Consider the following 227,066-nt stretch of genomic DNA (forward strand, 5'->3'; position numbering starts at 1 on the left):
TCTCCAACAGATGCAACTCAATGACTTTGTCAGGTTTTGTCCCTTCAAAAAGCTATTTCGGCATGCTGTGGGAGTGCTTCAGGAAGGAAAGTAATGAAGCTATTGTAAATATATATGCCTAAATGTGAATATGAATTAAGGTGTGATTGAATAAGTTGTTTTTTCTAAATCAATAATGTGCAAACATGCTTACTTATTGGCCACTTTCAGTTTGCCCTCTACACAGGAAAACAAAAACCAACAGCCCAAAACCAAACAAAAAAGCAAACAGAAAGCTGTCCGTGTTCAGTGTTGAAACATAAGTTGCACATGTTAAAAAAATAAATAATGAAGGTTTCCACAGCAACCTAAGTTCTGTAGTGCAAATTGATGACTTTCGTTCTGTTTTATTATATAATGACAGAACAGATATTCTATAAAAAGTGTTGGGTACATCTGAAGCTATATTATTCAAAAGTTTAGTGTAATCCTAAAACTTCACATCAAGCAATTTATTTACAAAGGTTTCTGAAAATGCTGTATAAAAAGTGTTGTTTTCTGCCTTGAGCTTTGGGAACGCTCTGACTGGAGAAATGTTGCTAGTCTGGCAGAATATTTGCAGTGATCAAAATTTCAGTTACAGGACAAGTTTTGAATTACATGTTTCAGCTTTTAATTTGCTGTGAGGAGTTCAAATTTAGGTTTTATGGAAAGGGTAGAAATGAAAGATGAACTCAAAGATGAAATCTAAAAGCGATTTCAAATTTTGGATAACTGTTCGTTTTGCAACCTGTACAAATTTTGCCAGCTCCTTAGAAGCTTTGGAAAATAATAATTAAAAAAAAAAAAAAATCACAGTATTAGACAAATTTTGATCTAGGGGCTGGTGGTGTCACCAGTTAGAGTGCTGACAGCATTTCCTGATTCTCTTTCTACTCAAATGCCAACCTTAAACGCTGCCACTGTACACTTAGTAAAATATGTTATTTCTCCAATTTTTTTAAAAAGCTAATAACTCATTAAACAGTTTAAGTATGCTTACTTTAATTTCCACTGTTTGGAATAATTTGAAAAGGTTTCCATAAAAGCAGTAGGTGAGCTACAAATCTTAATGTCCTGTTCAGACAACAGGGTTCAAAGTAGGAGTATCATCTCCGTGTGCAGCAGCAGGTATGTACAGAAGGATATCCACCGGTGAGGTTTATAACGAGGGAACAAATAACAGGATTTTTTCCCTTCACCTGGACTGAATTTGGATTTTTCTAGTTTTTAAAACATGCTCCTGTCCCAGTCCTATGTTCTGGTGGTTTCCACGTGTGCAGTACGAAGCAGCCGGTGTCCTCTGCTGCAGGCTGGTATTCCTGGGCTGTGTGTCCCCCGCTACTCATCTCCCACCCGCCCTCCTCGGTACAGACTCACTTGCTCTGTTTTCTTAGAAGAATTTTAGCTTTCTTTTTTTTAAAAAAGACGTCTGAGCGACGGGAGGATAAAGTTGGAGTGTATGCTCCGAGGGGACTTCAGAGGCTGAGGAATCACATGAAAACGCCCAGCGCTGATTTTATCAGCAACTGGTGGGGGGGTTCAGGCTTACCGCGGTGTTTACAAACACCGCCGGCTTTCCCTGGCAGAGCCGCTCCGTGCTGCACTGCGCTGCGGGGCTGTGGCTGCAGGGCCGACCTCCTCGGAGCCGCACCGACCCGCTAACAGCCTGCGGCTTTGCCCCGCCGGGCTGGCGGCGGCGGGGACGGGGGGGGGGGGGCACCGCTGCCGCTGAGCGCTGCGGGACCGGGCCCCGGCTCCGGCCGCGCCCCCCACCCTGGGCCACGCGCCGCCGCCCCCGCGCCTCGCGCCCGCGCGCGCCTCGTGCGGGGCGGGGGGGAGGCGGTGCGAGCCGCGCATGCGCGCCGGGCTCCACCGGGAGCGGGGCGGGGGGGGGGGGGGCGCGGCAGCCGGAGTCCTTCGGCGGTGGCGGCGACGACGACAGGAGCGGTGGCGGCGGCGAGGAGGAGGAGGCTGGGGGCCGCCGAGCTCCGCGGGGCCGCCGCGTCGGCAGGGCGGGAGCCCGCTGGGGCGGCGGGGCCGCGCTAGGAGAGCCGCTGGGCCGGCGGCGAGCGCCCGCCGGGCGCTGAGGGGAGCGGCGGCTGTTGCTGCCCGGGCGGGCGGGGGGCGACCTCCCCCCGCCCTCCCGGCAGCGGCGAAAGGACCCTCAGCGCAGCCCCGGCCGGAGCGTGAGGCGGGGGCTGCCGGCGCGGCGGCCGCGGAGCAGCGCCCCCGCTGAGGGGGGGGGAGGAGGAGAAGAAGCCGCCCCCGCTCCATGAGCGGCGCTCACCCGCCTCGCTCTGCCCAGAGGATCCGCGGCCGTGGCCGGCTGCCACCGCAGCAGCATGTGGAGTCCGACCGAGGAGGAGAAATACGGCGTGGGTAGGTGCTGTCACATCCCCTCCCCCTCCCCACCGCCCCCCCCCCCCCCACCCGCCACTCTCCGCAGCGGCCGGGGGCTGGGGGGGGGGGCGGCTGCTTCCCCCCCCGCCCTCCCCGCCGCCGCTGCCTCTCCGCGGGGGCGGCGATGGTCGCCTCCGCGGGCTCCCGGCGGCGCTGCCCCTCCCGCTGCCCGGCAGGTAGAGAGCGGGGGGGATGGCGAGGAGGGCAGGCGCCGTTCCCCCCCCCTCCCCCCCGTGGGGCTGTGGGAGGCTGCTCGCGAGGGAGCGCGGGCATCGGCTGTGCCGCTGCGTGCCTGCTGCCTTCCCCTGCCCGCGCCGGCCGCTGCTGCCCGCATAGCCCGGCATCCAGTGAATGTGCCTGCGTGTGTTTTGGTTTGGGTTATTGCCGTGAGTTTTTCCGCGGCGAAGCAACTGGGCGGCAAGAAAAAAGTAGACTTTCGGGGCCCGCGCTCAGGTCCTGATGGCACAAATAATCAGAAAACGAGTCGCTTAGCCCTTAATCTACTTAAGCGTGCGATTCCTTTTTCTCTCCGTTTTAATCTGTGGTTTGCGGTGATCTTGTTTATATGGAGTTTGGGGAAAGGGAATGGTTACGGTGCGATGTCATTAGGGGGCGTCGGTGATGCACCTGTTCCGAGCGATGGGGACCCTCCAGGAACGGGCATCGAGATGGGAAGGAGAGAAAGCATAAAACCTGGCGTTGGACTGGGCCGTGCCTACCAGGTTGAAAATGGACGGCTTTCTGGACTACAGGGGCTTTGACTGTTAATAATCTAGGGCTACAGTGTTCGTGGGGCATTGTGTTTATTAAAAACAACTCGTGTGTTTCTGTAAAGGCATAGTATTGTTATTTTTCGTTGTTTATGGTAAATTAGATTTTACTGTCATCTTGAATCGTGTTTGCTCTCGTTTGAGAGATCATCATTAGTGGCTTTGTGGTTTTTTATTTTAGTGTACAGTAATTTCTGATAAGAGCAGAAATGTTATGCCTAATGAAATGGAAGAAAGACACAGACTTTCTTTAACTTCACTTTTGCTTATTTTATTTAATTTTTTTTAAACTGTTGACTTGTATAATAATAAAATAGGTAGTGTCTGCCCTGATCAGTTACCTAAATGCGTCATTAAATTTATAGTTATCAATTATTCATATTGATTTTTAAGTTCCGCCACGTGTAGTGATGATCAATTTCTGCAAATATTTAAAAAATATAAACAAACTTGCTAGAAAGATCTGTTAACCTGTACTGTTAAAGTGGGATTTTGACAGTTGACTTGTGAGCAATTAAAAGCCTTAACGCTGCTAATATTTGCAACGCATTTTGAGCATGTAGTCAACAAACAACAAAATGTATCAGTACTTTTTGTTAATTTTTCATTGTGTGCAACGAATATTTTGCTTAGTACATTCCACATATCTTCATAATGAATAGAAGTAAGGAATTTACTTTTGTTTAAAAAAAAACCAAAACAAACCAGTGCATTGGATGAGAACCTATAAGTGTAGGGCAATATACACAAGTGGCATAAAATAACACAAGAAAGTTGTTACTTACAATACTGTTGCTATGTTTGTCAGTCACTGGGAGGATATAAAGTTAACAAGCTTTATTACATCTCAGCTGGATGTTCAGAGAATAGGAAGTATCCAGACTTGCTCCTACCTTAACTGTTGCTGAAAGACCACCTCTGTTGTGCTAGTACTGAACTTGCTGGTGTAATTGTAATAGATGCTTCAGAAAAAAATTATTCATTTTTCAAGTCTTGTTGGTTTTCCGGTGTTCCATTTACGTAGTCATTTTTCTTTGCTGTGTTGCAGCGTTTGATATTCAGAGTTTTGTTTGTTTGTGTTTGGTCCATGTTCTCAAATAAGAAAATACGTATGCTACCTTAATCGAAAAGTAGGTGAACTAATTTTTTTTACGCAGACGTATGGGGGGAAAAGATAGGAAATCTCCATTCATGTAGTAAACAAGTCGAGAAGAGGCATCCGGAAGAGAGAGTAGTGAATGAAAACAAGTGTTATTTCAATGAATATTCTGTAGTTTTAAGAATATTCCTGTGATGTTGATTTTTCTTTTTTGGACAATGCACGTGTGGTAGGTCTGAGATAACGGCTAAGTCTTAAGAATTTTGGTGATCTCTAGGCAAATTTTCTTTATTCTTGGGTAGCTTTAATTACTTTTCCTGTAATTGAAATTGGTTGATAATCCTCCAGAGAGGGAGAACAGGTGAAAAATGCTGCTTATGTCTGGAGTTTAGTTACTATAAGTGGGGAGAGGAATACTAGTTTTTCAAAAGTAGATCTGTGATTGCTTGGTGGAGTGGTCATTTTTGTGCATTTTGGAGAAACTAGGCTATAGAAGGTATAGACCTAAGGTTTTACTGTTAGGAGGTGCACTAGCGGGGAAAAAAAAAGATTTTTTTTTTTTTTTCTGATGTAAGTTATCCTGATTTCACAAATAAAATAATATGTGCAAAAATAACTTTCTTGCCATGAATTGCTGGTATGAGGTTATGCCTTGGGCTTTAGTAGTTTGTTTTTATTTTGACCACTGTCTATCCAAAAAAACCCTGTGTGTGTTCTCCGTGCTCTTGTTAAACCATGAAAAGTTTTTGATCTGCCTTTGGATTAAGGCAATCGACTTTATGTCCCTGTTGATGTAAGTTGGGTGGGAAAAAATTCAGTTATTTCTGCAACTGGAATACCACAAAGAGCTTTCTGGTGAAATAGAAAGGTACGCCTGGGCATCCAGGCCCTGTACATACCTGTTCATGTGTATCAAGGAAAGTGAAAGTATCATATAAAGTAGTTAATTCTGATGCTGTTCTTTTTGTTGAAAGTAAATTGTGATCTGTGTCATCGTCTTATCTAGGTAGTTGGCTCAGAGATGATAATTTATAGAAACTGTTCCTTCAGAAAGACACCACGTTCCCTCTCTCAACTTGTGGGTATAGAAGGGCTTTGTATTCTGCATTGGCTTTCAAAGAGTTTAAGACAAAGACATTTCTTATGTGCTTGCTGAAGCCCCTTTACAGCTACACAGATTCTTGACTGCAAGAGAACATGTTAAATGTACTGATGTGAACGTCAGTGGCTTTTTGGCAGTGCTGAAGTTCTTTTTGCCTGTCTAGCTGCAATTAAAAGAAGTTTTCAATGCTTACAGTTGTAGAATGCTATTGTATTGCCTGATTCTCATACAAGCCATTGTATACTTCTGCAACAAAGGATCTGTGAATTTCACAATTAAAAGATTGCTCAGGATAATTCTAAATAAATAATTAAATTAAACACTCCCCTAACAACACTGAAGTTCTTCCTTGATGGTATTTATCAGCTACTATAGCAAGTACCTGGTAGCTGTTGTGAATAATTCCCTTCTGTTCTATTTAGAAATACTTAAGTTCAGTACCGTTACTCCTAACTACACTTTTAAAACTTTAGACTCGCAGTTGAAAGGCAAACAGTTCTTCCACAGATGCTTACGATGACCAGTTATGAGAGCAATTAGTGAGATTTCTAAACTGATTATCGAAGATAACTGGCTCTCTGGCCCTCTAGTGTTTTAATATTTTTAAAGCAGTCTCTATCTCTAAGAAAATATTTATTAAAGTGATCTGATTAGTTACATTAGTCTTCTAAAGCAAGTATTGAATAATAATGAAATAAAAGAAAAAGCTAAGCTGAGAGGACTCTTTAGTAAATAACTGTTAATTAAAATTTGGCAAATGTGTGAGAGCTGATTATGTATTTCATTAGGCTGTCAGTTTCTACTGCTTTATTTTTGTGCAAGGAGCACGTTTAGGTGGTTCTCAAGAAAGTTTCTTTTTTTTTTTTTAATGTCGTTAATCCTGTACTTCGTGTGGCTGACCATATCAAATATATACGTATTAAATCATGAAGAAGGAAGACCTGCCTGCATAAACAGCACCTGTTCTTAGTTTATTCAAAGAATTAGTGTTAAAATCTGTTGTTTCATTTAAAATGAATTTTTATCTTTATTTTCACCACTTAATTGGTAACAACAAAAAATAAATCCATAAGCACAAATACATATAACTAATATTTCCCTTGCTCCTACTAAGAAAGGATGGAACATTGTAATGTCCTAGTTACAGTTCTTTACCGCAGCTTCTGCTTTTTGATCAGTATCTTGATTTTTGATTCCCCCCCCCCCCCGCCCCCCCGTCACTAAACGTTGGCTTGCACATTTCCTGATTCATATTTGTGTTTGGAAAAACAGGACTGCAAAACTTACAAAAAGTCTGCCTTCCGTCACCGAGTCTCTTGGCATACTACTCTGTTCTTACCTGTTTACATGGAAGGCAGCTGCTAAACGAAGGAGTGCTTTGAGTTGATTGATATTGCGGTTTCTCTGTACCACTGAAGCAGTTTGTTACAGGTTTAAAATGAAAAGTTTCAGAGGGATAGAAAAATGTCCCTCCCCCAAATTAGGAAAAAGTCCATCTTCGGTAATCTGGGAAGCAATATCAATCATTGCAACTGGGTTCTGTATTACGGGACGTATATTATATTTCATCTTCTCTTTCTTACCTTATTGCCAGAAGCTGTAATTGTCTGGCAGCAGGAGGGAGGTGACTAAGGATATTCTTCAGTCATCTGTCTTGGAACCAAAGCTATATGGAGGGATATACTTCTAAACCTTCTGTGCAACACCGTTTTGGGAGGTGGTGGTAATACATGGGGACTTGCTCGTTAGCCAGGAAAACTAGATGATCTGTGGATTGGAGTAACTTGTAGTTCCGTTCAATATTTTGCCCCTAAGGGCCTTTTTGTACCTTTAGGACTTAAGAATGAACAAAGGAATTTGTCAGTCAGGGGTCATAAAGGAAATGTATATGTGTTATTTGACTGAGTGAGAAATGAATCACACCTTGAAATGTCTCTGGAAAAGAGCAACTCCCAAGATGCACCCGATTGGAGACTTTCAGTATAGATAGGAAAGTTTGGTGAGGTGTCGTTTAACGTAGTGGGCAATTTTAGTTTCAGTCTAGTGTAAATCTGTATTTCTGCTGTTGCTGAGATAACTTGGAGATTAAATATACAGTTTTGTGGGAAGAGATGAATATATTTTGGCTCATTTATCCTAGAAAAGACTAGCCAAAAGACATTGTGGTTACTCTCGTGAATACCTGGTCTGCAGAGCTGGATGAGAATTAATCTATAAGAAGTTACTAGTTCGAGATCATCTAAATACCAGTTGTCCACAAATACATTTACAGTAGAAATTAGCCAAAACTTTCTAAATGCAGGAGGAATGAAGTTAAAACAGTTTTTCAAATTGCTTGCAAAGGCAAGGAATCAGATGTGTATGTTTAGCAGTTTATCGCATGGTTTGTATGGGTATGTAGGCGTGATCTTAGAGTAACAAGTGATAGTATTGCAATATGGGTTTTAACTTTTGATGCTTTGATGGGTTTGAGAGAATTTTCTCCATTTATTCGTAGTTATGCCATATTATATATTCATTTAAGACCTTCAGGACTTCAGATGCTTGCCAATAGGGTGGGGGCAAAAGTGGTTCCTCTCTGACCTTATCCACAGTGTAGAATGGATTTTATTTTTAGACTGATTTCCTAAGGGTGGAAATCTTTAAGTGTTCAGACTTTCTGTTCTCACCTAGCAATACCTCTCATCCACTAATAAGTAACGTTTTATGGTGAGAGTTGGCAGTCTCAGGTATACATTTCCTACAGATTTCATGAAAATTGGTGGCTACTAGAGTTCCTGTGGATAGTAGTGCGGATAAGCAGCTACTGACTTGCTGAAAAGAATGGTTAATAAGGTTCTATCAGGACTCTTCCTGATACAACTTTTTTGTTTGCTTCCTGGCGAGCATGAAGGGGATAGCTGTTAATGCGAGCATGGGAGTGAACTTGAGGGTGTATTGTAGACAGGAGTGCTCAGGAACAGGACTGGGGATAGCGAAAGATTAAAAGTCCGATGATACTGCGTTTGGTTTATCATGGGACTGTTGGCGAAACGGAGGGAATGTGAATATCCATTGGTTGGAAACTAGGCTTTTCATGTTTATTCAAGGAACAAGTTTTTCTGCTTTCTTTTTTAATGCAGCAAGTATTAATTACAATTAAAAACAGGGTATATGACAACATGCCTTGAATGCTCCTTGTTCTTGGAAAATTTAGTTGATTCTTTGGTGTTTCTTATTTGTATGCTTTGGGTTTGAATTCATTGTCAAGCCTATAGGACAGTAAGGGAGATTCTTCAGAGTGAAATTTGTGAGGAAAAGTTAAAGTGGTTTCTCTTTTGAACAATTTAAGGCATAGGAAGTTGGTGTGTGAGTATGGGGTGACGGTGTGGGTGGTGATTTGCAGCTGTATGTAGGAGGAAGAGAGGAAAGTTGATATTTTTATTAATCCTTCTGAAGGTAGCTTTCTTAGTTTACAGTCAATGGCATAGCTCAGCTGGACTTGAGTTTCACTATCTTGCAAAGCCTTTCTTTTCAGCAATTCTGTACTTAAAAAGTCAGACTGCAATATAAACATCAGGGAAACATGTAAGAACTGTTACCAGAACTTGTGATCTAGAAAATTCTCTGCCACATGTTTGGTGGCATTTAAAAGCCCACAAAAAGGGGATAATGGGGAATGAGGAAGATTTCTTTGTCTTCATATGCACAACAACATGTAGACACACAAGCTTTTCTGATTAATATGCTAAACAATTATTTGGAATGTAGTTCTTACATGGAAGAACTGTGAATGCTTGATGACCTCTAACAACTGGTGTTAACAGTGGCTATACACATTTCATAGATCTGTTCCTTTGAGAAATGGGAGCTCTTTTCAGATGTGGATATGAAAACACTGACCAAAGAATGGAAAGTCTTTGGAAGATTATTCAGCTGTTAAAGAGCCTGATGCAACTCTTTCTCCTGCTTCAGAGAAATTTTTGTTAATTTGAATTAAGTTTATTATGTTCTTTTCTCAGCTGTGATATTCACTGAGGAAGAGGCTAAAGGAAGCGTACAGTAGGATCTTGGTTCAAAACCAGTTGCAATTAACAGCAGTCTTTCTACTGATTGTTTTTAAGTTACAAATCAGTCTTAATATCACTACATTTTACTCTTTATTCTGTTTCAAAATCTGTATGCTCACTGAAGCTCAAGGCAAAGAGATGAAATATCTCACTCAAGTGACTGATTTTAAAGTCAAACCTCCATTCAGGTTTTTGCATGTCAAAATGAACTTTATGATCTCTGAGATCCTGAAAGCATCTCTTAAGGTTTTTTTAGCTGTAATTCCTTCCTCTTAGACATATTTTAGTGTTTGTTTAAACAATGAGTCTTTAGTCAAAACTTACTGGAGGTATTAGGAAGACTGGTAACTGTGGGTTTGAGCAGACTAAGTGGTTTATGGTTGTGAGGTGATTACTTATTACAAGGATAAGACTTCCCTCTTGTCCCACTTCAGCATTTGATTACATTTTCTTTTCTCGAGTCTTTCTGGATATTAAGCCTTAAGAAAAGCTTATGACAAGTGATGCCAGCTAACTCTTGGTGATTAAAAGCAGGTCATTCTGCTTTCAGAGGTAAGCTGATACCAGTTACTCTCTGAAACAAAAATAAAGGTTTGTGTAGATGTTACAATGTAAGGAAGCTTATGCACTAAACACTTTTAGTGTTGGCAGTAGGTAGTTGATGGAGTGGTGAATGATTTTATTTTATTTTGAATATAAGTCTGTGAGCTACCCAGCATGCTCGAGTGTAGTTCAGTGTGCTTTGGCAGGTGGCTTACTCTTCTAGAAGTCTCTTGTTTCTGTGTGTTTGAACAGCAGGGGCCTCGCTCTTCCCTCTAAATGTGTTTAAGAATGAGATGTTTATGCCAACTGTTAATTTAGTATACCTGCCCTTTCAATCTTCTGATCTTGATAAATGAAGCCTTGCATACATGTCAGAGAAACCCAGAAGAACTGTTAAACAGAAGCCAGTTGAAAGCAAAATATAACTTTTTACAGGTGTGTTTGGGTGTTGGGTTGCATACAGTCCATTGTCTTGCTGGGATGTGTGGTCTACCCAAACAAGTTGTAAAGGTAGCAGAAAACCTTTCATAGGAGAATATCATAGATGGTGTTAAATAGTCCCTGTAGGGAGCAATATGCATGTTTCCAGCAACTGGGTCTGGATCTGGGAGGATAGGAGGAGATGTTTCTATTTCACTCATCTCTTCCTTTGTAGAGAAAAATGCCTACGGAAATGTCTGCATAAAGTTGCCCACTTCACCTAGGCACATGTTCTCATTTACGTAAGTTTATGTATATATGGCTATATTATATACATGTGCAGAGAGTGTAGGCACAAGTGAGAAAGGGTCAGCCAGTGCGGGATAAATAATCCAAAAATATATTAATTATTGTAAAAGAGGGTCACTGAAAACTGTGGTTTGAACTTTGATGTGTCTTTGTGTTTTTTCTCTCTAAATGCTCATGAGCCGAATGATTGGCAACTCAATTTTTGATAAACCAAAGAGACAACAGTGTAGTTCCACTGCATTTAGTGAAGCAGGATCAACATTTTTCTGAGATAATTTTGCCCTGACATCTGCTATTACATACTGTACAAAATGGAGCTGCATGCTACCTGTGCACCTGGCCTTGTGTGAAGAGAGTGACTAGGTGAATCATCTACGTGTCTGTGTTTCTGTTTAAAAGTTATATTGACTGGCTGTTCCTCTGGCGATGACTTGTTAGTATGGGAAGAGCTGGCCTGAGGCACAGAAAGACCAGCTCTGTGAGCTGATGTGCTTGGGCCTGCTGTCTGCTGACCACGCAGCTAAGCATCCGCTTGGAACAGCTTGTGCTGCTGCTGTCAGTAGTACTCCCTCATTGCTCTATCACGCGTAATTTGCAGCTATCCATTCTGCCCGCTTGCTGTTCTGTTTCAGCCTTTCTGAGTGCATTGATCTGATCGGAATTATGAACAAAGTTGCTCTTCTGTGTTGGGTTTTTGTTGTTTTTTTTCTGATAAGTTGTCGGTTATCTCTGTGGTCCAAGGGTTTTATCCCAAAGAAGATTGCTTTTGAAGCATTGGTCTTGCAGAAACAGCTTCTCTTTTGTCTCTGGGGAAGTGGAGGTAGAAAATAGGCTTCTCTCTCTAACTTTCTTCATCACAGCAAGGCCCTAAACTGCAACTTCTGATCTTGTTGTTTTTTTCAATTCTGGAGTGACTACATTTCAGGTTGCTGGCACAAGACAGTATTCTTTTAATAATAATAAAAAAAAATTTAATTATTTCAACCTGGGTGGAGGATGCAATAAGATAAAAAGAGGATTTTCCCAATGTTTCGGATGATGTTGATAGCATTAAATAATGTATGTTTGCTTAAGTCAAGATTAGAAGAGGTAAAAATTCTTTAGGTCTCATGGAAAAAAAAGCGCCTTCAATTATGTCAGGCAAATATTTCATTTTTTGGTATTTTAGTAGCAAATCGTTTACCAAAATGGTCAAAGTTCTTGTGTGTGGGTTGAAAGGTTTCTTAGCAATCTTGTAAGCTGTCTTCAGATGTCCACAAAAAGTTCTTGTGTGGCAGACAATGTAGGCTAAAATACAGAGTTTTCAACTAAGATGCAGGAGCTGGTATACTGATAAATACACTTTCATAAATCTGCCCTATTCTTCCCTTCCTCTTCCTCATAGGAAATGTGCAAACTGACCATAAATGCTAACGTGACTTTAGCGTGTTATGAACTTACTTAGCAGTCAGATGGGAGGACTAAAAGTCTTATGATGTAGTCACTGTAAAATGGGATAGGATGTAAAATGCTGTGGGATGATACCTATGTTTTTGCATGTGTGAACGTGACTCAGTGGTGCTCTCTTGTAGCTAGCCACATACCAGGCTGCGTTCCTGTGTAACCAGGATGTTGATGGAAGTGATCGTTTCCTCCTTTGGGGAATCACTTTTGGGGCTGCATCTAGAGCACTGTATCTCACAGTATGAGGGGTGAGATTAGGAGATGGTTAGGAGACTGGAGCACACAATGAAAGAGGAGGGTCTGCGAGATCTAGGGTGGTACAACCTGTAGAAGAGGAGGATAAGGAGGGGTCTAGTTTGTGGTTAGCAACTTTTTAGGGGGTTATGGAGAAGACAGAGACAGACATTTCTCAGAATTGCACAGTGAAAGGAGGAGCAGTGGTGGCAAATTACAGTAAGGGACATTGGTTTCCACAGTGCATACGGTAAAGCACTGGAGCAGGTTGCCTGGAGAGGTGGTGCAATCTCCATCCTCCAGGGTATTCAAAACTTGACTGGTTTCTTATTTCGTTTCCTAGTGTTCAACAGTAAAGCGTAGCCATTTCTGGCTCACGCTTGCAGTCTGTGGAACACAGCAGTGCAGAACGGCTCCACGCTCCTCTGTGCAGAGTGTGGTACGGTCAGTGTTTTTCTCCTCTTTGCAAGTAAGGTATTGGAGAGAGGGAAAAGGGTTTCAGAAACTGAAACAGCCTTCATCCCTGCTTAAAAGGGAGAAAAAGAGACTGCTGCATTTACTTCCCGCATAGAGGGAGTGATGTATGGGTGAGGGACTTCTGTACTGCCAGAGTGGAAGTTGAATGAACTGATAGCTGAGGGAATGGATTTACAGGAAGGGGATGAGTAACTAGGATAGATGACTGCAAAGCTAGGAGCTCAAAATCGGTTTCTTAATATAGCTAAGTTAGTGGACAACACTGTGGGCTTTTGGTCTGGTTCTTCAATTCTACCTCGTGCCACCAGGATGTGCAAAACTATTTTAAATAGCTCATGATTTTTGAGCCTAATCTCTATTTTTATCTTGGAGGGTAGGGGAAGGATGCTAGCAATAATTCACTTCGCTAGTGAATGATCACCTTTCTTCTCAGGCCATCTGTTTCTTTTTTTACATGAATATTTTCATAGTGATGGTATGACTCAGTAGAAAGAGGCGGTGTTGCTAGGCAGCAGTTTGAGCACTTTGCAGATGCCATGTGATGGCAGTAAGCTGCCTTGTAATAATCCATTGGTGGCAGTATTCCTGGCTGAGGTTCTGTATTGCACAAAGAAAGAAGCATCTCTGACAGGAGCAGATGCTGCCTAGCAACTGCCACTGCTCCCCGACCAGCCTGAAATACCTTCACTTAATTGTAGTGTAATTTTGGCAATATACAAAACCTTAAGTGTAACAGATTGCTTTCAGTTCTGAAGTATATTTTTCTTCCTCAAGGTTTTGCATAAAAGTTCATAAAGACCATTAATAAGGTCAAAAAATTCTTTAGCCTCCGTCTAAACCATGTCTTTTGTTTAATCCCTACTCTTCGATTGTAATGTTTGGATGGCTTTTAATCAGCTTTTGATAATCTTTTTTTGTGTGTGTGTGTGTATTACATTAGTGCCTGGCAATTCCAATCGGATTAGAGCCCTGTTCTGTGTCATGTGTACCAGTATACTCTGCAAGAAATGCCCCTTGCTGTGAAAACCTTGTGGTTTATTTGGGTAGTTGTGGGTTGGTTTTTGTTTTTTTTTTTTTTTTTTAGGGTGTAATTGGATATGTCCTCTCCTTCATACCTAAATTCTTCATATTGTCCATCTTGCTTAAACAGCAGAATGTTTTGGAAGTACTAGATTTGGGTTTTGTTCCCTGTTTTCTTTGTAAACATACTTGCTGAATAGGGCCTGAACTTGCAAATAAATTTGTATGTCTCAAATTCATTTCTGGCAAATAATTGAAACCCTCACCCACAATTAATCATTTAAATACTTGGAAGGTATACTGTGAAGGTGAAAGCATTCTTCTAGGTATTTGTATAATAAAATGAAAATGTTTTCGTTTTAATTTCCTTGTGGTTCTTCTCTCTTGTCAAATATCATCAGAGTCTAACTGTGCAATCTGTGAAGCTGCCAGTTTTAATCAAGCAGTTCCACAAAAATTTAATCATATTGGCCTCTTAATTTTGTCATAAAAATGTGAAGGTTTTTTTCCCTCATAAGCTATTTTTTTGGTGTTTTAAATTACTAAGTCCACAATTTTCTGTTTGCAAGAACTACTCCTTTTTGCTGGAAAAAGGTTTGTAGTTCTGAGAGAGGCTCAGACTGGAAGGTAAGTGGGAGCTTGGAAAGTATTAATTCTTTGCTGCCTGTAGGCGTGATTGTGCAACACAGTTGCCTCACAAAAAGGTAAAGTTAAATCTTGGCTCTTAGCTGTCTTTTCCTCTGTGTGGTAACTTGTATCAGTGTTGGGTTTTTTTTCTTCTGCAGTCATATTGCTGTGGCTTGGAGACTTTTCCCTGTCTGCCACGTGTAAATACAAAGAATTAACATCTATTGGCCTCCTTGGAAAATAAATTATTAAGAAAAGGTAGTTTGTGAGATTCTAAAACCATAAATACTGTGCAGTGGAAGAATAGAAATTGATTGTTCACTCTTCTTATTTTAATACCATTCCCAGAGGGCATTGGTGATGCGGGATCTGAACTACTGAAAAACACTTTCTATATGATGTGTAAGTGAAGCATGGAGTTCTGGGGTGATGTGGATGTTAAAAGCTGATGTGGTTCAAAAACATTTGGGTGGCTCTGTGGAAGAAAAAGTATAGAAAGTGCTATTAAATACATATATAAAGTTAATACTAATAAAAACTTCTACTTTAGGAAGTCCAAATCCACAGATGGCTCAAGTTGGGGAAAGCTACATCCTTGCCTTGTTCTAATACCGTTCCTTGACCTCCTTGTTTTAGCCCCTGTTAGGGAAAAGGTATTGGATTTGGAGCCATGTTTGGTCTCACCTACTACAGTGACTCTTAAGTTATGCCTTTGTTATCATCTGAGTATTACAGGGAAGAAAATAAAGTTCATCTTATTCAGCTGTTAAAACTAGCTTATGCTGTTTGATACTAGATGCTTTTAATAGATGGATTAATATGAAAAAGCATTTTAAGGAAAGATACATCCTCGTCATAACACTAATTTATCAGTCTGAAGTAATTACATTATTTTCTTAAAGATTAGTCCATATCAATCAATCTTAGGCTCAGGGATTGACTTATATTCCATGTTAACTAGTAATAGTGATAACTAGTATAGTTGAATACGAAATTCTTTATAAGGACTGTGAAATTTCAGAGTTCGTTATATGTGTTTACCCAAAGTAAGCATGAACACCAAATTCTTAGCAGGTGTGAGTTTAAAATATGGTTATGTGTTATAAAGCATAAATTACACCATCAGAAAACTTCGGAACTTTGACATTTGTAGCACAGAACACAATTCAGCATCTGCTCAGTGTGATTAAAAATTGGTAGGGTATGGAGCTAAGTAATTTGAGTATAGAGCGACACAACTGCAGCTATGCTTCTACTATGCATTATCCTTGCCATTCCTTCTGAAATTAGTTTGGTTGAAGACATACTTAGGGCATGATCAATGCTTAACCCGAATAACTGCAAGTTGGGTGTAGTACGAAGGATTTATAAGAATTAAATGGTGTACTTCAACCTGAAACACTTGTTCTGCTGGTGTCATCTAAAAATATTGCAAGTTACCAGAATTTTAGTAAGACAGATAATAACAATAATGAGTTGAGAACTGGAAAAAACTGTCATAAAGGCCGAGAAGATTTGTCTTTTGAAGCCATGAGTAAATGGAGATACGTTGAAAGTTCACAAAGCTATGATTGTTACAGTGGAAGGAGTTTAAGAACTTTTTGTTTCTTTTGTCATATTATGCAACTAAACAAGACCCGGTGAAACTAAAAAAAAAAAAGGCGGGGGGGGAAGCATGTTCACAGCTGATTATATGAAATGTGGGGTTTTTCCCCAAAGTTAACCCATAGAGTTTATTAAATCTTGGCCTCACAAACATCTTGGGATAAAGAAAAACAAATATGTGTTTTAGCATATTGGATCTGTTCTAGCAGCAGTGATTTCTATTGTGGAAGAGAAACCATGAGAAATAAATAGTAATTTTAAAAAGCCCAACTTTATAATTAGAGCAACATGATTTAGATTTGGAGAAGGAAAAGGGGACAATGTAAACATGGAAACCTCTTGAATTGATTTTGTTTCTCAGCCCTCATTTAAATAAATACTTCCAATTTTCATTGGTACATCTTGGAAGGTGGGGAGGGAAAGGGCAGGAAAAGGGCTCTATTCCTTTATGAAAATAAACAAATTACTTTTAAAATACCAGTTCAGCCCATCATATTGTAAATAGAACATTATGCAATGTCAAAATATTTTTGTAGGCTTTACTACAATATGTAGAAATAGGTTGAAAAAATTAGAAAGTATACAAGAAGGCATATACCTGTGCCACTTCGTTGTGCTGCAAAGTGTTTTTTTGTATGTGCTAAGAAAAAATGATGTTTCAGGGGAATTAGCAGCTAGATGCTGCATGATCTTTATGTGGATGTATTGTGCTGGACAGTACTCTGGCATCTTCCTGTTCTTGGTTTGGGTTTTTGCACTGTTCATGTAAAAAATGTGACACATTTCTATTACTATGTTTATCATGTAATTGACATAATCCATTTGAGAAGAAAAATGATCTGTCGAAGCATTGTGACCCAGGTGAGATGGGTGGGGAAGCTGGGACATAGGACATTGAATTAGAAGGAATTACAAAAGGAAGATATATTTTAAATTATACCACAGCAAAAATGAAAACAGCTCTGTTATTTAGGTGGGCAGCAGAAAGTAATAATGACGCACATGAAATCTAATTTAGCATTTCTCTAACTGTGAATTGTATTCTCTCTTTTTGCCATAATAGTGTTCAGATGAGGTCACAAATCAATAGATAGCAAGGGACAACAGAAGCTCAGGCTGTGGTTCCATAACAACAGTGTGAGAGAGATCATAACAGTCCAGCCCAGCCACTTATGCATCTCATTCAGTGTCCTGCCCTCGACAGTGACCAATAGCGGGTTTTACAGTGTAGTAGCACAGCAAGATAAGCATATGTGATGCTTTCCCAAGACTTAAGTGCTTTCTGGGTCAGGGACTTGCTGAGCCAGAGGTGGTATCCGTTAATTTGCCCTATTTGCTTTTGAGCTTGAGTGATTTATTTATTTATTTAATCACCCACAGCATCTCGTGAGGAGTTTCACAGTTTTCTCTGTGTGGAAAAGTACTTTATTAATAAAGTACTGAACTCTTCTCTGCTCTTTCATTTGACACTGCTCAGCTTTTTGAACTGGAAGGGATGATTAGCAATTGTTCCCTGTTCACCTTCTCCATGCAACTTAGCAATTATACTCTCTCCATCCCTTTCAGCTGTCAGTCTTACTGGTAGAAGAGTCCTATCTTGCTTCATAATTAATCATATAAAAGCCCTTATGCAGTCCTTGGTGTGTCTTGTCTCACTTCTTTCTACCTTTCCTTATGCTGTTCTGTCCTTTTTGACAAAGGATACATTTTTGACAAAGGGGAAAACTGGCACATGGGGGTTCGTTGTGAATTTTAGACAGTGCTGCAGGTAATGGTGTCTTCCCTTTTTTCCCAAAGACAATATTCTGCTGTGATGTGGTGGTGGTGAGGGGGGAGTGGTGCTTGACAGTGGCTGAGCATTGAGCTTATGACAAAAACTCTGAATAACATTCCAGGGTTTCACTCAGTGTGGTAATAGAAAGGGAAGAGATGATCGTTTTGTATGTGAGATAAGGGTTGTTCATCCCTCATGAAACACCATGTAGATGAACTAAATGGTGTACATCTGCCAGTTCTGCTTGTGGTACTTAGGTCCATCTGCAACTGTTTATTACGCTGAATAGCTTGAGTGGCTTCACAAACTTTGTCACTTTCTAAATGATCAGCTTTTCTGGATCATTTAGAAATACTTTAAACAGAAAAGGCTCCAACAGAGATCCCTTTAGAGCTTGCTGGTCAATCTGTCTTCACTAAGAAAACTGACTACTACTTCTATTTCATATCTCTTTGCTAGTTATTTGTCTGTGCAAATGCCTTCCCACTTTCACAGCCAAGCTCAGTTTCTGCAAGAGCTTTTGACAGGGGCTGTTTCAGAATAGATTTTGTAAAACCTACTGGATTGGATCAACTGGATCTTCGTTGTCCATATAGCAAGCAGCTCCTTTAGATGTCTAACACACGAGGAATCAGTAAGCTATGCAAACATGCATTGACCCTGTCTTAAGATGTCATGTTTACCTGTGTACCCTTATTCTTTTGAAGCTGTTTCTCTTACTGCTGGTGACTTACAATGCAGCTGCCTATACTGTGTCAGGGCATGTCCATAGGCAAGGAGAACACTTCTGAATCTGTCCTCTCCTGGATCTTTGGCTTTCCAAACTGCTGTTCCAATGCCATCTGTTCTTATATGTTATACCCCCCAATTCCTTCATACTGTTTGCTACAGCTTGAGAGTAACTGCCTATGTGAACTAATTTGTGCCTTTCTCATTAAGAAATTACAGAGGTGCAGAGGGAAGGGTTTCTTTTGCTGTGGCCCACTTTGATACAGTTCAAGTACCACAGTTAAGGAACCTCTGACTTGGAGATAATTCCTGAAAGTGCCGCATGGTGCTTTTTCAAAGCATTCCTCTTTGGCAGAATGTTGGATTTAACTGCTGGCTGAAATTATGTTTTGTGAGGGGGAACTATGACCTCCTTATAAACCTGAATGATGGCAAGGGGGTTTAATATTTGAAAAAAGATGTTAAATATTTCAGCAGTCTGTCCTGGAATCCAAGAGGGATCGTTCAGATCTGTTAACTGGTGGGTAAAAGACTTGCTGTACGCCTATTTCGATGATGCGTTACTTCTGTATTCTGGTGACCGAGGGGATGACTCTTGTAAGAAATGATGGAGAGTTGTTGATTGACAGACAGTTTGTAGTTGATCATATGCTATACAGAATTTGTCTGTGGGAAGGTCAGAAGTCAGTTACTGGAGTCCTCTATGTAAATTATTTTCTCCAGAATGGTTAAATTATTCCATACTTCCCATATACATTTGTGTTCGTATTTTTCAAATAATACTGTTAAGAAGAATTGTGTACCTAAAAGTGACTTCATAGATAAAATTGTGTTGCATAATGCATTTTTAGCTTAGCAAATGAGTAACATCCATAACTTTGGAAGTAACGTTTGGAATCATACATCAGATTATAAAACAGCCTCAAATTTCTGGGATTCTGTCATAATCAGTAGCTATTTTTACCATTATTTTTTATTTCAGAGATGTTAAATTGTGTTCTTGTTAAACAGTTTTAACAAGATATGGTTTGGTGTATTGGGTTCTTTAATTTTTCCTGACGTTCATTTAGTGCGGTTGGAAAGTCAACTACTCTTCAGATTTGGCTTCTGTTATTTTTAAAATATCCATATTGCTGTTCACATACCCTATTGATTATTAAAATTGTCAAACAGAAGAGACATAACTTATAACTAGAAATTTATCGATGAAGGAATTAGATTTCATACTGCTGTATTAAGAATGAGGAACATGAGGTGGATGTTATTTTTGTATGAGAACTTACTTTCTAATTGAGAATGATCATCCAGATTGTATCTACAGCTGATGGGATCAGTTCATTTCTGTTCTGTGATTTTTGTTTATTCTTTTTTGACTGAAGTAGACCTAAGAAAAGAGCTTTGGCTATCTTATTAATAGAGTACTCTGAATTCTAAAGATCTGATTACATATTGATGCAGTAGAGTCCTTGTATCAGATTTTCTTTGTGTGACCAGTAGAATCCTTTTATAAACGGACAGTTTGCATCTATAAACTAACAGATCTATTAGAATTACTTCTTATAAGCCTAAATATATTGAAGTCATTATTCTTGGCCATATTTTTAAAATTTTTTATATCAGCAGTTGAAAAAGCAGTACTCTCTTTTCCTGGTACCTTTCCTTTAGCTTTCATTCCAAGCTCACTTTTTATTGTTACATAATAGGCAAGTATCTGATGACCAAATAACTAGTAGTTGCATCAAATCCAGTTTCTTTCCTGGTTGCATCCTTTATTCAGTAGTTTTCATGTAGTAAATAATTGTCATAGGAAGCCAGCTGTTGTTTGCTGATTCAAAACTTCTAACGCAGTGTTAACATGCAGTAATGTTTTTCAGACTAACTATTACTTGTTGGACTCAGCTGAGTAAGACCAGTCGGTCGTTAATCTCTCAACAATTCAAACTACTCTTTTGTCTACAACCACTAATACTCATGTGTCCCATGACTGGTGTCTCTGTGTCATGATAATCTTGGCACATTCAGAGAAGTTGAAAATGGCCTGGAAATTGCATTTAATATTATCATGTATATATTAAATTTTTTTAATAATCGTGTATCTAGAATTACTCTGATAAATGAATATATCTTGTCACTGTATTAACATTTCTCCATTTTTCTGGTGTTTTCAGTAGTATCTTTTCACCCAGGATTTTTAAAATCCTGTGGTTTTGAGACATACTTGAATTTTTTAGTATTTTTGTTGATCTGAATGGAAAAGTCATGTTATTTTAATATAGGACTGTATTTTGCAGAACAACTTAGAAATAAAATATGTTTGTACCTTCTTGTTCTGGTAAAATTGCCTATTAGAAAAAAAACCAAAACATTTTCTCTATTTAAAGGCTACTGCTATCTAAAATACTGGAGGAGCAAGGAGAAGCCACTAGAGGTTTTATTGTGGCCTGCCAGTTAAGCGTTTGGCAATTGCCGGTGTTCCTGCACTTTGGGAGAAGCATTAAGTAGTTTTTCTTTGGTTGAAATCCATATTTATGATTTCTTCATGGGTGAAGAATGAATCCAGAATGCTGACAAGCTTAGTGTTTTTCTTGGATTATATTGTATGTGCTACTCCAGTCTGGAGCCAATTGTTATGTTTCTCCTGTCTCTGATGTAAACAAGAATTTAAAACCTCATTTAACCAGCAGTGACTTCTGCTGGGCCGTACGAGCTGAGAGAAGAGTTTAGGTTTGTTGATGGAATCCCTAGTTTTTTCCTCTTTAACTAAACACTGCATTGAATCTCACTGTGGAAGAGCAAACATTTGATGCTGTTTGGTTCTCTTCAGATTTTGATTCAAATTCTTTCTCATATTGGTCTCATCTGTGTGTGTGTTTGCCTGGTGTATGGAGTTTGTTCTTTCTTGCCCTTTCCCTTTATGAAATCTGTACGGTTGAAACCGTGTTTTATTTTGGTGGAAGTTTTTCCTATGCTTTCTCATTAGTTCTTGGAAATTCAAGGTTCAGGAGGATGGTGCAGATGATAGTCTTAGTCTCCATGGTGTTCTTCCCCTGGACTTCAGACTTTCTGGTTAACTGCTTTAAGTTCTGCAGAGAGAGTCTTTAGTCATAAGGGATTTGGTGGCTTTGACATAAAAAAGATATTCAGGGAGGAGACGAAATGCAGCTCCATCACATGGGAACATCTCAACCATAGCATGAGTGCTTGCATTTAAAGAGGAGTGTTCTCTTAAATTGGAAAAAAGGACGATGCCCACTGGAGGTCACTATTTCAACTCATGGAATTCCACTGGTAGTGCTCCAGTGTGTGTGTAGGTGACATACAGGGCGTACTCTGTGGCTGAGCCTGTATTTACTTAGAACAAGGTACTTGAATGATTAAATTAAATCTGTGCCTGAGTGAGTTTTTAAATGCAGATGAACAGGCATTACGGGACTGGGGGGGAGGCGGACCTTATTTGCAATTCATCCTTTGTTTTGACAAGTCATGTTTCAGGTAACTACTCATGTCCATGTCCCTATTGTATTTTGATAAGTATGGTTAAAGAATATATCATTATACACTATGATAATTTTTAAAAATTTATTTTTAAAATTGATGTTTATTTAGTAGTTTTTTGATTGTATTCATACTTTCTGAAACATTAAGATGGGTTCTTATTTTCCCTGGTTAATGAAAACTAAAGATACCTAGAAAAATATTTAAGATATATGTCATGTTAGTGCTTATGAAAAGTACAGATTCTTATATATTCTTTTATATGTCTACTTAAATATAATAACGTATGGAAATATAGGATTTTTGCAGTGTATTAGTTGCACAGTTGGTACTTGAAATAGTTTCAACTTGGAGGAAAGTAATTCTTGTAGTTGACTTCCTATTATAATCTTTGCAGTTAGGACTGCCAGTTCCATTGATGAATTGTGTAGTAGAGTAAGAATTGTGAGACAAGGAAATCTTCATATGCAATATGAATCAGGGGTTGGTGATTAAAGTGATTACAAGCCTTGCTTAATTTAAAAATCTCTTAAAAAGCACAGCTTTTATGTTACTGCTGAGCTAAATTTCTGATAAGGGCCGAAATAAAGATATCTGATGAGGAAAAGTTGGCTGACAGGTTTTCTGGGCAGCTATGTAATAGCTATTTTTATGTAAGGAGTGAGCTAAAGTGCTATGCTTAGAAGAAAAATTCACACAAAGATTCAACCCTCATATGTCTCTCTCTCTCTCTCTCTCTGTTTTTCCCCACCCTCTAGTGATATGCAGCTTCCGAGGAGCTGTACCACAAGGCTTGGTCCTGGAACTAGGTGAAACTGTCCAGATCCTAGAGAAATGTGAAGGTAAGTGTCATGTCCAAGAAGGAATTCCATTTTCTATATAAGAATATACAAATATCTTAATCTAGCAGATTGTAATAAGTTGTTTGGAAATCATGATGCATCAAATCAAAGCACTTAAATAAAACCTAATCTGACCCACTTTCCGTAGGAAAGGCTGAGTGCTGTTGGCACTAATCCAGTCTGATAGGGGGTCAGTGTGTTTTAAGTTAACCATCTGTCCAGAAAATCTTGAACCCTGACCTGATTGTTGTATTGTATTTGGGTCTTACAGTGAATTTTCATCATGTAAAGTATATAATCAGTATCTTTTTTTAACTGTATTTTCTCAGTGTTACTGTTATGCATGTCAATTAAGTGTATCAGTGTTTATTATTTAGCAACATCTGAACACATGAAAAATATTAGTTATGAAATAGATTAGCAAATCATTTGGGAGCAATACTGGAAAAAATGTAAAGAATTTGGGTTTAGGGGGGATTGCTTTGCATTTATCTTCATGTGGTTTTTTTGTACCTAAAGGAAAATGCCATTGTAAATGTTATAACTATAGTTTTTTCTTATGTGGCTGGAGATGTCTGTGTGTGAATAAATTGAATGTCCTAATCCTCTGCTTTATTCACATGGATAGTGTGATTGAAGTTGTTGTATTTAAAAGGGGAATGATTTTTATCCTAATGTTCGGAGTAAGCAAGTGGTGTAAAACATGTCTATTGAGAAGCAGGTTGACAAGATACAGTATGAGAACATGTTTCCCTGTAGTCTGAGGTGGAATAATGTAACCTTAATCCTGAAGTGTTAAAACGAATTCAAAACCAGATCCACAAATTTGAATTCCAAATTAACATTCCACAAAGTTGTAGGTTTGTTCTTGTGTTTGTTCAGTTTACAGTCATTTTTCATCTCCAATGTTAACGTTGCTACACAAATCTTCCACCTGCTTGTCAGAAGACTGCTTTTCTTCTCTCGTGCCTAGAACTATCTTTTGCTCTTGATGCTTTTTCTTGTACTCAGGTGTTTTGTTTGTTCACCTACTGACTTAACTCTTCATGAAAAAGTGACCTCTTACATGCTAATGTTTCTAGGAAAGTGTTAGCTTCTTCACCTACACTTGTAAAAATCTTCTGCTGAATGAGAGTTTTGCAGTGCAATAGTGACGTTTAATCCATGAAGACGCACGCTGTAAACAATACTTGTAGTATTATACTTGCAAATGATAACGTTTTTTAAAAAAAACACATGCAGTGTAATGGGCTAAGCTTTACTTGAGCACTGAGTGTTGACTGTAGTCATTCTACCAGGTCTTGTGAATTAGTATATGGTGCAAGCTCAGGAAAAATTTGTTACTTTGCATAGGATAGTATAACTCTAAGGTAAAACAATGTATATTGCTGAAAGCAGTCATCGTATTTTCAAACCATTTCTGGTAATCAAGGAAGCTTTCAAAACTCTGGGAAATAAAAGCACAATCTCAAAGGAGCAGGTTGCTTACAGAAAAGCAAAAGGATAATCCAGTGTCTCTTTACAGTGTTATAATAATTAGGCTCTGTATATTTCCTTTGCCAGTAGTTTTGAGGATGATTCCTCAAAGGCAATTCATGCCAGTCTTCAAATTGCTGAGAAAGGAGGCCCTCAGACAAAGTGTTTTCCTGGGTGGAAGGAAGTGTTTGTACAGAGTTTTTTCAGTTTTGTTTTTTAAGCCCTCTATCCTGTCATTTTGGTTGAGGTGCCTTTACCATGGACTTTACATATATAAAAAGATATATTAATTTTGATAATAACATCTGGAACTCCACAATATGAAACTTATCTGAATATTCAAATGGTCTGTGCTGCAGCTTTTGCATGTGTGAATGATGCAAAAAAGCACACTAAATGTGCAAAGTAGGTTCTTAAAGAAAAAAAGTAGTCCTTGTTTAAGCATTCTTGTCTAAGTGGTTGTTTAACATGGTCCTTGGTTTGCCTTGCAAATTTAGAATGAAACATACCTCATCTTCTACTTCTGCATTATTTGCTGGGGATTCTTTTGTCCAGACAAACTGGATAAATTAGTGTTAATCCATGCAAATAAGGGTCACTACTGTGGGAGTAGACAGAAGATCCATTGCTGCTTCAGCTTCACTACTTAGAATAGTTCGTGCATAATTCTCTACAGCAGGGACTTTGCTGTCTGGGTTAAAAGGATTCACATATGTGCAAACCTTCTAGTGACATGAAGAATGATTTCGGAGACTCGCTGAAGAATTCAAGGCTGACAAAGATTCAAATACTAGCTATACTTCTGAATGTGCTTATTTTTAATCATAATGACTTATTGAATAACTGTATTATTACTGCAAAAGAGCAAGTGCTCTTTTGTAGTGACTAGTGTAAAAAGCAGTCACTGCATTTGGAGCAACTGAATGGAAGAGTAGGGAATTTCCTATACCAAGTTCTCAGGTACCTCTGCAGCTAAGTTTTATATGTTTTTGCAGAGTAAAGAAACATATGCGTGTACACACACACACACACGTACATGTATTTGTCTCTTTAAGGCTAATAAATATGAATACCAATTGATAACACATTAAAAAAAAATCTTTTTTTTGTGATTGTCTATGCATATTTTAAATAATGCAATGAAATACAGTTGTCTTTGTTACTATGGATCTTGTTCATGTGCTTGAAATTGGAACTTCTGAATTTCCATCAATTTGTGTGCCTGCCACTCTGTGTGCTTTCATACCAGACCACAAATGTGTAAATTGCTGTTTTCTAACCCTAAATCTGACAAACGCCTCCCACTGCTTCCTCCCCAGTAATTCAATATAACAGGGTTCAAACCCATGGACTTAATGTCTGCCTTTCCTCTGAAGCTACAAGAAGCTCCATCCATGTTTCATCAAATGTTATGCTATCGCTAAAGCATGTGACATTACTAGGGTGGTTTTATGGTTACTGTTTGCACAAAGGACTCTGAGGTCCTCCAGTGGTCTCACTCAAAGGTAACAAATATTCTTCAAGATATCAGTTGTACATACGATCTTGCCACTGAGAGAGAATTGAAACAGTAAATGTTGTTCTCTGCTTTACATGCCATGCATTGAGGAGGTGAAAGGGTCTGGCAATAGTATGCCACCTATAAATGCTGAAAGACAGAGTTTTCTTTTGTCAAGTGACAAAGCATGAGCAATACTTATTGTTTGAAATACACGTGGACAGCACGTTCTAAAGAACACCCTATTTTTCAAGTCATACAACTATTGCCCTGCCACTGGCATTCAGAGTAAATTTAAAATGTCTGTTTTATCCATTTATTTTTATTGCTAGGGAGCAGTTTTCTTTAGATTAAAAATGCTACAACTTCAGTGACTTTAATTATTACCTTGAGACTCTTATATATTCACTGAAGAAAAGAAACACTAGCTGATGCCTGAAGCGCCAGTTAAAAGAATATTGTCTTACCCATGCAAATTCTGGTATCCACACAGTATTTACATGGTTTTAATTTGTGTGTATGTTAATAATAGTTTTCTTAAGCCATGGATGTAATATATTTAAACTTTCCCTCTGTTATTCCAGCAGTGACAGTATGGTTGCATGAAGGCTTTCCAGTATTTGGGACACTTAAGCAGCAGATATAGCTTGCAATTAGCGTTTTTTCTTAAATTCTTGAAGAATTCAATGTGCTTGAGAAGTGATATCTTTGCCATGCTTCCAAGTTGTACCATACGGATGAGTGAGGAATCACGCTTCAGACTGTCATTGCTGTGGGAGCAATGCAGGTTTCCTTCCACCTGGAGTTGGGAGCTGTCCTGTGGCTGGCTGGGCCAAATTGACTCACTCCCAGTAATTTGGGTTTACCCTGAGAAAGATGTCTCCAGTGAGATATCCCTTTTCCTCTTTGCCTTTTTCCCCTTTTCATCCCTTTTCCTCTTTGCCTTTTGTGGAGTGTGCCAGTGGAACTGAAGTCTCTTGGACCCACACAGCTGCTGCGGAAGATCTTGCCTGGCTATTCAAACTAGTCTTTTGGAGCACAGGAATGGCTTCTTCATGGCCCTCTGTTTGGCTAACACCAAGATAAAACACATTCTATCTCTTCTGCTTTTGTTGTAGCATCTCTGACTGCATTATTAGCATATTCCTGTGGTTCTGCTGGCATGAGGCTGCTCCCTGACATGGTGTTGGCAGGCTCGGTTGGGTATTCATCTGCTGCTCGTCCTGTCCTGGCACTGCTCAGAGCATCAAGCTCAGGACAGAGTGGTCTTGGCATTGAGTGGTTTCGGCATCAAGAAGCTTTTGCTAAGCACTGTTACCATCCGTCTTCTGGGTCACTTTGAGTACCTTTAGCTCTGCACAGCAGCTTATATGCAGATTAAAAGGTAAAAGCAATTGTTTGTTGGCTAGTATATGCAAAAGATAGCTTTCCTCCAGATTTGAGGGTTACTCGCATTACTGCAAAGTATACTTATTTTTGTAGGACAAAGAAGGTTTGAGTTCTTGTAGCAGATTCTACTAGTAGTGCTTTCTTTAAGAACCAAGTTTAGCTTTAGGACTTACCATAAATACTTATGTAATTTATTTTCAGAATTCTGTTTGTCAAGAAATTATATGTGGAATTTGTGTTTTTTCCTACAGTCTGCAGCTGATGCTACTTTATTTAACCCAGATATTTGAGCTTTATTTTTCTGAAAAATAGATCAATGCCTTTCAATTAGGACCCTTTTGTTTTTCTGCTAATGAGTGCTCAAAAAGGACGAGCTTTTTCCATGTGACAGACCTCTTGTTGATGAAGTGGAAATCTGAAAAGGGTTATGAGGTGGCTTTTAGAAAGAATATCCTGTTTTGTTCAAGGCACTTTCAAGTAAAGATCAAAAAACATTGGTAGCTCTTCTAATCACTCAGATTAAGAGGTTGAGATGTGCAGGCCTGCCCCAGAGCTCCTTTTGCAGTTTAACTAGGATTGCACTATTGCTGAGACTTCTGACTGTGATACATCTTTGGAAAGACTGTTTTTCAGTCTTTATCTTAGAGTATGCAGGTTTCTGTAATATGGCTTCAAGTTTCCCACGCTGTGAATTTCCATATGTACAGGTAGTTGTAGGTGAATTTACCTAAGCATTTTTTTTATATGTGATGTTGGTATATACATTCACACTCCACTCTTCTGTCCTGCCTCTTCAGAGGCCTTGTTGAATTCTAGGGTTCAGAGGAGCTAAGCAGGAAGCCTAGTACTACTTCTTATAGCTGAAAAAGCTCTAGAAACAAAGGGAAGGACAGGGACGCATTCTTGCATATACTGCTAAGTAATTTAGCTTTTATTACTGGCCTGCAAGTAACCTGCAGTATGAATATATGTATAGACAATGCATTTTGAAGAAGTAGTTATGAGCAGGTGCTGGTCTTAATGTGCAGGGGGAACAGGCGTAATGGAGTACTTTTCCTTTTGTTTTTCTCAAGTTTTATTACCATGGAAGTAATTCTTCTTGCAGCCCTTTGAGGGATTATTTGCTGTGTAGGGTATGTAGAGGGCAGAGCTGTCAAATCAGCCTACTCTTCGCTTTTCTTAGCTTGTATCAAATATCATTAGATGGTATTGAAAAAAATTGCAGCTGTGAAGGATTGTGTTTTTTCCTGGGTTCTATGTTTCACCTTAGAAACGCAATGTTTAGGCTTTATGGTAGGTTTAGCTGGAATGGATCACTGTGCAGCGTGGCTGTATTGCTTCAGGTAGTCTGCTTGGTTTATCTACTGCCCCGTGCAGTAGAGTCCATGTAAAAGCAAGGTTGGAATAGGGCTTTAAGATACAGTGACTTGTCCAGAACGCAGTGGAATGGATATGATTCATTCAATTTTCTTCTACAGTATTTGGATTAAACCTTTGTCTTGAGCATACTGAGAATATAAAGCATGAGATGTTTGAAATCAGTTAGATTAGGAAAGTGTATGTAATTCCTGCACTGACAGTTTCTGTTTTACTGAGGCATTAAGTCTATTATACTATCAGTTTCTTTAAAAAAAATAAAAAGCTTTGCACCTCCATTCATCAAAATTTATCAAGTACGTGGCTTTGTCATGACACTTACCCAGAAATACACATCAACACAACATCAAGATGCAGTCCAAATGGCTGCATTCATCCCCAGCTTCTCACAAATGTTCAGACATAGCAGTGCTTTCTTCAGTTGTTATTGTACTATGGTGTAAGCAGTAGGCTCATCCTATGCCTACCTTCCTGTGTGATCAAAGAAAAGGAAAAAAAAAAAGTTTGCTTGCAGTGTCATCTGTATCATTGAAGGTATTTTTGCCCATTCTAGGATGTCTTTGTCATTTTATCTACTTTATTTTGACTATGATATAATACTTGAAATTCATCAGACTTGTTTGGGATATATTTAGTGTTCTCCTTCTTATCCTGAATAGGACATTGCTTAGAATGATGCTTCTAATAGACTAATTTTTGGTGTTCTTATAGTAAATGATGTTATATGGTATGGAATATTCGTTTGGCTGATTCAGGTCAGCTGTCGCAGCTATGGCCCCTCCCAACTTCTTGTCTACCCCTACCATGGGGCTGGCACATTGGGAAAAAGAAAAAGCCTTGATGTTGTGCAAGCACTGTTCAGCAATAGCCAAAATGTTGGTCTTTTATCAGCAGTGTTTTAGCCACAAATCCAAAACACAGCACCAGACAGGCTGCTGTGGAGAAAGTTGACTCCATCCCAGCCAGACCCAGTATGGTGATTCATTTTTTGAAAAACAGTTGAATTATCTGTCTTCCTTTCCCTCGGTCATCCACTAGGTCAAGCAGTTTGAGAATATTCTTAGCTGTCAGAAAAGGAAATGGGGGGAGGCATTGTGTGCATGAAGCACAGTCTTTCTCTGTAGAGATTTGTAGGTGTTCCAGCTCTGGTCTTATGCCTTAACTTCATCTGTCCTCAAATTCTTATTAGTTACTGATAATTACCAGACAGTTAATCTGTTCAAATTATGGATATTTAGGATTGTTGTTTCACATTAACTTATTCACAAAATTCTTGTCACTTCGTAGCCATGTTTTTCTGCTTAGTTTTAAATCCCATCTTTTTCACCGTTTCCTTGAAGTCAGTACCCTTTAAAGGCCATGTATCACTAGAAAATGAATGCCATAATTCTAAAGTATTAACAATTAATTATTTGTAGTACAGTAACATCTAAAAATGTCAGTCAATATTGAAGTCAAACCATGTAGCGCACGTTGTGATCACAATTAGCTGAAGCACCTGCCTGGATTTGATGACTATCGTGATTAAATCCTCCAAAATAAATGTTCTTTGAAATATATGATTAGATCAATATTAATCTGTTTAAGACTAATTCCAGAATGAAGGTTTAATTCATTTTAGTGAATAATGTAATGCAGATTCAATTTTCTAAGTGTGTTTTTAAAAAAAGCATTGTACCTTTTCTCATAGCTTTTACTTTGAGATACAGAATGAGTTTTTGGTGGTGTTCATTGTAAGCAAATAAGGAATTACATTTTACAATTTAGTGCTTTCAGGTTCTGGTGAGCTCTTCTTTCTGCTGTATCTTGCTTGCATGCAGTTGGAGGAAACTTAAAACAGAGAAGGGTGATTCTAAAAATATTATACCACACTGAAAAAGAAAAAAGAAAGGAAAACTAAGATCTAGAGAGCACAATCTACAAGATTAAAGGCACTTTAATCTTTTCTAATTTATAAAAGTACCTACAAAAGGGAAGTCAACAAAATGTTTTCCATATTCTCCAAAAGAAACGATCCTGAATTCAAATAGCAGCAAAGTAAGTTCAGGTTATAAAGTGCATGTATGTTGTCTGAGCCACTGAAATATGTTGTCCAGAGAGGATTTGCCATCTCCACTTGACATAAATATTCTAGATTTTCAAGTACTATACCAAAATGTTACTGTTACATGCAGTTTTCTTGGCTGATGTTGATCTGTGGAAGAAATTTCTAAAAAGATGCCTGTGCAACACCACCACTTTCAAGCTGGTCTATGTGGAGTAGCAGAAATATACTCTGTTTCCTTGGAATACTGTGCAGAAATACCTTGGAGTTTAGGTTTTGCGGAAGTTGTATGGATCATTTGCCACAGGCAAGGAGGGCTGTGTTATTCAGTCCTGATAATAAATTATTGGACACTGTTAAAAACAGGCTAAACATCTGCAAGGAGAGGTTTAGAGACATCGCTTGGATGAGCTAGGTGATTTCTCAGGGGTCCTTCCATTCCTGTTGTTTACAACTCTGTAAACACATACCTTTTAAGCTTTGAAGATTTGTTTTGGGATTAAGAACAGGAAACTCAGAAATAAGGTAGTTTTTTTTGAAATCTGTTTCATCCCCTACCCTGCACATCTAAATCATTAATAGACACCTACTTTATCGGGTTTTATTCTAACTTTTACAGTTCTGTTCACAAACTTAGATAAAACCACTTTTTTCCATATTTACTGAGAGTTTTGCCATTCTGTTTGTCTTAAAGCTTAAAATGTATGTTTATTTCTAAGGTACAGAGTCTATGAATATAACAGTTAGCAGCATGCTCTATTTAATATTGGTAACAATGAATCACAGGATAAATGCATTTTTTTTTTTCTGTGACCTTAAAAATATGTAGCATCTGCTACTCAAAAGCAGGTGTTGCAGGCACAGTTGTGTGGAGTTTTAGAAATTACTCATTTTAAGGATCTGTATGTGTTGTTTGTGCATATGTTTATATTGATATGATTGCCATGAAGTTTGAGCAACTAAGAAATAAATTGAAAACAAATTTTTATTTTTTTAATATAAGCAATAATTTCATGGGAAAATAAATCTTTGTGTTATGTCCTATCTTCATGAGAAATTTGTGTAATAAAGAAGATGGATTTTAATTTTTTCCATACTAAGATTTGCAAATGTCTTGAAGTCATCAATTATTTTCTTTTATATTGACCCAAATTTCCTTAAAAAAAAAAAAATAAAATCAAGACTAGCAGGCTGTCTTTAAAACAAAATCAAGGCCCTCTTCCCCACTTCTGAGCCTCTAAATGAGACTTATGTCATAATTCAGCCAAATATGAAGTCCTTTTTCTGAGAGAAAATACACAGTTACTTTGTTCTGTTCTTCTCTATTCTCCATAGCAAATTACTGACAAGTTTTCCTAGTGCTCTTTTAAATGCTTCAGATACTAAATTATATATGTCCTCTGTAGGAAAAAAAAAATATTAAAAGTAGGAAGTTGCTGGAAAAATTAGAGGAATTTTTATGGAAAGTGGATTTAGATTATGTGAAATTGTTGGGTTTTGGCAAGTTTGGGTTGTTGCCTGTCTGAATAGTGGGCTGCAGTAGATAGTGACATGCAGGCAGTTGAACTTGCTGCTTGTGTAGTAGCTGGGCCTGGCTGACTTTGCCCACAAATTTCTGATGGCCAGGCCTCCTCCACAGAACTCGCACCCTGGCACTCTGCATTGCCCGTGCTCCTATGGCGTGTTCCAGGCTCAGGTCTTAATGGTTAGCTTTATGTTCTGGGGCTGAAGCATTACACCCAGATACGAAGAGAGCAGCATATTTTTAACAAGAGTTCAAGGTAGTTTTGTGTGTCTCATGGAGTGGAAGAGCAGCTCATCTACCATGATGACTGAACTGTGCTCCTTTTCCATTGTTAAACTGGATGGTGTCTTCAGCACTTTTTTCCTGATGGATCTTGTATGGTGTGACATTACTCTCACATGTGTAAAACAGGAGTAATTGGGTTCTTCTGTTTAACTTGTAGCTTTTGCAGCTTTGCCTTCTACTCGTGATTTATTGTCCTGTCTGGGGCTGTTAACTTATGGGGGATACAAGAATAATAATTGGGTTTGTGAAATTAGATCCTAAAGTCTGTTCTCTAGTCTCACAGACATACATAAGACCAGACACGTGCAAAGGATTTATATTTGTTTAAACAATATTAGATATGTATGATAATGGCTTTTCCTGTCTTTAAAAGGACAGGTTTTTGAAGTCTGGAGATTTTGTTAAGATAAACACTACGAAGAGACTCATGTACCAGCATGTAAGAAAAGTGTTCTGTACAGAGTCTTGCATGAGCGCTGAATGCATCTTTGCCACAGTGGCTAATGATTGTGAGTACAGTGACTAAGTACACTAAGCTGCTTTTATTCCTGGTGGGAATAAACAGGAGGATTCCAGGTTCTTAATTGCTTGTCGTCACTGCAGAGCAAAAGAATAATAATAAAAAAAACCCACATTAAAAAATTTGACCTATGTGAGGCACAGCTGGCTTTTGAGATGATCTCAGTAACTGCATAGCTTTCAGTCAGTTTGCTTCTGTGTAAAGTAAGCAATGCCACAAATTAATATAGTGTGTTTTATCTGGTTTTAGGCTGGTACAGAGGTGTTTCCATTAAGAAGCCCAATGTAAAGGTAAGAGCGAATACATTTTTTAATCTAGTGGGAGATTATATCTATTTTGCTGTTGCAACCCAGTAAACTTCTCATTTTCCTTACCCTTAGGATTTTACTTCTCTAACTTTTTTCCTGTGGGAGGATTGGATTTATTTTCTAAATTGAGAGAACAATACTGATTAGTCACCCAAAGGATCAGAAACCTTCCTGATATGTAACGTGTAATCTTTCCAACATTTATAACTCTCATCCAGTTTGATCCTCTCTACCCTGCTCCCCTAAGAAAAATACAGATGGGTGATCTTGCACTGCTTAATTCAGGATTTTTAAAGAACACATTTAATAATTTGCATTATTAATCTAAGACAACTTTGAAAAAAAAAAAGTTTGATGAAAAAAGATATTCTAAGTTTGTTCTTTTTTCAGACTTTTTTCAGTTTAACCACTGCATTTGGTTATTTTCCAGTCATACCCCTGTTTTGCTCTTGGAGAACTTTTTTAACTGTTCTGATATGAATTTTTTGCGAGTGCATGTATATTTTTGTAAATGTAGGTATCCAAACATGTAAATAGTTGCTTCTGTGTAAGCATCACTTCATTGTCTTTTGGTTTAAATATAGCTTGTATTTAAAAAGACTACCAGATTCCTCATGTTTACCTGTATTATGGAATATAATATTACCTGTATTATGTTTTCATGACTATAATACTCTTTTAATGGAAAAGCCTACATTCAGTGTGTGTGTGTGTGTGTTGGTACATCTTCTGCTTGCGTGTATGTTCAGTTTTGATAGGAGAGCCCTTCAAACCTTCCTTGGTTTCTTAGGTAACCAGCACAGGATCACAGAAATAAACAGCATTAACTGGAAGTGAACCAAACAAGAAACTGAAGTAGCATTTCTTCCTTTTCCAGATTTTCGTGTGGCTGAAAGAATGCACATTTACTTTTTTTTCCTGATGAAGCCGTTCCTGTTAGATTCATCTTTTTTCCTTCTGCAATTTCGGTCTTGCCTATGAAAAAGGAATTTTTCTTAGCATTTTGAATCATCTTTACTTAGTATTCCTTTCAACCTCCCCATGAAAATTTTTCTTCCTAAATTGTACTGTTTTAAAGCTCTAGAAATTTAAAGGCCACACTTGATTACTGACATTTTTGTCAGAGGCTGTCAGCTGGTTTTTAACCTGAAGATTACCAATGCCGATGCTGTATTCCTCACTGAAGTGCAAGCTTACCGTTCTTACATACTGAGTTTGCCCTGAGTATTCAGGGCCGTGTGTTTTACAGAGATAAAGGAACACTATGAAAAGTTTGGTTTAAATTACCTCTTTTCCCCATGTCTCATCACACAAGAACACAATGGCACAGGCAAGGTTAGAATCCAACCGTCATGGGAACAGCAAAAGGCAAATAACCGAAGCTGTCCCAAGTGAGTTTCAACAGCTTTTTGTTGGAAAGAGGGAGGAAAAAGGATAGCTCCAGGGTATGCAAGTAATACAATACTTCTTTCCTTAATGAAAGGCTGGTATGAGGGCTAGACACAAATTTGATGGTGGGCTTTTTGGTTTGGTTTTTTTAAACCTATGTCCTTGTCATGTAATGTAATGTAGCATACTGACACAGAGGCCTGGTCTGGAAGCATACTGATGCTATGCTGCAAACAGCACGATAGCCACTTTTCTGGCTGTCCCGGCTAGCTTACATCTCTCCAATAAATGTTCCTGGTAGTTACATCTGTTACTCATTCCTTTCTGCTAACTGCAAGCTGTTCTCTGAACTCTTACTACTTGTCACACCTTTTTCCAGCTTGCTTATCACCTGTTAGTGGATTATTGGGCTCACACAGTCTTTGCAGTAGGAAGACAATTGGCTAAACTTAAATGTTTTCTTTTTAAATCAATCTTGTCCCTTCCAAGGCAGCTCTGTAGGATTAGAGTGACACCTTTTCATTTGGTCCTAGTTGACTTACCCATGATTTTTATACCAGAGCATATTTCCCATACAACAGCGTTTCTGAACACTTCAGGAGCTTTTGGGAATGAAAAGTACTTGGCTTGAATCTTTGTATGATATTTTTATTGAACAGACTTGCAAAACTTCCTTAATAAGAAGTTCATCTTTCAACATGGAGGTTTGATTCAGTGTGCTGTCCTGTTCTAAGATGGATTAAAATGATCAGTTGTGACTAATGTGAATGTTGACTTTTGACTGTGGCAGCTTCTTTGACACAGTGTTAGGGTTTTTTTTAATAGGTATATTGGCAATTATTTATTGTGGCTTAGGATATAAATGCTAAAAACTGCAAATGTATCTTTCTAACTTATGGACTTTTTTCTCTTGCAGGGGATTTTTCCTGCAAACTATATTCACTTGAAAAAGGCAATCGTCAGTAACAGAGGGTGAGTATTCTTCCTTCTTTCTAAGAAGCTGTGGTGCTTCTCACCTAGAAAGGAATCTACGAAATAGTTATTAAAATGTATAGAGTGGTTTTAGTTCGTTGTATCTTTTGTTGCGTATTAGGGTTTGAAAATTAAATGTAATTCTGCAGAGCTTTGGGGCTTTTTTGTTTTTTAATATAGCAAGAATCAATTCTGTTGTTTACTCCTGTTCACTTTTGCTCATAAAATTGTAACTTCAGAGGTATAATCTGAAACACACGCATTTTAAAGAACTCTATGCGTATTTTTCATTTGTGCTTGTTTCCTCACTGGCAAAATTCTATATGTTCCTGTTTGTTACGGAGGCACTGGCATGTAGACAGCCCATCTCATTTATGAACTGATTTTCACTGAGACATAGCTGACAAGGTAGCTATGTTACTTTGAAACTTTTCAAAAGGATCCAACCCTCCACACCTCAAGGCAAAGAATGACTGAAGTACACTCTGCTGAAAATATTTTACCTTCACTGTCTTTATATGTAGCCCATATGTTGCTAGAGGTAGGTTTAATTTAGTTAATGTGAATAGCGATACTGATGGCAACATAATGTCAGAGATTTTGCTGTGTCTAGGCTCTATAACCTGCAAAGTTCCCTGTGAGATTGACTGAGACTCCTGAAATCAATATCTTGTGTCTTCACTGCTGCTCTTACCTGCATATTCTAGATTAAGGCCGCCGTGGGGAGTTTTATAAGTGCAGCATTTCAGACAGTGACCCAAGGCAACAAATTAAATGTGGAAGATAAAAATGTATTAAATGGCATTTAGTGAAGTACCTGTAGAAAAATATGTGACTTCTGATAGTCTTGAATTGTATGTTTATCCTCAGAGGGAGTGAGTAAAGATTGTAAGGGCAACTGTAATACTGATGCTTCATAACTTTGGAGTGTAATAAAATTATATATATTGCATAGAATGAGTACTCCTAACATGTACTCTCCTTAGGGGGAAGACCAGTTTCCTGGAATTTGTAGTTAATTAGTACTTGATGTTAGTTCAGAATTTGTAAAGGGCAACCTGTTCAGGATATTTAGATACTTACTAGGAAAGCTGATGTACTTCTTAAAAATAAGTATCAAAGACTGGTATACCAATTGATACAACAGAACGTAATACAATTCTGAACCAGAGATCATGGTTATTTCATGTTTTGGTAAAAGAAATTCTACTCCTGTATTTAAGAATATATTCAAAATGCCAGTATAAACACTTGTGAAATAATAGAGCGTGGTATATAATGTTCTTATATTTGAGTCATGGACCCAAAGTAATGTCATTAATATGTGGATATAATGGAGGAAGTCCAGGGTTATAGGAATGCAAAGCATCAAATTTACATGGTTAAATGTAGTCCTGATGTGCATTCTCTTTAAATCCAGTCATACTATTCAAGGCTGATCTTCCAAAATGTTTTATTTTTCACTGATGCCACAAGTTTGTAAATCCATTTCTAAAAATAATCTTTAGAAGAACATCTTCATTTGGTTTTGATTCCTGCCCCCCGCCCCCACCCCGTACTAGCTAAAGTATATTGTGTGATTCCTTTCATCCTTTAGTTTTCTGTGGTTTCTTAAAGGGATGTTGAACTATTTTGAATTCCTTCCCCGTAATGGCATTTTACAGAGATCTGAAAATAACTGAATTTTCAGCTAGAAGTGGTTGTGGCATCATTTTTAATGTTGTTACTGTCAAGAAAACTTTTGATGATATATACTAAATGCAGAATTTTTGTTTAACCATTGAAATGATCTTTGAATATGAGCTAAAGAATAGGTGTTGGGATTTTCATTATATTCTTAGTGTCGTACTTTAGATCACAAGCATACTCTGTGGAGATTTGTTAAAGCATGAATTGAGATTTCCTAGTCTTACTGTGGCCAAATTTGGGGGGGGGGGGGAACAAACCAACAAAAAACCCCAACCAAAACCAAAAAACAACCAAACCAAAATGAAACAAAAACATTGCAGGAGTAGAATAAAGCACAATCTCAGATGCCACGTGTCTGTCAGTGTTTCAGTTTCTCACAACAAAATGTTGGAATGATAAGGTCATTGGCATAATAATAGAAAAAAATTGTGATCTGTCTTAGTCTCCTGGTATGTATGTATATGAATCAGTGCTTTCCAGTCCCAGCTTTAGTGGATTGAATGCATACCTAATGTGACTATGCCAGGTTTTTAAGATAGTGATGTTTCTAATATATGTATATTTTGGATCTTAATATAAGATTTACTTACGTCATTGATGTGAATATGAGGTTTTGGTAGCTTGGAAATGAAGAATTGAAGCTTTTGTTTGATAAGTTTTCTGCTCCAAGAATACACAGAGACATAAAGTGACTTAACTTCATCATCCTCTCCCCCGTCGCTTGTTGCTTTTGGCTTCAGCTAATGTGGCACAATTATTTCTAGTAAGAATTTTCAAAAGGAAAATATTGCCATGAAAGTGTGTGGCTTTTTTTAATGATTAACTGTGTTCACTTTTAAAAAAACAAAACAAAAACCCAACGCCTTTCAGGATTAATTACATCTCATTGTTCACGTATTTACTTGTTAGCACTCATTTAACTCTGCACAAAGGACAGAAGAAATAGCCTAAACTGGTTATGGAATGGGGATTTTGTAGCTTCACTTCAGGAGAATTTCAAAATAGCTGTATGCACAGTTGCACTGCTGAAGAGGAAGGGTTCACTGTCCTTCATGGTTGTTGGATGTGCTGCAGAAGCTGTCTCTCACTTGACACTACTTGTCCCAAACCACCTTTTGAGCCAGTGTTTTTCAGTACCGCTACTTTAGGACCTATGGAAAATTGTTCCAACATGGTATGTTTCAGAAACGTGTTGGTTTTTGTTTTTTTTTAATTGTCCCTCTTTTTAAAAATGCTGAAAGAGCAGAAGCTTGAAATGGATCTTATTTTTACAGTGTCTGATACTTGTTTCAGTAATAGCATTCAACATAAAGGGCAAGTCAAGGCACTAATGGCTCAGATCCTATAATGATATTACAATACATACATTAGTTATCACATTCTTGCATTTCAGTGTGATGAAAGAGCGAGCTATGCTTGGCTGACATGGACCTGTTGGAGAGGGTCCAGAGGAAGGCCACAAAAATAATCAGAGGGATGGAACACCTCTCCTGTGAGGAAAGCCTGAGAGAGTTGGGGTTGTTCAGCCTGGAAAAGAGAAGGCTTGGGGAGACCTTATTGCAGCCTTTCAATACCTAAAGGGGGCTTATAAGAAAGATGGGGACAGACTTTTTAGCAGGGCCTGTTGCAAGAGGACAAGGGGTAATGGTTTTAAACTAAAAGAGGGTAGATTCAGACTAGATATAGGAACAAATTCTTCATGATGAGGGTGGTGAAACACTGGCACAGGTTGCCCTGAGAGGTGGTAGGTACCCCATCCCTGGAAACATTCAAGGTCAGGTTGGACAGGGCTCTGAGCAACGTGATCTAGTTGAAGATGTCCCTGCTCATTGCAGGGGAGTTGGACTAGATAACCTTTAAAGGTCGCTTCCAACCCAAACTATTCTATGATTCTCCTTTAATGGGTACGTAGGATCTCGACCACAAAGGGACAAGTCCTATTCTTTTGATTAGAGGACAGCTCACTCAGGTGTCACATGCAACATTGAAAAAGTCTTCTGGATAGGAAAGGTTAATAGATAGTAGATCTTTTGGGTAGTTAATGATATTGGCTAACATATTCGTTGGAGGGAAAAAAGGGTTGGACTGGCTTAGAGAGACGGGGGACAAACTGTGAAGAATCCCACTTTATAGGCAAATTAATTTAACATGCCATAATAATGAAAAGTGTTTTCATTGACCTTGCTTAGAACGAAATTACATATTTTGAACAGGTAACTAGGAAATGTTTCACGTAAGCTGATTCTTGTGGAATGTAATGGAGGAACAGTTGATATGACTGGAGTTGCTTCAGTGTTACAACAGACAAAAAGTTCCTCTTAAGATATTTTCCTTTATGTTGAACAAATTCAAACAAATTCAAGTTCTAGCATGTTACAAATTACTGTGCTGACATCCCCCCCCCCCCCCCCCCCCCCCCCTTTCCCAGGGTACCTTTCCTAATTTTTTCTCCTCTTCTTGTATAGGCAATATGAAACAGTTGTTCCACTTGAAGATTCTGTTGTGACTGAAGTCACAGCAACACTGCAGGAATGGGCTGTGCTCTGGAAACAGCTGTATGTGGTAAGAACAGTACTCTTCTCATTGTACTTTACTTCTTAAATATCTTGAGAGATATGTTGCCTGCATTTCAATCTGTTAGGAAAAAATCATAATCAATATAAGAATTGTTAGATTCATTTTATCTAGTGAGGGGTTTGCTAACTGCAGAATCACTGATCATGTGAGTTTCACATGGGCTACATTGGAAATTTCAGCAGTTTTGAAATTCTGCCTTCAGACTGAAAGCTTCATTGTTTAAAAAACTCCAATTTTAAAGTGTTCTTAAATATGTAAGAAGTAATATATGTGTTTAATAAGACAAAACGGAAGACTTCTGTAAGTCACATCAAAGACTTAAAAAAATTATTCAGCACAATCTGTGAGTATTTGTTTTAGCATCTAGAGTTTGAAAGAAGAACGCAAACAGAGGTCTTTTTGTACAATTGTTCCTTCATCTATTAAAAATAAACACTCAAGTGTATTGAGTTTTATACTCATCTATTTTATATAATTTTCAGTTGCTGCTACATGATGTCACCTACTTCTGCTTTCATCTTTCTTCTCTTACTTTTCTAATGTCCAAATCCCATGGAACAGTAAATAAAACACTTGCACATTTGAAAGTATTTTTTTCCTGGGTTGTATTTTCTCCTTTTAGCTTTTTACCTTAGTAATTACAAGGCATAACTGTAGGATTAGGATCAAGAACTGTAGGTGGTAGAAACATGAATTTCCTTTTTTTCCTTACTTTAGAGAAATACCTCTACATAAAGCTGCCGCAGCTTTGTTTCCTGGTTTAAATATAAACCTGAAGTTACAGTAGTTAGATATCTAGGAAATAAAACCAGAAAAGATCCAATTGAATGAGTCTAGTGTATCTCTAGCATAACCAGCCATGTTCCGTACTCCCTTCAAAAAGCAATCAAGCCTATTATGAAATTAGTTTTACTTTTCTTGCTCCCACTTCTTTGGGGATCATATGGCTCTGAAGAAATTTTCTTGGAAAGTAGCATCTGATCTAATTGGGGGTGGGGGAGGCGTGGTACATGGTATATACACTTTTTTAATGCCACTTTTACACCTAGTACTCCTTCTTTTCCCATTTCAAATACTTACCTCTCTGGTGTATGTGAATAAAGTGATCTTTTCTGTTTTCTTCCTGTAAGATTTTTCTCTTTTCCCCAGTGTCAGATGAAGAAGACAACAGTAATACTGACAATGGTATTGAATTGGAGAAAGGGGAATCATTTTACCTAAAAATGAGTTATACTTCCTTTCTACTAATCTATTTCTTTTTTATTGTTAAAACTAGTTCCTTGAGGGGAGGGAGAGAGAAAGCTCTAGCTATAAACTTTCACTTAGTGATTTTCTTTCTGGGACTGCTTTCTACTCTAGCTCATTATACTTACTATAACATTGAACACAACATTATTGTATTCTTAAATAACAGGGGAAAGAATTTACTGTTTCCATAGAACTTTGGAAGGAGGCATCTGTTCCATGACAAGAAGAAATTGGCAGAGCTTCAGAGTAGAAAATAAATTGCTTCATGGTGGGTTTTTTCCAGAAATTAGGAAAAAAAAAATTTCTAATATAGAAATAGTCACAGAGTTGTTTAGGTTGGAAGGGACCCCTTGAGATCATCGAGTTCAACTGCCTTCTCAAGTAGGGTCAGCTAGACCAGGTTGTCCAGGACTGCATCCAGTCAGGTTTTGAGTTTCTTGTGAATGGAGACTCCGCAACTTCCCTGGGCAAAGCTGTCAGTGTTTGACCACCTTCAGTGGTGTCTTTGTGTTCAAGACTACTGATGTAGGACCATAGCCTTTCTGACGTGAAAGAACAATCTACACCGTTGTTCAGTGGGTAACAGAAATTTGTCCCATTTACAAACTGTAAATTTGAAGCCTAAGTGTACATAGGTACACAAATAGATGTGGCAGAGCTGGAGTTAGGATTTTATAATTGGTGTTCAGGCTAGAAGCTATGCTGTAAGGTCGTATCTTAAAATATATTAAGAGACTAAATGGAAATACTTGCTTGTTGTTGGATCAGCACCAGCAGAAATTTTTATTATTCCCAAACTGTAATAAGAATCATCTAAGAAATCTAATTAATGTTATTTATCATGCCACTGTGCCCAGTCAGCTTTGTAGAAAAGTTTCTTACTGTAGTGAAAGTTCAAATGCTAGTTGTTACTGCAGATGCTTTCAGTAGGTCAGTACCTATAAATAGTAACAGTAGGCACTTCATTATTTAGTAGTATTGCACTGTAAGACAACTGCCAAGCAAAATGTACAGCATCTCTTAATATCTCTGAATAGGCTGAAATGTTAATCTCGTACTTTTTGGCAAACTTCTTACTTGGATTATGGTTTGAAAGACCAAGTTTGTTTCAATTAAAAATTCCAAGAAATTGCTTTAGTAATATTGTTGAGATACATTGTAAGGTTTGTATTTGCCTTTCACTTAAACAATAGGAATTGGAATGTAATACCCAGGAAGCCTGGAGCGATTAAAACACTGCCTGAAGAGGGATGCTATGTTGTTCCAAGATAAAATAGCTCAGCTGAAAAAAAATTGGAGGGAGGGGAACAGTAAGAAATAGAAGGGCAAAGTGAAGCACAACTTTGAGAGAGACAGTTGTAGAAAATTAGTTCGTGTAAAAATTGGCAATCTTCCTCGGTTCCTTCTGATCACAGAGTCCATGCTATTACTAGGAAGAAACTGTGCATGGGGAAGCTTGAATAAGTTTCAGTTATGAGAGTTGTGCAGTAATTTTAGTCTGTATGTCTGTGAAATAAATATTGGAAAGATTAGCCTGAGTTCACTATAGTACACGGGGCTGTGATATTCTTGTAATTTTTGCTATCACGGTGAAAGCAAAGTGATACTTAGTAGAACTAGAAGCTGAGACTGCGGAGAAGGCATTTGTGTGGAATGAGTTCATAAAGGAAGGGCTGCGCCTAAAATGAATTTGAAATAGAAAGAAGTATGGTGTGTTCTTTGCTGTACTGTAATATCATGTTATGCTCTGAGTAGTTGGATTCTGATATTATAACCCTTTTAAATGCTAACAAAACAATAAAATTTTTGAAAATGCAGGAGATTTCTCTCAAATTAGAAAGGGATACAAATAATACTGGTATGGAAGCTATCAGAATTTGTAATTTATATTGGGTGTTTTTTGTAGCAGTAATGACAAACTAGTTAAAAGTTCTATGCCTGCCTAAAAATCACCTTTTTTGTTACTGAGTAATCAGTAATAGAACTTAAATAAGGAGTAAAGATGATATGACTTTTACGGTTCTGGGGACAGACTTTTTAGCAGGGCCTGTTGCAAGAGGACAAGGGGTAATGGTTTTAAACTAAAAGAGGGTAGATTCAGACTAGATATAGGAACAAATTCTTCATGATGAGGGTGGTGAAACACTGGCACAGGTTGCCCTGAGAGGTGGTAGGTACCCCATCCCTGGAAACATTCAAGGTCAGGTTGGACAGGGCTCTGAGCAACCTGATCTAGTTGAAGATGTCCCTGCTCATTGCAGGGGAGTTGGACTAGATAACCTTTAAAGGTCCCTTCCAACCCGAACCATTCTATGATTCTATGAAAAGAGCACATTTTTTCCCCTATTTGAATATGTAGTCTGTGTGCAGATAGATACAGTGTCATGACACTGGAAAATAAAGAAGCAGTTCTTTGCTTTCTGATCTGCCTGTATCCAGGCTTCTGAGATGAGCACAGGAACAGTAAGATTTAGTAACTACTTTCTGTCAAAAAAGGTCGCTGTTCTATTTAACCTACTTGGTTTGGATTTTCCTACTTTCACTGTCATTGTACAAAATCTTTGGGAGGGAGTTCACAGGAACTGTTTAAAATCTGTACTATGTAAACGCTGTATACTGAGTTGCTCATAAAGTGGGTAGAATTTCTGATAACCACAGCTGTGACCAGATGTGTGTGTATATGTATGTGTGAGTGTATGTATACACATACACGCACATATGTACATATATTGTCACTAAGGGTATGAACCCTGTATCTTGTGTTATTGTTTTGCCTGGCTGAAATACTCTGTATTGTTCTTTAGATTAATTTGGACAAGATACCTATTTCATTTTGTGGGAAGCCTAAGAAATTTAAAAGAAGGTTCTACTTATCCTTTCTCAGTATTACAAAGGCGTATAAACAAAAGATGCCAGTGATTCCCTTCCCCAATACCGTACTTAATACGGAGTGGAAGAGGAAAGAAAAGTAAGACTATTATTGGTACCACTATGGGAAGCTGAGCTTGTTCTTATGACTACTCCAAAGGGACAAGGAAGAGAGAGCAGAAAAGCAAGAACAAACCTTGGGAGACTTCTGTAGGCACAGAGGTGGATAAAGATGCAAAATTGCATTTGTTAAAGTGAAATGTATGTGTGTGGCTCTCATGTAGTTGCCCAGACTAGTGTATGACTTCCATTGAGACAGCAAAATAATACCAGTAAGGTAGATAACTTTCTCTCTTACCCTGTATGTGTTGATAAGATTTGTTATTTTTATACTACTTCTAAATCAAGGATCTGCAAGTTCTCTGTGAGCTTTCGTTAATTAGGTCAAACAAGACTCCTGTGAGTTGTTAAGTCAGCTAAAGAGATCACTGAAACTCACAGTTGGAGCATAGTAGCTATTTTAACAGTAAAAAAAATTCCTCAGAGTTTAAGATGTGATGTGAGGACTATTTCTGTTGAAATAGCAGATGACTGTAGAGAGACCAAACATAATTGCCCAATTTAGAATTTGGTCAGATCAATAAAGGTAATTTGCTACTTTTATGCAGAAGGGGAGCGGGGGAAAAGTGTGGAGTGACTTCTCGTTTAGTTTTAGGAGTAAGACCTAATGGCATTGGGAATAGATGGAATTTTTGCCGGCTGAGTCTGAAACAAATTTCCTATTGGCTCCTTTTAAATTTCCTGAGGATCTTGTCAAGGAGAAGAGAGTGGGTAAAAGGCCTTGGTGCAATTGAAGCTGTCTGATTTAGGTGTTTTAGGGTGGCCCTAAAATTGAAGCATTAGTTCAAAACTCATCTTAAAAAGAAAAAATGCCATTCACTGAATCACTACTGTAGTTTACTCTTGTAGTGGAGTACTTTATGAGACTTTTTTATATAGTGAGGTGCCTTTTGCTTCATATCTGATAAAATATGGAACTGCTGATGCATTTTCCAAAATATGTAGACAGAAAAAAGTGTGGTATGATCTAAAACAGACATGCTGTATCTGAGGTATACTTCAGAAGGTCTCCCTTGAAGGAACAGAATTCCTTCAAGTCAAGGCTGAGCATATTTCATACACACTTACAGTTCTGTGCAAGCAAACTCCTGGAAAGATGAGGTATTTGTACCGAGACATGTACAGAAATGGTATTGCACATATATGTGGTCCTCTTTGCTTTTTCTAAGTCATTTTCAAGGTTGCCTGCAAATGGGAAGTTCCTGTAGGGTGATTGTTCAGGCATTGTGAAAGAGACATCTAAAAAGAATCTTAAGAGCTTGTCTGGCCCCAGTTGACACTAACAGAGAGACTCAAAGTTATCACTTTATTATCCATAGTCCTATGTTCTAATGTTTGGCAGTATTATGGATATTTTTATATCTTTCTATGTTTGGAGTGAAGGATGGATCTTCATGGAGTGGCCAGGAACTCAGGTAAGAGTTTGAGGCAGCTGATAGTCTTGTTAAGCACTGCACAGAGTATAAGGGAAACTAAGAGTAAATATTTCCACTTTCAGTAGCACCTAGTTCTTCGGTTTCTCAAAGGGAACAGTGTACTGGGAAAACATCTGATTGCTTAGCAACCTAATCAGAGGCTTTTAGCAGATTTGTCATTTGATTACTAGAAAATACTTGAACTTTTTTCTTGATTGGGTTGTAAAGGGTATGTGCAGAATGATTTGTAGAATACAGAATGATGAACCCTTCAGTGTTTTATGCGTAAGGTGGATATTTTTATAATTTTGTATGTTCAGTCATGGAAGGGGAAGCTGGAGGTAAATCATAGAATCACAGAATAGCCCAGGTTAGAAGGGACCTCGAAAGATCATCTGGTCCAATCTTTTGTGGGAAAGGGAGCCTAGATGAAATTATCTGGCACCCTGTCCAATTGCATCTTGAAAACATCCAGCGATGGGGACTCTACCACGTCCCTGGGGAGGTTGTTCCAGTGAATGATTGTTCTTACTGTAAAAAATTTCTTTCTTATGTTGAGACGAAGCCTCTCCCGATGAAACTTATACCCATTGCCCCTGGTCTTCTCCGCGTGGCTCCTTGTGAAGAGACGGCCTCCATCCTCTTTATAGCCACCCTTTAAGTACTAGAATACTGTGATGAGGTCCCCCTGAGCCTTCTTCTCCAGGGAGAAAAGGCCGAGCTCCTTTTGTCTTTCCTCATAGGGCAGGTTCTCCAGCCTTTTGATCATCTTCATGGCCCTCCTTTGGACCTGCTGCAGTCCGTCTGCATCTTTCTTGAATTGCGGGGACCAGAATAAAGACCACAGTATAGAAGTGTCACAGTGTGATTTATGTCTACTCGTTACCTTAGGCAGTTAGAAGGTTTTGTACCTAAAATTGTAGGCTTTTACGCTGCTTAGATATGTTGGCTTTGGAAAGTTGAGTAAAAGTCCTTCTCATGCTTTGTTAAATTGCGACTTGCATTTACATAAATTTATTAGCTATGGTTTCTTGGAGGTCTTTAGTGGATGTCATGACCTCTACATTTCTTCTTTGGTGGAACAGTCCTCATGTAGAGTCTGCACTTAATATTTATTAGGTCACTGCCATAAAATGCAGTCCATTTCAGTACATCTCCCCATTAGCACTAACTTGCTGAAGTTCAGTTTAAGTGCTTCATATTTTAAGGTTATAAAGGATTCCCATAATTATTATTTTTCCCTTCCCTATTTTTAAGAGATTTAATGCAGTCGGTCTCTCATAGTGATTTGTGGAAGTCTGTGAGCCTTAAGGAACTGGAAGTAGGCATAACTTTTTAGGAGAGTAAAATAAGATTAGTTTGTAAGCAAGTCTTACATCATTAAAGTATGAAAAATTACGATAATTGGTTTGAAAGTTACTTTCCTTTGAAGACCACAGAACTTATGGCTAGTTTATTGGATTTAAAGAACAGTATAACGAGGAGCAATATATGCAGTACATTTCACCTTTCATTTACTTCCACATATAGATTTATTACATCATTTAAGATTATTAGAATCAACTAGACAGTTCTTATGTATTTTCAAACAAACAAAGGTTGACTATAAAACAAAAACTACAAAGTATTAATCAGACTGTATGGGAGGAATATATGTTTTGAGTTACCATGGAGATGGATAGATTTTAATAGATTTTAAAAATAAAGACAGAATTAAATGTAAGTCACCTTCTGGTGTCCTTGGCAAGTCCTACTGTGACAAACTATGCGCGGGGTGTTTTTATAATTTCTTCCTTTGTAGGAGAATGTTATTTAGTCATTGATATGGGAGGTCATAATATGCTCTTTTATTTTGGTAAATAGAAGAGAATAGCTGCCTTCCCGATACTGAAATCCATAGCAAATTGTGGGGGGATTTGAAGATTTGGGTTTGGTTTTTTTTAGATTAATTTTAAATTTTTGAAGTATTAGCTAGTTTGTAGTTAACAGAGAGCTCTTTCCTTTTAGAACAATATCCAGTCTACCGCATGCTGAAAACAGTGTTACAGTGTACATGTAAAGTACATGTGCAACATTAAAACGTGAATTTGATTTCATTGAATGCTGGTTTAAGACTAGCTGTGAACAGACAACCAGCAAGGAAGCAGAAGAGAATTTACTCAGGGGAAAACAGTGGCTGACCTGCAGTTGCTTTCAAACTGTTTCTTTTGTACTGTAAACATACTGAACACTTAATTACATTAGACCAGGAAAAGAAGGTTTGCATCCAAAAATCCAAACAGGAATTTGAGAGTTTCTTCATCTGTAACTGGAGAGACTCACCTGGGTTGTTCCAAATATGATGTTATGACAGGATTGCATTTGAAATAGAGGCAAATGGTAGCGTGGTTTGATTTTAGTCTTCCAAAGATGTGTTTTGAGGAAACATGGCAGTTTGTTTTGGTTTTGTTTTGTTTTTAAAGAACAGAAATTTAGAGAAGAGGGAAAAAAAGGGGTAGGGGAAACTGGCAATCTGGCTTTTTGGATAGAGTGAGCAAGCTTGTGTGCATGTATAGAGCTTAGAAGGAAAAAGACTGATCATCCCTGGTGGGTATTTATTGGAACTAAAAAGACAGTTTGTTGGATTTCATTTTATAGAAGACAGATATTTTTTTTAATAGAAAAGCAAAGAACATCTGTCCTTTTGGCAGCCTGTATGGCACTGTTGTCCATGTGGTATCAAGAAGTGTCCTTCAGTCTTATCCTGATTTATGTTACCTTCTGTTGTTTCTATCCTTAAGACATAGAGGAAAAGGTAACTAACATATAATTATTAATAATTATTGTAACTTTAATATCTATCTATCTAACACAATTATATATGTTTTCTAAGGGGAGTGGGTAACAGAAAGTTTCACGGGTGGGAGGGTAGAAAATCAGGGTTATTAGAATCAGTGTCTGCACAAGCGTACTAAAAACCTTGTGGCTGGAGTGACAGAGAACACTAGCTGCAGCAGTGGCCTGCCAAATTTGATTACTCTCTGCATTGTTGCATTTGGCTGGAGAGGAGGTGATGGTTGATTATTGTGTCCTTCTAAACAAACAGGAATAAAAATGCATCTTAATTTAAAAACTCAGTGGTAAGTCTGGCAAATGGATAGTTGCTTCATTTTACATAAGGTATTAAGGTGAAATTAAAACATTTAACAAGATTATTAAAGACCTGTTTCTTCTTTCTTATTTCAACTTCCAGCCACGTGATTGTGGATATACTGTAGAGATAACTGGTAAATAAAAACTGTGCTAAAAGTATAAGTAGGGTTGCAAAGGCAAGCATTCAAGAACCAGGGAAGTGGCGGTGTTCTCAGTTTAGCCTACTTTTTCTGTAAGAGTATGATAAGACCTTTAATTTTGTGGTCACTTACCATATGGTATATGGTAATGAGGCTGTAAACCCCCTTCCTTCCTCATATGTTTCAACTATTCTGCAATGAATAGTGAGTGTGACTTCCAGAAAGAGGGAGAGCCACTCTTAAAAGGAAGAAAATGCAATGCTCCCTCAGAGAGGGTTGTGACCTTTCATCTTCCATGTCAATATTATAGGAGATATTACAAGCTAGTCATACAAAATTAGTGGATACTTTTATACTTAACTCCCTCTGTAAAACCAAGATAATATTATCTCTAGTCTTGCGTGTATTTTCACAAAAATGTTGTAGGTTTGAAGCACTTGGATGCTGAATGTTATGTAGAAATCATTAGGAATGGGGAATATCTGCCTTCATGGTAAGGTTTGAATAATTTTTAGTAAACTAAGCCCTAAGAACCATACGTTGAGCCACAAATGATAATGAAAATCAGAATGGCTGATTGGTCAAATCAGAATTAATTGGTCAAAATAAAGAGAGGTTCTGCATATGGTCATGCAATTAAAAACTATTGTAAAGCATATGTACAGGAGCCAGGGCTAATTTCGGTTATTGTTTATCCTCATTTTCTTGAGTGCTTGAGTTTCTCTTGGAGTAATTTTCTCATAACATGTTTTTTGTGAATGTTGGAATGAAAAAAGGGGAAATAAATATAAATGTTATCTTTGGGAATCACTCACATAATTCTTTAAATTGGTTACATCTTAGTTTTGAGCTAATAATGATTCATGGCCTTTGGAGAAATGTGTTCTCCTTTCAGAAATTCTTCTGTCTGTTACCTAAAGTTTTATTGTTTAATAGAAGTTATCATACTATGTTTTACACATAAAGATTGCTTAAAATAGAAAGAATACAAAGAAACAAAAATGAAGAAATTGGGAGAGGTTTCTGCGAGAGAACTGTAACTTAGCTTCTCACATTTTTTGTGTTCATCTTCCTGTAAATTTCATGGTGGTTTTGTTTTTGTTTCATTTTTAATTTAGAAGCAGAGCCTTGTGCTAGCTGATTGTTCATAGATACAGCTTTGGTTTTGTCATAAATGTTGATTAAATATAAAAAAAATAGATTGCCAAGTTTGATTTCAAAGTCTTTAGCTGCTATCGCTGCTGTCACTGTACTGTATAGTAAGAGCTTCTTCAGATAGTGAAGATACTTTATGATTGTACATTTACCCCTAAAAATGACATACTGCCTTTGAGGAAAAAATAAATAAATCTATCAGATGATGTGAAAAGTTAACTCCAAAAGATAAATGAATTTAGGGCACCCTGATGGCTTATAAAACAAACACCCATTTTTTTTTTTTAGTGCCAATAACTTGCTGCCACTAATAGCTCAAGATCCAATGTGTTTCGATGAGATCCAATAGATATTACAGAAAAAACTGCTGCTGAAATAATGGATAATATAAATCATGTGTAGGATTATATTATTTTCTGATAATAGCCACTGATACATGTATACCTTTTTGTATCGGTGGCCTCCTGTTGATGTGGTCTCTAGTGTTTTCCTTCAACACGAATGTGTGCTGCTGCTGCTAATAGTTCCGAAGGGCACAGCAAATGCTAAAGGTACACGAACACTGCTCAGCCAAATACTGCATCTCACCTGCATGTGGCCGAGAGTGGCATCTGTGGCTGTTGCACAAGCAAGTGCAGAGATGCAGGAAATTTAGGAACCCCTGTTCTAGGGATGAAGGGGGAAGTAATAGCTTTGGGTCCAAAGAAATTTAATTGCTTTTTAAAAATGGTATTTAAAGTCCACTCTTTTGCTCAAAGTCTTATCCTCAACAGTTAAGATTGCATGCACATGTGACTTGTCACAAGGCTTTCTAGGGCTAATATAACGATATTAATTCTTTCTTTTCATTGTGTTTTGCTGAGCTGCATGTGAATTTTGGAATGTCTCTGAGCTGAAAGGACTTTTCATAAATTTGGAAGATCCTGTGTGCCAAGTTCTTTATCTGAAGTTGGGTGTGTTTTGGTTGGTTGTTTTTTTGGGTTTGGTTTTTTCTTTCCAGTAAAATGGCAGTAGTCTGACTTCAAAGACCTTTACATAGCAGGGGAAATAGTGGTATCTTTTATGTTCTTTGCCATTCGAGCATTAGCTGTTTGATCTAAATTAAATTGCAGTTGATGGAGCAGCTTTCAGTTTATTCTTTCAGATATGTCCTTAGAGGTGATGGGGAATTTGTGAATGCTTGCTCTGTAGCCTATGCAAGAGCAGGCATTCAGAAATGAAGCTGAGATTGCATCCTTTCAGAAGGAAAGGGAGACTGTTATTTAATACCTCTCTGGACTTTTCACGCTGATGTAAGCTGGCATTGCTGCTGAAAGAGGCAGTTTGTCTCCTTCCTGTCCCCTCCTGCCCTGTGACCCGTTCCCACCCTGTCCTTTCTGGCAGCAGGCAGTTGTGTAGGCAGCGAGTGAGTGGACTGAGGAGCTGTGTGTTCCTGTCCTGTCACTCGGCAGCTGATTAGGGGGAGTTTGAGCTTCTCTTGTGTTTGATCCAGTAGTTAATACCTTTTGATAGAACTGTTACATTGATGTTTATCAAAGATGCAGGTTTCTAGTTACTATATTATGTAAGTCTTTCTTTGATTTAAGAATAATACTTACAAGTTTCTTTTATGAATTAGCATTAGCTCAGTTTATTGTGTACAGATGCATATATTGTCAGTGTTTTCTAATACAACACTTAAAGTACTAGTAGTGATCCTAGTGCTATTACTTTTCCACATCTTCTATTACTGATAGCATTTAATATTTTCTTTTGACTCAGGGTAGGCCAGTAAAGGGTTGAAGGCAGTAATTTTATTTTGGGAATCCAGCTGTATCTTCCTCCGTCATTTTTCCTAATAGCCTCAGAACTTGAGGTAATAGTTAATAAAGTCTTTTTGTTCTATATATGAGCTGGCATTCTTAGCCATCTTGCAGAGCGCATACTGAACAAGCACTGAGTTACCGTTTTTAAGGAGTGAGGTAGTTACACTTTTGGTCTCAGAATTTTTGTTTTGACCTGAATAGCTCAAGTTTAATTTGAAGTGCATGGGGCCAGTTACCTTCCACAGTGAGATAAACTTCTGCAGTTTCTCTGCAGGTGAGATTCCTGCCTAGTGAGTATCTAGTGATTTTAAGTGGTTTTACTGATACTATCAAATGGACTTGTTATTTTCTTATTAGAGGGACATGCTTGGAAACCTGCTCAGATAGGATTTAATGAATTTCTAAAATGTAGCATAGAATAGTGGCTCATAATACTAAAAGAAAGCTAACTTATTTTCTGGGAAAACTGGGAAAGAACAGCGGCAGAGGTTTCTTTTTAACCTTTCTTTCTGTGTGCTTACTAATGAAAAGGAAGCTGTGAAGAAACAGGTATATGGCAGGTTTTAATGAATGTGATGACAGAGTTAATGGATTTAATGAAATTACTGTAAATAAAAACATTAATTATGGAATATTTGGTAGAATGGAAGAGAGGGAAGAAGAAAATAAGATCTTAACCACTGTGGTTTTTTTGTAACAACCAAATAACTTTAAGGGTATTGTATATAGCTATTACTAGTATCTTCATTTCATTTAAATGTATGTGGTAGCAGAAACTTTGGATCTTGGAAGTTATTGGTCCATGTGCTGGATCCTTAGATAGATATGGTATATTTTTAATATTTCAAAAACATAATTTGAAAAAAAAGAAACTATACTGTCACTTTGAATCGGGAGGTGCATATTACTTCAACATTGTGTACTTTTTTAGAAGGCATCAAACCCTGTCATCTTTCTCCTGCTCAGTGAAAAAGACCTGTACAATGTTGCAGATCAGTTCTGAATTGGCAGAGCACTGTGCTCTGAAGACCAGCCCTAAGCTTCTCGGAACTCATGTCAATTATTCAATGGACCTCAGATGTTAAAACAAACAAAACCCCCCACCCTAAACATTGCGAAATTTTGATTTGTACTTCTGTACAGGGAGCTCAGCTACCCCATTTCTTCTATCTAACTCTTCTCCCATCATTTGTCCTCTTTTGTCTCATTCTTTTTCAGGATTCCACTCTGAGCTTCGCGTTAAATCTCCATCTCCCTTTCCCGATTCCTTGTCAGTTACTTCCCAGTCAGTCCCAGTGATGCATGTACTAGTCTTTATTTTGGTGAAACCTTAGTATGTTTTCTTCTATTTCCTGAATTTTATCGGGTACTTCTTGCTTTTCTAAATTAGTTTTTGTTTGTTTGTTTAATTCTTACTCTAACTGTTATGAAAGGAACAAGTAGAATAAGTGTTGACTTCATTTTTTCCTACAATTAAAAAATTCTCTGGACAATTCATTTAGCTGACAAGAAGTGATATACAGAGATGTTTTAGTTATTACTTGAAGAGGCACTAAAGATAGTGAAATGGGGATATCCAGTTGCCTTTCAAAAGAGGAAAATGTTGCAACCAATCAAGTGCTAAGAAGATACAAACCAAAGACAAGTTTTCTGTCAATTTTTGTCTGGCCCTTGTGTCATAGAATGTAAACAGAATGGCAGTTTGTTTTAGGGGAACTAACAGCATCACTGACAAGTTTAGAATTGGGAGGATGATTTTAATGAGCCAGTTAGGCTTGTTGTTGGATTTTGGTGTCATACTCTGAAGTAGCTGCTGAGTCTTGCTGTCTCAGATCTGACAATAATTGCAGACATGTCAGCTCTCACTGTAATACTGTTGGCTGTCATCATGTAAATCTACATTAGAAACACATCTAACGCAAGTATTCTATTTAACAGTTATTCCGTTACCAGCATAGTATTCTAGAAATAACATAACTGTGATTTGATATTTCTGTTAAAACCAATGCCATTGCTGTGTTAGATAAATCACAGAATGGTAGTATTAAAATAGTTGCAGAAAGAGGAAAGATAGACGTTAAGCACATTTCCTTATTTAAAAAAAAATTCTCCTGTGTGAAACAATCTAAAATAAATCTTTTCTAGTTGTCAGTTTTATTTATCCTAGAAAAGCCATATCCTGTTTTAAGATATAATTTTTTAAAACCTTAGTTCTTCATTCCACTACCATCTTTCAGGCTTTTTTTGTAGGTAGATCTGGGAAATACATAACTAGGTAGCTCACAAGCATCGCCAAAAAAAGCCAGAATTTTCTTACACATGGACAATAAGCTGAAGCATTTATACATTGTGTGGCTTTCTGATGCAAGTAGTGCTACTCAGTTGCCCTTTCTTTTTTTTTTTTTTTTTGAGAACATTATTGTGCAGTGAAAAACACTGTATTTCTGATGGAGTTCTCCCATTTTATTAGAGGAAATCAGAAAGCTATACCTTATGGTATAGCTATACCTAGCTATACCTGTCTTTCATTAGAGGTCCTCAAGTTGGCCTGGCCAGGGCCTTCTGATGGGTGTCACTTTGAATACTCTAGAGGATCCCATTTCCTTTCCTTCTTTCTTCTACCCCTCTGCCCTATTAGGTTGAATCTCTTTACCAGTTCTAACTCAATCCAACCAAAAAATTAATTTTCTTGGGAATAAGTGGCTGTGTAGAGGGAAGAAATGTAATTTTATCGCTCCTGCCATAGGAGGGACTGCAGTGCAATTTCATCCGTATTGTGAAGCAGAAGGTAATTCAGACAGGAATGAGCTTTGAGAAGCCAGGCTTCATAATGTACGCTGCTTATTGCACTTATGCATACGCTAGTGTCTGTGTGGCTGTGTAGTGGGAATTAGGGAATTATCTGGCTGAATGCTAACCATCTTTAATTCTGTTGCTGTTTTTCTGGCAGATTAGATTCTTGACGGGGCTTACTGTACAAGTGCCAGTCACGGTGCGTGGAAAGGAGACAATAGGCTCAGACAATGAAGGGTTTTGAGACTACTTGCTTTTTTTTTTTTTTTTTAGCAACATGTATTTCTGGTGGATTAAACTGGCTGTGCTGCCACAGTGTTACACTTTAATGTAATAAATGAGTGGTTACCAATAAAAGGAGTTGTTATACTATTGGTATAATAGTATATGTTGGTATATGTTGTATAATAGTATAATGGTTGGTGCCATAAAATGGCAGGTGTTATTATATTGGTTATCGCAAACTCTTCTGTTGTGGAACTTGATTATTGCTGTGCTTTTTATCTCCCATCATAGAGTTTTGGCTTAAAAATCAGACAGAACCAGGCAAAGAATATTCTCATGGCTTGCAGGGAGTTTTACTGCTGTGACTTAAGTTTTACAAGCACAGAATCATAGAATCCGGTAGATTGGAAGGAACTTCTGGGGGTCTCCTGTACAACCTCCTCCTCAAAGCAGAACCTATTAGAGCAGGTTGTTGAGGATCTTGTCCAGTTGAGTTTTGAATATTTGTGAAGATCCCACAACCTCTCTGGGCAAAAATCTGTTCTAAATTTTGACCACCCACAAGGGAAAAATGTTTTCCTTTCATCTAGTTGGAATTTCCAGTGTCTGTTGCCTTTATTCCTATTCTGGTGCACCTCTGAGAAGAATCTGGATCCATCTTTTCTAAATATTCCCATCTGGCAGTTGTACACGGTAAATAAGTACTCCAGATGTCTCATGACTACTGAATAGAGGGGAAGAATTGCCTCCCCTGACCTGCAGGCTACCCTCTTGCTAATACAGCCTAGTATATGGCTGGTCTTTGCTGCAAGGACAGCATTGCTGGCTCGTGTTCAGCTTCTTCACCAGGATCACCAGGTTGTCTTCCGTAAAGCTGCTACCTGCCCTTGTTGCATAAGGTTATTCTATCCCAAATGAGGAGGACTTTGTATTTGCTTTGGAAGAACTTTGTGAGGTTCTTGTTGGTTCCTAAACCAACAGTTTAGGAAACTGCTCTGAATAGCAGCCTCCAGTGTGGTGACTGCTCCCCCAAGCTTGGTATCATCTGCAAAGTGGCTGAGACTGCTCACTATTCCAGTATCCAGATTGTTAATAAAGATGTTGGTACACTGAGGGATGCCACTAGGAACCAGCCACAAGTTGGTCTACGTACTGTTGATGACCACCTTTTGAGCCTGGCAGTCCAGCCAACTTTCCACCCAACTTAAAATCCATTTGTCCAGTTCATATCTCAACAACATGGCTTATAGCACGTGTTCTCCAGGAGATGTGCCCTGGCTGTCCCAGGCCAAGTATCTTTTCTGACATCAAATCTTAAAACTTCATAGTTGAGTTTCCCTGTCTTGTAGTGCTACCCTTCTCTTCAGAAATTGTCAGCCATGGCAGAGATAGAAACCATGCACACCCTTAAATCTGATTACAAGTTGCATTGATAAAGTTAACAATAAATGTAGGACTTCTGCAGGCATTAACTAACCCTCCCTCGACACTATGATTAACGAAATTAACAGTGCAGAATTAAATATAGCATTTACTAAATGGTTTAAAAACAGACAAATTGGTAACAAAGCAGTTGAAAATGGAGAATAGTTATTCAGTGCTGCTGCTTGTAATAGAACCTGCAGGGATCTGTTCTTGTCTCTTTGTTATTCACTATTCTCATAATAGGAATCAGAAAAAATTGGTGCAGTCTCATAAAATTTGCTGATGATGCAGAAGTAGAAAGTTAAATAATGATTAGTTCAGAAATTGTACGATTTCTGTCAGATACTTGGCTCATTTAAACAGTATCTATTCTAATACATCCAAATATAGAAAGGACCTACAGATGGTATTTGTGTCCTGAGGTGCAATGACACTCAACATGATGAAACATTATTATGGCTAACCAATTGCACATCAGCCTCTTTCTTGATTTTGATAGCTAAGAGGATAAGAAGTCTTGCCTTTATAGGCAGGGGGGCATCTTGGGGGCAGGGGAGGAGAGTAATTGAAAATTTCTCTGTATAGACTAAATGAGGTGATTGTTGGGCAATTGCTACTGATTCTGCAGTGTCCTCTTCAGAATAGATGTGGAAAAGCTAGAAAGATTCAGAGATGATCTGCAATACTTGATTCTTGCAAGGTGCAAGGAGTGATAGGAGAGGGAACCTAGAATGGGAGGGGGGACATAGAATGGATCTTCAGGTTACCTAGTCCATCTAACTCCTTTAAGGCAAGCTGATTTCTAACTATGGCATTTTCAACATGAGCTTGTCTTGTCTGTTTTAAAAAAAAAATGTCTACTACAATGGATATTTTGCAGCCTCTCAAAGTTCAGTACTTCTTGGCCCATGCTGTTAAAGACTTTTTTTCTGAAGCCTATGCTGAATCTTCCTTATTGCTTGTTATTTCTTGTTCTACTTGCCATGGACAAGGAGAAGAGATTGTTCCATTCCTCTTTCCTGCAAGTTTTTGATTTAAATTTTTTTCCTAATTCTTGTCATTTCTAGACTGAGCCAAACAGTCAAACCTAATCTTTAGAATATATCATGTCTTCTGGGTAGTCTCATTATTGCTTTAAAGAATTACCTGTTTATCCATACCTTCTCAATGTATAATAGATAAAAATGTATATCTAGAAAAGTAAATATATAAAAGTGAGAATAACATTCCAGCAGAAGCCTGACGAATACAGAGTAGGGTGAAGAAATTACTTTGTACACTTATTCAGACAAACTGCAGAAGTTCAGTGAGGAGTCAGCGTATTTATGTATGACTTACAAGTGGGTACATGGAGGAAGGTTTCAGGTAGATAATTGCTAATTGAGGTAATCTGTCAAAAGTCTGTCTCAATCTGTCAGTTTTGTCAAAAAAGATACAACAAAGTCCAGTATTTATAAACTGAAGCCATGCAAATTCAGAATAGAAATGAAGCCACTTTTTAATAATTAGGGTAATTAACAATAAATCACAGAAAGCAGTTGCTTCTTTATTACCGATATCTTTAAAACAACACTGGATTGTATTTTAAATGATCTGTTGCCACATTATCTTAGAGGAAGTATGTTGCAGCAATCTGTGAGCGAGTTTCTATGGCATGTGCCCTGCAGGAAGTCAGACTAGATAATCACAATAATCCTTTATAGTCTTGGAATTGATGAATCTTTAAATCTGCTTAGTCAGGACCAGCTGTGTTGAAAAACAGCGTTACTAAAATACAAAAAAAATGCTAAGGAGAAGTGGATATACTGCACTGATGTGTTTTATATCCTTTCAGGCAAGACAATTGTATGCAAAAGTCTAATAGTTTTTTTTAGGAGTCTTTCCCTAGTGATGTCTTTTGGAGATGATATGCTAATTCTTGTACCCCTTTAAACATATTTTTTGTGGTTTTTTATGACTTATCTACTTGACAAGGACACGCTTTTCAGCTATTTATATATAAACTGTGGAAAAGATTGACATTCGATACTTTTTTTGGCTTACTTATGTTTCAAACACTGTAGAGAACAGCAGATATTTTAGATATCTTTGAGTGGGAGATCACTAGAAATGGTTCAGATGCTGTGTAAAGGTGTAAGGGTGAGTCAATAGCTAGTTCTTTTGCTTTTGAGACTGTACTGATTCGGCAGTGGAGAATCAGTAGTGTACTTGAGGGTACTGCATTGCCAGATGCGCTGTGTTTCAGTCAAGAAATAATGCTGACATAATGCTTCACTTATAATGGTTAAAAACTCCAGTTAATAAATAACTAAGCTGAGTGTTAGCCTGTGTAATGATATTTGTCTTCCTTTCCTTTTGGCTTTTGTCTATGGAGCATGCTATTACATTTTAAGCAGTAGTGAAAACACCTAACTTCTGTCTCAGAAGGTGACCCTATTTAAAATAGATGGGAAAAAAAATCTCAATATTCCACACTAACATGAATACTTTGATATTTGTTTTTTATAATAATGAGATGCCCTAAGTGGAAAAACATGTTTTTGTTCTGATGTTATTGGGATCTTTGTTTAAAATCTGCAGTTTTAACAGCTGCCAGCCACAGGTCCATTACAAATATTTGCAGTGTTATTGTCACATACATGGAACAAACATTTTTAAATTGAAGAGGTTTGAATTAATTCTCTATCCTGGGAGTTGTACCTGTTTTCTCTTAGCTTTTTATTTGCAGCTCTGCCTCTCATCTTTTAACTGTTTTAATTTTTTTGTTTACCAAAAACTTGAATATTTTACAGAACAAGTAAAAACAGGTATTTGAAAACAAGCTTTATTTATAATTTACATCCTACTTGCTGCATTCTACTTTTTTTTTGTGCTTTTTGTTTAACTACTAAATTGTAATTTATGTTTTCAGTCCTGCTGTATTATGAGGTGGCTATCAGCTCAGTGCCAGAGTTTACAGCTAGTCTGCTTCACACATTCTTTCGTAGGGTGAAGGAGCTTATCTTTAGCTTGCATTTGAATCAGTTATTATTTTACCACTCTTCTTCCTGAGGCCATATGTGGTGCTGCATTTACTGTCAAGGCAGAAGAAATTACTTGTTTATACAAGTCTTACTTTGATGGATCAAACTCTTCTTAACAACATTTCTGGCTGTTCTGAAACCCAAACCATCTTGTCACAGAGTATCTGAGTTGATCATACAGTGCATTTCCGTTTGCTATTAGCTGTCTGGAAGCACCTTCCCTAAAACATAGAGATACTCTGCACCTCAGCACAGCCAACACCGCCTGCATGGTTCAGAGATGTCGGTATCAGCAGGGTGGCCCAATAAAACAACTTCTGCTTTTACTAGCTTTGTGTCCTTGACCTGGCAGCCGAGCCAGAGGCTCCGGTCAAATGGTACTAGTCATTGACACAACTGATATTCTTTGGATCTTTCTCTTTAGGAAAGATTTTGTTCTTCATGTATACACATTAAAATCTGAACTTGAATACATAAGAAAGGACAGTTATTTAGTCAGTAGTAACAGTTGTTAAGTGTGTGGATCCCATGACCTGCCCTTTATTTCTCCTTCTGTCATGCTCCAAAGTAGGAGTATCATAGAGGGTTTGCATAAATAGGAGCTGGGGCTCCTCCATTCATTTTCCTTTTTCGTAATAGTAGAGGGAGGCATATAATATGTCTGAGACACAAATGAGCATTACTGTTAAAAATGTTGATACATCAATATGAGTTTGCATAGATTGAAATAGCTCCAAGAACCATAAAGAATCATTACTCCCAGTAAGGAGAAAATACTCATGTATAAAGGAATTCTGATTTTCATTTTCTCACAATTTTATATTTCATATCTGATGTTTGAATAAAAATAATTGCATTATAATGCAGAACAGAAACAGAAAATTTGAAAATCTGGAGATTTTTAAGTTAGAAGATCAATTTGGGTGATCGGCTTACCTTCCAAAAAAATCCTGAACTTAAAAGTAAAATGTACATAATTTCACTTCATCTTGGTCTTCATTTTAGGAAAAAAGTTGTGTTATTTTCTGAACTATGCCAAGTAATTATTTTATATAGACAAAATTAAGACTTCCAGGATGGATTAGATTGTGCTAAACATCTGTGTGAAGTAGTAGAAACGGATAGATTCTCTATTTAAATTGCTAGGTAAATGGGCTATAATTTTCTCCCATAAAGTATTTTCCTCTGCTGGACAGTGGTCTCTGCTTTTGGAAGCTTCTTCAGTTAAGGTTCAGCATTAGAACTTTCTAATAATTCAGGGAGATATTCTGGTTTTTCATCTTGTTCTTTTTCACCCTCTTAAAAAAAGGATTAAGATTAATGTTTCTAATGTGTGTAAAGCAGTTGTGATTTCATCAGTAGCATTGGTTCAGTTGTCCTCCCCTGACAGAAACGTAAATCTTATAAATCTTAGCTCATCTTGATTTTCAGTGCATCAGGTAAATCTGATGGATTCAGTCCATCCAGCCTATAAAAAGATACGTTGTACTGCCTACACTGCCTTTAACTGCACAAGAATAAATGCTACAGGTAAAATGTGAATGTAAACTTTTACTTCCTATTAATCTCTATCTAAACAGCACGATACTTCTAATCTAAAGTCAAGATTTTAAGAACAACAAGTGGGATTTTGGAATTACAGTTATGTAATTTTTCATTTCTTACTGTAATTCAAGGAAGGTATGCTGAATACTGTGGGAATTACAGTAAATGTTGTTAATGATATTACTAAGTAGTTGTTTGCAGAATAAATATTATACAATAAAAACAGATTTTTCATGTTGTTTGCTGACTCTGAAACAGATTTTTGTGACCAAAATCATAAACAAAATGACAGATGCTATCACAGGTTAAGGCATAAGAAACCAATATGCTTTTTTACTTGGAACTGTTCCTCTGAAGTTGAAATTGTCTCTTTTGGAGGAATGAAATTTACTGGAACCTGTCTATTGGAAGCATAGCTGAAACGTTTTTGCAGTTGAACAATATTGAAATGTCTTTACTTGTGTTAATTTACATGAGAAGTACGTAGTTGGAAAACTGTTGGAATACATTCAGCCATTTTCTTTAGGGATTCACAGAAATGTTGCAGGACAAATGGTGGCATCATGCCCAGGATCATTAATTACAAAGTGCACTAATCAAACTGGTCTGCAAATAATGGTCTATGTTCTATATTTTACTGGAATAAAAGTGTGTGTTTTGCTTGTGGTTTTTTTTCTTAACATTTTGGGTGCCCCTAATACAGCTTTGAAACCTGGCTTTTGGCAAAAACTTCTCTAACATAATGAACTTGTATTGCATGACCTGCATGAACATCCTAACAGAGACAAAGAATTGTTAGAGACATTTAAGATTACATATATTGACCCAGTTCTACAGACCCTGTGACTTTTTGAAATTTTTTCTCTTACTGCTGTGTTTGTCAGGTCCAAAGTAGTAGGACTACTTCTAGACCACTCCACATGTGTGAATGAGAATATTAATTTTGTGTGCTACGTGACGCAGTTTGAGAGAAGCTGGAAAAAGGATGAAAGTATCAGGTTATACAGTGAACTCCACTGGATGTGAAGTTTCCTGTTAAGTATGTAAATAGCATTGAAAGAGCAGATGTTTAACTTAAATGCAATGGAAATGCTTTGGGGAGAAAGTATTTTTTCAACTTTAGAATTTGGCACACCAGTGTAAGGCACTGCTGAGGGGAAAATATTTATCTGACAGCACTTGTTATATACTGTAATCAGTTTGAATTTCTTGCTAGATATTTATCATGTAAGTTGTAATTTAGACAGCTTGACTATTATTAGTTGGTGTGAATGTTAATTATTTATTAGTATACCTTCTAATAAAGATATCATCGTGTTTATTCAAAGTGGAAGCAAAAGCATTTAACTCTACTTTAAAACTGATGTGAAAGGTAATATAATTTCTCTGTCAAGCAGAAAATGACCTTAAAATACTGATGGGGGGGAGGGGATTTATTGTATTTGCAAAAGAATATAGGCATTTAGTCACGGGTAGGAAGCTTTCTTCTCAATGTTATAAGTTCTTTTGCATGTAAATAATGGTAAAAAGCCTACTAAAAGTATGAAATGCAGAGGCTTCCACACTTACTCAATATTGCTTCAGTTTCTTTCAGAGCAAAATGTTTTCATTTATTACCTCTCTGACAGGTAAATACTGCCAGTTAGTATTGAATGCAGTATCATCCTCAAATCCTCCAGATTTATATCTTTTTCAGATGGAGGCTGTACCGCTTCCCCTTTTCTGATACTTCAGAGGATAAGTGGCTTCTGCTGGCACTCAAAGACAGTGGTTCCAGCAGGAGGCATTTTGAATGACTGTAACAGAGATGGCAGCAGGAGGTTGAAAGTCCTCCTCTTTCAGCCAGATTTACCGATATTCCAAGCTTTGCAGGACCAGAACTTCTGGGGGAAAAAGAAATACACCTGCTGTGGATCAAGATAATCAATTCTCCCTTTGGAAGACCACATAATTCAGCAAATATATTTTGGGATGTAAAGTACCATTATGACTGTGATTTTTATGTAAATAGGGGACACAAGTCTACAAGGAAAATGGAAGGTGATGATGTGAGCAGGGAACATTTGATACCAATTTTAGTTCTGCTTATTAAAGCTCGCTCACTGCTGGGACCTCATATTTACAAGCAAGGAAGGGCAGGTTGGGGATGTGAAGGTCAAAGGCATCCTTAGTTGCAGTCACCTTGAGATGGTAGAGCTCAGGATCTGGAGAGGAGGGAGCAGGGCAAAAAGCAGGATCACAACCCTGGACTTCAAGAGAGCAGACTGACCTCTTCAGAGGTCTGCTTGAAATAGTCCCACGGAACAAGGCCCTGGCAGGAAGAAGGATCCAAGAAACTTGGCTGTTTCAAGAATCACCTCGTCCAAGCTCAAACAAGGATAGTCCATCCCAGAGAGCAGGAAGTCAAGCAAAGGTGCCAGGAGGCTTGCATGGATGAACAAGGAACTCAAACATAAAAAGGAAGTATACAGAAGGTGGAAGCAGGGACAAGGAGTCTGGGAGGAATATAGAGATACTGTCCAAGCGTGCAGGACCAGGGTTAGGAGAGCCAAAAACTCACCTGGAGCTACATCTGGCAAGGGATGTCAAAGGCAACAAGAGGGGCTTCTATAAGTACGTAAACAGTAAAAGAAAAACCAGGGAAAATGTAGGGCAGCTGCTGAGTGAGGCAGGGGCCCTGGAGACACAGGATAGGGAAAGGGTAAGGTGCTGAATGCCTTCTTCACCTCAGTCTTCACCAGCCTTCAGAAATCCCAGGTCCCAGAGGCCAGAGGAAAGTCTCAAGCAAGGAGGACTTACCCTTGGTGGAAGAGGATCGTGCTTGGGAATACTTAAGCAAACTAGACATATCTAAGTCCATGGGCCCTGATGGGATATACGCGCAAGTGCTGCGGGAGCTGGCAAATGTCATTGTGAGGCCACTGTCAATCATCTTTGAAAGATCATGGCAATTGGGACAGGTGCCAGAGGACGGGAGGAAAGCAAATATCGCTCCTGTCTTCACAAAGGGCAAGGAGAACCCAGCAAACTACGTGCTGGTCAGCCTCACCTCAGTCCCTGGGAAGGTATTGGAATAACTAATCCTGGAAAACATTTCCAGGCACGTGAAGGACAAGAAGATGATTGAGAGTACTCAGCATGGATTCACAAAGGGGAAGTTTCCTCATAACCTTCTATGAGGAAATGGCTGGCTTGGTAGATGAGGAGGAGCAGTGGATATTGTCTGCCTTGACTTCAGGAAGGCTTTTCAACACTATCTCCCATGAGATCCTCATAGAGAAGCTGATGAAATTGGGACTAGAGGAGTGGACAGTGAGATAGATTGAAAACTGGCTGGACAGCCAGGCACAGAGCGTGGTAATCAGTAGAACAAAGTCTAGTTGGAGGCCAGTAACTAGTGGAGCACCCCAAGGGCCAGTACTGGGTCCAATCCTGTTCAACATCTTCATTAAGGATACAGGTGATTGGACAGACTGTTCCCTCAGCAGGTTCACTGATGATACAAAACTGTGAGTGGTGGCTCATACATCAAAGGGTTGTTCCTCCATTTAGAGGGACCTGGACAAGCTGGAGAAATGGGCTAATAGGAACCTCATGAAGTTCAACAAAGGAAAGTGCAAAGTCCTGCCCCTGGGGAGGAATACCCCCAGGCAGCAGAATATGCTGGGAGCCAACCCGCTAGAAGGCAGCTTTGCAGAAAAGGTCCTGGGAGTCCTGGGGGACACCAAGTTGACCATGAGGCAGCAATGCATCCTTGCAGCAAAGAAGGCTAACTGTGCCCTGGGCTGCATTAGGAAGAATGCCAGCAGGTTGAGCTAGGTGATCCTTCCCTTTCATTCAGCACTGGTAAGGCCACACCTGGAGTACTGTGTCCAGTTCTGGGATCTCCAGTACAAGAGAAAGATGGAACTACTGGATAGAGTCCAGAAAAGGGTCACGAAGATGACTGAGGGACTGAAGCATCTCATATACAAGGAAAGGCTGAGAGAGTTGTGACTGCTCAGCCTAGAGAAGAGAGGGCTCAGGGAGGGTATCAGCAAAGTGTATACGTACCTGAAGGGAGGGTATAAAGAAGACAGAGCCAGGCTCTTATTAGTGGTGCCCAGTGACAAGGCAAGAGGCAATGGGCACAAACTGAAATACAAAAGGCTCTGTCTGACCATAAGGAAGCACTTTTACTGTGAGGGTGAGCAAGTACTGGAACAGCTTGCCCAGAGAGGTCATGGAGTCTCCATTTTTGGAGATATTCAAAAGCCATCTGGACACGGTCCTGAGCAGCCGGCTCTGGGTGACCCTGCTTGAGCAGAAGGGTTGGACCAGATGACCTCCTGAGGTCTCTGCCAGCATCAGTCATTCTGTGATGGTTCCTACTGGCTACAGAATAACCAAAGGTCCATGTAGATGGTGCAGTGAGAGGGTAATGGTCTTTGTCAAAAGCAGCACTTCATCACTTATGATGGTTCTGTCTTTTATGGAGGGAATGGTGTTGGACATGACTAGCAACATGCTTGAACAGGTATTTTCAGTGTTGTCCAATTTGGAGATCTTATCACAAGTCTTGTGCTATTTCTAGTTGTTCTCAATGCCCCAAACTCTACAATCTTGCGATCAGGATAGTTTATTCTTCACATAAAAAAGGAACAGGAAAATTATGCTTTTCAAGCTCAGAGACGGTCTTGAAAATGTAACCTGTGAATACTTGACACAGAAGGTCTTTATACATCTCCCGGAGGCATAACAGAATTACCAGCTGCAAAAGTCAGCTATATGCATGTCAGAGATTAATTTTTTCCCCTTTAGTTGGTTTACAGACCTTTCTCCTTCACTCATATTTCTGTTTTAGTTGTGCTGATCTTATTCAGAGAGATATTTGGGGCCACATGCTGGGAAAAAGGAAGCCTCTTTCATGTTCTTGGGCTCTTTCCTTACTGTATTATCTTTCAGAAGGTTGACTTACATTTATCTAGTTTAGTTAGTAATACTTCTGAAGAAATATGATAAACCAAAATGTATTGTCTTCTTGTTGTGTCCTTTTAACAGTTATATGACATGATGAAGCCATTCAAAAGTGGGAGGAGACACCAGGAAACTAAAAACCAAGAAATCATCCTTGATTAAATAGCAAAAACCTTGCATGCATATTTTTTTCCTCAGAAGGGAAAATAAACTTATCTTAAATTGTATATTCTTACATTTCAAAATGAAAACAAATTATGTGCATTTTATATACAAAGGATTTGGAACTGGCTTCAATAAATGTAATACGGATTGAAAAGGGGTGGGAGCGTTAATGTCACTTGTTTTACAGTATTAGAAATGAAGAATGAAGAATTAAGCTTCTAAGTTTATCAGAATAGTTATCCCCTTCAATTCCATTTCCTTAAGTTTTGTTAACAGTTTATTATGATGTTATGAAATGAGGTTAATGTTGCTGTTACTCCTAAAGAGTTAGGAACTTCAGCTGAATTTCAACAAAATAATGGTAAGCTGCAGTCTCTTCCACAATCTCATTATGTGGTTTTTCCAGCCCTCAGCTACCGTCAGTGGCAGCCAGGATAGGGCTGGACTGGAGACAGAGGGTCACTTTAGGGTATTTCTTCAACCAAATTTTTCCTCTTCTCAAGGTAATTATCCCACAAAGCCCCTCCTTATTTTTCCTGGAGAAGACCAATCTCCCTTCTTTGCGCTGTATTTTTCTGTTAACCAAAAAAGCTAAACAACACTAATTTACACCCGGAATACCTGTCTTGTTCTGGCCAAGTTGCTTTTCTTGATGATGATGATATAGAGCCTAAAAGTAACAAAAGCATATGAATGCTAATAGCATGAAGTCAGACACCAAAGCCATGTCAGATTTGTTTAAAATTGTTTCCGTAACTGTTAAATGTTGTCATCTGTTACTTGTCCCAAGTTGTTGTATTAGATAACTCGAGTATCTGAAGTTGTAAATAAGGAAAAGATATGAGTCAAGGTGCACGTCTTGACTGCTAGTGAGTGTAATAACTTGTACTTGGAGTTACTTACATATATGGTATAACTGATTTTTAAAGTGGAAAAGTTGTTTATAAAGGAAATTGAAAAATATAATTTTCTTTGTACCATACTGCATTACTATCAATAAAAAATAGGTTCTGAATTGCATCTTTAAGTCAGACATTTAAGGTCTGTGAGGTGATACGAACAAATAGGAAAAAGCTTCTCTTCTTGAAGAAGGGCAGTAGCGTGGTACTAACCCTTCATAAATACATTTTTCTTCATAATGTTCTATGGAGAGCTCTGAACTTGAGAGGGGTTGATTTGTTAAATACAGAGCATTGTGATAACTGGTTTAAATATTACCCACTGTCCTTCATAGACAGTAAGGGAGATCTTAGGAAAGAAAACAGCCCTTTTCAAGAGCAAATAGCTTTGATAACATTATGAGGACTTGTCCTGCGTGTTATTACCTTGCTATTGCTGTAATGTTGCCTGGGTTCCTCTCGGCATGAAGTTTATAGCTATGAAAAGCTGTAGGATACTCATTTGGTTTCAACAGATACAATGTATCGCCAGGTTTTTGGACTTGTTCGTAGATAGCTTTGATTTAAATACACCGTTTTGGAGCAGATCAAATAATTGTTGTTTTCTATTTATCATAAAAGATTTTAGTGTAATTGCATTTAAAAAATATATTTTGTAGAAATGTGCAATCCAAGGAAGTTCTGAAATTATTTTGGAGGCAATGCAATTCTTGCTCCGCTGTACAGAGTTTCTGTTAAAGCACATTAAAGCTCTTAAGCAGAGGAGGAGGTTAGCACAAGTTCTGCACGAATTAAATTTCTAGCACATTTTAGAGAAATAGTGGGAATAACGAGGGGTGAAAAGAGTTTGCATATATACTGCTAGTATGAGGATGCCCATATAAAATCGGCCTCTGTATAATTTAAGACTTCATATCACGGGTTTCATTCTTTTGAGAATTCCCCCCCCCCCCCCCAACTCAGGAAAACCCAGAATTCTTGTAGTTTCTACTTGGATTGTTGCCAAGAGTGCAAGGGACCTTTTCATGAAGTTACTGATGTAAATTCAACATATCTTTTAGCTCTTAGCTCAAGGATTTCACTATTTGGAAGAAGCATATGGACACAGTATATCCAGAAAAAAGTTACTGTACTACTTAAGTCATTTAATCTAATATAAAGGAAAAGCTTGTAGCAACACCTCTGCTTATCTTGTAAAGGCTTTATTTTGTTGTTTTGCTCTGCTTTTGCTTTTTCTAATTGATATTCCATCATTCTTTTTACCGCTTAAGTTTTCCCTTTGTCAGGTGTCAGTATTTTAAGCTATTTTACACGTTTTCATTGGCAAAAGAGCCTGAAGAATTTGTTTTTCTGTCACTCCAATTTACTCTGCTTTAATACACACTGTAAATTGAAATGCCCTCTGTGAATACAGTAGTGAATCAATTTAAAACAGATTTATATTAGAGTAAATAATTTCTGTTTGAAGCTAAAAGCTATGAATATTCATAGGAGAGAATAAATACTATTCAAGTTAATGCATCCTTACTAATAAATGGAGAACTTCAGGATAGAAGAATGGAAATAAACCAAAACTGAGGTGCCCTCCTTTCTCAGTCTGTTACTTGTTTGAAAGACTAATGTTGTTCGTTGACTGTTCAATGATGTGCTGTCAAAGAAGTGTGAGCTCAACCCCAGACTCTTGTGAAAATTCCACAACCTTTTGTAAATGTACTTTGTAGTTTTAACTGGGAGAAGTTGTAATTTACTTAACTTTATTCTTGCTTGAAGTTACTTTTCCCATTTGTCTCCTGTATTTTTTAACTGTTATTAAAGTCCATTTTAGTTCTATAATAAAACAGGACTAGATGTCTAGGCATACATGTAGGATAGAAGAATATGTGCAAGTATTAATTGTGTTCTCAAATTGCTTTGCTTTTCTGTGGGTGCCAGTCTTGATACCTGCATACTGTCCACATCTCCCACACAGATTTTGCTTCAATTCCTTTCCCTGTTCCTGGGACATCCTTGTATTGACCTGTAAAGTCTGACCTTTATTCATCAACAGGCACTTGATGAATACTATCTAATTTGATAGGTAGTGTTTAAGGTTTGCATGGTAATAATATTAGAGATTTTGGGTAAGATTAAACTATAAATATTGCACAAATCTATACATTCCAACAGAGCTTTACTATAATTTGCTTAATTAAAAAGTCCAGACAAAACTGAAAAGAAAGGCATGAGTTTTGTGTTGTTTCCAGCTTTACTACTTCCTTTCATGTGCTGATGATGCTTGCAGGCTTTCATATCTAATTTAGATACCGAAATCCATAACAAGGAACCTGGGAAAAGCTACTCACTTGCTTTTATAAGGAAAATATTTTTGTGCCCCTCTCCCCCATTATAGCCTAAGGCAATTCTGTAGGAAATGTCTTAAGGGACTGCTCTTGAAAGAGGCAAAATCCTGACTTCTTTACAGTAGTGTTAAATGGTAACATGGTAGCAAAATGACTATAAATAGGTCACCTTCCATAATATACCAGTCTTTTATCTATTTTCATATTAAGTGGTATTTATTTAGAGAAGAATGACAAAGGCAGCCGTAGTATTTTCAGAGCCACCATAGGTGTGAAACGGGGAGTTTGTGTTATGGCACTGAAACACGAAACAGCTTTGCGCTCATGTGGGTGCAGGTTTCTTTCCTGAGATAGCTGTTTCAAGCCCCCGAACCCCTGGGTCGGGTGCTGTGCCCAGGTGTCGGCAGCGGGGCTGTCTCTGTGGGAAGAGGCCAGTTCCGGCTGGTTCCGCAGGAGACCCGCTACAGGGCGCAGCTGAGCCCGTTAGCGAAGCTGGTGATGCCTCTGGGAGACCATGTTTAAGAAACGGCGAACGGCCACGCAGGCAGTGATGACGAGGAAAAAAAGAGCGCGAAACAGCCCCGTGAACAGCCAGGCCAGAGCAGGAGGGGGGAGGAGGTGAACGGGCGGCGGAGCAGGTATCCACACTGCAGCCTGTGGGGAGGAGCGCACAAGAGCAGATTTGTCCTGAAGGACTGCAGCCCGTGGGCAGGACCCACGCTGGAGCAGGGGAGAAGAGTGAGGAGAAGGAGCAGCAGAGAGGAGCTGCTATGGACGGACTGTGTGCCCCCCTTCCCCCCCGCCCCCATTCCCCTGCTTGGAGGGGAGGAAGGGTGGAGGAGTTGGGAATGAAGGAGTGAAGTTGGGCCCGGGAAGAGGGTGGGTGGGGACAAGGGGTTTTAGGGTTTTTGTCTTTGTTTCTCACCACCCAACTCTATTTTAATTGGCAATTAATTAAATTAATTTCCCCCAAGTGAAGTGTGTTTTGCTGGGATGGTAATTGGTAAGTAATCTCCCTGTCTTTATCACAACCCACAAATATTTGCATTCTATCCTCCCCCCCCCCCCGCCCCGACCTGACCTATTGAAGAGGGGGAGTGAGAGCGCTGCTGGGTGCGGGTCTGGCAGCTAGTAAAGGTCAACTCACCACAACAACAAAACCATCTTTTGACTTTTGATCTCTATAGAGTTTATATGAAGCCATTAAAAGCAAAAAAAAATTATTGCCAGAATTCCATTTTTTGATGTGTAGCTGTACATATGAAGATTATCCAAGCATTGATAAGCATGACTTGTTAGTAGTAACAGATCAAAGAAGTACAGCAAATGTTTTTGTATCTGGGGATAGTAAAATAAGGCAACAAGATGTGCTAGAGGACAGACTTGTGCTGCTTGTAAGAAGAGTCCTCAATTCATTAAGGCTATCCAGATTCTTTGTGCCTGACACACCTTAATTATTACCATTAAAACTTTTGCATAAATACTTACTTTTATATTCTGGATGGAAAGTATTTGCCAAACGGGTTCATAAATGGGCACAGCAGACTGTTCTGGATGGGCTGATAAACTGCTCGTTGCTTGGTAGCTTGTGACAAAGCTAGATGAAAAATGAGAGGTTATAGATTGTATGAAAGTTTAGTGTAAAACAGAACACTTACATATCAGATTGACCTGCATATTTTATTTATTTACTAACAAGATGATAAAGTTTCAGGTTTGTTTATGGTGCTACTCTGACTAAAATTGCTTGAATGGCTCTAATGCTTAAAATCAGTTTTTCTGGAAATGTGGTGTCCAGGATAATCTATTTCACTTTAAGCAGTTTTCTTCAGGGGTAAGGTTTAGGGGAAAGCACTTTTCTTTATGGGGGTAGGAATCCTGATCAGCTTAGCTTAGTGTTGAATTTTGAAGGTCTTTTTTTCTTGGAAGAGAGAAGGCAGAGGAAAGTCATTAAAATATGTGTATCTCCCTTTCTCCCTGCCTCCCTTCCTCTATCCCAAATGGAGCTTATTAGTCACTAGACTCTTGTAGTGCGAGGAGAGAGGCATTATAAACTGTTTTTTGACTGCTTCAAATGCTTTACTGCCTGCAAGTTTGGAATTAAGCTACCTTCAACTCTATTCTAGCTCTCCTTTCTCTCTCACAAGTATTTTCCTTCACTTTCATGGGTCTTGCATCTAGGGTTCACTTCATAACTGTTTGTCTGAGATCACAGCTACAGCTCCTCTAGCTTTCCACTTTCTGATACCTCTTCTTCCTTCCTCATAGGGGACCTTGTATTTTCTGAAAAGGACACCGTATGTTTAGCTCTCTGTCTATCAATACTTGCTTATTCTGTTTAAAGCAGATGAAATATTTTTTGAAGAATAAGTCTGAGAGCTAAAGCTGAAAAGGGCATATTGTCATGATCATGGAACGCAAGAGAGAGGTTTGAGTTTGAGGGTTTTTCTTTTTTTTGGTTCATTGTGTAGGACCTAATGTGACTAGCTTTTACAAAATTGTATTCTACAATCTCATTTATTTGTATTTAAAGTAAGTACTTCTGATACTTACGTAAAAAATAACTGTGTAAAAATAACTCCAGAACATATAGTAATTTAACCAGCGTAATGTTCTGGACTTGAATGCATTGATAGCCTTGAACCGTAATTACAAGAGTGAGGGAGTGGCTCTTTCAGCAGGTTTATCTGGGAAGTCTCAATATGATGATTTTGGAGCTGATTCTCATGATCATTTCACTGACAACTGTTTTATTGATAGGTATGCCTAATTTGCTTATTTGATAGTCCCAAACTCCATTGTTTTCATCTTGTGTTAGAAGGAGTTACAGCCTTTTCTTGTTCACATAAATAGCATATGAAAATGGATATTTCCTATACCTGCTGCCATCTTCAGCTTATATAGGACTTACTTTGGATCACATTTAGTGAAAAAACCTAAACACAAATCTAGTCATTTTATACTTATCAGCTATGCATGATTATCTTCCTAGAATAAGTATTTTCAGCCCTGGAAATATATGTCTTTCTGTTGGATCTGGTGTCTGTATTTAATTTTTTCAGGTGGGACCAGAACCAATGTTGATGCATAGCTGAAAGATGGTGCATCTTTTCTTCTCAAAATTGGTTGATAAGAACAGCAGGTGATTCCATCTGTGCTTAACCTGCTTCAGTAAAACAGATGTGTAATCAGGTTCAGAGAAATTAACAAATTGCTGATCAAAATGGAGTGCATTGAAATCTGTTTTCTTAAGTCATGCAAATCTAGTGGCCTTGTAGGAAAACAAACTCAAGTAGATGGAAATTCTTTTTTCATCTCATCTTACCTATTTTTGGTAAAACAAGTGAAAAACATTTTTTCTGATAGTATGTTACAATAGAAAGCACTTATGTTTTTCTTTGTGGATGTTCCTCTATCAGATCTAGTCTTGATAAATGCAGATATCTTTATTTAGAGAGCTTTCATAAAACACTTATTTACAAGCAGAAATGTGATCAAGACAATGCTAGCTTGCAAAGCCTCAGTTTCAGTCCATCTAGTCAGTGTTTTCCCCAAGTGAGATTCAAACATTTCAAGTTTTGCATACAGGTAGGAATGGAGCTTAGCTGTTTAAAAAAACCAGCGTTCAACTGCAACAGGAGATTTTTTTTTCTTCTTGGGATCTTCATTCATTGCACATTGGCCATTTTATGCAGTATGAGACATGGCTGTGTAGACCAGAGCCGCCTTGACACACAATTCTCATCTAGCAGATATTGGAGTAGTTTTGACACATTTATATAGATTTACCTGGGTAAATTTTAGTAATTGGAATATCAAAAATATTAAAAGTGGTTTTCTGTTGTGGTGAATCATTATTGCTAAGTCTTTAGAATGATTATGTTAGCTGCTGACAGAAAACTAACTTTTTCACCTCTCCGCTACTTTAAATCTAAAACTTTGAATTTATTATATGATTGGAATAAGTGATCCCTGCTGCACATAGTGAATCCTCTTATCTATAGCATTAGCTTCCATCAGAAAATGGACCCCGTAGCAGATTGAGCCTAAACTTTAAAAATAAAAAGTTATTCAATTTAAATAGCATCAGTTAACACTACTTCTTGATATAAATATTTTAAAGCTTGTACAAACTGGATTAATGTTCCTCTAGGTAATTAAATGAAAATTTGGTAACTTATTAATCTTTCTTTCTTTCTCTTTCTTCTTTCTCATATTCTCTTTCCAAACCTATTAATCTCTCTCCCCCTCCTTCTCCCCCCCCCCTTCTTTCTCTCTCACTTTCTTCCCTTCTCCTCCCAAAAATATGCCTTTACAGAAACATAAGGTAGATCTTTTCTACAAACTGCGGCATGTGATGAATGAACTCATTGACCTCCGCAGACAGCTGCTGTCAGGTCACTTGACACAGGATCAGGTGCGAGAGGTCAAGAGACACCTCACAGTGAGGCTGGACTGGGGCAATGAGTAAGTACAGGTACCAGCTGGGTACTGTTTGTTCTAATTATTTTTAAATAGCTTTTATTTAAAAAAAAAAAACAACAAAACAAACAACAACTTTTTCCTTCCAATAGCATTTGTACACAGATAGAACATTTGATTATTTGGAAATCAAATATAACTTTTTACAGTGGGTTTATTGCATAGTTCTTCTACTATTACTATAAAATGAGCTGTCTGCTTATTAGTAGGTCTTTTCTAAGGCTATCTGCACTTTTAAAAGGATTAGGTTACTTTACTTACTTTGTATCAATCTAGTGAATATCAGGCCTGGAAGGATGTGTTCATAGATACTAAACCCACATTTTTTCAATTGAAGTATTTTAACGGTTGGTGCAATAAGTAGAGAATCTCACTGTCAACAGTGACATTGGAGCTGAGGCTGTTATATTTAGACTTTTTATATAATGACATTTCTCAGAGGTTTAGACTCTCCTCGGTCAGTTCCACAGTGAATTTGTGGAGAGGGTTTTTTTTAGAGCCAAAGAAGACTGCAATTCAGATAGAAGCTGAAATGGTAATAAATTGCCACTAGACAAAAACTAGGCCTTCACCAGAATTGGTTTTGTTCTGAGATATAGTGTATCAGACAGGTAAGTTTTGCATGACATGCATATGACCTTTTCAAAGGAAATATCACACTCCTCAGGCATATAATGACTGCTTTTCTACTAGGGCTAGGATTAGTGCTAATTAACACGTGGGGGGCAGGGAGGAATTCTGTAAGTTGACAACTAAGGAAGAAAGTAAAATGTTTTTCACTAACATATCTTTGTTATGACTCTGTTCCTTAGTCACCTAGTTCAGGATTCCCTCTGAGACATACTTGAATACATTCATAAAGATTTAGCTAGCCCCCACGCTACATTTCATTTCTCTCTTGTTGAAAAAAAGCTCTGAAGGACATAGACTAATAGATTGCATCAAGTCATTGGTCTGCAGTGTGGAGTTACAGACATTTTCCATTATCATTCCCAGTAGAGTAAATGGGAATCAAGAGACCCTTTTTGAACATTATGCCTAGATGTTTTTGCTCAAAGAATGTATGGATGAAATTAGCAACAGGAAGCTGCAAAAATGTAAGAAAAAAAGATGAGGAGAGTAGACAGCAATGCAGCAATGAAGAGAATAGGTTGCTCAATGAGGTGGCTATAGACATCTTTTGGTTTTTTAAATGTAAAGTCATTAAATATGAAGTACATTAAAACTATAAAAGTAAATCTAATATATGACAATTATGGAGAAGCATCAGTGAAATCAGTAAATATAAATATGTTCATGATTAAATTAATCTGCTCAGGATGTTTGTTTAGGAAAAAAGATTTTCTGTGTTTCTTACTACATAAGAACAGGTACTGAACTCCCTAGAGAAAAAGGTGCATGATATCAGAGATAGATGCTTAAACAGAAGAGGGTATCAATAAAGGAACTGCATAAAAAAGCATATGATTGAAAAGGTATTTAATTAAATCTGTACGCTATGCAGTATTTAAATATAAATGTCTGGGAGTTTGGAAGGTCTTTCTGTAACATCACTCTTTTCCAAGGAATTTCTGGGAGAGTTCTGTCACTTTCTTGCATCTCCCCTCTCTGAGTTTTATCATGAAACTCATAACCACCTGTCTTAATCTGTTAAAAAAACGAATGATTTTCATATACATATTCACATAGTACTGCCCTTTCTCAAATAATGTAATAATGTTCATTGCTTATTCTGTCATGCTTGAGATTTGCAAATGAAATAAATGAAAAATGTTGTTATTAACGTTCATTAATGTTAACTGAGAAGCTTAAATACATGCTGTTTGAGCAGGTCTGTAATTATTCAAGATAGTACAATCTAATAGACATGCCATGACCAAGTAGCTTTCAGGGAACAGGTAATCTTACACACCTAATATGTAGCATGTATGCTCATTTAGTGTAAAGCTACTTTTATCCTGACCTTGATCATTAATGCATTGTATTATTTGGGAAGGAGTGGTGCAAACATGAAATTCACACTTCCTGTCACCACCAGTTAGGTTTTTTTCAGTTTGTTGAACTGGTATCATTTTCCCTTAAATACACTGGCAGTGGTTCTGGTAGTCATCCCTTGTGTTCTTGTTAGGAGCTGGTGGAAATCAAGGGACAGATACACTCCTTGGATTAGTAGTTACAGATTTTTTCGTGAAGGAAGTCATTTAGACTGTTTTCAGAACTACTACATTGAACTTTTTTTGCTTATTTTTGTACGCTTAGTCTAAATGTTAAGAAGTTTTGCTCTGTAGTTTGGTCTATTAAAAATGTAGGAATATAATTTATTTTACAGTTATTGCTGCTAACCTTTTGTATTGTTGCTAGTCATCCTTATAATGGAATACAGATTTCCACTTATTGTAGCAATTTAGTTTTCTATTGCTTATACATTCTTTCTCCCCAATACAAAAATATGATCCTGGATGCATCCTTTTTATGATGCTTTGTTACTTCTTCCAGTTACCCACAGTTAGCTTGTTTTTGCATGCATACAGTGACTGATATTGCTGTTACATAGGTTTTTGTGTTTCCCAATTGCTCAAAAGAGCAGAATTTACTACCTTCAGATAAGGATCTTGGTGGTTTTAGACTTTCAGTTTTAAGCATTCTTCTGTGTATTTTTGCACAGCTGAAATCTCATGTACTGTCTTTTGTCCTGCATATCTTGCTAGGTTTTATACAGAATATTACAAATACCTATGTTTTTTGAAAATGTTTCACTGTGATACAATTTATTAGAATATTGATATTGAAGTCTGAAATGCTATTGGAAGTGTCCAATGGTCTGTAAATAACAAGGAAAAAGTTGTAGAGAAGGAAAGAAATATTATAAAGCTGAAGTCTGCAATTCATCATCTTACTTTACATCATGTTATAAAGTGAAATCTGCAGTTCTTCATCTCATTTTAAATCACGTTGCAAGTAAAATAGAAAGTGATTTTGAAATATATGTTTAGATTTTTTTTAAATGAATGGGTAAGTTTTTTCAACTTTTACTAGTGCTTAGAATGGGAAACCAGAATTGAACTCTTTTACTAACAGAAAACAGTTTCATTCTACAGTCTTTTGCATCAAAAACAGATGAAGGAATCTGCCTTACAGAGCTTCTATTTGAAATGTGAATCCTCTGCTTCTGCTCCAGAGCAAAAAATTAATTGCAGCAGTATGTGCATACTTTATTTACCAAAAAGGCAGATGAAGATTTCTTCAAAGTAACTTAACTTAAAAATTAGAGGTCATCTTAAATGATCTTCAGGATTGATTCGTTCAGATTAATATAATACCTGTCAGGAGATTAACAGAAAGCATCCAAGTTTCTGAACACGATCACTTTCCCTTTTATACTGAGGGAAGACGCTTCCTTCCCTATAAATGTGGGATAGATACTCTATGTTTAGGCTCAGAAACAGAGTAGGGGAGGGGGAGCCACCAATACTTCGAGGTTTTGGACAGATAAAAGCCATAAACAAGATGAGTTTGTAGGCTTATGTTACTTTTTAGTCAAAGTTTATTCTTTTTCACATAAATGTTATTAAAATGATTGCATTAAAAGAAAACTTCCAAATAGTTGCCTTAAATTCTGCACAGAAAGATCCACAGATAGCCAAAAGTTACAAATGAATGTTTAAAAAGAAAAACAGGGGAAAAATGTTAGAAATAAATCTTTCACACTGTCATACAAATAAAATGAAACACAGTTTTAAAGTCATGGTCTTTCTCGTACCTCAAAATTGCAGTCAGAAAGCCAGTGGCAGTTGCAATGTTAGTACCTACTAATTACTAACATGCATAACACTGTACAGGGAATAGTGTGATCCAATGAAGTAAGCATAGTTTTAAAACTCAAAGTCCTAAATTTCAGTGCTCACATACTTAGAAGACTATTTTTGGACTTTGAGTGACTTACCCTCTTGCCATATTTTTCTTGACATAAAAGGAATAATAATTACTTCCTGGTAGTGTTACAAAAATTAGCTTGAAGTTTGTAAAATGCATTTGGAGATATGTATTAAATGTACATATGAGGTCGTAATATCACTTTGAGAATTAAAGAAATTCTTATTACAGTAGTTCTCATTGTTGCATCAAAGGTGATCAAAATAGGAGCAAACAATTTAAACAACCATAATGAAATGCCTTTAAGAAGGTTGCAGAAAGAATAGTTGCTACTTCTGTCTAAATATATTGTATTTTTTCCCCTTTCCTGAATAGACTTGTAGTAATGATTGAATAGGGATTGAAACTGTAAGGAACTCTTGGATGTCAGTCTTTGAGGAAAACCTTAATAACCTCTCTCTGTAGTCTGATACTTCCATGCTCAGAAGTATTTGCTGCCATTCCCTTTAATCAATTCCTTACTAAGATTACTTACCTTCATCTCATCATCTTCATTTTAAGAAATAATTTCCTGTGTAGCATTACATCAGTGCTTTACTAATTTCTTTATAGATTATAGCCCCTGCAGTTTCTTTGTATAGAAAATAACTTAATTCTGTCAAAGAAAAGTATCAAGTTGTATTAGCACAGTCTAATTTTCACAAACGTGTTTTTCATATATTTCATTTTCCATGGATTTCTGTATTGTATTTCCTCCAAAGTCTTTTTTTAAAGTCTGCACATAGTTTATGTGAATCACTGTCAGGATCACTTCCTTTCCGTTCACCACCTTTATAAATGTATTTGTGTAAGAGAAATATGAATGATATTAAATGAGGCTTTGATATAGTGAGAGAAGGAATACAAGGAAAATCGGTGGCTGCAAAATTAAAGCTGAAAAGAGTCAAGGTAAAGTGCATGTTTTTGGAGCAAAGAGGATGAGATCTTGCACACTCTAGAGATGTGATGAGTTCTCCCAATCTGTTCTTCAAGATTGGATGTGCATCTTAAAGACGTTTTTGTAGTCAAATGACATATTTCTGCAAGGTTCTTCTAGGAAGAGCTGTTATGACTTGTGGTTTTATGAATTCTAAATGGTGTGGCATTTGTATTATAAATAAATGAAAATATTAGAAATTAGGATCATTCTTTGAAATGACTGTTAAAACCAAGTTGGTTTTCTCTAGAAGCCCAGTTAACTTGAAGTAGAGTTGCATGTTCATCCCTTTCAGTATTAAAAATGCTAGTATTTTTGTCTATCGGCTTGTCTTCATATTACTTTAGAGAAAAATATCTAGAGATTGAGTGGTGGATATTTTTTTAATTTTTTTTTATCCCAAAGAAAGGAAAATTCTAAAGACTTCTGTGTAGAAGAGGAGGAATATGTAAATGTCAGCTGGAGTTATCCCAGGCATGTGCTATCAAGAGGTAATTGATAGGCTTGGGGATATTTTGTAGGTATACTTGGGAAATATTTTTGAAAGGCAGTTCAGTGTTAAGGCAGAATAAAAAAACACATGAATTTGCTTGTAAAAGAAAGTATTGTGGAGGGAGGAACTGTCAAATAAACAAAACAGCACATTATCTCCGAAACATAGCATGTATAAAAATTAGAAATACTGCTTGGCAGCTGGTGCTCTTATATTCTCACATTATTTGGTAATAGAAAGTGAAAGTGGGCCACTGACTGTCATTGCCATTTCAAGCATTATGTTGTCAGTCCTTCGCAGACAAAAAATAATTGATACAAATTAAATGCATAAACCCGAACTTCCACCTGCACAATAAATGACAGCATGTTAGTACTAAAGCAAAAGACACCTATATTTGCTGGGAGCAAGTATTGTGCAGGATTAACATAGTATTAGAGAATGAGAATCTTCTGGGCTGGAAATCCATGGTATTAAGGGATTTAACTAAAAATAGGATATCAGATAAGTTTCACAGGGATGCTACTGCAGTTGTGTTGAACATTATTAAGTAGAAGATAATACCTTTGTCATGTATTGAGTAATGAGTCCAACCACTGTTTGACCTCAGTTCTATAGAGAGTTGAAATTATGAGAATAGAACAATATCAGGCTATGATTAGCTTTGGCAGTTTTTTCTGTAAAACTTTAATAGTGCTTTGTAACTGCATTGGAACCGTAATGCACTTACAAGTGGTTTTGGTAATGTTATTAGGAAATCATTTGTTAATATCTGTATGTTGAGGAGAAATTCCTTTATGAATTTACTTCGGGGGTGGGTGTGTGTACGCATGTGAATGACAGGGTATTTTGGAGGTGGTTCAGGTATTCAGATTCAGGAAAACTTCTGTGAATTAATATGATAAGTATTAACTTTTTTTACAAAACTTTGAAGTGGACTCTTTGCATATTACTATTTTTACCTGTTACCATTTTTTTTTCTATTATATTTTTGGACTTTCTATTATAAGTAGGCTCAAATGGCAGCTGCAGGTAAGGATTACCTAGTGCATTCTTATTTTAATCTTTTTCAATTGGTAAATAGGTACAGTAATTTTCATCTTCGCAGCTGCAGTTTTCAGATACCTGTCTTGGGCCACAGATAACTTGTGTTTGATAGGTTTAGTCAAAACAAAGTGTGCGAAAGGTGTATAACCATCACTTTCACAATTTAGCCTTAGAGTTTAGAAACTGGTGTTTGGCAAAGAACTAAGAATGCAGAAATTCCAGTTCGTCAGTACAATATTTCAGTGGCAATTATAGTACTGCCTAACAGTTGTTTGCCAGCAAGTGGACCAGGGCTGAGCTATATTTTTGAGATGTGATGGTTTAGGGATATAATTAAAGAAGGAAAACCTGATTAAGCAAAGTTTCAAAAAGAATTATGGAGTTGGGAAGCTTATGGGAAATGATTAAAAGTACAGTGGTCAGCAGAGGTAACTGGGCTTCATACAAACCACTGGTTCTTCCTTGCTGTTGTTTTAACTTAATTGCTCAGAAAGAGGCACTGTTGCCAGGAGGCTTCTGTTTATTGCACCATACACTTATTCTGTGGCACCTGAGAGGTTTTTTCAAATAAAATTTTTCATTTGCCATCAGGAACAAGTCTGTGCAGAATGTTTCCCTCTCTGATTACAAAACTAAATTGACTTTTGCTTTTCTTTTATAGTTAGTGACAGAAAGAGTGCAAAGGTAGTCCACTTCTGAATTTTTTTTCTTTAAGACTATTAAGAATTTCAATATAAAATATCTGTAAATGAAATATGAAAGTTATATAAGATAAAAGCAGGAAAATGGTTCATTCATGTGTTTCTTTAATTTTACTCCTAATGTGTGTGTTTAGAATAGCTTTTTATTCTAATCCTCAGAACCTGAAAATCTACAGAGCAAAAGTTGGTTTTTGACACCTTTTCGGTTGTCTTGTTCTGCAGTCTACAATTATTAATTGTTAATAGTTGTTCATTTGTTTGTTTGGATGCGAAATACCTTATTCTGTCTGCTACTGACATGCAGCTGTGACCTGACCTGCCTTCTTTACTACAGAATTTCTTATCTAGTCATCCTCTTTGCACTGGTATACTTTTTTTTTAAAAATAGTGTATATATTTGATTTGAGCCAAAATATTATTTCAGTTCAGAGTAATTAAAAATTTTTTTTGTACGTGTGTTACAAATACAGATTAAAATTCTTGTTGATATTGCAGTTATTGTTTATTATAAAAAAAATACTATGTTTATACAGTGATAAAGTTGGGGATTTAGTTGTATGAACACCAGGAATTTCAAAGCAGCTTCCCAAGGCACAGTATCTATTTGCACATTTGAACAGGGTTACTAATGAAACGTTTTCATTATTTAGTGAAGGAACCTACTCAAATACTGCAGCAGAAACCAGAGTACTAACTTTATTTGCTTACTACATTTCCGTGTATGAAACTAACTTGTTCGGGATACTGCACCAACATATTGGCCAAAAGCTTCGACTAGCATTAATTGCTATAGCTCCACTGAAGTCAGTGAACAAAAAGTAACAAGTTTATAGTGTTTTTTTGTTTAATATTTGCATTTAATTTTATTTAGAAGGATTATCTGTTTAATGATTAACAATTGCAAAAAGAGTTAAATGGTTTAGTATTTCTTGTGTCCTTGCCCTTGAGTAAGCATATATAGTAGATAATAGTGAACACTCTGATGTATTATACTTACCGTTGTTCCTTCCTTCTCTTTTGCAGACATTTGGGCCTAGATTTAGTTCCTCGGAAGGACTTTGAGGTTGTGGATTCAGATCAGATCAGTGTTTCAGATCTTTATAAAATGGTAAGAACTCTGTGGGAGATTCCTTTGAGTTTTCACTTTGGGAAGGAAAGAAGGAAAAAAGTTTTTATTCTTTACTCTTACATATTTTCTTGATTAGAATAGTGTCGTAAGCTGAATGTCTTTTTCATTTGCTCCCTAACCACCGGAATAGTCAGTGTCTCTAGTACCCTGAGTTTAGTAAGAATGAACCAACTTATGACATGCTTATATACATTTTATTTTCAATTTACAAAGTAACATGGTATGAAAACTGGAGAAGGTAACTTTGAATGTTGTTTCTTCCTACAATTTTCTTGTTTTTAAAAATCCATTGTTTCAGAAGCAGCAAAAGAAGTTATAAAAAAACAGCTCCATCATATACAGCTAATGGGAATCCTTTTAAACTTTGATCTTTGTTGCTAAAAATCAGTATACTAGCATGAAATGAAGTAGCAATAATCTTTTTTCATTTATTTGTAGAATCAAAGAAAAATAGGGCTGGAAAATCTTAAGAGGTCATCCAGTCCATTCTCCTGCTTAATGTCAGGATCAACTGTCTCTGTCATTTATGACAAAAAATCTCCAGTGGTTAAGATGCCACAGCCTACCCAGGCAATCTTTTTGCTCAGTTCACTGTTCTTACGGTTTGGAAGTTTTATTAATGAGGGTCTTACACATATAGATTTCTTGCTGCAGGTTAAGCTTCACATCTTCCTGATGTCGTGTCCACGGAGAAACAGATTACTCCTGCCTGTTTGCACCACCCTTTATGTACTTGAAGGCTTGTTAAGTCCCATTCAGTCTTCTCTTCCTTAGGCTAAAGAACCCCATTTCTTTCAGTTTTTCTTTATAGGTCAGGTTTTCTAGACCTCTGATTCTTGCGTGTATTCTGCAGACGTTATATTACGTAATCTGCAGTGTGCCGCTGCCTTTTGCAAGTATATTGTTGAATTCTGTCAGATGGGAAATAATACAAAATCTTGGAAGCTCCAGAGATTAACTGTGGTGATATCTTGCAGAGGTCTATTCATGTGAAAGCACCAGGAGCCAGGCAGATGTCCTGGCAAATTTTCTTGATGTATAATGAAGGTGGCAAACAGATTGACGTGCTTTTGGGTTACTTGATCGTTACTTCGAACAGCGATTATTAACTTGCTGGGAGAAATAGAACTGCTTCCTGTTGTAGGAACTATTGTTGATCAGCCTATTTCTTCCATTAATTAAAGCTTCTCAAGCCTGGAGTCCATCAACAGTTTGTGGAGTCCACAAAACAAAGTCCGTGAGAGCCACTATCTGATTCTTTCAAGAGAGTCTGCAGATGCAGATGAAGAATACTTAAGTGAAAAGTGTGCTTCTAGGAGTTGCATAGATAATAAACATCTTTGCCCTGTTTCAAAGATTTTTGAGCTCACAGAAAAGGGGAGGAAGGGGGGAGACCAGTGAATAAGTTCACTTAAGCAAAACTAATCCTTGAACATTAAGGCCATCTCTGTTGTGTGGCAGCGTCACTTAGAAAACATGTGTGGTGCATTTGAATAAGAATGTTAGGATTTTCAGGAAAAGTAGTACAATTCCTTCATTGTGGTGAGTTCCAAATTCTGTCATTATTAGTCACTAGTACAGTCATATTAGTACACAACAAAGTTAAAAGTTGTTCTAGAAATGTGAATTGTGCCATTAATGGACTGTAAAGCCACTAATGCATTTCACAATTTAACTGCTTTTGGATTCTTCTTTGTTAGTAGGACTACGTAATACAGTTAACCTCGTTTTGGATCATGATGTAACTGTAAAGGGAGAAACAGCATGTAATGTTCAGTGGAAAGTGAATGAAGACCTTTCCTGAGATGCTACTTTATTTAAAAAAAAAAACAACAACCACACTAAAATAAAAAAAAAAACAGCAATTACTTTAATACAACTTCTTAGCTTAGTATCTTCCAAAGAAAATAGTGTTTTTTCTACATAAATATTGTTACAGTGTCACTCACTTCTAGTAAACTTTTAATTTCCTATTTTAAAATGTTTTTGGCTTTCAGCTATCTAAGATTAGGGAGTGGTAGGTCTGTGTCTAGGTGGGGTTTTTTGGTATGCAAGATGTACTTCTCCCTAAAACAAAGGCGTGTTTTGTAAACAGGCTATATGCTGTTGCTGTTTTGGATTATTTGCATCATATAACAGTGGATTTCATGGAAAGAAATAAAAATTGTTACATAAGAAATATTGAAGTACATCACTCTATAGTACTAATTTTTACTGTTTGTTCCTGATTTGCCATAGTCAGAGGAGAGTTTGGTGCTATTACAGCAGAGTTTTCCTTCAATTACAGTATAGAAATAACTCAGTACAAAAGTAAATCAGTAATGACTCGGAGAATACAAGATAAGTTGCTAACAGGATTGCTTTATTACTCTGTGTTTCATTCTGCAGGGTTTTTCACTCTGAATACTTGTAGTACAGCAAATAGCTAATATTTAATTGTCAGAGTAGTCTGATTATGTCACCCATCTTAGTCCTGAAGAAAATGTCCACAGCACAGTTTGCTGCTCAGATCTGTGCTGGTATCAGGACATGACCATTAGTCAGTTCACACTTCACTGTTGTTTTAGTTTGTAGATTCAGGAAGACAGTGCTGTCTAATCACATCTAGTTCATAGTCGGAAGGCAATTTCAGGAACCAAAACAGCTGAAAACCTGGGGTTTTTTAACTTAAATTTGGCAGAAATTGAAGGAGGGGGCTATTGGTGGGGTTTTTTGTTGTTTTAGGGTTTTTTTAATGTGGTTTGGGGTTTCTTTTTATTATTTAACAAAAACCCAGGGAGACAATCCTCCTTACTCTTGGCAAAATACTTCATGGGCTCTCAAATGAGCAATGAGGTTTTACGTTGTAAAATAATCTTGTGGGAATAGTTGTGACAGCCCAATGACTTTCTTGTATTTGCAGGATTGTAGAATGTTAAATGTAACATAGAAAACAGTCTCGTATTAGCAGAACAATGGATGAGGTAACAAATGAGACTTTCCTATCTGTGACAACAAATTCAAGCATTTTATACAAAGTCATTAGACTTAGCATTACTTTTCTTGGTAAATTTTAAAATTTGAGCATCTTTTTTAGCTCTCATTTTTCATTGCTAAGTATATTGTGACTACTGTATGACTACTGTATTCATCTCTTTGTCAGAACTGTTGTGCTTTGAGGCCTTGTACATCCTGTTTCTCCAGGTTACTCATTATGAAGCTAAATACTAGTGGCTTCAGGATGCGCAGCATTTGTCAGAAATTGTTGCTTTACTCCTGAAGGAAACCAAATTGCCCTTTCCTTATGACAGTGTTTGTGATTTTAACTAATATGACGAAACAGGTTTTTTAAAATTTACATTACTTTTGAAATTGTGGGAAAATATGTTGTCAGAATTGTGCCACAGAGCTCCGTGCTGGAGTTGCCACTAGATTGAAGCTGTCATTTAGCAACACAAGTCCAGCAGAATGTCAGAAACACTGGGATAGCACTTTTTAGTGAAAGGGGTTACAAGACACAAATGCTTGGAGGCATTTGCAAAAATCAGAAATGTTCAAACCTGATGATTAAATATGTTTAGCTTTTCTATAAATTTATTGATTTGTGTATGTGTCTTCAGGATGAATTTAAGAGGTGCATGAAAGGTACAACTATTGGCTATGTTAATGCTAGATCTTAGCCATTTCTTTCAACTATCTGAAAAAAATACTACGAGTTTACCAGAGTTCATTGCCTTCAGTCACTAGAGTGAAATAAAGGGAAATTAAGATTACCAACAGCAAGTATAGAAGAACAGAAGTATAGAAAAGTATAATAAAATAGCACAAATGGGTAAATAGAAAAATTAGAAAGGCAATGCACAAATTGAGATATAACAAGCAAATATTGCAATTGTATCAAGAAACAGTTTTATATAAATAAACTGGTAGTAATTGGGAAACTAAAGAAGTTTTTATACTAGGGGGAAACCAATTGGCACACGATGCAAGAAAATAACATGGCATTTAAAGTCCTTTTCGCGTCCCTCAAGCTCTGGTAAGGTGGTAAACTGTGTCAAATTGCTAACAATACCTGTGGAAAAGTGAAAGGAGTCACACCTGAACAGGGGGGAAAGTTTATAAAGTAGTTATCAATTCCAGGGGATTTAGAACTATATACATTTCATTTGGGATGTCTAGAGAAGCCGTATCAGACATGTTAGTGATAATCATTGTAAAGATAGGTAAGGTTCCAGAACACCAGTAAAGGGCAAGCATATTTTACACCTTTAAAAAAGGTCATGGCGGAGGAGGAGATACTTATCATTCTCTCCCTGCAAAAAATGCTGGAACAGAAAAAAAAAAATCAATTATTTGCAACAAGGAGGTGAGTAATAGTGACTGTGAACTTGTTCAGAATAATCAATTTTTAAAAGTTCCAATTTACTTCCAGAACACAAATGAGTCTAGTGGGTAGACGAAAAGCAGCTGCTGCCATGTTTAGATTTTCTTAAAGATTTTAAATGTTTTTTTAATTGAAATTCTCCTAAGGTCATTAGTTCTAGATGAAATTACTGTAAAGTAAACACAAAGCTAATTAGAAGACCCATACTAAAAAAAAAAAATGGTGAAGAATGGTTGTCAATAATTTGATTAAATAGGAGGAGGGATGAATCAGCTTCATTTCTTGTGGTCATCCACCATTTTGTAGTGCTTCATGTTTCATTAATGACTGGATGATGAAATAGGGAGTGTGCTTACTACATATGCAAATACCACAAAGTTGGAAGTGGTAGTACATGGGAGGAAAGGGTCAGAATTCCAAATAATGTAGAGAAATTGAAGAAATTATCTCAAAAGTGTAGGATACAATTGAGAATCATAAATGCAAGGTTTTAACTTCTGCAGGCAATTGTTGCTTCTGAAGTACAGGTTGGGACGCTGCAAGCTTAGGTGATTTTGTAGGAGAAGATTTGAGTATTATAATGGAACCAAAAGCTGAATTAATTCATCTTTTCATGCTAATGATGGATAAGACAAGAATCAGTGGGCCTAGATTACAATGACAAGGATTCAGTTTAAGCATCAGAAAGCACTTTGATGAAGAAAGATATACTGAAGTGGATCCATCTTATCTGTTAAAGTTTGCACAACTTGAACAGGCAACTGTCTTTTGGGAAAAATAAAGATAAAACTGATTCTTTTTTTTAGAAGGAAGATGGATAATTTCTTAACAGTCCTATTTTTACATCACCTTGCAAGGCTTTTCAGGTTGGAAGGGGCCTCAGGGGAGATGTAGTCAAACTTCCTGCACAATGCAAGGTCAATACTGAATTCAGACCAGGCTGCTCAGAGCTTTGTCCAGCTGGATCTTGAAATTCTTCAAGGAAAAAGATTGGGTCCCGGCTCTAATGCTTGACTGCCTTGATGGGGTTATTTTTTTACTCGTCAGAAAGTTGGGATATCCCACGTTGTAGTTTATGACCACAGTATTTTGTCCTGCTGTGCAGCTCTGTAAAGAGCCTGGCTCTGTCATCTTGATGATAACTTCATAGTTATTGGAAGGCTGCCATCAGGTCACCTCCAAACCTTCTCTTCTCCAAACTAAAAAGGCTGCATTCCCTCCGTCTCTTCTCAAACAGCATGTGCTCCAGCGCCCAGCTGCGTTGGTGGTCCTTTGCTGAATGGGGTGCAGTATTTCAGATGTAGTTTACTGAATGCTGAGGAAAAAGGAATAAATGTTATTCTCAATCTACTGGCTACGTTCCTGTTAATAGAAACAGTAAATTGTTAAACGTCCTTGCTGCCAGAGTGCTCTCCTGACTTATGTTTGGCTTGCTGTTTAGCAGGACCCTGCCAGTCAATTTCCAGCCGATACCATGGAAGGATTAGCCTGTCCCAGGTGCAGGACTTGTTGTATTTGTCCTTGCTGTATTTCATAAGGTTCCTTTTAACCAATTCCTCTGGATTGCCTAGATCTAGATCCCTCTGAATGGAGGCCTCCTCCTTGAATACAATGACTGCTGCCCCCAATTTAAGATCATGTGCAAATTTATTAGACGGCATAGGTCTCAGGATAGACCTCTGAAGAATACATGCCATCAGCCACTACCTTTTGAGCCTGACAATCCAACTGTTTGTTGGGGTTTTTTTACCAGTATAGTTAGTCTGCCCATCCAGGTGTAACTTCACAGCTTGGGTACAAGGATGCTGTGGAAGACTCTGGTGAAGGCCTTGCTGAACTCAAGATAGACAACAGCCACTAGTCTCCCCTCATCTACAGATCTGGTCATTTTACCCTAGAGGGCGAGCTTCATCAAGCATGATTTACCCTTGGTAAATCCATGTTGGCTATTTTCAGTCACCCTCTTGTTCGTGTACCCAAAAATGGCTTCCAAGAGAGCACGTACACTTTGGGCACTTTGCCTAGCCAGAGGCAAGAGTACGTAAAATTAACTCGGTCAGTGGTTGTCTGTATTCTAATAGCGTGATCCTGAAGCATAAAAGCAGAGAGTTAGTGAAATCTAGTCTTTGGATTGTGAAAAATTTAAAACCTGATTTTTGGCCACTTATTCTTACAGGTTTACCTAAATGTGCACTCTGTAAGCAGCTGTGTTTGCTGAGGAAACTGTAGCTCTTCGGACCACCTCTCGCATTTCTGTTGCTTGAGTTTATCTCCCACTTTCTTACTTGGATTTAGGGATGAATTTTAGTCAAAAGAAGCCAGGATACCTTGAGCAGCTTAAATAACTGGTCTTTTCTATGCCAGCTGATTCTGAGTGGTTGCAGGTGACAAAAAGATTAAATAGGCAACTCAGCCACCTAAACTTAGAGGGTTTTAATATTCAGAAGGCAGTGCAGTAGTTAGACAAACAATGGAGCTGGAGATGATTATTTCTTCTGCTGACAGTGTGAAAGAGGACGTTTTTATAACTGTGAATGTAAGCAGATGTCAAAATATGCCATTTAACTTAATATCTTCTTGATTTAGTCTCATTATGAAGATTATCTCTTTTTGTGGTAAAAAGTCTTATTTTTGTTCAGTGTGAAAGACAGTGGCATAGTTTGGAAAAAGTATTGCCAAATACATTTTGTGGACTGTCTTTTACTTTCACCTCTTTTGAAGCTACAAGGTTATCAACAGATAGTGCTGGTCCTGCTACAGAGTGTATATGTTTGGTCAGAATAAGATGTTGGGTATGTAATAGAAGGATAGAGATGGAGGCAAGTGAAGAGAATATTTATTAACATGTGGTAGTGTTAATGTTAATATTTCAGTTTAAAGTGCTAATGTTAAGATGAATGTGTGTGGAACAGGCATGGCAGAATCATTAATGATATGGTTTTTAAAGCTCTCTGAAACCTTTTTAATTTAGATTAGTATTTAAATCTCCCTTTGGAGATTAAATGGGTTCAGTGAGTCTTGCAGTCCATTTTCTGATTATAACATCTCCTTCTAGCATAAAAGGCTTTAAATACAGGATCGTCCTCTGAGTTCCGTTTCGGAGATGTAGCTCTTTATACTGATGCTTCTTTACAGGTGTTGGCCAGCTGAAATTGTAGAATAGTCTTTAACCATTTATCAGGATTTCATTTTCTGATCAGAGCAGAAAGTTTAAACAAAGTCTAAAATCCATCCTTCTTTCTAGATGTCTGTGTTTTTTAACAAATGCACCTTTTCATAGACAATATACTGGTAGATGAGGATTAGTGGTGAGGTATCTCCCCATTTAGCAAGAGAACACATAGATTATACAGTATAGGGTGATGGACTTTTCAAAAAGAAATCCTATTACAGTGTTGGAAATTCTGTCTAGCTTGTGACAGCCATTTACTTTAAAAGCTAAGGTAAATACCACCTGTAAATTCAAGTAGTTAGGCTAAGAAATGGCTTCACTGAGAAAAGCCTTTATGAAAGCTAGTGGTCTTGTGAGTGATGATATACTGTGAAAAAAGGCCGTGAGAAGTTGGTAACAATCTTGAACAGTCATATTTTAAAATTACTGTTCTAATGCTACACAGATATAACGTAAATATTTCTTACTTTCAAAAAGGTTTAAATTTTACTATTTGGTATCTCCACAGCATTTGTCAAGTAGACACAGTGTCCAGCAGAGCACATCACAGGTAAACATCGTCTACATATGAATTTTTGTTGTCGTTAAGTGTTTGGTAATGTATGTGAAGGTATGATGGAGGTTATTGGGTAAGTTCCTACCCATAGAACACTTCCTCAGAAGATCCCCAAGTAATTAACTGACTAAGGTCCTTCTTCAACTTCCATTTAGGTCTCTCTTCCTTAGCTCTAACTGTTGTTCTTAAAAGATGAAATTCTGTAGCGATATCAAAAGCCTCACTCTGCCCATGTGAGTCTTCTTTCCACCTGCTAACACATGGCTTAGTAGGCTTTTGTTTCACATATCCTCTCTGTAGTAATGTAATCCATTCCTGGTCATGGAATCTGGGTCTAATCTTTCCAGGAGAACTGTGCTTCCACAGGTACCTGTCTTTAAAGGATGAGGATTTACTTGGATTTAATTTAAAATCCAGAACAAAATTCATTCTAAGCTCTATTTTTTAAGCTAGTACAAATCTGGGTTGGAAGTCTGAAAGTTTTAAGATTTTCTTTGTTAGTATGTACCTGTCTACGCATTCAGAGGAGACTAGCCTAGTGAGCGTAGGATATTCATGCGACCCGTTTATTAAGATCAGCATACAAAGGATATAAAGGGCTATAACAATTAAAGAATAAATTTATTTCTTATTATACTCCTTTTTTTCCCCACCCCAATTTTCACTGTTGTAAATAGGTCTTGATATAGTGTCAAAATGTAAACCTTTCTACTATTTGACTTTATTGGTTGCTCATGTTATCAACTGTTGTTAAGATTTCTTTTTGTTATACTTGCAGGGCATATTAGCCTGTAAAGCCTCGTTCTAAATGACCTCCATAAATGAATTGCAGCTGCTGAAAAGAAATAACGTAACAGATGTTATTCTTAGAAATGCTTTGAAGTCCGTCTGCTTTAAAGGGAAATCATCAAGAACCACCCTAGCACCATCTTATTATAGTTCATTTTCAGTACCAGAGTCAAGCCAATATTTGAGAAATAGGATTGACTTGGTTTTCTTGATAAAAGTAGATTTCAAATGCATAAACCATTTATTCATATTTACTTGGTTATTGTGGTTTCTCAAACTATTCAAATTAAAAGTGGAAAAAACAGAGGAAGAAAACTTAATCTAGCATGTATCTCTAAGGTAGAATATATTTGAGATTAAGCTTTTACTTGATGGAGAAAGGAGAGCAGAATCTCAGTTAAAATTATCAAGTTGGTCATGTGTCTTTTATTTGTGAAGAACTAAAAATCATTTTCATTATTTTTAATCAGGTGGATACAATTCGTCAGCGTCATGGGGAAGCTTGTCGTATGCCAGTGCCTCATCACTTCTTCCTCAGTCTAAAGAGCTTCACCTACAACACGATTGGAGAAGACACAGATGTGTTTTTTTCTTTGTACGATGTTCGAGAAGGCAAGCAGATCAGGTAGGACTGTATGAAATAACTAAAAAGCTTCCTAGGAAAAAAATTATGAACAAAGCAAATACATTGGAGAAAAACATGTGAGCTATTCTTGTGATGCACCTGAAAGGACAAAGCAGATAAAGCATAAGTTGACAGCCCTGCAATGCATACATGAGAACATCAGTGATACTAATCATGGCATATGAAATTTAGTGCTTACATATAAGCAAAGCATTAAAGGCACAGAACAGTTGAATTTTGTTTAGGTTTCTGACTTTGCCTCCACACATTACTGAAGGTCTTAGTGTTTAGTATCTGCCTTCTTAGGGCTGTTCTTTAAGAAGTACTAATAATAGCAGGGCCACACTGTAAGACTGTTTTGAAAAGAGGACTGCTGTGTGTTTGGGTGCTGAATTGAGGCTCTTTAACTCATCCACTCTTGCTTTACAGGCATGTTGCAGTATAGCTTGTTTTCATTACTCTGTTGCTATCGATATAAACTAAAGTATTCATATTCATCCCTATGTCTAGGCTGGACAACTGTGCTGCTCAGTACATTGAGGTAATTGGTACTAATGCTAGCAAATATGAAATGTGCTGTATTTTTCCTTTACAAGCATGTGTCTTGAAAACATCAGAATATGTAGAGGAGTATTGCAGCGTATGTGTTGTGTCTCAGAAATGAAGTAAGTGTAGCTTGGTCTGATCTGAAGTACAGCATGTTTGTGGGGTTTTCTTGAGTTTTGATTAAGGCATGTCCTGACAGTTGGCACAGACCACGTTTGCTACTGTGGTCAAAACTGTCCTAGTTTTCAGCAAATTAGATTTAGGTTTGTTCCAAACTGAGGAAAGAGCCCCAAAATGTTTTTTCCTCTCTTTGGAAGAATATTATTATGTGAATAAGGTTCATTCAAGAAAGTTCAGAGTAGAGTGATAACAGTTTTGTAGCTCTTCAGAATACATCCCACTAAAAAAGCGGTCTATATTAGAAAGCTCTAATGACTTGATTGCGTCTAAATACGTATGCGTATAAATACGTCTGCCACTGTTTAGTTAGGCAACTTAAAGATCATTTTGCAGAATGTGGCAAGAATGCCTAATCTGATACTACATCATGTTTATTTCACCCCCACTAAGCGAGAAACGCTTGTTTTGATGTAGTTAGGAGGACGTGCCTATAATTCCTCTATTGAGAGAATTAACAGAAAATAGCTGTTAAGAGGGAAAGGTGAAAATGGCAAAACAAAACAAAAAAATATGCACAATTAATTAGTTCATACCACAAAGCAGTAAAATATCAAATTATTTAGATGAGGAAAGCTGCAGGGAAGAGGAAGGGACGAGCTGATGCCATGACTGTGGAAGGCCTCAGAAATTGCTTCAAAAGGAGATGAATTGTCTTGGGCTGCAGTTTGCACAGTATGTAAACATTGAGTGCAAAAGCCTTAAGAAGGGGTTTTGCCAGTGATTAAAAAAAGAAAATAATAGTTAGAAAAAGTACAAAGAGTGGTTCAGGCATGTTTAAATATATATAATAATTCTTTGATGTGCAAACAGTTGTTATTACTTAGCTCTTCGTATTACACATCAGTGATCTGCTGTGCTGAAAACGGCATAATTTTTACATTTTCTTACATCCCAAAGAGTGATGGGGAAGAAGGGTGTAATAAGGCTGAGCTCTGTTTTAGAGAAGAAACTTAAAAACAGAAAACAGACAAACACACTGCTACAAATTTAGAATGATGTTTTTATATCTACTTTAAAAGATTAGGTTTGTTTCTTCTTCTGTATGCCTCAGGAAGTAGTACATAAGGTAAAAAACCAAGCAAAGCTTCCACATGCTGCATGCTAAATGGAAAGAACAAGTTGACTTTTCTGAAATGGTTTTGAGGTTGATAAATTTCTTACCCAAACACTTCGCACAGGAGGCTGACTGACTTTCAGTGTTAGTGCTTTGAACATAGAGTAGATTACAAACCTCATTGAACCTGTTGGTTGCAATAGTTATTTCCCAGTTAGGTTAAGTGAAGAATTGGTGAAAGTTGCAGTGTTTTTCAAGAGCTGAAGTAATAGCATGTACCAGTTATGGATTAGCAATCAGGAGGTTGGAGCAGCAGCTGAAATACAGTTTCAGATGTATTCCCAGGTTCTGAATACAAATACGGTACTGCACCATGTTTAATGGTTTGTGCTGTCTCAAAATAAGAAGCAGACAAAAGATGACAGTGGGGAGATATGGGTAGCAAGAATAACAATGCTGCTATCAGAGGGGTAAGACCTAGAGGTAAAAAAAAGGAAAAAGTGACTTAATTTTTACTCTGACAGAATTATAAAAGGAAATTCTTGTAAGTAAATAGAACTGGATCGATGAATGTCTGCCTCAATAACTTGTTTCAGCCCACAACAGAAACAACCTGTCAATCTGAGTATGAGGTAATGGCTCAGATCAAAAGGGATGAAAGTCTATTTGTATGTTTTAAAGTATTTGGGATTTTTTGTTGCAAAAATTGTCTCATATTTTTACATACAAAAGACATTAGTCTAGCAATAAAATCTTTGTTACTAAACTTTAATACCTGAGCTTGTTTGCCATGTGGAAGTTAGCGGAAAACAATGAGAAAATCGATCTAGTTTTGATTACAGCCAATGGGGAAGTACAACCCCATTGTGAGAAGTACCTTGGGATGAATGATCATGAAATGAGAGAGTTGACAGTATCTAGAAAAGGAAAGAAAGAACATGGTAACGTAAAGATGGTGAACTTCAATAAGGCAGGTGTCAATAAACATCAAAAAAAGATAGGTAAACTGATACGGAGGAAAGAAATTTGAGAGTTGTCAGTTTCTTAACAATACTATTGAAGAGCACAAAAGCAAATTGTTTCAATATGAAAGAAAGATTAAATATATGGCAACAACAGAAATTCTGTATCATGTATTCTTTGGTGAAATGGAGTCTGGAAGAATATATAAAAAAGGAGAAACTAATGAAATTGCACAAACAGGGATGGGAAGAGACAGAAACTTGTAGAAAAAATGCAATTGGCAAAAGACATCAAGGACAAAAAAAGAATAATTCTGTAATGCTTTAGCAGCAAATTTTTTTTTTACAAAATCAAGAAATAACTGAACAGATTAAAGGGGACATTAAGCTATCAGCAGGTGTTACCAAGATAGCTGGAGTATTTAATAGCTGTTTTGCCTCAGTCTCCCCAAGAAGGTCAACTGCAATCAGATGACAAATACAAGAAGTTCTGGAACAAATAAACTATTTACTGGCAGTTAGAAGCTAACAAGACAATAAGTAAAAGTCAACATAGATTTGTCAAGCACAAGTCACATCAGAGCCAACTAATTTTGTTCTATTATATGGGAATGCACCTCATGCTTCAACAGAAGAGAAGTATTAAACTTGATATGGTAAAGCAGGGAGATACAGACTAGATGAAATTACTGTAAAGGGGCTGGAAAACTGGTGGAAAAACTGATCCAGAGTGTTATCTGTGCTGGAAGGATGCAATAAGATTTTTTTTTTTTTTTTTTTTTTTTGGTTAAAAAAACATCTTTTCAGCGTTATTTTGATGGACAGAAATAAACAGAATTCAGTAAAGCAGTGAGGTTTAGCTACCTTTACAATAGCTCTTTTTTACTAACAAATGCATAAAATTATGCATAACTTCAAAAATTACACATTCAAAAGCATTATATCAACTTTTTCTGAAAATAAGCTTGAAGAATCCACTAAGTATGAAAAAGGATAAATAAATTTCACTATGATTTTTTCCGTATAAAGTTTATGTTTAAACATGTAAAGGTTTTTTATTCTGCCTGCATCTTAAACCAGAATATATGTTTCTAGCACTATTTTACCAGTTACCCTACTTTACTCCACTGGGATTTAAAAGTTTCTTGTCGTCTAGAAATATCCTTAATTATGGAGAGTGAATAAAACAAAAAAGAAATTCTGATGGGATTGAATTTGAAAAACTGGGGCCTCGTCAGTAATTATGCATGGAAAATAGTCATGCATATTTCTGCTTGTAACTCCTCCATCTGCCCGCTTACCGTGTCTGTACCATGCTCATTATAATAGACCTGCTCATGACTGGAGATTTTGGAAGATGTGATAAGTATCCATGGTAGTGTTGATAGCTTTTACAGAGGTAGTCCACGTGTTCATTCCTCATACAGAATATACTCAAGACCTTTTTGTTGTGAGACCAGATTTTCTCTACGGTGTCTGTAGAAGGCATACATTTGCTGATGATCTCCTCTCTTTAATACATCGCGTTATGAGAAGGCCTTACGATCTTTCAGCTGGTCTATTCAGTCAGAATGCACCACTACCTGGGGTTTTTTATTTGTTTGTTTGTTTCTTTCTGCATAGTGTCTTTTCTTGCTGTCATGTTATCTTGGTATTGCGTTCTATGGAGTACAAGGATGGTCCATTCTGACATGCAGACAGTCAAGCAGATGCATCAGATTAGCTACCTGGGAGAAATAAGAAATTGCCTGGGCATGCAGAGACAGAATTAGAAAAGCGAAAGCTCAGCTGGAGTTGAATGTAGAGAGGGAGAGAAAGACACACACACACATGCACACACAGCTTCTGTAGGTACATTGGCAGCAAATGGAAGACAAAGGAAAACGTGGCCCAAGTGCTCAGCAGGGCAGTATATGATGTGGCATGAGGAAAAGCTAACTAAGAACAGTGGCTGTTCTGTAATGAATGTTTTCAGCTTAAACAATTGTAGTAGTAGCAACAGGTGGCTGTACATATTTTTAGATGTAAATTTACAGTGGAGATTGGTGGCTAAGTACATTTACAATGACATGGTAATGAAACTCGTAAGATTTCATGTCATTGTTTTTTGGGGTTTTTTTTTTTTTTGTAATATGTGCACGAAGAAAGACATTGAAACTACATTCTTTGGTTTGCATTGTGCAATACTCAAAAGTTTAGTTGCTCCTAATTTGCTGTTCTTCTGCCATCTGCCTTATAATCAGCTCTTCACTTACAAGATCACATACTCTTCAGTGAGCACCATACTGCACATTACATTTTCTCCTTCCTGCTTATATGACTCTTTTATTATTAACATTTATTATTCCATTCTGTCTAATTCAAAAATCTGTGTAACTGTTTTTGCAATGTCTTCATGGTATTATCTTTATTTTGGCTTTGGAAACAAAGACATAGAGGAATTCCTTAGCAATTTTTCAGAATATTGCATTCTTTTTCTTCAATTCACGTATAACAAAGTTACCCAGAAGTGATCACATAGAACGAATTAAGGAAGTATGTATGGATAAGTAGATGTTACTCAGCTGAAGAACTGTTTTCTGTTCTATTCTGTGCTATTGTAGTGTTTCTCTGTATGATGCTCCCCACACATCTTATTAAGAGATTGATACAATTATATTCTGAGAAATATTAAATGTGCAGTGTGTCTAAAAAGCCTATATTGTAGACATGCAACCTAAAGCTAGAAAAGTTTAAAGTTAATGAAAATGTGCTCTGGAAATATTACTCGAGGAACCACGAAGGATGGGAAGTACAGTAATACACTCTTACCCTCATTATCTTGTAGTGCCCCAGGAAACATGTGAGAAAAGCTTATTTAAGCTAAAAGTTAGGGAAAGAGAAGAAAAAAAAAAAGGCATGCAATAGAAAAAAAGATGTTACTTTTTATTCTGTGGTTTTCCCTTGCGGAGATAGCAGAGAAGAGGGAAGAAGAGGCAGCAACTATCCCAACCAAAGATATTCCTATCGGAAATTAAGATTCCAATTTACCCAAAGAAAGGTGGAAGCCAACTGAGATGCTAACAAAGCTGTGGGGAATACTTAGTGTGATCTTCATGGTACATTCTGTGGATCCATATTATTTTAACTTTTCTCAGTACTGCAGATTTTTTTAAGTAAGCATCTTATTTTACCCATGAATTCTGTCTAGGTAAAAATGATTGTTAGTGATCAGAATCCAAACCTGTCTCACCCAAAAGTTTGGCAGATATTTAAAACTTAGAGTACTGTAGCATTTTTAGTGGCTGTCTGGTTCCTCAGCACTTTGTTAGTAGGGTATGCAGGGGGAATAGAGCGTTCGTCCAGAGAAGCTATGGAAACAGAGGAATTGGGAGGAAAAGAAACGTCTTCCACTGGCAGAGAGAAGTTTTATGGCGTATGCAGTATGGTAGTGGTGAGTAAGTCTGCACTCAAAAGGCTACTAGGGAATTTGCGTTATATCCAACTCCCTATTTTATCACATAAAAAGGCAAGTTTAGGTTTGTCAATTTTTCCTGCACATTTTTTTCCTGTTATGAATCCGTACGATGCTGTGAATCCTGAAATAATCATCAAGAAGTCTTCAAAGCCTCTATTGTTATCTGACTTGGTATATGAGAATTCTTCTGAATATTAAGAGTTTGGATTCAGATGTCTATGGCTGAACTGGAAGCCTGAACTGGAAGCCTATCTGTATCACTCTCCAGGAAAACTGAGCTTGTTCTAATAAGTGTGATACTCCATTAAATTAAATAAGAAGAATCAAATAACATTACAAAAGGCACTGATTTTCACTGATCCATTTAATTATTTTCTAGCTGCTAACTATGCCTTGGATTTTTTTCAATGCTATAGAGAAGGCAAAACAAGATGGATGTATCTTCTACTGAAATGCAATTGGAACGATGCTTGCCAAATAAAAGTTGGGGATTTTTTAGATCATGTAGTTGACATATCTTATATGGGGCCTGTCCAAATAACAGAAAGATAAGAAAAGGATGAAAAGATATAAAACTGGAAAAAAATCGGTGGTTGTTTAGTGTTGGTAAGGACTACTGTCTATTCCTCATGTGAGGGTACACATAGATGCATCATGTAGATCTCATGTTCTGTGTGTTTCAATATGATTTTTTTTGACAGTTTTGTAGTGTCTAGGCAGCTTTGAGGGAATTTATGAATGCTGTCAGAGGTGGGGAAGAGAGTTAAGCAGCGAAAGAAATGCACCTGCAAATGCAGAACCACATATTCCTTCTGCTTAAGTACTTCCCAACTGGACTCTTAATGCATGGGAAATTTCTGGGGATCATAGATGACGATCAGGTTTAAAGGACATATATGAATCTATATACTGATGACCCATTTCTCTTACAGTACAATGAAATGAGAGGAAAGATGCTGCATAGTTATTGACCTTGAAAGCTATGACTAGTTCTCATGTATGAAAATTCCAGCACTTTTTCTGGAGGGGTCTCATTTCCATAATGTCTCTCTGAGTGCATTAGTACAGAGCACAATATTCTACCCACCGAGTTTTTTCATAGTTCCTTTTCTTTTTTTAATTCTGTTTCTCCAGGACCTAATCAAATAGTTATCTAAGCTTTTCACCTTTCAGCGTTTTGGTTTGGTTGGGGTTTTTTTTGCTTCTCTCAAGCCATTTGTTTCATTTCCTTTTGCAGGCATCTATCCTTCAGTAATTTACTGCTAAGTTAAATTTACTTTTTTTTCTTCAGATCTTTATTCTTTCTCTTTGTTGTCAATGTAAGAGAAACATCCAGATGGAATTAGTAGAATTTCTTCCTCTGATTATCATTTAAAATAACTTGATTTGGACAATAAATACTCATTGTTTAAGGGAGAAGAGAAAGAAAAAAGAAAGAGTAATGAAATTAAAATCATTCATGAAGCCAATTTGTGGGAGTGTGAAGCACTGCAGTCAGAGGGGAATGTAGGAAAGGCACAGTAACAGTGTAGTAATAATTTGGGTGGTTATTAACTTGGACTAATTAGCATTTCACACCTTTGGTTTTTTACTCTATTGTGCCTTTGGGCTTTATCTAAATGACATTATGCTGTATAACTGTAACCTTACACAATGAGCACGTACCGTGTTATACTATTTTTTCTTATTACTTAAGTGATAAATGTAGACAAGACTGGAGATAGTGTGCTCAGACTTTCAGATATGGGGGCAGGGTATGATTTGCTACCAAGAGATGTTTGCTGCAATGTAAGATGCCTATCCAAAATTTTGTATTGAAATACTGTGTACTACCAGAGTATACTTCATTCTTTTACACTATAGGTTGATGTCCTGATATGCATCTTAAGCATAAATCATTTGCACACTAATTTAAGGAAGGAGACAGCAAATGCTCGTACAAAAAACAATCAGAAGGTATAGAATAAAAAAAGGAATAACAAAATACATATTTTTATAAGCCAAACGTGCCTCGGCCCCTCGCTCTTCCTCCTTAAAACAAACAAATAAACCCAAAGGTATATATTAACATAAATGGTGTGTGGTCTGTGTTATATAGTAGACAAGATTGAATTATTATGATGATCTCATCTGCTCTTAAAATTAATCTGTTAGATAGAAGTCTTTTCTACTATATTATATCAGCTGGTAGTTTCCTAGCAGCATCATGATGGAAGCTGGTTTTGACTAGAGATTGCAATTAGGAAAAGATACGTTGGCATACTATTTATCCCCCAAAGATTCTACCTTAGAATTCCAAATTTCACACTGTTCCTCTTTGCCTAGGATAATAAGACACAGGGTGGAGAAGCATGTGTCTGCTCTCAAGCAAGACTTTATCCTTAAATGGTTAATTTATAACTGCTTGTAGCTTTTCTAATGCAAATCAACATTTACTGGGTAGGTGCATTAGAGAAAGTCCTTGTTCCTTGTCATGGTTTAACCCCAGCCAGCAACTAAGCACCACTTCCCCCTCCCCCCTCCCAGGGGGATGGGGAGGAGTATTGGGGAAAAAAAAGTAAAACTTGTGGGTTGAGATAAGAACAGTTTAATAACTAAAGTAAAATAAAATATAATACTACTACTAATAATAATAATATTATAATAATTGTAGTGAAAAGGAATATAACAAAAAAAAAAAGAAATAAAACCCAAGAAAAGACTAGTGATGCACAATGCAATTGCTCACTACCCACTGACCGATGCCCGAGCAGCGATCCGCCCCTCCTGGCCAACTGCCCCCTGTTTATATACTGGGCATGACGTTCCATGGTATGGCATACCCCTTTGGCTAGTTCGGGTCAGCTGCCCCAGCTGTGCTCTCCCCCAGCTCCTTGCACACCTTGGTGGCAGAGCATGGGAAACTGAAAAGTCCTTGGCTTAGGATAAGCGCTACTTGGCAACAACTAAAACATCAGTGTGTTATCAACAGTATTCTCACACTAAATCCAAACCACAGCACTGTACCAGCTACTAAGAAGAAAATTAGCTCTGTCCCAGCCAAAACCAAGACATTCCTTTAAAAAAAAAAACTTCTGAAGTTCATGAAGAAGCTTCATTGCCTCATTCTTTTCTCTTGCTTCTTTGATTCTTACCTCAGAGTATGTGGAAGTATGAACAAAGTTAACGTCTAGCCCTTTATAAAGCATCTCATTATGTTTTGTTGAGATGCCTTTTCACGTTCTTTTCCTTCTCACTGAAGGATAAAATTGTAATCCATTCTTTCTCAGCAGATAGCTAGGTAAAACATGTGCAGAAATGTGAGAAAAAGGAGACCCACAGTGATTTTTAAAAGACTAGAAATGAAGAAGCATATCTTCTACCCAGCTGCCAGTTTTCAATACAGTGCTAGGAATTTAGTAATTTTGAAACATCTCTTTCTGTGTTAAAATTGAAAAGCAATAGGGAAGATGAGAGAAGACACAACCTCGCTCTTTAATGCTATTGCTAATAGGTGATATGGAAAGATGTTTTTTGTGGAAATGTTCTGAATTTGTGGGTGGACAGTGGAGAGAATGAGTAGTACAGTCTGTCTCACATCTTCTGTCTTAAGAATTTAGCGCCATTGACAAAGCAGCTCTCAGGAGAGAAATATGATTTGGAAACATAATTATGGACTAAAAAAATCCTGTTAATCTAGAACATGATAGTTGGATTTAGCTGTTCTAAAGTCATCTAACATAAAATCATCTGCCCCTTTTTTCAAGGCTGAATCAAAAAATTTTAAGTGGCAAGGTTTTGTTGTTAGTACTGCTCTACAGTTGTGTATGGGTGGTAACTGCAGAAGTAATGTAGAAGATGATTTCCCATTTGTAACTCATCTCATGATCCTGAGATACTTTCCAACCAAGTTCTTTTGCCTGATAAAAATTAGCAGACAAATATATAAAAGTTTAAGATATTAAAGGTGTAAAAATGTTAGAGAACATGATCATTATTTTAAGTGTATTGTCTCCTTGGCCTCGTAAACAGGTTAAGTTCCACCGTGTGATCAAACTGGTTTTGGTTTGACTAGTGTGTGTGTTAGAAAAGGAAAAGTTTTCTCAAGCTACTACTCACTTGTACAGTCTTGTCCTGTTTTAGTATCTCTACACTTCCATTACTTCTCATAAGTGTTTTTGAATTGATAGAGGTCATGATACTGCCTTGGGGGGGGCAGGCTGTAAAAAGAAAATGTTTGTGACAGTGTTTAGATAGAGTAGAAAATTCACCACTTTGAAACTGGATTTAGAGATGAATTTGTAGGGGAATTGATTTTCACTTTTTCTATAGTAGGAATTTTCTCTGACACAGTATTCCTAATTCAGATGTCAGAATACAAATCTGTATACCAAGTTGCTGAAGGTAACCTTGACAAATTTGACAGGAATTCTTCATCTCTTCGTGTATTTATTGATGACAGTTAGCTCCGTGGTTCTCATCATCATTTAGTCACATTTTCTTGACTTTTAAACTGTAAATAGGAATGTATATCAGCTGCTCAAATATGTTAGCAAGAACAGTGTAGCTAAAATTACATCGTGTTTACACATGTCTTCTTGAATAATTTTCTTGTAGCACTTCCTAATATAGACAATTGTTGTTGTCTGGAACTTTCATTTTAAACACTAAACAAACTGCTGAAAAAGCGGTAGCAAATTTTCCACAAGTTCTGTCTGAGAAGGGGTTTGAGTCCTCTCAAAGCTCTGATATGCAGGGTCAGCATGCTCAATGGCAGAACACCTGTACAGAGCAACTCCACATGCTCCAAACCAGAGTTGTAGAAACTGTATGCATTCTAGAAATCAGATGCTGCTTGGAGAGAGGGAGGCTTAGCAGCTGAGAATGGCAAAGGGGTTGGAGAGATACAGACAGGTGAAGAATAAACAGGAAGATAGTCATTAATAAGGTCAGAAGAAGGGAAGACAGGATCACTGGGTAGATGAACATGGTTGAAGTTGAATAGCTGAAAAAGAAATGAAGTTAGTTAATGTGGAAAGATCCACATTAACAGCTGTGGCAAAAAAAGTGACTGCATTCTCTCCCAGAGTATGGAACTGACCTTAAGATCCCTTTTTTTACATTGCTTGTCTCTTTAGGTAATAGCTCTGGGAGTGCTGTGACAATGTGTGTGTGTATTTATCCCCTGTTAATTGCTTTAAAATATTATCATGTTCCACTATTGCCAGTTGCTATGTTAGGAAGCAGAAAATTATATTTCACTTTCATTGTGCAATTACATGCTAAATTTTCCATTTGTTATGTTTTTAATAGCAGCTTTCTCATAGTTATTTTAAAATAGAAAAGTTATCTCATTTACTGTCAGTATAATGATTGGTCTATTGGGAAAAAATAACTTTGTATCATTCAGAATTATTTCTTTAATATTCGGAGAATTTTCCTAGGGATTAGGCTTACCAACTAATGAGGTTTTTCTTCTGCTTAGTCATAAAAAAAAAAATCCATCTTTCTAATTTTTACCTCTTTTCTAGCAATCTGATCTGTTGGGATAGCTAATCCTCCATCAGTTCCTCCTATACTTTAGTCTATTGTGTTCTTAGTATTTCCAGGAAAGTATTTTTCTGACTTTTGTGCAATAGATAATCCATAGCAATAGTAACAAGAGGATTCCTTTCAGGAGCACAAATATGTACCTTTCATGACGTAAATAACAAAAAAATACTAATGGTAGTGTCAAATGTTCAGGTGTGGCAGATTCATGAGAACCCAAGGAGAATGTAATTGGTGCTTAGCTACATTTCTCCTGCAAGCTTTGATAAAGTTTTTACCATTGTGGTTGTTTTTCCTTGAATGTGGTACAGAGAAATGACAGGTAGTTATTTTCACTATTTTCTGTTTCTATGGAAACCCAGTGTTTGCAGTAACAGTCTTACTGTAAGCTCTGTAATCCTCCCCCGGGACTTCTAGCCAATGTGGTAACTTAATAATTCATGAGCATTAAGCCTGAATTTGCTGGGAAGCAAACTGTGTTGCTTGGAGCCGTTTTCTCAGAGCCAGATTCATTTCCCTCACAGATTTGGTGTTCTTTTCTCTAGGATGTCTTTATAAAATACACTCCCTAAATCAAAGCAGTGTACTTTTCTTCACTTGTTTTTGAAACTGGGGTTATTGCAGATCTGCTGGATAAGGCAGCTCATGAAAGAACCCCCCCTCTCTGCCTCCCTCCCTGCCTTAAAAAAAAAAGAAAAGAAAAGAAAGCGGGGGAAAAAACCAAACACACCATGAGCACTTGCCTGAAAAGGAAGATTTTAAATAGTCCATGAATCATTGTTCAGACAATATGCAAACTGAAAGTTCAGCAGAGGTGATGTTTCTGTCTCAGGGGTTTGGGAGTGACCGCTATCGATGATGGATTGCTCAAATACTGCTGTGCCATGGGAACTAGTATATGCTGTTGGTTTACATTATAAATGGGAATTCAGTTCTTCACAGACACAGTATCATTCTCTACATATGCTTTGACTTACTCTTTCACACTTAAACTGAGAACTGAAGACTCATTCTGTGGAGCACTGGGAGAATTTATTATTAGGTCAGTCTTAGAGCAGCTGTAAGGACTTAGATTTTTTTTTTTTTCCAAGAGAATGAGCAAAAATTAGCAACTCTAAAAGGTAAACATGATTAACAGAAAATAAACTTGAAAAGCTTTTTACAGATACTCTTAAATGGACTGCAAACAAATTGCTTAATCATTTCAAGAGTTCTACCTTTTAAAGTACAATGGCAATATGTAGATGCATTCTGAAATATTTTCACAAAAAGGAAACTTTGTTAAAAGTATTTGTGATCTTCCCACAAAGTAGTATTTACAAGGGACTTCAGCTCTTAGGAGGAGCCAAAATTATTTGCTGTTTGATTATAACTTTACTTTTCCATTTCTTCGTGTACTTATGTAGGTGTCATGAACAGTTGTACTTCAACAGAAACCCTTTCTCTTATTGCTTAAATCATCTTTCAAGAGAAAAATCGACCCAGTATTTATGACAGTGGGAAATGACTGAAATGTCGATATACACGCATGCTTTCTTCATGAATATGAGACTCTCTGGTTGAAATAAAAGTCAGAAGTCCTGATGTGAAACTTGTTTCCTTTTTAGAAAGTTTCTACAGGGTGTTCTCAAAAGCATCAGGATACCATGCTGTCCCATAGTGACTCATTTTGATCACTGAGCATAGTAACGTTTTTGCCGTTGACAAACGTGAGAAAGATTTTGACGAATTTGGCAAATGGAATGAAAATAAAATTCTGTGCTTTGCCTAATATTATGTAAAGTTGTACAAACAAATATGAGAAGCCTTGTGTTGCTATTGTTAACTATATTGCAGGATGCAGCAGAAATGGAAAGCCAAGGCAATACAGCCAGCGTTTTTTCCTCTGCCACCACATAGGCAATTGGAGAGCAATAATTGCTTTCCTGAAAAACTAGCTAGTGCTGCTGCACTGGAACTTGAGATAACTTCTGCTGTGCTGGTTCAGTGTACTTCCTCTCTGATACAGAGAACAGTTCCCCAAGTTAATTCGTGCAAATATTAGCTTGTACAAACTGTAAGGTTTAGAGACTGTAGTTCAATTATCTCCCCCTCTCCCCCTCCTGCCCCCTGCAAACCCCAGGAATCTCTTTCATGGTGTTTCTCTGCTAAGTTATGAATGTTTTCAAACAAGCACCTTTTTTTTTGCAGCTTTAAGAAAATAGGTTGGTCATATACCAGTAATTCCTAACCTAATTCCATTCACTTGGTCAACGTACTGTCCTTGAAGAGCTTGTACACACAGTGGTAGAAAGAATGCAGTATCTCATGGCACTGATGAAGTAAACTGCTTGAAATGTGGTGTACACATTACAAGACTGCAATATTTTGAAGGCAAGTGTTGGCAAGGTTTCTTATGTCATAGAGAATGACTAGCTCATCCTGAGGTCTGTCCGGGTTGACCTGGGCTTGCAGTGGATAGAGTTTATTCTCAAGATTTGTCTGGGACAAAAAATGGTGCTTTTACAGTAATGTCTTAAAATGCTTATGATATTCATATGCCAACTCAAATTTTATTCTAGAATTATTGTCAGGCATATTAGCATTCATTAAAAGAAGAGACTAGAAGAGGGTTTTTTTGTGAGAAATTAAATAATATTATGCTTATCACCATTTCTTAAATGGTAGGACTGAGTATGATGAAAGGAGGTAAACTCTGCTGGTTAGGCAGGTCTTTGTATGTAGCTTATTCCTGCTAGCTTCTGTGACAGCATTTTCAGACTTTTGTTCCCAAATTTTTATTTTGTATGCAGGTAGGGACTTACATGATACTAGAGGAGTGAGAAAGAAACCTAGGGAGACAGTGAAAGAAGATCAAGGACTAAAATACAAGTTATTATATGACCTTCTCCACTACCATGTGGCCCTTTTCACTATGCACTGCTACATATGTCATGGGACCAATATATATTTTTAAAATAACCTTTATTCTTAGAAGGGATCGGTCAAATGCTAGATTCTGAAAACCCAGTTAAATACAGCTTTTGAGAAAAGACTGAGGTGTTTGTAAAAATGTTGAGGTTTTTCACTGTTCCCCCAGTTGTTCTCTGGAAATAAGAAGCACTGAGGAAAATAAGAAAAATGAGGGGAACAGATTTGTACCTTTTCCCTTTTAGTGGCATATTGGAATGGAGGGGGTGAAGGAAGCACTTGTTTCTGGGAGAAATGGCTACCAAACAGCTATTTAAGGCAAGGGAAAGGTACAAGATGTGAGGTTTCTTCTTAAGGGGGTTGACACCCTAACGTGTCACTGTCTCTGCTTCAGAAAACCAATCTCCTATACGTTGTTAAAGAATTTTTTTTAAAAATCTGTGTTCTTTATCAAAAGTTTCCAATTCAAACAGAAAATTGGTCTGCAGTCTCTCTACAGACTACCATTGCTTTGGCACTATGCATCTATTAATGCTATACCTACATTCATAAATTGATACACAGTCAGGATTTTTGCCTCGCAACCCCATGCTAATTAAACCCGCCAATGAGTTAATACAAGGGAGCTCACTAATCCATTCCAAGCTCTTTGCCAGGCCTTTTGTTGTCATCTTTGCATGTTACGCAAAAAAAGCCCCACAAAAAAACAACCTCAACAACAAGAACTCCCCACAGGCATAATGCCACTCCTGCTCACCCAACAGTAAATTTTGTCCCTGTTTGCCCCTTCCTTCATGCTGAAAATGTAATGTCCCAAACCATTGATTGCTTCCTTCCTTTTTGCAGAAACAGATGCCAGTTCAGTATGGTCCTGCTTTTCAGACAGTTAAAGGAAGCCAAGAAGTGAGACACTACGCTTCTTTCATTTTTCTTCCTTTCAAGTAAAAGAACAAGAAGCTATTTGACTTTGCTTATCAGAGCAATGTTTCTTATATTTGAGTAGCTTTAGCAATTACTTATCAGGCGAGTGATTGTAAAACCTGACTTATTGCTGCACAAGAGGTGGTTTCACTATGATGTGAGTTAGCACAGGAGGAGATCTTGCAGTTAGAGTAATTGAAGATTGCTTATAGCATGTAGGAGCAAGAGGAATAAATAAGCTTTTGTTTAAGATACTGCTGCTGATGTGGCACGTCTTAGGTCTGAACTCAACAAGGTAAAAATGTTAATTCTTTTCTCTGTTTTGGTGCATTTCTTATCTCTGGTTTTATGCAAGAGAGAACTGGTTTTGGTGTATTTTCAGAATAGCTGAAAATGAATTTTTTTTTTTTGACAGTAGTTTGATCAAGCAGTCAGACTGCATCCAATACTCAGTACCTCCCCATACTTAATTTCACCATTCATTTGGCAGTTATAACTACTGGGGTTTTTAATTCTCCTTATGAGCTATTTGAGTTTTTGTTTAACAGAGTAGCATGTATCTGTTTTCTTTAAGCAATTAGAGCATATTCAGTTATAATAAAAATAATGCTTAATGCATACAAACATGGGCAATTATTTGCATATGGAGTTTACTCAGATTTGATATTTTGGTCTTACTAAACTGGACTTTAATGTTGTCTAGATTCTATGCATGCTCTTGTCTTTGTGCAGAGGATAAGCTTGAGGAATAGACACACTGAAGACTGAAGTCTTTCAAAGGAAGTAGCTCCCAAAATAAGAAATTAAGTGACTGAATTCGCATTAAGTTTCTTGACACTAAATGTGTGTGTCTGTCTAAAAAAGGAGCTATAATTATAGCTGAAGGCAGTGGATCTTCAGATCATTGACAATAGGGTTATTCTTCCTCGTTTCCTTTGACAAACAAATAAATTTGCAGTTGTAAAATGGGGAGCATCTGACTAACTAGTTCATAATATGGGTCAACAGTGTAAAAAGGTTCAAGTTCCATTCCAGGATATACTAACATGATCAGCGTTAGTGAGTCCTTAGTGGAACATTGAGATTAGTTTCTGTAAACTGTTGAGACATGAACAGTAATACCAAAGATTAGAGGAATTCTGGAGAAACAGAACTGTAAGTTTAGGAGAAGTGACCTGCAAGGAAAGGTGGAAGAACTTGAGGTGGCTTAGTCTTATAAGATTGCCTGTTAGCACTGCTGTCTTTTCATTCTCCTCGTCCTGTCGCTGGATCTCTCCTCTGACAGAATGCATCTTCATGTTTCACAGTCCTCAAATGCTACGGTTGCCTCAAAGTCCCCTTAATTATTTAGTGACACAAGCTCAAGAGGACTCAAGGGAGGACTGGAAATTAAAGGAAGGAATTTAAAGGTTGTTATAGAGGGAACAATTGATGAATAGGCAGGTGAAAAAGATGGTGGTCTGCTTCATTTCTTGAAAAGCACTGGAATATGGGGACAGGAACCAGATTTTCTCCGTGGCTGTAATGAGAAAAAAGGTGAACTGCAACTTTTAAAAGATTTCCACTTATTAATAGAGTAAAACCTTGCAAGAGGCTATCAAATGAGCTTCCAGAATCTCTCTCTTCAGATGTTTTGAAAGCAGACTAAGCAATACAACTTCTGGTAATGAAACAAGTATAAATAGACTATCTCAGCTCAAAGACTTGACAGTCCCTTCTCTGCCATTGTCAGAGGGACAGCCTGCACAGGATTCTCTGGCATACAGTATCGTATTCAAATTCAGTTATGAAAATGAAATGCTCATTAGTGCTGAAATAATTTTTCAAAGAAAACCTGTGTTGGAAGTTCAAAAATACAGAACTTACTGGAGATTTAAAATATAATGTGTAACGTTATTATTAAGATCATTGGAGGTAAAAGAGCAATTATAACATTATTTTTTTAAGAACTTCAATTTAATGAGTTTTAATTCTTAAATTATGTTATATAATGCATATATATATGTATTTGTGTGGTACAGGCATATATTATAAATTACTATAAAGTTCACTCTCTGATAGTACCTCTGTAAATGGCTAGTGAGAATTTTTTAAGCATGACAGCCTGAATACTTTCCTGGGTTCAGTATATCCAGGACTGTTAAACTCAAAGATATTGCTGCTATTCTTGAGCTTCACTTTGGTGTAAGCTGATGGTACATATCAGCAGCGTATTACCATATGCTTGCTTTATTCTTCTATTGTTTCCCTAATTAGCCACTACTGGACATTGCTGGAGACAGGATAGTAGGGTAAGATGGACCTTTCATGTGGAGGGCGGTTGTTACAATTTGTCTATTTTTGACCTTGACTCAGTGTATCTTTCTCTGTGGACCAGCATCTTCTGCTTCTATAATATTGGATAGTAGTATATATTTCCTGTATTTCTATCCCAGAATTTGAAAATACTCTTAGTCAGCAGTACATTTTCAAATTTCTGTTTTCCCTTTCTGTAAATAATTCTTCATCTCACAGAAGAGCTTGGTGCTCTGCTAGTGGTTTGGTTTCCCTTCAAGCCGTCAGTTTTCCTCTGAATTAAGAGAACCAGCCTTGATCTGACCACTGCAATGAAAGTGAAGATATTCCAGGTGCTTATTATATAGGGTATAATAACTTGCAATTAAATATGAGTGAGCCAGCATTGATTTACACTTGGATTTTGGATGAAAATCTTCACCAGTGAACACATTTTCCCCTGCGGACGTGATTTATATTGCCCATAATCTTCAACTGGCAGGCTGCTTGTTGTCTTGTTTCCTCCTGATCCTAGGCTGCATGTATCAGCTTTGTGTTCCTCTGTTGTGCCACTGTTTGGTGGCCAGATTACATTCCCAGCAGCAGAAGTGAAAGAATAGTTTGCCAGAGATCTTGCTTGTGTCGTATGGATCTATTTTATGCTCTTATCCTTAAAAATGGGATAAGGTTAACATGCATAAAGCATAGTAATTATTTTTCAGCGCACTAGTAGAGGGTGTTGCTAAATTTACATTTAACAAAAAAACTACAATCATTTAATTATCATTGTTTCAAGTTCAGTTTTAAAGAGGACCAATGTTTATTTTATGAAAGTAACTTTTGTAGCTTGTGGTAGTTTTTTGTTTGTTTTCTTTAAGGAATTTTACTTTATAGAAGGAGACACGTTTTACAAATTATACTTGTAACAGAAATGAAATGTATGTTACCTCCTAATCTTTCTAAATGAAAAATTGTGCAATTAAACTGATTGAAGGATTAAAATTAAATGGATTTATTAAAATTAAAGTCTCCCTAAGCAGTGTTTTTGAAGGTATTGGAAATATTGATGTTTATTGCTGCAGCTTGGAAAGAACATGGCTATGAGTTGATATCTCTTTAAATTACTACATATTTTTAATTATATAAAGCATGATTGATTCCTGATTGGAAATTGATGGTATAAAAGTTAGTTATCTTCTGGTTTATTCCTTTTATTAACCAGAGCTTACCTGTGGGCATCACTGTAACTGTCCTGCCTGCTCCTCTTCTGAAATTCATTGACCAGGGAGAGCTGAATGCCAGCAACTGCTGCTAACTAACACCTATTTTAGTTTATGTTAATATCTCGAGTTCTACAATGTAATTGCTCAGGTAGTGCTGGAGGTCCTGTTTGTGTGGCCCTTTTGCAGGAGCAACAAAGGACTGAGGCAAACAGCTGGGAAAAGCAAGCACTTTGGCCATCCTGCTTGAATTGCTTGCTGCTATGTGTTTTCACAACCTTAATCAGTTACCAGCAAAATAATGGGCCCAAGACTGAGTTAATGATAAAGGTTAAGGATGTAATTAATGTGGTTTTATTGAAAATAGGTCTTATTTTGAAAATTCTGACTTTATTTTTTGTGATTTATGTATTAGGTAGAGGTAAATATGAAGATGTAATATTGTTGTAATATAACTGTTACTGTAATGTACTGAAGTTGTAATATGGTGCTGCATTCCACTTAATATATCATAAAATTCTTACTAAAAGATTAGATTATACCATGTCATTAGAGCATTTGCTAAAACATTCTTCACTTACTAATTGGCATCTCAGAAAGTAGTTGTAGGTAAAGAATCATCAAATATCTGTTTCCTGTGGGTTTCTTTAGGGCATGTTAGCAATCTCCAAGCTTATAAGCATCTGCTGCAATTTAATTACAATTATTGCTGAATGAGGTTGTGGGATACATAGAGATTGGAGTAATAGTGAGTAACAGGGAGAGTGAAACAGCCAGAGAGCATGATCTGGATTGCTTAGCAAGATAAACTTAAGCAAATAAACATGCAAAGGTGTATAACAAGATGTATGAGTCATGCTTACAGAATTAGGGCCCATTCTGAAAAAAGTAGCAATTCTGAAAATACATCAGTATTTATAATGGACAGGTTGCTTCAAATCAACTCATAGCGTAATGCTGCGGTAAAAAGGATAATATGTGATGTTTGATAAATTACAGTTAGGATTAATAGGGACTTGATTTCATATGTGTGCAATACACATATGTATGTATTTGTATTTATGGTGTAGGTGGTACCAGTACTAGACTGTTACAAAGTTACATTTTTAGAACTGTTCATGAAATGGTGTTGAAAAATCGCACTATGGCTAAGTTCTATAAAACGATTCCAGCACTTTTTCTTGAATTTCTTGGCAGCGTTAAATTGCTTACTTGTTTGGAGAGATATTTGATTACATAATATAATTAATGACAGATATCATTACCCTGTGAGAAATTAGCTTTTCTAAAGGGCTCTTTAACGTACAGAAGAAAGTGTAACAAAAAGCAGCGGCTAAACACTGAAACCAGACATTTCCAAGCTGAGGTTAACCCATGCATTTTTACAGTAGAGTTGAATAGCCTTTTGGAGCAAGCTACCAAAGGAAGTAGTAGTGCATACTCTATGTTTTCATATTTTTCAGGCCAACAGTGGATAATATGCTGGAAAATGTGTTTTAGTCAAATAGATGTTACTGGAATTGATACAGTCATACTGGATAAAATTGAAAGGATCTGTGATGTAAGGGAAATGTAACTAGAAGATTTAATGGTGTGCTTTTGCTTTATTTCAATGAATCTGTAGGAAGAAAATTCTCATCAATACTTAGCGTGTTGTCGCACATCTAGTGAATAAATTACTCTTACTCATCTAATTTATTTGTATACATAAATTCTCTGTCTGTCTTAAGAAATAATATCAATGTCCATGGCTCACCATCCATACTAAGTTTTATTTATGTTGCAGTCTGGCTATACACACTGTTTTTGCTGGTAAAAGAACTGTTTAATTTGATTGATAAGCAGTCCTATCAATTGAATCTTAATGTGTTTGAATTAGTATATTGCTTCTATAAATAGTATACATTGAAGGAGATTGCTTAATTGGTATTCTTGTTACTTTTAGTTTTGAGTGGATTTTAATGAACTTAGTTTTACCGAAGGCAGTATACGCCTCAGCAAGTGTGCCTTAGCCTTTGCCTGAAGTACTTGTAATGTGTTCAAATCCTGTGCTTCATATATTCACATTATTTTAATGTTATTGCATCATGAATATGCATCAACATGATGTTTTCACATGCAGAGTACTTGCTATTAAAAGTCTTCTATGCTATTCCATGTAATTTTATCTAGATCAGTGAGTACTGTTTCATATGCTTTGGGAATTAAAAAAATTATAATACCTAGTGCATCTTTTTTAAAAAAACCTATCTACCTATATTTTTGTGTTGAAGTGTGTACATGAAACTCTTGTTTATTTTTTTTAATATTGTTTGCTTTTTAGTGAGAGGTTTATGGTGAGGTTAAACAAGAACGGAGGCCCCAGGAATCCAGAGAAGATAGATCGAATGTGTGCACTTTTCACAGTACGTGTCTGTTACCTTTCTTCTTCCCTTACAGTAGTATGATTGTAGATGTAGTCACCCTGAGATGAAAAAAACCAATTCTTCCTTTCCAATATATTGAGTAGAATGGAAGCTGTTTCGAAGTTTTGTTGTGATTATAACTAAATATTAACATAAGAAAATGGATGTACTTCTAAATTATTTTTATGGCTAAGTAAATATTCTGAAGTACTTCCTTTTAAGTGCATTTGTTCTTGCTTATAGTTTGAAATTTTGAATATTTTCATTGCATGTACTGTGCTCTTAGGTAACAGGGCACAGGAAGAAGCGGCATTGGCCTAAACATGAAGCAAGGCACTTTTTTCAGAATTCAGGTTAGAAAAACAACTACAACAACACACACAGAAAAACAGAAAATTCTCCAAACAGATTTTTGTCATGGCCCAGTCAAGAGTCCGTGTAGCAGCCCCAGGTAGATGGTGCAGCAGTAGCCTCCCGGGTCGACAGCACAGTGTGTGCGATGGAACAGAAAGACCGGGATGTGCTGCAGAAGCAGCAGCCAAGTTGAGCTACAGAGAGCTGGTTGTAATAAAGGAAACACTGTGACTTCCTAAGTTTCTACAGCAGGTCCGTGCAAACAGCTACCCAGTCCTGATGCAAAGCAGATATGACCAACTGTACCAGCAGTCTTTAACCATCTGTGCCAGAAAGACAGGATAAGTAATATCCATCTGTGGCTCTGACCGGATGATACCTCCGTTGGAGTGAAATAGTCAGCTAAGATTTACTTACTTTTAATTCTTCAGACTCACCTCTCACCTAACTGCCTTCTTGTTTTATGGTTTTGGTTATGCCAAAATAGTAGTTTCAAAACACTCAGGCTTTAATATCCATTCTGCACTGGTCTTATGGTCTGTTAAAAATTACCTCAGAATCATGTGTCAGACCGTGATTTTATCTGTCACTTCTTCTCAGAAAGAATATGGAAATCTAGAGACACTGAAATTTAACAGCTCATCACAGAATAACTGTAAGGAATTTCAGATCCCAAGTGTGATAAACACCTTCCATCGTGACTCACCTTTAGCTAGTGCACATGCTAGAAGCTCTTTGACAGAAGTATTTTTACCTCCAGTGAAGAAAAAAGATGGCAGACAGCTTTGGTATAAGCTTTAGTTCTGGCAGTGAAACCCTCTAAGGTCAGGCAGGGCTGGACACAAATAGGCATGGTTCCCAGCACCATTCCCTTTTCTCCTGTAAGAAAATAGCTGAATTTCTCCTCTTAGGGAACAGAGCATATCTAGTTAGAGGTAAGGCTGCTCAGTTCTGCCTCCATCTGGATATGAGAGATGCAGGTCAATCCAAAAATAGCACTGACATTGATGCTGACATCAGTAGCAGTTCTGGTTTTGGTACCATCAGTGAAGTGCTACCAGCTGATTAAACGTCAGCAGAGATAACAGTGTCTTAGTATTGCCATTGGCACTGATGACTCCACTGTTGGTACCTCAAAACCAAGTATCTTTCTCTTCTAAGAGAAAGGTGGCCAGGGAGCAAGCTTCAGCACCGGTGTCTGGATCGTGCAAAAAGGTTGAGTATAGGATTAAGAATTGCTCTAAGGATTATTCCCAAAAGGCAGCACAGACTGGTTGGTATCAAGTTTGGCACTTTCTGGCCTCTGAGGTTCGTCATTCTTAAAAAGATTTTCACCATCAAACTTCCCCATCTACACTGATGCCACACTACTTAGGGTCATGTAACAACTGTCCTGTTTCACACTGTGTTGTGAACGGTGTGAAACAGTTTTGCTCCGGTGACCTGCAAACCAGTCTTTACACGCTTTCAAAAATACAAAAAGACTAATGATATGCTGTGGCCAGGGGCATACCATAGTTCCGGAAGAGACCTGCTGCATGTTCTGAATGTGGCCAGCCTAGTCTAAAAGAGGCCAGCCCCGAGCATTGCAGACATGCCACTCTACAGCACCTATCCTTCTGACCAGTGATCACTCCCAAGCTACCTTTCTATTTCACTATACAAAAATACTAAGGCTGCTGCAGTATCAGCTCTCCGAGGTGCTTAGACTTGTTGTCTATCACTCTCTCTGGTAGAATGTATACTCTACGTAACAGGAATTATGATAATTGGGAAAATTATCTGTGAAAAAAATTGCACACTTCTGATACGCTTCCAAAATAAGATAGTTCTATGATTTTCAGGTTTGTTCCTGAGTTTGTGTTAGTCTTGACTTTAAATCTATTTATTTATTTCCTCACCCTCCCCCACCACCCCGCAGTATCTTTCTAAAACTTTAATCTTTCCCAGAGGCAAGAAGCCCCATATCTTAGATAATTCAAGGTATCCCTGTCTTTTCCTGCTATCTCTGTTGCTTCTAGGGGTTCAGCTGTCTCCTTGTGTAAGATATTAAAATTACTTAGGTTTTGTTTTTAGATCTGCTGTCATATCATACCAAAGGTGAGAAACGGCTTCCTCTGAAGATTAAAGCTCACTCAAGCAAACCTTAGCCTGTGCATGCTTTAGAAACACTCCTGTGTCTGAATTAAAACATAACTACACAGTATAAGCTTGCTATTTCTGTTAAATACCTTACTCTCTCTGGCTTATGAGGCTGGCAACTGAATTTGGTAAAGCTGTTTAAATAACTAATTAGTGGCAGTCAGGTATCCTTGATTCCACTGTTTTGGGGGTGGTGGTGTTGGTATTTGTTTTTTTTAATGTACAGTTAGACCTTTATAGAAAACAGCATTGTAAAGAACTAACCATTATTATAGAGTAACTCTTTTCCATACCCAATATGGGGGGGGGGGAAATTAGGGGTGATTTTCTAAAAAGCCATTCAATTAGAATTACCATGAAATTATTTTGTTTATCAACCGGTATCACTTAAGAAGCTCAGAAGGATGTGGGAAATAACCCCCCTGTGGATGCAGTGCTAAGAACACCTTTCTGGAAATTGATTTCTTTATATTGCATGCAAGCAAATAATAAATGTAGTTTGTCCTCTTCTGGGTCCTAAGTCAAGTGCATGGATTTTCTGCAAAGAAATTATCTGAAGACTTCCTCACAGGGGTCGGGGTTTGTGATTGTTTGGTCCATGTCATAGTAAGAATTTCTTGCCTTGTAAAAAGCCTCTGCTGTACAAAATCAAATACAAGGCCATCTGGGCCCACATTTTTTGTCTTTTGACTGTGATACAGTATATTTTTTGTGAAATTGAAAAGCGACTAAAGTGTGAACCCAGCAATATGTGCATGCCCTACCATTTTCTGATATTTTGACAGCCGCCCTTTGAAAAAATAGTTCTCTAAATTGCTGTTAATTAGAACTGGTAATCTGATAGTATAATAAAACTCCCCCTGTCAAATCACAGATATTTTCAAAAATCTATTACTGTCTAGAGTATTAAGTACTACCTCCAAGTTTTTTTGCTTTTCGAAATGTATTGTCAGGCACTACTGAGATTAAAACTATGTCAAATCCCTTCTTATCGTGGAACTTCAATTTCTCCAAGACATGCAAGATAAAGCCTACCATATGCTACACTGGTATGTTAGGTGGTGACGAAAGCCTAGAAAGTATGTTCCCTTATTCATGCAGCAGCAAAATAAGACTTGAAGAGAAAACGCTAAGGAAGATTTATATAGCTTAATTCTTTGGCTTCGGAGAGACATGATCTGCTAGCTAGTAAGCATACCAAACAGCATATTTGCAGCTCTCTGCATATGCTGCCCAGGGAAATACAGTGCTCCTTTTAAACAGAGTAAGAAGATACAGCCATGAATTTATTACTTGCCTGCTGTAATTTAGCAGTATAACTCTATTTGACAGGGACTGAAACTTCTTCTTAGAATAAATTCTCTTTATGCCTAGTTCTCCGTCACTGTGCCCAGATTTTATAGTGCTATATGTCACTATAATCTGAACTTCAGTGTTTATGTGCATTGCCATCATAATCTCACTTGTTGAGATTTGGTTTCTCAAGTCACACGGGAAAGAAATTTTCTGTGTGACTTAAAGTTCATGTTTTAGCTTCCAGGAAAATACAATTTTTAATTCGCTAAATTGGTTCAAACTAGGTATGACAGAACTTAGATGTCCACAGTTTAAAATTTCCTCCCCCTTTATATAAAACTTGCATTATTTCCTTTTGCAGTGGTTTTAATACCACTTAGTTGTGGGTTTTTTTAAAAAGAAAAATACAAGATTTTATCTGAATCTGAGACTTTTCCAGTTGATTTTTGCATTGTATTTTCAAAAAAAAAGATAGTATTAGAAGGCCAAGCTACATTTGTGCATAGATGAATCCACCAGTGTTGTTCTCCCCGCACAACTGTACATTTTAGAAGTGACTGTTACTGCTGGGATGGATATCTTTATTCAATTGAAAAGGAAAAAAAAAAAGTGAAGAAACATGAACACATAGCTGTCATCTCAAGTTGTTTGTAAAGTCGTATATAAGGCCCTAGAGCTGTTTTTAAAAAGCCTTATGTTGAAAACATTTTGTACAAACAAACAAAAATTGTTTTAGAATGATGTGAGGTGATGTCAGTTGCTTCAGTGTAAGGGGAGGAGTGAAGTGAACAACAGTGACTGAGCTTAAAACGTTCTTTTTGGATGTTTCTCTTTCACATGCGTACACACTTCACTCACCCTCCCACATTCTTAGGAAGAATACATTAATCATTTTGCGTTTCCAGTTGCTCTTCTCCTGAGAAATGACTGGAGCGATGCCCTTTACATTTGGGGAGAATTTGGAGGCTGTATGGTATAAGTCAGTACATAACAATAAGATGATAGCAGAGTGGCGAAAGAGAGGCACCAGCTGTTGCTGTAGAGCACAAGGAGCCTTTTTGCATCAGAGTCTAAAACATGAATGAATATTCTCACAGTACATATTATCTGTTTAAAATCTTCTTGTCTTGGAGGTTAGTAGCATAAGGAAAACTTGTTGAACAATGCTAATGTTTTTAGGAAGAAATGTTTCTTAGATCTTTAATTAAAAAAAAAGAGGGGGGAATGTCTTAGAAGTTGATCTTTGTTTATGTTATCAGAAAAAAATACAACATGCCAAGGAAATAGCAATTAAGACAGCTTCTAATGTGAATGCAAAATGCCGCAGTAATGAACTATTGAAAAGTACTCTATGCGTATTTTCTTAATTTATTTTCTTTATTATTCAAGGTTTGTCAGGGTCAATAATACTTTTTTGTCTTCATTAGCTTCAGCTTTCCTTTTACTCTTCTGTAGGTTCTCCTTTTCCCATTTTTTGGCTTTTCTTCAAGCTCATTTTTTAAAGTTTTGACCTGCTATTCTGTGACATGGAATTTCAGAGTTTTCATCCATGTATATAATTGCTTGCCATAAAAAATAACTTTTGGGAGATTGTGTTTTGCTAAGCAATTACCTCATCTTGAAACTGAGTTTATTTCTTAGTTTTTCCAATACCCTATCACTGTTTCGAATGTACTAAATATGAGTGACCACCTATGTCACTAAAGTTAGAATGTTTTTAGCCAAATGTGGCCCTTTCCAACTACCATGCTCCCCAAATAATCCCTTGGTGTGTTTCAGCAGTTAGAATGGAGCAGAGAGCATTTCCAGTCAGCAGTTTGCATGCAGCTTACCCTGCTTTTGGACTTTTCAGAAGGTTAGCTGTAAACTAGCTGCCCTTGGCTCCCATCAGCTCATACAGATAGAGCCTGTAGGTTCTGTGCATGGTTGAGACACTGCCTTGCTGTTTTCATAATGTAATGAACATATGTGAAACAGGATTAACGCTGCACATTTAAAAGCATTAAAATAAACCATGTCTCTGAGTCTTCTACCTTTTTTCCCCTTCAGACTTTTGCGTGCTCTGAGGAATTGCACCTATCCACCGGTAAAATGGAGATTAGTTCAAAACGCACTTGAAGATTTATCTAAATTCTGACAGTCATGCTGCAAATTTTTTCTAGAGCCATCATGTGAGACTGAGACTACACAATGAGAAGTCAAAAGCCAAAAAAGGAAAGCAGAAGCAAAGGAACAGGGTTAGGGACAGGTCTGGGACCTGCAGTCAGGGGATGGGGTGAAGGAAGCCAGAATGGTTTGCAGCTGAGGTAACTCAGGGGTTTAAATTTACTATGTAAATTTAATACAGTCTAATAATGTGTTTGAATTAAGGATGAAATGAACATTTTAAATGTTTGCCAGAATTTTGATACAGCATCACTAGTCAGTGGAGTCAGAATCTTTAATTTCTTTTCCTTTTAAAGAACATTCCAACCAAATATGATCCTTCTATACTTTATTTTTCTTGTCTGAAAATTAGAAATAATAATACTTTCTCTTATTTAAAGATGGAGGAGCTAAATGAATGGAGAGTAATACTGTGTAGTCCTTATTGTTGTTCGTGGGAGTTTTGCAGGCATTTATTTTGGAAGTGCAATGTGTTCTTTTTTAACGTCTATATTTTTTCCAATCTTTTAGGATCTCAGCAGCAAGGACATGAAGAGAGATTTGTACATAGTTGCACATGTAATTCGAATAGGTACAGTATGATTTAATGCTTGAAATATATATAATTAACAATGTTTTTACAGTATTTTTAAATGTATGTTTTAATTAACTGACATTATAATGATTTAACCAGTTAGAAAACTCAGTCATAGACCGTGCCTGTCTGCTGAGGTTAATATTCAGACCATATGTAGCTAAGTGTTATAAAGTTATTGATGACTGTTTAACAGTGACTATTTTTTTTTCTCAGTCTGAAACAAAATACTTGATTAAACACCACATTTAGGGGAGGAGGGAGGAACTAAAAAGGCTTTTTGTTTAATGTTCCAAAATTTCAAATGAGGTCTTTTTGCTGATGATAGATAGCTAGTTTACAGGGCAAGACATCAGCATACCTGGCCATTCACATCTAGTAAATCAGAGGCTGTTAGACAAATATATATAAAGATGTGTTTTCTGCTGTAGGAGTCTGCGGTGCTTCCAAGAACGCACGCTTGAGTTGAGGGAGATGCCTATAAAACATAAGAGCAGGGAAGCTGTCACACCTGACAGGTGTTCTTTCTACCTGCTGATGCCAAAAAGGAGCATTAGCAGCAGTACCTGCCTGCTGGAAGCCTATCAAGCTTGCAGCCCAACATTCAGCAGCATACACTTGCTTCTTTCCAGGTTCTCTTGGCTGCTCGCATAGAGCTATCCAAAGGAGAGATCTGGATGCGTAGCGCCTAGACCTGACCCTGCCCAAGAAAGCCCACCCTTGCTAATTCGCTTGACTAGTCACCCTTTATAGAGTGGGTTTCCCTGATTATTCGTAGGCCAGGCTAGGCTTCTTTTATTCTTTTTGAGATTTGCAGAAGCAAGACTGGAAAGTGTTTATGATTGAAGTTGAATTTAGAACGTGTCTTATATGGTATAGTGCAGTGCTCCAAGTAGTTCATGGAGAGCTAGATGAATTTTTTTTAGCCCAGCAGTGTGTTTAAGTGAAGTGACTATATGACTTTTGGTATGTGAATTAAATTGCTAGAATCTCTTTGAGATGGAAGGTGTTGGATAGAAAAAAGCTCTGGTTAAAAAGGATATAATTAGTTAGTAACAGGGAGTTAAATGGTTCTAAATTATGAATGTGTGTACTTTCACTGAGAAATTAGCAAGTAAATATTTTACCTGTGTTAAATATAACTTATTTCAAATATTTAGGCCTAAAAGGTTAATAACATATAGTAGGAATAACAGACAGTCTCTTCAGTTATATTATTCTAAACAACTGAGTAGTGCACTGTCTTTCATGTTTTTCAGGTTTTCAGTTAACTGAAAAATGGCTAGGTAGTGTTTGCAATGAAAGGGTATTTAACCCTATTTCCAGCCCATTCACTACTAGCATCCATTACCAGCCACAGATACCTTTTCTGAAGTACAGAAGGTCTAAACAGCTTAATAAAACTATAGCTTTGTTGTGTTGTCCTGTGAATGACACAGGACAATAAGTCATAAATATGTTAGAAGGATTGGTTTTTCGTTATCTGACTTCACTGTGTCATAAAATGTCTAAAAGTTAGAATTACTCTGTATCACTTGAGATGATAAATGAAGCTTGTAGAAAGATATGCTGTAGTTCAAGCTCAGATTTTTAACCTTGATGCAAGAAGTGCTGGACAGATTATTATGTGTAATGTTACAAGATGGCTTAGATTATCATAGTGATTTTTCTGGTTTTGGCATTTTTTTCTCTATTAAACTGCTTTAACAATAGGAAGTTAATCACTGAGCAGCTTTGTACCTCAGAATTCTCCTTTATGCGCTCCAAACATGATAAATGACACAGTATATAATTAAAGCAATTGTATAAAGTGAAAATTTGTGTAAATACTGGACTATAATGGAAGGACCACAGTGAATCTCTGTGTGGATGCAGAGAGGTGAGTACAAGCCGTATTCTTGGCTCATTCAACAGATGATTTGTAGTCAGCCCAGCTGGATGCAAATATGTGTCATGGAGCTGCAAATCAAAGATGGCCAGACATGACGCTGTTCCCTTTGCCCTTGAGTGTTCTGTTAGCTAAATGGGGTGATATGCCTTAATCAAAGTAGCCCAGTGGGTCAGGTAGGTTCAAATGGACCTCTGGATTTGAAACAGTATAAGAAGAAAAAAGAGTGAGAAGTTGTGGTGGGTTGACCTTGGCTGGACGCCAGGTGCCCACCAAGCCGCTCTGTCACTCCCCTCCTCAGCAGGACAGGGTGGGGGAGAAAATAAGATGGAAAAAAAACCTCGTGGGTCAAGATAAAGGCAGTTTAATAAAGCAAAGGCTGCACGTAGAAGCAAAGGAAAACAAAAGATTTATTCTGTACTTCCCATCAGCAGGCGATGTCTAGCCACTTCCCAGGAAGTAGGGCTTCAGGACACGTAGTGGTTGCTCCGGAAGACAAACATCATAGTAACAAATGCCCCCTCTCCTCCTCCTTTCTCTTAGCTTTTATTGCTGAGCAGACATCATATGGTATGGAAAATCCCTTTGGTCAGTTTGGGTCAGCTGTCCTGGCTGTGTCCCCTCCCAAGATCTTGCCTACCCCCAGCCTACTGGGTGAGGCGGGAGGAATCTTGGAGAGACAGCCTTGATGCTGTGCGAGCACTGCTCAGCAATAGCCAAAACACTGGTGTGTTATCAGCGCCTTTTCTAGCTACCAGTACAACGCACGGCACTATGAGGGCTGCTGTGGGGAAAATTAACTCCATCTCAGCCAGACCCAATACAGAAGCATAGGAAAGACTGCAAGCTGTAGTTGAAACTTACTGTAGGTATGCATACTCAGAGGGATAATAGAACAGAATAGACAGAATGGCTGCATGTGAATCTCTAATGTTTTAAATTTCTGTTAATTTTAGGTCGCATGTTGCTAAATGATTCAAAAAAAGGGCCCCCTCATTTACACTATCGCCGCCCCTATGGCTGTGCAGTATTGAGCATCATGGATGTACTTCAGTCAATCTCCGAAATAAAAGAAGAAAAGGATTTTGTTCTCAAAGTTTACACGTGAGTAACTCCTAGAATGAAAAGAATTAGGAAAAACACTTTGTATATGTTGGATGATGAGATACTAAAGTGATATTAAATATCAAGGTGCCGTAAACTGCATTTGCTGCTTTATCCTCCTCACAAGGTAAACTAGTGCTGTTGGCACTGGTTTTTGCTCCTTTATTATTCCAGAAGCTCATAGAAACGAATGCATATTATCACAGATGTTTCAGGTATGGGAAGCGCTTCAGAAATTATTGAATATTGCCCAACAGAAATTATTGAATATTGCCCAAATCTATGTGACATGCAAAGCTGCACTTTTATTAATGTGATTTATTTAAAATCTGCTAAGCTCAAAACCAAAGAAATATGCTGTATTTCACCTGATGAAGGGAGTACTTACTCATGTCACATCTCCTATTCCTTATCAGTCATGGTGACCAACAAAAGAAGTAGAAAACAACTGAAGTCAACAGTGTGTGACTAAAAAACTCAAAACAAGTCAACATTTTCTGAGCAAGAATCTGTCTTCAGTTATTTGTGATTTTGAACTTTGAACTAACAAATTCTTATTATGAAATGTGGTCTCACAGTTGTAATAGAGAGGCCACAGACAAACTGTCTGGAGACTGCAGGGAATATTTAAATCTCTTGTCAGTGAGGATAAATACTGGCAAGATCTGCTCTGCAGATGGGCTGAGATACAGCTGACATTACTTTGCAGTCTGTGGCCACTGTTCTGAGTAATGAGATAATTTGGAGGGGCTATAGAACTTTGTTATTCTTTGAGAAGTGCATTCAGCAGCAGAAAATCTGACATTCAGGGGAAACTATAAATGAAAAAATGGCTTTCACTGTTCACTGAAAGATTCTTGGATATCTCTTCATACATTAGAAATCTGTGAGTCCAAAGAAGTGTCTCCCAGAGTCAGCTCTTCCATTCTTCTTTTGCCAACAGTTACGAAAACTGTAGCAAAAATATCAAGTTATAGGGAAGAAAATGGTCATCTTTCTTCTCTTTGTCAATAAAATCTGGATAATCTTGGCATTTTGTCACCATTCGGTTTCAGCTTATCTCAAACCAGTGGTTCTTGGTTATATAGTTTATGTTAATATTGGCCTTGTAGATACGGTGTTAGTATATTGCAACTGCAACATTTTGAATGCTTACAGTAATGGAACATTCTGAATATCAGATTTCTGTTTTGATGCCCTTTTAATGCATCTTTAGCTTCTTATTCACTGAAAAATAGGAGAGAAAAAACTTGTAAAATACTGGACCTCTCTATTTGTCAGTGACAAAGTCATGCAGCCAGTTAGAGCAATCCAAAGTCCTAGTACTATGATCAAAAAAATCACAGGATAGAGAGCTTACCTTTTCTTCCTCTTAATCCAAAGTGTTTTGTTAATATGGATCCCCTTCACACCGCCCAAAGTACCAGCTGTATCTGCCGAAATGTTTAAGTAGGTTTATACCAGCTGTTCTTCACATCTGCTTCCCCACACCCTTTTTCAACATCCACACGCAGCCATTACTGCCTTCCCAGAGAGAAAGTAGAGCCCATAACAGAATTCAACTCTGTAATCAGATGCTTGTGATTTTTTATCACTATTATCATTCACTTGGGTTGTTATAAGTCTTGTACATCATTATTTTATGTCACTGCTGTTTGGAGTGTTCTCTGCAAACCTCCAACAAAAATCTTCAGAAAGGAAAATGGATATATCTGAAAGGCACCAGCTTATCCCTTTTGCAGCTTTAATAGCTGTTGGTCTTCCATGACAAAGTTTTCACAGGTTTATCTGCTTGCATCTTCTCTTTGCACATTCTTTTAGCTAACCTACCTTTTCTTGCTTTGTAGACTAAAATTGAAATGGCAGATTTTTGTCCTTTGTAAGTTTAAAATTGTATATGAATGCTTAAACAGCACTGAACTGATTTTCCTACCTGCTGCTCTCATTTTGATTATTGTTAAAAGGCCAACCCAAAACCATCATAGAGATGAAATAAGGATGGAGGTGTAATTGTCTTTTTAAAGGAGCAGTAAAAAACATTATTTTTGTACGCTATCTGGCTAAAGCTAAAGCTTACAGCTGCCACAAATGAGGCAGTCAGCATACAGCCAGAAAAGCCTTTTCACAGGGAGAAGTTGGAAAAAATTTGAGAGACTGAAAACCTAACAAAGGCTGAAACAAATACACAGTGCTTCAATGGAGACTTTTGCTGGATCCACAAGAGAGAATGCTTATGGGGAAAAAAAAAAGTATCAGTTTACTTCTCCAGTCTTTCTCAGCTTGCCTTATTATTGTTAAAGATTTATGTCTGAAAAGTACTTCTTTCTCACAATCCAGGTTTTCCTGTTTGTTAATCCTGCAGTCATGTTATAATCTTACTAAGAGGATATAGTACCACAGCTCTAGTTATAAGCTCATTATGTAAAAGCATGAAGATTTACTTTTATAATTCTTTTTAATAATATACATGTCAAATATTTAAAAAGTGAGATGGAAACTAAATTCTCGATCCTTTTTTTTTTCTGAGATCACTTGATTTCATATTTTTATATGAATTTTTAATGAAAATTTTGGCTCATTGAACATTAGTCTTTGTGTCAATCTTCCCATTCCCCTAAGAACTTCATGTATTTCTCTTCATATTATCTTTTTCAGTTTTACTTTTTGTCCTATTTTCTCTCAATCCTTTTTTTTTCTCCTTCTCCAGCACTAGCTCTTAATGTGGTGTATTGCCTGAATGCCTTTCCATTTTGATATTCAGTTGTTGCTATTTGCCCAGCTGGACAAGAGCGTACATTGCATTCCTGTCCCCATCTGTCTGACATCGGGGTCTGATGTAGTATGGCAAACATTCCAAATGGTAAATTTACTGTAGAACCAGCCAACCTGAAAAGGTGATGGATGGCTCAGGAGAAAATTCTTATTTAAACGAGAAATACATTTTGTAATATATTTGGTATTTAGACAAGTAAAATGTTAACACAATAAAATGCATTACAAGCAAGTGTTTTCAGGCCAGCATTTCAAACTTGGGAGAATATTCTTCTTTGCATTCAGGAAATGTAAAGTGCAGCTTACATTGGTAGTTGGTACAAAACTAGCTTTAAGCTATCTTTACAGTCCATTGATTTTGGAATAACTTTGTTCCAGGTTAATTCGCAGGCATAAATCATTGGAGGCTGAAATCTATTTTAACTTGCGCTCCAGAGGCTGGTACAGCAACTAAAAAATTATCAGAGGCTAGCAATTTTCTGTAGGCTCAGCCTCAGGATGGAGGATGGTATAGAATTTGTCCTATAGGTTATCCCTCTACTTTAAGGAGAATATTATTTGCAGTAGGAGAAATGACTTTTAATGTCTTGGCCATGCAAAGATGATTATTATTTTTTCCTGACAAGTAAGCTGAATATTGGTTAAAGTTCTGAGTTAGCATGGAACACCACAATTATTGAAAGGGTTTTGTACTGTCCATTAAAGTCTTAGCTCTGTTGTGTTTTGGTTGTGAGAGATTGTTTTGGGGAGAGCAAATATAGTCAATTTGCCATACTGTTAGGTTCTGGAAGGTCACTTCAGTGCTGACCTGTCTTTAGTTACTGTGTGGATATCTGATCTCTCCTCCCAAAAAGGATATAGTAGCTACAAAAGGTATGGAGTAGAGCAACTAAAATGTTTAATGGCATAGAGTCGCTTCTTTATGAGAGAGATTGAGAATGTGGGGAGCTTCAGCTTGAAGAGGAGAAAAGTGGTGGTGGGAAGGGATACGACCAAGACTGACAAAATCGTGGTGGAGGGTGAACTGTTGCCCACAGAATACAACAGTACAAGAATTAGGGATGCCTAATGAAATTGCTAGGGGATGACATTAAAAAAGATGGAAGAAAGTACTTCTTTAGAAAGCAGGTAATGATCTTCTGGGTTGTACGGCCACAGGATGTTGTGAAGACAGGCAGTATTAGCAGGTCCGAAGGGGATTAGACAAGTTTATGAACAACAGGTCCGTAAACAGAGGAATAGGAACAGACAGGGATGCACACTCTAACATCCCTAATCCAGCAACCTCAGGGCAGGGTGCATGAGCCTGGCTGCTCAGGTACCTTGCCCAGGTAGTATCTCCTATTGCCAGTATGGGAAGCTTTTTTTTTTTATGTTCATGTTTTCTTAACAGTCAGCTGAGATGTCTAATACCTAAACCCACTGCAGTGAAAGGAGGAATGTTGAGATAGGTAGAGCTAAGGTTTCAGGTGGGATAATCCCAATCTAACTGCACCAGATAACCTAGGAATACAGGAATACAGCCTGATCAGCGTTTTAATTAAAAGAATACTTTTGGATAGCATGCTGGGAGGAAGTAACTCTTAATGGTTTTTCTCCATTTTTTCCTTTTTTACTGTCTGTACTTTGTGTTTCATTTATTCCAAGTTGTCTGTGTTCCTTTTGCTTTTATAATAATCAACATTTGCGGGGGGTGTCAGTAAGTGTGCCCATAACAGGCTTTGTGGGTTATCTCGTTATTCTTGGCAGTATATAGTTTTGTAATACTGAAGCTGTAGAAGATTACCAGCTACTACTTGTTTTAGATAGCCTTAATTCCTTTTGCCATACTATTCTTCAGTTACGTAATGCAGCAGCCAAAAAAATCCCTACTGCCTTCACAGTAGCTGGTTCGTTTCTTACCCTGATTTTGCCGACATTATGTACTCCTGGGGGGAAGCAAAAAAAGGGGAAAAATGTGAATATGCTTGGGAGAAGTTTTACAAAGTGACTTATTTCTCAAGACTCCTGTCTTGCTAGGAGCTGAAGGCTTATAGTTTTTGTTTCTTTTCTTTTCTCTTTTCTCTTTTTTCTTTTTTTTTCCACTTTTAAGAGTTAATAGGACAGAAATAGGAGAAATAAGATTCACTATTGCTGCTGAGTTAAAAATTGCTGACTCTATGGGGAATCTTTAAATTTTGCAGTTGTGATTTAAATAAAGCACAATTGAATTTAAAAGGCAATTAGATTTGATCAACATACTGTTTCTTCTTTTTTTCTTCCTTTTTTTTGTTTTTTAACCAATAGCACTGTTTGTGGTAAAGGTTCCATTTTTGTTTTTCAATCAGATTATTATACTAGTAAAATTTTCATTTCAGTTGTGCTTACACTAGTGTAAAGTACTTCATAACATTTATAGCATGTCCCTTCATTATGTGGTAACAAGCTATAGCACTGACGGCACTTTTTTCCTGGTATGATTCTGTTCAAGCTTAGTGAGTTTAGCAGGTTGGTTATACAGCTGTATGTATACTAGTGCAAATAAAGTTGTGCGACTTTGATGTTAAGACAAATAAGAATCCTAATTCAGGTTGATAGGGACCTCTCTAGTCCAACCCCCTTCTCAGAGCAAGGCCAGCTATGAGATCAGACCAGGCTGCTCAGGGCTTTATCCGGTTGCGTCTCGATAACCTCCAAGGATGGAGACTGCACAGCCTCTCTGGACAACCTGTTCCAGTCATGCTTGACTGTCCTCGTGCAAAAGCTTTTTCTAATATCCAGTCTGAACCCTTCTTGTTTGTGTTTATGCCCGTTGCTTTACAGCATCTCACTATGCACCGCTGCAGAATCTGGCTGGCTCTTTCGTCTTAATAACTGCTTGTAGGTCTTGGAAGGCTGCTGTTAATGTTCCCCCTCTTGCCTTGTCTTCTCCAGGCTGAAAAAGCCCAGGTCCCTCAGCCTCTCCTCCTACAGTACATGTTCCAGCCACCTGCCCGTCCACAGAACTCTCTCCAATTGTCTGTTTTGTATTGGACAACCCAAAACTGAGCACAGTATTCTAGATCCAGACTAACAACTGCCAAGTCTTTTCCCAGCTGACAATAGAAACATATAAACAAATATTAGTTAAAATATTGGTATGTTGTGTAAACAGTAATTTACAAAATATAGTTCTGAATATATCTTATCATTGGAGAAAGTTTTCTCTAATGGATATAGACTCTGTCTTTGCTTTGTGAAAAGGTTTGGGAAGTTCACTAAACATACAGCATGGCTTACTTTTTGTGGGAGTAAGATTTTGGGTTGAATAAAAGTTGCAGGATGAAAAGAGACCTGAAGTGTACAGATAGATATAAAATGTGATGTAATAATGTAGCTCAGTAAGTATTTATATACACATAGGGATTTTTTATTTTCCAAAATGGTAAGTAGAAAAATGCTTCAGGAGTTGCAAAACCTATATGATACGTACATTTTGGTCCCTACTTTTGTCTGAATACCTGAGGTTTGTTGTCTTTGAATAAGTAAGGTAATACTGAAACTCTATGAAAGAGCTTAGGCATTAGTTATTGTCTAGAAACAAGGAAACTTACTGAAACTGAAGCTCTGCCTGTATCTGCTGAGGGCCTGATTGTATAGGCAGACCCAGGAGACCTCTAAAGGTGCTGGTGACACTGAATCCGGTGCTAAACACAACAGCCATAGTCACTTTCATTAAAAACACAGCTCACAAGAGAGAAGATTATATGGCTCATCTTTCATGTAATAGCTTAATAAAGAGGGACACTTGCATTTTTTGCCTTTCTCCCTCCCCAGTCTAATGTCTCTCTCTCATACAATGGGACAGTAGCCTATGGACTCCGAACATGGGGCTTGTTTCTTTGATTTCTTTCTCAGTGGCACTGCAATTCTTGCATTTTTGGCTTTGGATCGTAAACAGAAGTGTGGCACTTCTGACTCAGGTGCTCAAGATCCAGAAAGAGGCAAGCATCCAGGTGTGCTCTTGTTCTGTTTCCTGCTTTGCTGGCTCACATGATGATTTTTTTGTGGGTTATCGTTAAAGGAATCTGTATTTCTCCGTGACTGGAAAGGAAACTGAAACATCTGCTTCTGGTGCTCTCAGCAATCTCTGTCACAATGTAATTTCCAAATGCTGCAGTGTTCCTAATTTCTCTCTCCAGAATCTTGCCATCAGAGTAATGAGAATATCTCCAGAGCTATAGATATAGTGATTTACAGAGGATTTTTTTTTTTTTAATGTTGCTCCACTTCAGAATATTTATACATAAGGCATGGAATGGAGCAGTAAGAGATATTGGTTTTGACTTTCCACTACACAGTTACACAGTCTGATTTTATTGCGATGGAATAGCATCATGCTGCAGCAGAGAGCGTAGCCCATTCTTTGTTATATTCATATCTTCTTGTTGTCTTTATAATTCTCATTAACTTCTGTTTTGAAGATAATATATTTCAATTTAAGGAAACAATCCTGAGAAGGGTTAAGAATGGAGGAGAGAATTGGAAGTTAGCCGTAAAAAAAAAACCAAACAAACAGAAGGAAACTCTCATGTAAGTGCATGCAATGTCCTGTGATTAGTCTAAAGTCTCCGAAATTGCGAAGGGCATCAGAATGGTGATGGGAGATGTTAGGAGCTGTGGAATCCAGCAGCCCGACAGAGGTGAGGCTGCCACAGCTCCCTGCCCCCAGGTCCAGCCAGGCACAAGGCTGAGCCTGCATCCCACATGTGTACAGACACACAGTACATACGCATACAGCTGGCCACGCAGATCAACACAGGCAGAACGTACACACTCATACAAACACGTACAGCACCAAAGGCCTCATCCTGTCTTCCTCTCTGGTTTATCAGGGTAAAAACTTGTTAGTGGAAAACATACATACATACATATACGCACTACAGATGCCTCCAGTCCGTGGTTTTAGACGTGCAGTTCAGGCACAAGGCACGGCCAGACAAGCATACTGGTAGCAACTATTTACATATGAACGGGCCATTTTATACCATTATCCCTCTGTTTCCCTACAATTCATATTAAGTCTTGAACAATCCCAAAATGCTCTTCCCCAGCATCCCCTTATGAGTCCTGCATCACCAAAGGCAGTAACCATTTCTGTCTTTAAAGCGATCCAGAGAGCCTTTCTGGCTGACTCGTCTTGCTGGATTTCGCACCTGGACAATGTGCTGAACATCCTCCTGCGGCAGGCCTTGTTCCCCCACCCGCCGTTGTTCCTCTCCTTTGTGTTCAAGCTGAGCCTTTAACTGCATAACCTAAGAGGAAAGAGAGAGTTAGTCGGAAATACTTAGAACAGTTTTGTTTACAGGTGCTGCCATTAAGTGGTGGTCTGGGTAAGCTGTACATCCAGCGGGTTTGAATCTGATTGTTTGATCGAGGGCAGTGCAGCCAGCTATCCTGCCTGACTGTTGTTTGAACAACGTTATAATCCACACACCAAATTGTTGTGTATTATTGGAACTGATATTAACAACTGAATTTTTCCTGGTGAAAAAATATTGAATGGAAATATGAGAAATCTGTTGACAAATAATTATATTGTAATTTCTATCCTAGAAATTTATTGAGGATTTACAGATGGTAATGTAACTGAAAATGAAGTATAACAGTATTTACAAATGCTTATTAAAATTCCATACAGATGAATAAACAGTTGTGAAATGCTGCTTCAGAAGATGATATACATACAGAAGCATACTTTGTGGTGTTACATATTTTCATCCTACAGTTTGGGGGGGGAATTGCATCATGTTTCAAGGCATTCTGTAAAATGTGTAGGTAAGCAAAAGTCTTGTAAATGCCTGAGATACTAAGAAAATCAGAATTTTATTTAGTCTTTCAAATTTCACTTTTTATTTCTTGATTTTAACTTTTTTAATTAAAACCAAAAAGGTAATATATGGCAACAGTTAATTTCAGCTTAAAATTAATTTTCTACGTGCACAGAATTCAAATAGGATGTCCAGAGCTTTCTCCGTTCTGTCTTAATATGAAGAGTGAAACAATGGCTTTGATGACAGAAAAGTCACCACAGGCTCCTAAGTGTCCATAATAAGGAGATAACTATTAGGGAATGTTTTGTTTCCTTCCACTTTTAAAAACAAGAGTTATGTGGGATTTCTCTCACTCATCAAAACCCCACAACCTTTCATGTTATCTCTACAGCAAAGTTGACTCTCCTCTCCTAAGATGGTTCAGCAGAAAGCTTTTAACTTGAATTAGTGTTCTTTTATTTTAGGTGTAACAACGAAAATGAATGGTGCCAGATCCATGAAAATATTATTCGCAAGTCCAGCACCAAATACACAGCACCCAGCTCAAACTATGGTAAATATTTATTTGTACATTTTTGTCATAATAACAGCTGAAGATTTCCTTTAGGAAACTGCTAATTATTTATAGCAGAGAAATTCAGTGAAATGTGAGATTATGCATAGCTGAATTTCTCTACTTGTAGTGATTTAAAAGTTTAGCTAAAATTCATTCACGTTCAGTTTACAGGTGAAAATCTGTATGGCGTCTGCCAATTTAACCAGGAATTTTTAAAAAAAACACCTGCTATCTTTCCTTCCCAGATACGGCTGACAATAGTATTAATTCAGCATGCTAAATTTCTTTCATCGTTATATCTGCAGTGTTATTTTACCTCAAGAGAGGTCAGCAGTGGAGACAGCTAGTGGCCTGCTGTAGTACTGGCTTACTCTGCGAGTCTTCATTTATTGGCTGTTATAGTTACTGAGTATATCTATGCTTGTGGAAGCTGCTAGCCCACGGGAGGATACAAAATAAGCAGCAGTCAGCATTGGCAGAACTCCTTTTTTGTGACACTGGCCTAAGTTACTGTGACCAGACTTGGCTGCACAGGAAATGAAGACTTTAAATTTTATTCATCAGAATTCCCCTGAGTAAAACTGTCTTCCTTTTCATCCTGTATTCCCTTGAAAATTCCAGGTGCAACACGTATCTAAGGCTTGCTCTCCTGAGGAGAGCATCCTTGTCAACAGAAGCAAAGGCAGAGGTTAAATTTGTCTAACATATCTGTCTGATTGTTCAGAAAATTCTGACTGTCCAGAAAATAAGCAATGTTTTCGTACTTGCAGATTAATTATGAACAAGACTCTGTGATAGTTTCAGTATCAGATGTTTCATTACATAGTTGAGGAGAATAACTGTCTTGGCAGAGTTTTTGCCACCTTTCAAATCTATTTTTATTTTCCTAGTTCATGACAGTTAAATATGGAAAGTAAATCTTGTCCTATCTTGTTACCTCATGTAATGATTTCTGTAGTTTGCTAATTCAATGATATCATTACTCTTCCATGCCAAATGAACCAGCCGATAGGATACAGTGCTGCTTCGTTACAGCTAGTTTTGCATTCATTACCAAGTGCACGATTCATCGGCATACTGATGTCCGAATACTGATATTGTCTTAATTTCACTTGTTTGCATATTGAGATATTGTAGTGGAGTACGCAGTTCACACTCCCATAGAAGATATTAAGCACAACAATAAGCAAATAAAACAGTTTTCAGGTTTGGAAATTTATTATATGCAAAGCTGGTCTCCTTCCCTGCTGTTCCTCCTGTTACAGTTAAGGTCATCCGCCCCTTTTTGTTAAAACATTTTCCTGAATTGTTTATAACTTTGAACACTTGGACTGTTTGCCTTTATTTCCAATGGCAGGCGTCTACCTAAAACTCTTTTTTTCAAGCATGAGCTTTTTTGAAGAGCAGAAAGAAAGGGAAACAGATAGCTTTTTACCCTTGCCTTTGGCTTTTTGAAGTAATTATTTCAAACATTTCATTAAGATCTAGTGCATCTCTGGAATAGGAGGTTGAAACTTGGCAGAGGTATTGTCCTGGTGGGAGGGGCAGTATTGCAGGCTGACACGATTTCAGCGTAAGTAATACAGTTTGGGCCTCTCAGAACCTGCTCTTTCAGTGAGAAAACGCTCAAATCACAAGTGTGACTTTTCCCTGAAGAAAAGCTCTGTGGTTCTCTCTCCCCACCTTCCCAGCTCTTGTGTCCTGGGAAATTAGTCCTTCAGATCTGCTGCAAGGAATAGAACAAAACTGGAAGGATAGGCTGGGTAGAAAAGGACTGGAGAGCAGATTTACAAAACCTCTTGGGGAGAGCAAGAAGCTAGGCAGAAGTTTTTTGGGGTGAATATGTGGGAGGGTGTCACATAAGTAATATATGTAATACCATGCTGGAAAATTACATATTCTGTTACCTCTAGTGGCTGATTTTTTTAGATAGTAGATTAATTCTGGTGCTATTTGTTAAGTACTGGGGGTGTTGGGTGTGGGGAGGTTGGAACTTCCAAATTTGCTCCAGTCCTTTGTGCTAGAATTTTTTGAATTTATTTTCATTTGTTTGTTTTTAATAGCAAAAGAGGATATAAAATGAACAAGTTTTTCTGTAAGTGGCAAAAATAGTCAAGACTGATTTCTAATGAACTTGTCTCCTGTGTTCTGTTAAACCTTCTGTAGCACATGCACACACAGATGTACACTCATACATGGTATTCAAAGGGTTTGAATTTTTTCCGTGGTTATAAAGCCTCTGTTTTCCCTGCAGTGCTTTCCAGCACTCTTCTGCCTACTTAGCTGGACAGTTGCAAGTGCATGTTTTGGCAGCTTTTGGGTATATACATGCTGATTGTCCAGCTGGCTGCTTGGCCTCCCTTTTCCTTCGTTTTAAGGCTTTATGCTCTTTTTTTATCCCAACTCCCAGTATTCATAAAACTTATACAATCTTCATCTTATCTAGATATCTATTTATTTGCCAAATTTGGCTGAAGCCAAACAACAGGCTTGAAAACTATTTCAAGGGAAGAGAGCAGAAAGTGGGTGAGAGGTACATGATATTACTGGTTTCATTCCCTTAGTAACTTGTCTAAGAAAATGCCGACTAAATATTGTTCGCAAAGCCCATATATTAACTTAGGAAATCGTAGAACTTTAGATGGCTCATGCAAGAATATGTATACCAGGCAGTGTTTGTTTTCATATGTGTTGTTCCAGTGAGTGAACAGAGAGGATAGAAAGAACTATTGACTAACTATCATTCACTGAATGAGATAAAGATTGTGGAAAATTACTATGTGAAAGTAATTCACATTGATATGCGAAGCTGGTAATGTATGCTCAGCAGATGAGACTAAGCTTGCATGGTTGAGCTTAATCCTGGCATTTTCTGGTATCATAATGCTTGACTTTGTAACTTTACCCCAATACATTAGCCTCATTTTACGGGTGTAGTATGCTATAAATTAAAAGCAACTAGAGAAAGCAGTTAGACTGAGATTAACCGTGTAATTATTCCTAGTCAAGCTATTCAGTTGATGGGCTGAACAAAGGGTCGCATTGAAAGAGCTAGTTGCTGAAGTCGGTTTGACCAGTTGGTGCTCTTGAAACACGTAGAGGTACTGAAGGGAATTTCATTAAAATCAACATTCCTGTATGAAATAGTTAAAGTAACAAGTGGAACAGATACGCTTTGAGATTTATTTTTTTTTTTATGGTATTAAGCAGGATTAAAGACACTTTAGAGATGTTCTGCGGCATTGTGTGATGTGGTAGTTCAGATAGAGGTGGCATTGCTCATACATGTGTTGTAACCTGCTGGATGTGAGGAACAGAAATAATGCTAAGTACTTCACTGTAACTTGTCACATCTCTGTGAAATTAAGTATTCTGATTTTAAAATCATTGTATTGTAATATAATGTTATGCTCTTAACGGATCCCTTAAAGCAGTTTTGTTTCTTCCATTTCAGTTTTAAATTACTCCAAGGGAGAACAGAACTCTGTATTTATATATTTGTATTAAATTAGCTGTGGAGCAAAGTATTATTTTACCTGCATGCCTTGTATATACAGACATCTAATTCTGAGGTCTGAAAAAATGAACATCTTTCGGTTTTTTTCCAGGACTTATAATATCTCTTCAGCTTCTTCGTGGCGACATGGAGCAGATTCGAAGGGAAAACCCCATGATCTTTAACAGAGGTGTTTCTGTTACCAGGAAGCTGGGTTTTCCTGATGTTATAATGCCAGGTAAACGTAACAGCTCTAATCTTAAAATATTGATCATGTTTTTCCTCATGGTCTCCTAGACAAGCACCACTGGGATGAGTGCTTTACTTGAAGAAGATTAATAATAGAAGAGTTGCCTTATTTATCAGTAAATGCCAGTTCCAGATTCAGGGAGGCATGCTAAAACATTTTAATCAACAAACATTATAATAATAGAAGGTGTTAAATTCACATGTATAGAAGGTGAACTGGAAAGCTTACTTTGATATTCCCCCCACATCCCCCGCCAATTAGATATCTCTCAGGTATGCTAAGCATAGAGATGTTTCTTTTAAAATGCATGAAGGTTCTTCTTCCCAATAATCCAAAGCCTGGAAAAAGAGTTTCCACTTTGCCACCTTGATTTTTGGAGTTAGTATGATCCTTTTGTAATGGTTGACAATACACGAGGCTGCAGATGTGGTCTGATTTTCCAGCTGGCCTTACAGAGCACCTAGCCTGTGCAACAGCTGTCTTGGCTGAAGCATTGCTGTACTTTGTTTGCTCCTTACGTGTGGAGCAGCACCTTGAGATGCTTCTTGTTTTGGCACAAGCTGAGGTAGCCCCAGCATAGCCAAGAGTTCATTTAGGGAGGAAACTGGAACCTAGCCAGTCATGCAATCAATAGATATAAAACCTGGCATAATGCTGTCTTGATTTTTACATTGTAGTAAGAAATGGGCTTACTAATTATATTGCATGTATAGCATTTGAAATACTACCTCATTGCTATGCATGATAACCAAGACCAAGGATGACTTTGCAGACATGGGAAATTTTATGAAAGCATAATGGGAAAAGTATCAGATTTTATTACTCGAAAGACTGCAGTGACACATCAGTATCAAAAGTAGTTGTTGTAGCCTCATTATGGAGGCTCTTCAGAAAGCACAATAAAAATAGGGAGTAGGTGGGAAGAATTTCTAGAAACTAAAGTAAAAGGATTTAGAACAATGTGTTTTATTTACTAACGAACTTGAAAGTAATAGAGCAGCAGAGGATGTGGGCTATAAAGCCAATTATAAATTTTAGTTTTTAGTGACTTTATAGCAGTTCCAGTCTTAACCCAAAGCAATCAGATAGAGAAAAGATTAAATATTGCATGTTGATATGCAGATACAGCTGCTGCAAGGTGATCTGCTGTAATTGAGATCACAGCTGGATGTGTCAGCTAGAATGGCTAGATCACAGCTAGAAAAGTCAACATCAAAAATAACATTTACATACCGGTATAAGTGAATTGATTCTCCTGCAAGAATTGCTTTATCCTCCATTTCTATGTGTAGAGCTGTCCTTTGGGCGCTTCAGAACGCTGCATTTTAGCAAGCTTGAGGAATAGCTTTATGGCCTCAGTGTTCCCCTTAATTGTTTTTTCATTTTCTGGGCCCTAGCCTCTTTCTGCAGGCTGACACAGTGGGCTGTCTTCCCTGTACTTCTGCTGTTGGGCAATGCTTTTGTCCAGGGCTTGAACAAGCAGGTTAGCAGTTTTCATGCAAAAAGTGCTTCTACCTTAAACTTTAAAAATTCTCTATTCTTTACAGCTAATTTAAATTTCCAAACTTTCTTTCTCTCTTAATTAAGAAGTCTAGTGAAAATACTGCCTCGGTGCGAAAGATGTCCACCAAATCTTAAGTATATTATTATGATCTTTATGATATTCAGCCTAGAGACCTTGGACATTTAAGTAAATTAAAACCAGATTCCACAGCGTATGTTTGCAGCACTCCCATTGTAAGGCTCGCTATACAGGTATGGCAGTGATGTTCCCAGCTTGGGTCAGCCCATCAGTTTTAAAATGGTATTCTTCAAAAGCCCACAGTTGCTTGCTAATGTCATGTTTGTGAGAACCACAATTCTTGTTGTAGAAAACACAGGGATTTTAAGATGATAATCTATTTGGAATTGGGCTCATACATATATAGATCTGCTCAAAATACTGATTGATACAAACAAATGTGTGAAAGGACCACCATTCTGCTATTAAATGCTTACTGCCCCTCTCTAGAGGTGCTGGACACCCAGAACTTCTCCTTGATTCAAAGGGGGCTACAAGAGGTCTGCATATATAGAGTTTAGACGCAAAGCTTTAGGCATTTGTATTTGGAAAAGAAATGGCCTACATTTGTGGAGAAAGGCAGTTTGTAAATGTCTTTAAACACCAAGTAAGAAAAGAAAGGCAGCCACGGAAGTGTGAATAGACTTTCACTGTAATGATAAATTAGGACATTGCCAGAGTGGAGATGAGATATGAAGAGAGAGGTAGCCATTAATGGTGCTCTAAACAAAAATTTTGATTATTCTGGGTATTCTCCAGGATAATGAAATCTCTGGAAAAATTAGGAGATTAAAATATAATGTAACTTCACTGATGCAGCGAACAGTGTTCATTCTACTTAGTTATCAATTTTTTTGGAAATAAAAATATGTTTGACATTATTCAAGTGACAGCAGATATTTGCCTGTTGTTTGCTTTTAAAACAATAGCTCAAACTGGGGTTTGAGTTTACCTGATGTCCAGGATAGAATGTTTGGGCAGAGTAAGTTATCTTTCAGGTGGATTAGCCAAGCTACATGAACAAGGAATGCCTATCAATTTACTTTGTGCTTATGTTGTTACAGCCAGAATCAAACATTCTTTCTTAGCTTTACTAGTATTGTCTAAAGTTAGAAAATATTTCATTTCAGGGGGGAAACAACCAAAAAACCAACAAGAAAACCCCCAACCAAACAAAAAACCAACCCTGTCATGCACATTAGCAGTTCTCGACCATGTCTGCTGCTTTAATTGTCTTTGTCAAACTACCTTTTCCTTGCTTTGCTTCAGAACTGTTTCTTTCTCATTAAAGACAGGGTTTCCTCTTTCAGAAAAGAGCACAGGAAGTTCATGGCTTGTATTTTGCAAGTGGATGCAGATTTTTCAAGGCAGTGTGATTTAAAAATGTTTTTATGAATAAATTAATAAAGGCTATGTCGCCTAGTAGCGTTAAAATATGCAGTGATCATTCTGCTGAACCAAGAAATCTATTTTTAAAAAGTAAATAGCTCTAGCACTTCAAATGAATCTTCTTGGTCCTAGGTTTTAACGTTTTCATTTTCTTTTTTAATAGGAAATCCTTTCACATGTACACATCTTAACTGTTAAAATACCGTAGCTGTGACTTATCACACAGTGTTCCTATCCCATTTTGTTTTCTGAACAGTAGCATTAGTTCCTGTATCAAGCCCTCTTTTTCCCTCACTCAGATATGAGCAACGTAAGTGGTAGCTGGTCATCATTAAGAAAGAAAGTGCAACCGGTCTTTATGTGCTTATATCTTGCATGCTTATGCAGAACAAGATTAATACCCTACAGGATAACCATGCCTCTCTTCATTTCTAAAGATAAAATGTTCTTTGTTTCATACTGTGTTGTGATCTGAGAAGAGCATTATGAAGACTTTAATTATCTTTTTTGTCCGAATCAGAAGGGATTCAGTCAAACCAGCCTCATGAAGAGGTGTGGTGGGGTTTTGTTCATTTGTGGGTTTTTTTTTCTTTTCTAAATTGCTACTGGGTTTAAGACCGTCCATCTGATCCTGACAATTTTACCTTTCCCCAGAGATAAAAGCAATGAGGCATGTGCTGCTTGCCTTTTGGATTGCAACTTTATTTGTATACAGAACTTGCTGATCAGAAATCTATTGCATAGGCATGGCGTTTGTCAGTTCCCCAAAGGACATCCCTTCCCTTCCCCATGTGCTGATAAGTATTCTGTCTTTTACTTTGATCCTCTGATGAAAAGTGCATGCTTCATCTTCTACTTGTGAGTGATGTTTCTTTCTCTTTTTTTCTCTCTCCCTGTCTTAATTTCCTGGCTTCTCTCCCTTTCCCTTTATTCTCTCCTCTTTCTTTCTGATGCAGAGATGAAGATAGTTGGGTGTAAGTTTCTGCTTTTCTGTGTAATGTCTGCTTATTGCTTGCTTTTTCCCATTTTCATGTCTTTCATGGAATGTTGGGGATTGGTAAAGACAGCAAATCATGACATCATAGGGAAACTTTGGTAACAAAGAAGCGTAGATTTTGTTTTATCAGTCTCTCTTCATACCACAGTGTTTCAGACAAATTTAGTAGCCGTGACAGATGAATCGGTAGCAAAGGTGAGAAACGTCTGAGTATCTGTTCTGTCAGTGAGCACAAAGTCATGGCAAAAACACATTAAGAAACGGACATGGCCAAATCCATCAGCTGTTCTCAGAATGTTCATGGCAAGAGAGTCAACGAGCCTAGAAGACATAATTATGTAACAATTATCCCCAAAAAGCATTTACAAGGAGACTAAAAAATAGTTTTGTCATAAATAAACTTGCAGAAATGGAAAGTTGGAGGAGGTAAGGAAAAAAAATATTAAAAATCAACTTCCTACTACTGAAAGGAAACTGTTTCAGGGAAATCATTGAATTTAAAAAGAGCATTGTATAAATTCTTTTCTGTACACAGAAGCCGAACAATGGATAGCAAATAATCTAGTAAGTATTTTGTTCCCTTCAAACAATTGAGTGTTCTGCTCACTGAAAGCTAGAGGAACACACAGAGTTAAACTTGCATAACGTTCTCTTTATAGAAACAAAAAAAGTTAATTTAATTTGCCATACAGGCAGTAGATAAAAGCTCTGTTTCCCCTTGCTGCTGTAATATTACTTGCAATAATGTTAACAGTTGCATACTGTAACTATTTCAAGAATATAGGCCTTAAAAAAATTAGTGACTGACTGGTGAAAGGGCAGGGAAATAAAGTGCTGAAATGGATCTAATGCGATTCCCAGAGACTGTCTGACCATACCAGGCTGCTTAATTTTAACAGGCAAGTAGTCATACAGCGGGCAATACAGCAGTTTTACACCAGTGTCAAAGGTGACTTCGCTGTTAGAGCAAGGGAGAATCATGCCGTGTGAGGCCTGGCACTCTTCGTCTTTTGAGGTGTAATTGAGAACACGTCCGTAACGGTCAGCCAGAAAGAAGGCCAGAGGGCGTTTGAGACCCTTCCCATACAGTGCACTTTGTCAGTTTTTCCCCTTAGTCTGTTTGTTTTGAAAAAATAACGTGATGATCACAAAGCTGATGGCGGGCATCGTTCTGTTAGCCTCGTCTGTGTTGAAATTACTGCACTTCAGAAGTAGTTGCATGTTCTTCATTTGGAGAAAGTTGGAACTTAAAGTAAGGGTGTAGTGTGCTGTTTGAGATCAGAATCCAATTACTGGCACCCTGCCCTTGTGCAGTGGCCTCCAAAGCTACGGCAGAGGAGAGCTGTCCATCAAGGGAATGTCTGGTTTAATATGATACTCTTGGCCAGAAAGAAGAGTAAAGAGCTAGAACAAACGGAGCCAAAGCACATTACACCACCACCCATGAATATACGTATTCTACATTTTATAGCTTGTTTCAAAGATTTTACTTACTTGCTGGACTGAGTCTCTTAGAGTCAAACTCTTAGTGGTTTAAACTGCTGTAACTTCATTTAAGTCAGTGGGGTGATGCTGATTTACTCTAGTTGTGAGGATGTTCATTTATATATAGGACATCAATGTATGGTTTTGTTTTTTCTTCATAAGCCATTGTGGAAGATACTCTGAGTCCTTCAGTTCCTCAATTGTTCCTCAATGTTCTCAAAGTTCAAATCAAATCAATCAAAAGTTTCTCAATGTCCTTCTTGCCCATTCACGCTCTGGAGGTTATTGGCACTCTTCTGTAAAATGCGAGTATTTTCAAAAAGATGCTAAACCCAGTGGTGGTAGAGTCAAGTAGACAGCATATCACAGTGTTGGGCCCTAACTAAATAGGACCATCTCAACAATTTAACAAATATAGACATAAATACTAATTTTTATATATAGATTGGTTTTGTACCCTTGGCTGCTTAAATTGTAAAAGATTAAACTTTCAGTTTAAAAAATCCAATGAAGATTCTCTGGATAAATACAGTTATTTTACTAAGTTACTTGAAACTAGACCTGCACATCCTATATGTTGTGAGCTGCCACTTTTCCCCAGCTTACAGGGGTATGTTACGTGTCCTTTACAGGTTCACAAAGTCAGAGAACATTGACCAGTTAGAAAACAAATTTGCTAGAATCAAGATGTCAGAGATTTGTTTGCCTCTTTCTCCTGTACGAACTTATGTGAATTATGTACCCTTTTTTTGACACAGTATTCACCTGTATAAAACAGGGGCCATTCCTGTCCTCAGCGTACGAAATCTTTTAGGATCCCTGAATAAAAAATATCAGATTAAAAGAAGATGGTTTCTGTAAATTGTTACTACATTCCAGTTCAAGTAACTGGTTATTCTTCTAGTGGAAAACCTACAAATCTTATCAGGATAAATCTCCTGCTTATTCTAATAGATACGAGACAATTATTGGCCATTGTACTACTTAATGTTATTAAGTCTTGAAAATGATAAATAAGTATTTGGAAATCTTCCCGTACATTTCTTTATATTGTAAATGCAAAATCGATAAACGGCTCATGCAGCCTTTTCCACCACTCCTGTTTTTCCCCCATTACCGTTGAAATAGTTTCAGGTGATGTGAGAGAGGATTTCATTTCAACATAAGCAACCCCCCCAAAGCTATAATTTATGATTTATAATTTAAACAATTGTACATTTGACATAAGGCTTTGTAAATAGGTTAAAACAAACAAACAAAACAAAACCCCCATAACGGTGAAGGAAGAGCTGCATAACACATCAGAAAATAATTCTTTTTTTATTATTGTGAAAAATACTGTATTTCAAGACATTTCATAAAGAATTAGTAACTGCATATGTCAGAACTGCATGTATTTTATTCTAAAAAGCAGTTTACATTTGGTTTTAAATTGAAAACAATTGTAGAGAGATGGGCTTTAAAACAAATACCATTCTGAAAACTCTCATTAGGTTTTCAGTTCATCCTTGACAGCCATCTAACACAAAGAGACCCAGCTTAAAATGTCATCTGCAGGTTTTAGTCTATAAATACTTTGGCCCACTAGCCTTCTAGCACTTTTTTATTCCTGTACTAATGACAGGAGGCCACAGCTAACCCAGTTTTATGATCTGCACTGCTCTAGTTGTGAAGATGTGAGGCCTAAGTGATCCAAGCTGGTGTACCACACTGTTTTTCTCTCAGAATGCAAGAGTTACTGTCACCTCAGAGCCGATACTGTTCATACAGTAGTTTGCCACGCAGAGGGCATGAATTGTCTGGTTTGTTAGACAAGTTCTTTATTTATCTTTTTCTTTTTACAATGGAATTAAATGTGGGAAAAGCTCTATCTGCCAAGATTTTTATCTTGATATGTAGCTGTCATTCTGTGCTAGAGCTGACAAGGATCACTTCTTGATCGTACTGATCACGCTTTTTGTTTAGTCACATGCAAGCTGCACTGCGCTGTCTGTTCGTGCACTTGTGTGGCATTGTGCAGAGTGTTTTCTCTAGCCTTGCAATTTGCACACACAAAATAAAATTTTTAATAAACTGCTCGGTGTTCAAGCATTTGCTCTAGTTTCTGTGCAGCCCATTAGTGCACCTGAGCTCAAACCCCTCAAAAAAAAGTAGCAACTGGAGAAAAAAAAAGGCTTGTGAGGACTCAGTAAGCGATGTGGCTAACTAGTATGTTGGGGAAAGGAGATACTTCTTTGTAGTAAGGTTATTTTCACTGAAATAAACGTGTTTGAGTTTGTAGTTTTACCTCCAGATTTTCAAGAAACTGATGGGCTCCATACCTGACAGTTAAATGCTTTTTGTCTTTGCTAGATACACTTGTTTTCCTATTTTTACTATATGTAATGACCTTTTCTATTTTTTTAAGATTTAATAGACAATATTTTTACAAGAGGAGGTGCACCATTATACTTCACTAAAATACTTTTTCCCTTCTTTTTTCTTCATTTTGATGCAAATCCACTGTTTTTTAGATTCTTCTACCCCCCCCACCCCAAAGGCTTTTTTTTTAATTAGTGCAGTAATATCCCTCCTGTTAAGCTTAATGGAAGATAAGATGCTATATATAACCAAATGCTGCCTTTAATTTAGGCTAGAAAATGATTTGCAATCTGACATTGGACTTTGTGTAGCCAGACTGTCTTCCAGAAAAGAGGTCATAAATAGAAAGCTCCAAAATGCTAATTATAGTGAGTACAATTAATTTCTATTAAGAGTTATAGCATACAAATTGAAACTTTTTTCCTCATTGTGCAAACTGCTAAGGAAAAAGGATGGAGTCTGTTAAGCAGGAGAATTTTCAAAACAAAAGTCCCTACTTAAATTAGCTTTTGTGAAGAGTTTTGTATTTCCTTGATATTCCTGTAGTCAACATATAGGTAACTTAGCTTGGTTGTGAACAGCAAGAAAAATGCACAGACAATTCTCTCTGTTGTGGACTGTGGAGTGTTGCATTTGATGACTGTTCTTTGATGAGAAAAAACAGATCAAATATTTGAGGTCTTTTGCTGTCATCTTTTTCCCGTTAATGAAGCATAGCATTTTCAGACCTCTAACTGTGAGGCGTTTCAAGCAGTCAGCTCTGTGTGAATCCACCGTGAGCGTCAGGCTGATGGAAAAAGGAGGACATTTTGCATACAGATTCCCATTCATAGAGGGTCCCTAGCAGAAAGCACTGAATGTCAGCTACAGAGCTGTATTTTCCATGCTTAAAAAGTTGTACTTACCTCCAGAAATAAAAATGAAAGTAAAGACAGGACTGAAAGCTTCTATTGTTTGTCCCTACAGTAGATTAAGGAACAAATTCTGTGGGGTTATAGACTTCAAGAAGAATCTGAAGTGCTGCTTTGACAGACACAAAAGGATGTCCCTCACTGCCTGAAAGCAAATGCTGCCTATTTCATTGTGCTTCTGATTAATAAACAGATTTAACTGCATCAGCTTCTCCAAGTGGAAGAAATCAGACATTCAAGGAGCCTCTGCTTTGCTGGATAACCATTCCATTACATCATTATTTAGTCTCTTGAGGCTGCTTAACAAAATACTTGCCTCGAAAGGGTTTAATTCGTTATTTTAATGTTTTGTATTTTTATATATTGCCATTTAGTATGTTTGCATTTCTGGCAAGTCAATAAAAAGAAGTGGTAAGTGTGAACCATCATGACATGGTGACAGTAACTAAATCTTACAGAAAAATAGGTGCTACCTGCTATCCTTTGGTGCGTGCTTTAGAATTCATTAGTTTTGAAAGCAGAGCTTCCCAAATCAGATTCTTTAAAAAAAAAAAAAAAAAAAAAAGTGAGCTAGAATCTGTGAAATTCAGGATAACAAGATGCTGAGATAGATGCTAGCATTTCTATGTCTGAATATAGTCATTTGCTCTGAAAGCTCTTGAAAATGAGGTAGTGAGAAATTGGCAAGTATCCATACTGCCCGCTTTCCTATATCCATGCATATGGATACCAGAGGCTAGCCAGAAATCTAGGAAAAAAAAAAAAAAAATTCCTTCTTAATCCATCTGAACTGAATTACAACCAGGTTTCCAAAAAGGCTACTTTTATTTTGTTGTTATGATAAAAAGAAATTATGAAAATGTAGAAAATACTTGAAGAGCTGACTGAACATCATTTTCTGCTGATCATCACAAAAATACTTATTTTTCTTAAAATATATTGGAAATAGGAAGTCTGATGTTAATGATGTTTTGTCAGGCTTAGCCTGATACTTCCAAATCAGCTAACTAGACACAGTAGTAGCAGGTTTTTTTCCCTTCCCCGCTTATAGAATAAAAGCAAGTATTGATTCTGAGTTCACATTTAATAAAGGCATTACTAACAACGGTCTGATTTTATGCACTGATATTAAAATGTTCATCTTTATTAACAATTAACTTGCTGCTTGGAATGATTTGGGCATCAGCCATAGTCTTGCAGAACACAGAAAACGATTTGCAGAATCAAAATATGTTGCGCCCAGGCACCGAGTCTTCCATGTTGAATTTAAGCGTGTGACTCCACTCTTTAACTGTAGGTGATATACGCAATGACTTATACCTGACATTAGAAAAGGGAGACTTTGAAAGAGGTGGGAAGAGCGTGCAGAAGAACATTGAGGTGACCATGTATGTGCTCTATGCGGATGGAGAAATCTTGAAGGTAAGTGCTTATGTCCTCTGAGCTTCAGGTGCCACCTGCTTGCTCCACGGACGTGTTCTCTTGGTTTGTTGTCTCTGATGCACGGGGAGTGCTAAACTAAAACTAGCTCTTACCTTCCTCCCCCCAAGTTTTTAAACTGTATATTACAATGAGGGAAGTGGTCCATTATAAATTTGAAAGAATTTGGAGCGCTTCCCCTACATGGGGATAGGGGACTTGGAGAAAATATTCATAAACTGAAAAGCTTATGTAATTTCAAAATGTGATGTCTGTAGCTATAGTAAAAAGAAAATTTAGAGTAACAGTAGTCCGAAAGAACTGAAGAGTATATGACAAATATCTAAAATTAAATAATGTGTGTCGTACAACATGATGAAATGTGATTACAAGAGAGACTTTTAAATCTGAGTTGTTGGGAGTTATGGTACTGAATGTAGTTTTGGAAAATAAATTTGAGTAGCCTTATTTCCAAGATCTTGGCTTCCACCCTGGGATGGCTCCATTCCAGCTGTGGATGGTGATGTTTAATGTTTTTCTTTCTTCCTCTGTTCTTGCTTTTAGTATTATTGAAGAGAAGGTAGATAAGTCAGCTTTGTGTGGGGTGGGAGGGTGTGAGGATAGAGAAGTAAAAGGAAAGTATTTCGACATAAACATCTATCAAAAATGGAGAAATGGCTGCATTAAAATGTATTAATCATAACTTCCCCCTACCGTTTTTTTGCCTCCACTGCAATAAAATGGCCTTTGTAGCTGTTACCGTAGAAGAGTCTAAACACCAAAGTGCCTGTGTACCAAACTCATTGCCACAGTCTGTTTTTTAATTGAAAGGAGAACTTTTCCTTTATTACTACCATTGCTTGTGATTTCATTAACAGTAAAGTGTATCTCTTGTAAGGAACTGGTTTGTGCTCATCGCTGTTGCAGGAAGATCACAATCCTTTTCTGTTTAATTGCAGTAGGCATACCTCTCAAATTGAGTGACAAATTTTTAATCACTTTATTTCACAGCAGTCTGCCAAAGACCAGTATAGGTCTTTACCCTCCAAACTGCAGTATCAGCATCTTCAAATGCTAAGGTACATAATGGTAGCTAATTATACTGTAACTGTGGCTAATGATTAAGTATAAAAGCCATATAATTTCTAGACATTATCAGTCTTAACTACTACTGTGGTTTTGGTTGGAATGGTCTTTCGCAGATCCTAAGTTATCTTTTTCTTACCCTTGCCTGTTCTTACTGCTGTAACAGTACTTCAGGGCTTTACGTGGGATAGTGGAACAGACGTGGTACAAACAAACAAAGAATAGTAAAAGGTGGTCAATCCAATCAGAAAAAATTCAGGTGATTTGTCATAAAGGAGAGACTTTACATAGAAAGGATCTTTTGTGGTTTTTAAATTTAAACCACATATTTAAAAGCAAATCTTCATACCAGTTTTTATGTTACTGCTCCTCTGTATTGTTGCAGTCAAAGCAATGAAGATACTTCATTTATGTCAGGGAGATCTTTGGTTCATGACATCTCATGATGCCTAAGATCCACTGTATTTCCTATTAAGTGTATATGGCTGCTCTAAGTCTATAGAAATGCCCTGAAAATTATAAGCATTCAGTTCCTTAAACTGCAGATTTCCAGTTTGTCTCAACTTTCAGAATGCAGATTTTGGTTGTAAAATGCAGGCAAAGTTTGTGCTCAAAATATCGCCATGCGTCAGGTGAAAAGCCCTGAGAACCAAGAGCTCCATCAGATCTAACCATCCCACCTGGGCAATGGGGTTTGGGAAGTCTAGGCATCCATTGGTCTAAAACTTAACACAGGTCTGTTAGTCTGGGTTATTGTAGTATGCCACTATAAATGGATGCTGGTTTACCTTTTATATTAAGAATTTAGTTTTAAACCCTAGATGGCTTATTTTTCACTGCAACCATCTGGTTTACGTAATCTTCAGTATGGACACCTAGAGCAGCGTGTGACGACCCGCCATTTTCTATTAGGAGGGAGCTGGTTTCACCCAAAGACAGAATGTAATTTCCTTCCTAGATGAAGCAGCTGTAAAGAGGCTGCTAGATCAGGACTTTCATTTCAGTCATTCAGCATAATCTAAAAGAAAATACTGAAGACTGCAACGAGAGGAGTCTTAAGAATAAGGTGTGTGTTGGGTAGGGCTTGGTGCAGTACTGATGAAGGGAATTGCTTTGTTTGGGTTCCCTGTCCCCCGAATGATCGCTTGCATGACCCGAGGTTGCTTTCACAGTCTATTTGTTGCTATTTTCTTTCTTCTATTTCATTCATCAATTATGACATTAATTTAATAATTTTCAGTAGGTGATATAGTAGCGAAGCTAATAAAAAACTCCAAGCTTACACAGCATGGGCAGAACACGGGAAGTTCAGTCATTGACCCCAAAGCACTACTGTTCTTGGTTCAAATATCCTTTACTGTTCCTGACCTATGGCCTTCCCAAAGCAGAGACTGCCAAATGAGAAAGTGTGTGCTGAGTTATACGGTACAGTGCAGAAATTGCCACAAAATTTTCATCTGATATTAGAATAAAGTCTCTAAACTTTTCCTGACCAGCAGCACAATCCAAATCTGAATTATGCCTTTGTGAAGACTTTAGCAGAACCATACGCAGTGTTAATGAGAATATTCTGTCTGTCTCAAGTCCTTATTGCTGTTGAGTATATCTTGGTCCAGAAATAGTCCTATTGAAAGCAGTGAAATTATTCCCAGAATACAGTGCTGTTCAAAATGAAAATGAGTATTTCCTTTTCAAAATAGTCTTACTCAATTTTTAGTATCTTTCAATATAGTCTGAAAAATAAAAAACCTTGACACATTTCTCACTTACTCTTTTTATGCCGGTAGCAGGAATATCTTATTAATCACAAGGCATACCTTAAACGATAAGATTATTACCTGATACTTTTTCTAGTTTAGCTTCCCTTACTTGCCTGTGCCCTCTAATTCACCTACATATTTGGGTCTCTTGGTAACTAGGTGTACGGAGACTAGTTTCATGTTTATATTTTGCAGATCACCATTCAGGATTAAAGATTAAACAATTCTCCCTCCTCAGACTATAGATTGTAGTATGAATGCATAGAAACTAAGTTAACAACCAGAAGAAAAGACTCTTCACCTATTCATGTATTTAAAGTTGATAGCATGAAACAGGATTCAAAGACTGACCATTTTTTGGGGGGCAACAGAAAAAAGCTCACATGAAAATCTGAATTTTTACTGTACCTTATAGAAGAAATACAAATACTATTTTACTTTCTCCTAAGAACCTAACGCAGAATGAGGTTTTGGAATTGCTGTGTTGAAGCCCAACGAGTTACACTTATCAAAAAATATAACTGGGATATTGCAGGCACTCTGGTTTTTAGTACTGCCACCACTACTGTCACTTCAACCCGTTAATATCTGCAACAGTTAATTCTCATTGCTGTATTAAAAAAATCACCTTCATGCCAGGATTGTGGCACATACCATGTGGTTACTAAGACTTACTTGAGAGGACTGAGTTTTGTAAGTATATGCTACAGTCACTCAGTTTGGATTAGAGCCTTTGCAATGAATCTCTGTCCAGGGAGGCTGTTCTTGACTTGAATCCCAAAATTCCAGAGAACCTTTCTTTCTTTTTGGGCTCCTTCACAAATTCTTAATTTTCTCGAAGCCAGAAGAATATTACCACAGGCTGTACTAACAGGGTCTGGTTAATGAGATATACTTGACTTGACAGTCCCTTGATTACAGATGAAAAAATCAAATCAACACTGTCGGTATTTTCTTGGGATAGAATTTAGAGATGCCTTGGGGAAATGACCGGTAGTTCTTCCTGTCATGATACTATTCCATGTGGCGTGTTTTTATGTCAGAATTTAAATTGCATGTGTCATTCTGGGTCTGCTTAGCTTCTGTTTCTTCCTGGATTCATTATCCTTAGAGATGCTAGAAGTGAAGAATCTCTAAGCTGTCTTTTCTGCATGGTTTTATAAGATGTATCTTTTGGATCACTTTGTAAGTGCTAGATCTAGAACATGGGTTAGTGCTTATATAAAAAAATGTGCTTCCTGCTCCATGTCTTCATTACAGAGGACTTTTTACTGTCCTTATTTCAGGACTTCAGTATTTTTCCTAACTTCCTTCACTCACGTTCTTACTAAGGATTTCTGTATTTCCTAAATAATATCAATTCATGTTTTTCTTCATCTGTATTTTGAGAATACATAGATTGGTCAAGATCTCTGAGCTTTTTATATCTAAAAGCAGAAATTTAGTTCCCATTATATTTTTAGGTGATGACTATTCAACAGAAATTCTTTGCTTACCACTAATGAAGTAACTCAGAATTTTCTGGGATACTCAGTGAGGCTGGACGGTTGTAGTTTCAAAAGACCAACGCTTTTAAGAGCTTCAGAAGTTCAGGTATCACTTCTGAACTGAGATACTGAAGCAGAAATCTGATTAAATTATATTTTCAGAAAAGGCTAATATTACAAGTGATGGTCCTATTAGGTCCTTTTTTTTTTTTTTTGGACTCATATTTATATATTTGGACTTACATGTTTATTGTATCTATTCTATGCTTGGTAGAAAACTTAGCTTAAGTAATAACTTAACTTAAACAGTAACTTAAATAATAACTTATGATACTGGAATTCATCCAGTATCATAGGTCTCCTAGCTCATCCTTTGACCCAAAACACAGTTTAAAAATCTCTTCAAAAATTTCAGATTTCATTGTGTCTGAGTTTCTGCTTCTGACTCTTCCTTTATGTCTACAGAAAGATGTGAATTATATAAAGGTTATCACCGCGTAATAAAATGACTCATCTGTAGTGATGTGATGTCTTTTAATCTTAAATTGTTTTCTTTTGTTCCAGGACTGCATCAGCCTGGGCTCAGGAGAGCCAAGCAGGAGTGCATACCACTCTTTTGTCCTTTACCACAATAACAGCCCTCGATGGGGGGAAATCATCAAGCTGCCCATCCCTATAGACAGGTTCCGTGGGTCTCACCTCCGGTTTGAGTTCAGACACTGCTCTAGTGAGTGCAAAATATAACCAAGAGAAATGTAAAAAAGCTGAGGTCTTTCCATTGTCAAATTATATTTGGATGAGGCTGGTACTGGGTGGAAAGCAGGAAAGGGGTGCCAACCGAAAATCCAGTGAAGGTGCACTGCTAATTAACCGGTTGCTACATTTATTAAAGAGCACATTAAAAACATCATGAACAATCAGTGCAGGGCAAAACATTTTGTAGATGTTCTCCCCTGCTGATCGTTTGCTGTATTTTCCTGTAGAATGTTTTCTTTACAGCATGTATATTTTATATTTTACTATGTTCGGCATGTTTGTGTTTGTTTTGAGGCTTGTCGATCACTTGCATAGAATTAGACATAGTATATTATATGCTGTTTCTTATGTAGCCTGCATGCTTTTTGTTAGGCATGCAGAGAAATTAATTAATAACTTTGTGGTATATATGGACAGACAGAATATGTACAAATATGATTCCTTATTTCTATCTCTTGCTACAGCAAAAGACAAGGGAGAAAAGAAGCTCTTTGGTTTTGCATTCACTCCATTGATGAGAGATGATGGCACTACCTTGTCGGACGATATCCACGAGCTTTATGTTTATAAGGTACCAATTCTTCTCTGCAGACTTTTCACCTACTCATCTCTACTTCAGTTTAAATAAGTAATGGTCATTACATTATCTTTTTTCCCCCCTCATTAGAAGTATGTGAGGAACAGATTAATAGTTTCAAAATTTTATAAATTCAAAATCACATGACTAGGTACGGATACAGCCTCCTTTTCTAGGTACGGCTTACCTTTTCCCTTCATAATGATGATTTATCTTCTGTTAATCCTGTCTGTTTTGAATTCAAACATAGTAGAGTTTATGAGCATTCAGCAGTTTTACCAGCCTACGGCATTACTCTGTACCTTTGTATTATGAAATTATGCTGTACTTCAAATGCATCATGTTACAATGCTACAGCTTGGCAGCCCTGTAGCGAGGGGTTTGGGGGGAGTCGTTGGGGTTTTTTTCTTCCTGCTGATTTACCTTGGTTTATTTCTTCAGTATGATTTTCAGACAGCAGCACTAAGTTATACAGTTGGAAGATGGTGGTAAGTTCTAAAGAGTCAGTGGTTAGGAGACCACACTTTCTAGATCTGGGTCTGTTTTGTGTGTGTACGGGCCCCGAAAGTGGTAAGCACAGCTTTTTCTTAGAAGTGTTTTTGTGCACCCCAAAGATCAATAAAAGTGCTGTTAGGCAGTTGCTGTCAGCGGGTGAGTATGTGGAATGAGATAGACTAGGTACAATTCCGTTTCTTGTCCTGTGCCTGCAGTGTGACGAGAACAGCACATTTAACAACCACGCGCTGTACCTGGGGCTGCCTTGCTGCAAAGAGGACTACAATGGCTGCCCCAACATCCCTTCCAGCCTCATCTTCCAGCGCAGCACCAAAGAGACCTTTTCAGTCTCCACACAGCTTTCTTCTACCAAACTGACCCAGAATGGTAAGTAGCCAATCCTTCAAAATGGCCCAAAGCAACAGGGATTATGAAAGAGAGAGATAAGATGGGTATGCTTGTGCTCTGTTTATTTTACTAAAATATGCCTTTGTTCTAATTTCATTATATGTATGCTTTTTTCTTTACTAACACCATTGAAATGAGCAGAAACTTTTTTTGAGGAAATAAGGATATTGACAGATGGCAGAGAAATTACAGACATTACTGTAAGTGCAAGAGAAGGGTAGTATGTTAAAGTTAATTTTCATGAAGTGATTGAAGAACAAAAAATTCAATGTTAGCATTTCTACACAATCCAAAGTTTCTTTTGTTTGGCTTTTACAGAGTTACTAAGTAAATAAAAATTTGTTATGGCAACGTCCCTGAAGCATGGGAAGACAGAAGTGGATTGCCCCCAGTGCAGTGTCAAGTCACACAGGGAAAAATGCAGTCTTTACTCTTTTTAAAATACTTCACCATTCCTCCATTCATTTCTTTGTTAGCAGTATTGGACTTGCTCCGTATTTTCCTTCTTCTTTTCCCTTTTTTTTTTTTCCCCCAAGAAGCGTGAACTGCAACAAGAGCAGAAGTGTAACATGTAATGAATCTCTGGTGGGTCTGGGGTTGCCATTCTTCCCTCTGTGTGTGGATTCTAGCTCTTTCTCTCACTGTTCTGCAGTGGATCTGCTTGCCCTACTGAAATGGAAAGCTTACCCAGATCGCGTGATGGATATTCTAGGAAGACTGAGACATGTCAGTGGCGAGGAAATTGTTAAGGTACCACATAAAATAACAGTCTTTGGATGTATCTGTGATAGCAACCGAGTTCAGACCTGCAGTGCACTTCTGAGTGTTCCCTCTTATTGTCCTTTTTGATTCATGCTGTGAATTCTCAGAATGTACAAACTGGGATTTTATTTTTGCATGAAACTGAACACCCACGTGTGCTGCGAGTATCAGGTCCTCAGCACCAATTGTTCCACTCTGCAGGCCCACTCCTGTTGAGCCACACTGCTTGCTGATGTAGACATAGCCACTGGTAGTGGTGGTCTGTGCAGACTTATCTGTTCCAATATATTTTCTAAAGGACATTCTCTGAAATTGCGTAAGTGTGGTTGGTCATTTCTAGAGTGAAGAAAACAGAGCTGACTCAGAAAACTTGGCCTTTTCAAACAGCTAGTAGAGTTGATCTATATTTCTGTCGTGCAAATATGTTCCAAACGTCTGTGTGGAGAAAGAAGTGTGAAACCTTGAAAGTTAAGTTTTGCTCAATGGCCAGTGAACCATCCTGCAAACCCATTTTCCTGTCCCAGCACTGTGAAGCGGAGCTGTTGCCTAGAGCAGCAATTGCTCTCTAGCGTGTCTAACCTATCAGTAATCTACCGCCTATCTGATAATTTCATCACGTTTTGTAACCGCTGTTGCCCTACAGGCCAATCCTTTGTGTGACCTGAACTTTCTTAGGTCCAAGGAACTTCAACAGGTGTTTGAATACTTGTGGTCTCAGCAAAAGAAAAGTGCATTCCAGATACCCCTCTGATAATTTCAGGTGTGCTGAGAACTCTCCCTAGAATTTATTTCTATAAATCTAGAAGTAAAAGGAGATAATCTGTAACGGCAAACAACCAAAGAGAAATCCCATCACTTAATCAGTAGTTTATAATTAAAGCCACTTCACTGTAACTCATTTGAATGTTGCCACATCTTGAATGTTAATCTTCATGATAACTTCGTAACAGTAACAGAAGAGGACAATACCCCATTTATATTGGAATTCTTCAAGAATGTCATGTTTTGTACACTTTGTTTGCAGGGCAGTACAAGTATCGGTTTTTTATAGAGAAAAGCATAAAAAGATATGGATTAAATTATTCCAAGGGGAGAAGTAATTGACTCCCTCCCTAATTCAGCTGCTATTTGGCATTGGGATATGAAGAACAGAATGCAGTAATTCAGAAAAGAAATCTTATCCTTTCAGAGACTTCATAAATTGTTATATTTTATTTCTTGTTTTCCACGTCAGAAATTTAATTAGAATAGATTAAAAAATCATGAGAGAATGTGCAGTTGACTTCATCTTCAGCACTCTTCTTCACAGTCATCCTTTCTGAGGACTGTGCTTTCAGGAAAGAAAATCACTGAATTGTCAGCATTCAGTAAGCTGCAGTGTTATGGATGAACGAAACAATTGGCAATACGTAACTTGACCCAATTAATGCTTGTTATAAAAGCTTTACTTTCTGTCATATAACAAAAGTTTTCAATATTAAACATAATTTGGAGCACCAGTTAATGTGCTTCCAAGTCTTAAATTTGATGACGAACAGCATCTGATACACTCTAATGATATGAGAATGAAAGTAAGTTGTTTTGCCACTGTTGTTAGGCAGCACTTCTAGTCAGCTTACAGTGAAAGGAACACTCAGTTATATTTACAAATCAGGCATGCAGTACATATTTCTTATTTTTTTGTTTTTCTGTCATTTTTGTTTAGAAATATTCCTTGTAAAGAGAAAAATTCTTCTTAGTTAAAAACAAATGAAAATCTGTCGCATCATATGGATGAACCCGAATTGGTTTGTCCTTGGCAAGTGTTTCACAAAGATATCAACATGTATGAAATAATTAAAGCAGGGGGCAAATAACCTTTTTTTCAATACAACTGAATTTGAAATTCTTTGTTTATTCATGTCATTTTAGTTCCTACAAGACATTCTCGACACGTTGTTTGTCGTTTTGGATGACAATACAGAAAAGTATGGTCTGTTGGTCTTTCAGTCTTTGGTAAGCTGCTGAATTGTTACTTTTCTTTATCTCATGGTCAGTGAGTTTTAAGTTTCTTATTATCATGTTGCTAGTATTTTACTTCCATGAAATATGAAATATTCAGCGGGATCCAGCCTTATGTTTTCTGCAGTAATCTTGGGTGAGGAGGGCAGGATAGCCTCAACAGATCCGAGGACAGCAATATTTGCTATCACTTGGGAGAAGCAAACAATAACATCTACTAACACAACTACTGACTGTTCAAAGAAACTCATGTATTTCATTGTTCCTTAGCTTGTGTAACTTGTTTATAGAAGCCTAGCAACAACGTGCAATTTCTTTTAGCACGGGTTCACTTTTTCATCTCCCTCAGGTATTCATCATAAATCTGCTGCGTGACAGCAAGTATTTTCATTTTCGACCTGTGATGGACACTTACATTCAGAAGCACTTTGCAGGAGCACTGGCTTACAAGTAGGTTTTGTTTATCCATCACTTCAAGAGATGGTATTAGCAAGCTTTTGAATGATGTCACCGTCAGAATCATAACCTTCATGTCAGCAGTGGTTTTCCAAAGCAGAACTACTCAGATGAAAGTTCTCCAGCACAGTTATAGAGAAAAGCTGCTGAATGTCACCTGTGGCTAAGAATCAGCAGACTTTGGAATTTATCTTGCCTTTCTGAACTGGCAAATCTTACTTTCTTTTTTTTTAACTGAAGAGACACTGTCACTCAGCAACAACTCATTATCAGTCTGCCCTAACGAGCTACCCAGAGCATATACATTTCTTGTCCTAAGGATGTTGGGATATAAGACCCGTGTGAAAGCTTAGAGAACTAATTGTAATTTCCTCTTCCAAAGTAGACAGGTATTCACATAAGAAGATGTTCTATTTGATTACAGTAAATGTATAATTTCAGTAGATCAGCAACTTAATTTTCACTGTCACTTGGAAGATTCTGCCTTATTTTCTAGTATTCTTTTTTGAGTTTTGCATCAGAGAATAAGACAGATTTTTGAAAGCAGTAACAGTTATCATTCAGGGTGTTGTTTTTCCTTTCTTTTAGACCATTTCTTTTGTATATTTGAGCATATTCTATCTTTGGCCACTTAAAACCAGCTTAAAATTGGGTTTAATTGTTTTAAGCCATTCACATTCTAGTGTAATTAAAAAAAAATATATAAAATACTCTGTCAACGGCAGGTAAAAAACTGTAGATACAACGCTAGAAGGCACAGTCATGTTCAGAGGGTAAAAAGGTGTTCTGCTTTGTGTAATTATCACCTCTTTCAGACAAAACAAATGATTTTTGGTAGTCTGACGTCTGAAATAAAACATGTTTTTAATACAACTCTTTAAGTTAGTCCAAATGGTATTGTGTACTTAGGAAAATAGATGCATGTGTTTTCTTTGTGATCTTAGTTTCTAAAAACTTCTTAGAGGAGATCTGGAATTTCTTATTTAAAAAAAAAAAAAAAAGAGTATGGTTTGGGTTTAGAACTATATTGCATGCCTTTATCAAAGCTATCTCTTTAATAACATCTTTTTGATGTTCTCTTAGTGTTCCTCATGGTCTAAGTCAATTACAGAGAAGAAATTATTTTCTGGTTTTGAAACTTAAATAAATGTATATATTATGTAAATTCCGTAGCTAGGACAGCCATAGCTGACCACTGAAATGGAGTGAAATGAGACTATTTTATAGATTTCTCCCTAAAACCAAAATGTTTGTTGCCTGACTAATTTTAAAACAGTGCTGAAGGTTCCTCTTCTTTTCACCGTTTGTTATATTCAGAGAACTGATCCGATGTTTGAAGTGGTACATGGACCGTTCAGCTGAGCTCGTACGCCAAGACCACATCCAGGAAGCAATGAGAGTATGTATTCAATGAAAGTATTGGTGTGTCTGTTCCAACCGGGACTACAAAAGGGCCGGGGAAGCTGTAAATAAAATCAAGGGTAGTCTGGCACTGACTTCTTAGTTGTTTAACCAGAATTGGTTTTTTTTCTAATATTTTGCCAATATTTTAATGTTAGGAGGAGATTCACTCTTGTGCAGAAAAAAATGGAAGAATTACATCTCCTTAGCTTCTTTTGAAGCCCTATGGAGAACTTAAGTGGGACTTATATGGCGTACATATGCACTGGCCATATTTATATGTGGTCTACACCTTGCACTTCAAGAAGCAGTTATTTTAACTGTATTAGGCGCAGGTGCTGTGGATCAAAGATATGCTTTTCATTTCTGGCTGTGACACAGCTTCGCTGTATTACCGGTTGAAGTTCTGGAGTATTTTAAGCAGCAGATAAATGAGCCTTTAACTGGATGGAAATTCTAACAACTGTTATTGCACAGGACCTGAATCACAGTTCCGTGATGAGAGTATGATCTTGCAGGAAGGCACAGCTTTCTAACGGCGTGTGAAACAAAGGGAATATTTTTGGTGCTATTACAGAGAAATCAGAGAATAAATAAAGTATTAGTTTTACCATGTGTAATTGTAAAACAGAAAGATAGTGTGTCAAGTACATAAATACAAGATTCCAAAATTTGCAGGAAGATATTTTTCTTTGAGTGAATGTCCACCTGTACCTTCTTACTCTGAGTAGACTTATGTCCAAACATTAGAGTCTGGGCACTTTTAGAACTAGTAGCAGTGGCAGAGATTAGCACTTTCTTTTTCTCACTTTTTAATGTCAGTACAAATAGGTGAAGCATCTCACAGGTGAAGCACACACACGTACATATACTACTCCTTTAATTTCTGGCAACCATTTGGGAAAGTCAGAGGTTGTTCCTTGTGAATGTATTTATGCTTGTGGCTTGGCATACGTTTCAGACTTTATTATGGCTTTTTCTTTCTTCTTGTGGTATTTTTGTTCTTTGTTTTGCCTCCTTTAGTCTAATTAATCCGTATTTTTGAGGAAGTAATTTTTATTTTTTGAGAATCCTTGTTCCATTTGAATGGAACTGCCATCAACTAGCTTTCAAGATCTCCTGTTAAGATCATATCCTGGTACTTACAAGGGCATTATAGCAGTGTTTACTTTGTCTTTTGTAGATATTTACATACTTAGAAACTTCTTCTTTGTAATACTTTTCAAACGGAGATTCATAGGGAAAGGTAAAAATGGGGCAAAGGTGACTTTTCAAGAAATTATCAACTTTCTCATTCTTTTTGTTTCCATCCTGATCCTTCCTTTTTTTTAATTACAAAGAAACCTATTAAAATTATGAGATGAGAGGAAGATCTCTAGCTGGAATGACTTCTAGAAGGTTTTCTTCCCTCTCAAACCACTCATTAGTGCTATACGTTGTGCAGCAAATAGAGATGTATGATATTGTCCCTACGTGATCTGCATTTTTTGAACCTCACAGTAGTCCTCTCTAGATATATTAAAAATACGAATGCTGGAATGTCTTTCAGAAGCTCGGTTATTCAGCATACTGTTTGTGAATAAGGTACATTCTTTCAAGGCCTCCAAGGCAGCTCTTTGCTTACTGGGAATATCAAGTGCTTGCCTAGGAAGCAGCTGTTCCCTCCGTGAGTGAGGTCAGTTTGAAGACCTGGCAGGCCAAGCCTTTCCAAGCACAGGAATTATAATTGCCACCAGAGTTTCCGCAGACCTAACAGTGCATCCTCTGCCACTGCCACTGCTGGCACACCTTACTCAGACAGCTGCCTTTGCAGGTATATCTTGGAGGCCCAAATGAAGGTCTTTATCTTCTTCCATTACAGGAAAGTGATTGATTTCCTTCTTTGTTTCCAGATTTTATTTCAGGCATTTGGAGCAAGTTTGTACCAAAACCATTATCGTTGCTAATGTGTCATTACTAGTACTGTATTCTACTGTTGGGAATTTCTGTGGTCTTGGATGTCTTCACTACATTCCTTGCATTAGTAGTTCTTCAACTGAGAAAACAGGATAGCTCTCTATCCCTTTTTCCCTGAATTAGCTGCTAAATGTAGTACCCTAAAGCCGATGTTGAAATACCTCTGCACTCTTTTTTGGCTCTTGACTGCCCATGTACATTCACAATGGATATGCAGACATCTCATAGGATTCTGATTTTTGATGTTAGCATTGGCAAGCAGTGCTCTAGACTATTTCTAAAATTACTTACCTCCCTCAAGATTGGTCGTAATTCTCAAAAAACTTCTATGAAACCTGGAGGAACTATAACCGAAAGGACGTCTCTACCTGTGCTAGAACACATGGCATCACGTTCCTTTATTATGGCCTATAACAAGCTCCATGTAAGCTGCATCCAGATACAGCTGCCTGTGCCTCCCTGGAGAATTCTGTAACGAAGTGTCCACGTATGGCTCCACAGACAGTTTTACCTTCCCTACTAGTAATGGCAAAACTTATGAAGTGTCTCTAGGAGATGCCCTTTCAGCTTCAGTTATCTTCCAGTAGTAGAATCAGGTGCGTTTTGCCTAGATAGAGGAAGCCACTGAAAAAGCAAGACCTTTTCTTCCTCAGGAAGTCACATCTTCATATCAGTGTTCTGGAGCTGAATCACACAGACCACGCATCAAACTTTTTTTAGAGACTTTGAGGTACTGTGTACCATTACTATGGGGCTTTACGTGAATCAGTGATATGGAAAGGGTCAGTCTTCCCAGCTGATTTCTTCAAAACCCTGAACATACTTTCTGAGCCATGCCAGCCAGGGAGCTAGTGAATGAGAGATTCGGAATTACATTCGCAGCCTGCCTTTTGAGACTGAGGACTCCTCCAAATTGTTTTCTTCACCCTGAATTTAAAAAAGAAATGTCAGTCTGTTGCTTTTGAGACCAGTCTGTCTCTAGACTTACTGATTACCTCATTCAGAAATAATTGCCTTACTTGGTGATTTACATTTTCTATAGTCTTGCTTTTTCTAAGAATACCAGAAAATTGCTGATGTAATTATAATTGTTCCACCCTGGTCAGCCTGTTTGTGGGACTTGCTCCTTCTTTTATTGCTGATGCCTTGAACTTTGCCCTAGGTCTTTTACCTGCTCTCACAAGACTCAAACTGGTACCTTCACTTGAACCTTTTCACTTTTTTCCTTAAAACTGCATAGTAGGTGCTTCTTGTACTTGAAGCAAGTATGCTGTTCTCTGGAAAAAACACATTGACAGTAGCAGGAAGAAGTCTGCTAGCTGCTCTTGAATGGTGCAGAGACTACTGAAAATGGCTTTTATTTACTTTGGTTAGGACAGTGAAAGAGATACAGACCTTCAGAGCTAATCCTCTTTACATACACTGTGCTTATGACAAGGTTACCCATTCTACATACTCCAGATTCTTTGCTAAAGTAATCTTTGGGTTTCTTGAGTAAGGAAATAAATCTGTGCTTTTTCTTAAAGCAGCTCTATACAGGGTTGATTCATCTGTTCATACTCTGAACACCAGGTACAGTTTGCCTTTTGTTTGAATTGAACAGACTCTTCATCTCTACAGCAGATGAGTCCAGATGTGCAGCTGTACTGTCCCCAGCTGTCCACTGGATTTACGAATGTGCTACAGTAAAACCATCAAATGTGGTCTGAGCATAATCCCTGAAGGCTCAAGTGACACTAGTGTCTCTGAAGAGTATCTTTATCCAGTAGACCTGCAGAATAATGGCAGAAATGTATCCACTTTTTTACCTGTATTATCATAGAAGCTTCTAACTGATGCTGCTTTTGTCATAGTGGTCTTCTGGTTTTAGTTCCCCTGGGACATTGCAACCAACCAGCAGCTAATCTGTACAAGTTGAGATGTGCTGTTCCTGTATTCACAGAGTGAACGTGCATATGGACAGTCACTCAGAGAAGGAAGGAAGGTTACTCGTTAGTAAGGGGAAGTTCTTTGAGATGTGTTGTCTATATGCACATTTCTTACTCCTTTTCTCATCTCTCCTGGAGTACCACTGGTAGAATTTAGGGATTGGTTGGTTGAGAGGAAATAAGGTTATGATGCTGTTTGTCCATTTAAGTTTTGCATGTGATGTACCATGAGTCTTTAGGTTGCTGGTCACAGGTGAGTGGTGTGTGCTCACCTATTGTGTGAACATGCATACAGACTACATTTTTAAGAAACTTCCTTTAAATTTATATCGTGACAAACGTAATAGAAGGCTTGAATTTTATTTCAGTGGACTTCTATGTCTTTAGGCACATATATGCATCGTGTCTGTGATTTTGTAAGTAGTAAGAGTCAAAGTTAGTCCAAGTGCTGATTTGTGCTAACAAGACTTGGTTTGTGTTTTTACCATCTCAGCCGTGTGTCTGCAAACACACTGAACTCTCCAGTTAACTGCCTTGATGGGTTCATTCTAGGCAACAGTTCAGGTTGTCCGTGCTAAGGATGTGGAGTGTCTCTGAAAGCCTGCCATTTCACTTTCAACAGAGAATTATAGAATTTCAAACATAAATCCTCCGATTCATTGCAAAACATAATCTTCACATTGAAGTTATGAGCTTTCAGGTTAGAATTATGGTTGGCTATACCAAACCTATAAAATGGGCTGCCAGAGGGCTTCACATGCTGCTCTTGGCTTCTATTTCTGCATCTGCATTTATTTCTGTTTGTACATGTAGCTGCCAGAAATAAAGGTGAACTTTGCTGTTGTGTTCATATTGAAAAGTAGATTCCCCTTTTTCCAGGTAACCCTTCTTCTGTTCCACTGACAGTCCATTTATCTTAATCTAGATTAGCTAACTCAAGTAATTAAAGGTAAAATTTAAATGAAAACAGGAGAATGGTTTCTTCAGACACTTACAGTCATTGTGCCAAGTCATGAGAAAACTAGAAGTCTCTTATCTTCACCAAGATTTTCCTCAAATTATGTAACTCGAATTTGTCTATTTGAATTACATGCGTAATTTTTTTGTTAGTGGGACATACTAGTAACAAAGATTATTAGTTGAGAATGGGTACTTGCCTGTGAGTAGCTCTTCCTTAACTGAATTACATAACTTACAAAACCTGTTTTTCTTTCTCCTTTCTAAAGCTGAAGAATGTAGTTGTTATGCGCCTAGAATCTTTCCTGGTTCTCTTTAAAGCTCCTTTATTTTTCTTTCTCTCTTTTTCTCTATCTGAATCTCCTTCCTCTCCTGCTCCTTAAGGCCTTGGAATATCTTTTCAAGTTCATTGTCCAATCTCGGATCCTTTACTCCAGAGCTACTTGTGGAATGGAGGAGGAACAGTTCCGCTCCAGCATCCAGGAGCTTTTCCAGTCCATCAGATTTGTGCTCAGCTTGGACAGCAGGAGCTCTGAGACTCTCATCTTCACACAGGTTTGCTATTTTCTACACTTTAACTGGCAAACCAAAAGGCAGCTAATTTCTGCGCAGGTAGTACATATGGGCACATGACGATTAAATGCAGGTTAGTAGAGTCTTCCCCCTCTAACAAGCCGATGCTACTGGAAAATGACATGGCCAGTTAACGTTATCAGACAGTTGCTTTGCACCACTTCACAGATACAGGTGAGCTGAACTGTGGACTCTCAAGAGGAAAGTGATTTGTCACATGAGAATACAATTTTTGCTCTTCACAAAAGTAAACTGCATTTTCAAGCCTCTCATTCATATGTTTTACGGTTGGCCTCAAGAAATTTTAAATCCTTAATTGTAGTAGCTCAAGTCAATACTTAGGGTCATAGCAACATCACAGTAGAGAAGTTCAAGTGATGTACTCAGTCAGATAAACTTAATTCCAGCATACACTAAAATTACGGTCAGAATCATACACAGCCTGACCGCAAGCATACTGGGATGCCCACACTCACATTTAATACATTATTTTTAATATGGCCCAGATGACTTCACGAAGAATTCACGTGGGCTTAAGATACTACTCAAAGCGAGTAAGGATGCTGCTAAGTTTTGTTTCATATTTTCAAGACCACTGTACTAAATGACATACTTCTGTGTTTAAAAGTTTTAAATAGTAATGTCAAATGTGTTGTGTGTGCCTCAGCTCAGAGGATGTCAGAATGGACCACCTAGAACTTCCTGGTAATACGAAGGTGATTTGTAATCACTAATTTACTATTTACAGATGTTTTGAACACCTACTGTAGTTTGCCAAAGAAGCAGTTGCTGTGAACATTGCAACAAAACAAGAGTGACTCCACTGGTTAGGGAAGCTGCCAGCAATGTGATCTCTTTCTTAAGAAGCTGCTCTGAAAGATTTTGAGAACAGCTGCTCTAATCTTTTATTTAATCACCCATTAGAGGGTATAATAAGATGAGCCAGGAACATGAGAAATCAGTGCACAGAATTTTGCAGGCAAAGTGACAGTGAGTGGAAACAGCATCTTACGAATGCAGGCTGTTCAGGCTTCTTTCTTTGTTTTTCAGTTGTGTTGATCACAAATACAGAGGGAGACTAGATTTGAAGATGGGGTTATTTTCCCTTTTTCTCTTTGTCTCTTTTCCCCCCCCCCCTCCTCTCTCTCACTATGGTATTTCTTACGTTGGACTTTTGTAATTTGTAAAGCCTGTCCTTGTTTAATCTTTGAAAAGTTTACTTTTTGTTTCCCCCTTGCCACTATGTTGCCCCTTGATCCCAATTGCCCCATAGGCGCCTCAGCCTGGAGGGCAGGCGAGCGGAGCTGGGACATGTGCCCCACAAAAATGTGGTGGTACTTCAAGGCCGTCATTTAATTCTGTAAGTAATGATCCCCAGAACTGCACAAGTATTTCATCGTGGATGTTCCCAATGAATCCCTTTTCCCTACCCCAAACCCTCTTTTCCTGCATATAAACTGGAATTTAATGTTTAAGTGGCTGGTACTTTAAAACTAGGAAATGTGGAATATTTCAGTAATTAATGGAACAGCTTATGGCATCCACACACTGGAAAGACAGTACTGAGGGCGTATACAAGATTATATATGTCAAATTGTTCAGGAGAGCCAAGGAGATTATGTACTAGTTCTGGAAATCTGGACAACTGTTAAATATCTACAGAAATGCTTGAGGCCCTAGCAAACATAATTTTCTTCACCCTTGTCCTCTTACCCAGGATATTAGAGAGATCTCAGTATAGTGCTTTCCAGCAATAAGATTAAAACTGATTATGTCCTTCCTTCCAGGCAATTAGTTTGATGTGAGTAATGTTCCAGCATATTTCAGGGTGTTGTACAAGAAAGGGCCCTTCAAGGAACTGGTGAAACGATGCAGCTGTTCCTCAAGACGGCTCCAAAGCTTCCTGCAGAGATCCCATCCATATCCTTAGATTGCTACTGGATATCCTAAATCGCCACAGAAATCCTTCTGCTTTTATTGTAATAGCTAGAAATAAATTTAGGAAAACTCCTGTAAGGATTTGTTGGGCCGATATTGTAATTTCACTTGTATTATCCCAAAGATAAAGATGATGACTGGATTTGCAGCTATTATAGCCTTCCAAGAGTACCATGAGCTATTTAAATGATTCGTATTTGTTTATTTTGTTAGTACATTGTATGTATGTAGCAACAAATAGGTGACAACACCCAGGAAGCTATGTGGGTTTTTGTGTAATCTGAATTGATTGTAACAAGACGTTGAGAGAGATAACGAGCGCAAAGAAGAAAGAGGTAAATTTATATTCAGAATAATTTAATGGGCTCTACAGTGTTAGTTGTAAAAATAACTTAGACTTTGCTCAAAGACTATTAAATAGATATCACTGTTGTTTGAAGGAAAAGATACTTTGAGGAAAGACTTGGCAAAGAAGGAAGCTATTACATTATATGGGATTAGGAGAGGCATGCCAAGTGCTAGAGCCAGCATGGGAGAGGTACAGAAATGTTTATGCAATGAGAAAACAAAAAAATCTGTGAGGAAAAGGAGAACTTGCAGAATAGAAGAAAATACCGATAGGTGGTGAGACTCTGGAAGGGCAAAGCTGAACAGAGATCTGCAACGAAGTTTGGTAAATCTGAACTTCTGCAGGAAATCGGTGTGGTTTGTGTGGAGAGCTTCAGACAAGGGAGGTGGAAACAGCAAGAAGGGAAGCGTGCACGGTGGGGGGCTGTGGCTGGGGTGGGTGGGAGTGAGGCAGCTGAATCAAAACCAGACCCTGCAGCAGTTCAAGCAAGCAACCATCTAGGAATTTAAGCAGTTACAATGAGGAAACAGGTATGGACCTTGGGTAGGATGTAGAGGAAGAAAGAGAAGAATTTTAAAACATTAGAGGTGTGCGGCAGTTGTTAGGTATGACACCAAGTCTGTGGAACTTGAGGATAGGGCGATGCATGGAATTGTATACTGTTACGAAGAAATTAATTGAAAAAGTGTGAAATAAGAGATGAAGAGTTTGATTTTGTTGTTGTTGTTGTACGGATATTGTTTCTGCACTTGAAGAAACACCTTCAAGGATAGCTCCAGCTTACTGGAAATATCCGTTATTGCAAGAATCACGTGCACACTTACTTGCATGGTGTGATGCCTCTCACATGAAATCGCACCCCACCCCTGTTGCAGAAATTTTGTAATGTCACATGACAGTGCTGCTATGGTTAAGGGTCTGTCAACATGTTCTTTACTTCAAAATATTTTCTGCAGAGTTTTAACTTAGTTGCTCAGTACAAAAAATTGCTATGGAACTCTAATCAGAAGCAAGTTTTGTATTTATAGAAAAAAGTAAATCAACAAAAATAGACTATTTTCTGTTCTCTGGTACCTCAATTTTTTTTGTTTTATAAGCTGTGTCCTAAAATACAGCCTTTTGAAGCTCTACAGTATGTATGTGCTCAACTTATCGTAAGACTTAGTATTGCAGCAGCGCTTGATTTTTATGTACTACACGTGATTTGTTCACTATGAACTTTAGGCATTGCAAAACATTAACACCAGCCACAGCGCACTATTTAGTAGCTTTTTGCAGACCCTTAATTCAGTTCTGCTGTTGTTTCTATTTCACTGCATTTAGCTGCAGTTACAGAATTCAAAATATTCAGTGTCTTCATTTACTTTTTTCAGGCTGCTTTGCTGAACTCCTTCCCCGCTATCTTTGATGAGCTGTTGCAGATGTTCACTGTGCAGGAAGTAGCAGAGTTCGTGAGGGGTACTCTGGGCAGCATGCCCAGTACAGTGCACATTGGGCAATCAATGGATGTTGTTAAGCTACAGTCTATTGCACGCACTGTTGACAGCCGCCTGTTCTCTTTCTCAGGTAAGACAGCGGTATCTGAGGCTGAGTCTTGCTGCTAACTAAGAGTAGGAACACGTTACATTTATTTTGCAGTTGCTTTGTTGCAAACAATTAATTGCTGAATGCCAATAATCTTGGGAATTATTTATCTTGGCAGCATCATTGTTACATATATTCACTGCGGGTACTTTGTAAGTGTCCCTATGGTAGAAAGTGGTTATAAATCCATCATGGATAAATTGTAGTTACTAAAGGTTGATAAAAATACATACATTAACAAATCAAGTCAATTATTAAAACTGCCAAATCTCACTTGATACTTTGTATTACTCTTCTATTGTTGTCATGGATAGGAAGATAACCTCCTTTCCAGCAAGCTTATTGTCTGAGAAAGAGCAACAGGGAGATAAAGTTATATGAGAAACCCACCATATTCTTTTACAGTATGTTTAATCTTTACATTATAACTTTAATATTTCTTTAGCCTAACATACTAGTAATTCTTTAACAATTAATTGAATGAAGAAGGGTTGAAGATTGTGAGTTCGTTTCATACATAAAGGTCTGAATGAAAGAAGTTATGAAGGTAATAGTGGAAGATAAAAAGCACCATTGGACTTATCTTCCCTGTAGTGAGGATCTCAAGTTAGTGCACTCAAATTATTCTACTCAGTGCAAGGTGAGAATGATAACAACACAGAATCATGTTTAAACCATCCATTGTAATTGTTTCTAAACATTTTTTTCCTTAAATTTGAAGTTCATCTCAAAAAATACGAGAGAGTGTAGAGAATGAATAGATTAGTCCAAAGGTGGCTGTGAAACAGGCAGTGCTAATTACAGTGTTTCGAACCTATTGATAAAACTATTTGTCTTTGTGGGTGCCAGTTCATGGGCAAAAACCTCCTCTTCTGTCTTCTCAATAAAGCCAGGAGTAACTTTACCCACAGGGTCCAGGGCTTTAGTCCTTCCCATTAACCTTCATTTCTCCTTTACAATGGTACTGGCAACTAATGCTGCTTTTAGCTGCTGCATAGCACCATGACACCTCACCACAGCATCAAAAACCAGAAAGAAAGCTTCAGCGTTGTAAGGCAGCTATGACTGTATAGATGTCACATTTTCCACCCAACATAATGGTAGACCCCTATCCTATTCCCTCCTGTGGAAGCATGACCCGATACTCCCAGGTCAACAATCTCTTTCCCATGTCCTATCTGGCCCTGGGAAGATGAATCTAGTTCCCAAAGTTATCTTTTGCCTGCCCACCCTACCTACTCTTCAGGTCCTGCAATTAAAGGAAGATACATTCTCTTTTTCTTGCCTCCCATATGATGATGACTTGTTTTCCTTCTCTCTCTCCTACCAGTCCGTTTGCTGACATCTTGCCACTTTTTTCCCCGTCTCTTTTTTTTTTTTTCCCCTGCTTTGGCTACTGTTTTCTGCAGCTGCTACCTGCTCTCCCTTCTTTAATAAGATTAAGGTTTGTAAGCCAGCTAAAAGAGAAGAATTAGCCAGTTCCCAAGAGGTATATATTGGAGAAGCTCTATTAGCTGTGACAACAGAGCTGGAAAGCAACACTAAGCAAGGAAGGGTTTGCACAAAAGAAATCAACATTAGAAAGTATCAGTTCACAACTGTTGTTTCCAGGCTGAATCACTATTGAGAACATCATGTATACTGCATTTATGAACTTGTGAAACTAGATGCGCTATTCATTCATTAGATGCAGTTCTTAGAAGTGTACTGTACTACAATCTGTACACTAGAAGTTGCACCAATTAATCAAACGTGCTGTGTATCAGTAGGCTAGTTTGGATACCAAAAGGCTGCTGACTGGGATGGTTGAAATTTAATTTTCTTTTGGAAGAACTGTGATCTGATTTTCCTTCTTTCAGAGTCCCGGCGCATCCTGCTACCTGTAGTTCTTCACCACATTCACCTTCACCTACGACAGCAGAAGGAGCTACTTATCTGCTCTGGGATCCTCAGTAGTATCTTCTCCATAATCAAGACCAGCTCTTTGGTAATCTGCCGCTTGATTTTTTTTTTTTTTTTTTTTTTTTAATTGCACCACTGATTTAGTAAAATGAAGACTGAGGGATTTTTATAGGTTAATACAGGTTTTTCAAAGATCCTTTTAAAAATGAAATTCTGCTAACTTTCTGCCAGCAGGAGAACATCTGAAATGAGGGTCTGCTTTTGTGTGTGTGACTCAGAGCATTCTGATTACACAGTGTTCTTGCTGTTAGGAGGGGAAAAAGCATACGCATTTACCAGGTTTGACACTGTTTAATTTTCTTCATCCAAGCCCAGAACTTAGATGTCAGTGGAGTTTAAAAGCTCTACACAGCTCTAGGACTTGTAGTTCTGCAAGAGACAGTAACTAGCACTTTGTGATTCATGTTAAGAGAATACTCTAAAATTATCCAATCAATGAAATCCCACTTACTTCTGGAAATTGCTGCTGAGTTTAAACACCCCGCTTTGATGACCATAATACTCTGATCTCAAATGGTAACTTGATCATTTAAAGCAGTGCTCACAAACAGAGGGTGGTGAAGTTTCCCCACCTGACTCTAAAGGAGGAAGCTCATGGTGCTAAATATAATTCATACCGATGTGTATTTCCAATTACAAGTTATGGTTTTGTGTGAAAGGAATGAGATGAAAGGTATCATGGTAATAAGCTAAAATAACACTGCCATGGAATAAAGGTTCCTGAACATAATTTGATCCCATTGTGTTCTAGCGTGTATGCAGACGTTTGATTATAGATTTACCTTTATGGCTGTGACCCTGAACGTTTCCATCAGAGACTGACGAGGTATCACACACACACACTGGCCTCACAACAGTACCTGGTACCAATGAGGAATAATTCAATTGTACTTCTTTGAACCTCTGTTACGGAGCTCTCTATCAAAATGAGTTTGTGGCATGGCTGACTCAGCAGAATTGTCTTCGCCAATTCCGTTCTCTCCAGTTTCTAACTGTCTGTTTGCTCACCGCTTACTGTAGGAGGGAGATGTCGTGGAGGAGGTTGAGATGATGGTGGAGAGCCTCCTGGATGTGCTTTTACAAACTCTGCTTACAATCATGAGTAAATCGCAGTCTCAGGAGGCGGTAAGAGGGCAGCGTTGCCCGCAGTGCACAGCAGAAATCACTGTTAGTAACTAACAATCAGTTTCTATTTCCTGCTTCTCTAACCTTTGGTTCAGTCCCTCACCACCACCAGCACCTCATTATCATCTCTGCTGCATGAATGCCCAGGGCTTTGTCTCTTTCCCTTAACAAGCCACAAATCCATTCCTTCGTCTAGCTGCCTAGGGCTTCCCCACAAAATAGGTATCACCAAGGGCTATGTGAGTATCGGGCTTTGATTCCTAAGACTGAGAATACCATAATGCTCAGTGGACAAGTCCCTTTACTTAACACCCTGGAGAGCTGATTATTTCATGCAAATGAAACACAACATAGTTTTGAAAAAGAAATTAACAGCTCCTAAGTCAAGTGAGCTGTTGAGCTTGGTGGGAGAAGAAGGAAAAGCCACCACTTTGTCCAGACTGCCAGCGTAAGCCTAGAGGAAGAAATTTTTTCTTTGACATGCAATGGAAGAGGAGAAAAAGAATAGAATTTTGCTCTTCACCTTTCCTCTTTTCTGGATTTGTTGCCCTTTTCTATTCCAGCCTATTTTAGTCTATTTTTGCTTGCCAGAGTCTCTAATGCAGCTTTTGCACAACGTATGATGTTAAGCTGTTGTTCAGAACATCCCTTTTTTTAGACTTGCTTTTTTATCAAATGGCTGAAACCTCAGAGGTATTGTTGGGAGCAGATGTACACTAAGGTACACTCCTCACACAAGTGAAAAGGTTGTATCTTTCCACGTCAGCTCAGACAAAGCAACAAATGGTAGAATCCTAATAAAGAACAAGGCATTTAGTAGTTTTCAGACATGTTCTTTGATTCAAAACAAGACAGGTGCTAGCTTGCAAATGTCCAGTAACATCTCAATTTCCTTTTACTCCTACCGTTTGACTTACTGTTATTTATCACATGCCACCTCACACATAAGAGCACACCTTTTTTCCTAATGAAGTTCAGCCCTGTAAAGTTTATTGGACCAACCTATGCCAAAGCTTCTGGGTAGATGCTTGAGCCAATTAGAAAAAAAATTAAAATGGAATGGACAGTCACAAGTATAAAATCCCCTTGTATTTGTTCCTGAATTTCTATTTCACAGCACAGTGATATATGGAATCTTATTAGATACTGCTTAGAAAGTAGGTTGTATATTTTCCAAATTAATTGCTCATTGTCACAGAAAAAAACGGTGTTGTGCAAGGGACTGGCAGTCAAAAGACAGAGTCCTTACGTTCTTGGCACTGCCTTGCTTGTTATCTTGGACAGATTGCTTAACTTCTCTGTGCTTTGCTTTCAGATATGTAAAATGGGGGAGCTCATCTTTGGAAAACACTTTGGGATACTGTGGTAACTGGTTAGGGTGCATCTGCTTTGCAGGCCAGAAATGTAATTGTAGCTCATGTAGGCTTACCAAAACTATATTCAGAATATCTTACTGGGATACTGTTAGTACTGTAGCTATGACAGCACATAACTCGGTGAACACTAATAAGCCAAATATTTACAAGATTCCAGACACCTTTTGTAGCCCATACTGATCCCATGCTGTCATCGCTATACTGTTTTAAGTATCTGAGCCAATTAGTTTAAATAATTCCTGGTATGTCTGCATGAGCTGCAGTCACACCTTTGATAGACATAGTATATTAAGTAACTGAAAAAGGTGATTGTCAAAAACTGCATGCTTGGAGGGCGATTCATTAATGTCTGTATTAATCATTTTAAATTATTTTTGTTTACACTACATTGGTTAAAAGACCTTTAAAACTGGCATCTGTGGAGGAGCCTCTAAGAGGTGTATTCCTATGTATTAACAGTAATTCAAGAACTGTTAACATGCAGTATTTTTAATCTCTGTGCATGTCAGCTTTCCTCTCATAGGCATTGGGGCCATTTCAGACCCCTCCCTTTATACCTTACCCCAGGTTGAGTTTTAGATTTATGAAATTTCAGATTGTCTGAATGAAATAGTTTCTCATTTGGTCAACAGGGAGAATATGTCTCCTGCCTTTTATCTTTGCTTCGTCAGATGTCAGACACTCATTTCCAGCACTTACTGGACAACTTCCAAAGCAAGGATGAACTAAAGGTACAACAGAACATCATGTTTGTAGGGTGATTCACTCGGAATGGGAGAGCAGAGGGGAATCCCTCCAGCATTGCTGGCTTTGCTAATCATTCCCATTCACTGGCACTCTATTCATGGACCTTACTTTCACTTTTACAATAATAGGTGTTGCATTACAAAAAACATTTAAGACCACAAGGCACTGAATTATCTTCATAACAGCAAATAACGTCCCAAGATAGATGTTATTAGACATACAAGGATATCGTTATTGTACCATATAGAACATAGTCAGAGGACCAGGGGGGTTTTAATCCTGTGAATGTAAGGTCAGTTGTTCTATAGCATTTTATTAGATGTTCAATATGCATTGGAGCTTACTTACGGAGGGTGTTGATTTTATGCCAAAAGAGAATTTCAAGCCTTTTCGGGGATACAAATGTCTCTAGCAGATGAAATCTTTTTTGGGAAAGCAGTAACCTTACTACTCCACTTGCTGCATACTTCCCAAATTTGTGAACATTAACTTAAATTATGGCTTTTCATGAACAGAAGGGGTTGGTGAGGGGTCCAGACCTCTCTGGTGGCTTTTTTGCCACTGACATTTTGAAATGGCACATCTCAAAACAGCAGAAACTAACTTTTTATCTCTGCTTCCACAGGAAAGAGAAGTATCTCTGACAAGTCTGTTTAAAAAGCAGAATAATTTCATAAATCAAGACAAGATTTTATATAAAATGCTTTTGATGAGCATGGCACTCAATAAAATATGGACAATAAGAAGAATGTGATGTGGCAGGAACTTATGTTGCCTTAACAAATGAAACGGAGAAACAGTGAGAAGTCCTCTCTGAATATGCTTTCAGCTTCTAAATATTTCATGTGCATATAGAGAGGGTGAATAAACCAGGGAGATAAATTCTGGATGGTATTCTTACCTTTAGGTTGCAGGGTTCAATGTATCTCAGGTTGATAGTTATCTGAGATTACTACCTTTCAGGTGACTTTCGAATTGCTCATAGGAAAATGATTTGGTAAATTAATTCATATTAATTTTTAATAGATATTTTTAAAAGCTATCTAAACTATAGTTCTTATGTCAGACCAGTGAAAAGGTTTGTCATTGAACTGAAATTTGTCTTTACACCCATAAGAACAAACACTGTTGTATCTCTGATAATCTAAGGATATGTCCCAGGAGTGTCACAGAGGCTGAAGATTTTATACACAACTTTTTTTCCAACTATCAGTTGACCTAATAAAGTACATGGCTTTTTTTCTTCCCTTCAAATATTGCTGTAATAATATTTCCAATACTTTTTTTTGGATGGAAAGGCATTATGTTCACTTACCACTGTTACATGTAGGCCAAAATGAGGCCAAAAGTCAAGGAGCTTCTGATGCTATACTCTTAGCTCAGTTACAGCAAGGTATTGCCCCCCACCCCCCATTAAGGCATAATGGTAGGGCAGTTTTGGAGAAACCTTGCACTGCCGCTTTCTGTGCTATCTTGGTTTTGTGTAGAAGAAAAACAGAACAACAAAATCATAGTTTGCAAGGCCAATAACTTGGCATGTTTTATCCTTGCGGTTGTTCTTTATAGACATATAGAGGTGCAGGTAGTCAAAAAACAGAAATCTCTTCAGGTTTGGGGATTTTTTTGGAAAGCAGATATTCAGCTGAATGCGTTTAAGAGATCTTTTCTGATGCATATTGCCCAAAATGGGTTTTTCTGTTACTATTTTAAAAAGCGTATGTAGGAGTTTTATTGGGCTTGGGTGTGTGGTTTTTTGTCTAATTTGTGACATAATTGCAAAGAAATTTGGACAGACACATTAATTAAATGAATGCATAAATAAATTATTATGATTCCAGTATGTTTGAAAATAGCTGCAAATTGACTCTGGAACTCTGGATGATAATATGAGAAGTCATATACAGTTATGCACATGAGGAAGTTTTTCATCTCACTGTAGAAGTTAAAAGACAGCTGCAACTTGTTTAGTACATACTAGATGCGTACAAAATGGATAGAGCCATATCCCAATATATGTTGTTTCCATGTTTTCAGGTGAATGGCCTAGTAACACAAAGCTCAAGTGGAGCACACTTAGCTTAATTGTCTTTCTTATAATCAAGAAAATAGATTAATCTGCAGCTGCTGGTGATTTTTTTTACATTTTTTTCCCTATGTGACAGGAGTTCCTCCTGAAGATTTTCTGTGTATTTCGGAACCTGATGAAAATGAGTGTCTTTCCTCGAGACTGGATGGTGATGAGGTTGCTCACCAGCAAGTAAGTAGAGAAGCAGGTATCAACTGTTGACATTCTATATTGGAATTTTTTCTCCTCGGCTGGGCAGTTAAAACCTGTGATGCAGTGTGTTTCGTCAGACTGAGATGTGGTGATCAAGACAGGAATTCTGGAGTGCTCATCCTCATTCTGCAGTTATTTAACACTCTCGACTGAACTGGGACTTCTGTATTCATTCTGTTTCTTAAACTCTACCAGTATGCACAGGTATCAAAGAGTTAAAAGTTTACACCCAAAGCTGAAGTGGCTGCATTGAGGCTAAGAGTGGCACAGCAGCTATCATAACACAGGGCAAGGAACAGCTACCCATACCAACTGGTATTAACAGGCAGGCCTCTCAAGTCCCTTTCTCAGTAAATTACTACATCAAACGTCTGTTTCTTCCCACAAACATCACTCCTTAACCTACCTAGGAGGAGGACTCAGTTATTTTAGAAAAGGAGGAGCAGACTCTAGCGATGACACCAAGTGCATTACATACAGAGTTATTTCTCAATTAAGTTGTCATCTACCATTTTAATGCTTAATTTTACCTAATTTTCTTGCTTCTGATGGGTTAAGTACTATGCTGTTTGGAATGGCAGCAGTGTGATGAACACAGAGTGGCTGGAATTATTTACTGGTTTCTTTAGATAAACTAGTGATAGAATTACTACTGACTAACTGACACTGGAGGGGTTCCCATTACAAGACACCACAGAAGTTTACCTAAAGGCTGACTGCTCAGCTGAGCTGTATGCTCTGCGAGTTCACCGCGCTAATGAAAAGTGAAAGAAGTGGATTTCAGTATTTCAAGTGCAAAGATTAAATGAAGTTCTTTAAGAAAAGAAAAACCCACATGAAAGAGTAGTTACCTCAGATGCTGTAGGTTACCAAGTTCCCTTTGGCATAATTTTGCCATAAACCTTTAGACTGATAGGTATGTTTAGCAGTGTTACTGGAAGCATTGCTTGCCTGTGCATCAGAGATGTGCTGTCTCTTTTGATACTATTGTTGCCTTATCTACATGCTATTTATTAATTCCTGAATTTATCGCGTGCCTTGATTGCCTTTCACTAAGGTGTATTTAGCCACCTACAAAAAACCACCAGGAATCCAGAATTGGCAAAATACTCACACATATCTTGAGTTGAAGTGTGAGCCAGATAAAGGACCATTGTATAGCCAAGAATGAAAATAGCTCAAACTTTCGAGTTGCTCTTCTCTGGGGAAAAAAAAAAATCTTTCTGCTTAAAAGAGGAGGAAGATGGGTGTATTCTTTCGTTTCACTGGAGGTAATATGGCCCAGCCATGCAAAACAGACAGGATTTTAAGTGCTCCTGTGTAAATTCCAAAAGTTAGAATAATGATGAAAATTCTTAATCTTGTATCACTTAGTACAAATTGTTTATTAAAACATAGAAAGATAGGTGACTTTTATGCAAATCTAGCAGTGATTACAAGAAGAACGCTCGTCTCTGTACTTGTAGTAAAATCAGGACCACAAACCACTGTAATATGTTATACTCCAGATTCAAATGTTCTTTTTTTGTTCTCTTTTTTTTGTTTTTGACTGCAGTATCATAGTTACAACAGTTCAGTACCTGTCTTCTGCACTGCATAAGAATTTCACGGAAACGGACTTTGATTTTAAAGTAAGAATCGATACTCAGAAAATGTTATGACATCTTTTTAAAGTAGCAGTAACAAAGGAACAAGAGCTATTCTCTACATTAGCTGATTATATTTGCAGCATTTCATTGAGTATCTATGAGGAACACAACCTAACTGATAAAAGACAGGAATTTGAATCTGCTGTGGAATTGAGGGGAAGTAGAACAGATACACTGTGAGATCAAATCAAGAAAATTGAGCCCCTCATAAAGGAAACAAGTCTCTTCATAAGCAGTGGAGCTAATGAAGCATGCTGCCTTACAGATTCATGGCTAATAAAATGTAAACTCAGGCAATGCTTTTCCTGAAGTTGGGGCATTCACGATCTTCCTCTCCCAGAGGTCTCTCTTTCTGGCTGTTGACTTAAAACTTGGAGGAACACAGTATCTTACCGGGTGTTTTCCCTATGTCTGATGTAGTTGAAAATGGGCAACAAGTTCAGCGTTACTAAGGAAAAGCTGCCAGACGTGTACCTAGGCACATGTACACACAGCATGATGGCAAAAGCCTCATTTCTTTGGGAAAACTGACTAAATTAGAGGGCTGTCATTCATGATATAATGTGATCTCTGGGGATCCATGAGGGATAAAATCTGTTTAGCCTACGGAAAAAAACAATTTAAAACTTCGCTGAAGTCACCAAGTTTATTCATTTTTGAACTCTGGTGCTAAGAGGAAAGCCCAGTGGCATTACCTTCTAGGGGTTTTTAATTTTAGTTCCTACCAGGTTTTAACTAATCCATTGGTATCCTTAAGAGTTTAGTATCTCAATAGTTAAGATACATATTGATTAAGTTACGTCTTGATTACAAAAAGAAACAGTCTGACTCTACATATAAAGGAACATACGTCTTCCTACACTTGTTTAAAACTTTCTCCTTGGAGTGTAATGTTATAAAACTTCCTTCCTGTGTCACAGGTGTGGAACTCTTATTTCAGCCTGGCAGTTTTGTTTATAAATCAGCCAAGTCTCCAACTAGAAAATGCCACACCAGCAAAGAGGAAGAAGATTCTGGATAAGTAAGAACATGTTTTGTTGGGTTCCCAGCCTTTTCTGCCACCTCAAAAATGAGACTTCTTTTTCTACCCCAAGTCCCTGTGATTTATCATGGAACTTGGGATGTGGAAATGCTTGGGAAATAAATAAGTAGATCTCCTAATACAGTGTTCAGTGATTAGTCGAGTTGTTTGATATTCTTATATTGACTTAAATGTGAGTTTGATTTTATTTTTTTTAACATTGCTGCCTTGCCAGTTTTTGTTCCATTAGGCAGTTGTCTATCCTCCTCTCTTTCAGATACGGCGATATGAGAGTGATGATGGCATATGAGCTCTTCAGCATGTGGCAGAACCTGGGTATGTCTCCTCCTTCTCTGTCCTAACAACCAAAGCCAAAGTAACCCCGACTTTCTGTTGGAATTTTTTTTTTTTAAACTTTTTGTAGCATCACAGAATACTTAGTTTCTCTTAAGAGTTGTAAAACCAGGAAGCACTTCTCTTCTCCCACCAAAAACTCTCTTCCACACTGTCTCATCATATTTTTTTTTAATTTGAAATAATACATTCCTATGAATTTGAATGCTCTCTTCTCAAATGTGACAGTGGCAGGGTTTGGTTGTTTTGACACATCAGTGACAGTTTTTATGTATTTGCAAATATAAAATCAGCTTTTTCTAATCCCTTCAAACTGTGCTGCAGTCAGGTTCATATGGAGATATACTGTTACTCTCTGACTTTTGTCTGATCCATGGCTGTAAAGCAGAAATTTAAATTTTCACAGCTATAACCAACTTCATAATTTTCTAGACGATTCAAAAGCCAAAGTTGTCATGATTCAAAATTATAGAATCATAGAATCATTTAGGTTGGAAAAGACACTTAAGATCATGGAGTCCAACCATAAACCTAACACTGCTAAGTCCACCACTAAACCATAGCTATGTGTGTTTGATAATAAAGCCCAGAAGTGGCATACAGTAAAGCTTCTGTTTTGGTGTCTTCAGGTATCTAGTATGCATAACAAATTCTACATTATTACTTTAAAAAGAAAAAATAAAATAAAAAACAAAAGAGAAAACCCAAACCAAAACCCACAAAAGCCCTGTCCACAATAACGCAAGGTTCGTGATAAAATTTCAACTTCTGCAATTCATTTGACCTTTTCCTATATATTTTGATTAAGAAATTAAGCATGTTACAAAATGGGGAAAAATATATCTTGCCACAGGTCTCAAAAGGTAAATGGAGGTTTTTCATCTAGGCCTTGCGCTTTTAGAAGTGTGCTGCAGCAGTCTTGGGTTTAGGTAATTCAGGACTTTATTAACAGAAGAGCCAAATAACATCTGTACTGCATCAGAGCAAGTCCAGCTAGGCCAGTATCCTGTGTCCATCAGGGGCCAAAAATGAATACCTATGGAAATGTCTGAGGACAAAGGAAGCATATAGTATTCTAGAGAAAAATAAAAAAATGTTTGCTGATAGAGATCACAGATAATACAAGGTTCTGAGAAAAGGTAAATCATTAAGCGGGCAAAAGGAATGATACAAATCAGATTGCATAACTTGATAATGTGGCTGCAAGCAATATATTCAAAAAGCCAAATATGAACATTTTATTTGTAGGAATATAGGTAGGAGTGCTATGCAAGAGAACAAAGACTACAAATGTATCATGGTGATAATCAGCTGAATGGGAGCTACCTGTAAAACGCCATGAGTAAAAAACATACCATAATCTTTGAGAAAATATATAAGAATCTTGAGTAAGAGAAGAGGGATGATATTGCTGCCACAGTTTTTTCATAAGTGCACTTGATTCTGGAATAGCTTGCCCAGTCCTGCTTTTTACAGCTCAAAAAAAAAAAGCAAAAAAACAGACAAACCAACCAAAAGAAAAAACCAAAGACAAGTTGGATGAGTTCAGAGAACAGTCAGGAAGATGACTACAGAAGTAAGAAAACACCTTATTATAAAATACTGAATAAGCCTGACCCGTCTTGCACAACTAAGATGATACAGCCACACTCGATCACAGTTTCTAAGCATCTGTGTGGAGAACAGAAGGCTCTCCAATATAACAGAGATCAAATAACCAGAAAATGGTGCTAGACAAATTCAAATGAGAAGTGAGAAGCCCATTCTAGATATGTAGATACAGATACTTATCACTGAATGTTGTTCCAGATATGGCTATCTTGATTTATTCTCTGCGACTGCCCAGTAAGCATGCCACAGAAGAGATTGTTAGCAAAATGCCTTGGGTTTCTGTTGCTGAGAAGCAATGCAATTTGGTCCTAAGTCAAGGTCAGTTACAAAATTGAGACTTCCGTAGCACTGAGGATGAAGAGCTCTGTAGTTTTATGAAATCAAAGTATGTTCTATTAAATACAATTGTTCTTACCAGCCCTTTCAAAATCTTTTTCTTCATAAATTAGAAGTATCTGTGGCCTCTTTTCCCCCTAGTTAGTATGTTTTAGTTTGGTTATTTCTGGTAGTTTGAATTCCTTTGCAAGTAAAATGCACTGACAATTTTTGCTGAAGGCTTTCACAGTGAAATTAAAAATGCTCTTAGAGACTTTGCAAGGAATGGTGTACAGCAAATACTGTTTTTCCAGTCCTTTCAGGAAAAGAATGTGTTTGCTTTTCTAATGCTCATGCCTACTACTCTGTGTATGTCATTATTGTAGGGGTTCCCCCGTTTTCTCAGTGACAGATAACGAAGGCTTTTATTTAATTACAGTTGCTTTGTGTTGTACAGGTGAGCATAAGATTCACTTTATTCCGGGAATGATTGGCCCCTTTCTTGGTGTTACACTTGTTCCACAACCAGAAGTCCGCAATATCATGATCCCTATCTTCCATGACATGATGGACTGGGAGCAGAGAAAGAATGGCAACTTCAAACAGGTGAAGTCGCTTCCCAAGCATTTGCAGTTTTCTTTTTCTTGCTCTGTCTATCTGCAATGTCCAGCTGGAAGCAAGGAGTTTGTATCTGTTGATCCGTTTCTGATTGTGAAGACGATGTTGTCATGTAAATGTATAAAAACAGAACATTTGAAGCATAATTCACAAAACTATTACAAGACTCGCAAGGTTATTTAAACAGTGCACTTCACAGCCAGCTACATTTCCCATGAACATAAAGAAGAGGAGCGATGTGCTCATCACGTCGGAGATGAGGAAAAGAATTTTTTAAGTGCTGGGCTCTCACTGCTCCCATTGGTTTCACTTAGATTATTAGTCAACCATTAAATGGGTCAGACTGAGAACCAAAAATGGAGATGTAAAGATTTAGCCAGTATTTGTGAAAACAGTGATCTTTGCTTCTGTGTCTTCAATTTCCAGCTAGAAAGTGGTATTGTATAATTAAGTAATTATGCCATGCTTTGAAACAGACTTTGTGGCTGTATAATTTTTAAGAAATTGTAGCAGCAATCCTGGAATGGTTATGCCCAACAACAGTTCTGTAGTTTCCACCTGCTGTGAGCCCTGACTGCAAAACAGGGAGAGGAGTCTTTGTCATTTTGTTGCCCAGTCATGGTCAGAGAATTGCTTAAATTTTCCACTGCAAAACAGATCCCTGAAGTGCAAAGTATTAATAATGAAGGATCAGTTTGGACTGGATCCTCAGATGAGTGTGCTTCATTGTCATTGTGTTTGGGGCAATACTGGGGGCAAGTATCTGCAGATAAGTGCTCTGAAGTAGTAAATCCTTTTATTTAAATTATCATAATTCATGTGACTATTTATTATCCACACACTCATTAAAATGCCAGATCTAATCTATCGTTCCAGGAGAATAACAGACCTTTCCCATAACCTGACCTATTAAAGGCTGTGTAGAAAAGTTTTACCAGGAGCTTACGTTTTTCTTTCTCTTCAACTCCCTTGATTATTACTATTTACTACTATTATTAGTAGTAGCATTTCATCATGGTCCTCTTTTTGCTTGTTTTAGCATAACAATAGAACAGTCCCTGCTCTGGCATTTACAGTTCTAAGTACCTACAGTCACCTTCAAGTTTCTGGACCTGTTTATACTTTCTGTATCAAGATGAACTCTTCATAATCTTCATGTGATTTTTATACTCACTAATGTATTCTAAACTAGAGCTCCAAGAACATTTCTTAAATTACCTGTGGAGCAAACTTCCACACTGTTTTATGAAGCATATATCGTAACTTTCTAAGATTAAAGACTGAATGATCATCTGTATTAGTGAGAATGAAATAAATAGTTAAATAGCACAAGATGTATTAAACCTTATTAACACTAGCTGCTGGAACCAGGAAGTTATTTGTTGTCCAGTATAATGCTAGACAGCCGGTCAGATGCATTACTGATTTCTGTCAAGTCATTGTAGATCACAAGCAAAGAGAGGGTAGGGTTTTTTTAATTTTGAGCTTCTCTTTACTTTTTGAATATTAAATTGGTTGTCAGAAAATATAAAAATCCTGGAAATTCATTTTCAAGCCCTTTTTTTATTTTCTTCAGTAGCTCATGTTTTAACAAGGTTATTTTTTCAGCGATACTGGATAACAATGCAGTCTGATTCATGGACTAAATCAGGTCTCCCTTTAATGATCTCAGCAACAAGAGCACCAACTCCATTTGTGTGCCACTGGGTGCTTTGCTTTTCCTTCTCATCTTTACTTCCTTTGCAGTTTGGCAGTTGAAAAACAAAGAAACTCAAACTATGCTTGTCTTTAAATAAAAACAGGTCATATTTCTACAAACAGTTTCAACCTTTAGGAACCTCTGTCTTCATTAGTACTGAAAGTATGTTTTCTACAAGATTTCCAAGACTACATGAAATTGTTTTGTTTAATGTTAGATACATTGATTTCTGCGCTTGAATCAATTTTATGGGAATATCTGATATCAAACTTGATAATAGGACGTATTGGACTGAGGGGGAAATGAATACATATTCAAAACCTTTGTAAGGGAAGAGAAACATCATGATACTGTTGTGGCCCTTTACAGAAGTGTGAAAACAAAATGCGTCATATAATCATAGAGAGGCTTGACAAAACTGGGTTTAATGAACAAATAATCTTCCAATGTAATGATGCCTGGATGACTGGAAATGAATTACCTACCAGCAGAACCATCACAAGCAGACCAGTGGCGATCATGCCATGAACTAGCTTCTCTGCGTGGATATTCTGTTACAGTACAGGATATAGTTTATCCAATATACTGGTTCACAGAAAGTGTGTCTGAGTGATTTATTTGATAAGAGAATAAACTTCAGAAATTCCTGTGAAGAAGCAGCATTACCTCCCCTGGGATGTTCGTTTAGACCCTGATAAACAAAAGGATAATTTAGTTTTAGTCCTCCTATTTCACTGAAAAATGAGAAAAGTGTGTCCATTTAACCGAACCACAGAGAAATAAATCACTCGCACATAGAAGTGGGCAGCCCCAGGGCATGAGAAATGAAATATTCTTCCAGTCTTCCTAGTGTTTGGAACTCTTGTCTTCTACATGAACAGCTAATTTCTAACCAATTGCTTCTTCATCCAGGTGGAAGCTGAGTTGATCGATAAGCTGGACAGCCTGGTATCTGAAGGAAAAGGTGATGAGAACTACAGGGAACTCTTCAGCCTGCTGTAAGCTATGCCAGTTTCTGCTCACTCTGTGTTGTGCAGGGTCATTGAAAGAGTCAAAGTAGTGATCTGTGCAGCTGCAGCTACAGTGCTGATCTTCAGAGAAAGCAGTAAAGGGCTTTCTGGCAGGTTTTCATGACATGGCTCAGTGAAATAGAAATACGTCACTCTAATTCTGAAAAAAATATTAAAACCTAAATTCTTCTTTGTCTTCTTTCTGTGAAATCTAATATAAGGCTGCACAGGTAAGTAGTTATCATCCTCCTATCAAAAATTGATTTGCTAGCGGAGCCAGTGCCTTTCTTTTTACATAGCAATAAGTGAAATCATGGCCTTAGGATTGTTTAGAAAACTGTGTACTGTCTAGAAAGTCAGACCTTGTTAGAGCAAAAGAGATTTTCCTTTGCTTCTTCCCATTTTTGAAGGTTGTGTTTTGGTTGGCTCAACAGCTCCAAGTTGCTTCCTCCAGAGTCCATCATGACACTGTATTTCCACTCCCTTTCACACCGAAAATCCGTACTCGTAGGGATAAACTTAAAGACTTTACATCTGACTTTCCACTTAGTTATCTTTGATTAGTGATCTGTCTCCAAATTTCATTTCCAGTGATACTAGTTTATTTCAAAAGGACTTATTTTGAACTCTGAGAGTCCAGAGCAGTTAACCCTAAATCTTTTAATACTCCAGTGAGCCAGAGAGATCATTAGCAGAATTTTAGCCATATATTCCAGCTGATTTTATGTGGCCCCCAATAGCATCCTGGCAGTTTGAGGCATAAACCTTTGTTTTGCTAGAACCAATACTTGTATTTCTGAATTTACAATTGCACATTCATTCATTTTCAAGATAGATAAGCCTGCCCATCCTGTATGCTTATCCTTAGGAAACATGTAAAGGTATTCAGTTTTGATTTGTGTACATTCAGCCTTGGGAAGTCTGGTACATTATGTGTACAGATAACATAAGTCTATTTCAGGGATAAAGGAAAGAAATTATCCTTTTTTTTTTTCTTTCCCCTTCAGTTCATCTGGCAAGAGGAATATTGTGCATTTCCTTTGCTCCAGTTGAAGACATTTGTTACCTGAAATATTAAGAATTCAGGGACCGTAGCTTGTTACTTATTTTTAGATGATAGTGACTGGATGTATTACCAAGAAACACAGCCTGGAAGTCCAACAACCTTTTAGTTTATATTTGCTACCGAGAACAGTGTGAACTTTGAGGAAACAATTCCACAAAGTTAATAAATGCTGTGTGAAATAAACAGTTGACCCTGAATTCTACTGTTGCAACTATACTGCTGAAATGTGAATTGGCTCCCTCAGCTGGAAATCATGCCAGTGCAGAAGAGTTTGCCTCTTCTGAGGACATGTATGACACCCAACAGAATTTCCTTCCTCTTGCCAGTATAGAAGTGGCAAGTTCTTTGACCAGAGATCCAGTTTCAGGAAACTAGCATGTAAATTTGCTTTCTTTTTTCGCTTTTTAAATAGGATTTTCGGTGTTCTTGCTCTAGCTTTCTCTCATCCTTCACAATTGTCTCAGTGAGATGCTCGCTCTATTGTCTAGTTTGCTGAGCAGGAACAGATTGCCTTTATTTATTTACACTTTAAATAAACTGTGATTCAAGGTTGGTTGGTTGGTTGCTGATTAGAGGCGAAAATTTATGTAGGGATGAGCAAAGAAGAGGTATTTGCAGTAGGTTTAGACTCCCAACTTCTGACTGCTGTTAGCAGTATTTAAGCTACAGGTAATAATGTGGGAATCAACTGTTGCCATGAGCATTGCTTTTTTTCATAGATTTTAAATGGCAACGAGAAGATATTTTTCCTTCTCCTGTCAATTCTGTAATTTCCTTGTCTTTGCTTCATGCTGCCTGGAGTAGAACCCAGCTCTTTGGGCCTTATCCCAGGTAAGAGAGTAATTCTATGAATTTGTTTTATGAGGGAGAAACCAAGTTGTCCACAGCTGTCCGCATGCACTACACCATTTCCCTGGAAGCCTCATCTGCTGTCTTTCCATCTCCAAACAGTTTGCTGGAGAAGATTGAGCAGGAAACGTGGCGGGAGACTGGAATCTCTTTTGTTACATCAGTTACTCGTCTCATGGAGCGTCTGCTTGACTATAGGTATCTGGCAACAACAGTAATATATTCTAAGAAGTTTGTAAAGAGGTAGTATCAAATTTCTTTTCTACAGGGAATATTTTTATTGTTTATCAAGCTGCATGCTTCTCTGATGGCAAGTATTATGTAAGCAAGCCTAACTCATTGCTGCTGGGTTCTGAGCAAAAATCCTAAATCCTCACCTCTAGAGCCCTAATTCTCATTCTTGTATGCTCATTCCTGGTAATAGCAAAGACGAAGACATTTTTTAATTCGTAGTTTTGTACTAAAGTTTATTCAGGTTGCTAAACGATTAATTCCTGCTATCATTTAAATGATCTCACCTAATTCAGCAAAATAGGTGCTAAATGCAAGAATGATCTCAAATGCCTCACTGAACCAAGATGTGCTGAATGCCTCATCTAGACATGCAGGGTTGGAAAACTTGTCATCTGAGGAAAGTCTGACATGTCAGCTGGTGACTCATGTGTGCAAGACTCCACTATAAATTAGGCATCCTTTGTTTAGTTTTAGACTGAAGTTTGCAGGACTATTGTGTCAATACAGCTGAGCTTTGATTCAGTTACAAGAAAGTATTTTCACTTCATATATATATACACACACACACATATATACACACACACACTCTCAGAGCTGTTTTTATGGCATGATAGACAATTTGAAACTATATAGAACTGCTCCAAATATTTCTATCTTTAGCCTACTGACAAGAGTTCAAATAATTTTTTTCTGCTGCTGCTGCTCATTATAGGTGAAAACCTGTGACTAGGCTGGGTAGTCTGCAATCCCAAATCCTTTTCTGTGCTTTTTAGTTTGCTCTTTTTGTTACCCTTACCAGTTTGATCCAATCTCCTGTTTGTTTTCTGACAACAGCTGCTGTACAGCTACTATGCAAGACCAGGCATCTGAGACACATTTAAAGGAAATGCAAGGGAGCTGATTTTTTTTTTAAATGAAATTTGCTATCAACACAACTTTGATACACAGATACACATTTTCATGCCTAATTGCAGAACAGATACCAGTTTTTAACTGATTTTTAATACACAACAGATTTTTTCATTCCCAGAGCAGAACAGAACAGGGAACTGCATCGGAATTTGGAAATACACAGGCATCTCTTGGAGTCCAGCTGCCAGTTAGTTGACACAGTAGTTCTCAAGACAGTTTGCTGTGTCACTGCTTTAAAAATTTTGTCTCTTTTTCACAAATGAATGTGACTGTCTCAAGTCAAGATTAGTAATTTCGGAAGCCTTTAACTTTTTGTACTGCTTGAATAGAAATAATTTCTAAAATATTCCAGAAACTAAAGATAAATTTTGTGATTTAACTTACCTATAAAAAAAGTTAGTAATCTCGTCTAAATTACTCAGGTTCTATGTTTCAGCGTGCCAACACTACATTGGACAGCTGAATTTATGAAAGCTAATCCTTTGACTTGGAAACCACTAAACATTTACATCTGGATAAATAATAGTTCTTCACTTTTATAGTAGATCTTTCGTTCAGATGATTTTGGCCACTATTATCTGATTTTTTGTTCAGATTCTTGTAAGAAATGAAGTAGCAGTCATTTCAGGTGTTCGTTCTCAGATGCAGACATGTAAGAGGACACTCAGTTCTCATATCATTTAAGCCATAATATGGAAATTTTTCCTAGAGGAACTTTATAAAATAAAGTATATGATTAACTGTTGTTTGTGATCCAAGGAAACTGGAGGATAAGATAGCTTCAAATTTATTTTAAAAGGACTTTTTTTGCAGATGTATGTTTCAACATTGTTCTGCTTTCTTAGGGACTGTATGAAAGGAGATGAAACAGAAAACAAGAAAATCGGCTGCACTGTTAACCTCATGGTAAAGATGTTTCCTTTATCTCTTTGTGATACTGTGCAATGTTGACGAAACTGGGACGGGAAAGGTTGGGACAGGAATCTGTGTCAGGCAAGCGTAGCTTCAGAATCTGAGCACTGGGATGACAGAGCAGAACGACGGGGATTGTGAGGATACCCTGGAGGTCTCTGGTCCAACACTCTGCTTAAAGCAGGGCCAAATAGGTCAGGTTCCTCAGGGCCTTGTCCAGCTGAGTTCTGAGTATCCCTGTGACAGAGGTTCTACAACCTCTCTCACCTTTTCTTTCAGCTTTTGACTACCTTCATTTTGAAAAAAATCATGACACGATACAATTAGTGGGTTAAATCGGTGTGAATGTGAAAAGAATTACTTTTCTTTTACACTAATAATGTATTCTCTTTTCAATACCTTTATACATACACAGATGCTACTGATTGTCTTGAATGAAGGAAGAGTCTCCATAAGAATAACAACTCTCTTTTTTTCTTCAACAGAATTTCTACAAATCTGAAATTAACAAGGAAGAGATGTACATCCGCTATATCCACAAGCTGTGTGACATGCACTTACAGGCTGAGAACTATACAGGTTAGTAAGACATCATATGGGGTCTGCTTGAAATCCTGGTGAACATTTTTGACTCTCCCAATGTTATACTCTAACATCTGGTTCATTCTTTTGGAAAAAAATTGTATAATCAGTTATGGCAGTTGGGAAGATAAGAAGCTGAGGTCCAGCTCATTCCCTCAAGTGAAATAATATATGTCTATGCCCACACAACCATATGACTATTCCATTACACCCCAAATTTTACATTAAAGTGTTGAATGAGGAACACTGATCAAAAAAATCACACAGTGGAATCAAAATTAGAGGACAATTAAAATCACAAAACCACCGTTATATTATCATTTGCCATATTTCCTTGCATTGTAGTATTTAGGGAGCACTTAGAAAGCGTATAGACTGTATTGTGTGTTGTCCAAGCTCTGTTTACAGCTGCAGGCCCCAAATCTAGTTACATATCTGAATATCTGACAGTGTGTTTAAATGAAGTAGCTAGTAAAAGAAACTTGACAGATTTGTACCTAAAAATCAGGTTTGTAGGAAACAGCTTTGTGCTGCTATTTTAAGTAATTGAATAATTTAATGAGCATCTAAGGCTTCAGAATTTTTTCTCAAATCGTAAATCAGAAATTCCAGACTGTTTAAGAAGCAGGTCTAGTGACCTTCCAACCTATTGGCTGTATTTATGTGTTGTCATTGATTCAGTGTTCAATAATTGCATTTCCAACAGAGGCTGCATTTACTTTGCTTTTGTACTGTGAGTTGCTTCAGTGGGAGGACAGACCTCTGAGAGAGTTCCTGCATTATCCATCTCAGTCAGAGTGGCAACGTAAGGAAGGTCTGTGCCGTAAGATTATCCATTACTTCAACAAAGGGAAGGTATGCCAACTTCTTCTCTCTTCCAGCAGCTTCCTTCCCTTTTCCTGACTTGCTTAGGGCTTGCAAGCCTATCATCTCAGTTCAGTAGTCTGGAAGTAAATTTGTATCAAAAGGTTTTATAACTTGACAAATTGCTTCTTGGTTCTCTGGACGAAAAAACAGATGAGAAAATGGATATGGGTATTTCATTATGCATAACATTTGGAACTAGTTTAGGTAGGCCAACAGGAAAAACACCAAAACATTTTTATACCTTTAAGCCAAACTTCGGATCACCTGATATGGCAGAAAGCTGTATGAATGCCAGTTCCTTAGCTTTTGGGGGGCGGGATTGCATTTTGTAATTGTCTATGCAAATTGCTGTGTTATGACTCACTTCAGGATTTGTTTTGTTTCTAACCTATAGAAGTAAATGGCAGGCAATGCACTGTAGGAGTCCCTTTATTAAAAAAGATTTAAGGCTTTTCAGTGTCACTGTTATTTTAAAGTGGCTTTCAATTAAAGTGCAGTTCCATCCATTGCACAAGAAGAATATCAATGCATTTCAATTTCACATATTCAGTATGTTTTTCCTACAATAATTTTTTTAAATTACTGCAGACGTAGGTGTTATAGTCCCTTGTGTCACGGTGTTTTGGGAACATTTCAGAGGTGAACCTTAAAAGTGATATCATCTGTCAGAATATTTTCAAATTTTTCCCTTCTCTAGAAAAATTCCTACAGCTTATATTATTGGAAGATAATGTCTGTGTGTGCACCTCAGGGTTGTTTTTGCCTGTGATGGCACTGACAGTGGCATTAAATACAAATGTGATTTGGTTCATATGGGGTGGCCATTCCAGATAATTCTTTCCTAGCCCTGATAATAGAAAGTTGCATATGGCAGAGACGTTCTCTACAGAACCTGCAAAAGGAAGTCAGATTCCTGTGTGTAGAAAGAAATGGCCTATTTATAAGGAAGTGATTAATTAAGAAGTTGGGGGGGGGGGTTTGGCAGAATTGTTCTTTGGTAATAATACTGCATATGGTTCTCTTTTTTAGTTTCAGAAATTTTCAGGGTTTTTCAGACTGCATAATAAAAAATTAATTACTGACTTGTGCAAATATTGCAGTACTGTACTGTCTGACTAGATAAAGATGATAGAGAGACTATGTAAAACAAGTGAGCCTGTATTTTTGACAAAACCAGGCAATCCATATATGCACTGAAGGGGAGTAAAAACCTGACGGATGTAATTTCACTATAAAACTTCTCACAGATTATAAAGTATTAACCACCTCTTGAGGATTTTTTCCCCACTGGATGTTTTTGGAGTTACTTGACTTTGTATTTTAATCCTCCTTTATTATAAATGGTAGCTGAATGACTAAATAATCCACTTAAGCAGTGTGTATGTCACTCAGACTGGAAGTGAAAGATGCTGAGAAGCCAAATCCTCCTGCTGCTTTTCAGCACTCTTTCTGTTGCTGTGTAACAGGGAACAGCTCAGGGAATGGAAGAAACTTGCTTCCCTCAACTTGTGTCTGGTAGTTTCTATCTGCACTACCCTAAGACGGTCCCTCCTCAGGTCCTGAAGAGCGGAATTTGTTGTTCTGTGTCCTTCAGTTGCATTTCTAGAGTTAAGTTTCTCATGCTGCTCCTGGCATCTTCCACTAAGTAAGGCAGTCAAAGCAGCATGAAAAGCGTGTAAAAATTCTGCATTTGTTAATGGGAAAACTTTCTCAGCACAGCAATGGGGGAAAAACTACGGCCACAAGACTGTCTTGTGAGTTTGACATAAAGGGCATGCCAGTGGAGGGCAAGGAGTGGTGGCATGGCCCATGGCAGGCCTGGACCGCTGCAGTGGGGTGCAGAATTGAGTAACTCCCATTCTCAATATTGTCGGTAGCAGCCCTGTGCTGGGAAGGAACAAGGTGTTCCAAAGCCCTTTTAGCCTTCACTCTGGTCGTGTGCTCCTTCCTACTGATTTCTGCTATGCTTTGAATTGGTTTATGGCTCAGTCCACGGTGTGCGCAAGTGCATAACTTTAAATTAAGATTATTTTTTTTAACTCACAGTCACAATTTTGTCTGTTAAAACTCAAGGTTTTCTAGTTGAAGAAGACTGTGAATGGAACAGTTTGAACCCGATTGATCATGCCTCTGGACAGCAATAGCTTGAAAACTACACAACTCTTTTCTGTCCAGTTCACTGCTAGATTTTATTAACTAACAATTCTGACCAGCTCCCATCAAAGCGTCACAGTGTGTATTCTCCTTAGCGCCAGCCAAGTGCTGTGAGAGTTCCAAAGCTGTATTTCCAAAGCAGTTCATTTTTAGATCGTGTGCTCCATACCCAACATTTGAACTAATTTCTCTTGTGCACCCTCATGTGAATCACGTTTCCAAAAGAAATCTGCACATTGGGATGTGAGTAAATAAAGGCTGCCGTTCATAAATGTTGATTGTCTCTATCTGTGCCTCCTTGTGTGCAGCCAGTAGCACTCAAAGGAGAGTTGCTGGTGCCATAGGAGAAAGCTGCAATAAATGTCATGTGAATGTGCTTTTCAAGTGAAGGACGTAATATAGAACATGCAAACAGACATCAGCAAAACGGAAAGCAGTAATGAGGGAAATTAACAGTGGAGACATTAGGAAATTATTTGAAAGGGGAAGAATGATGCTTTAGAGGGAAGCGACACTTCTGTAGCACATGGAATTACGTATTAAATTTCTACACTGTGAAGACGGTACTCATTAACATCACAGATTTTAAAACTGAGGATCCCAGTAACTCAGATATCCATTAATTCTCTTTTCCTTTCAAATATCTGCAAACTCTCTTTCCTCTTGTAGAAGTTACCTGTATATTGTGTTTCTTCGCTTCTCTATCTCATCTTGTATCTACAGAATATTCAGCTAGCACAGTGGAATTTCTCTGTGTGGAAATCTAACTGAAACAAAGAGAGAAAGCCTGAGTTAGGATGGAAGAGCTGGTATAAAGAGAAATAAGATGTGGTTACATGTTGTTAATTTAATTCACATCACAAAAGGAGCATGAAAAGGTTACATCTTTAGGATCACCTCAAGGAAAGACAGACAGCTAGCTTTCTGCTTCTATCCAGACGACAGATTAGAGAATTATGTAGGCTTTAGCCACAGCATCCCATTTGGAAGTGAGACTCTGCTCACGCTCTGTGTGACAAAAGCCATTTATTCCTGGCCAGATGGTTTAGAAGAGACTTTTCCATTCTTTCAAGTAAATATAGATCAGCTAAGGACTGAAAATCTATGTATAATATCCCTGTAAAGAATGTTGAAACCTATAAAAAAAATGCAATGGTGTTTGCAAATATAAACACTTAACAGGTCAATGTTGTTGATCCCAGTTCAGTGTATCGGTTTGTATGTCGTGGACTTTGATAACCCACAGCAAAAATCCTGTTAATTTGAGATCACAGAAACCTGAGTAATATTCTGAGTAGTCAAGTAACTGGTCTTTCAGTTCATTTCCTATTGTATGTATTGTATTTATCTAAATAAATCTCAGGCTTCCCATCATCCCAAACTACTATCAGAATATCCAAATTGATTCTGAAAGAATCTTTTATTTAGCAAGTTCTTATGTAAGTTTTTGTAATTAACTGAAGCTAAAGAGATGTAGGATCATTATTTTTGCCTTTTTATTTCTTACAACTATCCCTTCTTTTAATAAAAAAGTCCTTACACTTACTGGTTTTGCTATTCAGAGAAAAAAAGCTTTGCTGGTATTAAGGATGAGAGAACAGACACTACAAATGTGTGTGCATAAAGGGAAGCACCTTGTAAAGTACCTAATACACTACATCCAACAGTGTAGAGATTCCCTTTTTTAAGTGAAGGTACATGTAACCAGAAAAACTATTTCCATATTAAGTGCTAATATTTTACATAATTACTGTTAATTACTGTTACCAGTAATTTACAATATTGCTATTAATATTCGTAAAACTTAAGGTGATAATCACCCATTAATTTTGTTTTCACTACAACAGGGTCCCAGTTAAAACAACTGTCAAGTTAGCCCAGTAATGCATAAAAGTTAATCCAATAAAGGTTCAACTGAGACCTTGGTGTTCTAGATCCTTTACCTAAGTATGGTAAGAAACAGTCATTCCCCCAAAAGGGTTCCAATCTATGTGGGTAAAAGATGATGGGAGAGGAGATTTCAGTTCAAGGATGTAAAATGAGCACTCTAAAAAGCTAAGTGAGGTAACAGGAGTGTTTCTCTCAATGTGGGCATGCCCGAACTCAGTCTCTTTCTTCCTTACCTCTGAGGGTGATGAGTGTGGTGTGCTCTAAAAGATTTATTGTATACAGACTGTAAGTTGAAGAAGGGAGTTTTGCTTTCAGTTCTGAATATGGATATTCACTCAGTGCAATAATGCAGGTCAGTTCTGAGGATGTTTTGTCTCTGTATTTGTGTGCTTCCCATTGCTTAACAGTTTCGTGCTTTCAGTAGGAAGTAGCAGCCCTGGGAAGGGGAGCGCTTTGCTGGGGAGCTAAGCCCTAACTCTTTACTCCAGGGAGTTTTACTGCAGAAAGCAAAGGATATATTAGGGGTGGGTTGAAGGGGTGCCTAACAAGAAGAAAAATTGTTAGTTGTATTATCTTTCTCCAAATAAATGCCCAGTCTCATGAGTGAACTGTCAGTAACAAGCAGTATGTGTGTGTAATTTCAATGGAACATATGCCTCCGTTACCATCTTGAAGAAGGAATTAATCTGATATTTAATGGAAACTGTTTTATCACATTGCATTTTCACATCTAAACCCTGGCATTTCATACCAAATGAATTCCCAAAATTGAGTTTCCGTATTCCTCTCAGCTGAGTTGGCAATAACATTCTGTTTGCTGTGAGTGTGATTTGCTTTGCTTTCACAGAGCTGGGAGTTTGGAATCCCGCTGTGCAGAGAACTGGCCTTACAGTATGAAAGTCTCTATGATTATCAGAGCCTCAGCTGGATTCGGGTAAGTAGCAGCAGTTCCTCTCCTTGCAGACTCACGTCATTCCCCAGGGAATTTTGGTCTCCTGTCAGAACATTCTGAATTTACAAAATAATCATATTCCCTATACAGCTGCATGCATTTACAGTGACTCCTTTGCCATTGATTCATTTCAATGACTTTGTAGGTCCACTGAAGTAATTCCTAAGTCTGCTAGCAGTAAAATCCCATGAGTATATGGACACAGCACACACATAGGAGCTGGGCTTGCTACTGCAATTGCGTATTTATAGATATTTTTGCATAAAATATCTTTTTTTCTTCAAAAAAAAATTATATATTGATATTTCATTTTAATTCCAAAAATATCAAGGACAGCTTGTGCCTCAGTTGACATAAGAGGAACAAGAGAGAAAGAATGGAGAAGGCAAAGGTTTATGGCATTCTTGTCAATTCACAAGAATCTGGTCCTCCAGTGAAACCAAACACATGATGAAATCAGGGCACATTTGCAGCATCGTGCTTTAATCAGAAAAAGTCAAAGTTCTCGTTGTTATTTAAAAGCTTTTTGAATGTGAAAATAGTTCATCTGCTTTTGTCCCCTGGGGTAGCATGCATATATCCAAATTTAAGATTTATGCTATGTGGATGTATTCTTATACACAGTGGTTTAAATTCTCTTCAAAAGTCAAATTTATTCTCACCTGAAGGTATCTCTCTAACTAGGTCTCATGAACTGCACTTCTGAAGAACCTGTTTTCTTCAAAGTGGCCCTAAAGAGAGTATGAGTGACCATCTTGGTTGTGCACTTGTTTACTGTAGACATCTAAAATAGAGCAATGTGAAAATTTATCCTGGTGCACAGGAAATACCATATCGGTAAAGTGATCATGAATGATGAGCAAACAAACTTATTAAAGGCTTAGTCAAGTCGTACATCAAGACTTTCTCTCCTAAAACATCAGTAAATCAGCTATTCTTGCTGCCTCTTTATTGTTTGGATTTAATCAGCTGGCAGGTGAAGAGCATCTCAGCTGATCAGTAGAACCAGTTCACCTCATCCTTTTGCTCACCTGTGTGTGATCTGTTTTCTGTTCACGTTTCCTAAATCTGCGTTGACCTGAACTGACTTGAATTTCTCCCCACTCTAAAGAGTTTTTCTCTGTGCCATTCACATCATTCAAAGCATTCCTTTACTCTTCCTGCAATGACTTTGGGACCTTCTCTATTTTAGAAAAGGAGTTCATATGTGGGGGAACCGAGAACAAAACCTTGATGCAATATTCGAAGTCAAAGCGGCTGTTAGGGTTCCCTGCAGTGGAAGCAATGATGTCAAACTGATTCTTCTCTTTAAAAAGCTACCTTTTTGCTACAGTGAAATTCCTGTGAGCCTTTCAACTGAGATTCAGTTTGGCAAGGGGTCTTGAAATCCCACTCTTGATATAAATGCTAGCACAGTGCCACAAAACTAATAATTGGAAATAGAGAAAAGTCCTTTTACTTTTTCCAAAGCCCTTTTTTCTTCCATGTTAAACTGGAAGCACTGTGCACTGTTACTGGTGCACAGAGCTGTAGAAGGTTTAATTTTGTTTCATCCTTTTTCATGCCCGTCAACTCAATTAAGGCAAACCCAACAGAATTGATATAATTTTCCAGACAGTGGTACAGATTTTGAGCTGTAGGAGAGAATAGGACACTGTGAGCCAGGCAACATAGATCTTAATCTCAGCTTTGCCATTAATTCTGCAATGCAAAGAAAATTACATGCAAGACCTGTTTAATTTAAAATGAGATACAACAGAAAAACTTTCATATGTCATCTCCAAAAATGTAAAATGAGTATGATGATACTATAGTATGTTCCACCATGTGGACTATTTAATTAATAATTTTTGTCTTTAAAAGAATTTTGGTCTTTTCATAAAAAATTGTGGGGGCAAAAGAGTAATGTGATATTTAAATGTGTCTTGAGATTCTGACGGTTTAAGTACAGCTTTAAGGGTCTGATAGCAGCTATCTTTTTCCTCCATAGAAAATGGAAGCTACCTATTACGATAACATCATGGAACAGCAGCGCTTAGAACCCGAGTTTTTCAGAGTTGGTTTTTATGGTCGGAAATTCCCATTTTTCCTGCGGGTAAGCCAGACTTATACAAAATACGACAAAGTCACCAGGCTCAGAGTAGCAATTAAGGCTTTGTATTTTTGTTGTGGAGATATAACGTCTGCCATTCAGCTTATTTTTTTACGCCTGCACAAACAGAAACAGCTTTCTGGCTGAACTGAAGGATGTGGTCCATTGGGAATGTTCTTAGGAACAGAGATCAGAAATTTGACTCATGCTTATGTGTATTTTTGATGATCTGCAGATGCAGCACAAATTGCCTCTATATTAAGCAAAATGCTGTATTGCAGCAATGTTGGGTCATTACTCAACTAATTTTCATCATCTCAAATTATCATGCTTTAAAAAGTCTCACATGACAGAATGATTCTGATATCAGACTGATGACTCTCTTGTGCTATCTACACGCGAAAATTTCCTCTCTCTTCAACAAAAAGCCTAGCAGCTTCTCTGGACACATCCTCACTTCGAGCTTATTGTCTGTTGGTGTATACAGGATCAGCTGGGTGTGCAATCTACTTAAAAAGTGAAATTATCTTCTTTTCCTAATGAGGAATCAAACTTAAAATGGATATTCATGCATACGATGTCTTGTTGCTAGTTCAGAGCAAGGAAGGAACATAATCTGACAACTGCTGTAAGAACTGTCTGAAAATTGATGGTAGATGCCATCTAGCTTGACAGGACAAGCTACCTGAAGCATGCTTTCAAGGACTGGAGGTGCATGTTTTGTGTTCTCTTTAAAGAAATGGTTTGACAAGAGATGGCACCACTCTTGAGTTATACAGTAAGAAGCTACAAAAAGCCAAACTGTGTACCATTTTGAAAATTGCACTCTTAAATTTCCCTCTGATTACTAATTTTGGGGGTTTTTTAAACTGGGATTTAAACATTGGTGTTTAATTACAGTCTTTTAATGGAAACACAGGCAGGGGAAGTAAAGGCAAGTTGGAATTAATCAAGATGAAAATACCAGTGGATAACGGGTGGCTTCATGTTATGCAAAGATGAAGTTGAACAGTGCCATAATGTAGCAGCTTGAATCAGTGTGTAGAACACACCTGCAGAGGAATCTGAGGAAATGACAAGTGTTGCAGGATGAAGCACTACCCTTTCATGAAGATATCCAGAGAAAACTGACAATTTCTTTTTTTGTATCTAACAACAGATGTTTCAGAAAATGACAACAAAGTCATTATGGCACATAAGCGTTCCTACATTTGAAGTAATATCAGTGAATCTAGCTTACCTTATTATATTATGGATCCTATAGTTTTATCTTGGATCCTGCATGGCCTATGTGTTTAACACCGCACGAGTTTTCAGTGCACAGTACTTACCCTTTGTGAAACAGTGTAACAATATGGATACTTGGCTGGAGACATTAACAGCGAACATGAGCATACATAATTATAATCCTTGTTAATTCTGCAATTATACTTGGTAGCAGTACTTCTGATAGCAGATTACTAATGTAGCAATCTCATTAAAAGTCATCCTCCTCCTTTCTCTCTCTAATGATCCATTCAGCATACACATTGCGAAGCACAGACTAAGCCCATTAGCAATCACATCAGCATGGATCACACTGTAAAGAGATTGGAAGCAGCTATTCTAGAGAAGAAAAAGATTTACATGGATTTAAAATTTTCAAATGGATATGGGAGTGATTTAAAGTGATCAAATAACTGCATGCCCTTTTCTCATTTATTTTTCTATTGCTGTATAGCTTAAGACAGAAAATAACCACTTCGTCCTACATCTTTGATTTTGAAGACCCTTTGTCTAGAAAAGTCCTTGTTCATGTTTCTGTGAATTCTGCATCTATTTCTAGCCTTCCTACATAAGTAAATTGAAACTGTCTGTGTCTTCCACCTACCAGAAGTTCAAGTAAGGCCTGACAAGCCACGTTCTGAGATCTTGTGTTGGCATCTGTCTGAAAAGTCTGTTAAATTTAGCTTTGAGGTGTTTTCAGGGCATTATTTTTAGAATCACAATAACTATTTATAGGCTTACAGTTTTCTGGATCGTTGCAATCAAAAGCTAAAATAGAGAATGCAGTAAGTGTCATGAAGAGATTCACCTTCAAACATGGACTCACTCCAAATTTAATAATAGCTGCAAAGTTTGGGCATTACAGACTGAACTGTCAAGATTCATCATGCAATTTTTCTCCCAGTTCATTGGTTGCTGCAACTGATGCATACAAAGTGACAGATGTCACAGCTGGAACATGAGATCTGTTCCATGAAGTTGAAATGCAAAGCCAAAGATAACTGCACTCCTTGGCCGTGTTTTATGATCCAGTTTTGCTGCTTTCTCTTTGATTTTGCTACAAGATCAAGAACTGCTTGGCCAGAACCCTTTTCCAGAGCAATTAACAAAACATTATTGCATATACTGCAGCTTCTAAATGCAAGAAATAGAAAGGGGGGAACTGTTCTTGTTTGCTGGCATTCTTTCTTTGTTTTATGAAGGTGAAAAATCTCCCTGTACTTCTAGTTCTTGTTATCAGAGTTACAGCTACCAGAATTAGAGAATTTTCCTGCTTTGATTGGTCATGCACCAGGAGACATTAACACCAATCAAAACTGTGTTTTGTGGTAATAGGGTTAAGACACTGGAATACAATCTTTATGACACTGAGGACTTTAGAAATCCTGTATCTTGCTGTTCAAAGTTTGAGATGGCTCAAAAAGCATGCAAGAACTCTGCACAAGTGGTTTAATGCCTCGAGGCATATCTAAATGCAAGCTTTCCATTACTAGCAGAAACGAAATTTTGTTCATCAAGAGGAAAGTGCTTTTAGGGCTGAAGGGGAGTTTGCTAAGTGGCCACTGAGAATTCTTGGTAAGGCTTTTCCATATTACTCCGCTATAAACAGGGGCGTTCCTGAGGATGTATTGTTCAGCATGATCAGAGGTGGATTGTATGGCTATAACAATACAGCAGTGATTTTTGTGAACAGTTTGTTACAACTTCTCTCTAAGGATAACTGATAAATTAATAAACATACATCTCCCTCTGTTCTGTGAAATCCTCAGGACTTTTATCCATCTGGCGGTAAACTGTATTTGACAGCAGCTTTCCCTGTGTAGAACAGCCGAGCTAGTGACTTAGTCTTAAGTTTTGGTTGATATGTTTCAGTATAGTCCAATTACAAAATAGTCCCTTTTCAGTTGTCTGAAAAGCAAATAAGAAAAGACAATGGGACCGAATGCTACGTGTGTATGGATCAGGGGCATCTTTCTGTTGAGAGATCAGTGGAATAGTCTACTTATTCATCACTTCTTGATGAAATACATTGTAAAGAAAAAAGAAGGAATAAAATATATCAGCTGTGTTAAATGCATGTTTTACTGTCATATTAGCATATTATCATTTATCTTTGGTTTTGAAGCAGTAAAACTTAAAGTGAGATACAAGCCAACAGAATTTAACTTACCTTTAAGGAGACTAATTTACGCTTGTCCTTCTTGCAGAACAAAGAATATGTATGTCGGGGCCACGACTATGAGAGGCTGGAAGCGTTCCAGCAAAGGATGCTAAGCGAGTTCCCACAAGCCATTGCAATGCAGCACCCAAACCACCCAGATGACTCTATATTGCAGTGTGATGCCCAGTGTATCCTTCAATGAAAGGGCAGACTATGATTAGAAGAACTGTGGTAGAGCACAGACGAGGAAGGTATTGAAAAGGTCATCAACATGGATACCTCAGTTCCTAAGTGGCTTAGGTAGAGCTGGATATGGACAAAACCATGCGCCTGTCTACAGTAGACATTAACTGGTTCATTGCACTATGCACTGTTGGAGACAACTTTCACTGTTTAGTCAGGGAGTAATGCAGGTCATATTCGATGTGTAAGGGAAACAGCTGCGCTTGGTCACAGCTGCTTGGCCACATCCGTGTTTTAACCTCTACCAACAGCATTGCCATAATGCACGTTTTGTGTCATTAAAAGTATTCCCGATACCTTCTCTTGGAGAATATTTTGTTGGGAATAGTTATTAATTCCAAAGTGTTATTTTCCATTGTGTTTCTTTTTCACATCAGTATTATTATTTTTTTGCAGTCTCCCTTTCTGTTAAACTGCTGAACCCTTTTATACCTAAGGCTTTGAATCTCATTCTTCTCATTGGTAATCTGTACTGTGATTTGATGCAACCAATACAATGCTATATACATTTAAGGACTGAACCACGTAACATGTAATGGGTCTGCAGAGACTTTTGGAGATTTTAGTCATGAGAACACTGCTGTTTGGCTTGTGTGACAACAGCAAGGATATTGTGCAGGACTTTAACCAAAAGGACATTGTCAGCAAGTGAAATCTCCTGAAATGGGTTGCTGTTTCCCACTTGTCTTTCATAACACGTGCTTTTCACTCTTCTTTGCTATATAACACTGATAAGACAGAGGAATTGTTTGTATGTGTATTTTGGTTGGTTTGTTTATGCTTGCAGAGATCTTGTCTGTAACACTGAGGTTAAACTACTTTAATTAAACTGGACTGTAAATTAATGAAATTAGGACAACTTTGGTTTGTAAACAAAGCTGAAGTACCTAAGGCGAAATTTATCAAAGGGAAATATTAGATATTTAGGTACCTAAATGCATCAAGATCTACTAAAGTTCCTGCACAAATGAAGCTCTAATTAAAACTAACAGGAACTGCATATTTTGCCTGCTGTAGGTATTTTGGATGTCTTACTGCATACTCTCTGCATCCCCACGTATCTTCCTCTTTGGTTAATCTGGCTGTGAGGTGCTATAACTCTGTAGACTCTCCTAGTAGTTCTAGTCTAGCATTCTGTTGTTTCACTTGCAAAAGAAGAGTGTTGGAAAACAGAGGAGTGTGACTTTCTGAATTTACCATCCTGTTTTTTTCCACAGCAGAGATAGCTTTCCTGTTTGATGTCCTGTGGCTTTCTTTGACTACGTAATTTACAGATTTACAGATCTATGCAGTGACTCCCATCCCAGACAATATAGATGTGCTGCAAATGGACCGTGTCCCTGACCGCATAAAGAGCTTTTACCGAGTCAACAACATCCGGAAATTCCGCTATGACAGGCCCTTCCATAAAGGCCCAAAGGACAAGGAGAATGAATTTAAGGTAGAAGTAGCGAATAAGCAGTGTTTAAGTGTTAATCTCTTCAAGGCGAATACTGTTTTGTTATTTTATGTTGATACAGCCTTTCAAGTAATCCTGATTTGATGGCCAAAGATACTATAGTAACTCAAGTAATAAGTAGGTGTTGAGTCCAATGGTTACACACCTGACCTGATGAAAGCATTGTCCAGTTTAAAGGTGAATTATTTTAGTGCCAGGAGAAATGCATTTTGAAGCAAGGATGGGGTTTTTTGTTTGACTGGAATTTTTTTCTTACTGCCATATATGTCCACAATGTCTTCTTGGTTCCAATGACAGAATTAGTGGTCAAACTTTAAAAATTAATAGAAATGTTGAATGTGTTGCTTTAGAGCATACTGAATTCTGGTTTTGTTGTTCAAGTGACTTTCAGCATGGCATTCTGCAAAGTAAGTTAATGCTCAGGAGGTTAATATATTCCTTTCTGAACTCTACCCCCTTAGCACCTGTAGTAAGAGTACAGATGATGTGACTGTGATTCACTGTGTACCTCACACCCTCAATTACTCTTTGCAGAGCTTGTGGATTGAACGTACCACTCTGACCTTGACTCACAGTTTGCCTGGGATCTCTCGTTGGTTTGAAGTGGAGAGAAGAGAACTGGTAACATTCCTAGTTCCTGTAATTGGGGTTTGAAATGATGAGTTACTGAGGACATGGGATAGGCAACTTAAAACTCCTTTGGCTGAAATCTTGCAGTTTAAAATGATGAAGTTTACCGATGATTAAGTATGTCCTTTTTCCATCACTTAGTCTAAATAACTGCTGAATGTAACCAGGGGAATTATGTGAGGGAACATGACAGTATAACGGAGACAGTGCCAAAAAGATGGAATAATTGCATTGTTGCCATGTCTTCAGTATACAGAAAGAAGTTATCGCAACTCAGTGACCTGAAATACAGCATTGCCAACAGTAAAGTTTGTTAATGTAGCTAATTTTCTACAAAGCAGTAAAAACTAAAGAGAGATCACTGAACAATCCTAGAGTATCATTTCATTACAAGGAAGATCATAAATCTCAGTGAAGTGTCCATGGAATTAAAGTCTATTTTATTGCCTTTGAGGTTGAAGTAAGTCCTTTGGAAAATGCCATTCAAGTGGTTGAGAACAAAAATCAGGAGCTGAGAACACTGATAAGCCAGTACCAGCATAAACAAATGCATGGCAACATTAATCTTCTCAGCATGTGTCTGAATGGAGTGATTGATGCAGCTGTTAATGGGGGAATTGCACGATACCAGGAGGTAAGCCAGGCTCTGCTTCTGAATTTAGTATCACCTTTTTCAATTTTATTTCCATTTCTGTTTCAAAGAGAGTATGACTTAATAAGATAAGAAATTTTCATGCACATTATCTAAATGTGAGGTTAAAACCCCTACTTGGTTATTCTGCATCAGTGCTTGCATAGCCACATGTCAACAGGAGGATCCAAAGGTGGAGTTGAGATATCGCATTGAAGTAGGTACGGTTGACAGTGGGGTTTCTCAAGAATGAAACTTGGCTTACCTGGAAATCCTCACTTGGCAGGTAAAAGAGTGAAGCAGATTTTTTTATATTGCTTACGTTATAAATCCATTTTGCAATAGAGGCGGTGGGACTCATGGTAATTGAGGCTGATTGGGCCTGTAATCAGGAAAAGCCCCTAATTCGTGCTACTCAACCATTATCTTTGCTAGCCTAATTTCAGACTCACTGTAACGCTAAAATGATATTATATGCAGTATGTTATCTGGCATAATCTTTGGCAAGCTGTTACTTAAACTCCATATTGCAAAACATAAGTCTAGGGTGAAATACTGAAAAATGGCAGCAGCGGTCCAGGGGCGTGGGACATGTCTTCCCCACAGAGCCGTGAAGGAACACTCTTCATGTTTTACATTAGTTACCACTTTACTGACTTAATTCCTTTAACTTTAGGCATTTATGCGAAGGAAACTATATAAAATTCAAATAACTGGATGATACAAAGCTTAGTGGTATTGCTCATCACTATCACATGGGGAAACTTGGTCAGATTCATGATACAACAGAATCGTCTAGGTTGCTAAAACTGTACTTTAGCTTTACCTGGATCCCAGAGTGCTAAAAGCAATAAAATTGAGCTGCTGCTGTTAGCTTAATATATTTAGTTTTCCTAAGATTTCTGGACCTTTTCCTCTCATCCTTTGACACCAAGTTACGATGAAATATCTTCCAGTAAGCAGAAGGCTTTTTTTTTTTTTTTTTTCCCTACAGGCCTTTTTTGATAAAGATTATATCACAAAGCACCCTGGAGACGCAGAGAAGATCACACAGCTCAAGGAACTCATGCAGGAACAGGTACTGTTTTTCAGATGCAAAAGAACATTGCTACAGTGTTTGGATTCATCAGCAGCCAGTCTAAACATATCAGATCCACCTGATTCATTCAAAAGCAAAGAATTTTGGTACAGGAGATCTAAACTACATTTAAACAAAAAACGGGGAAGATGGCCAAGGAGTTTATGAACAAGCCATTCACCTTATGGGATGTGAGGTGAAGTTCAGCTAAAAGTACACTATTTTTGTTGTCTCTGTGTATTATCCAGTAGACATCTTGCCACGTTTCAAGGCTGCCATTCACTTTTGGCATTTTGAATCATGTTTTCCCAGTAAATTTCAAAGATAATCAGAGACAGGACAGGTCAGGCTTGAGACTAAACTGGCAGAGCTACATGGGAAAACTCAATGCCTATTTATATTATCTGCAGTTTTATTTTTCCTTAGTGTCTCCATGAAACATCTTGCTAGATAAAGCTAGCTGGATGCTTTGATGGGAGTGATATCAGAAAATCGCATCCCTCTTAACTGAAAGGATGGCAAGATATACCCCATTAAACAATGTGTCCAAGTCTGAATAGAGCTACTAGGCCTGTTTCTTCAACAAATCACTTAACTGCATTTCAGATTTCCCATCTGTAAAATAAAGATAATGCTTATCTCCCTTCAATCCTCAAGAGAATGTCTGAAGATTAATTAGTTATTGTTTGTACAGACTTTGGATCATGTAGGGAATTATATACATCTTAAGCCTGCTATCATTACTATTTTCTTTCATCTGAGAGATTATATAATCTCATTCAATCACTAATATTATATGTTTGACCTTTGAAAAAGTGACCTTTAAAAATAAATAATGAGCAACAGAAAGAGTGACTATGCATGCCACACTGCCACTGTTCAGCTCAATTACCAGAAACTCCTTTTAGAAATCTCTGTTGGCAACTTTGACCCCTTGTCTGACACTGGGTGGAAGGAATTTTCTTTGTCACAATGCATTATCTGTGTGAGGATGTAATGCTCTTCACTCTGGAGAGAATCAATCTGGTAATTTTTTACAGTTATCTCTTAACAAAAGTAATCCAACGTGACATAAATGTACTTGTCTCACACTTAAAGTACTTGTTGAAGTAATATGAACTTGCCAGGTCTCCTAGGCTTGCTTAATTATCAGCAGTCTTGTAAATTAATAGTGGCATATTCATTACTTTCTTGCACGTTGACAGAACTGCAGGACAGGCTTCTATTCTATCTCTTAGACACAATTTATTTGGTTTTGTGATGTTATGTTTTCTTTGTAACAGGTACATGTTTTAGGAGTGGGTCTGGCAGTCCATGAGAAATTTGTACACCCAGAAATGCGTCCTCTGCATAAGAAACTGATAGACCAGTTCCAGATGATGCGATCCAGTCTGTACCATGTAAGCTGACAGTCATTTTTCCCATTTTGAATGATTCAGAGTTACGATTAAGCTTCTATCAGTTGCAGTAAGGTACACAAAAGGACTGGGCTGATACAGCATTGATTGAACCTACTGCATTGCCAAATTATCAAAAGAATTATTGATTTTTGTGCAAGATGGAAGTCCTAGTAAGTATGTTAACTTAGCCTTTAATTTAAACTAGAATTTTTAATATTTGTATGTTCTTTGTTGTATCACAAAACAATTGTAAAGCTTTATTTTCAGTTACTGTCTTACATAGCAGAAAATGATCTAAAACAGAGTAAGAAAGATTAACAGAAAGCGTTAGATGTTGAGCTCTTCGAAAAAACTGCCATAATTTGGAGTAGCATGACATGGATTAGGCTCTCCAGAAGTGGTTTTATATAGACAGCGACAGAAATTCCTGTCGGTTACATTAGGCATCCAACTCTGGGGATCAAGACACGCACCACTATGGGTCTATAGTTCCTAAATAGTCAACGGAACTGCCTCCAGAGCATGGTTCACACCACCTGTTATATACCAGAAGTACAAATATCATCCCCTAGGAATGATACCTTTCATTCTATGTGTGCTCTGCTGCACGTTAGTATTTCGAGACAACTATACTTGAGACATCTTTGCCAGGTGGGTCTCGGAAATTTGCAGTGCATTCTCCTCTTCCTGGTATAGTGAAATCTTTATGGATACCTAGACACTATTGAACATGATCACAACCAAACTAAAGGATATCTTTCTATAATGTAAAAGAATTATTTGAAATATGTGTGTTAGCACTTTACTTTCCAACTGGAGTATGTGTTTTCTAAGGTAGCTTCTAACTTGAAGGCTTTTTCCTCCATTCTTAGGAGTGAACACTATGCAAGGATGTCCAGAAATAACAGCATCAGAATTTTAAAATATGGCCTTTCTCTTTCAAAGCAGATGAGATCCATACAGGTCGCAGTTGCCAGTTCGAGTTTACTACCTTTCTTGAGAGTTTGGATAAGATCTGTATTTTTGAGTCCACATTTCTTTTTTGAAAAATGTAGGTGGCTGTAATTTGGGCCACACTATGCCTCTATTTTCCTCCCAAATTCCTGAAATAGTGGCTAGAAAGTGTCATTGGAAATAAACAGAGAACGGAGTTGTAAAGCACAGAAGCTCTTTATCCTGTGGAAGCGCAGGATAACTGAGGATAACTGCAGAGAACATGGAAACAGATCAGGATTTTCCTGAGAAGAAAACTTGTAATTTTCCTTGACCAACTTAGCTAAAGTATGTTTCCTTTGCAGGAGTTACCTGGTTTGGATAAGCTGAGTCCGGCCTGTTCTGGCACTAGTACACCACGCAGCAATGTTCTAGTTTCGCATGGACCTATGAGCCCAGAGAGCATAAAGCTGGTGCATCGACACAGGTACCCTGGGTTTTTTCTACTGAAATATCTAGGATCTCTGCACACTGTTGCATTAAGATTCAAGGATCTAAGAAGTGCTTAACAGTACTGCAAGAGGAGCAGGATGAGTTTCGGCAGAAGTGCCTTTCATCTTCATTCAGTGCTAATTGTTAAAGTTTGAGGATTGGAATCAAAAAGTTGAGAAATCCAATTTGCAGCAAATGCTGAACACCTCCAGGTGTTACTCCATCGCTTTACTTACTGTGGAGGCAGAAACACACATCTGCCACTCAGATCTCCAGATTCAATCTGACTTTGGAGGTTCCAACTTCTCCTACTTCTGTTATGCAAACAACAAATAAACGGGTCCTTATCTACCATAAAAGGAAAATTTTATTGCTTGTTTTAGAACCCAACTCAGCATGTACCCATTTTTAAGGATCAAAAAATGTTCACATCATTGTTTTTTATAATTCTGATCAAATCAGAACCCAAATACAAGACAGGCTGCCAAGGTGTTTTGATCAGAGTACCAAAAAATGGCTCAGCCTTCACAGAAACGTCTGAAAGTGTGGATGCTTATTTAAACTGAATACCCATCTATAAAAACTGAGATAATGATTGAGGATAAAAATTGGGATTTTCAGGGCAAAACAGTGCTTTTGTATCCAGCCAAAATTGCTTATTTGAAAATGTACATATCCATGCCAGTATGAAAAACAGTGACAGGAATGTCACTGAAGTTACAAAATTTTAATTGTTCTTCCGTATTTCTCTTGGTGGGTGTACATAGCTTAGCTGTTTTTAAAGCATGGCATGAAAAGCTGTGGAAACTTGGTCTTGAGTACATGAATCCAGGATGGTGATATTCTCTTTACTATTAAAATTGAGTAGCTTTTATACTGTTTTAGTGGCTTGGCAGTTGACAATTGGTGTCTGGGTGATAAATTTTTTTCCTCAAAATTCCTCACTTCATAAAGCCGTTTTTAGTTCTTAGGGCAAACTAGGGGGATTCTATAGTGTACAAAATATGTATTCGTGTATGTGATTCAGAGTGACAAAGAAAAAATTAATTTCATGAGTGAGATCAGGGTGCAGCCTGCACACCAGCTGGGCTGTATTAATTTACTGTCAGCTACAAAGTTGCCTTCAACTGTAATGCTGAGGCCCACAGATGCAATAAGGAAAACTGTATTTTGACCTGTGTCTCCCGTGCTTGGCTTCCTTTGGAACGTTCTTTTGAGCTGCTCCCACTCACCGTACATCAGCATTAAAAATGAGAGTGGTTTCAGAATGTTCTGTTATAAACAAAACAAATATGCACTCAGCGTCATGACGTGACGTTAACCTGGCTTTGGATTCTGAAATTCTACATGCTACATACTATGTTGTCTTACATGTAACCTTATTGTCACTCCTTTCATATTTACTCACATTTATGGATTTGTTTAAGCTTATTTGGCCTGATTTTTCAAAAGCGTTTGACATCTAGAGGTGACCTAAAGCAGCAGATAACTGTAGGTACTTACTAGCTTGGAAAAAATCAGGCTCCACAAATTAAAACACAGGTTCAAAAAATAATTATGCCCTTGTTCTGTCTCTGTTCTTATTCCAGCCCACTGAACTTGCTTGGTTCAGTCCGACACTCGTCATCCTCTCTGTCATCCCACACCTCCAGTGAAACAGGAAACCTGGTTATCCTAACAGACAGTTCTGTGGGGGAGGCTGCTGAGGATATGTACCACATGCAGGTACAGCTCCAGCACAGCCAGGAGCGGCTGTTAGAAACAGCACTGAATATGCTCTGGAGGGTTATGCTTAGGAGGAGTACACTTTACCTACGCACATGTTTGGATCTGTCCTGTGATATTTTTCTCAAAGAACTGAATAGGTAGAATCTAACATTGTTCAAGAAAGATGACAGAGTAATTCAGCTAGGTTTACTTCGGGAAGAAATCTTCTGTATTTGTACAGTGAAAGTTGATACTGTGGTCCAAGATCATACTGTTGCTTTCAGAAAGTGCGATTTTAGTCGGCATGTTATTTATCCGACCTGTTCAACATGTGCAGTTAGTATTGCTCTTGGTTTGTGGAAGGGTGAAATGAGTCCCACAGTCCTGAGTGCAGATTAGTAGTGGCCTGCACTGAAGCTGCTTCCTAGACAGAGGCTACACTGGGTGATCTGAGACAGGTAAATATCAAATACACTGATCCGCTCAGTTCTCTCTTGATGATTTCTCTGCCTCCTGCAGCTTGTTTACCCTAACTCCAGGTACCAAGGCTCAGTCACCAAAGTCTCTGTTTTATCCTCGTCCCAGGCTAGCCCTTCCACCTCAAGCCTGAGCTCTACTCACTCGGCACCGTCCCAGATGATTAACTCTGCCCCTTCCAGCGCTCGAGGTAAGAATGGATGGGCCCAAATGAAGGGTTAACTCGACCTGCAGGCTTCCTCTAAACCTGGCAACCTTGTTGACTTACTGGTGAAAGACCACCTACACTGAAATATACCACTGTTTCTCTTTTGGAGCTGTAAATGCCTCTTCAAAAATTATTTCTTAAAAAATGCTTTTCATTCTCTAGAAATGGATTTAATAATTTTTTTCAGCAGTATTTGGAATGTATCTCTAATACATGCTGGTTTCAGGCAGTTGAATTTCATAATGATTTCCATTGTTCCGCCACAAAATTGTGGCAGGCAATCTAGAGGAAAACAAGAATAGTCTTTGGTACAGTACTTAAGAAAGAGATCATGAAGACAAAGGCAAAAAACCCATTTCACATGTTTAATGAAATTATGGCACAAAAAAGAACTTGAGGCAGTTTAGCAGAAATGTGTGTATACAAAAGCATATGTATACGATGAATGTTGAAAGAGATGAATTTTAAGTACTGGAGTTAAAGAAGGGCTTCCCTGCTGGGAAATTCTTGAAGAAAGGAAAAATGTAAAAACAGACTCTAGGGGTACTCATATTGCCTTTGCTGTTACAGTAGCTGGTCTTGATATTGCTAATCATTTTCTTCCCGAGCCTCAGAGCTGAAGCAAAACCACTCTGTGCAATTTCCTGACTTTGGTAACTTCTATTCAAGTTTTTTTTTTTCCCCCCTCTCATTTTGGATTCTAAGTTGCAGGTTCACAAATTTATACACCTCTCTTCACAGGCATCTGAAGGAGGTATCCAGGATATAGTCAGAGACAGAGGCTGATACTTAAATCTTACCCCTTCTTCCCATACAGGGGAACTGTATGTCTCCTTATGGACCGAGAATACAGAGAAGGGCCTTTTCTCTTGGGGCGGCTTGGGGCTTTTTTGCTCAATCTTGCAGTAAAATCTTAATTGACTGGCTGTTGTTATGACACAGATGCATCGAAGTGATTTAATTGAAGGATCAGATGGAGTAGGAAGGTGAGAAGTGGATATCTTCAAATAAAGGCAAATAGCTTCACTAATTACCAAGGGCTGGAAGGAAAATAATGACAATTCAAATAGTAAAGTAACCAGATGAAACTGGCATAACAGGAAAGGGAAGATGGAACTGAGTACAGAGCTATCATGTCAGGAAGACATCCTTAAATGGATGTGCCTCAGCTGGCATGTGAGGTCTGAATCTTTTGGGGGATCTGAGGCGTTTTGGTGCTCATAGTGTTTCAGGCTATTTTCCACTTTAAAAGTCCAGTGCTTACAGTGACAGGCTGTGACAGTCTTTCTGAGCTTGATGACTTCACAGCATCACCAACTTCCGTCTTTACTGTATTCTTTGCTGTTGCTTAGAAACCAGTGATGAATGCCACAGAAGGTATGGTGCTGATGGATGAGCCAACAGCACCTCCCAGAGATGAGAACTGTACAATGTAAATGACCACAAATGAGGAAACAATAAGAGAAATAATGATTTTGAAAAATACTTCAATATATGTATCTATTTCATTCTTCACTCTTACATGTTTTGATAGCCTATGATACAACAATTCTTCTCTGCTAGTTTTGTTCACTTTTAAGTTAGGTGTGAAGAGCATTCAGACATTACCCACTGATTATGGGATTTCACTTCTAGTAAAGTCCCAGATGCTCTCTGTTTCAGTGTGCAAGTGACTATTCTGGTTATTACGACACCGCTGTCTGGAATGGAGTTGTTTGTAACAAGAAAAAGCCCTTACACTTAATTTCCACTGGGGTAATACAGCTTTGTTTTTCTCCTTGGTGATTTTTCATTTTGTTTTGTTTTTTAATTGGGTGAATTTGATGCTTGTGAAAATGAGAGACCAGTATCACTGGCTGGAGCAAGGTACTTCACAAACATTACATGTGCAGCTCTGCCAATGCACCTCTATCCTTTTTTTTTTTTTCCCTTTTTTTTGGTATTTATTTATATTCTTTTTAATTTAGTGCTGGTGAAAGGTGCTGGATTGACAACACTGGAGGCTGAAGCCCTCTATTTATCCACAGAACAGATACAGCATGGGCGGCAGCCGTGCAAGCTTCCCCACGCTGCCCCCACCAATGTGCCTCATCTCTGTCCTGGAGGGACCACCTCTAGAGGTGAGAGGATAGTTCAGTCACCGTGACCCATCCAATCCTTGGCCTTTCTGCTGAGACTGCCAACAAAGCTACGATAGTCACGATGCTGCAGTTAACCGCTTTTCAGACGGGAAGTATACGAAGGCCAACAATTTCTTTCGTACATGCCACCTAAATTTATCAACTTAGCATCTTTGTCACCTGTGGCTTTAACCTGAGCATGGTTATCTAGGATTTCCAGTTTTTTGTCAGATATTTAAATGCTTCTCTCATGGATTCAAATGTTAATGTAGAGGTGAAAAACCACTATCCCATTATCCAGATACTTATACCACCTTCTCTGTTTAACTGCAGAGTCCCTTCTGGAGCTCAGCTACTAGCACTGTTCTGAGGAGACGGGTATCTTTATAATATAATTAGTTCCATTAGTGACCAAAGGAAGCCATGGCCATTTGTATTAAGAATCCAGCAGGAATTTAAATCATACTTCCAATTCTCCACTTCCAAAAAATGACCCTTTCATTGATGTTTAAAACAGCAACGCAAGCAAATTATTTGTCTTGTCCAAAGAAAATAATAAGGCCATTAATTCAAATTTTTTTTAAAGGATAGTCATCAAGACAGTAGATTAATGATTTGATTATATCACTGAACAGCAAATTAAAGCAGCAAACCTTTCACTAGTTATAATATACACAAGTTAGAGGAAAAGTCTTAAGTAGAATTGTAATCAGAATACAGTAAGAATTTTCTAATTCTGTGCTAACGATAAAGACATTACTAGTTACTCTATTTTTCAGATTAACAAGTATGTATCTTTCAGTTTTCACCTGGCTTGACCCTTGTGCAGCTTCTTCCCTATCAAGAAAGCAACACTGTTGTTGTATGGAGGATCAGTAAGAAATTCAGAGTTTGTTTTGGCTTCATTTGAGGTGACTCATGAGGCACTGCTCTAACGTTACCGGAGTTAAAAGATTATATAAGCTGATGTTCGTTAAGCAGAAATTGTAACGCAAAAAGGCCTGGAAAGAGCTAGGAGTGGGTTAGATTTTTTTCAGTAATTTCATTTAAAATATGATTGGGACTCCACTGATGCACTCTAAAAGCAACTCCCACTTGACACTTGATGATTCGCCTCTTAAGACATCCCTACTGCTTCCTCAACACAGCCCCCTTCTTAAGGTGTAGAAATTGAGTCCTGGTGTCTTATTCAGCACTTCGCAAGAAGCCATATACTTACATTAAAAACTTCCTTCTTAAAGCAAAACAGTTATGATTTGGTGCAGGAGCAAACTGTTTTCATACCAGTAATGAAAACAATGAATCAGGAGAAAAGATTAATTGAGTTTGGAGTTTAACTACATTAATTTTCAGTTTCATTCCTTAAAACTAATACTTGTCACAAATGGATTAATATTTTCATAATTAAAAAAGAAAAAACTACCTCTGGCTTCAGCATAGGTTTTCCTTTCTCATTTAATAGTACATACAGTGCTGCATACATCAAGTGTACCAAGCCACAAGCTGAAAGGAATAAGCCCTGATACATGCTGCAGCCTTTTATATGGCCACTGGCTGCTCTGGAAGCTTTTAAAAGCTTTTTTTGACTTTGTTTTTTAAGTTTTGCCAGTCCCTGAAAGGAGCCATGGTGATTGTGCTCTCTATCTGTCCAAAGAAGCAGGCCTGATTATTAATAAAAGCTTCAGTTATAGCCACTCCTCTTGTGGCCCACAATTCAGAGCTATCAGTACTTAATTTTGTTTGCAAAATGGATACTTGGCATAATCTGTTACAATCTTTATAGCTATAGTTATTTACAAATTTAGGGTACCAAACAGCAGAGCTGTTTTGTAAACTAGACTCTGCCACCATATTTAGCACATGTGGGATTTTTCAGGTCATGCAGTGCAAGGTCTGTGGAAACTATAATCCCATATAAACTGATGGCACATAGAGGTGGTTTGCATCTTGGAAATAAAAGAACAAGGATGACAAGATAAATAAAAGGGCAAAGTTTACAGTGTAGGTTGTGCTGTGATGTAGTTCTGGGCACACCTAAAAGTTCAGCATCCTTACATTTGTCATGCAGAAACAGGACTATCTGTGATGTGTGAGTAAAAGAGACTCAGCATAAAGTGTTAACACTGTGTTTTCCAAGCTGATGTTGTATATAAGAGCAAATAATGTTGTCTAATTATGTTTCTGTTTTATGTCTGGGGAGAAAATGAGTTCGGAACTAGAATGCAGATACTCCGCGGCTGTTCATGTCAGGGTGGGGCTGTAGATTAATCTGGGATCTGCCACCCCTGATGGAATTGTTGCAATTGTAGGACCTTATCCTGCATTCTGCTGGACACATTGTTCCTTCCACTGTGTGCTGAATATTAGTCCCAAAAACTGCATGTTTGCTTTTGCTGGGGTAAAAGCTGCATTAACCAGCACCAATGCCTTTGCTCATACGTTGGAGTGCCGTTCAGGTAACGTGTGTGGTTGTGAAAAGTTTGCAAAAAGGGGGCATGTATTCCCCAAAAGCCGGCATGGCTCTGTAATGCGCTGTGTGCTGCCATCTGTTAAGTGCGTGTTTGTGACACAATGAAATAATCAGTGCAAATTAAAGCTCACTCCAGCAGCTTCAGAACATCAATTCCTGCCTAATATTGTGCATCCCAAGGGATGCGTGTATCAGTAGTATCAGACTTTAGGAAGTCACTAATGAGAATCATTCTTCTGGCAAATACATTGTCAGCTGTTGCATATCAGAAGGCATATTGTTATGTGGCACTCATCTTGAAGGACATGAGTCCTAAATAATTCCACGTGCCAGGAAGCTGTTTATGTGAAACACCCCAATATCTTAAATGACAGCTATACAGATAACTAATAGTTAAGTCAAGCATATTCCTACTATATAACTCTAAGCATTGGTAGAGGTCCTGTTGTCATAAAATGGCTCAGTATACCAACACGCTCAGTAGTAATCATACATTACCCAGCGGCATTGTAAGCAAGGTGCCACCCACATTTATAGAAAATTCTGTTTATTATTGGGTTTTGGTTTGCTTTAACAAAGAGGAAGCTAACCAAGGTACCACCAACTAAATGGCAACACCTCAGACTATCTCTACCCGAACTGAGGAATGAAGTAGCTTCCCATCGCTTCCTGCTTTAACTGAATGGTGTATCTCAAGCTTTTATCCCTTTCTTCCACATTCAGTCCTAAAATGCACAATTTTATGGCATTTCTATAACTCTACAATACTTTATGGGGTGAGGGAGCATTAGGCACTGTACGGCACAGCCGCAGCTGATTCCACACAGATGCCCATTTTTTGTTTGTTTGTTTAAGAGGAAACACTTTGCAACATACAACTAGGGACGCATACATCTTATACACCTTACGTGGTATGTCCTTAATTGTATATAACAAGCCAGTTCTTATTTCATCCTCATGCTACACACCCCACCAACAGTTAGCTGCTTAGTGGGCTCGGCACCATGTTTTCTTGAGTCCTGTAAGGTCATCCGTCTGAACAAATTGCAAAGGAGGACTAGATCACTGGGCATGCGGAGACATGGCTGTTGTTTGTCACGTGTACGTGATTATTCTCACTTGTTTACAGGCTCTCCCTCTCTACCAGATAAGTACCGCCACTCTCGGGAGATGATGATGTTGCTGCCAACCCATCGGGACCGACCTAGCAGTGCCATGTATCCCGCAGCTATCATGGAAAATGGACAGGTAGCAGATCTAATTTCTTTCATGTCAGTTCAACCACCTGAAACTGTGACTTTATTTTTACCATTTTTGACCACCTTAAAGCTTCCCTTTTTGTTTTTGGAAAGCACAACAACTTCCTTAGGATCATTTTCAGAGGCAACGCAGAGCTCTTCATATTAATCACCACCTACTTTGGTAGTCAAGTGATACGAATTGTAATGACTGTTAAAATTGCAGATAAGCCCTGTGAAAATGGACGACTCTTGCTTCCCAACTTTATCCTATAAGCCCTGGTCCACTGCAAGTAGTCATACCATTTTATTTATTCATTTTTCTAGAACCACGGCCATCCTGCAGTCTAGCCTCAAAGTTGATTCTAAATAGCTTTATGGTGATTTCCAGAGGTATCAAAAACCATGAGAGGCTGAAATAATATACTGATACAGGGTCTCCAAACAATCTGTGCCTGTATCTACTGCTTCCTCTGGACAAATTGAAAAATTCAGAGTGTACCTACATGTAAGCATTTTAATCTGGCCCTGGCATGCACTTTTGAAGGGAATCTCCTGATCCTGCCCACTTATCGCACTTCAATTCACATCAGAGAACTGTCTCAGAGCATGCAAACTCAATTCTTTCAAATGAAACCAAAGCAAAAAGTAAGCTCCAGAAGGACACATGATGCATTCAAGCTGATAATAAGCACAAGACCAGGCTAGAGCTAGTTTGAAATAACTCCTCCAGAGAACACCAGCAGCATGAATTGTGGGTCCTCGGCACTGTTTCACTCTAGAGATCCACTAATATTGCACAGCAGTACTTGCTAATGTAGACACAGCCTACGGTTCCCATGAATTTTTTAGTTAAAAAACTTCCTTTGCTTAAAAAAAGCAAACAGAAAGCTCCAGGGTTCTGCACTAGCTGGTCTGTAACTTTTTTTTTTTCGCTTTTCTTTGCTAACTTTCTTCTCCTTTAGCCTCCAAATTTCCCACGCGCCTTGATCCAGCAAATGATTGGACCATGCAAACCTTGCAGTGATCCCAACCTGTCTGTGGCTGAGAAAGGTACTCTTTTTCCTAGTTAGCATGCATGCTTTCTAAAATATTATTACTCTGGTCATGCTACAGCAAGTAATGAATGGGCTTCTACATTTCCAGAGTGCTGGAACTCTACTGGCAGAGTGCATTCTCTCACATTTTTTTAATTAACAGTTTAATTAACTGGGCCTTCTGCCAACCTATAGTCATTTCAGATCATTCACAGATGGGTGGAGTTGCACAAACCTCTTTATTTCAGAAAGCTTTCTGAAATAAGCATTTTGTTATTGAAACAAATCCTGCAGCCTTTATCAAGCAAAACTTCCAAAGCAGCAAATGAGAAGTTATCTGAAAGAAGAGTGCAAGCTTTGGACCGTATTTTTGAATAATGAGATATACTGCTTTTTTTAATATGCATTTATTGCTCAAAATATTAACGTTTCTTTTAATCCCTCTCTGAGGTAGTTTTATATTTATTTAAGTTTATCATTAGGAATGTATGCTTTTTTAACTCATTGCTTTGAAAAAAACAGGCAGAGTCCCTGCAGAAAACAACATGAAAGAAGAGAAAGGGTTAGTTTGTTTGGTGTAACAGAAAAGGAGGAGCTTGCGAAAGGGGTGCCATGGACAAAGCGATGGGCTCAAAAAATGACCTGAAAGGCAGCATTCTGAAAAAGCAGAAGAGGGCAAAATTCATGAGTCAAAATCTGAGACAAGGAGGCTGCCTAAGCAAGCAACAGTCATGTGTATGGCTGGGAAAAATGGTATCTTAAAAGATTTTTAAGGCCAGGAAAGACCATCGCAACTCTCTAGTCTGACCAACATAATGCAGTCCATTAGACTTTTATCAGTATTTTTGTTTCAGTAACTGTGCCTGAACTAAATTCTATCTTTTGGGGAAAAAAATCCAAGTTTTATTTTAAAATTTCTAATAAATCAGAATCCACTACTTTAACAATGTGACAGCCTTACAGAGCGGTCCAGATTGAAACCAAAAGCCAACATACAGTTCTGAATAAATGGCACAATGATAACAATAATGAATGATGACAACAGAGAGTTCAGACTAGGGGGTGAGGGATTAAGAGCTCCATCTTAGCTGTGTTAGTTTGAACTGAACATATGACAGAGGTGATGAGATCTTTATACTGGGCAAGAGAAAGATCTGGAAAAGGAAGGTAGATATATATTTATTACCTGTCTAGGAAAAATACTTGAATTTGTATTTGTGGGTGGTATTATGCAAGAGTGTAGTATACAGCACAAAGAGAATGGGATCAAAGACAGAATCCCCTCCAGAGGCCCAAAGAAGCCATGGAAGACACAGATGATGTTCAGTAATTGTTCTTATGGGATGGCGTGATGGGAATCCCAGCTCTTAAGCCAGGTTGGTAGCATAAATGCAGTTACAGGCGGTTTTTGCAGCCCTTGAACCCTCATCTTTCTTTTTAAGCCAGGATGCCATCTGCCTTGGTTTTTGTTAACAGTCATGCTCCATGAATTTACCCACCCCCTTCCTTGCCATGTCAGAAGCTCTGCTCAGTAATTCTCATTGACAGCAGGGTGACATCCGTTGCCCAGAGCAGAATGGTTCAAATGCAGCTTCCCTGCTAATTAAACTTGGCCACCGAGCCACTGAACACTGTTACAGAGAGATGGGCTAGGACAGAGCACTAGGAGCTCCCTGGTTAGGTTCCTCCCTGAAGCGTTTTGGATAAAACACTGGTTTTAACAGGCAGCAGCCACTCTCCAAAATCATCTGACCTTAGGATGATTTCCAGCACTCCTCAATACTCAAAAGGCCATGAATGAGGGAACACTGAGAAAGTATAAATGGATTATGCATCATGCTCTCTTCTTCACATTCTTCTACTGCATCTCAGTGTTTAAAAAAAAAAACAAAAAAAACCCCCAAGCACAACAATCATTTTACAGGCCAAGCAAATCAGGTTTTGTTCTGTCCTTTTCACTTGATGCTGGTATACTGCAGGAGAGACTAGCGTGGCTGGCATTGTTATGCATCTTGTCCCTCTGTTTTAGCTTTTTGACACCAGTTGCAGTAGTGCAAATTAGAGCACTCTGGCACGTGTACAGGGGCGCTCAGAAAATTCATCTGAAGCAACGTTACTTGTGTTGAGATGTAGCCCTTGGTTTGAACCTGTTCTCTGTCAAGATTCTTAGTGTCATCTTTGTATGCCTTTCTCAGTTTGAAGGTCTCTCTTTAAACAACATTTACTTTTATATTTTTATGGGTTTTGTTCTGTCTTATGAAGCTGTCATTTTGTGATCTTTTTTACTTTAGGGAATTTTAGGTCTTGGGGAGCCTGTGTTCATGTTAACTCATGAACTAAGGAGAGAAAAAAAAAACAAACAAGAAACCTTTCAAAGTCATTTTGGAAAAGAAATGCACCAAAAATGGCTGCAGGCCTTTTAATTAAGGAGAAATCCTCTTCAGATGTCAAACTCCATGTTTATTTCTCCAGGCTTCCATTTTCCAAACTGAAGATGGAAAAAGCTATTTTTATCTCAGTTTTCTTTGGTAGGCTCACTGAATTACTTTGTTTTCCTTTTTTTCTTTGCTAATCTGAAGAAATTGCTTATTTGTTTTTAAATAAACATACAACATGTTATTGCATGTCTATCTTCTCAGAATAAATCAAGTCTTGCAGTGTGTTTGGAAGAAAGGTGCATTTTAATAATGTTTAAGGTTGACAGAATTCTCAAGATCTTGAAAAATGTTCATGTTAAAGCAGCAGCTTTTATTTCTATGAAAAAACAAATTCACAAAGATCATACTCAATATCTTTTATACAAGGAAAGCCTTCCTTTCTCTATACTTCCTGATTAATAGACTTGATCTCTTCAGGTGACTTTGTAATACAAGGAGTCTGAACTGCTGTCTTTAACTATTTTGTGATCAAAATTCTTGATCAACTCTGTAGCTTAGTAAATTGGGGCTTTAAAGTCATGATTTCTTTTGTAACAGATTGAGGTGTAATTTCCCTCATGTCCTTTATTCAGTCTTCACTTAGCCACTGTAGTGCAGCAACAGGCCTTCCTGTGTTCCATGAGGGTTCTGCCACACGTTCCCTTCTGCTCTGTCATCATTTACTGCCAAGCAGAACAGCTCACACCTGAGATGTAGCTGCTGTTCCATCAGTGAGATTTCATTTTTACTTACTCACTGGCTTGCAAAAAAAAACCTAGCAGAGTTCTACTGCTCTTCAAATTTGCTAGAAATGAGCCAAGGGGGTCATGGAGGGGAGATGGGCAGACTAACACTATGATCACCTAACTCTCGCTTCCTTAACAAAGCAACCTATAAACTTAACACGCTGTAGACTAGACGATATCTTTGTATGCCTTCAATCCTACCATCCACCAAGTCCCTAGAATCTGTCTCTTTACTGCTAAAGAGCACACCGGAAAGCCAGTCCTTCTGGCCCCACAAACTCCCTGTTATGTTACCCAAGTTAAATCTGTTTCAATCCTTCAGCTGTGCCAGCAGCGCCCAGTAGCTGGAGCCTAGACAGCGGAACCAGAGAGGCCCTGCCATTCCTGTCTGCCCACGTTGGGAGCATCTTGGCCCCACCAGTGCCTCCCCGAAGCCTGGCCCATGGTAAGGAAGTGCCCAGTAGGCCTGCTGCTTAATGCCTGCAGTCATGCACAGATAAATCTAGACCACCTGAAAGCTGACCTTAGCCTTTTCCCCCCCTGCTATAAAAACAATCAATCAGAAACAAAAACTCAAAGTCTTTCCTGGTCTGCTAGGTAAGCACTGGACAAAGTTTTCAATTTTTTTTTTTTTTTTTTTTCAAAATCTTCAAATTTTTTGCAGCCCTTATAGTAATATGGACTTGTGTGTATTTTGGGACTACAATTAGGTGTGTAGTGTTGAAGCTTGGCCTGGCTTCTTGCCAATGACCATCTTCAGCAGTAATTTAAGGTTACAAAGCTATTAAATGAAACTTCAAATGTTCATTGTTTACGAGCCTGTTGCCTTGCCATGAGATCCTTGATAACAGGGGTGGGTGGAGATCTATCGCTGCACTTAACTTCTCCTTAGCATTTTGTGTGTGTGACGGATGCACTCCACAGTATCTATCAGAAAGGAAACCCTAGGTTGGAGTGGAGTTATCAGCATTTGGAGCTGTTACCTGGCATTACAGAGTCTAAAACCCCAGCTCTTTCTCTGCAGTGAGGCAGCACAAATCTGCATTTCTGATCCTTGTCTCATTCCAGGACACTACTCACTGCACTTTGATGCCTTCCATCACCAGCTCAGTGATGCTCCTCCAGCACTGCCTGCACGAACATTGCGCAAGGTAAAAAGGAAGTGGCAGGAGAGCAGAGAGGGATGTAGAAGGAAAATAATAGGCTCCTGAAGGAATCCCCCTCCTCCACTCCCACCAAGCAGCTTTTGAATACAGAAACACTATTTTTAACATGCTAGTAACTTACACATGAGAAAATCCACTGAAAGCTCATAACCTATTCCAGAGTTGAATTCTATAGAAAAAACTTAGTGTGTTGTAGGCCCTTCCACTTTCCTTCTTTGCATCATATGCTGTGATTTCAAGCACCCTGATTATCACCTCAACTACTCAACAAACAAGCTGTTTCTTTAACAGCTCTGCTGTTAAGTGCACTTGTCTGCCCACAAGAGGTACTTCCATACGAGTCAGAGAAGTGCACGTATAATCCAATAATCATTGACATTTTGAACACAAATGGAACTGCACCATTGTTAACATCACTGTCAAAAGCTGAAATGTGGAACAACACAAGATGCAGCGTTGCCTCCTTTGTCAATTTTAACCTGGTTTTGTTTTTCTCTGAACAGTCCCCTCTTCATCCTATCCCTGCATCACCCACCAGTCCACAGTCTGGTTTAGATGGAAGTAACTCCACTTTATCCGGCAGTGCCAGCAGTGGTGTCTCTTCCTTGAGTGAGAGCAATTTTGGACATTCTTCTGAACCACCGCCTCGCACAGACACCATGGATTCTGTCCCCAGCCAGGCCTGGAACACTGATGAAGATCTAGAGACACCCTACCTCCCTGTCAGGTACAGTCTCTCTGAGCCTGATGTCCTAGAGTCGCTCAAATCCCAGCCATGCCGAAGCCACTCTGCTCCATCTGGAGTCATTCCTCAGGACACCATGGACCCTCCTGCTCTACCCCCCAAACCTTACCACTCCCGGCTGCCAAACATGGAGAACGAGGAGGGGATGATAATTGAAGATGACGACAAACACCGCCCATTGCATCGTAAAGTGTCCCAACCAGTGAGTGGTGGAAAGGAAGAGCAGGCCAGGGTAGCATGGGAGCATGGCATCAGTGAGCAGTAGGGACAACTCCTGGTAAGCAGCTTGCATCGTCATTCCAGGTCTGACTACAAAAGGAGAGAGATAAGGACTCGGAGAACAGCAAACCGATTTCCTACTGCCGCAAGTTTATGTCTGGAGCCCACAAAAGCAATTGGGCCAGCATGGGAGGTTGCTGCTTTCCTTTTTAATTTCTTTTTACACCTTTCCGTTATGTTTTTTAACTTTCTGTGCAGTGGACAGTTTACTCCTTCTGCAGTTTCTTAACCACATCATATGGCACATAAGCCATAGAGACTTGCAGAAGCTGAAAAATACAATTTTAAGCGGAGGGGGAAAAAGGGGGGAACGTGGCAAGTTGATTTTGAAACTGCTTTCCTCCCAGTTCTGAGACGCACATGAGTAGAAGCAGTTGCACTAGGGACATATTTCTCTGCTGTACAGAAGTGAAAGCTCATTGCTGAAATCAGGGATTCTATGAACTGTCAGGCTGGAAGGTGCATGAGCTGCAGGCAGTAGAAAGATGGCAATTCTAAGAAGAAATTGGCTCTTTTGAGAGCAGGATTGTACATATCTGTGCAGTGATCTCCCTGCATTGGTTCATAGGTGCTGAGGCAATCTAACCAGTGCTGATGCACTGATTTCCAAGATATCATTTCCAACAAACTCTGCCTCCTCTGTTTTTTATGTACTGTTTGATTTCTTAAATTTTGCTTTCACTGGCTAAACCAACCTGCTTTCTCATTGGAATCATATGCTATTCATCTGTGCTACAGAATGAGAGGAGGTTAGTAGCCATTGGAGCTACAACCTAATTGTAGGCCTTTCCCATGCCCAGCTTTGGGCAGGCTGTTGACACCAGCATTTCTATTCCAGTTTAAAAACAAACAAACAAAAACAACCAAATTGAGTTTCTCATGCCACAGCTGGTTGATGACCCAGCCAGTAAAGAAAAGAAAAGGTGGCTTAAATGCATCATATCCAACAATCCTTGCCTCAGGGCTGAACATCACAATTCTCACCAACTTCCATCACCCAGGAGCTGAGATTCATTCCCCGTTAACATAAATGTCCTCAGTCCCTCCCAAAAACTCACTGCAGCTGGTGTGCAGAAAGAATCTCCATCTCTCACAGTAGACAGAAAACACCAAGATTCAAAAAATGCCCAGTATATAGTGTACACCCTAGAGTCGGGGATCTTAAAGGCCACCTGTAAAGAAGAAATGTTTGTTTCCTCTTTTGCTTCTTTAGAATGCATAAAGAAGCTTTAGGAGCTTCTTCTTCTCTCTTCTGGAAGGTTGAGTTCTTTTCTCCTCAGGCAGCAATACAGCCTTCCCCCTACCACCACCTTTTTTTATTGACAGGCTCCAGAAAGGGCTGAAGAATGTTTAAAAAAAACCCACAAAACAAAAACAAGAAACAGAACTATGCAGAGGTGAAGACAGTAAAAGTCTATGGACACAAAACAGGCCTTTTAATCAGTATTTGCTTAGTTCAGTACATGACAAACCAGGAAAAAATTCTGAGGGTAATAGAGCCAAGATCTGGTCTTTGAAAAGAACACTAAGAAATCTTTTATTTCTATTTTCATATTTTTCAAGAAACTTTAAATCAAAAATCAAGAGAGTATCAAATATTTAATGTTTTTAGATAAACAAGCAATGTTCCTTCCCCCTACCATGCTCACACACATTTTAGCCTTTCTTATAAACCTTTCCACCTGCAGATTGCAAAGCACACTCCAGAGGATGGTAACAGACCACCCTCGTTCTTACCACTGAAAAATCTGAAGCACATTCAAATAAGAGACTTACCTCCACCATATAAATTAGCATCAGAAACAGGAATAGCACTCAACTTTCATACTGAATTGTTGCCCTAACCACTCAGTTTCTCATGCTACAAACAGCATAAAGAAGCAAAAAAGGATATTATAAATCTTTTACAGGTCACCTTTAGCACTACCTCTAAATACAGTGACTGGGCAGAGTACATTGCTTCTGAACTCTCCTAAAGATGGTCTGTTTGTGCAAAGTCTGGACTCAGCGGTCATATGAAGGGGATTTTAAGAGGATTTGTTTATTTTCTTTCTCAAGCTCTAGCCCATGCAAAACTAGTAAGTTACAGATTTGTTTCTTAAATGGCCTGTTTGGCTGGAACAAAGTCTCTCTTGCTTCCTCTATTTTGTTACTAACATAGGCTGCTTGTTATCATTATATCCTTCACAATTAATACAATGATAATAGAACCTGGCCTATAGCGGACGTTTCAGCTCTAGCAGGAAGGAGAGTTTTCCAATGCTAGGACAGTCCTAAATGTTCATGAACCAAGCCAGATCTCTGGTATAGAACACATGTATGAAAACTCAACTGAAAATTATGTTTTCAGTAAAGTAAGTCAAGGTAATTCCTTAGAAATGAGTGAAATATTTTCACACGTGCTATTCTCCAATCTGACTGAGACTCTTCAAGTGAAATTTTTAAGAGAACTAAGTATTCAATTCCATCTCCCCAGCCCCATTTTTTTTTTTGGCAGGAAGATTAAAAGTAGTAAACGTAGTGACTTACTGAACTTCCTTATTGAAAAAAAAAAAAACAGCAGGTCTTGCAAATAAAACTTCGCAAAACTGAGAATGCAACTAACATGGGACTAAGTCCCAGTCAGCTGGAAAACCTGCCCACTAGAGCTCTAATCAGTCTCTCAAAACATATCATCCTGCTCTGATTAGAGACATTGTACAACAACAGAGAGTCCATTTTGGGAGTCTGACATTACTTTGTATTTGTAAGGGTTTGAAGATCAATCAGATGATGTATACAAATACCTAGTCTATGGCAGGTCCACACGGAGAAGGACGGAATAGATTGCTGAATTTACCAAATTTAAGCCTCTCTGGGGTTAAATTTCTGTTACTGTTCTGATACCTACCAAGTATTCTGTCTCCCTTTTCAGTGCTTGCCTTAAAGGGGGCAGAAGATAGAAAGACTGTTATTAAGATTTTGTGAATGTTGGAACTAATACTTCTTGGAACTAATACTTCTCTGTAGGGTGAGGTGTCTTATAGCATAGTACAACTCCAACATCAAGCTCAGTCCTGGAGTAGGTGGAAGCAACAGCAGTTGTTGCACTTGCCCAGCAGGATTTGAAGATTCCTTGTATAAACCACAGCAACAGGATGTTTTGAACAGGACCTTGTCATTCTATACTTGACTCTAATTCAAACTTAATATGTACTTGCCTTCATTGGGTTTTCTTTGCGTAACAAAATAGCATGTGCATTCCTGAGAAAATTGGTGGAATTCTGCTACAAATCTCTCCATCATCAGTGTACCTGCTGGCCCCACCTGAAACAAAATTGAGAAGGAACTACAGTAGTAGAAGAAAAGCAATTAAAACAATTTCTCTGAATCCTACAATTTTTTTTTTCCCCCCAACGGTTGGGTTGGTTTTATTACTGTGTGCAAGACTAAGATTCTTTTCCGTCTTTTCCTCTGTTTGGTTTTTAGCTTATTTACCCTTTTTTAGGTAACGGATATTGCATATCCTTTCTGTGGGAGAATCAGCCAAAACTGGGGAGGCTGGAGAGAGCAAGAGCCTTTGGGAAACAAATTATGTGATATTTAAAATTTCCTCTGATCATGCTTCTTTGTAAATACCCCCATTTGAATGCTGTGTATTTGTACAGGAAATTGAGCAAAAAATGTATAGATTGTGATGTCTGACTGGTATTCTGCCCTGTAAATGTGTTTTTAACCTCTGGCATTCTGTGCTTATTTAAAAAAGGCAAAAACCTCTAACCACTTCTCTTTTGTGTATTCATGTTTAAAATAAAATGAAAACAGCTATCTTATCTATAATGGAAATCAAATTTAAAAGGAAAAAAATAATTTGTACAAGTGTCCTAAAGGTACTTCATTGTATATATTGTGATAGCATGTTTCCAGAACCAACAAGTAAGTGGTGTGAATTTTAGATGTAAATATCTGCCGTTTGTTTTGGGTTTCTTTCCCTTACCCATTCACTCGACTGCTGTGATGTGGAATTAAAGATTAATACCTGATATTAAAACGGTACAGCTGTATGTTTATTGCTGTCCTCCAGAGAGGGTTAGCCTCAGGCTGCTCCAAATGTTCATGAGGTATGTGGAAACAGCCATTGCTTCCCACTTTTCTGTGAATGAGGAAAATGGGGGGCAACCAAAAGGACCTTGTGGCTGTTATGGGTGGTGAGGGAACAGCTTCCACATTATTCTCTTAGCTGACAGTACACTATTTTATTTAGTATCAGCTTCTTAAAGCAAGCATCAGGCATATCCACCAGGTAGTCTAGTCAGTTAGGCAGATTTACATGACACATGCAACAGCCCGAGACACAGTTCTGAGGCAATACTTTCAGAGATCAACTGAACTAGTCATTACTTCTCCAATATGTATCTTACTGCGTAGATTGCTACTTAGTGACACTTCACTTTTTTTATTGCAATAGCAAGACATTTTGGCAGTGATTTCATTTCTCAATTTTAAGTATTTAAATACCAATCATTTTAACAGAATAGGTGTGAAAGAATAGTAATTAAGACATGTAGGAACACAGGATTTTGGAATTAAGAGCTACAGTGACTTCTACATGCAAGTAATCTCAAAGATGTGCATTTTCTCCCATTACCACTAATACACCAGGTCAAGGTGCCGGAGACAGAAAAAGTAACCCATTTCTCCCATCCTGTCTCGGCAAACCAACAAAAAAATTTATGAAACGTGTCCCAAAAGTCATTTAGCAGTAAAATATAACAACAGTCTAACTTAAGCTAGCCCTGGGGTGTACATAGACTGCCAAGCCACCCTTTTCATTAAGTACATACCACATACAAATACTGCGAAGAGATAAACTGTAACAAGGTACTTCAAAGTGCATCTAAAATATCAAAATGTGGCTTAGCTAAAGTGTTCACCTGACACCTGAAAAAGTCTGTATAAATCAGACCCTTTGAGACTGTTCCTAGCCCAACTTACTAAATCTTAGTTAAGTAAATATTTTTTTTATTCACCTAAAAAATATTTATGAACCAAGCATAGGAAATAAAAACTGTATTTGGCACAACAAAAGATGTGTGAAGCCCTCAGTAAACAAGAGTTAAAAAAAAATCATCTAGTTTCTGTTAAAACCAACAGAACACTTTTTTCAGTGCAAGTCAAATACTTTATTTAAGCTAAGGCGACACTAGTCAGATTGAAATCTAAATACCACATTCAAATACCTCTCCTTATCTAAATAAGAAAACTTCAGCACAGTTTCAATGTATTACTTGTGCAATTCAGTATCAATTTCATTATAAAGCTGATAAGAGGAGAAATTAAACCTCTAGAAAGGACTACAACCTAGCCAATAAAGATTCAGCCCTCTACACCTCTGCATAAATATGCCTCTATTTGTAGACTTGTCTTAACAAACCATGGACAGAGAGTGTGCAGAAGGATATATATGCACACTACATTATAGCCCACTGCCAAGAGGTCCTAGCTACAGGTCTTCTCTTTACTATTATGAGACAATTCACATACTGCTTCTCCCTTTTCACAGGCTTTACTATCAATCCCACATAAATTAAAACCAAATTTGAAATAGTAGTTCTACTACACTTCAGCTTCTATTCAGCATTTGTTCACAGCAGTACTGCATTACATTTTTCCACCAAACTAACCTGGTTTCACCTCCACCCTGACAAAACACATTTCATTGTCCTCGCAGACTAACACCTGAAGCTGAACCCCTTTCATCCACTCTGATAGCTGTACACAGATTTGCATTCTCAGACTGCAGAGTCAGCAAAAGTCCAGCCCACACAGCAGCCTCACCACAAACACACAGCTTCTGCCATTTACGTAACTTAAACCTCCCAACAAGACCAGCAACTCCAATCCCCACAGATCTACCAAGTCTAATTAACTCTCCTGCTCACTCCTAACATGCTACCGTTGCCCTGTGAGCCTGTAGTGATTGGTTGATCAGCCCAGAGAGGAGAAGGCTCTGGGGAGACCTTATAGCAGCCTTCCAGTACTTAAAGGGGACCTACAGGAAAGATGGGGAGCAACTCCTTATAAGGGAACATAGTAATAGGATGAGGGGGTAATGGTTTTAAACTGAAAGAGGGTAGATTTAGATTAGACGTTAGGAAGAAGTTCTTTACTGTGAGGTGGTGAGGCACTGGAACAGGTTTCACAGAGAAGTTCGGGACACCCCATCCCTGCAAGTGTTCCAAGGCCAGGTTGGATGGGGCTTTGAGCAACCTAGTCTGGTGGAAGGTGTCCGTGCCCATGGCAGGGGGTTGGAACAAGATGATCTTTAAGGTCCCTTCCAACCCAAACCATTCTGTGCTTCTATGACCTCTTCTTACCAGCCCGCTATTTAAGAGCTGATCATATTAGTCCTACCGTGCTCACATCTTCCCTTTGTACTATTAGCCCACCAAAACAATACACTGCAGGAGCCCCCGGCACAAAACCAAACATTTATAGCTACCTGGTTCCTCTTCATTTTTTTTCCTTCCCCAAGTACAGCATTTTCAGCTACAGAAATTGCCTGGTTAGAAACAACCTCAATCCCAACTTCGGTGGTTATCAATGGGGAAAACAAGCAAACCGTTTAAATGCTGGAATCAATTTCTGCTTCTAACAGCTCCCTCTCTCTAACCATCACCCTTTTCTGCATGCAAAATTGAAAAGGGATGTTCTATTTAGGTATTCTTTAAATTACCCACCTTCCTCTCACTCATCCGTGCCCAGATACAATGGAATAATGCCTAGCCTTCACTGTAAAACCACCCATGGCCTGGAAAATAGAGTCACGCTCTATATTCTATGCAGTCACATGCAACACTGTTTCCTAGCAGACTACCCACCCATAATCATGGTACTCTGCCATATCACCATAACTAACTAGTTCCAAAAGCTTGCAAAAAAACTGACCAGAAGTGACTAGAGGTTTACTCCTCATTCAGCTGCCTGCTCCAGCTCTAAATCTGTGATCACTCACTGGCACAGTAACTCTCCTATTTCCCAGCACCTCACTTCAGTTCTATTTGGCTTAGCTAATACTACAACCAAACCCACAGTCAAACACTTCCACAAGCATGGGAAAAACACAACCACCTCCGTCCCTCACAGCATCCTGTAGGGTACAGCAACTGTAATGGACATAGCACTAGCAACCTCCCCAAAATAGAGCTAATAGACTGATTAAACAGAAAGTAACTGCACAATTTAGGACAGGACTAGAAACCTTCATCACTGGCTCCTACACCCTTTGCATCTTCTTAATAACAATGTAAAACTTGTCATGGTTTAACCCCAGCCAGCAACTAAACACCACGCAGCCGCTCGCTCACTCCCCGCCACCCAGTGGGATGGGGGAGAGAATCAGAAAAAAAAACCTCGTGGGTTGAGATAAAGACAGTTTAATAAGATAGAAAGGAATTAAAAACAATGATAATAATAATAATATGACAGTAGTAATACTAAAAGAATTAGAATATACAAAGCAAGTGGTGCACAAGGCAATTGCTCACCCCACTCATTGACCGATGCCCAGTTAGTTCCCAAGCCGCAATTCCCACTCCCAGCCAACTCCCCCCAGTTTATATACTGGGCATGATGTCATATGGTATGGAATAGCTCTTTGGCCAGTCTGGGTCAGCTGTCCTGGCGGTGTCCCCTCCCAACTTCTTGTGCCCCTCCAGCCTTCTTGCTGGCTGGGCATGAGAAGCTGAAAAATCCTTGACTTAGTATAAACGCTGCTTAGCAACAACTAAAAACATCAGTGTGTTATCAACATTACTTTCCTACTCAATCCAAAACACAGCACTATACCAGCTACTAGGAAGAAAATTAACTCTGTCCTAGCCGAAACCAGGACAAACTCCACCCACATTTTGTCTATCTCAAATTCTCACATACAAGAACATCTCATCTCCCTCCTTGTTCTTGTCAGATTCTTCTCTATCCCAAAGAGAGAATTA

The 227,066-nt window shown here is 37.9% G+C and overlaps 1 protein-coding gene across 1 annotated transcript; it reads left to right on the forward strand.

The window, feature by feature from the left end:
* The first annotated feature begins 12,539 nt into the window (after window positions 1-12,539).
* Window positions 12,540-219,315, forward strand: DOCK3 (dedicator of cytokinesis 3). The gene is given in 57 exon segments (XM_050904891.1): window positions 12,540-12,609; window positions 19,059-19,142; window positions 22,876-22,959; window positions 33,323-33,363; window positions 35,687-35,742; window positions 39,897-39,993; window positions 73,580-73,728; window positions 81,857-81,941; window positions 90,006-90,047; window positions 91,313-91,467; window positions 112,844-112,925; window positions 119,394-119,454; window positions 122,302-122,449; window positions 131,478-131,566; window positions 135,178-135,303; window positions 145,317-145,441; window positions 150,336-150,498; window positions 150,992-151,098; window positions 151,815-151,986; window positions 152,660-152,757; window positions 154,681-154,764; window positions 155,120-155,220; window positions 156,544-156,625; window positions 161,853-162,023; window positions 163,315-163,401; window positions 165,702-165,894; window positions 167,772-167,899; window positions 168,895-169,041; window positions 171,008-171,106; window positions 173,285-173,379; window positions 174,956-175,031; window positions 175,970-176,070; window positions 176,348-176,406; window positions 178,808-178,956; window positions 181,580-181,665; window positions 183,548-183,574; window positions 183,695-183,790; window positions 185,584-185,644; window positions 186,136-186,229; window positions 186,939-187,087; window positions 191,991-192,077; window positions 194,086-194,190; window positions 197,661-197,802; window positions 199,132-199,298; window positions 199,851-199,937; window positions 200,401-200,580; window positions 201,572-201,655; window positions 202,939-203,055; window positions 204,354-204,475; window positions 206,070-206,205; window positions 206,707-206,854; window positions 208,840-208,992; window positions 212,592-212,710; window positions 213,666-213,753; window positions 217,223-217,345; window positions 217,969-218,051; window positions 218,570-219,315. Coding segments are annotated over 57 exon segments (6,567 nt in total). The 3' UTR covers window positions 219,077-219,315.
* The last annotated feature ends 7,751 nt before the right edge of the window (window positions 219,316-227,066 follow it).

The sequence above is a fragment of the Gymnogyps californianus genome, chromosome 13 (genome assembly GCF_018139145.2).
Source record: "Gymnogyps californianus isolate 813 chromosome 13, ASM1813914v2, whole genome shotgun sequence".
Classification (NCBI taxonomy): domain Eukaryota; kingdom Metazoa; phylum Chordata; class Aves; order Accipitriformes; family Cathartidae; genus Gymnogyps; species Gymnogyps californianus.